The sequence below is a fragment of the Aricia agestis genome, chromosome Z (genome assembly GCF_905147365.1).
Source record: "Aricia agestis chromosome Z, ilAriAges1.1, whole genome shotgun sequence".
NCBI lineage: Eukaryota > Metazoa > Arthropoda > Insecta > Lepidoptera > Lycaenidae > Aricia > Aricia agestis.
Window position 1 is genome coordinate 15868423 of NC_056428.1, and position 246535 is coordinate 16114957.

Here is a 246535-nt window from a genome sequence, read left to right on the forward strand (position 1 = left end):
CACCACGTGGCACGCGCACGTACGCGTATCTTACTCAATTTTTTTGAGTTGCATTTATACTTTCTTAAAGGTTACAGTCAAGCAGGACGTTAATTTTAAAACAATACCTAATAATATAGTGTTGCCACTCCTTTCAAGTGCAGGAAGAGTTTGAAATGAATATTAATTGTACCCTCGATTGTACAATATTTTGATATGATAGTTGCGAATTGGCAACGCCGCGCCGGTGCGTAGGTACGTCGTCACCTAGCATTATTTCGGTACCGAAATAATTTCGGTTGGGGTAACAATAAAATAAAGAGATATATCGGTACCGTAAAAATAAAGTTATATTTCATTATTTTGCGGTACCGCAATGGTGAAGTTCAACCGTTTTGACTCAACCTTTAAATCAAAGCAATACCGTAATTTTATACCGGTATATACCCTTTATAACGGTACCGCTTTCAGTCCCTGCTAGAAAGGAGCATACCTACTTCCTAAAGGCCGGCAACGCACTTGTTACTCCTCTAACTGCCGCATTCAGAGTGGAACATTTAAATGTAATAATTATAATTTAAAATTTTAACACATTAAGCCGTATACATTATCTGTCAAACTCTTCATTAAATTGAAGGTTAATCACAATTATTATAAATATCTGAGTACGGCGCTAATAAGACAGTATAGGCTGGCTGTTTGTTTCCCCGTCATCATTGTTAGTGTTAATACATTGAGGGCCTGTTTCACCACTTCCTGATAAGGGGCGAATAGGCTACCCACTACTTAACAGATGAAGTATGGAGAATCTGTCAAAAAAGCTGTGAATAGCCTATTTGGCACTTTATCCGAAAGTGGTGAAACAGGCCCTAAATTATGTAACACAGTCTATTTATAGAGTACTGAAAACATTCAACGAAAACGGCCTTGCCCTTAAGATGAAGAGGCTCTCTGTCGGCGTGCCCTGGTGATCGATAAGCCATTTCAATGTCAATGTTACGCTATCAAGTATTTCTTATACTTGATATTCATAGGCCATATTCAATACACAATAGACACTAGGGCGGCAATATAATAACACTAGTTGGTGCCCGCTACTCCGTTGGGCCAAAATTAGTTTTTCGCGTAGGAACCTTACATTTTCCGGGATGAAAAGTATCCTATGTCCTTTCCCGGGACTCGAAGTATCTCCATACTAAATTTACTTAAGCAAAATCGGTTCAGCTGCTTGTGTGTGAAGAAATAACAGACAGACAGACAGACACACTTTCGCAACTATAATATTAGTATGCATGTTACCTCTTTACAACCACATCACTGAACAGATTTACTAAAATTTTTAATGGAGATAGTTTGAGTACGGGAAAGGACACAGAATACTTTTATACCAAAAACAACGCAACGGAGTTGCGAGCGTCAGTCGTTGTGCTCAAATTAGTTTTTTTACCGCTTTATTGACTATTTTATCTATCCTATCACGTGTGTTCTTCCCGAGACTCAAATTATAATTATCCATAGATAATATACCTATCAGAATCTGATTTTTTCCTGTACTTATTCCTTTCTATTCTAACTATCTAAATATACTTTAGCACTTCGCAGTGAACCTTTTACATTTACGGTCCCATGCGACTACATTTCCAGCTTCCCACATAAGTAAGTTTCGTAAAAACAGGAAAAGTGCACACTCCATTAGTGCATACACTATAGACCACTACGCAATTAATGGAAAAAGTGTCCTAGGATATTGAAATAGAGTTTCATTTCGTTTGAATGCAACATTTCTGGTGTTTGCACTGAAAGCGGAAGGTGTCAAAGGAATCCAAATGGTGTTCGGATATTTCCTTTGAGCGTTTCATGTTTATTCATTGTTCGGTGTTTACAGCATCAGGTACGGGCCCAGGGTATACCTGTTCCGTTTTAAGTTGTTTTACCCCGAAGTTTCTATGGGATATAGGGAACTCAGAGGCAGAGTACGAACAGAAAGTCAGAGTCAGAGGCAAATGAAGTACAAAAAGCTCGGTGGATTAAGATAGCTGTAAGAGGGACCGCTACACGCCAAGTTAATCGTACTGTTACATCCCTAGTTAGTTAGTACATTCCGTTTACTTAAGCATTTCTATATTTCTCGATATTTTTCCGTTTGCGTCGCAGTTTTCGTTGAGTATTCATTCTAGTTCAATTCCTCAGTCAGGGCCTCTATCATGAGCTCTTAAAGCCAGCCAGAATACTGACTGGCTCGCATTTTGGTACCATGACCTCTATTTTCCAGCCAGTCAGTGGTCACGTGACACCAAACTCACTTCTCCATTGTTAACTGAGTAATAATTTCGAATCATGACAACACTTCTGACATAAGCTCGCTTGCTTTTACGTCAAATACAGCAATTCAATAAACACCAACCAACGAGTAGCTTTTACTGAATAGTTTACATTTTAGTAATTTTATTTATTAATATTAAGTACATACTTTTTAGTCTTAAATTATATTGCTATTTAGTTGGTTAGTTACTTAATAAGTTATATTTTAGTCTGTAGCATATATTTTAGTGAAAATAATTCGTTATTAAAACCAAAAAACTTAACATTCGAAGTGTCCAAATTTTTGGAAAACGATTAAGTATTCTCAAGTTAATCACGAACTGATACATAAGTAAAGACGTAGAGACCTTAGTAATCCATTTAGTGTTAGTGAGGTTTCAGAATAATAACATAAGTGAGGTGTAGTATACCTATATGTCTAGTCAACAATAAGGTTTGCATTTGTGCGATGAGCTAAGACTGCATTGATTTAGTACACAAGAAACACATACAAGGTATAAGGAACACAAGTGTTGTGTATAATTACTGTAAAACAAGTATGAATTTTCACCAAAAACCTACAGGTACAATCTTATAGTTGCATTGTAGGTTTTTGTGTTATTTCACAAACTATTTCCTTGTAAACCTGAAGTATTTTGGTATATGCATGATAAACACTGCACCAAAGAGGTAAATAATTCAATATTACTTACTTTTAACAAGAATTTTCAGAACACAACCTTTTAACCTTTAGATGTATGTATAACATGCTCCGGATAAACATTGACACACCTAAACTACTAGAAAAGTTAAATAATTGATATGATATTATCAATCCCAATTAGAAACCCAATTAGCTAAATTCTCATATGAGCACTTTTTCATTTATAACTTCTTCTCTTGACGACAATATGGTATTATATGATGGGAATAGTGTAAATCACTAAATTTTACTCAAAAACAAAAACCTACATTATAGTACTTTTCCAAAAAAGACTTACTTAATAAGAATTGCATAACAAACATATGGAACTTATTGTTCATAAAACATAATATTATCATAGGAACATATATTATTATGTATTACCAAAAATACTTTTGTACTTACCTCAATAATAATAATAAGTATTAGTTTTATATTAAATTAAAACTTACTATGTACTTCTTAGGAACCTATCTTAGGAGCATTTCGTACAATCTTTTGATTGCAGTAGGTCTTTGTGTTATTTCACAAACTATTTCCTTGTAAACCATGCATGATAAACGCTGCACCAAAGAGGTAAATTCAAAGGTATTACTTTCTCAATAACAAGAATTTTGAGAACACAACCTTTGAAACTTTAGATTCAAGTATATTCACGAATAAATATTGACACACACACATACACCTAAACTACTAGAAAAGTTAAATCATTGATAATATAAAATCCAAATTAGCTAAATTCTCATATGCACTTTTTCATTTATAACTTCTCTTGACTACAATATGATATAATATACAATGGGAATAATCACTAAAACTCAAAAATATAATCCTACATTACTTATAGTACTTTTTCCAAAAAGACATAACAAAAATTGCATAACAAACATACTTATTGTTCATAAAACATAATATTTTCATTGGAACTTATATTATTATTACCAAAAATTCTTTTGTACCTCAATAATAATAATATTAGTTTTATATTACTTATTACATTAAAATTTAAAATACATGAGGACTTTAGTAAGTCCTCATGTATTATACATTTTAAAAAGATGTGGTCGTTTTAGGGACCTATCAGACAGAGTGGTCACGCGTTGAAGCATTTGCGTTGGAGCAGTCAGTGTGTGACTGAGGAGCAATTCTAACACATTCAGAACTCCTCCTGTGTGAGTATATAGAGATACTCACACGGGAGGCATTCTACAACATAATACAACACAAAGAACACAAAACCCTTGACCGCTCTCTGTCTGAGATATCCCAGGCAATTTCCCATAGTTGCAACTTGCAATGCAGTTTCTAATTGTTATTGGTTTGCCAAATAAAAGTCTGAAATTATAATATTGTTTTTATCTTTCATCAAAAGTTGGTATTTGAACTCCTTTAATAATAATAAATTAATATTTACACAAGGGATATTTGATTCATCTTCTTTGATTTTAAGTGACAAGACCTTGTTTAAGATTTCCGCTGTATAAATATTTTTAGAAGTATAATATAAAAGAGATTTAACACTTGCCTATCTGATACTAGGTTGATAATAAGGTGTAAGACAAATGTAGTACCTATTGATGAAAGCTGTGTATGAATATGTATCTAAGGTAGGTATATTTAAGTGAGAAAATAAATGAAAAAACATTTAAAAACGAGTATTTATTAAATTTCTTTTAATTAAAGCTTTTGAGTGAATATATATTATCTTCCTAGGACTTCGTCATCATTACACTTGCTATTCTTTATTATAAAATGTAGTACTTATAGTATCTCAGTGTTAGCAATCATCCTTTATCCTGAAAAATATTTGGTTCAGCGTACACAGTACTAATAATGTAAAATGCCTTACAAGGCACAAAAAGGGGATTATTAAACTTATAAATTGCCTGTTTATGTTACAATAATACCTATTTGAAAGCTCAAAAAAACGTAGGTGTTCAAGAATGAGTTCAAGTTCAACAAACTATGTTCAACTCATGACATCAACTCTGTTGTAATGCATGTAATTGTAATCCACAAGTTTGATGCATTTCTAAGACTTTTTCATGGTAGATTATTTAGCGTAGGTATCAAGTAGGTATAGGATATAATAAACTTATCAATTTCTTGCTTAAAACATAATCTCTATAAACTTAATAACAATATCCAATTATCTTTTTTTTTTGTCTCCTTCTTCTTCTCTTTTTTAATTGCCGACTCAGTTAGTTGCCAATGTCAGAGAATTCTTTCTCCTCTAGATCGCCATGCTTGTGATAATATAAACATGAAGGAGTGTTATTTTCTCAGTGTTTTCATAAAGGGCTTATAAAATACCAAAAAATATAAATAAAACCATTTACACATTTATAATAATTACCTTTAAATACAATAAATCGGTGCAAAAGTAACTATTCCTACATTGACCACGTTTTATATTAGAAAATAGTATATTTTATAATAAAAAATATTAATCTTTTTTTAAACTATATTTTCATCTTGATTTACAATTTTTCCGTTAGTCGTTATGGCTAAGCCATTTCAATTCCTAAAAAAAAAAACAATTCCGTTAGTCAAATTTGACGTTCGTGTTTGACATTTCTTAATCCAGTTCAGAGACAAATATTACAGGTTAAAACCATTGAGAAGTAAAAGTGCACATGATACGGAAACATAACCATTCACTTTACAACTGTTTACATACCTGCACGGATTAGCTCAGGTTTTGACAAAGTTAATGATAGGGGGGCAGTTAGATTCTGGAAGCCGGGCAAGTAACGTGTGGGAAGTCATAGCTTAAAGTGTAACTAATTTAATTTTGGGTTAATAAATTAGTTTGGGGTGAACGTTTGGTTTTTTTTTTAAACTGACAGAGAGGGTGCTGCAAAACAGTACCTATGAAATGAGGCTGTTTGAAATTCTTTTTGCCACCAGGTGCCGCTCGGGTCTATCGTGTCAAACTACTGTCATGTGTCACGATATAGCTGCCTTGTGTCACGATAATGTGCCTATTTGATAGACCCTAAGGGGATATTAGATTATCATATACATATATTGGATCCGAGATCATTGGGTCAATGATATTGGATAATGTAATATAGACATAAGATTCATTTCTTCCTTGGTCATAGATTTTTGACATTTGCTGAGAGATTGGATCCAATACGGACATATAAATAGGTGTTGCCAGTTACTTAATATAAAAAAGAGTTTTTAATTTCTTGTTCGTTAATATGTTTCTAATAATGTAATGTAATTATTTTTCTAATTATATACTTGGATAATCTTGCTGAAACAACAAAAAACAAGCCATATTAAAAATGACGATGTCTTTTGACACATCGAATTCTCTGAGATCTAGTAACCCTGACGTCAATACCTGTCAGCGTTGGCGGTCTCCATCGGCTATTGAAACCACATATGACGTAAAATAGGATCAATGAAATATGATTATGTAATAAGCAGATATGAGCAAATGATCATATATATTGGATCCTATATATGATCATAGAAATGATCCAATATAAATGATAATGTAATACCCCCCTAAGGCTACATAGAGGCATCTGGCGGCAGATATAATTTCAAACACCCCACATATTGTATGAGAGTTCATACAATATGTGGGGTGTTTGAACTCTACCAACTTAACGCAGACGTGCGTTTAGCAATTAGCAGCACGGCATGGGCAATGGGAATTCGAGTAGTAACATTAAAAAAAAAATCCACAGCTGAACATATAACATCCTCCTTTTTGGAAGTCGGTTAAAAATGTGAGGTGTCACGTCACGTCGCTGCAGTGTAGTTATAGTTTGTGCGTTTTATGATGATATGTGTGACACATTATAATTGACAATAGTAGGGAAGTTACCTAACAAAAATTAATCGATAATTTAAAAATATTGAATTACTTCGTAAAGGAATTGCAATCGAAATTATCGATTTCGTACTGACATTTCAGTGGTGCCGGCGATTTAAGATGGCTGCCCTTTTTTATCGATTTGATTTCGATTCAACAGAGTCAATCTCTATTGGCGTAAGTTCCGTTTCATGCATCTGAAATTTTTCAAATGTTTTCGTAACAATAATTTTTCACAGTTAATATTTATAATATTATATTAATAAGTTAGCTTTTAGCAACTTTTCGTTTTTATTCATTTACAATTATAGGAAACATTTGTTTTTATAGATGGAATATAATTTATTACATTTTATAATTTATTTAGTTTTTTTTTGTTTTCTTGTAAAAAAACCCGTAGCAAGGAATATGAAAACTGTCACCCATATCATCTTAAAACGCGCAATTTATTTACCTACACAGATCTTTGCAGAAGAATAAATATTAAATTCTACGGAGTGCAAGGCGATAAGATTACATAAATTAAAATGTAAGAGCTCAAAACCACATCCTGTTTTTTAAATTAAAAAAAACGGCCAAGTTCGTGTCGGGCCACGCGCAATATAGGGTTCCGTAGCACCGCTAGTTTTTTTTTTTAATTTTTGTGTACTCAATGAATTTATAACGTGTTTTTCAATACTAACAACATCATCTCAGTTACTTTTAAAGGAATTTGAACGAAAAGTCCCTATAAACTTCGCCGAATACATTTTTTAGTTGATCGACTATTACTCAATAACTTATGAAGTCTTCTTAGCCGTGATGGTTTTCCTTTTAATATCAGCATATTTCATACTTCCGTAAATTTTTTCACTATTTTATGGTTTTTAATGAAAAAACAGTACCTTAAAAGTGGTTGCACCCGCGATCGAAGCAGTACAATTGCAAAAGCAACAATTTATTTTTTAACTATTCTAGTAATTTTCGACATATTTAATATTATTAAGGTAAACAATAACCTTAAATTATATTTGTTATCAATAGTTTTCATGTAATTGCAAGATTTATAAAAATTTAAATAGAGTCACATCGTGTTTTATATTTTTAGATATATTTCATGTATTACTTAAGAGATGTTTCAAAATGATGATTAATCTTCTTTTATTTTTAAACATTTTATAAGACATGCTACAAATGACATAAAAAATCATATATATTTAATATTTTTCTTTGAAAAAAATATTTTTACTTATAATTCTACCATATTCTTTTAAATTATAGATATAAATTTTGAATTCAATGTTTGCTGCAGTTCGGTTTTATAGCAATACATCGAAAAACGTTTGCCTAAGTTACATTATTAAATTGTTTTTAGCGATTTAGACATTTATTTTCTCAGATCGATAAATGACTGATAATTAAAAAATAACAAAATTTTAAGTAGTATTATTACAACTTACTAATAATATTATGTATTGCATATCAAAAATGTAGAAATTAGTCGCAGACTTATGAGTAAATTCAATTTCTTTAGACTTGTTGCACCCGCGATATTCTGATGTTGCACCCGCGATCGTGGAAATTGTTAATAATTCCTAGTACTAATAACTTAAATTAATTGTATCTAGTTAAATATTTTTTTTGTCTTATACACTTTTGAAATATGGGTTAATAAATAACTTAAAGTTTCACAATTAACAGTATTCTCAAATGAACTCGTCCGAGTTCTTAATGGAGGGTCGATTTGGTTGCACCCGCGATACTACTTAAAACATATTTTGTGGCTTTTCTTAGATTTAATTATAGTTTTCATTTACATATCATGATTAAATTAGTTAAAATGTATCCCTTCAAAAAATAATTTATTAATAGATATGTTTTATTTTGTCAGTAGGACGCTTTAAGTGCGTCAAAAGGTTGCACCCGCGATAATGGAATCGCCCATTTCCAGAAGCAACAATTTCCAATTTTTTTTCACTTGAAAACTAAATATTTCACAAACGGATCCCTAAATCGGAAAATGATCTATCAATACTCATAATATTTAAAAAAAAAACCTATTCAACGACACCCCACACGATGGGGTGGACGCGAAAAAAAAATCATCCCCGCTTGATGTGTAGGGAACCTTACCTTAAAAAAAATTACTTAAAAAAAACATTTTTTAACATTTCATGTACCTACCATTTTGTCGGCATCATTAATTAATATGTGTATTCATGCCAAATTACAGCTTTGTAGTTTGTAGGTCCTATAGTCTCCGAGCAAAACCGCGGACAGACAGACGGACAGACAGACGGACAGACAGACGGACAGACGGACGGACAGACCGAAACTATTACAGTTCCTACGTTTTTTTGTATGTTGACTACGGAATCCCAACAAGTTACAAGACACAAAGGTAAAACATTCTGCAACTGTAGTGCTCTGTGCTAGGGAATCATAAATATTAAAATGTTTTACAAAACTGTGTTAAATTAAAAACATTTACAGTTGAGGTAAAGCAGCGCTTAACTTGGGCTCGTTTAAGATAAGAAACTATCTAACTTTTGACGTTGGTAAGCATAATAAAATGAAGAGTCACAAACGTTAAGTTGAAGATATTCTGTAATTAATATACTTTATGTAGACGTAAATTGTTTCTATATTTGTTACATTATACTATATTTGGACGTTTCTATGTCTAGGTATTTATCCCTTTAGGCCTTTACATAATATTATATACCTACTACCTGTCTTTTTAGGGTTCCTTAGTCAACAAGGAACTTTTATAGTTTCGGTCTGTCTGCCTGTCAGTCTGTCCGTCTGTCCGTCCGTCCGTCTGTCCATCCGCGGTTTTGCTCAGAGACTATAGGGCCTGCAAAGTCGTAATTTGGCATGAATGCACATATTAATATTAATGCCGACAAAATGGTAAGTAAGTATAAAAAAATCTTAAAAAAATATTTTTTATGGTACCTACCCTACACATCAAGCGGGGACGTGTGGGGTGTCGTTGGATAGGTTTTTTTAAAAATATTATGAGTATTCAAACTTTCAACGATCATTTTCCGATTTAGCGAGCCATTTGTGAAATATGAAGTTTTCATGTGGAAAAAATGGTCAGAGTCCAGTCATTTCCCCCCTTCTACCAGCTAAACGGTTGCTTCTGGAAATGTGAAAAAATTTACAGGAGTAGGAAATATTTATGCTGAATTTATAAGAAAAACTATCACAGGTAAGAAGACTTCATAAGTTATTGAGTAATAGTCGATCAACTAAAAAATTGTATTCGGAGGAGTATAAAGTGTAAAAGACGTTATAAATGTACATTCATTGACCTGTACAAAAAATATCAAAAAGCAGCGGTACTACGGAACCCTATATTGCGCGTGGCCCGACACTCACTTGTTATTTTAAGGCTCAGCTAATCAATAATAATCGATAATATTTGACCAATAGCGTACTGCATGCAATTTTTTTTATTAAAAAATCGGCCAAGTGCGAGTCGGACTCGCGCACGAAGGGTTTCGTACTATTTATCCGATTCCTTGCCACCTTTATTTTTCGAGCCTATTCGCCCCGGCCCCATAGTAAATGTAAAAATAAACACGCGAGTCGCGTCATTGATTGATCCTTCCTGATGATGATCAATCCCCCAAACGATGACGCACCTAGTTACTTATGAGTTGTAAACATTTGGATCGAAAATAAAAATAAAAACTTCGTTTTTAAATTAAATCTGCTGATTGGGGACATAAAGATACAAGGTGATTATTTTATACATTTCCGACTTAGATTGGTAGGTTTGATTCCCGATTATTGATTACAAAATCAATGTCTGTCACGGTTTCTGAGAATAGGATCTACGTGTGTATTATAGTTTCAGACTCTTCCATACTGACCGTTCTAAATGGGCCTCCCGGTATATTTTTTCCAGAAATTCGAAAACGAAAATATATTCCATTACATTGGTATCCCAAGTCTAGCTCTCGTTTCGTGATAGGCTAAAGTAGGGAGCTGACCACCCGGCCTGCACGGAGGTCTAAAGATAGTACAAGAGAAGTGTTCTCAATTTAATAGACCTTTTTCGGACAGGAAAAAAATCTAGAACCCCGTTTATGAGATCTTGATGAGCTAAATATTATTTAATGTAGTAAATATTTTAGTAAATTGGTTACATTATTATTGTCACAAATTATTTATGCATTTCGAATTAAAATAAATATGCACTATAAAGGAGCTCGGTAGACGGCATTTTATAAGACATTTTTTATATTTTAGTGTGTGAATAATTATCGATGAATAAACAATTATACCATATGGTTGAAGATACTTACCTGACAATTTAACTTTCTAAAATAATCACGTGACCACTGATGTAATTGTCTCTGATGTTTTATTTTTTATATTATAAAACTAGCTGACCCGGCAAACGTTGTTTTGCCATATAAATAATTTTTGGTATGAAAAATAGATGTTGGCCGATTCTCAGACCTACTCAATATGCTCACAAAATTTCATGAGAATTTCAAGGTCAAGCCGTTCCGGAGTAGTAAGGGAACGAACATTGTGACACGAGAATTTTATATAAAAGATAAAATGATTTTTGGTTTCAATCGAATCAAAAGCATAATTACAACAATTTTCATATGACGTATTTGTCGCGTCGTTGGCCTCCCTAAAGGTTTCTTTATGACGTACTAGGTGCGTCACAGGCAAGGAATCGGTTAAGAACTAAAAAGACAGGGGCTCCCATACAAAAAATACAACCTTAAATATTTTTTTTATTTTAAGTAATTTTAATTTTTGATTATTAAAGTAAGTAACTCTAGTACTACTAGTTAGTATTTTGTGAAAATTTTATGTGCCTATGTGAGTAGAAATTATTGATATACTTAAAGCAAAAAGGCCAAAAAAATTACGTTTCTGGTATGAGAAATAAAAATAAAATAAAAATATATGATATTAATATTTGATTTATTTTGTTTTTAGTACTTATTTGTTGTATAGCGGCACCACAAATACTTACATAATCTGTAACAACTCTCTAGCTATCACCGTTTTTGAGATACAGCCTGGAGACAGACAGACGGACAGACAGACGGACAGACAGAAGGACAGACAGACGGACAGGACGGGACCCTATTACTAAGACTTCGAGTCTTAGTAATAGGGTCCCGTTTTTACCCTTTGGGTACGGAACCCTCAAAAGGAAAAATTAGGTACAATTCACAAGCACGAGAAAATTTCAAAGCTTTTACGAAAATTAAAATTCGAAATTTTATTTTTTAAATGTATGCGTTTCCACGCACGGCCATCGTTACATGCATTATGCATATACATGTCCGTTTATTAATTTACATTTAACAGTATCAGCGCTAGCTAGGTTTACCTAAAGCCTAGGTGTATCAAACTAGACTCTTTATAATAATGAATAGGTACTAGGCCAATAATAAACACCGCTTCTGAAATCTCAATACATTGTTTCCTCATGAAGTCATGATACTCACGAGTCACGGTCTCACCCATGGAGCTAATATATTAGTTCCATATTAGCTCCGTGGTCTCACCCATAAAGTATACCTCTAGGTATAATAATTACTGGTCTCACCATAATTATTATAATGCGGGTTCTACACTCGCGGCGCGAAAACCCGTGAAGGCCGCGAACCGCGAGTGTGGAGGGGATCATTAATTTGGGAGTACTGTAGAAATTTTTTTGGTTTGCATAGAGGCGAAAACGCGGAAGGAGAAAATATAAATAAATAACACTAATTACTGTTTCAAACAGCTAACAGTAATAGTGTTTTATACAATTCTTTCTTCATTTATTCATCAATTTATTTTACACATTCTTATCCAAATAATAAATAATTTAACATGGCGTAATATTTCGCGGTAAGTAATTAATAATTCGCACCAAAACGTTTGCGCCTTTAATATTTTATTGTTACTGTAAATATCTTGTTTCTTGGTAAATAGTCGTAATGAATGTTTTCATTAAAACAATTACGCAGTTTTCGTCCGACTTAATACCTTGTATTTATTAATTAAACGTTCATGGAACAATGAATATTAAGGCACTTAGTTATTTCATTTATTATGAAAAGACAAAAATTTATATTTTCATTACTTATTAATAATTTTTCTTCATAGTTTCAGACTATCTAGTCGACTTTACGCAAACTCTGTATTTACATGGGAACCATACATTTTCACAGAAAAAAGTAACCTCATCATTTAATTTTATTATAATACTTAGTTGCTGTGTATGCTGTGTAGCTTACTGCATTATGCATACTAGCTCTTGTTAAAACAACGATAAAAAATCTCCGGCTACAGCTGTTGGGACTGGAAGAAACCATGATGGATGATGATTAAGTGCTTTTCTTAGGGACATCCGCCCTAGGCTATTGCAGACCTTAAAAATTACCATCGGATTTACGACGATAATACTCAAGATCTATTTCTATTTACTGTTAATTGCCAACAATGTTTTAATGCGGATTTAAAGAAAAAATGACAAGAATCGAAAACACTCTAAAATAAAACCCTTATGTTTGTCTTATTTTCGTGAAATCCCATTCAAATCACGTCACGTGTCCCGTAGGCCTTGGGAGACGAGACGAGGGTGTGACAAGCTAATACCACGCAACTCGCAACAGAGTTCCACATTTTATAAAATTACATATTGAGAATTTTTAAGAACTGTAAACCCTATGTTTGAAGAAAGAACTGTAAACTTATAATGGCTGCACTGCAAAAGTCGGTAGCAGTCTACTTTTGGGGCATGCGGCTTGAGCCGGATGTGGCGTAGCAGTGTTGCGAGATCAGGGGATTTCCCCCTAGATTTAGGGGGTTTTCGACCAAGATAGGGGCAAAATAGGGGGGAAAAAGTATTTGGGGGATTTTTTAGAGGAAATTAAAAAAAAAACGTCAAATACAGTTTTTTCGCCATACTTATATCACGTTCCTAATGTTTTTTTTCAATAATGTTTATTTACCATCTTTAGGTAAATTACTAGAGCGCCACAACAACGAGGTCGAGATTCGAGATGTTGAAAAGATGAGGAATAAATTTAGCTATAAGAAACAAAATGCAGCAATAATAAAGTTTAGTAATATATTTTTATTGAATATTAAAAGAAAAAGTAATCGCGGCGTCCTACTCGTAATCAGGAAAACTGAATAGTTATATTAAGCCCTAATGAGCACGTACCATTTTCCACGTTTGATATCGTAATATCTCGCTGGTAGTGTAATGGTACATGCTCTTATGCGCTAGTACCTTTCGCTAGTCCGCTTGGTGAGGGTATTCTAGTGGATTTCTGGGGGGAAATCAAATTCAGGGGTAAATATTCACCGGCAAATCCGGGAATAAATGTTGCCCAAAGAGTTTGATCTGGGCTTTGTAGATGTCAATTGTCAGGGCCGTTTGCATCATCCGATGACCGATACACTATCGACATCGATCATTGATGCGAAATCGTGTGCGAGAATTTTTGTCATCGCTAGCCGTGAAGAAGACTAATTTATGCCGTACTTATTGAACTACTACAATTACGGTCTTAAGATAGCGTACAGAAAGTTAGCATTAATTATTTTAGTGCTCTTTTCAGCAGTCACGCAAAATAAGCTTTAAAAGCTTTTATTTTACTGGCCACAACCGGTGCACTTAAGCAGGTAAAAGCTCAAGTTTCAAGTTTTAATCGAAAAAATAAAATAAGTTTTCTAGTATACTTTTAATATTTTTTAGGTTATATTTTATTTTTTAAAGCAGACATTTGAAATTTAGTGTTTGTATCCTATTCGACGTAGTATTCGACAGTAACGAAATAAAATGTTGTATAGTTTTCAACTCCCTCCAATTATAATGGGTTGTTATAAGTTTGACCTGTTTAGATGTCGGTCCGATGTTTGAACGTAATTTATAGGAAATTTAATGTAGATAGTTAATGTGGAAGTCACTAAAGAGATATCATAATTTAATTTTCGAGTTACAAGCATCAAAAAACATAACATTTTATTACCGAAGTTGAATTATATCACCGCTTTAAAATAATTAAAATTAATATGAAACGGAAGCTACATTGAAATGAGATTCGTTCGAGCGAAAATGTATACTGAATTTTCCAGTGGAAAGTGGAAATTGTCGGTAATAAGCAGACCCGCCGTTTGTAGGACACCCATCGTTTCGATATTGCAGGCTAAACTAAATGCTTTCATTTTTAGTTGAATATGGCAGAACATTAAGTACTTACGAGGGGAAAGATTAGAAACATTATTTTAAAATACTAGCCTATATACTTCCTATGTTAGGAGACATGCTTTTTGACACGGTGTGCGACTTTAGCCTAATGTCCTATTAGTTACTCTGTGGGTAAATTGGACCATAGTATCGATTATTGTAAATGGCTGATTAATGATAATATAATCATAATGGGTGAATTTCAACAAATGACCTTTTTTATCATATCGGTGAACTTTTTTATTTATACATATTTTATATACTTACTTACTTATCAGGTTTTATGTATTCTTTAGGATACAAAATGTTCCCAAATTTAATATCATTAACGTATCGTTTAAGACTAAGGAGAAAATTCAGTTTGAATTCTGGTTTCCACCGATATGATAAACCGGCACCGATTTTTATTTCTGTGCACCGATATGATAAGCTAAACCACCGAAATGACATACTAAACCAGCGATGTGATAATATTATTTTTATATTATTATATTTATGTATTTAATTTGATCAAGAACAGGGTGCTTAAAATAAAATTAAAATGTTTTACAATATTTGGTGGATTTTAACAACTTGCATTTTTATATAATTTTGGTGGAAATTTTTGTATCCACCAAAATTGGAGATTAGGTGTTTACGGGAAACTGGTACGACTACCAACCACCACCTAGACGAGTTACCTTATGACAGAATGAGGCGAATGGCGTATTTTTTATGCTTTAAGAATCAATGATATTTTGTAAAAATAATGTTTTACACACCCTCTTACCCACCAAAATTTACCCACCAAAATTGGAATTTGCGAGAAAAATAATCATTAAAAAAAATCGTGCACTAAAGTTATAGCACTAATGTGCTAGCATAAAAAATACGCCATTTACCAATGAGTTTCTAAAATACTAGAGTAGCAATGTCTTACAAAAGATTCTCAGAAATGCGTAACCACTTTTTTGTTCAAAAGACAATGTCAAGTCATATATTCGTTATGTCATTATGTATGTGAGATATGCCTGCAGGCATCTTCGAAGTGGCAACGCGTTGCTACTGTAAACTTCCAATCTAGTTACGTTAGTAACATAGAATATCATTGCCATTTACTTCATTCAGCCACACGCTAACTTAAGTTAATACTTAACTATAAACAAACCAAAACTCTACCGATATTCAAAATAACAACATGATATTATTGCCCCAAGTAGTATAATTTAAGTACACCAAAATTGCATAAAATCGGGGGTTTTGTGATAAAACGGTTTTCTTTCATTTCTGGCTGGAAACTGGTGCGACCCAGCCCACAGCCACCTCCTAAACGGGTTAGCGTGTGGCTGAATGAAGTAAATGGCGTATTTTTTATGCTTAAGGGATCAATGGTATTTTTTAGTAACAACGTTTCGTAAATCCCACCAAAATTTTAAAAAATTCCGCGACAGACCTAAACTGCGTCATAAAAACTCAACTACAGAAGTTAGAACAATAAAATTGATATATTATGAAGAGTCAACTATACAGTGTGTAACAAAAATAAGTGATAATACTTTAGGATGTGTACGTGTTCCTTGTAGAGAGTTCACTCTGAAAGTAGAATTTTTTTTTTCACTTTTGTATGGGCAAGGGCCCGAGCGTCACGAGTTTCCCCATACAAAAGTGAAAAAAAACTTTGGTCTTTCAGCGCTGCTACTTTCATAGTGAACTCTCTACAAGGAACACGTACACACCCGTATTATCACTTATTTTTGTTATACCCTGTATAAAACGACTAAGAACATAAAAATAAAAATCTAATCCAGTATCAAGTTTTCTGTTAATCGGTCTAGATATTGAGTAAAATAGTTCGGCGACAAGCCACCAAAATTGGAAATCGCCTATAAATTATGTTTATTTTCTTGGAAAATAATAGTTATTTAAAAAAATAAATAAAGATAGGCCCAAATCATAAGCGTTATGTTTTACTTTTAAAATCAAAAATGAAAACGATATCTTGAAAAAATAAGATAGCTTTCAGCCTTGCCGCGCAAAAAAGCGGTTTGGGAAATCCAGTCATTTGATGTAGGGATATAGAATAATTAAAATAATAAAATTTACCATCGTTGCCTTTATTAAAATGCACTAGATGTGAAAAATAACTGCCCCCCCCCCTGGATCATGTTGACGTCCCTACTAATTATATTATCTAGTACTTTTATCCATAAAAATAGAAAATTAAGAATACGAATTTTTGCCATTTGTTTGCAATACAATATTTTTACAACTAAAAATTATTAATTTATTTTTTTATTTAACACCTAGCTTATGAAAAATCTGATTTGATAAAGAATCTGGGTAATTTGCCCCCCCTGGCACCAGAACCTGGGTAATTTGCCCCCCCTGGGTAATTTTTTTTTAATTTCGTCCCCTAACATTATCAGGGCTATTTATTTTCTATTTGTCTATACATACAATTTGTCTAATCAGCCTTTGATGTTACAATTATGTTCAATACTTATTATATTTTGTAGAAAATTTATGATATCCAATATAAATATACGATGTAATTAACACTAGATTTAAATACCAATTCCAATAAAAATACAATAAATGATTCCACTAAAATAAACAATTACAATAAAATACAATAATTAAAATGTCAAATAATAAAACAACGGCACAAATATAAAACCAAAAGTATAGAGACTATCCTAATATCACAGCTTAAATTTGAACCTAATTATTGTTATCACACAAAATACTACCGTTACGCTTATTTACTACACCCACGATTGTCCTGCAAAAAGCCAGGAAGATATCCCGCTTTTTACCCCCCCAGGATGGATGGCAGATTCTCATCCGTTATCGATGTGCCCAATTATTTCTGCTCAATATCGTATCTATTGCTAGTAAAAATTGGGCACCGAGTAGCAGGTGAGGAACCGTCTCCTCAACTCCTTTTTTTTTTTTTTTTTTTTTTTCCTGGCTGACACAGGCAGGACGGATCCTCCTTTAGCTTGAATCTGTTCAAGTAGAAGGCGAATCCGCCATGACCAGTCAGAATCTGTGTGGTGTGGTGTGTGATGTCTATTTTCTGTACTATTTTGTATGCAGCAGCAGCGTTTGGGAAAAAGAGCTTCGTGACTCCGGCCGTCCCTCCCACTTCGTATCTCCTGTTCCATTCCTCAATCGAATCCTCTCTCAAGATACGCTTGACGAATGAAACAGGACACAGATCGTAGTCAGGTTTCCTTCTCAATTTCAGCGCGGCCTCCTTGGCTAATTCGTCAACCCTCTCATTCCCTTTCAACCCTGCGTGCGCCTTAATCCAAAACAAGGAGACCTCCCGCCTCTGCAATGCAGCTTTTCGGAGGGCCGCCCTTGTTTGCACTGCCAGGGGATGAGGGGAACTAAGGGTGACCCGGTGACAGCCTGGAGAGCCGATCTGGAATCACTAAGGATACCGACCTTTGCCATTCCACTCTTGCAGGCTATACTTACTGCTCTTTGGAGCGCTAAAAGTTCGGCTTGGTAGACGGTGCAATACGGCGACAAGGCAAGCTTGACGGCCTTTGTATCGGCCTCGCCCTTCCATACGGAGAGTACGGCTCCGACTCGAGCCTCAATCTTGCTACCGTCCGTATAGATCCTATGGATGTGGCTAACAACCACATCGGCATACGAGTCCTCATCTACCATCCCGAACCTCAGCTCTACCTGCTCTGCCGGATGTGGGTCCTCAATCGCGGAAGCCGTTCGTTCCACCTCCCTGTCCCCCAATGCCGGGTATGACACTCCCTTCTTGATCTCATAAAGTCTCGATGCTTCGAGTATTCTGAGATCAAGAGGGAGTATTCCAGCCAACAGCAGCGTGGGGTTCAGAGAGACGGTCCGATATGCTTTGCAGATCTTCAAGGCAAAACTTCGTTGGACGGAGTTGAGCCTCTTTTGGACCCCCATCTTTTCCACGGTGGGTGCCCACGCTGCTGATGCAAATAGTCGGTTCTATGACCGCTGTATATAAAATTTTGACTACTTGGGGGTTAAGACCCCAACCTACTCTGGCTGCTCTGGCTAGCATTTTGTATCGAACAATTGCTTTTTGGTATACGTTCTTGACATGGTTGTTAAAAGTTAGGCCGCTGTCTATTGTCAATCCTAGTATTTTTATTGATTCATAATACTGGATATCAACACCCCCCATTGCGAGTCTCGGTCTATCATATTTAAGTCTCCTGGTGGAGATCAGAGCACAAGTTTTTTGTGGAGCGAAGGTTAACTTATTATCTTTTCCCCATTTTCTAATTTTTTCAAGTACTGCGTTCGCTTTACGCTCTATTTCTATCGCAGTATCGCCATCTATCACCATCACAATGTCGTCGGCAAAGGCTTGGTTAAAAATATTCATTTCCTCAAACATCCATAGCAGGGGGTCCAAAAAGAGGTTCCACAGGATGGGTCCACCGATGGACCCCTGCACGCACCCCTTGTCGGTATCCCTGCTCACTTCCACACCAGCATATCTCACATTTACACTCCTTCCACTCAAGTAGCTACTGATCACCCGCCTCAGGTTCCCCGGACACCCAACTTCAGCCAACAGAACATTTATGGCCCGCCACTAAGCACTATCGAAGGCCCCCTCTATGTCCAGTGATACCACAACAGAAATTTTCTTCTCCTCCCTCTTCTTTCTGATGTAGTTCACCAACCTATAGAGGGCGTCTTCGGTGCTCCTTTGGGGCATGAAGCCATACTGGTTAGGGCCAATTTTGGGCAACAGGTAGAACCTAAGTCGGAAGACCAGCATCTTCTCAAAGATTTTGCCGAGAACAGGAAAAAGGCCGATCGGTCGATAGGCTTTTGGTACCCGGTATGATTCCTTGCTTTATGGCTTTCTCAGCACCACCACTGTCGCCTGCTTCCACTTTTCGGGAAAGTAGCCGACAATGAGGCACTTATTCAACAGGGCAAGAAACCATTCCGGGTTACAATCTACAGAGTGCTGGCAGATGTCGGACGTGAGACCGTCCGCCCCGGGGGCCTTTTTGGGGTTGAAGGACCTTATGGCTCTCTTCAACTCCTCAATGATGAAAGGAGGGTCGTCCGGGCCCGTCGGCGGTTCGGAGTACAAAGACTCTGCACGCCGGCGCGTCCGTTGATGTTCCTCACTTTCATCACTTTCCAGGTCGGCGGGGTAGAAGGTCTCCGCCAATTCTGCGGAGCTTCGGGCGTCGAGAGTCTCACCGCCTCTTGTTAGGGGCAGATCTTCCTCCATCCCTCCAACTCTGTTCAGCACCCTGTAGATGCCCCCCCAGACCCCCTCCTTATCCTGTTTTCGGCAAAACTCCTTCCAGCTCGCTACTTGAGCCTCATTCATACTTCTCTTTCGCTTCCAGGTAAAGTGCAACCACGCGGTTTTTGCGATCAGGCGCTGCGTTTCGGATCCTACGTTTCCTCGTAGCGACTTCCTTCTTCATCTGCGCGAGCTCATCATTCCACCACGACAAGGTGAATTTTTGTGTGTGTTTTTTGGTCTGCTTCATCTATTTGTTGTGTGCTGTGTATTGAGTCCATCGCTTGTAGAGTCAATTGTCTGTCTGACATCAGCTGGGTCAGTTTTTCACGAAACTGAGTCCAGTTTGCCTTCTGTGTGTTAAATATGCGTGTGGTACGTATTATGTTCGTGCCTGTGGATTTCTATTGTCTGATGCCGAATGATATGCCGTTGTGGTCCGAGCTCGTCAGACTCTCCTCCACCTTCCAGTCGCCCACTTGGTCCAGCAGATCGTTGGAGCACGCTGTCACATCCACGTAACTGGAGTACCTTTTCCCCGCTCTGACGGTATCGAAAGTTGGGGTGTCTCCGGTGTTGAGTATATGTAGACTCATTGCTTCCAGTACAGCAGACACTTCCCTTCCTCGCGGATCTTCCTTATCGCCATCCCACCACGGGTTTTTAGCGTTCGCGTCGCCTCCCAAAACCATCTTATCGGATCCCAGCTCCCTTCCTATCCACATAAGATGGTCCAGGTATGGCTCTACAGGCTTATCGGGCTCGAAATAAAAGGACACTACAATCATCTCCCAGGCTTTGGTTCGGAGGGTGGCCACAACAATGTTGTTGTTGCTGAGGCGTGTGTGTAGTTCGACATCCAGTGTGTCGTCGAACACCACAACACACGCCTTGACCACGCCGCCCCCCGGCCCATCGCTCTGGTAGACCCTCACTCCATTGTATGTCCTCATACTCCGGGCCCCACCTGGCATACTTATATTGTTGACACGAATATGCAGCGGTTTGACGAAAATCTGTCTTGACTGCGTGGAAGCACACACTAAGGAGTAAATTAAAATTGGAGTGGGGAGACTGTCCGACTCGTCGATGAAAAGTAATGCTCAAATTTCTTTTATCCAGCGATATGAGGAAAATTCTCAGGATAAGTACATTTGTGCCTCTAAGTAACTATAATCGTTAATTATGTAATAGAATATGGTATATAATAATAGATTAACTAATATTCTACGAAATAATATGAGTTATACCCTTAAATTATTCATATTTTCTAGTATGTAAGTGTTTTTCTTTGTAAAAAAAGTGGAGGGACAGCACCGATTTGATAAAAATAGATCTTCATGTTATTTATTTCGACCTTTGTAATAGTCCTAGGCATATTATATTTTTGCCACAGTCCTATAGCAACCCATTGAATAGTAAAACAAATAATTTACAACAATATTCCCTTTTTTTAATAGTAATTTCAACGAAGACCAAAAAAAAAGCCGTTTGGGAAATTCACCCTAATACATTGCATAATACAGAGTTATTCATGTTTATAGGCTACTAAAAGCAAAGTTTGTAGGCCACAAAAAGCAAATAATATTATGAGAAACACCTACAAGATACTAATTCATACCATAGTCCATTAATGCAGAGGGCGCTGAGGCCTTTTCAAACCATTAGCATTAGCATTGTGAATATGAGAAAAATAAATAAAAAAATCTTGACAAAATTGCTTTATTAATAGGCGGACTAGAACTTAAAAATACTTGGTGAAGGAAAACCCAGCTGATGGTTGCCAGGAGCTGCGCGGGATGAACGGGGAGACGGATTTGCTGGCACCGGCGCTGAAGTCCAGGGACGATGTGGGGTTGCGGTACAGGTTGAGCTTGCCCATGGCGGAGTAGTCGGTCTGCTTGAACAGGTCCGTGTGGGACATGCCCAGGGAACCACCCACTTTGTTCCTGGAATAGAAAATATTTTAAGTCTTTAATGGCACACTCAACACAATATAGCTGTACAAATTGGCGATCTTTTGTCTGCTTATTTACTATTTTAATGAGTTTCTTTCAAACAACATAAGTTTTAACTGTATTTAACTTATCTAATATTATGTCAGCCATTGTAGATGACTTATCTGTAACTTTTATATTGTAACTCACAGCTTTAAATGAGGTGGCCCGTTACTTTACACAGGATCGCTCCTTGCCACTTTGCTCGGCAATAACTGCTGTAAGTTGTAACTGTTGAGCTAAGTTGTAACGATACATTTTCGTGAACGGAACAGTTCTATGGGAAAGTTTTATGTAATGTTATCTACACTACTATTATAAAGAGGAAAGATTTGATTGTTTGTTTGTTTGTCTTGAATAGGTTCCGAAACTACTGGACCGATTTGAAAGATTCTTGTACCATTGGAATCCTACATTAATTCTGCTCAACAAAGGCTAAATTTTATTTTGGAAAAAAATTGGGTTCCGTATCGTATTGGATTATCGGACGCAAGGTGTAAACAATCAACCAGAAATGTTACTTTTTTCGAGTACGCTGCCTAAACTATAAAAGATAGAACCATAAAATGTTCTAAGTAATTGTAGATCTTTTAAATATCTACAAAAAAGTCCGCGACAGACTATACCTACCTATGTTGAGTGAGGCACAATAACCATTTTTTTATTAAAAAATCTTGAAATGTTTTTGGACTACATTTAAATGCCTTTATTTTACTCATGGCATTATATTCTTATCAAAATAAATTATTTCATTACTAAGTACAGTTAATGTAAATAATATTTGGTCTTTGAATAATTAAAATTGGACGTTTGGTTTTAATGTTATGGCGAAATTAAAATATTACGATTTCTGCTGCACGTTGCGAATTGGGCGTCGTCAAGGCGCGCCGCGCGGGTGTGCTCGCCCGGAGAGTCCACGTAAATATTAATTATTATTACCTCGATCATGGGAATCGCAGACACAATAGATTTATAATATAATAGTTATGCGACAGCCGGGTGCCGCTTCATTGATGGGATAATTTTATAGTGCTTCATTAATTCATTACGTTTTGAATGACTATTATTTTTTATTGCTATTATAATTAATTTCTATAACTATAAATCAAACATAACACTTAAAATATAAAAAAATACAATAAAAATGTGTATAATAATTATAATACTTATAGTAGTTACAGGGTAAATAGTGTAAACCATTTTTATGTTCTGCATAACATAAAGATTGACTAAGAAATAAAGATTGAAAAAAAATATATTTAAAAATCAATGTCCACCCGTGCGAAGCCGGGGCGGGCAGCTAGTGTAAGTATAAAAATATAAGACTTTTGCAAAAAAATATTATTTCAAGCTACTGCTTCGCTTTGTAGCACTCAAAAATAAGTTTGACCTTATTTTGTTTCAGTCGCTCTCTACTCATTGAGCCGCGATGGACAGCACCATTATTGTGCAGCTGTCTAACGGCCGTTCCCAATATTTGATCTATCTCTGGTTTTGCCCTACTTAAGATAGGAATAACTCACATTAGACATTAGAGACATATATTTTATGTCAATTGTAAGCTATATATCTCTAGTAGGGCAAAACCAGAAATCGATCAAATATTGGCAACGGCCGTTAATCATGCCCAATTGACGCCGCTCTTGGCAATTGTAATCCATCATGGACTTTAAAAAAGTAAAAAAACTCACTTGTACATATAATCCATGCTCCCACCAACGGTGTTGAAGTTGGGTATAGCGGGGTTGCTGGGGAAGGTGCGGGTTGCGAACGCGTTGGCGGTGAGGTCGTGGTTGTCGTTGTGAAACATGTTGACCTTGCCAGCTCCGGTCAGCTGGTTGCCGACGTTGGGAAGGTGGGTGCCAGTGAGCGAGAGACCGTGGCCGTTGCTGGAAAAAAAAGACATTTAAATTAACCGAAAGAAATATAGTGAGTGTGGCAAAGTGCGCCAAGACGAGCTATATATTTTTCCAAGCTGCTGATTGGATATTTGCAATCAGCAGTATGGTAAAATAGCTATATGGCACACTTGCCGGGTAAGCGCACTTCGCCACACTCACTAGTTATAACTAAATTTTAGTACTAGGCTTTAAAAAAGTTATCTCTTTACTCAAGAAGTTATCTAATTTTATTCTTCTATCGCGTTTCAAGTTTTAAATAAGTATAAGAATTATTATGATTATACCCTTTTTATTAGGTATCTTCATGATTATACCCCACGGGGCCATATCAATGGGCAACTACAGTAAAAATAAAACTTACACATTATCCAAAGCCAATCCCGCTGAGCCGGCCTTGAAGCCACCGTCTTTAGCGCCATTGATTCCGCCAATCGCACTCAGGATGTTCTTATCGTTACCAGCCAAGGGGAATTTGGCCATGACGTTGGCTGAGCCATCAGGGTTGGTGTTCATCATGCCAGCCTGTCTTCTGTGCCGTATGTGGACCGGCCTGACGCTCTCATACTCCTGTTCGGAGTAAAGATCTTCTAGATCGTTTTCTTGTATCAGCGCGCTGTCCACGATGTATTTTTGCGGCATCACGTCCACTGTCAGGTATCGGCAGTTCGCTCCAACGACGATCACAGCGAGAATGACTAGTTTGGTGAACATCTTGAGGTTTTTCTTCTATTTCGTCTTCTAGATATCTTCTATTAGTTTGTGTCTACTGTTTCTCCGTTTCGTTGGTTCAGTCTTATATGTTCTATTCTTTGGTGTGTTAAGGTAATACGTTGATCTAGCTCAAAGTATTCCTGAACTGTGCCAGTGCAGAGCTGGGCTTGTCGTTATATACAGACAGAGTGCTGACCGGATAGAATACTTCCCCGTAGGTGATCCCCCGAGAGCCATAGATATCTAGTTGCAAGATGTGCCAATGAATAGATTATTTTAAGGTTGATTCAGGGTTTTTATTTTATTTATAACTTACTAGATGTCCCGCGCGGCTTCGCCCGCGTAAATTAGGAATTTTACAGAAACCGTACATTTTCCCATAAAAAAATATTTTCCCCGTTTTTCCCGCATTTTCCTGAGTTTCTTCGGTCGTATTAGTCTTAGCGTGATAATATATTATATAATATAGCCTATAGTCTTACTCGATAAATGATCAATCTAACACTGAGATAAGTTTTTAAATCGGACCTGTAGTTCCTGAGATTGACGCGTTCAAGCAAACATACTCTTCAATGTTGTTATATTAGTAAGTACCTGATGGACTTGTGTTACAGGTACCAGACAACGGAAATATATTTAATACTTTTATACTATACATATATTTAAGATTTTTATTATATGATACACATATTTAATACACATCCATGACCCAGGAACTTTGAAAACTTTTTGTTCCGTCGGCGGGATTTGAACCCGCAACCTCCGGCTTGAGCTACCAACGCGCTCACCACTGAGCCACAGAGGTCGTCAAACTATTTTTAGACATAAAATAAAGATTTTTTTTAATTATCGCTTGACAAACTCGAGTCTCGATCTAAAAGACTATGAAATGGTATAATATGGTAGTGATGATGATGATGATGATGATGATGATGATGAATGTAATTTGCATAGTAGCATATGGTTCCTGTTCTTAAAACAACGCCGAAACTCCCAAACTTGTATCTATAAAGAATCAAGAGTTCTCTCAGCACCTTCCGAACCACGGTATACCAGGTATATCTCGGTGCAAAATCTTACTTGTTGGTAGCATAATATGCTTAGAATACTTCTCACGTAACCGAAGTCACCACACGTTTCCCTATAAGTTTTGAGGAGTTCCCTCGATTACTTATGGATCCTTCATCAGATCACCACTTTTGTGAATATAAAAATCGGGTAACATACGGCGGAGTAATCGTTGAATATAAGAAAACGAACATAACACCTCCCCCATTTTGAAAGTCGGTTAAAATTGTAGCCTATGTGTTATTCTGATGTATAAGCCATATTATTGTAAAGTTTCATTAAAATCCGTTCAATAGTTTTTGCGTGAAAGAGTAACAAATATCCATACATCCATACATCCACACATCCATACATCCAAACAAACTTTCGCCTTTATAATATTAGTAGGATGTAGCCTATAATATATTATCACGCTAAGACCAATAGAAGCGGAGCACCAATGAAGAATGTTTCAAAATCGGGTGATTTTTCCTATTGTGCTGCGTAAACGATAAAAGTTTCGCAAAAATTGGCAGAATTTTCTTTATTTACCCATGAATTAGTTACTCTCTCGGGTCTGTGGCTGTTTGGTTGTTCGTTTTGTTCGGTGTTGCTATGTGTCTGTGCGGATGATTTTCTTGCTCTCTGTATTCGATGCCTATCCCTATTCTGGCTGAGGCGAGCCTCACGCTCTACAGATGATTCTCTTTCTCTCTGTATCCGAATTCTATCATTTTTCCGACTGAGGCGAGCCTCACGCTCTACAGACGATTCTCTTTCTCTCTGTATCCGAATTCTATCATTTTTCCGACTGAGGCGAGCCTCACGCTCTACAGACGATTCTCTTTCTCTCTGTATCCGATTTCTATCACTATTCTGGCTGAGGCGAGTCTCACGTTCCGTTGACGATTCTTCATCTCTTGCTGAACGTGCTCTTTTGGCATTCACTGTACTACGACCTAAGCAACAAATAACCCAATCGCAAAGCAAAAACAAAAGTCCGTTTTTCTAACGCAAGTCAAATATATTTTTATCGACAATTCAGAAACCAAAGAACCAGAAACAATGAATATCTGAAAGAAAGCGCTGTGGTTGCTCCTCTGCGTTACCGTCTGCACAACCACACAATGACGAAATACACTATCTACTACAATAACATAAGCCCGAAGCTTATGAGAGCCCCCGGCCGGTTCTGCCGTAACCGCTATGTCCCTCGGCCGCCGCCGCGCGACATATTTTTTGATTCCGCGTAAGTTTATACGTTTGAAAACTTCTAAAGTATTGATCGAAATTGTATAGTGTAAAAGACAATTATAATCTACATTTAATGTCTTAGCTTCCAAACATGTTTATTTGGATAAGGGTTAATGTTGTAAATTGTTAAAATCGCTTCGTAAATAAGCCATTATTTTTCGTAAAAAGTAAAGAACAAAAATGGCTATTGTGAGTTATCCCTAAGAAATAGACATATACCATCGCGGACTTTTTTGTTTACCTAATTAAGGTGTACAATACTGTAGTACATTATTTTGATCTATCTCGTAGGGTTTAGCCAGCGTTTGCAATATAAACGCAAAAAAATGAATTTATTTACGACATAACATTAGAAACCTCTAAAATTATCAGTGTTTCTCTACCATATTATGCATATGTTATACATATAAACCTTCCTCTTGAAACACTCAATCTATTAAAAAAAACCGCATCAAAATCCGTTGAGTAGTTTTAAAGATCTAAGCATACATACACACATACAGACAGCGGAAAGCGACTTTGTTTTATACTATTTAGAGATAAGTAATGTGCCTAAAAATTATTCTAATTCTTGCCTAAAAATAAATACAATAGACACTTAAAATTATAGAAAAATAGGTAAATGATGAGAGAAGGATATCAAAGTGATAAAGGATTTCGTTGTTTCTAGTTAAGAATGGAACCTTGGAATACACGCATATATTATGATATAACTAAGTACTGATAGGTATCACAAAATTAATACGACTTCTCTAAAATAAATAGTGCTAAAATCTCATGACAATACAAAACTTAAAAAAATAAAGAATAAACATGAAGAAATTGAGGCATATTTTTTAAAGTTAACTAATTACTACGATTAGATTTAACATTTTGAAGCCGAAAGCTTGGTCGCACTGACCTTGTTGTTTGAGTGACCTTTCTAAATGCGTTTTCTATGTAATTTTTCGAACATTCAGGTTTAAATACCTTATTTAAATCAATATGTCGGCCAAAAATTCACAAGATAGCAATCATCTCATTCCGAGTGATGCGCTATCTAGCGCGTATACAATGTACATCGTTGTGAGTCAGAGGTTATCGCCTGTCGAGCTGGACCTGACCTGCACGCATTTAGAAGTGAATCCCCGTCAAGTTTGTTTGTACACTCATCATTATTTACTTATAGCTAATAATTATCTTAATATATATATTTCTTGTGTGCGTGTGTATGTGACTGAACTCCTCCTAAACGACTGGACCAATTTTGATGAAATTTTTTGTGTGTGTTCGTGGAGATTCGAGAATGGTTTAGATTTACAGTTTGGTCTACTGGAAAATGTTTTTTCAATTAATTTCTTATTTTTAAGGAGTTGTTGATTTTGGAATGTTTTACATTAGATCCGGCGGACGGCGCTATCATCGCATTCAATATTATTCTATTTCAATTTTAGTTTGTCCTGACAGATGGTGCTACGATTAATTTGAAAAAAATTTTGTTATTCAATTCATGTGCTGAATAAATAACAGATAGGCTACAATTTTAACCGACTTTCAAAATGGGGGAGGTGTTATGTTCGTTTTCTTATATTCAACGATTACTCCGCCGTTTGTTAACCGATTTTCAAAATTTTTCTTTTGGTATATAGGGTATCATCCCAATTTGGTATTATATTCAGAAAAGTGGTGATCTGATGAAGGATCCATAAGTAATCGAGGGAACTCCTCAAAACTTATAGGGAAACATATGGTGACTTCGGTTTCGTGAGAAGTATTCTAAGCATATGCTACCAACAAGTAAGATTTTGCACCGAGATATACCTGGTATACCGTGGTTCGGAAGGTGCTGAGAGAATTCCTGATTCTTTATAGATACAAGTTTGGGAGTTTCGGCGTTGTTTTAAGAACAGAAAGCATATGCTACTATGCAAATTACATTCTTCATCATCATCATCATCATCATCACTACCATATTATACCATTTCATAGTCTTTTAGATCGAGACTCGAGTTTGTCAAGCGATAATTAAAAAAAATCTATATCTACCTAATATTATAAACCTGAAGAGTATGTTTGCTTGAACGCGTCAATCTCAGAAACTACAGGTCCGATTTAAAAACTTATCTCAGTGTTAGATAGATCATTTATCGAGTAAGACTCATCATTTATCGAGAAGGTTATATTATATTATTACTCTAAGACTAATACGACAGAAGAAACTCAGGAAAATGTGGGCAAAACGGGGGAAATATTTTTTATGGGAAAATGTACCTACGGATTCTGTAAAATTTCTAATTTACGCGGGCGAAGCCGCGCGGGACATCTAGTAATTATATAATAATTAAGTATTACATACAAAGTTATTAAGTAATTTTTTTTCAACGGCTTGTAACTTGTTTTGTTAAATTGCGAATTTGTTATTAACCATATTATTATTTACTCACATGTTGCCCAGTATCCACAGACCACAACTAACTGATTATTATTATAAGTATACCGTTTAAAAGGCCAGCGCAGCTATGTCCGTATGTTACTCCTTCAAGCCTAAGCCGCCGAATCGATTTTGATAAAATTTGTTTAACAGCCGTTCCCAATATTTGATCTATCTCTGGTTTTGTCCTACTAGAGATAGGAATAGCTCACAATTGACATAAAATATATGTCTCTAATGTCTAATGTGAGCTATTCCTATCTCTAGTAGGGCAAAACCAGAGATAGATCAAATATTGGGAACGGCCATAAGATTACTTTGACTTCACAAGCCTTTCAAAACAATGTACGGACATGTCAGTTTCTCTACAACTCTCTACCAAACAACTTACAAACTTTGCAAGCCCCAATGGTATTGTGATTAGAGGAAACACACATACCTACACTCACGCCATTGCTGTCACAACCAGCGATGCAAATTGTATTGAAGTTTGAGAACACTTGTGTACAGTCGGAGAAAGTTGTTTAGGTACCAAATGTCGTAGAAAATTGATGTTTACTATTTTGGTGATAATGCCAAAAACCTTTAAAATTACGTATTTAACTTAGGACGACATTAGGACTACTACCTATATTTTGTAAAAAATATTGACTATCATTTTTTTTTTCAACTCTTGTTTGAGATCGCCCAATGGTCGAAATTCGATCTTAATTTCAACGACATTAGGACTACTACCTATATTTTTGTAGGGGGGGGGGGCGGCATAATTTCAAAATAATATTAGTTCGATGCACTCCTTCACGATATAAACTATAACTGTGCAAAATTTCATGCACCTACGTTTCCCCATTTTTCGTAAAAAGAGTTACAAAGTTTTTTGTTCGCGTATTAATATTATGATGATGATGAGAGGGAAAAAAAGCAATGCATTTAAAACTTTCCCTGTAATGCACATGATACTTTGTAAAATCAGGTCATCGCTTAAAAATGGTCCCAGAAAAATGTGTCGATATTTTGAAGCAGACATTTTGTTTTTTCATCGTGAAATAATAACGGGCCGTCCGCGTCCGCGCCCCATCGGCCATCACTGACGGTATGAACAGTTTTGATACTTTAAGGTTTAATCTTTCCCTACTATGCTTTAAAACTACATGTGATCTTTAGGTCACTGACAAATTTAGAAATGCATCTACGCGTCGCGTTCCGGTCCGAATTGACCATAAAGCTGAATTAAAAAAGATGAAAATCTGCCTGGGAGCTACGAATTACGATGCAATAAATAACACCTTTTAGCAGACTTGCTCTCAGAGACGTTTAATTATGATTAAACTTCAATTTAACGACCAATTTGACAGATAATAATGTATGGAGCTTATGTCAAAATCTTCATTTATAGCCGCGTACTGACCAAGCGATCAGCCTCGAGTCTCGCGAGTCTCGAGCCGCGTCACGCTCGGGCGAGGCAGCGTGTACGTTGGCTTCGGACGAGACACGTCTTGATCGACCGAGGAATTGCCTCACGAGGCTGCTCACTCAATCAGTACGCGGCTATTTACTTTTAAGTAATTAATATTCGTCTCTGAGTGCAGCGGTTAGCATAGTATAGAAACACTAACAGATTTAAGGGAAAAACAGAGAGATCTTCTTTGTCACTCTGTCACTGCTTTTTCTACCATGGAAAAATAAACGACTACGGAGATCGCTAATTTAATAATGCTGCTTAAAAAAGTACAAGTATCAAAACCGTCCGCAGCGCTGCAATCAAATCCATTAATCCAAATGAAATGTCTGTCATCGTATTGACAGCTAGTCGATCTGATTTTGTCAGTTACTCCCACACTTCGACACAGACCATACAAACCACATGCTCATACACGGTATCTATGGTCTAGCCCAGTGCTTCCCAACCTTTTTCAGCCACGGACCCCTACGAAGTCAAGCACAGTTTTTCCGGACTCGCTTTTTAAAATAAACAGTAAAACAATCGAATTATGTATGGTCCAGAGTAGGTACTAACATTATAAACGCGAAAGTGTGTCTGTTACCTCTTCACGCCTTCACAGCTGAAGCTGCAATTATATTTTTCTGAAAATGTACGTTGTCCTCGTTTATTTATGTGTGATTGAACAAGCACCTTCTTGTACAATACTACATTACCTATAGTTATTCAATTTGTAACGAAACTACGAAATACAAAAACCCTGTGTGTGATATCAAATATCAATAAGCTAGGGTTGTCGAAAACAACTTAGCAAAACAATATTACTCGTATGATTAGATCGTAAAGGAAAAACGCGATAGATTGGAGCAAAGATAAATAGTCTGTTTTTGTATTCTTTATTCCTGTTGTATAAATCTAATAGGTAACAATATTACATTTGAGTGTTATCATAATCATCATTAATTATAATAAATATGCGAACGTCTATTTGTTACCTCTCTGCGCCAAAACCGCTTAACCGATTTTGCTGTTTGCTATGGAGATACTTTGAGTCCCAGAAAAGGGCAAAGGATGCTTTTTATCCCGGAAAAAATTACAATATCCGCTTGATAAACGTATTTTGCCAGCGTCGTCTAGTTTTAATACGCCTTGCAAACGAGACGATAAGGTATTGTATTCACGTCACAGCGAAGTCGAAAATGATAAAAATCAGCGCTTTCATTCCATAGGCATCCCAAGTTATACACAGATTTTGGAATAATAAACTCGTTAAAAATTCCATTTTAGTCTAAAAGTTTACAACCCTACGGTAGGGGTGGCGATTGGCGCGGACAGCTACACGGCTACAATGTCGTATGAATAAAACAGGAGCTGTCCAACTGAATATTTGAATAGACCGGACGTTGGGCATAGGCGAGCTTATGTTGTCTAAGTATTTTTAAAGGGATTTTCAGAAAGAAAGCAAACAAAAGGGAAGCTTACACAAGCACCTAAAACAATGTAAAAAAACACTGTACTATCAGAGAAATTGATTAATAGACAAATGGTGAAACCATTTTGGTAAGGGTATGTCATGTTCAGAGGACGATTTTATTACCTATTAATCCATCCATCCGACGCATGGATCATCTTACTTGTCAGACAATCAGGTGATCAGCCTGCACTGTCCTAACCAACCTTGGAAATAACATGTTTCCAACGCGGGAATCGAACCCACGACCTCCGAGTCAAGAGCCGCGCTCTATACCACTAGACCACAGAGGCGTTATATAACTTATAGCGCATAGGTAATATAGACATGTTAAACAGGGCGTAACAAAACTTTATGGTTATAATTAAGGCTAACTTAGCAGGCAAATTTTGGAGAAATCTTTTTTGGTAAACACTCTATGTATATCTATCAGTGTAGATATGCTCCGTATCAATCTGTTCCGTGCTTTAGGCTATACGTTGATCTTCAAAACGACATAAAAACCTTACGTAAAGCCTTACGAAAAGCCTAGACGAAAAATAGGCCAAAATTTGTGATTTTGTATGGGAGCCCCCCTTAAATTATTATTTTATTTAAATATTATTATTAATTATTATAGTAGACATAGCTAAGGCCTTAATGAAAATTTCAAATGCCTATCTGTTGCCATTATTGATTACGAGCAAAAAGGTCAAAAAATAATGTTTGTTGTATGGGAGGCCCCTTAAATATTAATTTTATTTTATTTTTAGTATTTGTCGTCATAGCGGCAACAGAAATACACAATCTGTGAAAATTTCAGAAGTCTAGCTATAGCTATAATAACCGCTATAGCGGTTATTGAGTGACAGTCTGGAGACAGACAGACAGATAGACAGACGGACAGACAGACGGACAGACAGACGGACAGACAGACGGACAGACAGACGGACAGACAGACGGACAGACAGACGGACAGACAGACGGACAGACAGACGGACAGACAGACGGACAGACAGACTGACGGACAGACAGACGGACAGACAGACGGACAGACAGACGGACAGACAGACGGACAGACAGACGGACAGACAGACGGACAGACAGACGGACAGACAGACGGACAGACAGACGGACGGACAGACGGACGGACAGACGGACGGACAGACGGACGGACAGACGGACGGACGGACGGACGGACAGACGGACGGACAGACAGACGGACAGACAGACGGACAGACAGACGGACAGACAGACGGACAGGCAGACGGACAGACAGACGGACAGACAGACGGACAGACAGACGGACAGACAGACGTACAGATAGACGGCCAGACATACGAACAGACAGACAGACGGACAGACAGACGGACAGACAGACGGACAGACAGACGTACAGATAGACGGCCAGACAGACGAACAGACAGACAGACGGACAGACATCGAAGTCTCAGTAATAGGGTCCCGTTTTTCGGTTTTCCGGCTCCGTACCCTTTGGGTACGGAACCCTAACAATGAAATAATTGAAACAGCTAAAAATATCATATTTTGTCGGTTCCAATTTTTTTACTATTTATGCGAAGCTGAAGGAATAAACTGGTAAAAATTCAAAAAGCATTCACTTGTCCATCCAGTTAACTCGAGTTACGTAATTGGAGTTCAACCCGAGTTACGTGAATTTTAACTCGGGTTAAATCGAGTTTTGTTTTTTCTGAGTTGGCATATCACTATATACGCTCAGAGCAGCTAAGCAGCGAACAAAATCTGGTCTAGTAAGTAAATACTTAAAAAGCAATTAGAAAGAAATTTATTTATTTAAAACACTTTATGCAAATATTTACATAGGCGGGCTTAATGCCGTGTGGCATTCTCTACCAGCCAGCTACCTTACTATAAAAATATTAACATTACCCCTATGTCATTTCCTGGGACTAAAATTTCTTCCTAACTTTCAATAATGAATTATTGAAAGGTAGTTAATTATTAAAGGTAGTAGTAAGGTAAGTAGTTTACACATATAATTAAGGACTTTGTGAAAAATTCAAGTAGGTACGTAGCTGTTGTTTGTTGTGTTGTGTGTTGTTTTTAAATATGCGCGTCAGGATTACATAGAAAAATATTATTTAATGGCATGTCTATGACATATTAGTGATTACTAGCTGTTTGACCGAGCTTTGCTCTATATATATATATATATATATATATATATATATATATATATATATAAGAATTGCTCGTTTAAAGATATAAGATTCAGAAAAGTGGCACGTTGATAAGGCAGGGTTCGCCATCAAGATCAAATATCAAGCTAACACAAAAGTTCTTCAGTGCTAACCAAAAAATTAATTTATATGGACCCCGCCTATAATTGTGGACCCCCATTTTTGTCAGGGCCAACGTAGACCCTCGTCGAGTCTCGCCTGGACCCCTGGGGGTCCACCTGGATATTTTGGGAATCGCTGATATAGAGCAAAAAAGGCCAAAAAATCACGTTTGTTGTCACACGTAAGGTCAAAGCAAACGAGCTTTTTAAGACGCTTTAAGGATCAACGTATAGCCTAAACCACGGAACAGATTGATACGAAGCATATCTACACCGATAGGTATTAATACATATAATATTTACCAAAAAAGTTTTCTTCAAAATTTGCCCCCTAAGAGAAGATACAGTATTTTAAAATTTGTGAAATAGTATCATTATTCGCCACTAGATGTCACTGTGCTAGTTTTTGATCGCGCTATCGCTTGTACGAAGCAATTTGATAAGTATTTCTCAAACTTTTTTGAACGTCAACTCTGGTTTCCCTTCAAAACGTATAAATCTTTCGCCTTTTACTAAAGATTTCCGTGGAGGGGAGCACTCAAATGAGTATGATCCTATTTTTATAAGGTCCAGCATCAGCTGGACTTACAAATTATAAGAATATAGTCTGTCAAAAAAGTGAAGAAATTATAAAGTGGCAAGATCGTAGTAGTGTTGCGTAGTCATGAATTTTATACGAGGATGTAAGAGGTGCCACTTTTCGTACTGAGCCGGTACAGACTACAGTGTCAGTGTCCCACTTCAAAAGAGGCGAGGCGTTTGAATCGTAGCAGTACGTTTGACGTGTCGCGGCCCGCGATATGTGAGCCGTCTTGAGGCGTGAATTTATATAAATTACTTAAGTATAATATATATTTTCCCCCTAAAAAATATATAAATACAAATTCATAATGATTTAGAAATAATATACTGTAATATAATATTTTTCAAAATCTTTTTATTAAAAGTTAATAAATAATAATATTTCGTCTTCATCTAAAGATTCAGATTTTTTTAAATCGTAGGGTAAATGACTAGCAGATTGGACAGTACTAGTCATTGGAAAAAGCACAAAGCACCATATTTATTAATGTTGCTTTAAAAACTGACTGATTTTTTTTTAAAACAGGCGTTCTTTTACTTTAAAAACAGGAAATTTTTAAAGCAACATTAATAAATATTGTGTTTTTGTGCTTTTTCCAATGGTACTGTACAATCTACTAGTCATTTTCCTTAGGTACACATTGACATTGAATAAATTTAATAGTGAGGGAGCTATAGATTATTTTCATACAAGTAGTGTGCGTTTATTTTCTTGAATATTTTTATTCGTCGATCATTTCGAATCACATTAGAATCCAGAAAAGAAAGTCATTTAGTTTATGATATCGATAAACTATAGTTCAAGTAGGTAATGAGAATCCGTAAACACATGTAAAAAGCTATGCAATGTTTGTGGCCAAATTGTTAATTGATGTGATATTTTTAGCACTAATGCCTTATAAAGCACGAATTAGGGATTATTAAACTTATAAATTATCTTTTTAGCTTACAAAAATACCGATTGAAAAGCCCAAAAAACGTTGTTCAAAACTTACGTATTTAATTTTAAATCCACGTGTTTGAGGCATTATTTGGCCATTCTTATGCTTCATTATTTAGCGGAACCACAAAACTCAACAATATGATCTAGCATAAAATATTCACTAAAAACCTTTATTAACACTTTTATATATGTGAAATATGCAGACCGACTCCTTTGTTATGTCCTAGTAAGTAGGACATAACATTATACGCTTTGGACGCTCAAACACCGATATAAGGCTCTCTCTTTTAAATAGTATATCAATGGAGAGAGCCCTAGAACAATTTTTTTTGTGATTACTAACAATTGACTAACAAGCTAATTTTTTGTGAGTAGCTCCATTTTCATAATACGAACAACATTTTTATTTTCGAAAAAATCTCGAAAGTGGTAGCTAACAGAGATAGAAAGGATTTCATACTTTGACTTGATGGTCCTAAAATTTGGATTGCTTTATTTGTAGGACAAGGTTACTCTTAAATTATATAACTATTAACCTACCAGTATACAAAAAATCTGCTGGTTAGGGTTCCGTTTTAGGGTACAGTAGTCAACCAAGTTTTATTGATAATAGTGTCCAGTCAAGTTCAAGTTTAGCAGAACTGGCGATATTTTTATTATCAATAAGGTCGCACAAGTAAGCGACTCCACAATTCGCCCGTCTGCACATCTCGGAAAATGCAAACTATTATCACTGGAGCACTAGAACTTAGAAGCAATCTAAATTGTGTGCACATTCAGTCCCACGATTTCCTAACTCGTATGGTGAGTCAATCTACCCTCCCCCCTCCGTACTAGCTGGTACTAGCATACGGATCGCTTGCAACATTTCCAAATTAATTTTATTGTCAAACTAAGTATGTTAGACCTCTAGATGACGCCCGCAACTCTGTTGCGTCGAAATTAATAAGTTGGCATTTTGTTCATGAAATGTTGTAAAAAAGCGATTTCCTGTAAATTGTAATCAAAAACCCTTGCAAACTAAACTGGAAACATCAATACTAATATAATATTGCGAAAGTGTGTCAGTCTGTCTGTTGCCTCATCAGCCTTCACTACGTAACCGATGCTGAAGTTTGGTATGGATATATTTCAAGTCCCGGGAAAGGACATAGGATACTTTTTATTCCGAAAAATTTTCGGCTCCCGGGCGATAAACAAATTTTGGCACAACGGACGCAGGCGTCATCTAGTCTTCAAGTTTTCATTCTTTTGCATTACATAACATTAGAAAAAAAATACAAAATTTTTGCGTTTCCCAGCGGTCGTTAGCGGCTCTTGACGGTTTCTTCCGGCGCGCGGCGCATTTAACACGCCTGGCTTTATAACATCTTGACTTCAAGTTTTGTAAATTGAGACGTTTGCTGTCGCTTAGGTTTGTTATGGTAGGCATCATGTAGACGTTCAGAGAACATATTTGCAAAAATATATTCTGAATAAAAAAGTTTGAGTTTGAGTTTTTGAGTTTATGTTGGTAGCTATGTTTTCACAAGTCCCGGGACATGAATAGGTAAGTGTTGATGAAATTAGGTAAAGAAATTACCTTTATACTTTATCGAAGGTACCTAAAGTAATCGCGACCGAAACTCCATAGTTTCTGGTTGTTCTTACCTCTATATTAAGGGTCATATGCAGGAAAATTTTCAGCTTTTATAAAGTGACGTAAGTCTGGTTGTCGCTAGCTGCCCTCTCGGGTTAATAGACCGTAGGAGATAATTAAGGGTACTTTTTATTTCAAAAAATGTAAAGTTCCCGGGAATACTGCATTATTATAGATAACTTTTACTGCCGCACTCAGAGTGGAACTGTAATTAATTCAAAATTTTGACATAAGCCAAAACATTCTCTGTCATACTCTTCATTAAATTGAAGGTTCATCAGTCATCACTCATCACAATTAAATGTCTCTGAGTACGGCGGTCTTAAATAATAATAAAACTCAAAGGTGACTGACTGATTGACATAGTGATCTATCAACGCACAGCCCAAACCACCGGACGGATCGGGCTGAAATTTGGCATGCAGGTAGATGTTATGACGTAGGCTACGGCTAAGAAAGGATCTTGATAAATTCCAACCCCAAGGGGTTCAAAATGGGATGAAAGTTTGTATATAATAATACTTCTTAACGCGAGCGAAGCTTACGTTACGTACTTTATACGTGGGAGAGCCATGCTTCGGCACGAATGGGCCGGCTCGACCGGATAAATACCACGTTCTCACAGAAAACCGGCGTGAAACAGCGCTTGCGCTGTGTTTCGCCGAGTGAGTGAGTTTACCGGAGGCCCAATCCCCTAACCCCTACCCTATTCCCTTCCCTACCCTCAACTATTCCCTTCCCTTCCCTTTCCTATCCTCCCCTATTACCCTATTCCCTCTTAAAAGGCCGGCAACGCACTTGGAGCTCTTCTGATGCTGCGAGTGTCCATGAGCGACGGAAGTTGCTTTCCATCAGGTGACCCGTTTGCTCGTTTGCCCCCTTATTTCATAAAAAAAAGAAAAAGCCGCGGGCAAAAGCTTGTACATTATACAACTCTTAACTGTTGTGAACTTAGTTATTTATAAACGAAAATCCCCTTACCCTTTGTTTGAGGTAAGTCTCAACAACGGCAAATAGACATGAGTGGTTTATTTTGTATTCAAAGCTTGTGCCTTTGTGCATAACGACTTAATAAGATTATCTAGTGTGTCCATCTTAATCTTTTGAGTCCGTTTCATCTCTCTGCTTGTGTGCTTGAAGTTTCAAAAGCTGCGAGGTGAATACATTATACACTTAAATAATTATACAAATATGCTTAATCATAATCTGAAAATCTAAAGAATGTAAGATCCCACCAAAACATTTCTTGTAAAATGTTGCCTTGACGATATCTTTTTCATAGGGTAAACCTCCTGAGATCGTCAAGGCAACATTTTACAAGATATGTTTTTAGTGGGATTTCAGTTCCTTTTGTAAGTAATTGGTGCTTGTAAAATACTTTTTTAATGTGTCGTGTAAGCTCTTATTGTGTGCTAATTGATAAAATTGGTGAAAGTCTTATAATATAAACCTCCACACCCCATTTTAGGGGATGGGAAGCGAAAGTTATAAGTTTATGATTTTTTTGTTGGTTGTGTACTAAACTTAGATCACATACCCAGCTTCCTAGCACTTCAGGAAGTAGCCAAACATTTTGATGATCATTAGTGTGTCAGTGTGTCAGTATGTCAGTGACGAAATCGGTGTATTTTAGATACCAATAAAATCTAAAGTATTAGAGCTATTCCATAGATTTTGTAGGTTTAATTAGTCTATTATAGAATCATATCCTGAGAATATGAACTATCTGCTACATCGAGAAGCAACTGTTCTCTATTGCTAAGTACTCACATACGGTTTTGCTCGATAGGTTTACTCCGAATCGAAGGAAATGACATATTTGACATATTTAATTTCATCGAGCCGGCTCGAAGCGAGCCTTCGAGCTGTCAGTTTTACGGTCCACACGGTGGTTATTGCTCGATTTGGAGTAAAACTATCGAGCAAAACCGTATGTGAGCTAGAGAGCTTATGAGGGTTAAAAAACGACGAAACACTTGGAGAAAAGTTAGGTAGTGCCCTTGCGCTTCGCTTGCCTCGTCTCGGCGGGTGCACGGCGTGCACCCAGATGGGGCCAAAGTAGAATCTTTATTTTTACATAGCTGGGTGAATTTCAACAAATGACCATTTTTTTATCATATCGGTGAACTTTTTTATTTATACATATTTTATATACTTTTCAGGTTGTATGTATTCTTTAGGATACAAAATGTTCCCAAATTTAATATCATTAACGTATCGTTTAAGGCTAAGGAGAAAATTAACTTTGAATTCTGGTTTCCACCGCTATGATAAACTGGCACCGATTTTTATTTCTGTGCACGGATATGATAAGCTTAACCACCGAAATGACATACTATTCCAGCGATATGATAATATTATCTTTATAATATTATATTTATGTATTTATTTTGATCAAGAATATAGTACTTAAAATAAAATTAAAATATTTTAAAAATGTTTTACAATATTTGAGTGGATTTCAACAACTTGCATTTTTATACAATTTTGGTGGAATTTATTGTTTCCACCAAAATCGGAGATTAGGTGTTTACGGGAAACTGGTACAACAACCACCACCTAGATGAATTAGTTTATGAAAGAATGAAGTGAATGGCGTATTTTTTATGATTCAAGAATCAATGGTATTTTTTTAAAATAATATTTTACACACCCTCTTGCCCACCAAAATTGGAATTTGCGAGAAAAATAATCATTAAAAGAAACTACGTGCACTAAAGTTACATCACATTAACATAACTATAAACAAACCAAAACTCTACCGATATTCAAAATAACAACATGATATTATTGCCACAAGTAGGATAATTTAAGTACCCCAAAATTGCATAAAATCGGGGGTTTTGTGATATAACGATTTTCTTTCATTTCTGGCTGGAAACTGGTACGACCCAGCCCACAGCCACCTCCTAAACGGGTTAGCGTGTGGCTGAATGAAGCAAATGGCGTATTTTTTATGCTTAAGGGATCAATGGTATTTTTTAAGAAACAACGTTTCGTAAATCCCACCAAAATTTAAAAATTCTCCGCGGCAGACCTAAACTGTGTCATAAAAACTCAACTACAGAAGTTAGCACAATAAAATTGATATAATATTATGAAGAGTCAACTATATAAAATGACTACATAAAAATAAAAATCTAATCCAGTATCAAGTTTTCTGTTAATTGGTCTAGATATTGAGTAAAATAGTTCGGCGACAAGCCACTAAAATTGGAAATCGCCTATTTATGTTTATTTTCTTGGAAAATAATAATTATTTAAAAAAAAGATAGGCGCAAAGACAAAGAATGATATTAACACATTTTGAAATAACATGGAAAGCTCTACTTTCAAAATATGTTTATCTGCCAGAATTAATAGTATGGGAGCCCTAGAACATTTTTTTATTACTTTCAAGCTAATTTTTTTGAGTAGCTTCATTAGCGTTATGTTTTGCTTTATAAATCATAAATGAAAACGATATCTTAAAAAAATAAGATAGTTTTCAGCGTTGCCGCGCAAAAAAGGGGTTTGAGAAATCCAGTTATTTGATGTAGGGATATAGAATAAAAAAATAATAAAATTTATCATCGTTGTCTTTATTAAAATGAACTAGATGTGAAAAGCAAAATAAAGTAAAAACTTTAAATGACCCATACATCCATACACCCATTCGTTTTTACTATCATGCGCATTTGTAATTTCTTTGTATACTTAACGAAACGCCACAAGATCAACCGATATGATAAAACAATTCACCGATATGGTAAAATTATCAACCGATATGATAAAGCAATGCACCGATGTGACAAAACTGTGCCTTGGTCATGATTCCAAACACCGATATTAGATTTAAGACACCAATTCGTTTTTTCTTATAATTTCGGTGTAAATTATCATATCGGAGGTTAAAATGACCACCGATTACACCGATATGAGAGCAGCGATGTGAGAAAAAACGCACTTTTTAGGAAATTATAAAAAAATAGGTCTTGTGTATATAAAAAAAAATGAAGCTTAATCACTTAATACATTAATTAGAACCAAACAACAATTTTAAAACTATTAATTACATTTAAAAAATTCAATCACCGATATTATAAAATAATTGTCCGAGAGCATTTTAATGGCATATTGGCACGAATATGCCGCGGTTTGATGCAAATCTGTCTTGACTGCGTGGAAGCACACACTAAGGAGTAAATTAAAATTGGGGTGGTGAGACTGCCCGCAGCCCGACTCATCGATGAAAAGTAATGCTCAAATTTCTTTTATCCAGCGATATGTGGAAAATTCTCAGGACAAGTACATTTGTGCCTCTAAGTAACTATAATCGTTAATTATATAAGAAAATATGGAATATAATAATAGATTACTAATATTCTACGAAATAATATAAGTTATACCCTTAAATTATTCATATTTTTTAGTATATAAGCGTTTTTGTTTGTAAAAAAAGTAGAGGGACAGCACCGATTTGATAAAAATTGATCTTTGTTTTTTTTTTTATGAAATAAGGGGGCAAGCGAGCAAACGGGTCACCTGATGGAAAGCAACTTCCGTCGCCCATGGACACTCGCAGCATCAGAAGAGCTGCAGGTGCGTTGCCGGCCTTCTAAGGGGTAATAGAGGGAGGGTAGGGAAGGGAATAGGGGAGGGTACGGAAGGGAATAGGGGAGGGTACGGAAGGAAATAGGTGAGGGTAGGGAAAGGAAAAGGGTAGGGGATTGGGCCTCCGGTAAACTCACTTACTCGGCGAAACACAGCGGAAGCGCTGTTTCACGCCGGTTTTCTGTGAGGACGTGGTATTTCTCCGGTCGAGCCGGCCCATTCGTGCCGAAGCATGGCTCTCCCACGTCAAAAAAGTTATTTATTTCTACCTTTGAAATAGTCCTAGGCATATTATATTTTTGCCACAATCCTATAGCTACCCATTGAATAGTAAAACAAATAGTAAAACAAAAAAAAAAAACAAGTAAAACAAAAACAAAAAAAATAAATTCACCCAGCTAACTGACGCACTCAGTGACAAATATTAATTACTGTAATTAAATGTGACATGATAAAATAAAACGAAACAAATGAAGATTTTGACATAAGCCCCACTATCTGTCAAACTCCTCATTAAATTGAAGTTTAAACACCATTAAATGCAACATCATCACATTGCAACGCGACGCGTCAATGCAAAGCCAATTGGGATGCGTTTTAAAACGATCCATTCAAAACTGAACTTAATTTATTACACACAAGAAGTTACAAATTGAACTAACAGATTTAATGCGGTGTGGATTGCCTGTTCTAAATTTGAATGCCTCATTGAAAAATTCATTGCATCAATGCGTCGCGTTGGAACATTGAAAACGGACCAAAAGAGGTGTATTTTTTGTTCTCTTATATAACAGAACTAAGTTTGTATACCTAGAAAAATGCGGACAAGCCGCGAAAAACGGTTTCGAAATAAAAAATAAGTACTTAAAAGAACAAACAGTGAAATTACTTTATGGTCTACGATCGAGCACTTTGATATTTCCGTTTCTAAAATCCCGCCATTGTTGTTGTACAGCACGAACTCAATCAGCCGCCCGCCCCCGCCCTCTCATTTGTCTGCAGCGACGTACCATGCCATAGACTTCAAGTACACATAACAGTCTGTGATCTATAGCTTTGTCCACACTGTGCCTTTTTTGTTCATCAAGGGCATGCGTTATAGCGCAGTCAACATCGCACGTGAGGCATGCCCGCAATGCTAACTTTTCTTTCCACTATGCAATTTCATCGTTTTATTCAACTTTCGTTGAATAAAACGATGAAATTGCATAGTGTGGACATAGCTATTACCTAATATCACAGGTTGCTAATATTAAAACGTGATTCGGTTCGGATACCTGCTAACTGTAGGATAATTTTGCTAAGTAATCTCACAATTATACAGTTTCTTACTATTAAAATTAAATGGTGCTGTCGTAAACTGACACTACCATTTTAAAGGCAGATTGGCGCCTCACGCGCGCGCTGGCGACGCGTAGTGTCCATTAATTGTAGTGTTTTTAGGTTAACTTTCAACATTTTAGTACTGAGTAATTATAAAAGAAAAAAAATACGTGTATTTTTATTTTTAACAAGGATCGATATTCAATAGTTATATCGAAATTTGGCCGGAAGGTTTAATTGCACCCTGTATTATACTTGTCTACATACTTGCCCATGATCGACAAACAAAGGTGCATGATTATTATTAGGCTGATTCGCAATCATGGTGACAATCATAGCCTTCTTAAGGTATATGGAATAAACGTAGAATTTAGGTGAAGATTTCGTAGTTTTAGTCGTTGAAGGAGATAATAGCGCACAAGGTACAAAGTAGATGAACACGGATGGGCAACGGGGAATCCCCCTATTTATAGAAAATTTCTGATAATTTTATCTTATTATTAAACATGATTATAGCACGACGTTTTTCTAGATATAGTACGTCAACGGCACAGCCACTACAGAGCTCGACACCAACAAAATACATCACGGCAGAATTCACGATTTATTACCGCACTTTTCTTCTAGTTCAAATGCTTAAATTCCGTGCTTTTTTATCGCGAAACTATATTTTACGTGCCCCGGTAGCTTTATGAGGTATTATACTTTTATAATTTCATAATTTACAAGTAGGCTTGATGCTTAGCAAGACAAAGAAGGAAGTGGAAATGCAAAATAGTAGAACGGATTTTGTCGACAAATTGATAGGTTTCGTTTGTCAATCTGTCTCTTCGTTTATCTTTCCGTGGAACGAACAGATTATTATAATGGTCGTGACTCATGAGGCGAGCTAGAAATGTCAGAACTAATTTGAATAGACTACTAGCTGTATTTACTAATTAGTAATTACTATATAATAAAATATGTCATTTAAAACGCTAACCGCCGTACTCAGAGACATTTAATTATGATTAAACTTCAATATAATGAAGAGTTTGACAGATAATGTACGGGGCTTACGTCAAAATTTTGAATTAATTACAATTAAGTACTGCCGCACTCAGAGTGGAACATTAATTACTTAAGGTTCCACTTATGTACCACCAATAAATGTAATTAATTCAAAATTTTGACATAAGCCCCATACCTTATTTACCTTACCTTATTATCTGTCAAACTTTTCATTAAATTGAAGGTTATTCATAATTAAATGTCTCTGAGTACGGCGGTTAAGTAATTAAATCTTTATTTAAAGTTTCACTCTGAGTGCGGCAGACAGACACAGTGACAAATTCGTCTAACTTGTTAGTTATAACACCATTTTGTTGTCGGCTAAAAATAGCATACAATAAAGCTCTACTCAAAAATCCTTCCCCCCGGGCGCGCGGCCCCGGTACAATTATTGGAGTTCATTAGTTCATTATGAAGCTAAATTAGTTTTCACTGGCTAGGTCTAGGCGGTCTAGTTGACTACATTACACATTAAAAGGGTCGTAGTGCGGAGTTTGTAGTATAATGTAGTATGTCATGTAAGTACTAATAATTAGTATGTATCACTTGTATGACATGTACCTAATGTGACGCTTGGCTAACTCAATTACATTATTAACTAAACTTTGCATCGCTTAAAACGGGTAATTATATCAATGAGAAAAGTGTCAATTTTTGTAGCTAATTATCTCACTGCGAAATTGGTGTAAGCTGTTGATATTAATTCCTGGAGATTTTCATGAGTAAGTCGAGACCAAAATTTATTTTTAATAACGAAGTTCATCTTCGAAAATACTTGGTCCGAACTCCGAACAAAATAGGTCGGCGGTTCGCCATTTGGTGACCCCTGGTATAGTCGACCATATTCGCCTATGATTGTCCATAATCGACTGTGCTTGCTAGACAGCTATGCAATCATGATTATCTATGTGGATCGCGTTTAAACAGAACACATTCGATACTAGTCATCTCTTTTATGTAGCTATTTCGCCCGCGGTGTGGCTTTGATCATAGACTTGATACAACAACATAAACGCTCATCAAAGGATTCTAATCCTGACCAAGTCTGGAATCTAGGACCATCACCCAATGCGAAAGTGTGTCTATCTGTCTGTTACCTCTTCGCGAAATCACTGAACCGATTTTGCTGAAATTTGGCATGGAGATACTTTAAGTCCCGGAAAAGAACATAGGATACTTTTTATCCCGAATAAATGTACGGTTCCCACGCGATAATGGAGTTTTGGCGCAACGGAGTTGCGGGCTTTACAATGAAATACATAAATTTAATAATTACGAAAATAACGAACTTCGGTGCTTAAATAACGGAGATATAGGCGAGTTTAATAAAAATATACAACTCCCACGCGACGAATGTCTAGTTTTCTGTAACTTTCTTCCAATATGAAAATAATGTATGGAACACAGAATTTTCCGTCCGACTGGCGCTGAGAATCCATCTTATTATACCGACCCAGTGACTTGACACTTCGACTTTGGATAACTTTATAATATGATTTCCGATTTTGTTGTTTTTCTGGGGAGATTTTTTTTCCCCCAAATTTCATATACTTACTAGTTTTTCTTTGTGTTTATTAATAGCTTCTTCGTTGTTAGGGTTCCGTTATAGCCAAATTGCAAAAAACGGAAACCTTTAAAAAAATTGAAAAATTATTAAAAATTTTAATTAATATTATTTTTATTTTAAAATTTACAACTTACAAGTTACTACTGAAACAAAAAAACATCTTACCTATGCGTGTGTGGTTTCTATGGATAATTGGATAGGTCTTCAAAAATCATATTGAGGTTTCCAGTATCATTTTTTTCTAACCTGAATAGTTTGCGAGAGAGACTCTTTCAAAGTAGTAAAATGTGTGTCCCCTCCCCCCCCCCCCCCCTAACTTCTAAGGTAGGGGCATGATAAGTCAAAAAAAATATTATGATGTATCTCCGTTACTATAAAAACAACCAACGAAAATTGGTTTGAACGAGAGAACGTGAACCTTAATAATTTAACTTTCATTAAACTGAAATATAAAAATAAATCAAAAAGCTTTTAATTTCATAAAAATAAATCTTATTGCTGCTACGAAACCGTTCATGGGCGAGTCCAACTCGCACTTGCCCGTTTTTTATTCCGCAAATATTTCAGCATCTTCTACAACATAACGACAGTGGAAAGCGACTTTGATTTACATTATGTACTGAAAAGTGTACTTTTTAACCGAAAATCCAACTAAAATCCAACGGAAGAAGGCTTCAAGTCTCCAAAGTAATAAACTTAGTAATAGACAGAAAACGATTAAGCACTAGACAGATACCACAATAGACATAACTACCAGTAGTTCGACTGCAAAGAAACGGACAGGTTTCAATATCTGTCAAATTCGTCGGGTTTCACTAGGATTATGAACGGAATGTGCCTCGCGCTGGCTGATATAATTTATTTTTAAATACCTATTTAAAATAAAGATTTCAAAATTGGATTCTGACAATTTTATTCGCTTGTGCCAAAACACAAACAACAATACGACCAAAGAATATGTCATAGTTTTAAATTCGTAGGTAACAAGTTAACAACCCTAGCGACGATTTTCGTCATAATACGTCAAATTTAAAAATTTCAACATCAGTTCTAAGTCAGCATACTCTATCATTCTGTCTACTCTGCAGATACTGACGGCTAAACTCCGGTAATTCGTTTAGCCATCTGCACCACCCCGCGCCTCGCATGTATCAATCTGCCTTCCCCCCCGCCCCCTCCAGTCTGCACCAATCACAGCAATCACTTTTTCAATTACTTTAGAGAGTCGAGAGCACCCTTCATATGCAATTTTTGCATGCTGTTTTGATTTGAAAATCATACAATCTTTATAGTTTTTCAATATCAAACCGTTTTTTATTTTGTTATTATATGGTATTGTAGAAACGTTTTATTGTTTCCACAATAATTAAACAGTAGAATTATACTATCGGCGACCAGCTGCTAGTTATAGTAGAGCAAGATACTAATAAATGTTTAAGCCCTTTAAGAGCTTACATAATATTTTAGTATCTTGTACTAGATAACGCGAACGTCTGCACTGAAATTCGTAATTCGCGCAGGAACTGTACATTTTGCAACAGCAAAATGTTCAGTCTCTGAAAGTAAGTACATATTTTCCTACGAATAATAAAAACTAATATATTCATATCAAATTTTATATGAATAATAAAATTATATAAATAAGTAATATAATCAAATATAAATCAGCCGCGAAGAGGTAACAGGCAGGCACAGTTTCACAATTAGTAATAATATCGGGAAAGATAGAATTTGTTTTACTCGTAATACGTCGTGACTGAACATTAATGTTATTACTAACGCGCTTAAAATATGAATCATAAAAAGGCAGGGAGCGGCACTCAGGATGATATTAAATCGCTTGTGACAGATGAATTATTTTCTTGACTAAACAAAATTCGGTTTTAGGGATCCGTAATAAATATTCTGTAATGCAACTCGCATTTAAAGCTGTGATATCCTATGTCCTTTACATAGGTTAGTTCGTATGTAAGGTTTGAGATCAATAAACGTTAAAAAGCTTCGGCAACATATACAGTGTGAAACAAAACTAAGTGACAATACTTTGGAGGTGTGTGGGTCCCCTGTATAGAGTTCGCTCGAAAGTAGCGCTGAAAGAGTATTTTTTTTTATTTTCTATGGAAAAATCCATTACGCTCGGAGTTCGAACGCTTGCCCATACAAATAACAAAAAATGCAACCTATACAATATATAGTAACAAAATCATTTTCTTAGTGTGGGTTGCACCCACGGAGCTAATACAAAGGTTGCACTAGAGGCGTTGTTATAGTTAAGGTTAAAGTTATCGTCAAATATGGCGTCCATTGTGGACTTTTATTGTGGATTTGTCATATTTTGACAGTTCATTTGACATTTTGTTATGGTTAAGTAAGTTGGTGCAACCCACCCCTTAGTGTAGTCAGAAAAATGAACCCAAAACTAAGGCACAGTCACGCTTCACCAAGAAGGCTGTCATTGTTATTAATATTATAGATCCACATTATCGGCAAACGCTCTCGACGTCGTTATATCTGACAGGCGATTTATTGAACCTCGCTGATGTATCGAGTATCGACTGTGACAGCCTATCTGTAACGACGTTATGTTTTTAGATTTACGTCTCTCTCTATCTTATTATATATCTTATTTTGTTTATAAATCTTATTTTGTTTATAAATCTTATTTTGTTTTGTCTACTAGCTGTCCCGGAAAACGTTGTTTTGCCATAAAATGATTTTCCCTGTTTTCCTGCTTTTCTCTTGAAGTTTTTCAGATATTTTTTTATAGACCTCACGGAGCCCGAGATCTTTCCAACGAATGCAAAACCGTGGAAATCGGTTCGTGCGTTCTGGAAACCCGACTTATTTTTATATATTAGATATTTAGGTCGCTATTAAGCATTTGTGTGCTCACCCACAAACATTTTTTTACTAAATTATGAATGCAGTTTTGTTCTAAATGATCTAAAGAACATAATTCTGCATTCAAAACTCAATACGTAATTTTTGTGGGATGGTAGTCGGTACCCAAATGATTAACAGCGTCTAATAAGCATTTTGTGTAATAGTGAAACACTTCGCCCATATATTATTTTCCTGACATACAAATGTTTGCCTATTTAGAGGTAGAATTCCGAAAAATTCTTTCTTAGTAGATGTATAATTGCACTATCAGAGAAATTGATTCATGAGCAGTTGACGGACCTACGTTATTTGGCCAGACTGACAATGATCTGTAGGCTGGGTTTGACATAACTCGACCAATCATCGTAGGTCCGCCATTTGCGAATCAACTTCTATTACTATCATTAATGCGCGATGTAGAGAGAGATCGATTTGACGACCTCTGTGGCTCAGTTTGGTTGTTGGTAGCTGAAGCCGGGGGTCGCGGGTTAGAATCCCGCCGACGGAACAAAAGTTTTCAAAGTTCCTGGGTCATGGATATGTATTAAATATGTGTATCATATAATAAAAAATCTTAAACATTTGTAAAGTATAAAAGTATTACATATATTTCCGTTGTCTGGTACCTGTAACATGAGTCCTTCAAGTACTCGGTACAGCACGGTGCCAGACTGACGTGGTGTGAATCATCCATAGATATTATTATATTATAGATCTGTTAGTCAATCAGTCAATATAGAATATTTAAAAACTAAAATATATTGGCTGCGAAAGTGTGAAAATCATCATCAGCCTATACGTGGGAGAGCCTTGCTTCGGCACGAATGGGCCGGCTCGACCGGAGAAATACCACGTTCTCACAGAAAACCGGCGTGAAACAGTACTTGCGCTGTGTTTCGCCGAGTGAGTGAGTTTACCGGAGGCCCAATCCCCTACCCTAATCCCTTCCCTATCCTCCTCTATTCCCTTCCCTTCCCATCCCTACCCTCCCCTATTACCCTATTCCCACTTAAAAGGCCGGCAACGAACCTGCAGCTCTTCTGATGCTCGCCATCCACATATGAATGTCTGCGGCTGCTGCTTCCACCAGCGAAGGGGAAACTTCTCTAAGGCATTTTATTGATGAAACAAAAGTAATAAAAAAGGTATTATGGTATGCTACAAATGTCTGAAGCTCTCAAAATGCGAAAAAAATACCATAATCCACCATTACCGACTCCCACAAACTTTTACAAACTTTTTATTTACACCGCCCAATAAAATCCATTTTCCTCATCTAACTTCATGTGCCTTTAAGACCCTTCACGTAAATAGGGAGAGGTATTATGGTCTACTTTTTTAAGTCGGTAGTTAGTAATCCGCCAGCTAATATAAAAGTATTGATTATTATTTTCAAAATTATAACACATTTCCCCGATAACAGACATTGATGGAAATTGACGCGGAAAGTTAGTTCACGGAAAGTTAAAATATGTATATTAAATACAAAATGCATTAAATTCCACATGAGATATTGCATAAAAATTTCCGGGCGTTTGTATTTGTGTATCAACTCCAATATCCTAATGCGACGTCAAAACTCTTTAATACCCGCAACCACCTTAATAGGGTTGCCAAAATTAAGAAAAAAATATTTATAAAAATAGAGCGCGGTGTTGTCTAATTTTTAATACATTGATCACTACCTAAAAGCTCTTATGGAAATGACAGGTTGTGCATCAGCTAATAATAACGTGAACGTTATGCTTACATAGCGATACTTATCCCTTCAATTAAAAAGATAAAATTTGTTTTTTGTCAATCAAATGTCCATCAAGCACAATCTATTACATTTGGTTTGTACAAAATGTATCGATGATGCGTAAATGGTATGTATTAAAACTTTTTGGAAGGAAAAAATATGCACAATGAAGCTACAATGACTTAAATTATGATCTTACATTTTAATTTATTTAAACTTGATTTAAAGTTCGGCTTATTCGGTGTTGGCAACCCTACCGTCACTAGACCCGGAAAATCTACGAAAATATTATGATGAGGATGTTTATCCCGCGGGATCTTACAGTTTTATGCTCCTATCGCTGCTGCGCCATTTTAAACCGTATGCCATGGTGATAGGATATAAAATGGAGTGAATATTATGTCGCATGTGGTTCACCAGATTAAGCTGGAATATTCAGGTGTATTGTTAATGAGCATATTTTGATTTGCAGTCAAAATCATCATCAGCTTCGTTTTTGTTAACATAATTCACTTTTAAAAGTAATTTATAAGCAGCTTTTAGACGTCATAGTTACACTTCTAATTTTGCTGCTACATGCGACACCGACAGCAGTAAAGTTCTTACTAATTATAATACTTAAATGTTCTATAATCACCATATTATAAAACTAAAATACACCCTGCACCTAAACACCTTAAGATAATAATACTTTAAAAAAGGAATATATATTATATGTAATTTCTTTGCCTGTCTCAAAGTTTTATGTACCTACTCTTCTCATAATATTGGTAAACATCGTTTATAACGCAATTTAAAATTTCGAAAACGTTCCAGAACTTTTACAACACTGTTATAAAGTTAAAATAATTTGAAAATAGAATTTTCATGCGGAACGCCTCACGTGCACATGTTATGCACTTATGTCAAAGATCGCGCCAAAACTCCGCCATTTTGTACAAAGCTCTTTGGTGCACAAAATGGCGATTTTTCATTTTGAATACTGTTCACTTTATGCCATTGACACGTTTCGCCTTGATATCTTTACCATGTTGAAGCAACAATGAGAAATTTTACCGATTTTATTACGTTTCAATGTGTAACTTGCTTGCAATGATTTAGTTTAGATATGTTGGGTATTTTATTTAGTTTCTGTGTTCATCATTACTTATTAATTTTTTCAAACAAATATCAGTTCTGATATTTAAAATTACCAACTCTTTATTTGGTACTTCCTATCAACATTGTGATAGGAACTAGGAACTTTTTAACAACAGCTATCTTACTACCTACGGCTATTTCAATATTAGGTACTAAGAAAATCTTTTGCAACAAGGAAATATAAAATATTTCCTCAACTGTTTTAAAATACATAAAGATACACAAGTTTATACGAGCCAGCAAATATCAGGAATTTTATTGCAGAATACAGCAAGATTTTTCTAGTGTTCCTGGGTAAAAGGATGAATCTTACAAAAGCTATTTTCTGCTATAACTTGTTTTTCTTTGTTATTCCTGGATAAAACTGCGGAGGTGCAGACTGCAGACGTCTAGGTAATAAGTTATACCTAATTACCTCCAACAAGAAAAATGCTAATGAAAAAGGAATTTAAATTTTTAATTTTATCTTGCTGTACTATCTTTTCTGTTGCATTGGTAATTTATTTCTTGTTTCTTACCATTTCAGACCAGACTTTCCATCCTTACCAGAAGCCTAACTGGACACAGCAAGCTCAATAAGCACCTTAACACCTTGGTTGCTACGAATACTCATCCTCAGAGGAAATTCGTGGAACAAACAGGCACCTTGGTTGCTACGAATACTCATCCTCAGAGGAAATTCGTGGAACAAACAGGCACCTTGGTTGCTACGAATACTCATCCTCAGAGGAAATTCGTGAAACAAACAGGCACCTTGGTTGCTACGAATACTCATCCTCAGAGGAAATTCGTGAAACAAACAGGCACCTTGGTTGCTACGAATACTCATCCTCAGAGGTGCGAAAGAATAGGTTAGGTTAAACTTCATTATTTTCCGTTCATGAATCCTAAGAATGAGAGACTATTTTCTTTAAAAAATTATTCATATTTAATTTATATATTAACTTTTAAATTTGTGCAACATTGCCGAGCAACATTTTCATGCAATATTGACGTACAACATTATCGACGCAACATTTCCGTCAACAAATTCTTGCAACATTATCGTCGCAACATTATTATTAAAATGTAACATCTTCATAGCTATCTCTTAGAGATCGCGTAGCGCGTAGAATTCGTAGCAACGTAGCACGTAGCAACGTAGCACGTAGCAACGTAGCTCGTAGCATGTAGCTCGTATAGCAACGTAGCACGTAGCAACGTAGCTCGTAGCCACGTAGCTCGTAGCCTCGTAGCAATCAGCTCGTATAGCAACGTAGCTCGTAGCCTCGTAGCAATCAGCTCGTATAGCAACGTAGCTCGTAGCCTCGTAGCAATCAGCTCGTATAGCAACGTAGCTCGTAGCCTCGTAGCAATCAGCTCGTATAGCAACGTAGCTCGTAGCCTCGTAGCATGTAGCTCGTATAGCAACGTAGCTCGTAGTCACGTAGCTCGTAGCCACGTAGCTCGTAGCCTCGTAGCATGTAGCTCGTATAGCAACGTAGCTCGTAGCCACGTAGCTCGTAGCCTCGTAGCATGTAGCTCGTATAGCAACGTAGCTCGTAGTCACGTAGCTCGTAGCCACGTAGCTCGTAGCCTCGTAGCATGTAGCTCGTATAGCAACGTAGCTCGTAGCCTCGTAGCAATCAGCTCGTATAGCAACGTAGCTCGTAGCCTCGTAGCAATCAGCTCGTATAGCAACGTAGCTCGTAGCCTCGTAGCAATCAGCTCGTATAGCAACGTAGCTCGTAGCCTCGTAGCAATCAGCTCGTATAGCAACGTAGCTCGTAGCCTCGTAGCATGTAGCTCGTATAGCAACGTAGCTCGTAGTCACGTAGCTCGTAGCCACGTAGCTCGTAGCCTCGTAGCATGTAGCTCGTATAGCAACGTAGCTCGTAGCCACGTAGCTCGTAGCCTCGTAGCATGTAGCTCGTATAGCAACGTAGCTCGTAGTCACGTAGCTCGTAGCCACGTAGCTCGTAGCCTCGTAGCATGTAGCTCGTATAGCAACGTAGCTCGTAGCCTCGTAGCAATCAGCTCGTATAGCAACGTAGCTCGTAGCCTCGTAGCAATCAGCTCGTATAGCAACGTAGCTCGTAGCCTCGTAGCAATCAGCTCGTATAGCAACGTAGCTCGTAGCCTCGTAGCAATAAGCTCGTATAGCAACGTAGCTCGTAGCCTCGTAGCATGTAGCTCGTATAGCAACGTAGCTCGTAGTCACGTAGCTCGTAGCCACGTAGCTCGTAGCCTCGTAGCATGTAGCTCGTATAGCAACGTAGCTCGTAGTCACGTAGCTCGTAGCCACGTAGCTCGTAGCCTCGTAGCATGTAGCTCGTATAGCAACGTAGCTCGTAGCCACGTAGCTCGTAGCCTCGTAGCATGTAGCTCGTATAGCAACGTAGCTCGTAGTCACGTAGCTCGTAGCCACGTAGCTCGTAGCCTCGTAGCATGTAGCTCGTATAGCAACGTAGCTCGTAGCCTCGTAGCAATCAGCTCGTATAGCAACGTAGCTCGTAGCCACGTAGCTCGTAGCCTCGTAGCATGTAGCTCGTATAGCAACGTAGCTCGTAGTCACGTAGCTCGTAGCCACGTAGCTCGTAGCCTCGTAGCATGTAGCTCGTATAGCAACGTAGCTCGTAGCCTCGTAGCAATCAGCTCGTATAGCAACGTAGCTCGTAGCCTCGTAGCAATCAGCTCGTATAGCAACGTAGCTCGTAGCCTCGTAGCAATCAGCTCGTATAGCAACGTAGCTCGTAGCCTCGTAGCAATCAGCTCGTATAGCAACGTAGCTCGTAGCCTCGTAGCAATCAGCTCGTATAGCAACGTAGCTCGTAGCCTCGTAGCATGTAGCTCGTATAGCAACGTAGCTCGTAGTCACGTAGCTCGTAGCCACGTAGCTCGTAGCCTCGTAGCATGTAGCTCGTATAGCAACGTAGCTCGTAGTCACGTAGCTCGTAGCCACGTAGCTCGTAGCCTCGTAGCATGTAGCTCGTATAGCAACGTAGCTCGTAGCCACGTAGCTCGTAGCCTCGTAGCATGTAGCTCGTATAGCAACGTAGCTCGTAGCCACGTAGCTCGTAGCCTCGTAGCATGTAGCTCGTATAGCAACGTAGCTCGTAGCCACGTAGCTTGTTGCCTCGTAGCAGTGCACGTAGCCTCGTAACAACGTAGAAATAATTATTGAGCTCTATAAATTTTACATAATTTGCTTTAGATATTATCTAAAGTATAAGAAAGAAAAGATGTCTAAGAAAATCGATGCTTCGTGGTTTATCAATCAAATTGCTCATAGTATTCGATAAACACGAATAAAATGACATTTTCTAAAAATGATTCCTGGCTGGATCAATTTATCGCCCCCGAAACCCCCTATATACTAAATTTCATGAAAATCGTAGGAGCCCATTCCGAGATTCCAATTATATATATTTACAAAAATTGCTCGTTTAAAGATATAAGATTATACAATGAAGAGCCAATAGAATACAATCGTGCTAATACAAACAAACAGACAGCTGTCGGGGTATTAGGTAATGCTGTGACAACGCGGGGTGTGTTTGCGCGGATATTTGATAGATCGTCCGGCGCTGGCTGTGTGCCGGTGCAGCCGAGCCGGCTCACTACAGTCACCATATTGACGAAATAGTAGGACATTCCTGTTGTTATGTTTACTAGATAAGCAGGTGCCTTACTCCCGAAACTGATATCGATTTCGATTTGCGATTTCAACGGTTTCTTGACACTTTAGCCATCTAAAATATGTCTAAAAAATGTCAAAAAACCGTTGAAATCGAAATCGATATCAGTTTCGGGAGTAAGGCACCTGATTCCGATTCGATCCGATTTCACATCTGGATTTCCAAGAATATTTCAAGACTAGAATAAGCTAAATCTCTTCAGCCGTTCTCGAATTTTAGTAAAACTATCAAAATTTAAAATTCATTTTTATTATTTATATAGACTTAGGATGTGTTCGTGTCCCTTGTATAGAGTTTACTGTGAAAGTAGTAGCCCTGAAAAATATATTTTTTAATTCTGTATTGGCAAATTCATGATGTTGCATGCATGCATCATTAAAAGTGAGTCTACCAGTGCTGCTTCTTTTATAATGAAGATTTATAATACAATGTTAAATTGTCACTTTATTGTATTAAGTAAATTTACAATTGCAAATATATGTAATGGCTCCACCAGTACTAGAATATATTGTGTTAAGGTGCCGGTTGGCAGCGAGCACCATGAAGCAACCGCAGACGAAGTATCGTCGCGACACTACTGGTTTCCCTCCGCAGCTAGCGACGCGAAGCTAACGACACATTCATGGAAATACATAGAAAGCCTAGATAGAAATACATAGATAGCTTACAATTCTACAAGGAGCAGGTTCGGCCTCAAATGGATTGTTCTCATCTCTGGGCAGGGGCGCCAAAATACCAACTGCTCCCTCTGGATCTCTGGATCGTATCCAACGAAGGGCGTTTTTCGCGTAACTGTCTGCCGCGCAATGTAAAACTCTGGAACAAACTGTCACAAACAGTATTTCCGGGCCTATACGATCTGCAAACCTTCAAAAAGAGAGAGTATGCCCTATACGTATAAAGGCCGGCAACGCACATGCAGCTCTTCTGATGTTGCGAGTGTCCATAGGCGACGGTAGTTGCTTTTCATCAGGCGACGCGTTTGCTCGTTTGTCCCCTTATTTTATAGAAAAAAGGAAACCAGTAGTTCCGCGACGACACATCGTCTGCTGCCGTCATGTAGCCGGCTTCCAACTTGTATCATCTATACTAATATTATAAATGCGTATCTCTGTCTGTCTGTCTGTCTGTCTGTCTGTCTCGCTTTCACGCCAAAACTACTGAACTGATTGCAAAGAAATTTTGTACACAGTTATTCTAGAGTCTGAGAAAGGACATAGGCTACATTTTGATGTGGGAAAATATCTTATTTCCATGAAAATATCGATGAAAATTACTTCGCATTGCGCGTGGCCAGCGCTCATCCCGGGGGTCCTGGGTTCGAGTCCCGCAGGCGGAACAAAAAGTTTTCAATGTTCCTGGGTCTTGGATGTGTATTAAAATAATATTTCAAAAATCTTAAATATATTTTATGTATAATATTATAAAAAATCTAGAAATATATCGATGCAATGAACATTTTAGTTCTAATACGATTCAACAGATGGCGCTTTTATTTTTTACTTCATTGTAACATAAGAACTAATCATACTATACATAATCATACTATAAATAATATACTATATGTTTTTGTTTATAGTTTTTAATACGTTAGAATATTATGTTTAATAATATTATCACTTGCTATAATAATAATCAATCTATCTTATCTTATAGAACTCCTACTGCATTTCTAAGGAGTTCGAGTGTACCGTGTTGGCCTATAATTCCATCCAGAAAATATATCAATGCAATCAACATTTTAATTCTAATATATAAAAACAGATGGCGCTTTATTTTTTACTTCATTATTATAACAGAACTAATCATACCTACTTTATTATATATTAATGTTTTTATTCATAACTAGCTGTTGCCCGCGACTTCGTCCGCGTGGACTTTAGTTTATAGCCCGCGGTGTCAACAAAATTTGTGTCAAATTTAAAAACTTTTTAAAACCCTGGTAAGTGGTACCCCTCTTAGGGCCGCGCAGCGCGCTACACCGGAATGGCAGCGCTGAAAGTGCTCGCCTCGCCGCTGCCATTCCGGTGTAGCGCGGCCCTTAATTAATCAAAATACCCTAAACAGCTGTGCAGTGTGCACATAATCTATACTAATATTATAAATGCGAAAGTATCTCTGTCTGTCTGTCTGTCTGTCAGTCTCGCTTTCACGCCAAACGCCAAAACTACCGAACCGATTGTAATGAAATTTTGTATACTGATAGTCTAAAGCCTGAGAAAGGACATAGGCTACTTTTTTACTGGAAAAAAGGGTTGTAAGGGTCGTAAATTTGTTTAAAAAATTCATAATAGATGGCGCCGTGCGTCTTCTACATCGCGCTGACGCTTGCTCAAAAGTCTTTCTATAAGAGGTGGTATCATCTTACATTTAAGTTTCGGTTTTTTTCGATTGTTATATCTATTCTACGGTATTAAATAACTCAGTACTTTATCTGTGCAGGCAGTGACGTAACCTTAAGACCAAATTTCACCAACGACTGTTAAAGTTAATGCTCGAATTAGTATCACGTTAGCTGTTTCGTTTTTCATATGAATGAAAGAGAAGACAGGACATTTTAACAAGCTGTTAACACTAACAGACGTTGGTGAAATTGGGGCTAAGCCTATCAATGATAAATAGTTTATGGGTAAAGTTGTGTAATTGGGGGGCTAAATAAGCTTTAAAATTTGGCATAAAATATAAAGTTTAATATACAAAAATGAAGTACTTATTGTGTGCACACTGCATTGATTTAAGGGGTACCAGGGTTTTTTTATAAAAGCTTTTGACACCAATTTTGTTGACATCGCGCGCTATAAACTGAAGTCCACGCGGACGAAGTCGCGGGCAACAGCTAGTTACCCATAAATATTAATCTTACCTAATGTATTAAACTGTACCGTCCACTCAATAGATTGGCATTCTGTCATAACAATATCGATATTGTATGTTGTGACGTCACTCGCATGTCAGTTTCAGGCTGTGTTACCGAACAATCCGCTAAGTGGCTAGGTATTAGTGATAGGTAACCTAGATCAATAGATAGACAATCTAGATCCCAGATAATCTAACATCAATTGTTCTAATTGCTAAGTCAACTGCAACATAGCCTCAATTATAAATGACTAGATGTTGCCCGCAACTGTAAACCGTTGGTACTGTAAATTTTGCAGTGATAAAAATCTTATGCCACTGTCCGGAAATTGAAGTATCTCAATCCATATTAATATCAAAAATGCAAAAGCGTTTGTCGGTTACCTCTTCACGCCCAAAATGCTGAATCAATTTTGCAGAATTTTGGTATGAAGATACTTTGAGTCCCGGAAAATGACAGGATGTTCCCGCATGATACAAGAATTGCGGGCGTCATTTAGTTTCAAATACTTTATCGGTTCAGCGCTTGAAACGTGAAGAGGACGGACAAATATTTTTCACATTCATAATATTATTTAGTATATTTTAGTATGAAATACTACTTGACTAAATTCGGAAATATGAAATTAAATAAATAAATATTGTATAATTAATTTTATTAATAAAGTATGTAACATTTTAAATGGAATATAAATTGAAAATGATATTGGACGAATTGCTCAAAAGAAAATATTTTCGCAAAGCCAACATACATAGGAAGCGTTTACTAGAATTAAATGCGTCCTATAAATGGTTTAATCTCAATTATATATAATATATATAATTAAGATAGGTTTAATCTCAATAGTAATCATTTTTTTTGTAAAATCATGAAGTCATCTTGCCCTTCTGCTTCTTGTGTAATCCTGAATTGAAATTTAAAAATGTAGTAGAAGAAGTAATATCTCTTTCTAACATACAGCGAAAATGTGTTGCCGCCCTAATGTTTCGTGTTACTTCTGCTGGCACTTCTGTAGCGCAACCTTTTTTATTGTCTCAGAATTCCCGAAATCATGGTGACCCCAGTGCTCATCTTAAGACGTTATTTACCGAGCCGAACCTGAGTACCCCGGCCAATCTCACCCGGACATTAAAATGTATATTTTACGATGTACACACACTCGTGAATATATGTTCTGCTATACCGTAGACAACTTTATGTGGAAATAGTTTTTTCCTCACATAAAGTAATGTGAGGATCCTTACTTTTGCGTATAAAATTAATTCTTTAAAGGTGTTCAATTCCATACATAAAACCACGTAATAATAAAATAATATATTTAAAAATAAAATATATAAAACTTCAAGAGACTGAGAATATTTTTATTTATTTATGACTAGCTGTCTCGGCAAACGTTGTTTTTCCATATAAAGTACCTATTACATAATATTATTTTAATGAAGTGACTAAATAAGTAATAAGTATTGCACAATGGCAACGTCCATCGCTATCCCGTTGCACAAACAATGGTCGCCGCTGCCTCGAGTTGTAATAATTTACTATTATTTATTCAATAAATGCACTTATCAATATAAAAAGTAGCCGATTCTCAAACCTACCAAATATGTATATAAAATTTGGTTAAAAATTAGTAAAGCCGTTTCGGAGGAGTACTGTAACAAACATTGTGACACGAGAATTTTATATAATATAAAAAGATTACAACAATAATATAAATTAATTAATTATATTAAATACTTCCTTAATATTTCAGAGGTATATTATTCAGGGGTTATTAATTTAAATAACATTTTGTAACCACCATGCAGATTAGTGCTGACTACGCGCGTAGCACCTCTACGAGCTTTGTAGTTAAGCTTACTTTGGTCTGAAAACTCTGAAAAGTTGAAACTGCAACTACTGTCTTAAAATACAGGTGATAAATTAATATAACGAAATTAAGACTACTTTTAAGCTCAATAGTAATTTCGATTAAAAAAAAAACTACTTTAATAGAAAATTTATCTTAAGTAGAAGAAATCTGTGTTATTCTGAATTCTTTCTCATAAATCATGAGCAAGGAATATATCATAAGTTTAAACAAAAAAATATCACTTCCTTAAACCACTGCCAGGACATCAATTATCCATAGATTAACTTGAAAGTTGAAACCCATGACACTGTATATTATACTCATAACGTAGATTGACTACAATCAATACTAACTATCCCTTGTCCTTTGTTCACGTGACAATCACGTGGGGTAAGGGTGGGAGGAGAGGAGGGGGATAATCTCAGAGGGCGTGTGTGACGTCACGGTTTCCGCTTCCGTTAAGTAAAATGTACTATCGGATAAATTAATTAAGGTGACGCATTGATAGTTTTGGCTGCAGCGATATCGATTTTCCTCAATAATGACTAAAGCTAAGAAATTAAAGTTCATTGTCAGTATACATCACGTCTTTGAGTTAACTATTGCATAACACGATTGGTCAACTTTTATAACACAGAATAATTAATCAAAAAGACCTCTATAAAAACAGGGATTCTAATTTTTCCATCAGAGGAGAGTGATTTAAGCTTCCAAAATTTGTACATAGATTAGTTCAGGCATACACTATAATCGGCTGGCTTAAGAAACACATTTATAGTTTTTTTTTATAGTTAATTACATGACAAAAACCATATAATTGTCGCTTACACCCTTTCCATTTCGCGCTTGTTTTCTATGAGAGGCCGGCCCGGCTCTCATAGAAAACAAGTGGTATACACTGTAAAACATAACAAGTGATATACAGGGGGTAGCAAAACTAAGTGACAATACTTTAGGGTTTGTATCTGTCCCCATATGGAGTTCGGTGTGAAAGTAGCAGCGCTGAAAGAGTAACATTTTATTTTTAACTTTTGTATGAGCAAACTCATGATGCTGGTGCGCTTACCCTAAAGTAAATAATTATAACTTTATCATAGTGATTGCGTCACCTCAAGTTTCATCCCAGGTAAGCTGACTGTCACAAACGCACTGATGCGATCAAAACCCGCTTACAAAGACACTGAAAACGCAATATTTGTAGTGCACAAAACGTTTGAACTCTTGATTGCATAATAAATAGCGTATTCATAAACAATTTTCACAAAATTTCTAAAAAGGTAAAATAAAAAAGATCCAATAAGCAAATAAGTTTCGGATCGAAATAGTCGCTACGTGGTGTCGTTACGTTTTATGTCTGTTTGTGTCGCGTAACGTGGAAACCCTTTGTCTAAGCCCCCGTATACGGCCTAACTAAACAAATAAAATTGTTCATTTTATTGATAAAGGTACGCGCTGCGTGTTTTGTGTTATCGGTATTTTTCGGCATATTATAACCACTTATGTGGTTAAAATTAATTAAACGTAAAATCGTATTCAAATTTTATAATTAACGCATCACGAAAGTTTACAGTTTTAGAGTTGTTTTTTAATTTCTGAGAAATTTTATTAAATCCGTCACATAATATTATAATATAACACGCGTCTTGTTTAAAACTTGTACAATGTACATTTAGAGAAAATATTGCGTAAAATCCATCTGCAATGATATTATGTGTAATAAGTGGTAACATTTTGGTAGTCCCGTCTACCTTGATTTCCAGATAAGGCCCGACTCTAGGCATCCATTTATAAAACGCGAGTCTGTTTGTCTGTTACCTCATCACGCCCAAACCGCTGAACCGATTTTGATAAAATTTGTTATGGAGATACTTTGAGTCCCTGGAAAGGGATACTTTTTAGGATAAATATAATTATTATAAGTAGGATACTTTTCTTCCCGTAAAAATGTGCGGTTTCCGCGAGATAAACACATTTTGGCGCTATGGAGTTGCAGGCGTTCTAAAACTATTCCATTTCACGTATTCTACGTATACGCCTCGTGAAATGGAATAGTTTTAGAGCACACACCACATCGTTCGCGTCAAACATATTTGTAGAGAGATTTAAGTTATGCATCGGCAGGGTAAATACGAAAACACTTCTGACGTGAAGCTGTGACGCGTAACGTAGTGTGACACAACGGGACACTGTGACGTAACGTAGTGTGACACTGTGACGTAGTGTGACGTAGCGTGACAACGTGACAAAGTAACGAGGATGGTTTGTTTGGATTCAATCACGCTGGGCATACACGGTAATCATAATTAATTGGTGTGTACAGTCAGGTGTAGTTATTTCATAGACACAATATACTTTTGTGTGTGTATTAGTGCTATAATTAAGGGAGTAGGTTTCTCAATAATTCGCTTATGTAGTGTAACGATAGATGTAGTAAATAATTTATCAAATTAATTTCCTTAATTCAATAGAGTTTCTAACGACGGTGTCATTTTTGTTTGTTGTAACCTTATTTAAGTTATGAATGTAATTTGAATAGAATATAAAATAGATTATTATTCATTAACTAGCTGTTGCCCGCGACTTCGTCTGCGTCAGTATATATAATAGCAAACATAATAGACGTTCCGCGCGGCTTCGCCCGCGTAAATTAGAAATTTCACAGATAAATTAGTCCACAAAAAATAGCCTATGATCCTTCACGTGGTCTACTTCTTATGTCTGCCAAATAACAGAAAAATTGTTCGTGATATAAGCCCTTACAAATAATTTCCCGCTTTTTTTCACATTTTCCTCTATTTCTTCGCTCCTATAAGTCTTAAAATAGTAAAATATAGCCTTCTTTGATAAATGGACTATTTAACAATGAAAAATTTTTTCGAATCGGACCAGTAGTTCCTGAGATTAGCGCGTTCAAATAAGCCCTTTCAAATAATTTCCCCCGTTTTTTCCATATTTTCCTCTATTTCTTTGCTCCTATTAGTCGTAGCGTGATAAAATATGTAATATCCTTCCTCGATAAATGAGCTATCTAATACTGAAAGAATTTTTCAAATCGGACCTGTTGTTCCTGAGATTAGCGCGTTCAAACAAACAAACTCTTTCGCTTTATAATATTACGAGCTTTTGCCCGCGGCTTCGCTCGCGTTAAGAAGTATTATTATATACAAGCTTTCATCCCCTTTCTTAGCGGATGAGTACGTTATAACATCTACCTGCATGCCAAATTTCAGCCCGATCCGTCCAGTGGTTTGGGCTGTGCGTTGATAGATCACTATGTCAATCAATCAGTCACCTTTGAGTTTTATATATATAGATAGTATGGATTTCTGAATAAATATTTTATCTTTTATCAGGTACGACAAAATAATTACATAATCGCCGATCTTCCTTTCTCTTGCAACTAACAATTAATCTTATATCTTTAAACGAGCTATTCTTGTATATATATAATTGGAATCTCGGAATCGGCTCTAACGATTTTCATGAAATTTAGTATATAGAAGGTTTCGGGGGCGATAAATCGATCCAGCTATAAAACACGAATAAAATGTCATTTTATTCGTGTTTTATCGAATACCGAGCAAAGCTTGGTCAAATAGCTAGTAATAATTATCAGTAACGATTGCCGAAAGACATTAACATCGTGGCGCAAACGTCACAATCGGTGACACATATTAAATATCTCATACTCAATGATATGAAAAGTGTAAGCCGAGTTGGACCCGTGCCAATGCAACGTCATAATATGTGGAGATTTCCGAAAGTTACTCGGAAACCTTCAATCTAAGATGAATCATTGGATCGATGGATGAAAAGTGTGTCTGTCTGTCTGTTACCTCTTCAAACCCAAACCGCTCAACCGGTTTTGCTGAAATTTGGCGTGGAGATACTTTAAGCCCCGGGAAAGGACAAAGGATACTTTTTATCCTGAAAAAATGTACTATTTAAACTACTTTTGGCGCAACGGAGTTGCGTGCGTCATATAGTCACTATAAATGCTTCGGTTACGGTGACTGGTTTTATTGATAATAGGCATTTTATAGATCTAAAGTGTGTGCGCAATACATAATCCGGTGGAAGAATAATTCTGTCTACTCTGATATCGGTGGCCGTAGCCGGTTTTATAGTAATAATTTGAAAGTGCCCGAGTATGTACTCGTACACAAATAATAATTGATGTGCTAATTGAGCAACTTTTTGTTAATACGCACCGTAAAGAACTTGCTTATAGTTGCTACAATTAATTACGAGTTTGTTACAAGTTACATACGAGGAAGCCTAGAATCTAGATGCTGTTTTTATCTCTCCGCGTCATACAATTTACAGTTAACTTCGTTAGATAAAATTATCTACAAATCGGTGGCCTAACTACACCATCTGGGGCCCATGGCAAATTGATAGGGCCCTATCAGTACAAATCGTCCCGTTAATAACAAAACCGTTAACAATCAATGTATAAAAAGCCCTTTTGGGTCGGGGGCCCATCGAATTTTGCTAGCCCTGCCCCCCTATAGTTACGCCACTGGTACAAATCTATTTTTAAATAGATTTGTACCAGCGAGGATAAACCCCAATTTGTTATTCCGTGACTCCCGGTTTACCTAGTTCCAATATAATAACGAAGTGTTAAAAATATGAGATATAAAGCACAATATTCAAAATACCTTAAACCATAAACATTTTAATAAAACGTAATACGAGTACTTTGGCTGTAATTAATTTACAAACTCACCTCCGATAAAAATCTATTTCATCGAAATATAAGTATTAACTAGGATAATTATACATTTTATTTGAATGTATTGTTAGTAAATCTATATTAAAATGCCCTTAACCGAACAATTTTGTTTCTTAATGTTTATTTTCAAAGATATTTAAAAAAAACATGAAAAATAGAGAAGATCCGCCCGAGAACCTACAGTTTTATGCTAACCTTTTTTTTTTTATGAAATAAGGGGGCAAACGAGCAAACGGGTCACCTGATGGAAAGCAACTTCCGTCGAACATGGACACTCGCAGCATCAGCAGAGCTGCAGGTGCGTTGCCGGCCTTTTAAGAGGGAATAGGGTAATAGGGGAGGGTAGGGATGGGAAGGGAAGGGAATAGGGGAGGGTAGGGAAGGAAATAAGGTAGGGGATTGGGCCTCCGGTAAACTCACTCACTCGGCGAAACACAGCGCAAGCGCTGTTTCACGCCGGTTTTGTGTGAGAACGTGGTATTTATGAATGAATCTTATTGCGATGCATACGCTTGGTCTTTGGTTGTGTGCAAGGTTATCGTTTTGGATTGAGATTAATCCCCACCTTAAAACCAGAGGTTACAAAAGATTTGCTTACTTCTAAAATAAATTTCCTACCGCTCATTCTTCTCACTCATGCCTCAGCACCTATTTCTATAGCAACGACATTCTTGCCAAGCACATTAGATATTCCAAATCAAGGAGTTTTCATTAAGGAATTCCAAGTCACTCCTCCGCAATAAAGCGACCGGATTGTCACGATGGATGTGACGCGAGGTGACGCGACGTGGCGTGATTAAATCACGCTAATTAACGCAGACCTTAGAGGCGAGGCTTCATTACAACATCATCATCATCAGCTCTGATCAAACCACGGATATTTTGTGTTTATAAGTGCTATGACTATTATATTTTAATGCCTAAAATAACATCTTTATACTTCTATATACGATTATTATGAATGCGAAAGTGTGTCAGTCTGTCTGTTACCTCTTCACGCCCAACCACTCAACCGATTTTGCATAAATTTGGTATGGAGATACTTTTAGTTCCTGGAAAGGTCATAGGATACATTTTATCCTGAAAGATGTACGGTTCCTACGAGTACAACGAATTTTAGCGCAACAGAGTTGCAGGCGTCATTTAGTGACTTACATAAATGAGGCTTAATAGACTTTTACATTTTTTACATCCGAAGTATGGATCGTCTTTTCTATCAGATAATAATCGGTCCGCACTGTCCGAAACAAATTGAAAACAACATTTTCTAACGCGGAAATTGAACCCACAATCAATCGATACTTTACAAGATATGTAAATACGTTTTTTTAGATAAAAAGAATAGACATATTCTAAGAAAAAAAAAATCATGTTTTGGCAATTTTTTTCTCACTCACATACACACTATAATTATCATCAATATGATAACCAACTATATACATTGACCATTTTTCCAACCATAAGTTGTATTAACTAACAACTCGACACAAACATACTTATAGGTCGTTAATTGATTTTACCACACCTTATATACCATGTTTATATTTACACATATAATATTATAAAACCGTAGTCACATTCAGTGTGTAACCCTCTAGTATAAGCGTAGCGGTTATTCCCCCGGGAACAAAACGCTCACGTACACGTTTTGTGGTCTCCACATAAGCACTTACGACTTTTACGTTTTTCAATACGACATTCCGAGTGTAAGTAAACAGTTATGGTCTTTTTTCAATTATTTGGTGACGTATCTTTATACACTTGCGTTATTAATTATTTGAAAAATGTATTTACTTTACGCCTTACGGTAAAGAATCGCCTCATTTAGAAGTCAAGGAATAATAATTAATTTAAGGAATCAGATTTCAATAGAAGACCCTTTAATAAGTTTTATAGAGTTTGTGTGGTCTGGTTAGATATAGTTAACTTTTTCGAATTCTAAGTATGTAAAAAACTGAACTATACCCGAAAATATACTTTAAAGACAAAAAATATGTAACAAAAAGTATAAAACTACTTTGGCACCTTAAATTGCGACCAAATTAAAATAAAATAGGACACTTTCCTGGTATCCCTCAAAAAGATCCCTCTTCAAATTTTTTTATTAATTCTAATCGTTAGCGATTACAATTAACAATCCTCATTACCCCAACCGGAAAACTCCTTCATCCCTTTTCTTTGTTTGCGTGTGACAGGGACAGAACGATGGGGTCAAATAACGGTAAGTGGATGGGGTGTGAAATTAATCTCTCCATCCCGGCTATGGCGGGAGATTTCTCTTCAATCGACTAGGGGGAATATGTCTGATTTATTTGCTTAATATATTTATTCTCTCAAATCAAAGCTTTTAGTGTTTACGTAATTTTTGTACCATTTTTCGGGACATATTATCTTAAAATAATTTATCAAGTTACATTTAAATTATATAACTAAATTAGCTTTTTTAAAAGTTATTTGTATTGAAATTGCAAGCCATTCTTAGAGCCTTCGTAGAGTTCATGATTATAATATTGAATTAAGCTTTGTACTTTCACATAGTGAATACAATAATTCTGAAACTAATTTCATTGTTCAGAACGTTCATTGTAATTTAATTCGTATTGTTCAATTGTAAAGTTTCATGTTTTATGTCAGATATAAGTTGTAACGTTTAAATAACGAAACAAAGCGATGCTATTTACCAGAGTTGAAATATTTTATTATTATTATTAAAAGCTTTTATTTAACTTGCTCTGTATGTATGTAAGTATGTATGTTACGGTGGAATTTTGGAACTCAATTTTAAGGTAGATATATTTAACCGATTGAGCTGAAATTTTGCATACGCGTTTAGTTTGGATGACCATACACGATTTGGTATGTGACATCACTCTAAATTCAATATGGCCGACCATCCAAGATGGCGAAATAATTATTTTCTATGCAGTCCTACAATATGGATATTAAATGAAAGGGCTTTTTGAGAGTAACTCGAAAACGAATGTAATTTCATTCTACATCCAACGTGGTGGCTCATCCAAGCTTTACTTTTTGTCCGGGTACGGCGAGCCCACGAGTGATGTGTATGTCGTTACACCGACTACCGAGGCGCCCAAACTAATGAATACTGATGTAAATAATGAATGAGATAGAAATAGATTCGTATTGATACGTGGGAGAGCCATGCTTCGGCACGAATGGGCCGGCTCGACCGGATAAATACCACGTTCTCACAGAAAACCGGCGTGAAACAGCGCTTGCGCTGTGTTTCGCCGAGTGAGTGAGTTTACCGGAGGCCCAATCCCCTAACCCCTACCCTATTCCCTTCCCTACCGTCAACTATTCCCTTCCCTTCCCTTCTCTACCCTCCCTTATTACCCTATTCCCTCTTAAAAGGCTGGCAACGCACTTGCAGCTCTTCCGATGCTAAGAGTGTCCATGGGCGACGGAAGTTGCTTTCCATCAGGTGACCCGTTTGCTCGTTTGCCCCCTTATTTCATAAAAAAAATATTGATATCTCGGGTTACTCGGGTATCACAGGTTATACTATGATTTGCATAGTCGGGACTCGGGTAATAGTCTAACTTACTTTTATTATTGTCACCTCGTTACTTTTATAATCACCGCCTTAAAACTGCTTCAAAGTACAAGTTATAACGATTATACCTTAATATACATTTCAAGGCGAAATTTATTTTCGTCTTTTAAGAGTCTTTTTAAAATAAAAGCTTTTTTTCACAATTTTTTTAAATATATTTTTTTTAACTAAACTGAAGTATTTTTTACAGGCTTTTTCCAAACAAAGAAACTCTTGGGGTTTCCTATACCACGATGCCCGTAACTTCGTTGCGCCAAAATGCGTCATGGAGACTTAACAATTTTTTTTATAATAAAAATTAACCTCCAGAGTCCCCCATACTTTAAAAATTTTGAATTAAAAATATTTTATATGGATTAAAACATAGCAAAAAGTTTTCTCCTTTGAAGGAAATTTGCATTTTGCATGAGAACTGTTAATTTTTGCAGATCAACAAGAAACTTTTATGATTTATCTATTAACTTAGTTCTAAGTCAGCCGAACATAATATTATGACATATAACGTAATATTATGCACACATACACATTCGTAGTCCAACACTCTATCTCTGTCTCCAGAAGGGATGGTTATGTAATGGTAATGACGTGAAGGGTCAAGGGACGTAGATGACTTATAGGTTTCATCTCCGCCTTATTTGTCTTGATTAGGACTTGAGTCTCATCTTTGAGCTACGAATAATAATAAAATCGGCCAAGTGCGAGTCAGACTCACGCACGAAGGGTTCCGTACCGTTATAAAGAAAAAAATAAGCCAAAAATTGTGTCTCGTATCGTCCCTTAAATTTTAATTATATTTTAATTTCATTATAATTTATTAAAGTACACATACAATTAAGGATTCTGTGAAAATTTCAGCTGCCCGCCTGTTATCATTATTGCTATCGAGCAAAAAACGCCAAAAAAATCATGTTTGTTGTATGGGAGCCCCCCTTAAATATTAATTTTATTTTGTTTTCAGTATTTGTTGTTATAGCGGCAACAGATATACACAATCTCTGAAAATTTCAGAAATCTAGCTATAACGGTTCTTGAGACACAGCCTGGAGACAAACAGACGGACAGACAGACGGACAGAAAACGAAGTCTTAGTAATAGGGTCCCGTTTTTACCCTTTGGATACGAAACTCTGAAAACTAAGAAAACGTAACTCCCATACTTCAACCGTTTTGAATTTGGCTCCTTTTTGCCTGTTTTCGCACACTAAATTAATTATGACGATAGCTACAAAATACTAACACTCAAATTGACGAAATAAAGCCGTTGACAATAATTGTCACTTCTATTTAAAAATACACAAAATACACAATTGTGTACCGAATCCATGCATAAAGTACGCATGTATTCGGGTCTCATTTCGTAGACTCGTGAACAAATTTTTTAACAAGGTTACTCTTCCTTAGTTTTTATTATTCGAGTCTTTGCTTAAGATGTCAAGAATGATAGATTAATTAATTATCCATACAAAAATATGTACATATATATGGATAATCTCATTCTTGTAGATTGTAGCGTATAACATAAATTAGTCCGTGAAGTAAATATGGTAGGTTATATTTTCCAGTTTCTGTAACGTTAGGTCATAGGTGTAAAGTTCTGAGAAATGCCTAAGGGCAGTGCGGGGTGACCTGGATGCCTATCAGCAGGAACAGAGCTTGATGGCGATAGGGTTCCCTATGACCTACTCATGACCTACTCAGCTGTATTTATACTTTAACATTGAACAATAAATTCAAATAAAATTAAAATTATATAAGGAGCCCCCCTTATATATTAATTTTACTTGAATTTATTGTTCATTATTATCTCACAGAAAAAACACAATTTTTACTAAGTATTTTTGCTCTGTAATGGTACGGAACCCATCGTGCGTGAGTATAACTCGCACTTGGTCGTTTATTTTAGTTTCAAGCCCTAGACTAGTGCCTATCAGGAGATCCTTTGCTCGTATCCTGGTTCAACCCCTTAAAAACAATGACATCCTTACTTTGCTGTCAGGTATAACACAGACTCTACAATGCCAAAGCACAAAAACGTTTCCTGAAAATAATAAAGTTGGGTTATTTTATTCGTGGAACAAAGCGCGGGACGGCAGTTACTGTCTCCCAGGAGGCAGCACTTACGTGATAACCTCAAAATGGCCGCTCCTCGTAATTCTGGAGCGATCTAACGTTAATTAGGGTTGTGTATTGTCCGGGGACTGCCATGGAGAGCCGTAAAGATTAACATTATTGTACACGGGATTAAGTTATGAAGTGTTACCTGCAGTACTTGTGTTACCCCTTATATAAAGTGATTAACTATTTATATATAGACTTTTTAGTTTTTATCTCTAAGGCCTGGAACACATTGGGCGTTATGAAGCGCGCGCTTTGCTAATGCGCGTTTCGAGAACCCCGGATTCTATTGAAGCGTACACATTAGCAAACGCCAACCAACGCCCGTAAGCAAAGCGCGCGCTTCAAAACGCCCAATCGGTACCAGCTCTAAAGGTGCTCCCTCACCGGGAGCATTCGCTTGTAATGTAACGTTAAAGAGTCGAGCATTACATCAGTGAGGGAGGGAGTAGAGCCGAGCATTACAATGCGCACCTTGTAATGATACAGTATGTAATAATATACTAAGTATATATTTTGACTAGCGGCCCGCCCCGGCTTCGCACGGGTGGACATTGATTTTTAAATATATATTTTTTCAATCTTTATTTCTTAGTCAATCTTTATGTTAAGCAGAACATAAAAATGGTTTACACTATTTAGCCTGTAACTACTATATTATAATTATTATACACATTTTTATTGTATTTTTTTTATATTTTAAGTGTTATGTTTGATTATTTTATCCTTACCATTATTAATTAAGTAAACGTGGTAAATGTAATGGTTGGGATATATATTGTTACACTTGATTAAAATATAATTCAATTATTATTATTAAATCTGGTAAATACTAACTAAGCTATAGCTGGTAAGTAATTTGGTTTGTACCGGCGCAACGTTACTATTGCATATTTTTAACCAACTTCCAAAAAGGAGGAAGTTATATGTTCGGCTGTGGATATTTTTTTAGATTAAAAAGTAGGATAATAATAATTGTAATAGTCAGACATACGATATCGCGGACTTTTACGTTGATATTAATGTCCTCTATAACTTATAAGACTCTAGTACATCACTTTGAGTCTATAATTTATAAAGCTTATATTAGGTAATAATAATTAATATTAACGTGGACTCTCCGGGCGAGCACACCCGCGCGGCGTGCCTTGACGACGCCCAATTCGCAACGTGCAGCAGAAATCGTAATATTTTAATTTCGCCATAACATTAAAACCAACGGTCCAATTATAATCATTTAAAGACCAAATATTATCTACATTAACTGTACTTAGTAATGAAATAATTTATTTTGATAAGAGTTAATGCCATGAATAAAATAAAGGCATTTAAATGTAGTCCAAAAACATTTCAAGATTTTTTAATAAAAAAATGGTTATTGTGCCTCACTCAACATAGATAGGTATAGTGTGTCGCGGACTTTTTTGTAGATATTTAAAAGATCTACAATTACTTAGAACATTTTATGGTTCTATCTTTTATAGTTTAGGCAGCGTACGCGAAAAAATAACATTTCTGGTTGATTTTTTACACCTTGCGTCCGAAAATCCCAAATATCTTACGGAACCCTATTTTTTCCAAAACTAAATTTAGCCTATTTTCAGCAGAATTAATGTAGGATTCCAATGGTAAAAGAATCTTTCAAATCGGTCCAGTAGTTTCGGAGCCTATTCAAGACAAACAAACAATCAAATCTTTCCTCTTTATAATAGTAGTGTAGATTACTAAGTGCCTGTTTCACCACTTCCTGATAAGTGCCGGATAGGCTATCAAACACATAATTTGACAGATAAGAGTATGGAGAATGTTGTGAATAGCCTATCCGGCACATTATCAGGAAGTGGTGAAACAGGCCTTCCTCTGTACATTTATGCAGCGTATAACTATTCAAGGTCCTCTATCTTTGTCATGTAACTTTTCCAAGCATGTACCAGATAAAGACAAGACTTTTGTTGTTTATTTAAAAAAAAGTATGGCGTATAAAGTATGGCAAAGTATATTAGTCAGTTTCGCCATCCAAATTTAATGTACGCAAGTACGTACTTACCTTTTGTTACTTTCCAATAAATGCTTGGCTGGTAGCTCGTGAAGAAGGTAGATAAATAAAATATCTGTAATAGAAACCTACAAATATAGCAACACAATCGAATGTTCATTACCTGAACTGAACCTAATCAGAGCTTCAATTTCAAGACCTAGACGGAGCGAAAGTGGAAACTTAGATTTAGCTCCAGACTGAAATAGTCTGGGATGCTCTGTTTGTAGTGATGGGATTTGGCTTAGCTACTTAAACTTACATTTGTTTTGAAAACAAACATTGTTTTGTAAACATTCAGACGAGTTTTCTGTTTTGAAGTGATTTTGTTTATGTTTCGTTAACAGATGACCGCCGTACTCAGAGACATTTAATTACGATTAACCTTCAATTTAATGGAGAGTTTGACAGATAATGTACGGGGCTTATGTCAAAATTTTGAATTAATTACATTTAAGTAATTAATGTTCCACACTCAGTGCGGCAGTAAGACATTCAAGTCTAGAGCGTTTACGCCGTTCACGCTCAATTTGGCTTAAAGCTGTACTTTTTGAACTTGAAAAAATCATCAACCATGTTATCTTTATAAAAGTGTTGATTACTTATTTCTCGTTAGGGTTCCGTTATAGGGTTCTGTAATCAACAAAACTTGGTTGACGTGAGTCTTGTATGAAAACTTGACACTATGCGTAAACGCTTATAAGCTCCGGGACAGGACAGAGTTTTTAACTCTGAAAAATGTGTGCTTCCGCGAATTAAACAAATTCGAGAGCAAAGTCTAGTTGAAAATGATTTGAAATTTTCTTCCCAAGTTTTTAAAATAAACCTAAGTTTTCTCATAGGCGATAGTATGCCTAAAGTAGCTTCATTAACAGCGGCTCGAGTCAATTCATTATGGCTGTAAGAATTCTTTCTACACTAACGAACTGCAGTTGCGTTTGACTTTACAATGTAAATGTTTGTTTGGGCGGTTCATTAAAACATTGTGAGTGAAGTTTTTCTGATTTCTTGATGATTATAACACAGAAGGTAGACACTAGATACGGAAAATAGAATATGCAAAATTAATATAAAATAAAAAATAGCGCGATTTACATTCTGAGTAACGCCATCTGGTAGTTTTCCAGAAAAAAATGTTTACGGCAAAACTGTAGTGCATTAAAAACTCCGGGAGTGCAAGTAGAACTTAAACAGTTTGATCAGACTTTTTCGTCACTTATCGTATCTTCCTGTTCTAAACCGTGCCGGTGGTCTTCACCGTTTCGACTTACGACTTACAAATTTTCGATCAGAACAGGTGCCATGAAGAGATTTTTACATATTTTTATACCCACCTCAAAAAGTACGCAACACGTTAAAGAAGTTAGAAGTTTTCACTTAAGGCCGTCCCCCGAGCAAACGACCTTGGCCATACATTTGCCGCATTGCCGAGCTCGCACCAAAATTCTATTTTTAAACTTAACTTAGTTCAAAATTGTCCTAAAAAAATTTAAAACGGGGAATATGTAGCATATGATATTGTCGATCTATTGGCGTGTGTTTCAAATAAAAGTAATTAGTAAATCCTAAGGAGATGCTGAATGTATGCTTGAATTTTGATAAATTGGTTTTACTTTGGAAGCTGATATCATGAGTATAATAAACAATATTAGAAAATTTAAAACTGGGAAAGGAATGTTGATATACTGAAGATTATTGCTGTATTTTTATTATAACTTTGTAGCTTTCAAATTGTGAGTTTATAAGGCTTTAAATACGGTAAATTACGGAATCTCCGTAGGGAAGACCCTTACAAATAATTACCAAAACAAGGAATAAAGCAAACAGATAACAAAGACCGTGAGAATGAGACATAAACATACGATCTCAAGACTCCCTCAAAAGCTCGCAGTGAAAGGCTTTGCCCGGCTATTTTCCGCCAAAATGGGGCACTTACTGGCGACCATTCCCGCCTCTTATTTGAATTCGTGGGGCCGCGCCTTCTTCGGTCCGAAATGGTCGTGATGTTTTACACAAAATTCACTTTTGTTATTGGGTTCTACATAACCTACTTATAATACAACATATTTTGTTGAAAAGAAGGAAGTTTTGTTTGTTCTTTCCAAGTCCTTTCTGGCTTTGAAAGTATTTGACTAATCATAATAATAATAACTAGATAATTGACCGAGCTTTGCTCGGTATTCGAGCAAAGCTACGCCCTATGTACTAAGCTTCATGAAAGTCGTTGGAGACAAAAAAAAAACAGCGTTCAGCCTTATAACGTTTGAGAAGGAACATAATATTAAGTAGTAGGTAAGTACTAAGTATATACCTATCTACTAATCTGCGCTTAAGTAAGTTACTACATTTTTCTAAAATATTTTTTTATCAAAATATCCAAATTCTAAATCAAGCTTCGATATTAAATTGTTCCTGCCATTAAACTGGTAATAGAAAAAGCGCACGCATTCAGCAGTTTTGACTTTTCATATGCAAATTTCTGCGCGCCATTACTCCGGGGGCGAATCCGTGATGCGATAAAAATATAATAAAAACGATTTACTGCGCTTTACCACACGAGCGGCAGCGTATTGGAATTTTTAATAATAATTTTGGCTTAAAATAGTATATAATAGTAAAGGGTACGCTGCCTAAAATGACATTGTAGTCCGTAGATTACAATAAATTATTATGCTCAAATTAATTGATCTTGATTGAACTTTTATCGAATTTAAAATTATATGGCGCGGGCATCGCGCTTTTTTCTGTAATAATATTATCCCACCAAAAACATAACTGTGGAAAACTAGAGCCAAGTTCAATACAAATATTGTGCTTGTCTATGGACTTCGCCGTAAAAAGAATGGAGATCTAAATGACTGCCAAGTTCTATGGAAAATCGGAAAATGTATTTATAGGAACCAAATAACATGATGAACAAATAATAGAGTCTATTTCTTTGCTTTATTGAATATATATAACAATTGCTGTTATTTAAATAATGAGAGAATTTCCATAGAACTTGGTACTCATTTAGATCTCCATTCTTTCAACGGCAAAGTCCATAGACGAGCACACTATTTGTATTGAACTTGGCTCTAGTTTTCTACATTTATGTTTTTGGTGGGATATCATTACTTTCTGTAAAGAAAACTTTCCGAGCAAGTGTAGAAAGTAGACACCTAAATCTTCCCAGTTTAAACTTACATATTCGACTTTAGTCAATTACAACCTTAAGGGGTTGTTTCACCACTTCCTTATAAGTTTCGGATATGAAGAAGTTTGTCTGTATGTCTGCCTATCCGTCTGACAGTAACCGTATATTTTTCCGGGATTAAAAGAATTCTATGTCTATTCCTGGGACTCAAACTATATCTCCAATTGCTCCATACCAAATTTTAGGACAATCGTTACAAGCAGTTTGGGCGTGAAGAGGTAACAGAGCAGACGAGATAGACAGACAGACAGACACACTTCATAAAGTCACTTTCTAATAATTTCATAAAGTTTCTTCGTTCACTTCACAAATAAAATATATTTTCTGGGGAAATTTACAACAAGCGTGATTTTTTGGCATTGGCTAAGGGCATTTTTTGGCAATAATTGCAACAATCAAATATTTACAAAGTATTTAATTTTACTTTTTCTTTCGTAATTTATATTTTTATTTTATAAGTTTCCATACAAAAACCCCAATTTTTGCCTAGTTTTACTCTGTCCGACTCGCACTTGACCGTTTTTTTTCCTCTACGCTTACACACAATTACCGAGCAGGATCCCAAATTTCATCCTTCTAGGTCAGTCAGTCAGTGATAAAAATGGCGATTTTTGTACGTGATTATCTAAATAACCGTTTGAGACGTGTTTATGAAATTTATAGCACATAATATTTATCTCGCAAGTCTCATTATCTGAGCTAAATTTGACACATTTATGTTAAGTCGTTAAATTGAATTATGAAGGGGTCAAAATTGGCTCCAATTGGTTCGTGTAATATTATTATTACACACGGTGTTGCTCGCCAGTTCTGTTATATTTGAACTTGGCTGGACACGCTACCGCGTGTGTAGATCACGGGATTCAAAGTCTACATACGAATTTTTATCATGATTGGTTAGTATAAAGGTAGGTACACATAGGTACTTTCGTATAAATTGTGATATGAGATTGTAACTATAAAGTATAATAATTATTGTTTGCTTATAACTTTTACTTATCTAGCTGCTACTTATACGTTCTATGTTAAAAAAAAAAACTATATTACGTCATAATTTATGCCTTAGTAAGATCGTTTTACCCTAATAAATAAGTTAGGCAGTTTATCTTTTAATATTTGATCGCAAAATGTAACAAAGGCTAAACAAACTTGACCGAAATAACGAAGAAACAGTGTTTCTTGAACACAAAAGAAAATAACGAATCCTAAAGCTACAAGAATTATTTCATAAGAGTGGAATTTGGAAAGTTGATCTTACTGATAACCCAAACTCATAAGACTACCACTTTCGCCGTTATGCAATTTTCCTTGAAAAGGAAATCTTGCTTTATATTTTCCAAGCTTTTTTAAGAAACGGCGGACGGAAAGACGGATTCAGCCAGTTGGCTGCTTCTTCACGGTAATTTTAATAAAACCATGAAAGTCCGTGTATGTTTGTAACTCTCTCACGCTAACTATAGAATTCGCCCTAATAGATACAATATTTAATTTTTGGGCATACATACCGTGGGTATCATAATTATTATAACAGTAATATTGGTGTCGTTATTTTATTTATTAATTATACACACCGTATAGTGCACCGTGGGCACTATATTTTATTCCTTAATTAATATATTTACTGTAAACCAATTATTATTGTTTAAGTGGTTAGCATTTTAATTATTGGCTGAAAGCAGAGAGTGGATGATATGCAGTTTGTTTCGACGCGATAGTATAAGCATTGCACGAAATTCCAAGTAAATGTAATTATTGTTAACATAAAAAATAGATGGTGTTACTTGCATAAGTGAAAACCTGACTACAACCTTGAAGATGTTCGTTTATTTTACTTCAAAGTAGGTTCATAAAAATGTGCCCATAAAAAGATAAAATTAAAAAAATCGACACAGGGTCAAATAGCGACTTACTTAATAATATGGATTATAATAGGTACACTCCAGAGACGTTTTAATATGATTTGACATCTCAGCTCTCGCGCTTATCTTGATTTAAATATTTTGCAAGAGTTCCAAAAATATTGTACACAAATTACTGTGCAGTAATGAAGCCGTCACTCCTCATCGCCGACTTTAATAAAGTGACAGTTTAATTATCGCAACAATTTGTATGCAAACGCTGAGCCGAAATAGCGTTCGTTTCGGGAAAATTCTAGTCCACTCGAAAATAATGATGTAAAATAAAATCTGGTCTCGTGCACGCAGCGATGCACCGACGAGGAGGACAAAGACTTAAATACATAGATATGCCCATTACCTAGATACCTTTTTCAGTGAGCATGCCATTTTTAAATGCATTTGATATGTGTATACCTAAATACATATAGAAAATAACACTCGCCGAAAATCATACTCATATCCGTATCCGTATGTAGTTATTATTTTGCTTTATGTCGATCATACTACTAATATAGTTACTCATTAGTAAATATATTGTTTCGATCTATCAAATCAGCGAATATTTGAACAGATCCTTAAAAAGAAAACGTTAGAAAGCATTTCATACAGTTCCATTGCGATAGATCGAAACATTCGATTCGAAATGAAAAATCTAGAAACATGGTCGCACTGTACACTATTTTCGCATGGCTTATCTAACAACCTTAATCTTTGTCAGGAAAACTAGTTCCCCGCGGCTTCAGAAATCCTTAGCACAGGATATTTTCCGTCATTTTTCGTCTCCGATAGAGGTTGCGGTGGGATTTACTGCGGATTTCAAGAACGTACGGTAAAGATTAAAGATCTGAATGTGGCAAGTTGTAGTACCTTTCGAATATAAGATAGAGAGAGAAGAGACTCAGAAACAAGAAGAGTTTAAATCTTAAGTTAGAGTCTTAGAGTTTAAATACTGCGAAAGAAAAAATAAAATAAACTACGTTTCACAATAATTTGTTTTTGCTGCATACACGCATTACATAGTAGGTACACATGCATGCATACTTATGCATTACATAGAAAGCACAAACCTTATGATTTTAAATAATGTTACATAGCTAGTAAAAAGCAAATAACAGGTAGATAAGGTTTCCTTTAAATCATATTTCGCTAAGCATAATACAAAAAGCTTAAAATGAAATCCCTTTTGAAACTTAAAAGCACTGACAATATTCTAGTTTCTCAGTGTAATCCTTGTAAAATGTATAAGCTCTATCATAATGTTAGATAGCCCGGTCTCATAAGAAGCAGGGGCGGAGCTAGATACAGCCAGGCGCCTCCAGGGCCCCCGCCGCGGGGCACTTCCTGCATTGCCTTTGATAGCTTCGTATAAAATCGAATTGCAGAACACAATTTTAAGTTCCAAACTGATATAAAATTTAATATTTATCGTTTACTACTTTAATACTAGTTTTCCCTTGGACTTGCGTGCGTAAAATTATGTTTTAGTTTTACGTTTACTTGTTAAATAGTTTTATTTACAACTAAATCAACTCAAAAATAAAAAAAATTGTAAGTAACAACAAAAAAGTAATGTATTATGAAATCTTAATCAAATACCTATTTTATTAAATAGGTATATTAAACAAAACATACAGTTTCATACTTAATCAAACCGCTTTTAAAACGGGACTTTTTTATTTGGCATTGTTATTGTATACGTAGACATTTTTGCTTTATGAAAGTATCCTGTTATTCCTGTACAAAACCTCTTAAACTCCCAGTAATATTGTCGATGTTTGCGCGATATTTCCATGACAAAGCCGCGTTATAAAGTGTATTGCTGTGACTCTCCGGTGTACGCGGCTTTATAATATCCCGCCTTTATAAGAGGTTCTATTATTTTGATAATGCATTAAGTCACGAAGACTTTTCACAAAAGCAACAGAATTCGTGCCACATAAAAATGTCGGGTTCAGAGTTCAAACTTTTATGATTTAAAAACCATATCAGAAATAAATCAGAGATTAAATAAAACAGCGTTGCAAATAGCTAAGTGTTCCCGATATCGTTTTCCAGCAATATAATATTTTATAAAAATGTATAATTCAATCTTTCTAATTTCTATGTATTATTTCTTTAGTTAATATTTAACTATGCGCCATGTTGTTCTCTTTCACACTCATTTAACGATCAGTGATGACTGATGACTGATGAACACTATAGTGCCACTAAAGAAGCGTCTTAACAATATGTCGTAACTACTGGCATAATGTAAAATTTATAGAAAATTATCTGTCCCGGCAAACGTTTCTTTGCCATATAAAGTATTTCGCCCGTATTATTTTATATGGCAACGTCCATCGTTATCCCGTCGCACAAACAATGGTCGCCGTCAGTCTCGAGTTGTAATAATTTACTATTATTTATTCAACAAATGCACTTATCAATATATTAAGTACCCAGTAGCCGATTCTCAGACCCACTGAATGGGCATATAAAATTTGGTTAAAATCAGTAAAGCCGTTTCGGAGGAGTACGCGGCGTAACATTGTGACACGAGAATTTTATATATATAAGATATTTAGTACTGCCTATTAAATTTACCACGTCATGCTAAAGCGGTTGACGCCCAATTTTTCGTGACACAGTTTTGCGGCGAGAAAGTAAAAACTAAAAAGGCAATAAAAAAATGCGACACAACACAGCAGCCATCTTGTTAGGGATGACACGACATAGCTAATATTACGCACGACGAGCTTATATTTCTAAACAACCTCTGAATTCTGCTCCTTTGTATGCAGCTAAAATTATATTTATTTATATGGGTTTTATCTACGAATAATAAAAACTGAGGAATCGTAACTCCCATACTATTACCGTTTTAAATTTGGTTCCTTTTGATCTGTCATGTAACGTCAGCCTAGTACCGCTCAAGGTCACCTAAATATTGCAAATGTATTGAAATATGTACCTACATATGTACCTACATACATATGTACACTTTTTTGACAAATATTGTGGAGCATGCTTTTTGACGGAGTTACTTTTCCTTAGTTTTTATATTGTTTTTATTATTCGTAGGGTTTTATGGATTATTATTGTTAACATTTTTTTTTCAGAAATAAAACTTTTGCCGTAGCAATTATAGTCGTCTCTCAATCCCTTTTAATTATCTATAAATGCAAGTAGAGAAATGTATGTAAATGGTAAAACATACCTACTACAAACTACTGCTCATTTATAAAATGTACATGATTCGATTTTTAATATCACTTTGGGATTCAAATTCGCTGCCGACCAGCGGCCTAGATGTAATTTGTTAAAAAAGGTTTATTTAATTCGTCTCGCTTAATATTCCGGCTCGGCCAGGGGCGGCGCTAGGGCGAGGGGCGAGGGGCGACCGCCGGAGCGCCCCGGGGGTACCCCGTGACCCCGAAACTGGGTCACGCCGACCTGAGAATCACTTATCTCTAGTTCTGAGATAAGCAAGTGCTCAGAAATAAACCTTAATCGTTCACTTTCAGGCAATTTATACGAATAAAAGATGTTGGTTCCTAGAAATAAGTTTCTTATTTCTGAAAATAACAATTTAGGGAGTAATGTGAGTTTGATACGTTTAGAATAAGTTGCATATACCACGGGCTCACATAAAACCGGCGTGGGACAGCGCTTGCGCTGTGTTTCGCCGAACGGGTGAGTTTACCGGAGGCCCAATTCCCTACCCTTTTCCCTTCCCTATCCTCCCCTAGCCCTACCCTACCATCTTAAAAGGCTGGCAACGCACCTGCAGCTCTTCTGATGTTGCGAGTGTCCATGGGCGACAGAAGTTGCTTTCCATCAGCTTTGCTCGTTTGCCCCCTTATTTTATAAAAAAAAGTTAGATATTGATTTGTAAATTGTAATATAAAGCCTGTTCGGTCGAACATAAGAGAATAAATTAAAAACTGTGCTCTTTATACAAATATATTCCAGTTTTAACAATTTTGATAACTTGATATAATAGAAATTTTAATTATGAGCGTCCACGGCGGTTGTAGGTATCGAAGTGGGGCTCGCGGTGTACTCGTACCTCGTACCGCGCCGCGAATGTTCTCGTGCGTGTGAGTGGGATGGAAGAGCGCCGACGGCCGCGCTCGACGATTGTGTAGGTGTTCGCAGCGAAGGCGCGAACATGCACCCGGCCCTGGATAGGATTTGCTGGCTGCCTAATCCTGATGAAGATGCTGGAAAGCAGTCGTGAGCTTTCCAGGGCCGGATGCATGTTCGCGCCTTCGCTGCGAACACCTACACAATCGTCGAGCGCGGCCGTCGGCGCTCTTCCATCCCACTCACACGCACGAGAACATTCGCGGCGCGGTACGAGGTACGAGTACACCGCGAGCCCCACTTCGATACCTACAACCGCCGTGGACGCTCATAATTAAAATTTCTATTATATCAAGTTATCAAAATTGTTAAAACTGGAATATATTTGTATAAAGAGCACAGTTTTTAATTTATTCTCTTATGTTCGACCGAACATAAAGGTCCTGTCACGGTCGCCACTTTATGTTCGGTCGAACATAAGAGAATAAATTAAAAACTGTGCTCTTTATACAAATATATTCCAGTTTTAACAATTTTGATAACTTGATATAATAGAAATTTTAATTATGAGCGTCCACGGCGGTTGTAGGTATCGAAGTGGGGCTCGCGGTGTACTCGTACCTCGTACCGCGCCGCGAATGTTCTCGTGCGTGTGAGTGGGATGGAAGAGCGCCGACGGCCGCGCTCGACGATTGTGTAGGTGTTCGCAGCGAAGGCGCGAACAAGCCTTTTTTAAGTTTCAGATCTTAGTAAAAAAGCTAATTGGTTATTTTCAAAAACATATTATACAGGTTGTTATGTTTAACACCGTTAGAATTAGTGTTCTCATAGAAAAAGTTGTCATTTTGACGGGCTCATTTGATGGTTTTAAAGACGGTGTTAACTCAAAACATTGTTGTTTATTTTCTCATTTATAACTTCCAACCGAGTTAGAGTAGCTTAAACATAAAAATAAATATATAAAATAAAGATTTTTTATAATAATAACTAATAGTACCTATCTCGTCTATCACGTCAGTCTGACCCCGTGCTAAGTTCTTGAAGGACTTGTGTTACGGGTACCAGACAACGGAAATATATATTTAATATTTGTATACCATTCATAATATATCTAAGATTTTTATTACAATATCATAGGTACACATTTTTAATATACACATCCATGACCCAGGAACATTGAAAACTCTATGTTCCATCGGCGGGATTCGAACCCGCGACCCACGAAGTAAAGTAGGTATTGTGGTTTCTATTGCGCCTTTCTACTAGAATAATTCTTACCATGAAAATAACTACCTAAATGAATTTCGCTGTTGCTAGTCGTCCCGTAATCGGATGAATAAAATAAATCTTAGTCGTCCGATTACCGGATGAATTAAAAAAATAATTCATCCGATTACCGGACGACTAGCAACAGCCTTTTATGATAATCTAATCGTCCGATCAAAAATGACGTTTTTGTATGAAAGCTCGTGGTGGCATATATATTATAACTTAATCTGTGCGCCTATCTGTCTACATCATAAACCTATAATATATATTATGTCTATGGTCTACATATATATTTATAATATAACTTAATCTGTGGCATAGTGTTCTGTCGTGTGATTTTATCTCTTAATTTTAAAATTACCACTTGATAATAATAAAGACTAAATTAGACATGAGGAGTGAGGAACACTGACATGATGAATACCGACAGTGAACTTTAATTTCTTAGCTTTAGTCTTTGTTGAGAAAAATCGATATCGCTACAGCCAAATAACTGATACATTTCTTTTCTAATTAAAGATATTATGTAGCGATACCTACACACCAAACAATGAGCTGAGCATGCGAGAAATCACTATCGTCTATCAGTAACATCACTAACACTTCGTGGTAGGAAGGTATGCGTGATTTGAAGTGGCAGAACCCTTTTCTTCATCTGTTTTAACAGTCAGTCGGCACTTATCGGCACGTTGACAATTTGAGCTCTAAGAAAAATGTATATAGGAACATCATTTACACTCACACGTAAACATACACAGATATAGTTATGAACTTGGCGAAAAAAGGAACTAACGCTGCCATCATACAAAAACGTCGTTTTTGACAGTTCTCCTTTACCAACAGCGCCCCCGCCCACGTTCATTTATGTCCGGTATATAATGTATAATTTTCTCAATACCGGGGTAATTGGAATAAAACATTTTGATCCTTTTTAGGGTTCCGTACCTCAAAAGGAAAAAACGGAACCCTTATAGGATCACTTTGTTGTCCGTCTGTCCGTCCGTCCGTCTGTCAAGACCCTTTTTCTCAGGAACGCGTGGAGGTATGAAGCTGAAATTTATATCAATTACTCAGGTCTACTGTCCCTTGAAGCTGTGAAAAAATCAAACTTCTAAGCCAACGCAATCAAAAGATACAGCCGTTTATGCCGCAAATTTTCGACACTTGCAAGGGAATCAAAACCTACAGGGTGCTTCCCGTGAACTCAGAATCTTGAAATTTGGTACAAAGCAACGTCTTATAGCATAGATAAAGGAAAAATTACGAAAACCATAAATTTTTAGTTACATCACATAATATATTTTTTTTTAATAATTTTAAACTTACTACCCATTTCCTCATAAACGCGTAGAGGTATTAAATTGAAATTCATACCAAATACTCAGGTCTATAATACCTTTAAGCTGTCGGAACCCTCGGTGCGCGAGTCCGACTCGCACTTGGCCGGTTTTTTTTCTTATAACAGCTGATTCTGTGTGTGGAACATGCAAATATAATATTTTTTTCAATGATACGGACAATTCATTCACTTACCGGACGACTAGCAACAGCCTTAAAAGATAATCTATTCGTCCGATAATCGGACGACTAAGATTTTTTTTATTCATCCGGTATTCGGACGACTAGACACTTCGAATGAATTTTGGCGCAACGGAGTTTCTGACGTCATCTAGTAGAATATAATAACTTTGTAATGTTAGTTTCTTGTATAATACAGATTTCCGTAGTCAGTAATCCAATAGCGAAGTTCTTGGTACAACTTTTAATTAAACTGTATTGTATCGGCTTCCTAACATTGTCTCTTCCGCCAGGGTTGCCAGCTGCGATTCCTACAAAGGTCAAAGGAGATAATTAGTACCGCTTTCAATATGTAACTGTTCCTTGCACTTCGTAGGAGTTGTAGAAACATCGCGAAAATGAACGAATTCGTAAATTTTGTTTCTATCACTTGGGACGGATCACGGAACTGAATATTGGCTGCCTTACTCAGGTTAAAACTAACTAAGTGGTACTATTCAATACTAAATCAAAATATGATTAAGAAATACAACGTTATACCTATTCCCTAATCAAAACAGTTAACTATGTACCTAATTTATTGTATTTTCATATTATGATATTATGTAAGTATCTAAGTTAAAACTTTGCCTTCGCTTAAAAGTTAAATCTTCACTAAAACTTTATTTTAAAGAATAAACCCGTGTTTTGTTAATTGCAAATCATTTATATTAAAACATCATGTTGTCGTATCATTTAATTAATTTATTATAGAAGGAATGAGGCAGCCCTACAGAGCGGGAAGCTCATAATAATAATTCGGATCGTCTTTAAATATTTAATTACACTGTTTTAATGTTATTTGTCGGCTTGTCTTTGACAGACTGTTATGTATTTCTCATTATCATTAAATATTATGTAAATGGCATATTGTCGTTAAATATTAGTAAATTAGAGCTCGCGTAATAGTTGATCGATAGAGTTAAAATTATGTACTTAGGTAGATAGTAATTTGTAGATATTATTATGAATATTTGTCACCAATGTTAGATGTGCATTAAAAAATATTATATGTACGCTAAAAGGGGTAGAGCCTCATATTATAAACGCTATTTATTAATAAGTATAAAAAACCCATTTCTACAATAATAATTACTTACTTTCATTAAAATAATACTTTAGATAATATCACGTTCTATTTTAGATATGAAATGCGATTTGCGTTAAATAGAAGCCTGACGAGTGGGGAGGGAGCAGGGACCGAGAACGGAATCATTCATTCGTTCATTCTCGTCTGTGGAGTAAATCCGATGAATTATTCGGCTTACGAAGTAAATTATAATTTATATCCTTATAATCGCGACTGCTTTTGGGAGATGAAAATTGTTGTGTCGATATTCATAGTACATTTTATTTCATTCAGGATACAGAAGCTTATAATTTTATGTATTCAATCTGCAAATTGCAGTTTATTGATTAGGTTATGAAAGTATAATAATGATTTTGGTTTTCATTAATTATTACAGACAGAGTAGATGATAGATCACTCATAGCTCCTACATGACGTACTAGTGTTATCGCAGCAAAATGTAAGGTCCCCGAGATTTCTTTCTGCGTTCATGATCACAGCGTAAATCCTTTAATAGAATCACTGCTTAATATAAAAAGAAAAGAAGTAATACTACACTACAGCTATTCAGGGTAAGTTCGGACACAGGGTGGAGCCTGCCCACACGGCGCGTTGAGTCAGCGTCGCGTCGACACGCAGCGCTGCCGTTTGACGCATAGCCGGCCACTCGGGTACGATACAGACACAATAGACATAACTACTAGTAGTTCGACTGCAAAGAAACGGACAGGTTTCAATATCTGTCAAATTCGTCGGGTTTCACTAGGATTATGAACGGAATGTGCCTCGCGCTGGCTGATATAATTTATTTTTAAATATTTAAAATAAAGATTTCAAAATTGGATTCTGACAATTTTAATCGCATGTGCCAAAACACAAACAACAATATTACGACCAAAGAGGAATACGTCCAGCGAATATGTCATAGTTTTAAATTCGTAGGTAACAAGTTAACAACCCTAGCGACGATTTTCGTCATAATACGTCAAATTTAAAAATTTTAACATCAGTTCTTAGTCGGCATACTCTATAATTCTATAATTCTGTCTACTCTGATAATTCTGTGTACTCTGATACACACATCTGAACGTCAACATGCTGTCCGTCGTGTGTGGGTTGCGCGCGGCTGCTGTCACGACGCAGCGCGCCATGTGAACACCTTGGTTATTTGTATGTAAAACAACACAACGGCAGCGCTGCGTCGCAGCAACGCGCCGTGTGGACAGGCTCTTAGTCCGGATAATTCAACTTATCACTAAATTAGTCAGTGTTTTGTTTTGCCTGGCGCTACGGGCATATACGGTATACCGCACTGCAACCGCAAACTGTAGTACCGTACCGTAACTGTAGTTTAATTTAGTGTTAACTTGAATTATCCGGACTTACCCTGTATCCGAACTTACCCTGATTAACAATACTTTAGGAATATTACTGGCTATTTAATACAGTTGCCTTATATACCTAGCAGTTTCTTCGAAATGATGCGATAGATAATACCAATATTCAATATTTAATTTAGAAACTGACGGTCTTACTACAAAATATTTTAACACCCGTTGAACAGTTGATTAGAGAAAAATTCAGTACAAAATGGTCTCAAAACAACTGTTCAACAGATGTTTCATCTTTTGTGGTAAGACCGTAAGAACCTACCTAAATAACATGATAGCATTATTTATAGACATAATGTTGGTTTCGTGTGATCTGCCTATTACAGTGTTCGTAAGCAATATTATTGGATAATTACATAATAAAATATCTTAATAAATTAACTTTTCCTTTGTTTAGCCATCGTTAACTAAAACTAATGTTTATAAGACGTTCATTATCCGTTATATCACACTATTAAAAACTTGTTTATTATGGTGATGAACCGTACATTTTTCATCGATGAAAACTATTCCATATCCCTAAGTTTCTCCATGCCCATTTAAATCGGCTCAGTGACTTAAGCATACATAAGCAACAGACAGATACACAATCACATTTATTTCATTAGCATATAGATATAAGATTAGTTATAGCTTCTATCCTTCTATATCAGATGTAAAATCCAATCCCATTTGCCAAAGCTATGTTGACCGAAGACGATTAGTTTCAGATCGATCTGAGCTACTACTTCAGTTCGTTCTGAGCTACAATTTCAGTCCGCGGTCGTGCCGAGAGTTTTGTTAGTATTTGCAGTTTAGTACCAAGTTAGTTTTGTTAATGAACACTAACTTTTACAAATACGCGAAGCTACTGACTTGATGGGTAACTCGTACATAATATTAGGTAGACGTATGTATGGTTAGCTTGCATACTTAGTTATTAATGTTAGAACTTATTTTAGTCTGTGGTCGGCATTAGCTTGAAACCAAATGTCCTAGCGCGCACCACGACTTTATGCAGCGCGATTATTTTATCGCAGAAATACAACGTACGAGAATATGACAGTGCGCGCACATGCGAGTAAATAATCGCAGCGGTTTTAAAATTGTGATTTGTCACATTTTGCTGTGACTGCTCGCGACGTTATTGTCGCGAAAATAAAATGTAGAATATGAAATTGTGTGGTACCGCGCTCACTGCGATAATAAAATCGCACACTCGGGCCGGCCGGCACTTCATTTGTGTTTCAGCTGTCTACAGATTAATACATAATTATTATCTGTCCAACAATAAACATCGTAGTGGTTTATATTATACTATTTGTTAAACATGTCGGCGCCTGTATCTCCAATGGAGTGTCCGTCTCCAAACGACACGAAGATAGACGTGGAACATATGATAATCACAGTACAAGAAAGACCACCATTGCGGAATAACTGACAGCCTTTCTTCAGCTGGGATCGCATTTCGCCATCTAGTATTTTTGTATTCAATATGAGATCCAACAATTCTCAGTAATCTGTCAAACGTTTGAATTTTCATTCTATAATGGCCAAAGAATTTTTGGGATACATCCGAAGTTCATGGTATTTCTGATAAAAGAAACCTCTGATAATTCTATCCGCTGTAAAAGTATGAGTCCAGTATTGACGAATTTTCTTTTGTTTTCTTATGACTCTCCGAAGTAGTAAATAAAGACAAGCAACTTGTACGAAATCCATGGTGAAAGTGAGCAAAGATCACTATTTATTTATCGCAGTGCGCGGACCGTACTCTCTGCGATTTTTTACAGCGCGATTTGAAATCGTGTCGCAAAAATTTAAATCGTGGTGCGCGCTAGGCCTTTTCTTTTTTTTTTTTTTTTCGTTGGGGAAATGAATAGTGTTAATATGTGCACGGAAGTGCGCAGTTATAGTATTTATGTTAATTTGTAAACCTAAGTTTGTGTATTACTTTTCACTACAGGTAAAATAAAAAGACATAAATTCGTTAAGAAATAAAAATTTTATTATTATCAGTTCAAATATCGTATTTACATTCATTTATTTAATTAGAAGCACATCACTAACGCAGCCGCGCCTGAGAACTGAGTTAGGCGGAGCGACAAGCGGAGCGAACAGCGTGCTACACACACATATTCCCTCACAAACACCCTCCAAAAATATCGACAATATATATTTATATTTACGTAAATTACAGAAAATATATCAATATAATATATCAGAGCACAAAAACTTTACAGAATTTTAGAATTTGAGAAAAGATAATTGAATTTCTTGTCATGTATTATACATGACAAGAAATTCAATTATCTATAAAATATAACGGTGCCGTTGGCTCTGAATTTTAAATTATTTTATATTTGTACAATATGCATAATATTTTAAGAATTTATAAAAATAATGAATCCATTGATAATACATAATAGCAGTATCTCATCCCGCCCGCTTTCCGCTCCCTCCCCACTCCGCTACTCCGTACGAGCGGCCGCTTTACATAAAAATTAATAAAGTAAATAAAATTGTGAGTAACCTATTTTACAGATAAAAAAATCTCATAAGAATTGCCTTAATGACGATTGGTGATCTCATTTTACATGAAATAATACAGGGATAGTTTTACATGACGACTATTCTGGCTTTTGGTATTTGGGATAGTTTCACATAACAACCATTTGGCCAGATGTGAAAGCACATAATATTAGGTACTCTTACGTACGTCTTAATTTCATAGACATGTATTTTTTGATACCTAAAAGCTGTAAAAAGTAGGCATTTCCAAAGTCTTCATTCGCAAAGTATTGAAAAGCTATGCCTGTATTATTTCTCCAATCCACGGGTAAATATTGCTCATTTATAAGAACATAATATTCTACATAATTGAATATATTATGTGTAAGTAACAGTAACTACAACAAAATATCTGCAGTTGCGAATACATTTGTTCTAAAACATACTGACTATTGGCAAAATGAAAATCGATTAAAGTAAAAACGTCGTTGTCATTATATAAAAAATTGAATTTAAAAATAAAAATCGATACCTACAAAATTTATTCGTAAAGCTCTAACGCGATGGAACCATTCCCGCTCGAGTGAACGACTCAATCGAATAAAGTACCATTCACAAATCGATACATCGATCTAGAAATAAAACTTACCTAACAAGTACCGACTACCCATCGACAGAGTCAACTCAAACTCACTAAACGAAATCAGGAGAAAAAAAAACATTGACTATATAAATGTATCTCTAAAACACCATTAACCTACTACCATTTTACCAAATAACTTTAAAACGAATGAGATAATGGAAGGAACTGTTAGATGGTAAAATAAATATCGCAAATGATTGTCCGGTGGAGATAAATGCTAACATAACACATTTTATACAAACGCGGACGCACTTTGCGTACGTACACGCAGACGTGCACGCACTTTGCGTATTTATACGCAAACGCGCGTGGACTTTGCGTGCACACGCCGCAACTTTGCACGCTCGATTATTTAAATTAAGTGCTTAGTAGGTGCTCATGCGTCGGTTTGTGAATGAGCATATCGGAACTATTTACAACCGCTTACAATTATTCGTCAGTTCAAAGTACAAATGCAAAATAGTGCGACTGCCACACTCGATCCACGTCTCTTTACTATTTTATTATCACAAATCGATATCGATTCTAATTGAAAATGATTCTAATAATACTAAATTATATTTATAATTTTCTTTGTCCATCGACGTGTAAAATTAAAAAAAAAAGAGAATTGAAACAAATGTCCACACCGAGTTTACTCCATAAATGCTCAACCCCACGCAATGTACAGTATGTTACAGTTCTGGCTAAGACGAGTATCGAAGCGATAACTAACTTAGGGTCAATTTATACTAGCGCAGAGTCGAAGCGCAACGAAGCGAATTTTTTAAACTGAACATAATAAATTCAACCTTAAGGCGACGCCTTGATAATTTGGCTGTAGCGATATCGATTTTTTCTCAGCAATGACTAAAGCTAAGAAATTAAAGTTCATTGTCAGTATTCATCATGTCTTTGTCTTTTAGTTACCCATAGCATAACACGATTGGTCAACTTTTATAACACAGAATAATCAATCAAAAATACCTCTGTAAAAAAAGGGATTCTAATTTTGCCAACAGAGGAGAGTTATTTAAGCTTCCAAAATTTGATCAATAGATTGGTTCAAGCATACACTTTAATTTGTTTTTAAATTACGCGACAAAAACCATTTTGTCGCTTACGCCATATTTTCCATTTCTTGTTTTCTATGAGAGGCCGGGCCGGCCTCTCATAGAAAACAAGCATACTAAAACATATCCAACACGGATTTTTACTTTAACGCGGCGTCACCTTAACTCCAAAGCGTTAACGCACTTTATTACTTCCGAGAATTTCAAAATGCGCGACATCCGCGCGAATTCGCGTGAATGCAACCGACTAACGCTAATTGGCCTCGCAGAAGTAATGTATGCGTTACACTCTGGAGTTGAGGTTGAATTTTCCGTGTTCAGTTTTTGGGAATTCGCTTCGCTTCGACTCTGCGCTATTATAAATTGACCTTTAGAAAATAACATTCGTGATTCGACATAGCCGCGATGAAATTTGTCGATTTCGTGAATTGTAGAGTCGTTACGTCGCTAAATGTTATCGCTTCGTTATTTCGTCCAAGTCCTGTGCCTCACTCAACGGGTGACCACTAGATATACACTTAGATACAACTCAACAAATCATATACAACGAAAGTATTGCGTTCTATACAATTTACATGCTAGTTTGGTGTTCGGAGCCCAATTACGATTTAACTAAGCGTCAGGGGAGAGAATTGGGGCGGCATAAATTTAGCCCATTTTTCGCTAAAAATTTGCATAAACATATAAATTGGTAAAGTTTGCTAGAAATTTTATTTCAAAGAAACAGGACATTAAATAAAGTCAATACTAATATCTTCCAGGCATTTTCTAAGGTAAATACTTTCTAAGCGCCAAAATAGTACCCACAATTCTCTCGCCCCGTATATCCTAAAGCTTTTCTCTACTCTACTACCGCGCGACCACCCGCTTTCTCTCCTAGCAAAGTTGACGCGACGCAACATAGATATTGACTAAAACTATTGCTGCAAGATATAACATTTTTGCCTTAATATTTTTTTCATATCATTATGTTTTAGGTGAGCCGCACTAAGCGACACTATACGGCAGCGACGCGACGCGAAACTTCACTTTTTATAGAACTGACGTTTTATGTCGCGTAGCATCGCTGCCGCTGTGCAGCTTATCTCATACGATTTCATACTAAATATTATTCGCAGTGACGTGCCGAGTCGATCCACTGCAGCGTAATGTCGCTTTAGTGCGGTCTCGACTTTTTACTTAACATTCCAATATTATTCCACGTAGCTTTCTTATTATTTCCATATCGTTCACATCTATAGGCGAGATATTATAATTTTTAGACAAAGAAGCAAGAGCTATATCGCGTCTCGTCTATGATAGGACTGTTCACTACAATGGCAGTGCAAAGTTAAGACATATGCGCTGTTAGTTTACTATGTACATTACACTACACGCTAACCCTTAAGGCTTCTTAATCCTTCGTCTATTTCTTCTGCAACTTTAAAAAAACCTTTAATTTTTCTTATGTAATAAAATGAAAAAGTGAAAAGTTAATATTTTAAGTTGATAATTTACTCCACAACAGCAACAAAGATAATTTCTCGGAAGAGATATTGTTTGAAGAAAAATAAAATTCTCGGAAAAGTGTCCCACTTAAAACGAGAAACAGAGCCACTTAAAGCTAAAAGTAACTCGAATTGTGTTGTTATTGTATTGTACACTATTTGGAACTAGAGTCTACGAGAGGATCGAGTTTTTACACTTGGCACTAATTGGTGTTAACGTTACTCCGAAATTTACTCTAATGACGGGGCCACAGTAACAACAAACACTTATTATAGCGATGGTCTCTTTTACCCCAGTTAGCGTCTATAAGATTTTCTTTGTTTTCTTCAATATTTTTTGCGCTAATCTAGTTTTTATGTTTCATAATATGCAGGTAGTCGAACTAAAAATATTATAAAATAAGATTTTATAAATCCTTGCCTTAAATTGCAGCTATTAGTTTATTTTTATATTTTATCTGAATAGATATTCTCAAAGTTCCACATCGCTCAATTAGCCAAAAATACTAGTACACGTGAGAGACAACATAATATCTAAAACAGTAGACACATAATTCATTCATCATCATCATCAACGTTTAAATTTTAACATCACGATAATAAACGACGTCTCTCGTTACTGTTGCCCCGTGTAGCGGGTGATCTGCGCCCTAACTATACACGAGGGTCCTAAAAATTTAGCTAATTCTCTACAGCTAGGAGCCACCCTACCATCTAACGTTAAGGACGGCCCCGCACTCAAACTGAGGGCTTCTCAACATTAATAATGTTCAATTGGCAGTCAGCCTGCCTAGCATACGCCAACGAGATATCTCACTCTCGAGATAATTAAAAACTACTCGTCTCATAATGTCAAAATCTCGACAATATCTCGACAAAACTCTATAAAAATGTGTTATTACGATGATAGATCTACGCGAGAAAAAATGTTTGTCATGCTAGGGTCAATAGTGATGAAGAGACAAACCATCAAACATCGAGAAAACATATAGAGTGAGATATCTCGTTGGCGTATGCTAGGCAGGCTGATCTCAGTAACTTTTATCTCTCTGACTCTCATGATGCAAATGCGACTGAAAGTAGACTGCGATTTGAACATTTTCAGTGACGAGAGTTCCTCTGAGATCTGTGTTAAATTTCGATCAATACAGTCCATCGCTTGCCTAAGGGTTTACGTCTTTAACGCCTCAAAAAACATGCTTATATTATAACTTTACAATTTTAATTAGTGATTTTAAATACTGCCCTAGCTTTAATATTACCTTATTTTGAAAATATGATGTGGCTTTGAAATTAATTATCTTACGGCATATTTGTCTCGCTTTGATAATTTGTATTACCAACCAATATTGTTCACAAATAAAAAAGCTAAGGTTTTTTAATTAATTTGCATTTTAGGGAAAATATACAGTATTTTAGCGCATAAATTGAGACGTTAAAGACTGAGTGACGGAAAATAGAATTTAAGTGCATTTTTCTAGCACCGTGGAAGGAATGTGCATAAGAATCGAAACAAATCGCTAAGCTCAATGCGTCACTGAAAAGGGGCGTGCGACACTCGTGTGGGGTAAGAGGAACATGCCATAGATCATCTTACCCCAGCAGTATAAATAAATACTCAAAACTTCCCAAAACGAGCGTATCAGAATAAAAACTCTTTCCATTTTTCTTTAAAATAACTTCGTATTTTAACCATTATAGATACATGGCACGCAGCTCTGTTTATATATATATTTATACAAATTAACATTGCACCCGAGAGGGATCACATGTATTCATATTTTCAATGAAATGCAAACATTCCTTATTACTATACTCCACTCGGGCTAACTTGTCGCTAGCGGTCATTGACTCCCTGTCAAAAACTTGTCATTTTCCATATAAAACCACGATTGACAATATCTGACACTTCATTGTCAATCGCGGTTTATATGGAAAATGACAAGTTTTTGACAGGCAGTCAATGACCGCTAGCGGCAAGTTAGCCCAAGTGGAGTATACCAAAATTTACTATTCTTCTGGTATATCTATGCCTTCCATTTTTGCTTCAATTTTTCTAGTATACTTTGTATATTACATTTTATTTAAAATCATGCATACATGTTGCCGCCCCCGGATGCACTTTCGACACACCGTTACCTTGTCGCCATACAATAATTGAATTACATGGATGGATACAATTAGAAGCTTAACAAGCGCTAAACATTTGTCGTAAGCGTTGACGGATGGACGTGGGATAGGCGGGGTGATGGCTCAGGTCGATCGACCTTTCGATCTTTGACCTCGTAGGTCAATCGACCTTATCGACCTTCGAATATTGGTAGGTCCTATCGACCGTAGACCTCAAAGATCTTGATTCTTGGAGATCATTTGAGCTTCGACCAGAGGTCCTAAGACTTAATTAGAGGTTGAAGGTCGAATCTACAAAACTTTATAGAGTAAAATTTACTCTTTAAAGTTACTTTACTCTACTCTATAAAGTCTTGTAGATTTGACCTTCAACCTCCTTATTCTTGGAGCTCATTCGACCTTCAACCTATGATATCTTGTAGATTATTCGATCGACCTTCCGTTCGTAGATGTATCATCATAGTTGAAGGTACAGTTGCCGATTTAAGTGACGTCGTAATTTACTATTTTTGTCTACTTATGTAATATGATGGCTCGATTGACAGAAACGTGACGTCACACTTCTATACATCTGTCTCTTTTTATACTAACTTGATATTATTCTAACGAATACAGAAGCGCAACGTCACAATCCCGCATCTGTTACACATGTGACGTCATTTCTGTATTTCTAACCTATTCTCTATACCTGTCTACGGTATCATGATCAGCCATCACCCCCGTGCGGCCCGCGAGTAGACTATAGGGAACTAACTACCGCGGCGGTCACTCTTCAGGTTGCATGGAGACGCCTTCCACCGTGAATATCGACACCTCTGTAACAAAAAAAAGAATTAATATTAAAAAAAAAAACGCGTTTAACAGTGTAATAGTGAAGACGTGTAAACTGTACAGCCCTACAAGGATCTTCTTGGCGAAGAAACACCGCCATCTAGTCGCCGCTAATTTAATCCAAGTCGTAGACAATATAATGCTAAGCACTCACATACAGTTTTGCTCGATCGAGGAATGACGTAGAGTTAAAATCACGGCTCGGGCTTTCGTCTACACATTCAGCATTGCGATAGTTTTACTCCAAATCGATATAATATTTAATTCCATCGAGCCTTCGAGCTGTGAGTTTTGCGGTCCACACAGTAATTATTACTCAATTTGGAGTAAAACTATCGAGCAAAACCGTATGTGAGTACTTAGTATAACGTCGTTGCGCCTGCCAAATATTTTATGTGTTTTTATTTAGGGGTAGACAATAAACGGTTTCATTTAATGATTGATAGATTTATCAATAAATAAAGGTCCTTAGTTCATAAATAATAAGATTTACCACCATACTGCATTTTTAATTTATTGATAATAGTATTGGATCCGACCGTAAAATCCTGCAGGAATCGTTTTTTTCGATCAAATTTATTTTAAAATAATCTTTAGAACGTATAGAATGGATTAATGTTGGGTTGCCTTGTCAAAAGTAGCCGCAAGTACCTCTAATTAAGTTTAATGTTCATGAGATAAATGCATAATTTGTTTGATTTTTTTTTCAGTAAATTTTACATCATTTGAAAGAAAATGACGAGAACAAAATAAGGTATAAATGGTTGCCAGCTCTAAGTCGGCCGCAACCTAGGGTTGCCAGCCCGTAAACGGACATAGTTCATCATCAAAATTGAAGCATCGATTTTTTAAATAATTTTGATACAAAATTAAAGTTTTATGCATTTTGTGCATGAATATCCATGGTTGCCAGTTGCACGATAGCCGCAAACTGGGGTTGCCATCACTTTTGTTTAAGACAAATGTTCAGGCCTACAATTATTATGCCTGGGAGAATTTGAGGACGTCGAGAACCCGCAAGATTGCAATTTTTATTTAACAGGCGTTTTTATTTTTTTGCGTAGTGTCCTGTCATTCCTCAATGTCATTCCTTCTTAGTTCTTATTTTTCCATTGAATACACGCAAATTTGTATCACGGGCTTTCATTTTACACAATTAGAGGTACTTGCGGCTACTTTTAACAAGGCAACCCAACATTAATCCATTCTATACGTTCTAAAGATTATTTTAAAATATATTTGATCGAAAAAAAACGATTCCTGCAGGATTTTACGGTCGGATCTTAGGATATAAGTCCAACCATCATTAAATAAAATAGTTTATTGTTACAATATACAGGATTTGGCAGGCGCAACGTCGATAAGAATAAATTAATGCCGGTGTCTTTTAGACCAATAGGCGCGTTGGTCAGAGAGTCATAACTTAGACCTTACGGCGCGTTCGGACGTGCGCGTTTTCTGCTGTAAAGTTTGGTAATTACGAGCTGAATCCGCGGCGCATAAAACGCGCACATCTAAATGAATGAATATTCGTTCATTAGGTATCCAATTAATGGAATAATCCAATAAGAAAATAACAAATAAAGTTGTGAAAATGTAAGACTTATCTTTAAATTATATTATTAGGCTGATTTTAGCTAATTACATTAAATTTTAGTAGCTTAAATACCTAATCATACTTTTGGCCTACCTATCTATGTCAAGGTTTTTCTATTTCCAGTGTCCACAATCGATACGTTTATGACCCTGTATAAGCCGTAAAAAGTAGTTTTATGGGCGCAATAAGTGTTAAGGGAAAGGGTCTAATGCGAATTTTATTGCGATCGCATTTCCAAAACGATATACCCTCCACGACACAGTTTCAGAAGCTTGAATTATACTTACGAGTTGACCTACTGTTTCGGTCTTCTCCTCTTTTACTCTATTCTTTTCTCTTTCTTCTTACATGACTACGAAGCCTGATGTAAAAGTTTATGTATGTTTGTTAATCAGTGTATGTTTGTTTATTATGTTTTAGTGTCTAAACACACTAGGCCGAAGTTAGTAGTTACGCGGCGTAAATTCCGCATGATTACGTCCGCAGTGTCAAACGCATACAAAATACGGACGGAACGCGACGGAATAGTGTGTCATCGGTAATTTAAAATACATTGCGGGCGTAATCATGCGGAATTATGCGCCACGTAACTTCGGCCTAGTGTGTTTTTTAATTCGAATTTACATGAATTAAGTGTGAATGGACACAATTGTTTGGGCCATCTGATTTTATGAATTAATCTTTATATTTTCCTGGGGTAATTTGTGTCAAATATCAATAAGAGATAATCATCGTAAGTTAACTTATCTGAGAAGACGTTAAAATCCTTTTTAAGCAAGCAAAAGCTTATTTCAAATCAGTGATGTAACTCCTTTTACTATAACATAATATCCAATTTGTTACTATATGCCCATTTTTTTATCTTTAACATAATATAAAAATCAGTGATCCACGAATTAACATGCGTTATAACTTCTATTAATTCGACTATATCTCACGTCTTAACGACTTTCTTTCGATTTACACCCGCATATATCTAGCGAATAATTTATTTGAGTTGTTTTTGTACGATCTGGAGTCTCCTTCCCTCGTTTAGTATTTTTATATTATCTTGTTTTTTCTGGATATTTTCTGCCAATTGTACTAATGGATAAATGTAAAACAGCAATAACATAAAAACTTGTAGGGTGAAGTGTTATCAAGTGTATGATTACATGTCTACGTGCTTATAAACGAATGTAGCCCGTATTACGCATTCGTATGTTTGGGTACGTTCTTTTGTACGTTTATAAGTGCGTGCAATCGTACCAGTCGGGGCGACGAGACGACGCTACGGATCCAGATGGCTATAGCAGCGCCACCGCTAGACACTGCGCGTCGCATACATAGGGTACGCTTGTGTGCGTAAGAGCGTACGCAGTTTGCGTGTGATTACGCGTTTTCCGCGTATACGCTTGCGTGTGTATACGCATTTTACGTCCTTACGCTTACTTTATATCATACGTACCGTGCGGCAAATGCGACAGTCTCCCCGGCAGATCGGCGAAGTAGTCATGTGACAGCGCGCGGGGGGCGGCGAGACGACGCGTCGGGTCCGGCTGCAGCAGCGCCGCCGCGAGACGCTGCGCTTCCCGCCCCGCCTCGCGTAGCCGAGGGAAGGGCGCGGAGAGGGGACGGGGCGCGAACGACGCCCAGCGCGCCGCGTTCTGTCGGTAACCCGGTAGCCGGGATACACCCGACCAGCTGTCTTCGGAGGGCGCTCCTAGTACCTGGGGAAAGAGAGATATTAGTATACTTCAAACGATACGAGTATGTTTTTATAGATAAGCCTAGGCATAATACAAAAATAATTGAGCACTCTTGCCAAACGCTGTGCTTAAAAGGTTATGTAACAAGGTTTCTCACTGAATTTAAATTCTATCATGATTAGATGTTTTGTGGCTCGCTTTGCGGTTCGAAACGTTAATATAATATTTGTTCTCTACTTCTATGGCTATGTTGCCTGCCTAACTACGGTACGTAATCCAAATAGTTTTTTTATACAAAAACATAATTTATACTGCACACATAGACACAGTCACGGTAACAAGTAGACCAAAAATACTGAAGCCTTTCACCATTTTTACAATTCCTCTATAACTTTTAAATTCCAGGTAAAAAATACAATCTACTCTCTCTACAAATAGAAGCTCTAAACAACAAACATGTCCGAAATTCAAACAGTTGGCGGAGGGTCGCCACATCAAACCCGTCGGTAAACATTTCGGCCACAACTGACGGCTACAAGCGATACAATCGCCCGGTAAACCGCTGAAAAATACCGGCCTATACGAAATAAGGGACGTGATAAAACTAAATTGAACTGCAAAACCGCCCGTGGCAGTTTCGTCCAAAATTAAAACTTTAAATTTGAATTTTGTATTCTTTTCTCTCATAAACAAAAAATAATAATAAGTCAAAACACATCCTCACACATTAACAAAATTAATGTCAACGTGTAAATGCACGATAGTGTGAATGGGGAATATCTGGGAAACGTCATGAGTGTGGCTGTTAATTTAAGTTTGATGTTGCAGGATCTTCCACCAATAAAGTCTCTCTATGCCAAAAACTTTTTGTACCCAAAATTTTTGCTTCTTCCTACTTACCCTGATTGTCTGACATGCCAGGACAGAAGATATTCGACAATACTACTGTGGATGAACCTACAATTAGTGTCACATTCCTGCATCGCGCTATCGAAGTTTTCTAAGTATTGGTGACCCTCGACAGAACACGCCTCCTTCATCATCATCACTCCCTCTGTCTCCTATACCTCCACACTGGAAGGAATACACTATACTGCAATGGCAATAGTGGTGTATTCACCTTGAAGATCTTATCGAGCTGGTCGTTGGTGTCCCTGACGCCGGGGAAGGTGGGCACGCCGCTCAGCATCTCCACGAATATACAGCCCACGCCCCACATGTCCAGCGACGTGCTGTACTCCGTGCTGCCGAGGAGGACGTCTGGAAGAGGAGACAACGTTTAGAAAAGATCAATGACGAAAGTGTGTCTATCCGTTACCTCTTCACGCCTAGACGGTTGAACTGATTTTGCTGAAATTTGGTATAGAGATACTTTGAGTACCGGGAAAGGAAAAAAAACTTATTATCCCGAGGAAATTTTTTGGTTCCCGCACGATATACGAGTTATTGCGTAACGCAGTTAAGTAATTTCAGTTTAGTAAATGTTTGCAAAACTAATCTTCTGGATGGACCAATAATAATTCGCAAAGCATCAAATCAAATTCGCGCCTTGTATATAAAATATTAAAGGTACTTTTGCAAAGCAAAGGGAAGGCAATCAGTAGTCTTGGTAAAAATGTTGCTTCTTCATATTATGTACACATTTATTTAACATTTATTGCACACAAGACACTATTCACATAAACATTGACATAGAAAGACGACACAAAGGACACGACACATGTTCGGCAGAAGTAATGCATCTTTTGTCCTGACAGTAAACGTGGCTGTTAAATGTACGGCAATGCTACCGCTGCTAAGCTGGAATCACCCTTGTGTAATGAAACCCTTCCAAGCCTCAGCTGCTGCTGCTACCGACCTGGCGGGCGGTACCACAGCGTGACCACCTCGTGGGAGTACGTGTGACTGGGCACGGACTTGGCACGCGCCAGCCCGAAGTCCGCCAACTTCAGCTCGCCGTGTGCGCTGATTAACAGGTTCTGGGGTTTCACGTCCCTGGTCAAACACAAAACATTTAATATAATATAACAGTAAGAGTCACCAGCAGCTAAGGGCCTGTTTCAAGGAAGTTGTTCCTGATAAGTGCCGGATAGTCGATCCACAACTTAACTTGACAGATAAAGTATGGAGAATCTGTCAAATAAGTTGTGGATAGCCTATCCGGCTCCTTATCAGGTGGTGAAACAGACCCTTCCTGTGGCATAGTGTCTGATTTAGCGGTATAATCCAGTGAAATTGATGTTCACTATTGTATCAATGTAAAAAATTGATTCATAAGTTGATCATGGCGACCCAATTCAAACGTAGGACCGTCATCTACCTATAATTCAATTTCTCTGATAAGAGATTACTGCAAAAAGTGCGCAATCCATAAATGTTTCTTATTTACTGTCAGATTGTAAGCTTTATAGATATAATTGAAATACCGTGTGACGTCGTATCACTAAGTCCGCGCCAGCGATTTGGGCGTTGGAAGCCAAATAGAAAAATGATTTTAGACATAGTTGACTATGTCCAAAATCAGTTTCCCAAAATGAAATGAGCTGCTGCTGCAATCAAGCATTCCAAAGCAGTTTTTACGATACAAAGACACAAATCCGTACATCACAGTCAAAGGCAGATCTTCACAATATAACGAGATTTAAACCAGACGAGATCCCCCCGTCGAGCAAAAAACCCGCCCACATTTTATTACGAAGACGCGGCACCGGATATGAGATCGCTAAGCAGTTGATTGTGACCGGGTAAACTTCCGCCGTCTGGGCCGGATGTATAGTTTGTGCAACATATCGTCTACCCCACAAGGTGTACAAATAGGGAATCTTTGAATCCTCTGATTTGTCACATCAATATTTTCAGCACCGTTCTCGTATGTATAGTTTTCATTTTATTTGGAATGTAAACAACAATAGTATAAGTACAAGCCATGGACAAGACCATACGGCATAGCCAACCGTCTATGCCGTATGGTCTTGTCCTGTGTCTGTGTGTCTGTGGTCTTGTTGTTTGTTGATTGCATTAATGACTTATGAAACTAGGTCTTTGGTTGACTGTTGTGAATTGTGATGTTGTGTCGTATCGTTGTGTCCTGGCAACCACACGATACAAACCGATAGCAAAACGACTCATAGTGATGAGAAGAGAGAGAGACTTAAGAGAATAGACAATATATATTACGCAACAAACAGTGTTATTAAATTAGCGTGTTTATAAAACTTTTATTTTCTTTAACGTTTCATATATTACAATGAAAAAAGTCATTGTTATAATAGTTTTTATTATTCGTAGGTTATAATAAAGTAAAAAGTAAGTGTGATACTTCAAGATTCTATTTAAGAGATTGTATAAGAATTTTAGTGCAATAATATGTTTGCATTTACAGAAAATGGATTGACATGAACAATGGCCTGTTATTATAATATGCATCAGGTACATAATACAGTATGCTCACGCTGATTTCCCATAGGGGTGAGGCGTAGACCTCAATTGAGGGCAATTCTAGCAGACATATTTAGTATGGCTCGAAATATAACATAATATTTTGTCCACGCGGAGACATAAGACGATGCCAATCTTCTGTAGATATAATCAGTGCCGGCTTTAGCACTACCAGCGACCATTGTTTAAATTTTTGTTTGCCTTCAGCGAGACACCCCTTTTTATCCGGCGCCCTGGGCGGTTGCAAACTTTTAAAGCCGCTACTGGATATAACAGCGATAACCTGAATAGTATCTGTCTGAAATCTCGATATGTCTGAAATGATCGACAGAGAATCTGTTTCATGTTTGGAAGCGCGTTTGATTCGATTTCACGCTCGATAGTTTCGACGTGATATTGCTCCCGTAACATCCATACTAATATTACAAATGCAAAAGTGTGTCTGTCTGTTAACTTTTCACGCCCGAGCCGCAGAACCGATTTTGTTGAAATGTGGTATGGAGATACTTTCAAACCAGGTAAAGGACATCTAGGATACTTTTTATGCCGGAAAAATGTACAGTTCCCGCGTGATAGTAGAATTTTGGCGCAAAGGAGTTGCGGGCGTCGTTTAGTCATAAATACATTTTTAGAAACAGAAAATAACATGACTTTTAATAACGATATGAAAAGATTTCCTAGGTGTTTTTACAAGCATAATAAGATTAGGCTCTACCATATCCTGCAAAGAGGCAACTTGCAGATAACACGTTCTCTTTTACTAATAAAAGTAATAGACATTTTCCTTGGTCTTTTATTTCTTTTAAGCTCATAAATTGAGATATTCTAGCCCAAAAAAATAACGAAATGTGTTAGATACCCAGACCCGATAGCCCCGGATGTATAAATAGCCCGTATAGGCCATGGCCTAGGGGCGGCAACGTCCATAGAGCGTCGGCAGATTTCGTACAATATGGGACGGTGGCCTACACTCATAAAAAATGAATTCGGCACTGTGATAATCCCTTTCAAACTGTCATAAATTTTCGATGTGTTTTGCACATACGGTAGCGGCGTTGGCGAGTGGGGGACGGGACACAAACTGGGAGACCGCTTTGGGCGCCGGATAAAAAAGGGAGCTGAAAGCAAACAAAAGGGGCGCCAATTTTTTGGGCCCCGAAGAAACCTCGCCCAGGGCACTAGTAGTGCTAGAAACCGGCACTGCTCGCATACCTGTGCAGCACCCTCCGGCGATGGCAGTACGCCAGCCCCCGCAGCAGCTGGTACATGAACAGCCGGACGTTGTGCTTGTTGAGTCCGCCAGGATGCCGCTCCATGTATTGTGAGAGATCAGTGTCCTGGAACAAAGATGTATTTGAAGTCTTCCATACTACTATTAAAGCTTATAGTCAAGAATTGAGTATTGCGACCGAGCATAGTGTACTCACTCGATCACAAGATCTTCCTTTCGGGATGGTCAGCCTTCTATAATATTATAATTAATGTAAGGGCTGTAAGTTGTGTCTTTATATATTCTGTCTTTCTATCTGTTACCTCTCCACATTTAGGTCGCTGAAGCGATCCGTTGCTTTGGGATAAAGATACATTGAATTCACAGTAAGTACAGAATGTCTTCTTGCCTGGGCAAGAAAGGACTGTATTTACATTCTGTACAATTTCTGCGCCAACGTTGTCTGGGAAAATAAAACCAGAAAAGAAAAGCAAATGAGTGTCTAAAAATCAGAACTCCCTCCTTCATCCAACATTGCTGCATTGGTAAAAACTCATGCATAATATGTTAAAATAGATTATGCTTCAATGTGTGCCAATTTGCAAAGCAAATGATGGTAATGGCTGCTGAGATCGATAATATGTAAAAGCGAGGATTCCTCCTGTATTTATGCTAATTGCTCGTGTAATTTTATTCCCTAGATGAAGGTGAATTTTGACACTTCTGTTGTATCAAATTTTTGGCTGTCAATGTCAAATAACTTTTAAATTTAGGAGTTACTAAGATATATATTTTCGGCCATCTCAGAACGTGTTGCGCAGCTGTCTACAGTTACACCAAACTACCGATAACCATTAATGAGCAAACAATACTTATATCCTAGAATTCGACATTCTCCTTGGGAATATCGCGACATCGCCTGACAGCTGTGATTTGTCAGCTTTCACCTGTCACTGTCAAGCGTGACAATGTTGGCGTGTTTCAGCTCCTTGAGCAGCGACGCCTCGACTGACAACTGTCATCTGTCAGTGTAGCTGTCAACTGTCAATGTCGAACTCCTGGTACTCACCACGAACTCGAAGACGAAGGTGAGCGTCTCCCACGTGTGCACGATGTCGTGTAGCGTCACGATGTTGGCGTGCTTCAGCTCCTTGAGCAGTGACGCCTCGCCTGACAACTGTCATCTGTCAGTGTAGCTGTCACCCGTCACTGTCAAACTCCTGCCACTCACCACGAACTCGAAGACGAAGGTGAGCGTCTCCCGCGTGTGCACGATGTCGTGTAACGTGACGATATTCGCGTGCTTCAGCTCCTTGAGCAGCGACGCCTCGCGTATCGCCGTGAAGGGCGCGCCTTCCTCCTCCTGCAGTCTGATCTCCTTCAGCGCCACCACTTGTTGCGTTAAACTGTCGATTGGAAAAAATAAGTTGAAAATGTATTCAAATTTTATTAATACTAGAGATCGCCAAATGGTCGAACGTTTCAACGACATTAGGACTACTACCTATATTTTGTAAAAAAAATATTGACTTTATCATATTTTGTAAAAAAAATATTGACTTTATCATATTTTTTTCAAGTCTTGTCTATGGGACTCAGCCGATATCAGACTGGCCGTGTAAGCATTGTCTTATAGTATCTAAGATTCAATAAAAAAAAAACTATAATCCATTTTCAATTTGTCACCTTGTTGTCAACAGACTTCAATCATAAATAAAAGAGTATAATTCGTATGTATAGGCTTGTCACTCAAAAATCTGTAATTTTTCCTAGTGTGTGTGTTGTAGTGTGTGTAATGTTTTATTTGTTGAAAATATGAATGATAAAACATAATTTCGAAATAATATTAGTTCGATGCACTCCTTCATCATATTTAAAACTATAACTGTGCAAAATTTCATTCACCTACGTTTCCCCATATTTCGTCAAAAGGGATACAAAGTTTTTAGCTCACGTACTAATATATAGATAGATAAATTACTGTAAACAGTTCCCTGCTTGAGGCAAGCGATATTTAATTTTATAGTTTTCATTTCGTGTATTCAGCTTTTTCAAGAATAGATGAAGCGCATTTCCTGAACGCTACCTGTCTTGGGCCTGCATCACAAAATTTTGGCAAAATGATGAATAGAGAAGGTAGAGTTTTTTTTCAATAGTATGAGCTACGACCGGCAAAAACCATGTTTTTCGAATCCATACAAAATTTCAGAAGAAAATATAAATAATTTCATATTATTTACATTAATTTGGAAAAATCTCATTACAGCAACAATGATATTGCCGAAAACGGCAATAAATCGCTCCCTTTGTTGCCTCGTGGGAGACTCGTGACGGTCTCGAACAATAACAATCTATGGCACATTTTCGTATGGATGAGAAATTTCGACTTCATCAGCAATTCAATGATCTTAGGAATTTTTGAGACGATGGCGAAAAAGTTGTCCGCAACTTATAACGTGAATACCAAACATTAAAAATATCTCCATATCCATCTAAAGTGCCAGTTTAGCGGTTTAGACAGTAAGGGCCTGTTTCACACCATTGCTGATAAGTGCCGGATAGTCCGTCCACAACTTAACTTGACACATAAAGTATGGAGAATCTATCTTTTAAGTTGTGGTTAGCCTTTACGGCACTTTTTCAGGAAGTGGTGAAACAGGCCCTTAGCATTGTAATATTACAATTTTTAATTTTTAATGAGAAATAATCCTTTAAGTACATACTTGGAAATTATAAAATACTTTTTCCCAGAGAAATTTTAACGCTTGCGCACGATAAACGAAATTCGGTGCAACAAACTTCCCGGCAACATATTTTACTTTACAATCTTTATAATCACAGAGGCAAAAATTCGCATACACAAACTACGCCTAAATAGAAGTCACGGTATTTACGTTGCGTCCGGGACGCGGCTCGACGCGGCGCCTCAATGGGAGTCTCGTTAGCGACCCACATTCACACCATGAATAACCACTTGCCTTTTATGTTAATCCTAACTTATGTGTCATATTCGTATTAATATTGTGCTTTTCATGTATTTACTATATTGTGTTCGTGGAGAATGAGATGAGTGTTTTTGATATTCTATTTGCCACCAGGTGCCGCTATGTAGCCTTAGGGTCATTCGTGTCAAACTGATGTCGTATTATGTCACGATAATATGCCTATTTGACACGATAAACACTAAGGCCCTCTATATAATATTAAACCCACATTGGAGGGTTATTATTTATCAGAAAGAGCAAGTTCACCTAACAGCTACATTAAGTTTATATCTGATTTTCCTCCATCGAACACATTGAAAAAATTAAATTATTTTAAGCGAACCCTTCGTGCGCGAGTCCGACTCGCACTTGGCCGATTATATATGAAAACCGTGTACTGTCTCATCATTTTGATTTAAATTATAAAACAGTACCTGGATGACCGAGCTTTGCTCGGTATAGCAAACACTCATTGACTTCGTGTTACTTAATAACGCCATCTGCTGGTCGTTAAAACAATTAGTTGCTTACAAAATAGTATTATTATTCGCCAATAGATGTCAGGAAGAGTCATATTTTTCAGTTTATTTATTTTGACATTTTCTGAATATATATATATATACAAGATTTGCTCGTTTAAAGATAACAATACTTACTTGCTATATCCTTTAAATACAGTCGCGTACGAGCCCTCGCCGAGCTGCTCAAGCTTGATGTACGCCTCCGACTTCCCGAACGGAGAGTCACCCTGTTGACAATAAAACGAAAATGTTAATGACAAGATGAACAAAATTTACTAAAATTACTTGCAATAGCAAATGCATAAGCAAAATTGTATATTATCTGCTGCCAATTGCCTGTGCTGTGGGCTGTGGCATCGCAAGATACATAGTAATTATTACGATTGTATTTACTCGTAATTCGAATTCTATAAATGAGGCCCATTGGTTTGGCCGTCGTCGTCAGGTGGGTGAAACTTTCGAAGAAAAAAAAATTGGGTTCCAAATTTAAACGTAGTACCTAAACTAAGTTGGATAATCTGTACAATTTTTAAGCAAGATCGACTGTGATTGGTTGATAAAAAAGACGAAGAAGAAGTTTAAAACTCAAAGTTCGATTTTCAGTTAGTGAAAATTATTTTGTAGCAACTCTTTCAAAAATTGTAAATTAGTGGATTAATTATTGAAAAACGAAAGGTAAGCCATTGTAAAATGTAAATATAACCGTAAATTGATAAATTGAAGCAAAACATAACTATGTGATATGTCATACCGTGTTCTAATACAAAATATGTCATAGTGATTATTTGCATATTTGTATAATAATTTACAACTTAAACTATAATAATATGAAAAAGATAGATTATTATTTCATGGAAAATATTATAATGTATCAGTATGTATGCAGTTAATTTCGAAAGTGTTGAAATGTGTCTATTGATTTATAGTAGTATTTAGTAATTGATTAGACGTTAAGGTTAATAACAGTATAACAATTTATGTATGGAAATGTAGTAAATGAAAAACTTTTCATTAATTTCAGATTTTTAGGTCCCTGTACTAGTGTGCAACATTTTAATCTGCAGGCTATGGTTGTTAAGGAGATTTTAGGAGGAGGAGAAGGAAGGTATGGAATTATGAGAGGTGCGGCCACTAAGGGAAAATCCTCTGATCAAGTGAGGTGGTATACAGCTGGCCTGAGCCCACGCGATAGATTTCAGCTGTCGTATGTACAGGATGTAACAAAACAAATCGGAATCGGAGCGTACGCAGCGGACGGATTTGTTGCCTAAACCTTGTGGATTAAATCTGTTTTATTGTTTTGTGTTTATTTAGCTATGTACAATAATTTTTATTGAAATAAAACATTTATTTGAGCTCATTTCTTTTTTATTTATTTTTTAATTTTTGGTATGTTTAGAGTGGAAGGTTTTGCACTTAAAAATTTTAACTTTAGTTTCAATTTAAAAAAATAATAAATGTAATTTTTTTTTCTTCTAAGTCCGACCTCTTGTTACGTAGTATAATATGACATTCTCTTTGGTCGTCATTTCTATCTCACTCGCGACTGACACAGCCTGCGATCTAAGCGACATTCGATGTAACAGGGGCCGTACCACGAAACCGTTTTGAAACTCAAACAATTGTACGAAAATGTCGCGTCCTACTCTAACAAACGTGAAATGAGTTGTTAGAGCAGTATTCTCGTCCGATTGTTTGAGTCTCAAAATTGTTTCGTAGTAGGCCTACAGAATCGGACCCCTAGTCGATAAAACGGAATTATCTGAAGGTGCGGCCCGTGCGGCTGTACATTTAATGGACATACAACCCCAGTAACAAAAAGTAGGTCATTTCATACGTATACGTATTGGAATCACCATTAATCATAGTAATCCTGCGATATTTACGAGGCGCGGTGACAAATGTTCCGCGCGGGGAGCAGCTTATCACTCATATATTTTCGTTACGGGACACGCAGCTGAGCGTTAGTGATTATCTAAATATCCAAAACAAGATAATGGCCAGTTAAAAATTGCTAATCATTACAAATTTTGCCCCAAAAATTGCTCCTGATTTGATATAAAGTCCAGTAGGCTTAACATTTTGCCCAATAACATCGGGTTGAAATTGAATGTTCAGTAGATAGCTACAAAACTGGTTAAACGACAATATAGGATACTTATTGGTTTTTTAACAATAACATGCTCACATACGTTTAAATAACGTTATCAAGTACGTGAGCGCTACGAAAGAATGGATATAGATATTTTCCTTTACTAAAAATACGTGAGTCGAAGAAAAATAATAATACAAAATATAGTTTTATCAATTTCAAATAAGTTTCTTCGTTGAAATAAGTACGTTTACACCTTTAATTTTTGGTAACTTATAATTTGAGGAAAATTTCATCTAATCGCAAGTCTTCGGTCGTTATTTTTTAACCGACTTCCAAAAAGGTGGAGGTTATATTTTCGGCTGTGGATTTTTTTTTCTTTCCTACATTGCATAAAGAAATTTATAATATTATCTAAAAATGACGACAGCTTTTCAGTATTTTCTAGTCTAGTGCGTTCAGATTATTCTAAATGTAAAAGTCTACTTCCAGCCAGTACTGAAAACTCTTCATTACTCTTATGTCGGTTCACAATCGTTGTGACCTAGATCATGCTAAATTACCTGGGTCAATAAGACCTCCCTCGTTAGCCACCGGGTAGTGAAAATTTCATATTTTTTACCACTCAACTAACGAACCTTATTATAAGTACTGGTGTTAAAATATATTTCGTACATTTTTATATTTCGTATAATAATTGCTTCATTAAAAGTATAGTTCTTGCAATCTACGAGCGCGCGTAGCCTTTATTTGTATTTGGAAATACGGATAGACATTTTCGTTAGTGTGCGTAGCTAACGGAGCAGTCAGTAGCGAGCGAGCCATGTACGCGTGTATACATAATATGGTCACCGACACAACTAAGGGCGCCGCGCGCTCATAGATTGCAAGAACTATATCAATTAGTAAGTGTTCAAGTCGGTTCTAGAACAGATTCGATATACAATTCACGCATCACATAAACAATTAAAAAACGAATTTTCAAAACAAAAGTTTATATTTAAGACGTATAACAACGTCTGCCAGGTCCACTAATTCTTTCATATCTTCAGAATATAATAATATAATAGGACATAATACATGAATATGATAAAATCTACTGTGCTTATTTAAATACGGACCCTCAAAGAATGACGGCACATTTTATCTCAAACTCAATTCCCATCGCACAACGTAGCCAGCTTTGAAAAGATTTTTATAATAGCAACACTTATGCAGTACAAAAATACCTCTTTTGTAGAAAATTGTATGAATCACGACTAAAGGAGAATAAGAGAACAAAAGAATACGAATACAGTTTAAGAATACAGTGAGTGAATAAACAAACATGTTTACCAGTTGTAAGTGATTAGATAAAACCAAATTCATCATATATCCTGAAAAGGATACCTTGATTAGCAAGGATAATTATTTTATATTCTGATCTCCAGCTATATAGTTAGAGTAAATGGGATTGATGTTTGCGTTTCTTCACATTCAAAACATAATATTGATGAAGTCGAAGATGCTACGAAAGTTATCTATACCTTAGGTAACTTTCGTAATTTAAGTGGTTTTCTTTTAATGCGGCATCTTTACGTTGAGTCATGATGGTCCAATACAAGCGGTTTCGAGCTGTATATAATTATAACCCCTTTATCTGTATGTTATCGCCTGTCAATCTAGGCAAGCAAGACTGGCCGGAAATCGCTCTGACATTGGCAACTCACTGAGGCCGCCATAATAAAAAGAAGAAGAAGACTGGTCGGCCGGCAAGACAATTAACGTTGGTTCCAAGCCCAATGTAGAGAAGCCAATTGGAAGCCAACGTAAAGTCGGTTCCGCGCCTGATCTTTCCCCAGTCGTGTACGCGTTCTATCGGGTTTTAAATGTTAAGTTAAATATAGAAGTCGTATAGTAGCTCGTCTGTCAAGCGCCCAAAATGGGCGTCTTACCCTAAGTAGAGCATTTCGATACATTTTCGAAAATGGTTTGACAGTTCGTGACAGATGAAGGGATATTATACATTAATATAGATTATAGATAATATTAATATTCATCTACCCACACTAGGTTCTAAGCGAGTGAAATCTTAACACCCAGTTCTCTACCACTATAACTCAAAAGCGTTTCGCTTTCATAGCCACACCTAATATTGATCTTAACTAATGTGGTATTCTCATGAATCGTATCAGTTATCTCCTTTGTGGGTATGTATTTTCATTTCTTAGAGTGCTACATTGGTTTCCATCATGAAAGAATGGAAGTAGAAGCGTCTCGCGCGCAGAGTTTTAATAAGTTTTGTATAAAATTTAGCAATAGTGCTTCTTTTACTATATACTATAATATTTTACTTTTTCTAGAATAGGATTATTATTGCTTTTTGTAATTCATCGATCTTTAATACACAAACCTGACTAAGCTGCAAATAATATTGTAATCAAGGTAAGAAACCAATATATGTATTAAGCAGAACAAAAAGACTCTACAATAAATAACTAGCACATAGTACTAAAACTGAAACTGAAACATTGTTGTCAGACGTGCTTAGTATATCAACTGCTGTTAATTCGTTCTCGCCTTTACAAGTTACGGCGTTACATAACCAAAACTAGGTTTTATATTTATGTATTTAAGACATAGTTCTCAATGTTTTTAATTTCAATGTTATTAGTAAGGCCTCGCGATTTGCCGAATGGGAATAACCATCAAGTGTGTTAGATAAGTCTGAAACGTACCTACGTCTAAAACGATTTTCAAACTATTATCGTACCACACTCTTATAAACAGCGATTGTAATCTGTAACACTAGATTTACTTTCAAAAGGCAGAATTCTAATCCATTTAATGTTTCGTGTATTGTTTTATCTCGTATACGTATAAGCCTTCGTTGTTCTCAAGATTTATGTGCCCTAAAATCAGTAGATTGTCAACTCCTACGTCCAAAAGCGAGACAATATTTTATTGCAGCTGTTCGATTCGGATTCGGAAACACATTTATCAACAACATTAACATGCAGTCAATACTTAAGTATGTTTTCAAGAGGACTTCATTGTTTTGGGAGCACTATATTAATTATTGTTAAAGGCTTAGATGTCACTGACCTACTGTTAGTTACAAAACTTTCAAACACAACAACCTTCAACTCTGGCTTAAGTCAAAAGCAGTTGAGAGCCTCCAACCTGAACGGTAGCAACCTTGCCAACTAGCCAAGTTTTGATTGGCTACCGGAATATGACATTTACACCAACCCATAACTTCGACTTTCAGAACTTTCAGAACATACTACCAGCTCACCTGGCTCACGTGCTGAGTGACTACAGCCTCCATGGTACAAAATAAAGGAATATGCTATTGTTTTAGCTTGAGCGACTGCGATTTGTCAAGTCTTGATTGGCTATTGTTAACTGTTTAAAGTTTCAAAACACACTTCCACCAATTCACCTGACACACGGGCTGAGCGACGATAGCCACTAGCCAGTCTAGTCAGTCTAGATAGTCCACCAGCAGATTCCCAAACTCAAACAGCAGAAAGTAGTATTTGCCACGACTTGATTGGCTACCGGCAGGTGACTCCGATCCACTATCTAAAGTTTCAGAACACACCACCAACTCACCTGGCTCACGGGCTGAGTGACGACAGCCTCCATGGTCCACCGGCAGCGGCCGCCGCTACACGACTGACTTCGCACGACACACAATAACACATTTGCATGCGATGACGCGCTATCGACGTTATATAACGAAATAACAATGTACAATCGAATACTATTTCTGTGTTCATTTACATTGATACGGTGCACGTAATACTGGATGCTGGACTGGAAACATGTGTATAGGTAGACTCCATCCAGAATATACTGGACATCTGCCCAGTATATTCTATTTAGTAGTCAACGCGAAGCGGCCCTTATTCTGAAAGCTAGGTTGAAAATATGTTTACACCCTGGATGTTCAAGTATCCCAGCTTGTGTGTTTGATCATTCAGTATGTAAGTATGTATCCAACCTAGCATTCAAAGTTATACCTGCTTCCACCTAGCGTTTAGTCAGCAGTGAGCGCTATACTAATATCTCTAAATAGTTGTCAATAAGCGTTGGAATACTGGCGCCCGCTACTGTATCAATGTAAATTCAGCACCACGTTTATTAGAAATAACAAGCATAGCGATTGGCTAAAGTTAGACTAACACTGCTGGCGCTAGCCGTACGGCTAGTTTGTTTGCGTTAAGTTTTCAAAGAAAACATTAAAATAAACCAAATATGCTCAAGGTGTCGCAGTACCAATAAATAAAGGTAACAGTTACGCTCATTTTCACTAACTTTTTAAAGCAAAAGTAACAGGCGCTAGGCAGCGCTTGCCAAAGAATCTCTCTCTTCTACTACCCAAGAGACCACAAAAAAACACCAGTTGTGTAAAAAATCAGACCACAAAAGAACCGACTAGCCGCACTTAAATCACTTTACCAACTGCAGATCTCTTTACGAGTTAAGATTGCTAAAGCAAAGCCATTAAGCCATTAGTAAATTAGTCTTTAAGATGTGGAATTCCAGTGTTGACACAACGATAAACCAACGATCTCTCGTAATTGAGCAAAAGTTGCGTTATCTTAATGTAAGTATTACGGGGTATCCCATAACAACCATTAATGGATTAAACTGAATTGTTTTTAATTACCTAGATAAAGTAATATTATATATAGAGTATCATGATTTGTGTTAGCGAAATTTCTTTTAGTAGGTACTGATCTTATTTTTTTTTAATTAATTCTATGCAAAATATTATAATATATGCACTTCTGTTTACAGCATAGTGTAAATATTAATAATAACCTTCCATCTTTTCGTGTTTCCTGACTCTCGATAATATCACTTTCAGTACTAGCACTAAGTGTGGGTTGCAACTTGCACCAGGTTGTTTTGGTTAAGGTTAAGGTTATCGTCTAATATGGCGTCCATTATTGAATTTAAGTAGAGATTTGAGTTTTGACAGTTCATTTGACATTTTGTTATAGTTAAAGTAAAAGTTATAGTAAGTTGGTGCAACCCCCCTAAGGCTGCGTTTCCACCAGCCACCAGCTCTGGTGGAAACGCAGCCATTTAGTCGAGCCTGAGCATCTGTCATCGACACAACATTAGCACATCTCTAATGGGGGCTACCGTTTTTTTGCTCACTAGTTGGCGCAACAGTGTCGAGGAAGGTCCGAAGTATAGCTATCAAAGTCGACTTTAAAATAATCTAGGATCCCATTTATTCATTTAATTAAATGTAAATATTATCTTAGCTTTATTTTTTGCGTAAGTAATTTTTTTAATAACTGAATATTTTTTATACGATTATTAGGTATTTCTTTTCTTAATTTTACTCTCAAATCTTTTACATTAATCGCCAAATAATACTTTTTTGAAATAATTTTACCAAAGATATCCCTTTTCAACAGGTAAATTGCATAAATAATAATTTGTGTCACGAAGACCGCTAAAACTAGTACAAAATAGACTTGGACCTTGCGCTATTTTATTACCGCCGGACAGACAGACTGACAGACGGACTGACGGACTGACAGACAGACGAACAGACGAACGGACGAAAGAACGGACAGACGGACAGAAGTACAGACGGGCACCTGGACAGGCAGACAGACGGAATTAAAAGAATTATTTGTCTATTACCGGGACTCTAACTATATCTCCATACCAAATTTCAGAACAATCAGTAGGTACCTACAAGCAGTTTGGGCATGAAGAGGTAACAGACAGACAGACATACTTCATAAATTCACATTCTATTCATTTCATAAAGTTTCTACACTTTACAGATAAATATTTACGTTGGCTCCTATACAAGAAACGTAATTTTTTGGCCATTTCTGCTCATAATCAATAATGGCAGCCGATAGGCACTTGAAATATTCACAAAATCCTTAATTATATTTTTACTTTCATAATTTATAATAAACTAGCGACCCGCCCCGGCTTCGCATCGGGTATAAAATATATAGCCACTGAAAAAATTATTAAAATCGATTCAGCAGTTTTGACTTGTATTCATTATTACTACCGGTGGCCCGCATTGGTCGGTACCGCCGCAAAAGCTACTAATTTTTAAATCTGTAATATCTTCGAAAATATTAATTTAAATCATAATATGCTGTAAAGGGCCATATAGATCTACATTAAATCAACAATGTATTTAAGTTATTTTATTGGATAAGTATTAATGCTGTATTTATTAAAATTGCTTCGAAAAGTAGCCATTATTATACGCATTATTTGTCGTAAAAAGATAATGACAAAAAATGTTATTGTGGGATATCCATATAAGAGATAGACATATACCATCGCGAAGTTTTCTGTCGACCTTTTCAATGTGTACAATGCTTGGTACATTATTTTGATAAATCTCGTAGGGTTCAGCCTGCGTTTGCAATGTAAGCGGAAAAAATGTAATTATTTACGACATCACATTACAAATCCCAACAATAACAGTATTTCTCCACTATTTAATGAATTTTATTATACTTATAAACCTTCCTCTTGAATCACTCTATCTATTAAAGAAAACCGCATCAAATTCCGTTGCGTAGTTTTAAAGATTAAAGGGAACAAAGGGACTTTGTTTTATAAATAATATGTAGTGAAGTAGATAAAAACCACGATATGAACTACACAAAGTTGTCCAAAAACTTAGATTATATGGAAATTACTATTAATATAGATATAATATTAAATACAACGACTGCCGGAAGAATTGTGTTTTAGTCCTGTAGAATATTATGAATGTAGCAAATTTTTTGTACACCGAATAAACGAGACGGTATCTTCATTCTTCATAGCTCTTCAGTAAATCTTAAGAAAATCTTAAAGAGTACCTAAGTACCTAAACATGCGAACAGAGAAACAACCACAAACGCTAGTTTTATGCCTAACGGCCTGTCCACATGTCCCCGTTACGACGTCGTCAACGTGGAACGGTGCGGTAACTTAGCACGGTACGTTGTCGTGACGTTAAAATTTACGTCAACGTAACATAAAAATGCACGTTACGAATCACGATGTACCAACATTGTAGTCACGATACCCTGTAAAACTACTACAGGCTGGAGAGAGATTTAAGAAAAAAAAGACATAAAATGTAGCTATAACACCGTGACGTCGTTTTCACGTTACGTTGACGTAAATTTTCACGTCACGTCAACGTACCGTGCCACGTTACCGCACCGTTCCACGTTGATGACGTCGTGACGTGGAGATGTAGACACGCCGTAACTGCAATGAGACCATTGATCGCAATAAAAGCGGATTAAACCGGATTTCGCAGCAATTTGACAGGAAGCAATAGAGTTACACCTGTTAATGTGAACCTGCCGTATGATCGACGATAATTGAGTTGAATCCAGCCGGTGAATGAAGGACCTAGTCCAAAATTAAATTCACACGCGCTGTCAGAGTCAGGTTATTTTAAAAAATATATTTTGCTGTTCATGCTATTCTGTCGCAATTTTTTGTAAAATATTTTGCTGTATGTCTGCACTTAACCTTTTTGATAAAGTTGGTAAAAAAACTAGTAATTTTTACTGTAGATTGTAATACTTTCCTCCGTGTCAATTAATTTTAATGTAAATAGGACTAGGAAATTGAATTTCCATCAAAAGTATATGCTATTTTTAATTACGCCATGAAAAAATTCTCAATTGTAGCGTAATAGTTGCCCGGTTTGGACATTGTTACCATTTCATTAATAAATAATAATAATGATTATTATTATGAATTGTTGACCACCTTCATTACATATTCTACTATTCACTTCACTGGCACTTTACCATGAAAACTAATAAAATATACTCAGACCTCTTACACGATCCTCAAGATTTCATATAGGAGCGTTAGAAGGCTTATTTCTATTGAACGTCCCCTCTGTTCCCCAACTTATTCTACAAAAAGTCTCGGCGAATACTTCGACTGAGCCGTTCAAAGCGCTTCATACTTCTCTCACAATTAAATTCTTTTCAGCGATTTTCTTCACTACTTTTTTAAGATCTGCATTAATTTAAACTCGGCACAAGTTTGAAATATTCAAGTGGAAGATATTTATAGCAAAATACGAGATGAGTGTTTCTATTTTTAACCGATTTCATTAAACAGAAAACGTTCGATAAAATCAATTGAAGAAACTATATGAAGCGTGCTGAAATAACAAAGAGGTTGCTTCTTACATTACTCACTAATATTCGTTTAAGACCAAAGTGCCATTTAATGAACCTGCCAAGTTCAAATTAGAATATGGATCGGGCCTTTGATGAAAATGATTATGATCGATCTAAACTTTGCATAGGATTATATTTCAACTATTTTTTCAGGCGAACAATTAGCTGATAGGAACTTGGCCCCTTTTTAAAAGGTATGTGTTGTAGGTATGTAAGGTATGTTATGGTGGAATTTGTTCATACATCGAACATGGATCTACGTAGATCTCAGTGCAAGTGACACCCTTACCCTGGATATACGCCCTCGTTAAAAGTTCTGTCCGGAACTGGGCGAAACGTGACATCCTTGTATTATATTGTATATCTACTGTAACATGTCATTGTATATTATTTGCCCCAGTTGGAGTGCCGTGAATCCTGATCCAAGATATCACACAAATATTATAATAACGCCAAAGTTTGTGTTTGTCACTTCTATCCTAAATTACTTAACGAATAAGCTACTGAGACATTGCAATAGCACATAATCGTTACCTGTTTAATATGTAATAAAAACAATTACGTACCTTATTAACTACGTTACAAAATATTATATAATTTAAAAATCCAATATTTTAAAACGTTTATGTGACTAAAATCATCTCCAATCAATACAACGTTGTTATAAACAAGATAATTTGCAAGTTGTAATTTAATTTCACTCTAAACTTGGGTCATCCATCACCGTCCACGGAGTTGAGATTATCCCGGAAAATAAAGATCGTCCTTATCCTTAAAAATTTCCGGTTTTACAGTTCACTGCCAGTAGGGACAGAAGCGGTGGGAATACGCAACGCAATCATCAGCGAAATTCTGCGATATATATAAATTCTACGCTTAAACGATAATTATCCGAAGATCAACAATAGTCAGTCAATAACACTAGATAATATAACTTTTTTTACATAAAACCTTATAATAGTTGGGGATGGGAAGAGGGGATTTCGGGAGTAGCTCGAGCGTGTCAGATTAAGCTTGCATAGGCTTCCGACATGTGTCTAGTTATCATGGTCAGTCATGGTATAGAAATCAGATTTCTCACGTGGTAGGTAAAAATTTTTTTTTTTTAAATATTGAAATGTCGTCGGATCTGTCAGATTAAGATAGGGGAAGTTTAGTATACTCCAAAGAAGCTTCCATATAAAGCACTGACGATTCAAAGGGCCTGTAGAGACATTTTAAAATATAAAAAATAAAGCTTCATATTTTCTTAACTAAGCTTCGCAGATATTTTATTTTGCTCTAAACTAAATGATTTACTCCTTGTTGTCTAAAATATATTTATAATTTACCTAAATAAGCAATTTTCTGAATAAGTATATTTTCTTTTTCAAAACTTTAAAATGGCTGCAGTTTCTGAACCCACTTATTATTTTTTTATCAGCTTTACCTAATGCACAGACCCTACTAGGTCTCCATGACGCTCGTCTCCGTGACTACAAAAATAGCACCCTCCCCTCCTCTACTAAAAGGGATAAAAAAAATCGAAAAAATAACTGTAAAACTGGATACCTGTATCTACTTCTTCGTTTCAAATCGCCTTGAATATGGTCCGCTAAAATGCTACCAATTTAAATCACCTATTTCGGTACAATTTTTACTAGTGGAGTTTAAATTTTTCAAGCGAAAAGTCTGGCTGCTTGAAAACCGTTAAAATAATAATTTTGTATATTTTTTAACCAGGGTATAAAAGCTTAAGCCTTTTGTGTCAAAAACGCACCGTAGTTTCCTGCGTTCAGTGTGTATGAGCCTTATGATCGGGGTAATGATGCGTTAATGCAGAGTGGACATTTGGGAGCACTTGTGTTTTGTCATTATCTTGAAAGCGCTACAGTACGACAACAATATTAATTATTCGTTGGACTTTGGAGTGGAATGCCCGTTCAGAAGTATCGTATGGTTATCGTTTTATTTCAGTTATGTTATTAGTAACTATCAAATTTTTCAACGAATAAATAACAAGAAAGGGGTTTAATATTCGAGCTGTGGTTTAATATGACTTTAGCATAGCTTGATTCGGATCCCTTCTTTAGGTCCTTATTTGTTTATGAAAATACGCTAAACGCGGAAACGAATGACCTGACGGAAACCTACCACCATCACCCATGGACCCATAACACCTCGTAACAACTAGCCTTTTAAAATCCATCATTATCTACTCACCCCAAAGGCACTAAATCGCTTGGTGCGACGGTTAGAGTGTTCTGACGGGCCGAGGAAGGCCTCGGACTTGGGTCTGGGGGGCCGCTTGGGCCGCATGACCACGGCGGCGTCCTCCCGCGCCCCCTCGTCCAGCAGCTTGGAGTCCGACGACACGGAGAGCTGCCGCCGCACTCGGTACTCGCCGTTGCCGGTGCCGTCGCTCCATTCTGGAAATAACGTTAATATGTAGTTTAAAAACGAAAAAACACGGTGGTGCACTTCAAATAGCCATTCCGCAATCTTGGATGTCCGCAATGTTGGATTTAAGTCACGTGACAATTTTTTTCATAATCCTTACCGCAAACCCTTTCATTTGATACCCATATTATCATGGACGTGCATTTCAAATAGCTTGTCCGCCATCTTGAGGAGGCCGCCATATTGGATTTGTAATGACGTTTCTTAGCTAGTCATGTATTGTCATCAGAACTTAGAGCATGTGCAAAATTCATAATAATCAAGACCGGGAAGTGGGTCAAATTAAGGTTCCAAGATTTTCTTACATAGTTACAAGTGAAGCTACTAAAAGCGTGCTAAAAAGAACTTTGTTATGATAATTCCCGGTTAATAATAACGCCGCGGCGGCGTTACAATGAGACGGATAAAAGACATTTATTTGGCTTTGGCCAGCAGTGGGATAGTATAGATACTCTTAAAAACAGGACCCCGGTAACAGGTTTTGATAATAATAATATCTATGGACGCTTCACACCACGTCAGTCTGGCCCCGTGCTAAGTACCTGAAGGACTTATGTTACGGGTATCAGACAACGGAAATATATTTAATGCTTTTATACTATACATATATTTAAGATTTTTATTGTATGATACACATATTTAATACACATCCATGACCCAGGTAGTTACTGTTTTAAAACTTTTTGTTCCGTCGTCGGGATTCGTACCCGCGACCCCCGGCTTGAGCTACCAACAGCCCACCAACTGAGCCACAGAGGTCGTCTAAAGTTAAGTGTTGTAAAGTGTACTTAATAACTATTGTTGTGCAGTTTAATGATTGTACGTTAGGTTTTGTATCTCGTTAAAATTTTTATAATAGCTACAATGGCAACAGTTTCTACGGTGTCTGTCTACGCTCTTCACCGTACGGTCTACCTCTACTGTCTCTGTCAGTGTTTCTATTCTTTGTCATATTTTTGTACTGAGCACGAGTTACAAAAATGCATTATTTCCGAGAAAGTATGTGTGAATAGTGTCGTCAATTTACCTAATCAATAATTTATTACAGTCTTAAGTTATAGGTACATAAATGCCACCTCTCACAGCTTTGTGAGTGAGAGGTGGTCTGACGGATTTCACAATATTATTCGTTGGTAAAGGTATTTTTTCCATCGAAAATCGGCAATCTTTCATAGTTAAAATATTTTGGTGAATCCCAAAAACTCTAGACACTTTCTGAAACTTTACACACAAAATGTGTCTAGACTTTTAAAACTTTGTTGGCACTTTGGCATCTCCCAAACGTCACATTAAAGTTGTAAACTAGAGGCTGATGCATGATAAACTTCTGCCAAGTGATGGAAGCCGTAAAGATTTCATACCGAAACTTCTCATACGTAATTATTGGCAGGGTCTTGTCTTTTACTAGCGGTTTTATGATAGTCACAAACTTGAAATGGCTACGATATAAAACTAAAACATTTAAAACCCAACAAAAAACAGTAAGATTCAGCATTAGGTATAACAGTCAACGTTCACTCAAAAGGCCCTTTACGTTAAGGCGCTGTGGTTGTTGCAACTACGTAAACTGAGTTTTTTAAATAATGTTTTTTGTAAAGAAAATGTCATTATTTAAGTATAGAAAAATACCGTTTTAAAATTGAGAAAATTTCCTATACGCAAAGGTCAGTACACAATTTGAAAAGTTCTGCTCGATAGAAAAAAATCTCAAAGATGACTGTTATAACGCTGTTTTTCATAATTAAATCATTTTATGTCTAAATTACACACTTTCTAGCAAAAACAAAAAATGTTGTACATTTGTCGTAACCTAACCTAAACGATTTGATATATTTGATTTGTGTAATACTAAAAACAAAAGGTTTTTTCTCCTATTTCCTACTATCAAGGCACGCGGAGAGCGCGTAACCGCCACTGTTCAAGGCGCGCTGATATGAATGTTATTTTAATGTCCTTTACGTCGATATTCGTACTGACATAGGTACATCGACCTGCTTATTTTAGGGACTACTGGGCCTTAAGGGAGGCTGGATATTAGATAGTCATCGTTGTCACCTCCATTTCGCCAGCTGTCTACAGCAATGCACAATACACGTCGATCATGGGCACGTGTAGAGAAACATGCCACTCTACATGATCGTATCATTATTAATGCTAAAGTCTCCGCTTACGTGGTCGCCTCCGTGGTCTAGTGGTTAGAGCGCGGCTCTCGACTCCGGAGATCGTGGGTTCGATTCCCGCGTTGGAAACATGTTATTTCCAAGTTTGGTTAGGACAATGCAGGCTGATCACCTGATTGTCTGACAAGTAAGATGATGCATGCGTCGGATGGGCATGTAAAAAGTCGTTCCTACGCCTGATCTCTCGCCCGTCGTGTCGGTCCTCCGTCCCACTGGGCTATGAGAGTGAAAGGAAGAGAGAGTGCTCTTGTGTACTGCGCACACACTTGGGCACTATAAAACTACTCCTGCGTAACAGGCCTGGTTTCAATGAAACTGGCCACCGTCACCGAAACCGGTGTGGGGAGTATTATTAATGCTAAAGTATGTCTCCCTGTCTGTTACTTTGAGAGACGAAAAAGGACATAGGATAGTTTTTGTTGCGGGAAAAATGTACGGTTCCCTCACGATTAACTGGAGCTGCGGGCGTCATGGGCAAACCTAGAGAGACCTCACATGAGTCACTCGGATTTTGCCTCCAGTATTATTTTACTCTCCAGCCACATACTACCAAATTAATACAATTACATATCCTATACACCTACATAATGGCTCCGAACTTCGAACCCACAACGCTCGCGTATAATTAGGTAAAAGCTATACTCGGGCGGCAACGTTGGAAATAGGTCACGCGCGAGCACAGGGCACTAGACAACTCGCATTCGATTATGCGAAAGTGAAGTTAGAAAATATAATAATGGAATTTGATGTGCAGCATCGCAACTCAAGCGTCATGTAACTATGACGAATCTTATAAATTTTTTATCGTCCATATTTTCGAATGACATTTGTCTAAACACTCAGGTGCCTTACTCCCGAAACTGATATCGATTTCGATTTTCGATTTCAACGGTTTTTTGACACTTTAGATAAGTATCTAAAATATGTCTAAAAAATGTCAAAAAACCGTTGAAATCGAAAATCGAAATCGATATCAGTTTTGGGAGTAAGGCACCAGGTCACACTACCATCCAGTGGTTAACTTAGAGGATCTACGTGTGATCCTGTCGTTGGCATAGAGGTCATGTAAGAGGTTAAATTACTCTGAACAGACTAGCGGTGCGGAAGATACACTTTGACGACACTAAGTGATTGTGGCGTTTTTACGGCATGGAAATTGGAACATAATATTACGGCTATACTACCAGTGGCTGGTAGAGCGAAATTAAATAAAAATGTACCACTGCAAACAACCCTATAAAACAAAAACCTGACGCGGTTTGACGGTAAACACTTGGTTAGGAAAAGCTAATTTAAAGCTCCTAAGTCCTACGCATTAGAGGACCTACCATACTTAACCCAATGCTGATTATAAATAATTGAACGATGTGATTGCGGTTGTTGCTGTTCCAATTAGGTTTCCCACCTTCTAGGATCACCAGTAACTATGTTAATACCTGTCAAAATCCTTAAAAACCGGGCATATAAACAAGTTACATCATTGATACTGTGTGGCCCGAATGTAAGAGACCATAAAATTATTCACTTTCATATTCATTTTTATGTTGCGCATGTGGGATTAAAGTAACTTTTTATTGCATAATTTTATGATACGGTCTTCAATCATTTTGGCGTTATTTATATTTACAATAAAAGTTATGCAAACGCTGTTTATTGAGTGACTCATTTATAAAGGGAAATTCAGAAAATGCGTAGCCAAAGTTAACACAATTCACAAATCACAATACACATACCTACTTATTATCAGGACACAGTAGCGAAATTCATAGCCATGTTCTAAAAACATGAAGACTTTAACATACATAATACTAACTGCATAGTTTTGCTTTTGCTCCAATAATCCCGATTCGAACGGTGTAGTAAAAAGTATGTACTCGTAGAGCATCACTACCAGAATAAGTCGCGTTAAGTCCCGATTAAAAAGTTTTAAAGATAAAACCGACTTCAAAATTGAAAATTAAAATTACCTATCACAAAAACTACTGAACCGATTTTGATGAAACTTGCAGCCTTCCCTAAGTTGAACAATACCTACTACAAAAAAAGAATCACTTCAATCGGACTTGTAGTTTCGAAGATATGCGAACACAAACATGAAACATACATACATACATACACTTTTTAAAGAAGAAGGGGGGGGGAATTTTGTATGGGACCCGTACCCAAGCTGTAGCACGTTGAGACATATACCAAATTAAAGGGCTTGAAAAGTTGAACATTTTATTGTATGACGAAAAATCTCTAAACCATGGGAGAAAAAAGTTAATGAGGGTAGAAAGTAAGAAAAAATCACAATAAAAAACACCCTGTATTATTACATCAATTTATAGTGTTGCAGGTAAGGAATCATTCAAATGTTCAACTTTTAAAGCCCTTTAATTCGGTATATTTTCAACGTGCTACATTGGTGGGTACGAAGTGCCCCTCCTTCTTTAGCACATATTTTGTTCAGAGTTCAGCCGCTGATGTAGATTAACATAATATATACGAAATATTATAAATATTACATAATATTATAAACGCGTCGAATTAATAACCTCCTTTTTTAAGTTGGTTAAAACAACCGTATCACGCTCCAGCTGATTTAGTTTACAAACCAACCGTTATCATATTATTTAACTTAACTCTTTACACTACCGACCACAGTGTGTAGACTAAACAGTAAACAGACTTGTTATTTCCGTGTTTACATTCTAGGTGTAAACTGTTATTACTTTGTAGGTGTTAGTGACCTATAGTTGGTGAATAGTGGTTACGCATTAAAACATACCAAAGGACTTTTTAAAAATGTCAGTTATTTACTCTATATCGGAGAAAATGCTTAAAAGATAAGAGAGATTAATCAAGAACATGTAGATAGGCATATTCGCGCCTATGATAAAATATCCATACTTCTATACTATAATATAAATACGAAAGTGTGTCTGTCTGTCTGTTTCCTCTTCACAACCAAGCCTGTTGAGCCGATTTTACTAAATTTGGTATAGGGATAGTTTGAGTCCCGGGTAAGGATACTTTTTATCCCGGAAAAATGTAATTACGTTAAACTTATTTTGCCGCAACGGAGTTTCGGGCGTCATCTAGTGTCTTAATAGCTTTGTCCGCAACGCATGCCATCTGACCGTATCCAAAAAATAAAAATGACAATGTCGGCATTGCGTTCGTTGACGTATTCAATAATTATTATTGAATGCGCCAAAACGAAAGTTGAATGAAAGAAGATGACGAAAGTTGAAAATGAAAGCGCATAGTGTGGACATAGCTAAATAATTTGCTTTCATTGCAGTACCGAGCTTGCAATCATCGTTCATCATAGCCAAACGTAAAGGCCTAAAATCTAAATGATATTTAACATTTTAGAACGCTGTTACTAAGAACATCTACTGAGACATACAACAAATTACATCATAACTCATCTCCACCTAGAACCGAAGATGTCCCCAGGCATATCGTAAATAGAATACTACCCATTACAGTATGACGCTATAAAGCGCAATATTTACGGCTTCGGCCCCCGGCTCGGCTCGGCCTGGGAGTGTCCATAACTCCAATTCGTGAAATAAAAATGTTTACGGCACCCCGAGGCCCGCCGTCCTTCATTATTCATATCTGCCGAATTAAAATGGACGCGAGCATTATGACGTTTCATACGGAAAATGTATTACGGAGTAGGGCCCGATTATTATCGAGCGTCGAATGTCGTTGGGAGGCTATCTCACTCAAGTGCGCACTAGTTATCTCATGCGCGAGTTTATCTGATGCGCGAGTAAGACAGCTTGCGATAGAAATGAAATTCGACGCTTGAGAATCGGGACACAGGTCAGTAGACGTGTATGGATAGTATTATAGCTTGGGCATGGGACATACCGCATATGCGACCACCGCAGCACAATAGACATAACTACCAGTAGTTCGACTGCAAAGAAACGGACAGGTTTCAATATCTGTCAAATTCGTCGGGTTTCACTAGGATTATGAACGGATTGTGCCTCGCGCTGGCTGATATAATTTATTTTTAAATATTTAAAATAAAGATTTCAAAATTGAATTCTGACAATTTTAATCGCATGTGCCAAAACACAAACAACAATACGACCAAAGAGGAACACGTCCAGCGAATATGTCATAGTTTTAAATTCGTAGGTAACAGTTAACAACCCTAGCGACGATTTTGGTCATAATACGTCAAATTTAAAAATGTCAACATCAGTTCTAAGTCGGCATACTCTATCATTCTGTCTACTCTGACCGCAGGGTGGTTTTCTAGCCTATGTAATTTTTTGACACAATTTACAATTTGACGGTGTCATATACACCAATAATAATAATTATTACCAGGACGCCAGTCAAAATGGCAAGATATAAATCAGAATTTGCAAATATATTGTAAGCGAGGTTTTAAACACGCATTCGGACGGTTAATGAATTTTACACTTTTGTAATTATATTTTGTAGGTGTGACTCAGCTTAGATTGTTTTACTATCCTGAATGTCTAACTAGACATTACAAGTTAAATCTAAACGCACTAAAAACAACATGACGAAATATACATACTTTACCTAAATTGTAGGAAAGTACATGATAATATAATATAGAGCAGTATGTATTTCATCCTATTTCATTCACATGTAAATGATACTCGTGAAGGCTCAGTTATAAAATGATTTAATGGAACTCTACATGAAACCGAACATTAATACACCGACATGGTAATTAACATACTTAATGTAATTTCAAGCTGTAATAACTTCGCTTTTATATATGATAAATCTATGAAGTATTCCTCTTTTACAAAACAGAGAAATCGAAAGAAGAAACTTCCATCGATTCCTCTATTCAGAATAGGGATGATGACAAAAACAAAGATTAGCGAATTTTGTTAATAAAATAAAGAAATCACGGTGAAAAATAAGTGTTCCCAAAATTACAGCTCGATAGCATTTTAATTTTTTTTGTTATGCGCCTTCAAAGTTAGATAATCAAGTCGATTTTTTTATATTTGTATACCAATCGATAACTTATGCAATTAAAAGCAACTTTTGTTATGAAAACACTTTCATAAACGCAATATTTGATATACCTATCGAACAAAGTTGTCACCCGATGCGTACAAACTACGAAAGAGTGACGTCAGTCTTTCGTAGCACTTTGTAGGTATGGAGCGTTTCGGGTAGGTCTATTTTATGAGATGTTTGAATTGTCATATCTTGGTGAATTTTTAAGCTATCAGAGTCATTCCTTCAGCGATGTTTCTATTTTTAAGGGTCTTTCAATTACCAATAAGAAAAAAAAATAGTCATCTAGCCTATTCCGGAATTTTTGCCAGATCTTCGAATTGCAGGACATAATATGATGCTAAAATATGATATAACAAAATATACCTATTACTTGTTTCCTACGAATTTCTTTACAATAATCTCTTGATTTAATCTTTGACTAAACTTATCAGGTTATGAATCTCGAATTGCATTGAAATCGGAATCTTAAACACCTGGTGACATAAGTTTTTAAGCCAAGCGATGAAGGTTGCCTGTCTGAACAATAGATAGAAATATGGATTTCGGCTTTCATAATATCAGAGGGATGTAAAACCGATAGGAATCCCAATTCCTACGCCACTTGAATCTAGGGTACATCACTTATATGTAAGTGTAGATCACTTTGCTTTTCCACTTCGAAGCTCAAAAAGTATAGTATTAAAAACTCTATGTTCATTGCTGTTCTCTTATTATTTTATATAAATTCTCTCAACCACTCGTTGCGCCCCAGTCTGAGCTATTGTTTCAACTCTATGTTTTATTAGTTTCATCATTTTGTTTTGGTTTATATGTTAAAGCACCCTCCAATTTTTTAAACTTCTCAGTTGAGTACAGCAGATGTGACGAACTGCAAGAGTTTGTTTGTTTAAGCTCTGAGAATTCATTTATTACATCTTTTAGGGTCCAAACCAAAGGGTAAAAACCCCAACAATTAAGCCTGTCCGTGCACAGAAAAAGAATAACTATTGAAGTGCCGTTTTTTGTCGAGGGTCGCACTTGACCCTCTTGGTCAAACCATCCCCAGTTAAAACTTTAGACATCAATATGAATCAATTTTTGCTTGTTGCTCTAAAATGCTCTCATTACAACAATATTCTATATTAGGCGTAGCTACCGTTGTTCTCCATGACGATATAGCAATAATTACAAGAACTATAACTCTAGCTAGGGGCCCCAAAGCCCTCAAGTTAGCCACGCCACTGGAGTATTCAACAAACATGTCGATCGGGCATTCAGACTTCGTTACATCGCAGTAATAACATCACCGAGTGGCCGGTGCCGTATGAAAACGGAATTGTAAATTATGTCCAGCCAGAAAATCAACTTTGTTGAATTTTTTGCTAAATCTGTAAATGTTAAATTTATTGGAATACATTAAAATATCCAGGGTGTTCTTTATACATTACAAACAAGAATAAAAAATAAGTTGATTCTTTTTGTTTTGCGTACAAAACGCAGATAGATAATAATAATAATAATACAGATTTTATGACAAGAAAAAAAACTATGTTCGTCACCCCGGCCCCGTTTCGCACTTCTATATCTAAAAATTCCATCATAATATGGCTGGTAGTTTAAAAACAAGCAATTATAACATCTTTCATATTCGGACAAAAGAAGAGATAAAATTACTTTTCTCTCTATTATCGTTTTCATTGTTTCGAGTACTTTCGTATCCTCTCAATAGTTTTGTTTGTGACTTGAGAACTTTTCATGTCGATTTGGTCGCATTCGTAAGTGATAACATAAGAAGAGCTGATGATGATTAATTCATGAATTATGACTTACGTGACTTCATATGAAATTAAATGAATGGGTGATTTAATTTACATATCGGAGTTGGAAAACTCATTTCATATTAATGTATTAATAATGAATATTTACTGCAGTAACAAATATGTATTACGGATTTCATTTATGCGCTGTTATAATACGATACGTGGACCGAATACAGACAGAAGTAAAGGTTTACAATAACTTTATATAACTACTTTCTACATTTCCGTTAAAGTCTTTTAAAAGCTATTTAATTTAAAACTTAAGTGCAAAAATAACTTGTAATTTATCCCACCGCTGCCACCAAATTCAGTCACGAAACTTAACACCAAATTTAAACTTTATATCAATTACTATTAAACACACTTTCGCTTGAGCTAACAGGTTTGGGTTAGAAACGACCCTTACCCGTACGAACTGACGGACGAAATCCAATCAGACATGTTGACTGCATCAAATTAGATCATGTACTACAGCCATCTGATGCACGGGAATGAAAGCCTTCTAATTAGCGAGTGAAGAGGCTCGTTGTGATTCCGCTGATGAGCCATGCTCATTTGACGGTGAAAAACTAGTGAAAGAAACGTTAATTGGTACCCCTATTTACATCATTGGTTTTAGTTGTATTTTCCGTTGCGACTCGTGAAATGAGTATATTTTATTATATATTTTAATCATGCTTCTTTAGCAGGTTTTCTAGGTTTCTGCAGGATTATTCACTGGTTATTGTTTTGGCTAAACTTAAATCTACGTTGTTTTAAGGTACAGGGTGAATGCAGAGGAACTGTCTGCTAGAAACCACTACTGACAATTAAAAAAAAACCTTAAATATCAAAGAAATTCTGGCTTTCAGAGATAGAGGTGACGTAACCTAACGCAAGTAAAAGAGTAGAGTTTAACGTCGCTAGAACCAGAGTAGACAGTTATATCTATTGTGCTAGAACGTTGCCTAAGAAAACCGCAATAAGATAATATAACCAGGGCGTTGCTGACCAACCCCAAAGTGTTGCAGTGGATTTATTTGCACACCCGCGCGCGCGCGACGCGTCTCTTGATAAAATATCGCTTTTTAACCCTCGACGAAAAAAGAAGGGTGTTTTGGATAAGTTTGTCGTTTTTGCCCGTCCGTCTGCCTATATCTGTTCATTATGTGCGTCTGTGGCTTTGTAGCATTCAAACGAGTGGACTGATTCTGGCTTATTTTTTTTTAAACTCACATGATCGAGGGAGTTCTTAGAAATAGTTTATCATCATCATTCATAAGTGTTCAAAAATTGATTTATCTATTTAAATAAGAGTGGATTGCACCAGAGGCGTAGTTAAAGTTAAGGTTATTGTCAAATATAGCGTCCATTATAGACTTTTACTAGGGATTTGACACTTCATTTGACATTTTGTTATGGTTAAAGTTATAGTTAAGGTAAGTTGGTGCAACCTACCCTTAATTAAATCAATAAACGTTTATTTCATGCTAGGTTGTAGATGAATTTTAATGATTTGATCGGTTACATATTTTGCATTCTCATTCCTGAATCCTGACCGTTAGGGCGTTTGTGCATTACACGGAATTTTACCGTCCGGCGTTCATAACTTTCACGTTTGCCATATAAATAAGGTTGAAAATCGAGATGCCGCGCCGCGCTCGATGGTAAAAATCCGTGTAGAGCACAAACGCCCTAAATGGAGTTTTGTATCGTTTTTTTATTTTTTTGGTATCATTATATGGTGAGTTCTAAAATGTTTGGTAAAGAACACTTACCATAATGTGAATCTTTATCATTAGGTATGTTGCCGTTGGGCTCTAGCCTGTCGAGGCACTCCTCGGAGTAGCCGTTGTACGTGAGTTTCCCCCGCCCGCTGCCGTTCTGCCGCCGCAGGTCACCCTCGCCTTCCGACTCGTCTTTTGTAGCTGCAACAAGACACGAAAGTTACAATTATATTTTTAAAGAGCCATTAATTATATTCCACAGCTGGGTAATAATTTTATACGGGCTTTGGTCCACCACACATTCCCACCGCTGTATCTCCTGTGTCGCCAGGATCGACAGCGGTATCTAACCACTAAAACCCTTTGATAATCTCAGGAAGCCCGAGGGACAGGACCAAAGCTGTCTTGGGACCGGAAACGAAATTAATCGGAAGAAGGTAGGAGGAGTAGGTAGTAGGAGTAGGACAACTGGGTAAAAGATTCTTCAAAGGTTTTCCTTTTTTAACAGTACATTATTATGGCGACAGCTGGTTCTTTCTTCATTGGAGGAAAGGCCTAGCCCATATACAAAACTGAGATTTGGATGTCGATCTTCAAAGTTTAGGGGGTAAGTTCAGCCAATAGAGTTCGTGGGACTTTACGCCAGTACAACTTAGTAGGTATTTAAGGATTGAAATTATTATCTTTAACATAGGATAACCTAAACCCTTTATCAAATGCGTCCTAATAATAATTTAAATAGGCAAACATATTATTACAAAATACATAAAAGTAATTAAAGTATTCAAATTATTGTTAATTTAATCAATAAAACCATCTCAAAATATTTATGGCAATAAATAAACACATGAAAAATATAATTTATCGTGTAACCTTGGGACTGTTATGTGAATTGTTCTTTGTTTTGTTGACTATAAATAATACGAACACTGAAAATTACAAGTAATTAGATAAAGCAATATAAATACATGTGACTTAGTTCGAAAGGGTGGGTTGCACCAGAGGCGTCGTTATAGTTAAGGTTAAGGTGATCGTCAAATATGGTGTCCATTTTGAACTTTTACTAGGGATTTGACAGTTCATTTGACATTTTGTTATGGTTAAAGTTAAGCTTATAGTTAAAGTAAGTTGGTGCAACTCCCCCTAATTAGGTTAAAAGGTCCACTAAAGTTAAAAAAAAAAACTATAATGGACCTTTTAATGGATTTTTTTTGTTTCGCAGAAAAATGTGAGGTTCTGGCTTCAAAGTGACGAAGTTATGGGCACGACTGATGGGGTATTATAAGATGAAGGGTTTTGGCCTTACGGTATGGTACCTTTACCAGTCTCTACTCAGAGTAGGCAGTCGAAAAAACACGATGCACTTTGAGTTCAGTTCAGTGAATCGAATGTGATGAGAATGGTACCTATTCGAATCGAACCAATTATCGAGTTTCGACTGCGCAGTCTTTTGCCTTCTACATTTCCAGCCATAATATATATTCTTAGTTACACCACTAGAATGAAAACTGCTACCATCAAGAGCACAAAATAAAATAGCTGATCATTAGCTTGGCAATTAGCACGAGAGGCTAATTAGCCCAGCCGAAGTAAAGTGCTGACTTTCAATTCACTTATAGCTGAATAATACTGAATACTTTGATGAGCCTCCCTGGTATATATCTACTTACACCTAATAATAAATTTGCTTATTTCCGTGACTTAAATAGCGAAATCATACATTTAGTTATTGGGTCTTCTTGAGGTGGAACTTTTAAAAATTGCAATAAGATAAGAAGATATATGCTCCACAAACACATGAAGATATCATCATAATATTATGTATAAGAAACACGTGTGCGAAATAAGGTTTCTAGCTCCTAAGAGACAGAAACTTAATTTGTAATAGTGTTCAGTCTTCCAATCTATCTCTCGATCTACCAGTCGGTCAACTTTCAGCAGTTGGAATGGACAGCAATAAACGAGAATGCATAAAACATAAAATATGATAACAACTAGCTTATTGTTTATCAATAATTATCTATTTTATTTATATGTCTAATTCGGTTTAGTTTATTAGCTCTAGTACATCTAATTTTAGATCTATCAGCGGCAATTTCAGGGGAATTCCAAATATTATATCGCATGAAAGTCCAATTACCAAATTAATTATAAACTTCCCGAAGCTAATTCACGATTCAGCGACATGGCTCTATGTAGAGTTCCATCATGAAACAATACTCTATATCACTATTAATTTATTATGATTATCATAATGGATATGAATACATTAGTATTATAGTAAAGTAGTTATAGCGATGTTGGTAACAGAGGGCTCAGCAATCAGCATGAGTTCCTTTAGATGCTTGTATAGTTACGACAATTGTAACGTTATCGAAAATATGGTGACAGCTCCCTAGTATTTTAACATTGAAATTGCAACAGATGCACCATTTTGAAAAAAATGGTCTGGTAGTTAAATGAACATTAATTGTTACGATTTCGAATCTGTTTACAAAACTCATGCCCACCCTTAAGAGATTTTAAACTTACGGTTTTAATATTAATCAAGAGCCATTTAATCCCATTTTTCTGCTTTCTCTTCCCATAACTTTATTTTATCGTGTAGATGAAATGATAAGGCGTAAAATTACTAAAAGGTCAACGTTAGACGATATTGACGGTATCGGCTTTTAAAAAGTCTAGAGTAAAAATCAGCCAAGTGCGAGTCAGACTCGCGCACGAAGGGTTCCGTACAGTTATAGAGCGAAAGTAGGAAAAAAATCAGCCAAGTGCGAGTCGGACTCGCGTTCCGTGCCGTTATAGAGCAAAAATAGGCCAAAAATTTTTGTTTTTTGTATTTTAATATTTAATAATAATAATAAAATAAAAAATTAAGGGAGGCCCCCATACAAAAAAAAAACAATTTTTGGCCTAATTTTGCTCTATAATGGTACGGAACCTTGTAAACCTTGTGTAAGTACGGAAAATTGTTATAAATACAGTTAACGGTCTATACATAATTAGGTAACTGTTTATATCCAGCTAATGTTTACCTCGGACTTACGTGGCATAACAGACCTTATCAGTGGTATAAGCACGGCGAGGTTTATACGATATTTGTTCAGGAGTCGCACGGACCATCGCGCACGAGACAAAAACACATCCAGCTGATCATTTCACATGTTTTAGGATATTTTCATCTAAGATGGGCAACTGGATGACGCCCGCAACTCCGTTGCGCCAAAACTCGTTTATCGCGCGTAAATTTTTCCGAGGTTAAAAATTATCCTATGTCCTTTCCCGGGACTCCATACTAAATTTCAGCAAAATCGGTTCAGCGGTTTGGGCGTGAAGAGGTAACAGACAGACACATAGACAAACTTTCGCATTAAAAAGTTCAGAGTCCTCCTGCAAGAACAGCTTAGTAGTACTTCTAAGATATTAGCTTATACATAAGCTTCGAATAATTATTTTATTCTAGATCGCAACTTCGTTCGCACAAAGATACATAAATTATCGCGGCAAATCGCATTTTTAGGATAAAATATGTCCACGGTCCATCAAATCATCAAAATTACGGTTTACGTCGAACCGATAAAAGAAGTTGTTACGGACAAACAGGCACACTTCCCCATTTATAATATGTAAGTACTGGTAAAGTGAATAAATAAAAGTTAAATGAAATATCACACTTTTAATAAAATGTTTAGTCGATTCGTTTCAATTACTCCCGATGGTATCCATGACAATTACGGAGCTGAAAAAATGAAAAGTAAGATGTTTCCTTGCGACTGGAAATTACTGAAACGTTCAAATTGGCTTTTAGCTTTTCCTTCGAAATGTTTCGTCAATTATGTTTCTCGAATGATATTCTGTGCGGTGCGAACTGGCGGTATTTATACTTTCAGTAGGTAAGGTGTTAGCATTTCAAAGGTAATAAATTAAATTTAGATTTATCGTGGCGTGTAAATAATGACACTGGCACAATAGACCAGTAGTTCGACTGCAAAGAAACGGACAGGTTTCAATATCTGTCAAATTCGTCGGGTTTCACTCAATGATATTCTATGTTACTAACGTAACTAGATTGGAAGTTTACGGTAGCAACGCGTTGCCACTTCGAAGATGCCTGCAGGCATATCTCACATACATAATGACATAACGAATATATGACTTGACATTGTCTTTTGAACAAAAAAGTGGTTACGCATTTCTGAGAATCTTTTGTAAGACATTGCTACTCTAGTATTTTAGAAACTCATTGGTTTCACTAGGATTATGAACGGAATGTGCCTCGTGCTGGCTGATATAATTTATTTTTAAATATTTAAAATAAAGATTTAAAAATTGAATTCTGACAATTTTAATCGCATGTGTGTGCAAAACACAAACAACATTACGACCAAAGAGGAACACGTCCAGCGAATATGTCATAGTTTTAAATTCGTAGGTAACAATTTAACAACCCTAGCGACGATTTTCGTCATAATACGTCAAATTTAAAAAATTCAACATCAGTTCTAAGTCGACATACTCTATAATTCTGTCTACTCTGACACTGGTATTTGCTTTTTTGATTTGAACAATAAAACCTAAGGAAACTTCTTAGTGGCCAGATTCTAACACTTCAAATATTATAATAGGCCTATTAGGGGTTGCGGCAAATTAGTCAGCAACAAGCACTTTTGCCATCCTACACGCCTATCACTGGTCCACTTTGTCTTTTCTCCTCAAGACTCACTCACTCTCTTTCTCTCCAACTCACCGTCCCCCACGGGGTCACCTTCAACGGGGTCATGGTGCACCATCACGCGACCAGCAGCTGTGCGATGCGGCGCGGAAATGAACCAGGTAGGTACGTTCGCACGATCACAATGATTTGTTACTGCGGTTACTGTGGGAGAATCGCGTTACACCACGTGCAAGGAATATACATGGTGTTATGTTTATCTTAATTTAATAGAGATAAACGAGAAACAATACTATTACCGCCTAAGGGCGCATACAAAGCTCGAAGGGTTGAAGCCATTTGGTATCCGCATGCTCACTCAGCAAAGCAGAGCAGCAAGCTGTATTTCACGAAGGCTTCGTTTAAAACTACTTCCGTAGATGACCATTTACGCAGCATACTTTTATGATGTGCTACTAATATATTATAATGAAAATGAAGTTTAAACTTGAGACTTGAGAGTATTTTCCGCAAAAACACGGTGGAACACCAGTAAAACCCGGCTTCCAAGGTATTTGATAGAAATTTTTCTTATCACTAGCGCTTTTGATTAGCTAATTTAAGATATTAACCAATCAAAAACGCTGTTGAATAGATAAACTCGTGTTAAAAACCTCAAAAACCGGGCGTAGATAACGTAAACTTCTTTCAGCAGGACAGCTGAAAACTATGAACAAAGAAGCGTGGGAAACATGTGATGTGACTAAGATCCCATCAACTTGTTAATCAACTATGACAAACAATACAACTTAGTTCTCACTTAATCTGACGATAACTATGTAAACCTTATTCATTATCCATACTGATATTATAAATGTGAAAGTGTACGTCTGTTTGTCTGTCTGACCGTCTGACTTTTTTTCAATTTATATTAATTTAGTATGGAGAATGGAGATACTATATGCGTCCCGGAAAAACGTACGGTTTCCCTACGATATACAAATTTTGACGCAACAGAGTTCGCCGAGCAGGCCGTCATCTCGTCTTAGATAATGTCTAGATACTAGACATAGTCTGTCAAGAAAGTGAAGAAATTAAAAAGTGGCAACATCGTAGTGTCATCCCTTTTTCTTAGATTGATTTGAAAGGGATGACACTACGATGTTACCACATTTTAATTTCTTCACTTTCTTGACAGACTATAGCTCACATAGCCGGCAACTTCGTTGCGCTGATATTCGTTTATCGCGCAATGTACATATTTGGGGTTAACTAAACTACCTACGTTCCGGAACTCAAAGTATCTCCATACCGAGGTTAATCGATTATTATCGAAGTCATGTAACGCAAACTATATTTTAAATTCTTTACTCAATCTATTAATTGAAACTCATAAAAATATAGAAAAAGACAACAGATGCGAGGATGTAAAGATTGCAACCCTCACTGGTTGATACTCATAATCCAATATACCTAATACGAGTAATAAGAGGAACAAGAACAATAGCACGAATTTGTGTCATAACTCATAAGTCATAACACATAAATTAATTGTACATAATATTATGATATTGAATAACGTACATTTAACAGGAATTGTATGTTAATCTGTGATTCACTTGATCGCTAGAATCGCACGTGGACATGATTCAGACAAGTCGACCGTATGGACCGTATGTCGATGGCGCTTCACACTGCATGCGGCTTTGCGATTTGTATACAAAATTCTTTTTGTCTACATTATATCTAGGTATATTATGTAGATTGTCGAATGTCGGTATTAATCATACTGTCTACTGTATCATACTGTGTACTGTCTTACTTTTACATAAAAAATTAATTTACCTCCTTCCTACAGTCTTTATTCAACGACTAAACGGACACTATTGCTAGAGGTAAAATGTCTATAAATATCTTATTTTCGATTAATAGGTTACTTGACCTATATTCAATTTCATTGAACAAATGCATATTTCTAGTAGAACTTGGCCTAGGAAACCGTATCTCACCCTTATCATCAAATAAAAGCTTATGATTGATAAATAAAGTCGATTTGAAAATATGATTTTATGAAAATATGATTTGTACTGACGAAAACGCTTTTGCGGTACTTCCGATTTGGATGTGACGTCATCAGACTCGTAATTTAATATCTTTTATTTCTCGCACTCGTTATATCATGTAAGTTTATTTGTACATAAATAATAAGAATAAGCCTAGAAAGATTTGTAAAATATATTTTCTTGAATATTTCAAATAAAACATCAGTTTTATATATTACCTTCATTTATTGTAGACGGGAAATTAAATGGCCGAAACTTTTCTCCAAATGTTTTCAACATGACAAATGATTTCGAATTTCTTATTTAATTCTTTTATAATTTTTGGGCACTTTTAGACTCGTACATTTAGCACATAAAAAAAATTCAATAATGAAAGTATAAAATACAAAAAATATGACGTCACACTACTGTTTAACTACTACTACAGTTACTGTTTAAAATATTAAAATATTCGTTTTTTTGGTGAATATGGATGTTTTGTTTTAGTCTTTGTTGTAATAGCGGCAACAGAAATACAAAATCTGTGAAAATTTCAGAAGTCTAGCTATAGCGGTTTTTGAGATACAGCCTGGAGAGAGACAGAAAGATAGACAGACAGACAAACAGACAGACAGACATTAAAGTCTCAGTAATAGGGTCCCGTTTTTACCCTTTGGGTACGGAACTGTAATTAAACAGACTTAGAAACCTTTAGGAAATCGCAGCCGCTTTCCGTCTGTAAAGCCATTAAATGAAAACAATTGAAGTTTATTATAATTCATAGCTTGTTTATAATTATTTAGAAAGTTGTTTTCAAATAGCTGATAAAATGCACACTATAAAATATGCACACAATAAAATTCGCTAAGGTCCGATTCGACCAAACTTGTACACGAGTATAACTATCATGAGAATAATTTTACTCCTTTAATTTACTCTAGGGTATTATCGTTTACATTTTACCAAGTTACTCAAATAGTATGAAATAAAATGTCAATTATAGTTCACAATGACACCGACCGTGACAGTTGAACCCTGTTGTGCAACTATTCTCAGTTTAATATTTACTCCACCAAAATAGCCCGTGTAAATATACTCCCGTGTAATTACCTCATTCTTAGATTAGAAGTTGAAGACAATTATACTCGAGTAAAATTTTACTCCAGTTTGGTCGAATCCGCCCTTAATATATTACGATATCTAGCGAGGAGTTATACGATTTATTAAAAAACGTTACATGAAATAAAGTTAGTTTTCGCACAATAGACATAACGACCAGTAGTTCGACTGCAAAGAGACGGACAGGTTTCAATATCTGTCAAATTCGTCGGGTTTCACTAGGATTATGAACGCAATGTGCCTCGCGCTGGCTGATATAATTTATTTTTAAATATTTAAAATAAAGATTTCAAAATTAGATTCTGTCAATTTAAATCGCATGTGCCAAAACATAAACAACAATACGACCAAAGAGGAACACGTCCAGCGAATATGTCATAGTTTTAAATTCGTAGGTAACAAGTTAACAACCCTAGCGACGATTTTCGTCATAATACGTCAAATTTAAAAATTTCAACATCAGTTCTAAGTCGGCATACTCTATCATTCTGTCTACTCTGGTTTTCGCCTAGAAGTTACCATATTATGTATGACTTTGATGACATTAACATGACAGATCCCGTCAGGCGTATTATAATAAAATAACATTTTCATTTTCTGCGACGTTTCAAACTAAAGCTCATCCCTATATTATGTCGTCGCGATATCCGATATTGTATCGTGTACGGTAAACGCGTTCACGCTAACATTATGATAGGTGCATTAGAAACCGCAACGTCGCGTCGCAAGGTCGCCGCGTATCCGCAAACTGACAGACACTGACATACCCTACGTAGAGACGCCGCTAGTATACAACTATACAAATTTCAGAATATACCTAGTTATTTTATAATGTTAATGTATACTGTATACAATCGATATTTCTAATGTTTTTTAGAATTTGCGAGTAGTTTCAACTTTAATTTTATGGCATCGAAAAAACGCGGATGCAAAATTTCGACCGTGGGAGAGAAATGCTTCAGCACAGTTAATGAGCTGGCTCGACCGGAGAAATACCACGGGCTAACAGAAAAACGGCATGAAACAGCGCTTGCGCTGTGTTTCGCCGAGTGAGTGAGTTTACCGGAGGCCCAATCCCCTACCCTATTCCCTTCCCCACCCTCCCCTACCCTATTACTGGCAACGCACCTGCAGCTCTTCTGATGTTGCGAGTGTCCATGGGCGACGGAAGTTGATTTCCATCAGGTGACCCGTTTGCTCGTTTGCCCCCTTATTTTATATATATATATATATAAAAAAAGAACGCCTTTAGTGACAACTGACAAATGGAGGGTGCTAATTCGATGCCATACAGATAGCAGTAACCTTCCTCCCTGTAAAAAGGAAAAAAACTCACACTCTGCCTCAACCAGATGAAGCTTTGCAAACCAATACACGAAAAATTACTGTTTATTCATCCAACATTGTTCTTTGTGCCTCCGTACTCTTCTCTTTTCATTATAAATGTACATCAAACAAATCCATATCAACAAAGAGTTAACCAGTTAAAAACAAAATCCCAGTGAAATCAATTCACAAACACGGTTTACCTTTCAGAGCGACACGCAAGTTGTTCGCCGCGGGCGTTGTGAAAGGTCCCTGGACCCTGACTCCCTGCCAATAGCGAACTGAAACGCTTTTGTGTGTGTTATTGGTCAAAGAACTCAGAACGAGTTGACTGCGAAATATAGTATAACCTGTAGGCTAAGAACACGATTTTATCATGTTAATTCGATATCAATACAGCTTCGATATGGTAGGTACGGATGGTATATATAACATCAAAACAAGATTCTCTACACCAAACAAACGTTAAACGTTTTGACTTTGCTGTAACATTTTAATTAAACATAATCATTTTGCGAATTAAACCGAGACCACATCGAAACTATATCCACACTTAACATCTGTCAAGTTAAGTGTGGATAGCCTATCCGGCACTTAACTTGACAGATAGAGTATGGAGAATCTGTCAAATAAGTTGTGGATAGCCTATCGGGCACATTATATCAGAAAGTGGTGAAACAGTCCCAGAGTATGGAGAATTTGTCAGATAAGTTGTGGATAGCCTATCGGCACTTATCAGGCCCTTAGTATTGTAAAATAAACAATTTACAGCGATATAAATAAAACATAATCACATTGTCGCTATAATTACGTTACAAAATTTTAAATTACAATACTACGTGGAGTTGTAAACTATTTCTGTAATTGGCAACATTCTCCAGTTAAATATAGATCTGCTTAACGTCTATTTATACTTCACACTTGTCTAAATGAATCAAGTGTTGAAAGCGATTTATATAATAGCGGCGATAGCTGGAACAAACGCCACGATTTCACTCCTTTGTCCTTTAAAATTTCATAATAATAGCTCTACTTTTTACACTTAATAGCCAATTGAGCTTATTTATAAGGATTAACGGATGATTAAGGATATACTATAAGTAGACTTTGAACGGAGTTTTGTCTCAACCTACAGCAACCGCCATTGCAGCCCGACAGTTTTGTAAGTCTAAGGTTATACTATCATTCTTCCGTTATTCCTGACCATACTGATGCCAGAGTGTAACTCTTGTCTAAAACTAGGGTTACACAGTCAGCCTGGCATCAGTTCAGTCCATCAGTCTGGTCAGGAATGGCAGGAGTTCTCGTCACCGGTTGATTGACGGACTGATAATTTTTTTATTATGTACTTTTCAGCCATCATTCTGGCGTCAGACTGATGGACTGAACTGATGCCAGACCGAGCGTGTAACTCTTGTTTAACAGTCGTAGGATACATCAGTCAAGTTTTACAGTAAGCTATTTGCGATATTTTCGCATTTTAATGTGTTGGTGGAAATTTTTAAGAGTTCTTGAATTATATTTAAATCTATAGTTCAATTGAGGACAGTGACGTCAATACTAAAGTAGTAGACATAATATTCAGTTTAGTGCAACCTTCAGATTCTACCGACGGTGGTCATCATACAGACCAAGTCCCGAAAGCTGACAATCCATGACAGCGTTCCTCATGCAGTTGTAGCTATATCCCGGCACACTAACACCTGTGTCTATTACACTGACACTGATGGAGACGCTGTGGCAAGCTTCATAAAAAGAGCCACGGAGGTGTCAACCGAACACATAAAAGATTACAACATAAAAATGGCTATAAAAGACAGGAACGATAAAGTCCTAAGCCACATAGCGGGTAGATTCGACACAGAACGATATCTCTTTAACACCCTAGAAACTCCACCCAGCTTGAGTGACCCCTCTCCACCAAGCCAATGTCAGAACATCTAAAGGCAAAGGGTGGAGCAGCATAAAATCTAAGGAAATCGAAAAATGTCGGACCTACTGGCCGCCACACCGACTGGGACCTCACCGTTCAAAACATTAATATTATTATTATGTAATTTATGAAACAATAAATATATATTTATTTATTATATGTATATATTATAGTATATAAAAAAAATTAAAAAAAAATCTTCAGATTCATAATATCGTAATCAATGCTGTAGCTGACCGGAAGGTGTTTTAGGGCCATAACGATAATTTTGACAATTTATGTACAGTTTCTGAGGTTTTTTGGCAGGAGTTCGTCTATTCAATAATGTTGTTAATTATGATGAAGCCAAAGAGCATAATGAACAAAATATAAACTTCAGTCAAAAAGCCTATCGCACACTAAATATTTATCACCTAGTGAATCACACCAAAGAAAATTATGACCAGGCAGGTGAGAACAACTTGGGCTATTCCCGGAAATAGTATATGGGTCAGTGCGGTGTACGGTCAAGTGTACACTTGTCGCCCTTATTAACACAGTAGTAAGGTCCATAAGTCGTACGACCGTGTAGCGATCGTACAGGGTTTTTAGTTCGCGTGGCAACACATAATTAGCAAGTTTAATTTGTTAATGGATTTCCCAGTCATATAAATCACAAGCTGTATATTGCGGTAAAGACGCGGGCGCCCCTGGTAAACTTTTCAGACACGATTTCCAGTAGGTACCTGGCAAAAAGTGGCCCTCAAAAGAAGAGTACTCCGGGCAACACGTACGAAATGATAATATTATTAGAACTTGGAACTAATCCTTTATCTACAGTAATATTATAAATGCGAGAGTGAACCTCTTCAGGCGCAAACAGATTTCACTGACTTGGATGAATGAAGGTTAAATTATGAAAATCACGGGATAGGACGTAGAAGTTTATTACGGAAAATTATATGTAAAAAGCTAACTGGTGCACAAAGAACTAGTTAAACAATACTCTTGTGGTCCTATGTTTTGATCTTTGTCTAGATATTGAACCACTTCTAACAACATCAGTCCCTGAATCAGATATTTAATACATTATTACAAACCCAACACTAACCTAATCCGTATTATCGACCGACCCTATTTATATGTATTTACAAACAAATATAGTTTCTATATGCGTCCACTATGACGCATGAGGTTTCACCGTCCTCTGATGTGGGTCGCCCGTAGCCCCATCTCGGGACGTCTGTGTTTAAACACTGAAATGTCAACCAAATAGAAGGACTTTCAGCCTGTGTGAGCTTTAGGAGTGAAATCATTACGTATGAAAACGAATTTCCGAATGGAAAAATCTGATAAAGAAGATCAATTTAAAAGACATTTGGGTTGCTTGGAGTATAATTCGGTGCCGTAAGTTTATATTGAACCTATAATAACTTTCCGTCCTTTTGACGATGTTAAGTAGGTTCAGGCTTAAACATGGAATGAACCGGCGTTGCAATTATTTTTCCTACAATCGGCAAACTTATAAGCAGCATTGCCAAGCAGCCACTATAAAGGAATTTCGATGTACTCTATAGAAAAGTTGATTCATAGGTAGATGGGGGACCTACGTACTATGGTCGCGTTACGTCAAACCATAAACTTATAATGCATAGACCAACAAAGAGTGCGAGAGAGAAGAAAATCTTTTATGGAATTATAACAAGATGAAAAGAGAGAGGCAGTCTAATGAAAATTGTAACAACTTTTATTTGACAGGTCGTCAATCGTTTTTATGCCCTTTCGGTAATAAATACCATTAAATATAACAATAATAACTTGTGCTGTGAGTGATTGCAGTGTAAATCATAGGAATAATCCTGAAAAATATACATTTCACCCGTAATTAATCTTCATGTCCTAATTGCTACGATGTGTTTATTTTTGCTCTATTCTGTCTTTAGTTCTCTATTTCAAATAAATTATTGTGAATCCTCCTTTTTACTTTCATATTTTGCGTAACTAAAGTTACTATTGTTCTTAAATTACACAAATTTTGAAGAAAATTTTTTCATTAAAATTTTTTATATATACGCTAGTGCTTGAATCAAATTTATCGATATGCTTATCGATATTTTACAATAACATTAAACTAAAATAAAAATCATTTACCTTTATATTTATCACCTTAAAAAGGACATATTATCTTATTTTAACGATTATTTTTAAGTAATAATTATCTTTTTACATACCTAGTATAAAATCAAGGTTTCACAGATCAGTCACTTGAATCTAATACTCATTGAATGCAGCTTACAATAATATAATAGACAGTTATTCTCTGACAGAATAGGTATAAGTGCAACTTATATATACTTCAAAATTATGAAGATTGAGAACAGAAATACTGAATACAGAAAAAGGATTATTTAATACTTTTTAGTTCATTTAAGTATAATATTACTATTTATTGTCTTTACCTTCAAATCGGTTCACAAACGGCGGAGTAATCGTTGAACATACATAAAAAATATTATATCCACAGCCGAACGTCTAACCTCCTCCTTAAAGTCGGTTAAAAATGATTGTAATAAAAAGTATTAGGGAGTGCCTCCGCTGCCAGCGCCGGTTGCCAAAATGGCTGCCGGCGCCGTTTTCCGAACTCCTAGGTTTGCCGAAGTCACGCGATGTTTGCCGAATAGGCTGCCGGCGCCTATTCGGCAAACATCGCTTGTCAAACAGAATAATGATCAAAAAAATCAGACTTGAGCTAAATGCCTATGAAAAGTACAAATAATAAGGTCATAATAATTGTAAGGATGCATAATTATTTGAATCCTTCGATCGGGGATTCTCGGAAATGCTATTGTATTCTATTGTTGTCGCGATCCCCGGTGCTCGTATGGGGCTTGAATCTTGGATAGGTTAATGGTGGTGATGATGAAGATGCTGATAAATGTGATCTGTATAGTAGCATTTAAAGACAATATCTTTGCTTCTTTAAACAACGCTGAAACTCTCTAACATGTATAAGGAATCTGAAGTTCTGTTCAGTACCTTCGGAAGTATACCACGGAGTTTATAACTGTAGCTGTGGTGCAAAATCTTACTTTTTGGTAGCTGAAAAAAGATAGCTAAGGTAAAGCTAAGCTAAGAAAATGCATCACAAAAAACTAAAATATCCACAGCCGAACAAATAGGTACCAAACCTTCACCTTTAAAAGTCGAATATATAAATTGAGATTATAATTATAATTTCTTTTTCAAATTTGTGTATCGGCACTGGAACCTAGCACTTTACGCATTATCACCGGCTCCCATTTTGAGTGCCAGCGCCGGCAGTCGTTGTTTTATATCTCGGCTGCCGGCAGTATACTTACCGTAGTTCCCATTACTGATATTTTTGGGAGCCGGCGCCGGCAGCGGAGGCACTCCGAAAAGTATTATGATATTTTATGATATGTATTTAATTTAAGAATAAAATATAATATACTATGTGTGTTGTTTACTTTTAACGTTTACTTTCAATGCAGCAATGTAAGGGCTGATTTACCAGATAGATTTTACCTGAGTAATAAATAAGTAACTTTATAATGTGTTATGTGTATATTATTTACCCCTATAAGAACCTCATGTCATAAGTCATAACATATCCGACGAATGACGATTGAAAAATCATTCCAAACGAAAATGTGTATCTACTTTTCAATCGTCACCTTTTTTGCCAATTAAAATTTATGATACCTAATTTGAAATACAAAATCTGTCAAAGTTGCATATTATTTATTTCTTGTAGAAACTCAGGTAAAATAACTCGAACGGACTAAACTATCGATAGTAAAATATACATCACTAGCACACGCACACATTGACAGATCAAAAATGGTCACGCATTTTCGGGTTGTCAGGTGGTCTATACGACAGTATATTATAAGTTTATGCGTCAAACCTAGCCGAAAGGTGGTACATACATGAGGTTTTGTGATTAGCCTCGTGTTTTGGACCATAGATAAAAAGATCGCGACGTATATCTCAACTTGACATTCTCATTACATCAAACCCAACAAAAGCGAAACTTTTTAGTAGGTAGTCGAGCAGGTAGGCAATTAATATGCTCAGCGGGCATCAATGTCAAGCCCAGAGTATCGATTGGCACAAAAGGTCAGGGCGCCGGCAGTCTGAGTGGCTGGAGAACTTCGCGAAACAATCTCGAGCGCGTAAAAGTCTCGCTGCTTACAAAACGTGAATACGTCAAAGGTTTCTTGCTGTATAGTCTACTGTATAGTCATTTTTTAAGAGAAAAATTCTTTAGCGGCACTATGCAACTTTTATTTTTATTTTTTTTACGACTGGCGACGGTAATTATGGCGAAATATTGTACGCTACATTGCGGTATAACGAAACAGCAGTGGGGGATACATTTCTGATTTACATCTCTGATTGCCATATAACGCAAGTTGGTACATAGCATGGGATTAGACGACGTGACGTACACATATTATATAAGTTACTCTATGATGTACACTGCCTAGTTTATAGTATTGTAATATTATTGTGTATATTATAAAGCATTTTAAATTTCGACGCACAATAGTGGCGTCGACATTTCAAGGGGGAACGGGACACCTGCACAACGCCGCCGCTATAAATTAAAAAAAAAACAGCGTTCCTCATTTACTCGGACGGAACCACGTGCAAAGGTAAGTCTGATGTCCTATAAATGACTCACTTTCTAAGCTCAAACTAAGTTCGCAATATACGTAACTACGTCATTAAAGTTAGCTACCGCAGTTTCGAAGTTAGTCACTGGCCATTACAGCCATCAGACGCCAGATTAGAAATTGGCCGCCATTGTCCTGTGCGTATCTCTATCTTTGTTATGTAAGGTTAGAAGTTTGTTGGAATTCAGAGTTGCGCTATTAGTAGATTAGCGAACAGACGGCACCTGTTTTAACCACTTGTTATACATATTGTATCTTTGAGTCACTGTGAGTATTCCTAATGTTCACGCCACCAAGCTGGTAGGTCACGTAGGATGTTCATAGAGTATTTGATTAAAATGTATTTCAGAAAACAATTTTTAAGGTTCTATTTATGCTAAAAGAGCCAAAAAAGCTTCAAATTCATAAACTTATATAAAATCCGGCTCATACTATACGCTATTTAAATATGAACGCCATGTATAAAACGTATTTAATCTCATCGAGTAGTCTGGTTAACCGAGCCCCGGGGTTCTCATTAGCATAAGTAATTTCAGCACCAGTTAGATGACCTATCAAGACCTAAGTTATTCGAATCTAATACGAAAAGTGTCCCAAGTTTCATAAGTAGGCACTATCTAAAACTCCTTTTAGTCATGAGGGACCATCTTACTAAATGTTTGTCTTGCCGGGGACCACTCAGTTGGTTTACCTAAATTAAGGGTTGTTTGATAAAGACAATAAGCACAACTTTATGGTCCGGGGGTTCTAGGGAACCCGGACTATTTAAATAATTAGCACTCATTTTTTCGTTTGGCAAAAATCTAAAATTTACAGATCTTTTATTTAATGTAATTTTTGTGAGTGCATACTCTTTAGTAACTTCTGACTTCTCACATATAATTAGGATGGCTTCGCGGACCACTTGGAATGGCTTCAGGGACCACCAGTAGTCCGCGGACCACCGGTTAAGAACCACTGATCTACATAGCCATCACCAGACCAGACCCTTTAGGGTTAATATACTCAAGAAAATAACGTATTCAAATACGTCTGATTTCGTTGCAGTTGGAAATTTGTTAGATATTGTACGTAATAGTTCTAGTTTGTTCTAGGCCGCCAATAAAATTTAACGAGTCGCCGCAAAATGTCTGGCCGATGTGGAACTTCTGTACTTAATCTTTACGAAAATAAAGAGACATTAGCCCGGGGTACCTTACTACATACTAAGCTACACTAGGCTAAATTCTAGACTGATCACCATCAATCGCATCTGCATTTAAATCACAGAATACAAAAACCTCATGGCGACGTATCATATTATATGACATAATGACACGTTTATCTGTACTAATATCTTATATATAAAATTCTCGGGTCACAATGTTCGTTCCCGTACTCCTCCGAAACGGCTTGACCGATTCTCATGAAATTTTGTGAGCATATTGAGTAGGTCTGAGAATCGGCCAACATCTATTTTGTTGTTCACATTATTAAAAATTATTTATATGGCAAAACAACATTTGCCGGGTCAGCTAGTAATTATATATTTTTATAGTATTATTATAAAGCAGAAGAATGAAATTTCAATTGAAACGCGCAAATCCTCATACTGCGTTTCCATGCTTGTCAAGGCTTGACTAGCGTCCACATAAGCGTGTAAACAGAGTATCTGGCTTGGCCTGCGTGAGCTTGTGGACGCTTGTATCCGATCCGGTGTCGTGTCGGTTTTTGAACACAGATCAAAGGGCGCTTGCTTGGATGTACGTAATACACTGACGCATTCACAAGGGTGCAAACGACTTCCAAATGCCAAACGAGATTTTTGGACGCTTGTGCCTTGAGCATTATGAACTACTAGACCGATTTTAACCGACTTCCAAAAAAGAGATTTCTCAATTCGACTGTAACTATAACTATGTTCTTTTTGTATAGTTGGCCGATGTAGAGTAGACCGCGAAAGGACATAGCTAATTTGGCTATGTCCTTTCGTAGACCAGCTTTTGCTTTTGCGGGAAAATCTACAGTTTATCGAAATTACTTACAAACGTGGGCACAGCCGCATGGAATGTCTAGTGTAAAATACGTTTTAAACACTACACAGTCTCAACTCTCAAGTAGCAATGCACTAATGAACAATGATTAATGAAACTGTTCACCAACTACCAGGGGCGCACAACCATGTGTGGGACACATTAAAGGGCCGATAACCCGCCGCGCCGCCACGCCCGCGCCAGGGCCACACGCTGACCCGTCGACCCGGGTCAGGTCTGTCCGCTCGTGACTCACTATGTCAGATGACGTCACAACATGTGACAGTTAATTGAGAAAGATACAAGTTTTAGCTATGGAGCAACAGAACCATGAGATTGAGGAGAAAAGTATAGAGACCATGAAAGTCATTTCTGGACTAACTAACGGATAAAGTTACTTATAGCTTACAAAACTTTGCATACTTGAGTAAATGACATTATCATTATGATCTGTGATTCCATACTTACTAATAATCAAAATATGAAAGTATGTCTGTATGTCTGTCTCTTCAGGCTTAGAACGCTGAACCGATATTAACGTTTCACACTTCGAGTCTTGATATAGGATTGTTCTTGTCACGAAAAATGTACGGTTCTCGCACGTAAAACGTTACGGGTAACATCTAGTATTCCATTAAATTAAGCTAAATACTTACTACACGTAAAATATTGCTATTATTTGCTACCAGTTAAATAATAATTAAAATTAAAATAATAATAAATTAAAAGATTTAAGAATCATTCTGCCCACTTAAGTGCATATTAATTGCAATATCTTTAAGTACGACCACCTTGTTTATTTCCTGTTTGACGAGTATGACTGTATCAAGTGCTTTAACCGCACAAACTCGTAATATCAATTATTTATTATTGACTGTGATATACAGGGTGAATATTTAGCTGAACTCTTTAACTTACCCACAATATACAGGGTGAATATTTAGCTGAACTCTTTAATTTGAAACACAAACAATTATTTTTAAGTAGTATAAGCTGCTGCCATAGAAACACGCTTTAATATGTGTATTCATTCTGTGTAAATGATGATGAAACGTAATAAATATTAATCTTATATAAACCAGGGATTTCCAAAGTAAAGTATGTTCGAAGTCTTAAGAGCTTCTCAAAAATATAAGTCCACTAAAATATGTAGGTAAACTGGACTAGAGCGCAGCCAAATGGAATTTGATAAATAAAGGGCATTGTACTATGTGCTTTGGTGTTGCACTTTTCTAAGATCTAAGAAATAATCTAACAGTCTATAAAAACCCTGTAGGCTTAGCATGGTCACAGTAGAAATGCGAAAGAGTAGAAACGCTGACAGTTTTTGCGGACAAACTGACAGATTTCCTATGTTTATCCACCACTTTGTCTCGCGTAAGAATAAACCTTTATATTCAATTGGTCATGCTATTTAACTAAAGACAATAATTTGTCCCGATAGAGCATCACTACTACTATAACATCTAGGAAACAAACATAGAGCTTCTACTGTAAATATGACTGTCTGCTATGACTTATTATTACGCCTACATCTCGTACATAAGACACAACTTGATTCATACCATTGATACCGGTGGGTGTTCTGTTTGTTTTGAACAAATAAACACAAACAACAGCGTAATGGTGTAATCAAATAACGTAATAATATGCTAACAGACTTGCGAAATACTAACCAGTAACTAACCGCTTAAAATAAACCGTAGTTATTAGTCGAATTGAAATTTAATTAGTATCGGCCACACTTAGAAAGATTTAATGATATTACCTAACATAATATTAATTTAATAAAAATGTTGGTTCATTTATTTTTGATAAACTCTTCATTACGTTATAGTTATTAAATGTCTCTGTGCGGTCGTATGTGAAACATCATAGCTTTGTGGGAGAGTTATACTCATACAAATAAGGTGACTCAACCAGAGCTTATACAACGACGGTCAACCGATGAAAACAAAGCTAATGTTTTGCCGAGTGGGTGTTCACTGACTTATAATAATAATAAATGTACTTTCGCAAATTAGAGCTAAGTTTTGGTTAAGCGGGACCTTTGTTTATATTAATATCAATCAAACCAACGACTACTTCAGACTTTCGTTACTATACAGAAGTAATTGTCTCGCCTTAAAGCTATTAAATAAACATAAAGCCACTTCTGAATCAACGAAAGCATTCAAACGAAACTACCCTACAGAAGTTATGGGGATCAAATAAAAACCTTATTAACGGTCCACTTAAATGTTGCTGTGTATTTACGAGCCGCAAGAAGACTATAAGGAAATAACAATCAGTGACAAAGGAGAATTAAGGCTGGCGCCACACAAAGCGACCGCGACTAACAGGCTGAGAGCAAACGACGCGGACGCAAACTACCGCACAGCGACATCGTGATTACTTAGCATTGACTTGTGGAAGTACTCGTAGACGCAGGTCGGCATAACGTGTGATAAAAGTTAATCAAATCTTTGCGCGTACAAAGTTTCGCCACAAGCGGTTTGGCGAAATGGCTGTAGAAATTACGCGTGCGCAACGTAGAGTTTGTTGTCTTAAGACCCTCTCTATAGGTACATTCATAGGCCATGATGAAAAACCCATCGACGTGGACTGTGTATGCTATATATACAGCTTCGCAAATATAGCAGATATTTGCGAAGCTGTATATATAGCATACACAGTCCACGTCGATGGGCATCACAGGCAGGACACGCCACAACATATCTAGGTATATATTAATACGTGACAAAAAAACTTTGTAACCCTTTTTACGAAAAATGGGGAAACGTAGGTGCATGAAATTTCGCACAGTTATAGTTTATATGGTGAAGGAGTGCATCGAGCTAATATTATTTTAAAATGATGCTTTTATCATATATATATATTTAACAAATAAAACGTTACACACAACGACACTACTACTAGGAAAAATGACAGATTTTTGAGTGACAAGCCTATACATACGAATTATACTCTTTTTATTTATGGTTGAAGTCTGTTGACAACAAGTTGACAAATTGAGAATGGATTATTGTTTTTTATTTATTTAATTTTAGATACTATTAGACAATGCATAAACGGTCAGTCTGAGATCAGCTAAGTCCCAGAGACAAGAATTGAAAAAAACTATAATGAAGTCAATATTTTTTACAAAATATAGGTAGTAGTCCTAATGTCGTTGCAAGTAAGGTCGAATTTCGACCATTGGGCGATCTCTAGTCCAGGTAATTACTTGAATTAGTTTGTCATGGGTCAACATACACCATGCAATTAAACCTACCGGCCAATTTTTTAATGCTTAGGTATCATAATAGCTATCTCTACAGGTGTTACCGGGATAAGGTGCTAAAAATCACTTAACGCGCGCGCATAACGTGTTACGCGCGTTTACGCGTCCAAAAAACCGCGCAATGTGGGTCCTGCCTTATCAGAAAACAATGGCAGGGCGTCGAACCCTTAACATAATACTACAATCGCGGCCAGTACGAAATCAATTTCAACAGACTCTTTTATAATAACATTAGGGGTCCACAGTTCAGGCTTTCATATAAACAATGCCCACTCTTTTCTCTCGTAACAGTGTAACAGTATTACTTGATGATGATGAAAACAAATTACTTTCTCTAAAAATTAACTACTTATGAGTTATGACCAAGGACTCCAAATCTTGTTATAAAAAAATTTATACTTTAAAAGCTTTCTTCCGTTTAGAAATTTTGTTATTAGTTACAACATTTCATATTGATTGAGTTTGTATAATTTTTTTCATATTTTTTCGCATTTCTATTCTTTCGCATTTCAGCTGTGGCCATGTACCTAATGCTAAAGGGGCAGGTATTCCTACACGGCGTGGACAACTTATTACTATATAACATGTAAAATATATAAATTATGCCTGATAACCACATTTGATCTCTATACAGCTACACAGCTCTACACATAGGCGCTATCAGCACAATACCCCCCCCCCTAATTTCAAAGATTTAAGGATAATGTTAACAAGGTTTACAAGATGTAACACCCCTAGCATGCCTCCAAACAAATGTGAATTAATTACCTTAGTTAAACGTTACATCGCAAACTTTGGACTTTAATTCAAATGTCCTCAGCGAACATGTGAACTTAAATAAAAGCTTTTAAAAGGGTTGGGAACTTTGTAAACCTGTACGGGCTTAACCGTATCGAGTACCAGGGCTGCCAACCTTCGAGTACCTTTTGTTGGTCTGGGGTGGTTGGCCCATGAGGAACTCGGCTTCAGACTGTTTGAGATGAATTCGACGGAGAATTCTCAAAATTTCCGCCGATAACTTGAAATTCAAGGAACTGGGCAACCTCACAGGGAAAACTGTGTGTGTCAGGACAAAAACTGAAAACTTAAAAAAAAAACTGTAGAGACTGGGCGCTCTACAGTCTACACTCTACAGAGCGGAGTGGCCGGCTATCTTTTCATTCGGGCTATTATATGTACTAGAGATCGCCCATTGGTCGAAATTTGACCTTACTTGGAAACGACATTAGGACTGCTACCTATATTTTGTAAAAAATATTGACTTCATCATAGTTTTTTTCAATTCTTGTCTCTGGGACTCAGCTTATCTCAGACTGGCCGTTTAAGCATTGTCTAATAGTATCTAAAATTAAATACAATAATCCATTTTCAATTTGTCAACTTGTTGTCAACAGACTTCAACCATAAATAAAAGAGTATAATTCGTATGTATAGGCTTGTTACTCAAAAATCTGTCATTTTTCCTAGTAGTAGTGTCGTAGTGTGTGTACCGTTTTATTTGTTAAAAATATATATGATAAAAGCATAAATTTAAAATAATATTAGCTCGATGCACTCCTTCACTATATAAACTATAACTGTGCGAAATTTCATTCACCTACGTTTACCCATTTATCGTAAAAAGGGTTACAAAGTTTTTCTCTCACGTATTAATATATATATTAGGTATAAGTAAAACGTTACTTCAGAAATAGTGGTGTGAACTCTAAATAAATCAATAAACTCCTCATTTACCAATTTCCGTTAGAACAATATTTTTAGGGTTCCGTACCCGAAGGGTTAGAACGGGACCCTATTACTAAGACTTCGATATCTGTCCATCTGTCCGACCGTCCGTCCGTACGTCTGTCTGTCTCCAGGCTGTAACTCAAGAACCGCTATAGCTAGACTTCTGAAATTTTCACAGATAGTTTATTTTGCTTGCCGCTATAACAACAAATACTAAAAATAAAATGAATATTTAAGGGTGGCTTCCATACAACAAACGTGAATTTTTTCGGCCTTTTTTGCTCCATATCAGTAATGGCAACATGATATTTTCACGAAGGCCTTTATTGTATGTCAACTTTAATAATTATTATAATACATTATTTTGGTAGCAAAAACAGCAATTTGTCAACTTTGGCAGCCCTGAAGTGCAAGTGGGGCAAACGGGGGCCACTATCAATCCACGGAAGTGTGCTATCAATCGGCGTCATAATGGAGATGTTGAGCCCCGCCGGCCGGAAGGGGCCCATTCTGCGTGTCAAGGAGATAGTTTTTTTTGGGCACAAAGTTTCCGTTGTGTTGTAATCGCAGTTTTTAGCACCGTCATCAAAAGCTGTCGCCACCTTTTCACTTTGCTCTGAAGTGTTTACTGCTCGGTAGCGGCAACCGATGAGAGGGAAATTTTGAAAAACGCCTAACGCATCATGTCTCTTTCATTTGTGGATGAAGTTACCGCGCAAAGGCAATAACTAGTGTGTGATTTGTAAAATAAAAAGACAGAAAGCGTTAGGCCTCCTTAAAAATTTGCTTTCGAGGCTGACTTTGAGTTAGAACGGAATGAATAATTATAATAATCATCAAAGTTGACAATATTGAAACGCTGATATTAATAATCCTAAAGCAGGCACTAGGTCATCCGTAAAGGCTGACATTTGATAACTGTAATACGATCGTATTTGGGGCAATATTATAATATCATTATTAGTTATAACTGTATGTAGTCATATTTCTTTTCAACTTTGGTTCACTCTTAGATCTTAGTGTCTGTAGACATTTAGCCTTGTTAATGTAAAGTTGGTAGCTGTGACAGACGATACAAGTCGGCGAACCGTGAGAGATAAGACGCGCTCAATCAAGTGTAGCTTTATGATTAGAATATGTCAAAGGGGAGTGCCTTGTAAGCTCCTCTGATAATAAAGTTCCAACTCACAAGATGTCACCATAACGCAAGTCATAGACGTTAGAGAGTATCTGCTTACCTCATAAGTCAGGTCAAAAAACACTACAGTAGCTCTACCATGAGTTTAAAGCTATAGTATTTATCGATACTCAATACCGACTACGTAAATATTTGTATGGCGATATTAGCTCCGCAAGTAACCGCTAGAGGCGCTTTAAAATTTGCCATACTAAAAATTTACGGTAGTCGGTATCGAGTATCGAAAAATACTATAGCTTTAAACTCATGGTAGAGCTACTGTAGAGACTGCAGAAACCACAGGTCTATCAAGTATCAGCCAAAATCAGATAGCGTTTCCGAAAAACTATTTACTTTCAATAGTGAATATAACGACAATATTTCTATTAATTAGGCACTATCGCATATTTCCACCCGTCTCTACCGTTGGGGTTCCATTGTTTTAAAAATTTTGGGAGCCCCTCAGGAATTATACATAGAAGTATGAGCATGAGTTTTAGACAGGTTTTTTACATCTCCCCCAAGATTTGACATTCGATATTCGTACGTTTATAGGCATTCCGGTACACAGGCATTTGCCATTCCGGTAGACAGCGTGAACTTATTAACTTTACGCATCGCGCCATGTCATTTAGCGAGCGTTAGGCATGTCTAAACTAAACACTCGAGTCTGCTTCATTCATCGAATCCACACTACTAGCACCCTGCTCCTCTGCAATATTCAACAATGTAGACGCATACTGCAGGGCAGCTCTGCCGCATACTGAGCGTACATTATTGATAGCCTATCGATTTAACCTACTTCTGTGTGTGAATGACTGATAGCTCCGATGACTCACTTCCTTCGGCAGGATAAACATGCGATTAGATAGGTGTTAAGGATAATTTTGCTGTGGATTTTGATAATATAATGATCCTTAATGTCTTCGGCTTAAATGTTATGTTAGAAACTAAATAACTCAAGAAGTGTAAAGGAGGAGGTACTGAATAGGTAAAACATCCATACTTCCATACCAATATTACAAATGCAAAAGTGAGTCTGTCTGTCTCTCTGTTACTACTGAAAGGTATGCAGATACTTTGAGTCCCGGAAAAGGACAAGGAATACTTTTTTTATCCCGGAAAAAATTACGGTTCTCGCGCGATAAACAATTTTTCATAGTTTCAACTAGGAGCAAAGCTCATTCTTTCACTTAGTACCAATACCTAAATACAGGTACACAGGCACGGACGTACTTTTAACTAAGTTGACTGTATTTCCTACTTTGTTAATTAATTAGTAAAGCTTACTCGTTTCAGTAATTTAAATTAAACTTTCGTTATTTAAGTAAACATTACGAAATTTATTTAAATTTTAAATATTATATGAATCATACTTGGCCCACTATCATATTAACATTCAAACGTATACGGTCCCTGATAAGAATTCAACAAGTGTTTACAAAACAATGTTTAAGTACATTAAATAATGCAATGAACTTACATAAATAACATAAAATATTAATTTATAAACCTCATTCATCAATTCATAATGCATTATATGCAGAAAACATTCGTTGTAATCTACAATTAAAGGAAAGTTCGTTAGTTTGATGATCAAATTTAACAATGGCGCATCTTCTCTACGTCTCAATTTACATCGCCGCGGAATGAAATGGATGCGATTTTTTGCAACGAAACTGTACAATAGCACAATGAACTTTATATCAACAACTATATACAACAACAACAGTATAACACACAAATTAAATACAAGCCAGTAAATTGGACGAGCGTGTTCCGCGGAATTCTCGAGAATTCTCCGGTGCCAATTCCCGTGTCATGGTGTTCCATTCTGCGGCAGTATAAATTGAACTCTGGATTTGGATGACGCACTTAGAAATATCTCTGGTATGTACAGCTGTTAGGCCATTCCTGAGTAAGAGTAACACTGTTAGTAAGCAAATATACAGAGGATCAAGACTTACCTAAATTAATACTCTCAAACCACGTTAATCACTTATCACACACTATAACTACATAAAAAACTCAATGTCTACGAAAACCCGCAAAAAACGTGCCTCATCTATAAATTTCAACGTCTCTCATATGACGTGGATTTATTAGAGCACATTATCTGTACAGCACCCAGTTTTTATCTCTAGTATTATTAGAAGTCTAGAACATGAAATTTATCGTGCTCGTACGGCGTAAATCAGACGACGAATAAACAAGATAAGAAGCTGTGACACTTTACATACATCAATGTCTTAAATATAATCAAGATTCTGGGAACTAAATTAATAATTGTAGAGCTTCCTTATACCAGAATATAATGTAAGGCTGGTTTTATATTATGTAGCAGTATGGCCGCTACACCGCGAGATCACAAGCAGTAGGTATATAAATGACAGCGCGACCGCTCCGCTAATAAAATAAATCGTTACCAGGGCCCCCGTAAGGGCTACTGGTGCCTGTGTGCAAAAAAGGATTTTGGACCTTGGTTTTGGCGCCCCTAAAGATGGCAATTTGGCGCCCCTAGATGATGGCGCGTAGAAATGGTGCATATAATGCCATTTTTTTAATGCCGTACCTATCTCTGGCACATCCATTGTAGAGACCGTCTTTGTCCAGAAGTAAAGAAAGAAAGCTGTCAGTTTATCTCTAAAACATGTCTGTTTCTATTCTTTCGCATGTCTACTATCGCCATACTAAGCCTGGTGTCATCTTCTTCCAATTGAAGAAAGTTCAGCTTAGTAATGGTTGATACTGCTGCTGTATAAAAAGTTAATTGTTATTAACCCAAACTGTAAACAAAGAAGCTCAAAATAATTTTAAGAATCATAAAATAATTACATTATCAACAAGTTATAAAACAAACACCGATAAAAACTTTAAACTTTGTGAATTATTTCGGCAGTAATAATTGTTGCTCCAACGATCATTTTCAACCCCAGCACGTAATAACTTTTATTACAATGGACCCTTATAAAAATAAACTAAATTGGACTGAAATAACCAATTTACTTCCTAGAATTAGATAGCATTAACATTTAAAACCAGATATCTAGGAGATATAAAACGAAATATGAATAGTGGTACCTGTAAATGTAAAACGTAAATACCTACAACTTTTTATACCCAATCATCTAAATACATTTTCTTGCAATTGTAATATATTAAAGTTTTATTTATCATCAACTACTTTCTATAATTTATTAAAATACTGAGCTTTGGTAAACTAATATACTATGTAGTATTGCTGGTTGGACTTTATAACCCGACCACATAACGTCTTTAAATTTAAGAGCTCATCTGACTCTAAAAATCAAACATCGTCCTTCTCTCTTCACACTCACGCCCGTCTTTTATATGCCAGGTGAAAAAGGACGGCGCGGAATCATCGCCGAGTTAGTTTTACTTGAATAAAAGACGAACTATAATGATTATGAAAAAAGTGTTTTGAGCAAATTTAGGTTTTATCAATACCTTTTTAGATATTAAAAAATATTAAAGAAAAGACAGCAAACTTCGAAGATCCAAGCAAAATTGTGCCTTAAAGAAGGTTTTTTGTAAAAAAGAAACTATCGAGCATTTTTTAAGTAATCGTGTTTTCGTCTTGAGCATTTAATCTTTATGAACTGAAGTTACTTGTGTCAAAAAATCAGTTTTCTAGACCTTACAGATTTTGAGATCTAGGTTAATGTATGTAGTCAAGTTAGGGTCATATGGGCTCTTAATTCATATGGTAGTTATATCCTGCCATAAAAGTCACATTACTTTTTTGCTTACGAATTAATTTCTCTGATATTACTTAGTGGTTCCTATTCTTATTCAATATAATTAGAAAATCTCAAATAATAAACACTTTTCTTGATCAATAAGGTTTCTAGAGGAGATCGGTCATCTTGGCGTTCATTTAGAGAGGCGTATGTCCAGCAGTGGACGACTATAGGCTGATATGATGAAGGTTTCTAAATAGAACTTCCTTTGTATGAAGTCTCGTTTGGAACGTTCCACCATTAGGGAAAATGGTCTAATATTGATGCTAAACAATGTACATTAGAGGAACAATGATTTATTTCTCAATTAAGGATCACTTTGCTGACGAAGTAAAAATATTTGGAGTCGATTAAACTTTATAATTAGCTTTTTGGACTGCCGCTCCCATTATGTTAGGAAAATGTATGTAAAACATCGGATCAACATGCCTTTGCATACTAAATTCCAATTTTGCATTGAAAATATTGCTTGACTTACAAGATACGAATTTTTGTATTTAATCAAATTTATTATTATTTCTCCCAAAATATACATATATTTTGTAAGAAATAAACAAATTATATTTTTTGGGAGACAAGAAGCCTAAGCTTGTATTTTCATATACCCCTGTCGATTTATAAAAAGAAGGCATGATTTTTTAGGAATGCATTTAAAACTGCGAATGTTAAACATTAGTTTTTATCTCTTTTATAAATGAGTCACAGTGAATTAACATTTAAGCCAGTACTAAAACTATTATCTTTTTTAACTAAATTGTACCTACTATATATGCATTACCATCAAAAAATTCCAATCAGTCAATAGAAGCGAAGGCTTTAGGGCAAAGCGCGGGCACACATCCAAAACCTCTTACTGTAATTGATACGAAAACATAGGCACGCCGGATAAACATACAGTTTTATGTTCGATAATCTCAATATGAAAAATCATATCAATATTTGTATTTCTCATGTACTTTGTAGATCTAATCATTTAGAGAGGGCACTTTAGACGTAATCCATACTAATATTATAAATGCGAAAGTGTGTCTGTCTGTCCGTTACCTCTTTACGCTCAATCCGCTGAACCGATTTTGCTGAAATTTGGTATGGAGGCACTATTCCCTAACGTTTTTTATTGGCTAACGTCAACCAATCGACAACGCTCCCGCTATTAAAAAGATAAACTAGGGTCAAGAAACCTCAAAAACCGGGTATTAGTGGATTAATTACTTGCAAACATGCAACTTACAAGCCTAGAGAGAAGAACGTTACCTTGTAGACGGGTTGTATTCAGTACAAATGTCTAGAGTCTAGACTCTTGAGTCTACAGACTACAGTCATGGTCAGTACTCTGAGTCAAGTATGAGGCCACATACATAAGTACTTTTAATAGAGGTCTTTGTCAACATTCCTTCCAAGTATTTGTGAGCTTATTTTGGAGAAAAACTACTTCGTTTATATAACCCAAGTTATTTTGATCCTGGCCTATCTTATCTTACAATTTTCAGGAAAAGATAAACCGATCCAAAATGAATAAATCCAATAAGCCTTATGATTATTATTAAACAATAAATGAGGTTACCAGAACAACAAAATGAATACAATTAATAGTATGTTATTGATAGCTACAGTTTTGCGTCAGCACTCTGTATGCATAATGCACTACACGTATAATACAGACGAATTAGGACGTCGCGTCTGATGGTCACTCGGGGCTCGTGTTTATCAATAATGTTTTGTATGATACATTTGAATAGTTGGTGTTATTACTGGTTAATTACAACTAACGAGTTATATTGAATATATTAATCAGACTAGAGATCGCCCAATGGTCGAAATTCGACCTTACTTGCAACATTAGGACTGCTACCTATATTTTGTAAAAAATATTGACTGAGATCAGCTGAGTCCCAGAGACAAGAAGTGAAAAAAACTATCATCATAGTTTTTTTCAATTCTTGTCTCTGGGACTCAGCTGATCTCAGACTGGCCGTTTAAGCATTGTCTAATAGTATCTAAAATTAAATAAAAAAAACAATAATCCATTTTAAATTTGTCAACTTGTTGTCAACAGACTTTAACCATAAATAAAAGAGAATAATTCGTATGTATAGCCTTGTCACTCAAAAATCTGTCATTTTTCCTAGTAGTAGTGTCGTAGTGTGTGTAACGTTTTATTTGTTAAAAATATATATGATAGAAAATAATATTAGCTCGATGCACTCCTTCACCATATAAACTATAACTGTGCGAAATTTCATGCACTTACGATTCAAAAAGCCTTTTAATTTATTAATATAAGTACTTATATTAAAAAATTATAAATAAGATTGTTAATAAAGGCTTTTATTATTATTATTATTATAGTTAAAGACGGTTGCGTTCTTTATATATATATATAAAGAACGCAACCGTCTTTAACCATAATAATAATAAAAGCCTTTATTAACAATCTTATTTATAATTTTTTAATATAAGTACTTATATTAATAAATTATAAGCAAAAGGCTTTTTGAAAAAAGCTTTTATTTAAATACTTACCTTACCTTACCTTACCTTAATATATTATACAATTTGCATGATAATAAACGCTTGTCGCGAGACTTAACAACCAGTCAGTATTTATTTACTTTTATAAAATACATTACATCGTATTAGTCTTGCGATACAGCGAGGTGATGCTGCCAGCCTCTTGGGTACATTGCCCGCAGCCTCTGACGCCGGTTTTGCTCTTCTTGTCACTGTCCTGCTCTTTGGCATAGGCCTCCCCAAGTGGCCTATGCCATTTAACCATACGTACATGCAAAATAATATGTACGCAATATACTTTTCAAACTCTATGTACCTATCTTTAATATCCATTTATATAATGTACCCAAAACGACTTTAAACTTTGACCAGTAAAAGGTCAGCAATCAACCTTCGTCTAATATTTAGTAAGTCAACGTTTGACTTCTTAACATTCCGAAGTTCCGATATTAACTTTTCAGCTATGAATAACCAAAAAGCATTTTCTTCTTTCTCGACCTAGGCTGATCGATTTTTATTCCTTAACACTAATAAACTATAAGTATAATAAAAGTGTACTTACATAATCTACCAAAGCTAAGGGACAGGCGTTTCCTGAGCTTTTGCATTTTGCTTAGAGCACCCCCCCTCTTCTCCCTCATTGTCACGCCTGGAAACAAACAGAGAACTATAAGTACAAGCCACTACTAACATTCAGTATACATATAAGTCTAAACATCGACAGCTAATATACAGCCATACAGCCAATCAACAGCAATCCGGTAGACATGCAAACTAAATAGTAAATATGCATATTTCCTAGAATCTAGATATTTCCATAAGAATATTAAAATCATTATATAATATTATTATATTATCATTATATACTATATCATTTTCATATCAAAACCAATTCGGCTTTCATAAAATTTGAATTTGAATTTCGCGCTGTAAATTATTAATTTAGATATTATATCTTACTATGAAGATGCGGGTAATATCTGGTAACTCACAAATGTAAAACTTTATTTTGTATTTAGAAAAAACAACAAGTTATCTATAACTTATATTATATATGACATCGATTCAATTCAATGCTTCAACCAATGACAAATTAATAATTTAGACGAAAAGAGTTATCTTTTCTCTCTACGCGGGAACGAGTGAGGTATAATATTAATTGAAGTAACAGAACCTTCAGGAGGGTGAGCCAAAATCTTTTTGTTTTCGCTTCGTTATAGAATCGCCGATGAAAATGTATGGAATTGACATAAGCGTTCGTTAATATGACGTTGACGTTCGACTCGTCTTATGTCAATTCCATTCATTTTGATCGGCGATTCTATAACGAAGCGAAAACGAAAATTTTTCAGCTAAATGGTCGAGTTTTATCGGGCGTGCGGGGTGTATCCTATTTACCACTTTTAATTCAGCAAAACGAGAATGAAGTGCTACACAGAAACTTACTTAAAATCCAAATTGACATATTAATCTTGATATAAGTACGAAAGTTTATAAGACGGATAAGGATTAAGGATGGTTACATTTTGGTGGATAAGATTGATCTGGGACGCGTAAATAGGTTCAACACGTATTTTCATACAAGAGTTCTATGAGTTTAGCAGAACTAATTTATAGCTACGCATTAATTTGCGCTTTTTTGGCACTTCTTTGCACATTTTTACCAAATGACCGATAGCATTAAAAACGTCTCCTAGCAGTAGTCATGAGGAATACCTGTCCCTTAAGATTCTACTAACGATTCAATTCTACTTACTGCTCAAAATCAATACAAAAACGAATAAACTTCTATAATATAATCTGTCAAGATTTTAAAAGTAGTTGGAGTAGACGCTGAAATAATTTTTCCAAACATTATCACGATTAAATGGTAGTTTTTGCGCGTACACTTAAAATATTAATGCTCTGACACATTTTAGGAATAAAGTTCCTTATCACACGTTCGGCATAGGTAAAGGGGGCTAGACAGAACGATATTTGACCTCGACACTTTTTTATTAGTACCTACCTGCATGGTACGGGCAGAGGGCGTTGACAGTATTCCTGCGCGTCAACTAGATGGCGTTTTTTGAGAATAAACAGCGACGTGTTGTTAGTATTCCTGAGCGTCAATAGATAGCGTTTTTTTAAATATTTTTTGAGTGTATATGTATACAGGTTTTTTGAACATAACAAATAACTTCGTTCCATTCGGGTGTCCCTAGACACCTCTCAAGTTTTTTATTTGCAACTAGCTGTTGCCCGCGACTTCGTCCGCGTCAACATAATATAATAACAAAGATGGATAGTCCGCTAACAAATACGAAAAAAAGTAAAAATATAACCTCCTCCTTTTTGGAAGTCGGTTAAAAAGTAGCCTAAGTTACACCTTACTACATCAGCTATCTACCAAAAAAAGTCCGGCAAAATAGCTCCAGCCGTTTCAGAGATTGGCCGGAACAAACGGACAGACATACAGACAAAAATTGTAAAAAATGCTGTTTGGGTGTATGTATCGTATATAGATTCATATGCATGTAGTAAAAAACGGTCCTTTCAACATTACAAACAGACACTCCAATTTTATTTATATGTATGTATAGATGTATAGATAAGGTTTTTGTACTTTTTATGTGATTAAAAATTATGTTCGGCGTCTACTCTTTCTTGACAAGCTATCGCTTACTACTACTTACACGATTTATATACCTCTACTTATCCCACAAAATAGCTAATATACATAGTTATTACAATTTCTAAAACTATTTTAGTAATTACATTAATCTGACGTCTAGGGCCACAGATTCCCCAAGCCCTGAGGGCTCGAGTTTCACAAATCCCGGCGATATCTGAACCCGGGTAATTAATACCGGACCCTCGTCACACTTGATTAGCCATTGTTCGCGAACCGGATATTGACAATTATTTGTTACGCTACTACTAACTACGGACCTACAAGGTTTTTACTCGATGATATCTGTGGCTCAGTGGTGAGCGCGTTGGTAGCTCAAGCCGGGGTTGGTAGCTCATTGTATCATCATTATCCTCTTTAAGAGCGGGCCAAATTTAGCTGTGTTTTCTAATAAGTATTACGATCCCGAAAGACGATTGACTTAAATGAAATTGAGATTTATTTAATTATTGTATATTTATCTGATATTTAGCTAACCGAAAACACGATTCACTTATTTTGACGCAATCGTTTATTTTTTTCGAAATAATGCATCTTTCTGGGCTTTCTAACAAATATCTGTTACACTTATTGAGTTACTATCATTAAATAACTTGCACTACTACAATCACACACTTTATGAAATAATAGCTGATGGAAATATTAGTATTGTACATATTTAATTTTTAAGTAATCATCAAAAACATTTTTAGGACTTACGACCTTTACTTTCGTGCTATAATGCGGGAACCGTTGTTACGCGATATTGTTCACTATTAGCTGCAGCGTAGAGCACTTTGCACGATTGATGGAATCATTGTATCACGATTGGAGGATAGCGGTATGTGTAGGCGGGCCTAGCGTTTTGACAGCGACTGTAGGCTCTTAAAGCGGCTAATTTTAACGATTTACTCATGAACATAATTAGTAACATATTTTCCGGTACCAACGATATAATGCTAAATATAAATGACCTCATGTGATACGGTTATAACAACAGAGCTATCAATTAACGAGATAACTGATAGTAGCACCATTTTGGCGGGTGACCCACTTTATATTATGTTTAGATAGGTACTTTGTTTACCAGCTACCTGATTATACTATCAAATAATTTATTCATAGGCAGTTAGATCCAAATAGTTTGGCCAGTTTATATCTACTTAATATTACAAGAGAACTTCCAATGGTCGAAATTCGACCTTAAATTTAATTATTTCCTTCGTTTGACTCCTGTTTAAAGTATTGACTATTTCAGATTTATTAAAAAAAACAATAATCCATTTTCAATTTGACAACAGACTTCAACAATAAATAATTCGTGTGTATAGGCTTGTCAATCAAAATCTCCTAGTGTGTGTGTGTTGTTGTGTTTGTAATGTTTTATAAATTGTTAAAAAAATGTATGATAAAAGCATAATTTCTGAACAATATTAGCTCGATGCACTCCTTCACCATATAAACTATAACTGAGCAAAAATTTCATTCGCCTACGTTTCCGCATTTTTCGCCAAAAGGGATCCAAAGTTTTTCGCTCGCGTATTATCATCTTATCTATACTAATATTATAAAGAGGTAAACTTTGTTTATTTGTTTGTTTGTTTGTATGTTTGTTTGTTTGTTTGTTTGTTTGTTTGTTTAATTGTAATGAATAGGCTCAAAAACTACTGGACCGATTTTAAAAATTCTTTCACCATTTGAAAGCTACATACATTATTTACGAGTAACATAGGCTACTTTTTATTTTGGAAAATATAGGGTTCCGAAAGATATTTTGGTTTTTCTGACACAAGGTGAAAAAAATCAACCAGAAAATTTAGTTATTTTGCGTACGCTGCCTAAACTATAAAAGATAGAACCATACAATGTTCAAAGTAAATGTAGATCTTATAAATATCTACAAAAATGTCCGCGACACACTATACCTATATATGTCGATTGAGGCACAACAACCATTTTTTTTTTTTAAATATTGATTTTTTTGTGGACTACATTTAAACGCATTTATTTTACTCATGCTGAGAATCCTTATCTAAATAAATTATTTTATCACAAAGTACAGTTTGTGTAGATAATATTTTGTCTTTGAATGATTAAAATTGGACGTTTGGTTTAGAAGTTATTGTGAAATTAAAAATTGCGATTTACGCCCGTTTCGAAGTGGGCGCTAAGTACCAACTACCAAGGCGCGCAGTACTAGCGAAGATTATGACCGGCCCTGCAGCTGGTGAATTAGCTCATATACTTACCAAGAATACCAATGATCCCTACTGATATTACCTATGAGTACCCTTCAAAAGGCTCCAATTTCCTGTAAAAAAATCTTTTGCACTAACGATAAATTAATCCCAGGGCCAAACATTCAAATTAGTAGGAATAGATTTACGATTATTATTTTTTAACAAAAAATTGAACCCGACTTCCAAGGAAAAAACAATATTCTTAAAATGACCTAAAAAGTATGAAATAATTCTAATTATTCATTAGTGCCTTTTTCAAAATTCGACTAAATCTCAACGAATTCTGTACTATAATTTCATTCGTTTGAAGTAATAGTACCAATAATTGGGTCATAATGTGATGACCCATGGTGTAATTATGGTTGTAATTATAATGATTAATCAAATTGATGTGTTGACTTATGCTTTCAGTTGTTTAAATAACGCCGAATCCCCGAACCTGTATCTATAAGGATTTAATAGTTCTGTTCGGTACCTTCAGATTCAGGGTATAACCTGGTACGAAGTCTTACTTTTTGGTAGCATTCACCTCAAATGCTTCAGAAAAAATCGAAATCACTATATGTTTCCATACAAATTTCAACGAGTCCTCTCGATTCCTCATGGATGCCATCATCAGATCACCACTTTTGTGAACATGGTACCAAATTTGAATTCAACCCTGTACAACGACAAAAGAATAATGAAAATCGGTCAACAAACGGTGAAGTTATAACCTCCTCCTTTTTGGAAGTCGGTTAAAAATAATGTTTTACGTATGGGCACAGAATATAATATATTATTAGTAGGTATGGGTAACTTTACATTGCCCTATTACGAGTCGGGGCTCCCGACCATCAGTATATTTTGTTACGAAAATAACAAAACGTCAAATGTTGTTTATAGAGAAGCTCTACAATAATCGAGTTGTCTATCCTAAAACTGCACTCCGGGACTATCGTCAGAAGTGAAAACTTATTAATTATTATTAATTACATTTAAATATTCTCATCATTAACAACTTTAACATCCACAGAAAGATAATCTTACAGCCTGCGGATAATGACTGCGTCGTCGATGTTAATGTCGGTGTTTGTGAATTGACCTGGGAATCATTTTGCTGACCGTGTCTTTCCTGGGTATGCTTTTTGCAAATTGCAGTGGTAACTGACATCTACGCGAGCGGAGCCGCGGGCGACCTTTAGTAATATATAAAATTCTCGTGTCACAATGTTAGGCCGTGTACTCCTCCGAAACGGCTTTACTGATTTTAACCAAATTTTATATGCATATTCAGTGGGTCTGAGAATCGGCTACTGGGTACTTATTATATTGATATGTGCATTTGTTGAATAAATAATAGTAAATTATTACAACTCGCGACTGACCACGACCATTGTGTGACGGGATAGCGACGGACATTGCCATGGTGACATACTTATTTAGTCACTTCAATAAAATAACGGGCGAAATACTTTATATGGCAAAGAAACGTTTGCCGGGACAGCTAGTATTAATATAATATAGATGTTGACTTTTGAAGTTTTGTGCCTCGATTCGCCTTACTGTAGATTTGTAAGCCAGAGCCTCCTAAATTAAGTTTTCACAGTTCTCAGATACAATCAATTTCTAACAACAATAATGTCCAAAAACACCGTGAACTTAGTAAACAGCGCAGTTTAAAAACGGCGCCAGCTGAAATCGAGCGTTGATCCCAGATGTGTGTCACTCGGGAGGAATGCGATTAATCTCCTGGATAACGGGATGATTGAAACTTTTTATATTTTATTTTGCTTCGAATAAGCCGCTTATTGTCGCAACATTTTATTTTATTATAATTTTAAAAAGTTTATAAATATCGCGAAAGTTTATAAATATATTGTAAAAATCTACATTACATAAAATTAAAATCTACAATATTATAAATGCAATAGTGTACTGCCTCTCTATCTGTTAGATAGCTCTTCGCTCTGAGGCCGCTAAATTCATTTTGATAAAATTACGTCTAAATCTCTAATAAATAGACTAAAGTAATAACTAATAAGACAACAAAAACTAAGAAAGTTAATCTAAGATGAAGAAAGACAGTAAAACCATAATTATTATTATCTAATATATAAAAATAAGTCGGGTTTTCCTTCCTGACGCTATAACTCCAGAACGCACGAACCGATTTCCACGGTTTTGCATTCGTTGGAAAGGTCTCGGGCTCCGTGGGGTCTATAGTAAAAGAAATAAAAAAAAAACTTCAAGAGAAAAGCAGAAGGGAAAATCATTTTTTGGCAAAACAACTTTTGCCGGGACAGCTAGTTATTTCTAAATAAACATAACTTAACCTTACGTACTAAAGTCTAAGCTACAATAGTGTCTTTAATTAGGAGCACTTCTGAGTGTCTCCTTTCTTATTGCCGGAATACAATCCTCTTAGCATTTACACAGAATAACGGAAACACGATACATTAAATACCAGGAAAGCGAATGTTAATTTTAGTTCGCTAAGTTTTAAGTGCAATTTAGAATACTTAAAATGTGAGCAAATACAAAGGAAAATCATTATTCTGTATCAAAAGAATTGACGAAGATGAAAAATAATTGGCCAAGTGCGGGTCAGACTCGCGCATGTACCGTTACAAAGCAAAAGTTGGCAAAAAATTTTGTATGGGAATAAATGTTGAATATTGATTTTATTTTATTTCAGTTGTTAATTATAATTAACTTTAATAATTATTAAAGTACCTACAAATATAATTATTATGGACTCTGTAAAAATTTAAGTGCTATAGCTGTTGTCATTATTGATTACGAGCAAAGAAGGCAAAACAAATCCCGTTTCTTGTATGGGAGCCCCCCTTAAATATTAACTTTATTTTGTCTTTAGTATTTGTTGTTATAGCGGCAACTGATATACTTACACAATCTGTAAAAATTTCGGAAGTCTAGCTATAGCGGTTCATGAGTTACAGCCTGGAGACACACAGATAGACAGACAACGAAGTCTTATGATCGATTTACACGGGTGACTAACGGGTCGATTTTAGTCACTCGGCAAGTCACCAGTCGAATCGCCTGTCCAAGTCGAATCGCCACCCTATTTACACGGGTGACTAACGGATCGATCTTAGTCACCCGGCAAGTCACCAGCCAACAGTAGTATTCGCAGCAAGCGATCGCTTGCGACTGAGCGTTTGCACGGTCGATTTTAGTCACTAGCCGCATGCGGCCATTGGCCGCACGACTTTGGGGCTTACGACTTTAGCCGCATGCGGCGTAGTCGAATTGCCATTTACACGGTCGATTTTCGCCGTGCGGCGTAAATCGTGCGGCTTTAGTCACCCTACACGGGTGTGGCCATTAGTAATAGGGTCCCGTTTTAACCATTTGTGTACGGAGCCCTACAAAATAAATGCACTATACAATATAATCAAAAGTTAAACCACCAATCACAAAATAGATACTAAATTTAAACTTTCCCCAAACTTTAAAACGAATCTATTGATACCTCATTCATAAAAACTTAATCTGTAGGTGCAGACAAAAACATATTACACACAAAGACCAAAATTATAACCCTCAATCGGGTAAATTATCCAACATAGTACATAACAAAAACCAAACGAACCAAACGCGTAACAAAGAATAGGTCGTCCAAGTAGAAACCTGTATCATTTCCGGTGCAACGCATACCTGGGGTGGGGCATTCAAAGACGGAGCCATCAATTGTACGATAAAAACGCGAACAAGCTGGTTTACTAAGTATTTTGGCATCCCACCGCGTTGGTACCGCAGTCAGCATTGACATACTGGGAGTAGGGAGATCGCATAGTCTAATAAAATCGGCCAAGTGCGAGTCTGACTCGTGCACGAAGGGTTCTGTACCGTTATAGAGCAGAAATAGGCCAAAAAATGTATTTTTTGTATAGCTTCCATACAAAAAATACAATTTTTGGCCTATTTAATTTAATTTCATTTTAATATTATTATTTTTAAAGTACACATAATATAATTGAAGATTTTGTGATAATTTCAAGTGCCTACCTGTTACCATTAACGATATCGAGCAAAAAGGCCAAAAACGCGTTTATTGTATGGGAGCCCCCATTAAATATTAATTTTATTTCGTTTTTAGTATTTGTTGTTATAGCGGCAACAGAAATACACAATCTGTAAAAATTTCAGAAGTCTAGCTATAGCGGTTCTTGAGATACAGCCTGGAGACAGACAGACGGACAGACATCGAAGTCTTAGTAATAGGCTCTTAGGCTAGGCTTTTTACCTTTTGGGTACGGAATCCTAAAAAAGGAGCATGGTCAGACTACAATTTTATTTTTATTTTATTTTTATAGACTCACCAACAGAACAGCATTTGTCACATTTTTTGTACATAAAATTTGTTTACAGATAAAATGAGTTCTAATGACAGGTGAAGTACAGCGTGCGTATGCGACAAAAATTAGACGAGATGAGATGTAGTGAATATGGTGATAAATGATAACGATAAAAATATGTGTGTAACAAAAAAGATATCTTGTTTTTTTAAACAAATAAAACCTTGAAATGAAACTAATACTAATATCACAAAAATTAAAATTTCAACTGTGACAGTACACCAAGTAGTTAATTATATAATCATTATAGTAGTTTCAACTTTACTTGACCGAGGGATATTTATTAAAATAGTGTTTAAGATTTCTCTTAAAATAATTAAGCTTATCAGAGAATATACAGATGTCGGGATAGTTGGATATAGCATTGTAAGCTCTACACAATCTTCTGAGTGGTGCATAATGACCCAGGTTTATTCTGGCAAGCTTTACGTGTAAAGGTACGTGTACAATATTAATTACTTACTAGATAAAGCCCAGAACTCCGTTGCGCCAAAATTCGTTTGTCGCGCGGGAACCGTACAGTCTTCTAAAAATATCCACAGCAGAACATATAATCTCCTCCTTTTTGGAAGTCGGTTAAAAAGTAGATAAAAAGTATTCTATGTCCTTTCCCGGGATTTAAAGTGTTATCAATTATTATGAACTAGAGATCGCCCAATGGTCGGAATTCGACCTTAGTGTCAACGACATTAGGACCTATATTTTGTAAAAAAATTTGCCTTTATCATATTTTTTTAACCCTTGTCTCTGGGACTCAGCTGATCTCAGACTGGCCGTGTAAGCATTGTCTAATAGTATCGATTCAATAAAAAAAACTATAATCCATTTTCAATTTGTCACCTTGCTGTCAACAGACTTCAATCATAAATAAAAGAGTATAATTCGTATGTATAGGCTTGTCACTCAAAAATCTGTCATTTTTTCAAGTGTGTGTGTTGTAGTGTGTGTAATGTTTTATTTGTTAAAAAAATGTATGATAAAAACATAATTTCAAAATAATATTAGCTCCATGCACTCCTTCACCATATAAACTATAACTGTGCAAAATTTCATTCACCTACGTTTACCCATTTTTCGTCAAAAGGGATACAAAGTTTTTGGCTCAAGTATATATATCATATAGATGCCACTTTCTAAAAGTTTAGATTTTTATACGCTAAGGATAAACAACGTTCAGGAGAAAATAGAGCACGGACTTTAAAGATACATGAATACTTTCGGTCCCAAACACAATTAGAAAACGCGCAATACAGAGAGTTGTTCCGCCTTAGATCTCCGTAGCTATTGTACGTCGATGGACAGTCAGCAATGGATGCTGTATAATTATAGGAGCCGCATTCAATTGCACTGACCTGAAAAACAATTTTATACGCGAGCCGACTCACAATTTTCAAGTTCATAAAAACTACGAAATACGATTTACAAACTACACTCAGGGAAATTTAATATTGAGCAATTTGATCATCCTTCTATTAGTCATACTAATACATATTATAAATGCTAAATTATATCTGTCTGTCACCTCTTCACGCCCAAACCAAATTTGGTATAGAGTACCGAAAACTGAAATTTGGTATGGAGATACTTTGGGTGCCGGCAAAGGACATATGATTTTTTTCGATAAAATTTCCGTTTCCGGCGCGAATTTGCGGACCACGGAGTTGCGGGCGACATCTACTTTATAATACTCATAGATTTCGCCCAATGGTGGAAATACGACCTTAAATTTAATTATCTTCTCCTTTTGGCACCTCGTTTAAAGTATTGACTACTTCAGATTAAACTATAACTGTGCAAAATTTTATTCACCTATTGTTTTAGCATTTTTCGTCAATAGGGTTCCTAATTTTTCGCTCGCGTATTAATATTATAATACTAGATGTCCCGCGCGGCTTCGCCCGCGTAAATTAGGAATGTTACAGAAACCGTACATTTTCTCATAAAAAATATTTCCCCCGTTTTTCCCACATTTTCCTGAGTTTCTTCGGTCGTATTAGTCTTAGCGTGATAACATAATATAGCCTATAGTCTTACTCGATAAATGATCTATCTAACACTGAGATAAGTTTTTAAATCGGACCTGTAGTTCCTGAGATTGACGCGTTCAAGCAAATATACTCTTCAGGTTTATAATATTAGGTAGGTATAGATTTTTTTTAACTATCGCTTGACAAACTCGAGTCTCGATCTAAAAGAATATGAAATGGTATAATATGGTAGTGATGATGATGATGATGAATGTAATTAGCATAGTAGCATATGCTTTCTGTTCTTAAAACAACGTCGAAACCCCCAAACTTGTATCTATAAAGAATCAGGAGTTCTCTCAGCACCTCCCGAACCACGGTATACCAGGTATATCTCGGTGCAAAATCTTACTTGTTGGTAGCATATGTTTAGAATACTTCTCACGAAACCGAAGTCACCACATGTTTCCCTATAAGTTTTGAGGAGTTCCCTCGATTACTTACGGATATTTCATCAGATCACCACTTCATTTATGTACTATGTATTTTGAGACTATGCAATTTTGTCGCGTTCGCGATTCACTTTCACTTTTGTTGAGTTTCAGAACGCGATATTAGGTCCTCCAACGCGCACGCGAATTTGAACTTTATGCAGCGGTAATAAATTACAAATTGACTCTCCATTTTATTTAGAAAACGTTTGTATGGGAAATAGAAAAATGCTGTTTTGAGGATTTTCCCGGCAATTATTCGAATTTTTCTCACCTTTTAAACCTTCCCTAGACCTCCACGAATAATTCAAGACCAAGATAAGATAAATCCGTTCAGCCGTTCTCGAGTTTTAGCGAGACTAACGAACAGCAATTGATTTTTATATATATAGATAATATTATGATGATAAAGTAGCGACCGTCCTAAATGTTTCGCCATAATATGGAGAAGGGTGGTTTCTCGGGACGACTTGCAAAATTTATAATTTTTATAGCGAAAACTCAAATAATATGTAAATGTATGGAATTTGACATTACGCATCGCAAGCGCCATGCCGCGACCCGTTACGTCAGATCCTATAAAATTTTTGGTTTCATACTTTGCTATCGAAATTACTGAACGCAAGTTGTTACAAGCGTACTTTTACTTTTACAAACACATTTCTTGTTTAACGCAAAATCCATCTCACAATATAATACAACTTTACATCTCACTTTGAAATGAATACGTATTAAATATCGTCTGTGATATCCGTGTTTTCAATAAAGAAATTCTTCGTTCACTTTCTGTATCTCAACGGGCAATATTTATAATAATATTCTGCAATCATCATCAGCTACTTTAATAAGCAGCCAAGTTGTATCTTGGTCTTTAAGTCAGGTCAAACGCTAACCTAGCCTGACCGTCTCTTTGATTTCTCGTTAAGTTAGGTTAGCCACTGAACTTACCCGAGTAACTCGTAATAATTATCAAAATCGTATTTTCGACAGACATAAGAATCTTAGTAGTGAAGAGATTCCGAAACTAAAAACAGCGATACGTAAACTAGAATAATAATATAAATATAGGATACAGTTAGTTTCGATAGCGGTCCTCGTAATCAAAATTGTATGGCATTTGACATAAGCCCTCAAGAACCTCATGTCACTTGTAGTATATCACACTTTTTTCATCTTATTCGAAATAATCGTATGGACTAGCCACCCTGAGTTGTGACGATGTCGTGACGATATCGGTCGTGTTCCGCATACTGTCCACTGAACCCACGCGCCATGTTATTTATTTTAGGAATCATTTCGAATCGTGTATTTATAAACGCTTTAAAATGAATCAGATTAAAGTAGACTGCTACTTTTAACGTGAAATATAAGGTGTGATAATATCAGTTCTACTAATACTGCGCAAGACATTTAAGCAGAAAAGATATATTATTTTTATATGGGCGAGTTTGCGTTCAGCGGAGAGTCGTTCTATCCCTTTCAGAGTCCAAACCTTTTTTTGGGTACGGTAATATTTCTTTTGCCTAAGACTATACATCTCACTATATTATTATCAAAGTATATTTTACTATACATGTAACTTTCTATGCCTCACGTGTCAATTTTTTGAGTTACGCGGTATTGTTACTTGTTAGCGACGGTATTTCAGTTATGTTAGCAGTAGATTATGTCCAAAATGTCCGCAATTGATTTTACAAAGTCACAACTTATATTACTCCATAGCCAATAAAACGAGGATAATTTCAATTCTGAATTATTCATCGAAACTGGTGCGAAACAGTGAAATCGGTAAGTACAATAGAACCGTATATCATATACGATACACATACATACAACATAGATATAATATACAATGTGCACGCACAACTCACAAGTGGTTATATTGGGTAATATCACGAACGAGCCGGTACAATCACAATCGAAAGTCGCTGAGGCGGATATTTTCACATCATTTACTTTATGGACATCGAAATTAAATACTGACGAAAAGTCACGCACCGAAAATAATTGCGTTTACAACCCGGGTCGAGGTCTTAATACAGACATCTGAGACATCCAATTTCCTAGAAAATGTCGTATCAGAGAAATCGATTCAGATGCAGACCATAGAATAATTATTTACGTAGAGTAGGACTCGAAACAGTGATAATTGTATTAGAAAAATGTGTTAAGTAGCAAGTAGGTATTGTCAAAAAGTTGACGCGATAGCATCTTGAAATCTTCAAATATACCAACAGGAGACATAGTAATTATTTCCGTTATTGCTCTATTTCGCCTTCGCAACACGTGTTGTTGCTCTCACGACACTCAACGAGGTCACAAGTATATAGAGCTAATCCTACCCTCGTCGAAGCGAGAAAAGGGCAACATCTAAGGGATTATATTGACAGTATATTGGTAAATAGATTGAATTTCATTTCGACTCTATCCAGATTCCAGATAGTTGAGTAACTAACTAGTCGGCAGCTTTGTCATTCAAACTAGTGCACCGAATGTAGGTGGCGAGCGTTATAATACTTTATCAGAAGTATAAGTATTAAGCTGAATTCTGGTACATAGATTGTTGCTATAATATAAAGATTCCCTAAGTAAATAAATGTAAAACTCAGCAAAAAAAGGTATACGGAGAGACGCGATAAACAGACCAAACTTAAAAACACCATCAGATGCAGTGAATCGAACCTTTTTATAACCGTTCACCACTGTTCAGTGGTTTAACTGTTTAGTTAACACCACTTGCTTTGGTGTTTCCTGTTTAACCAAATCTCATGATGCAATGAAGTTCATTTAAAAACAAACCAGAGCACCAGCTAGTCTGGGCTAGTCTGGTAACACAACCGCCAACCGGGCAAACGAGCTCAGCCGGCGGAGCGAGCGTGCGAAAGTCGTTCGTCGACCTTGCTCCCCCCACCCCCCATTCCCCCTAGCCGCAGCTCGCGTGCCATTCCACCCACTGCGCCCGCGCATGAAACTGGAGTAACTACCAAGTTGGGAAAGTTCCGTTTGAGATCACTTGCCCAGATGCTCATAAAATAGGCCAATTGACTTAGGTCAGTATTCCCTAAAGAATCAAATCTAATTAGGTCAAAGGGTGCGCAAAAGATAAACTAGCCAGGAACACCCGAAATAAAGTATTTTTAAAGGTTCAAGTTTGGAGAGCTACGAGAGCTAAAAGCAGTTCGCTTTGAGTTTTGGAGTGACTTAAAAAAAGCGAGAGAGCTAACCCGATCAACATTTAAGTGTAGTTTAGAATATCTATAAGAGGAGGTTCTCTACATCCAAACGGACATTATCATGTCTGACGATCCATGAATAACACAACAGACCCATGTACGTTAGATAACACACAACAGTGTTACATTATCTTCTTAGCTCGTGTTCCTGTCCTAATGAATGTATCGCCAGGCGGTACAATTAACGTTACATCTGCCGGTTCCCACGCCGGCATTAACGCCGATCGTTAAAACGTAACGACACGTCAACTAACAGTAACAGTTCATACCGAGTTCACTGAGATACGCCATGAAGTTTTAATTGCTTGGAGTGCGCTTATACGACCGATTTCGGGCATCAATTGCCGGAAACGATCCTAGTTTCAGTTAAATTCTCCAGATTGATCCGGATGGATCTTGGAAATGGTCATTGTCCAAAAAAAATCACATGTACTTTTTATATCTTTTTTCGTTAAAATAGGGTATTTTAAGAATATAAATTAAATAATTTTGAAATTCATTGGCTAGTTTTTTCTCAATAAATTTTTAAAGTTTCGCTCTGACGTCATCATCGGCGGCCAATAATTGACCTCTGCAGTATGTTTTAAATTTCCTTTCAATCTTATTTATAATGGCTGGTTCGTCAAATGCAAGTTCTCATTATGTGAAAGCTGATACGAGAAGCGAAAAGTTCGAAACGTAATGTTGGTCGAATATATTGCTAATTTAACGCCATTGAAGGTCAAACTAAGGTTAAACATATTTATCAAAAATATAAGTAACTAATGGGTATTTTTTTCGTTTATATACAGAAAAACGATCACTGACCTTATCCCTCGAAATGTTTTGGTAATGAGCAAAATTAAAAAAAAATTGACAATCCCCATTAGTGAAGCGATATGGAGCAATAAGGTTGCAAATCAGTTACCCCAAATTGATGCAAGTTGCTGTTGGCGCAAATCGCTTAGTATGTCACGTTGGTCACCATTAAGCATAGTTAGTTTTTCTAAATTTAAAATGTTTTTGTTACCTCATAAAATTTTAGTTGTTAATGTTCTGACTCCACATCAAATAAAAAAAACTGGAGCATTGTATATTTTGTTTCAACTTGCGAAGATTCGTTTTAACTTTTAGATAACCAAGCGCAATCAAGTCCTGATATTAAGGAATGTATTTTGTCCTAATGCAACGGCAAGACTTAAGTGGGCAAACAATTTAGTACACAGACCAATCTAAGTCTATTTGAATATTTGTGTCATACTGATAAAACTGAAGATATCGAATCTATAATCATGAAGATATTACATTACATAGGTGCGAGCCACTTGTACTTGTAAAAGTCATAATTGCATTGTCGAGTGTAAGATAATTTAACCTCATAAGTAATAATCATTCCTGGTATTTTGCTTGCTTAGGACCTTATTTTTCTGAAACATCAGGCTATAAATATAGCTCTAAACGTCTCGAATGATTCATTTAGAAAGGCATAATAATAACATGTGAGATACATAATAGCTGTAGTATACAGTAGACGATGACTCAAGTAATGAGTGGTTTAGTCGAGTTTAAAGGACGCTAACGAAGGCGTGGGACTGCGTCTTGATTGGAACGTGTTGTGTACGGACCGTAGGCTGGGAAATAAATAAATACATAAAGTAGAACATTCGCCTGAATAATTAGAGGTTGTACATATATTTAGTGTACATGGTAGTATTTTATGACTTTTAACATAATATTTCATGCCAAATTAGTGTCAATGCATTTTTCGATAATGTTGAATCGGTACAGCTTCTGCAACGAACAGTGTTTTTCAGACATAGTTGTTCGTGACGATAGCTTTCAAAGTTGCAAAGAATCGGGCGAAGTTGCCAATAACAAGCTTAAACCGTCCGCTTTCTTTCTAGATTCCAAAGACGCGAGCATTGCCACATGAGTAATGCCGGTACCAAACAGTATCAAAGAAAATGCTAACCCAATTTAGCCCATCACTGTGACCTCATGCTAATAAGCAAACCAGAAGCACCAATAAGGAAGCACTCGATATCATTAGCGAGCATTACCAGTTTTATTAGTCACAGTATGAGTCACGAGTCAAATGGCGCTATGCCCAGTGCCCCAATACTCTAATGGCATACCTAAGGTTACGCTTGCGTGGTATTGCCACGTTATGTAAGCTATTTGGTTCATTGGACATTTCTTATTATCAACATTCTTATATCGAATGACGAAGCTTTGAATTACAAGAACCATGAGGAGTGCTTTAATGGATTTTCAATCGATTTTTTTTTAAAGAAGGCAGGTCGCTGTAGCCCTGACGTCACTGCGACCCATGAGGATCTATTGTGACTCCTTCGCACTAGAGTATCCTCTCCAACCCAATACTGCTCATAAATTGAACGATATGGTTGGGGTTGGTGCCACGAATTTCCTCTGTGGACGAGTATTCGTGGCGACCAAGGTGCCTGTTCCTGCTCTGTAGTAGAGCAGGGCAGTCGAGGAGAAGGTGAATAGGTGTTTCATCCTCCTCCTCACAGAATCTGCAAGTCGTTATGCTAAAAATACCCATTCTGTTTAGGTGTTTGTTGAGCTTGCAGTGCCCAGTTAGGCTTCTGGTAAGGATTCTTAATTGGTTCCTACCCAAGGTGAGCACTAATTCTGATTGTTTCTTGTTGAAGTCAGGAATTAGTGCCTTGGAGTGTTCAAGGCCTGGGGTCTCAGCCAATTGCTTCCTGCATAGTCTGTGACCCCATTCCTTGAGCACTTGCTTTGTGGTACTGGGAGTTATACCACAGACTGGTTCTGGACCATATATGAGACTCTCGGCCCCAAGCCTAGCCAGTTCGTCAGCGGTTTCATTGCCGGGGACGTTGCTGTGGCCCGGGACCCATACTAGGCGGATATTGTTGTTCCTTCCTAGCATGTTTAACGTCTCAACGCATTCCAGAACTAATTTGGACGAGACTTCTGCGGCAGTCAGTGCTTTAAGTGCAGCTTGACTATCGGAGAAGATAAAAACGTTTTTATTAACTAGGGCCATCTCCAGGCTTTCTAGTGAACAACCGAGGACAGCGAAGACTTCAGCCTGAAACACGGTCGCAAACTCCCCCAAACAGGCGTATTTGCCTTTTGGTGGCCTGCCCCCGTAGAATCCGGCTCCCACACGGTTGTCTTTCCTTGATCCATCCGTGAACCAAACTATGTCGCTAGGGCGGACATCGATTGGGATTTTTCTTTCCCAGTCCTCCCTGGAAGGTATAAAAACCTGGTACTGCTTTGAAAAGCTGTACACCTTGATCATGGCATCTGATGGCATGGCCATGATAGAGTACATCGGTGGCAGCCTTCGCGTGTCGTAAGTTGACTTGTATTACTTTAATCATTTTTTTTGTGTAGTGTTACTGTGGAGTGTAGCTGTAGAGTGTTAAAGTGAATCTATGTGGATGGCTGTGTGTGTGTGTGTTTAGTCTGTGTGGTGCAGGTTAGGTAGTCGGAGCAGGGGGTTTCGCGCCACCCTGCGACTTTAATGCTCCTGCGCTAATGAGGGCAGCTGTGTTGGCCTCCTCACAGCGCAGGCGCCCCCAGAGCCACCGCGTCCGCGTCCGCATCCACCACGGGACTGTCCAGGCCTACCCCTACTCACAGTTGCCACTTCCAAGGAAACTTGAGGTCTGGGATTGGTCTGAGCAGCCGGGCGTCCGCCTCTCCTGCTGGTGTGCACGTGCAAGTTTTGTGCTTGCACGTGTAGAGTTTTGGGCTGAGCAGTAACAGTGGCAGATGATGTGCCGCTGCTGCCAGTGAGGTGTGGGGCTGGGAAGTTGAGCCCAGCGGAGGTGTTGCCGTCACTCCGTCAGACCCTACAGGGTTTGACAGGAGTGCCGGTTTTGGTCCCTTTAAGCGAAGCTGAACCCGGTTAAACCCGAAGGAGAGCTGAAAATCCCGCTCGGAAATTAGCTTGACCGCAGATTCGTCGAAGGAAAAGGTAAAAGTTTGACCCTTTCCATCGGCTTTCCTGCTGACCACTTTCCAAAGCCGGATTCCCATACCCCCAATTCTGCGAGATCAGTCGCTTGATGATTCCTACCTCGTCCACCTCTAGGTCAGGAACCCACGCCGTAGCGTAACGGGGCTTAGGCAGCTCCGCCTCGTCAACGACGCGGAGGGCTGCTCCATCCCAGGGATGGATCATGTCTATCAGCCGCGCCAGCCACTGCTTGGAGGCAGCGTCGACGCAGGTGAAGACAAGTCCACCCGATCTGTGGACGCATCCTATTAGCTTAGGTCCCTCTCCCTCCGGTTGATCGTCGATGACTCGAAGAATGCATTTCTTCAACCCCTCGGCGTTCTCCTGTTAAAGAGGTCCCCCAGCATCGAGGATGCCCACACGAATGGCACTCGCCGCCTCACTGAAACTCGGCTTGGGCGCCTGAGCACTAGTGTGCTTGGCTGCCTTCGTCGGTCGAGCTCGAACGCTTCTCCAACTCCTCGGCATACTCAGGAAACTCACTGAGTGGTTTCTGACAAAGGGTCTTCACCTCTTCGAGGCTCTTACCCCTCGCCATCCACCACTCAATGCGTCTCTTGGCTGCCCCACTGAGTTGTCTTCTTCTTCTCTTAGGGGCGTTACCTGTAGCGCCAGCCCCAACTTCAGAAGAAGAAGGTGCAGAAGCGCTAGATGGTAGAGGGTCGGAAGGGGTACCAGACACAGAAGTGTTCTCTGCCCCGACAGACCCAGACAATAGGTGGTCCTCGGCTACGCCGATTACCATCGCCTCCGTGGAGCATAAAGCTTCCAGTTCGGCCACAAGACTTTCCTGGTCCTTTTCAATCTCCATTCAAATCCCACGAGTAGCTAGGGAACTAAAAGGTCCACCCCCACAGAGCCCCGCATGCAAGGGTAAGGCTATTTACTCCTCGAGGTCGCCTGGTATCGAGGGTCCTCCGTTCGCGGCTGACTTCCCCCAGCCATGCATCCTTCGGCACGGGTCGGATAACACCGATTGGATTGGGTTTTTGTTGTCGAGTTGAGTTCTGGTCTGGGTTGGGGTTCCAATGCTGTGAGCACTAGAACCTCAAACCAGACCAGACCTCAACCCAACCCAAACCGACTGATCCCAAATCTGACAGCAACTTGTCGCAGCCGTTTGGGGGTAGAGACGCACTCGTCCGCCCGTCGAGACCTGGCTGTTTGCACAGCCAAACCCCGACAGGCCGAGCCGAGCCCGCCCCCTCCCCCAAACGGCGGCAACGCCGCAGTCAGGTCCGGGGTCAGCCGCTCTGCCGGTCGATCGGCCGCCCGCTTGCCACATCCGCAGATGTTTCAAGCGAACGTTGCCCAGGGACACCGTCACGATTACTTCACCAGAACCCATTCAATCGATTACAGAATATTCTAGATATCCACCGATGCTGACTGTTCTCGAATATAAACCTATCTTACGATTCAGTAAAATATATATGCATTGCAGTAGTAGAAACACATTTAGGAAAGCTCTAGGTAAAACAATTTAGTTTATATGTGAAAGATAGATTTATCTTTAGTTATGATACGTCACGTAAAAGAGCAGTAGCAAAATTTTTAACGCCATTTCATAAAATATAAAGAATCTCCCGTGAATCAAGCTCTATCACTAAAATGAATTCCTCAAGTTTAAACTAATCTCTCTCGAGATGTCCAGGTGCTTAATAAACGGGAAATTCATTAACTGAAATTGTTAATAAATGAGTAAAGTTATATTGCTCCAGAACTTCCCTGGCATCTCCGAATGCGACTAAGTTATTAAAAGTGAAAAAGTTATTCAATTGAAACTTAAGTAGAGACTTTACTAAGTATTAATCTATCCAGTTAAGAAAATATGTAATTGGGCGCCAAGATATTGATACTATAGACTATAGAGTATAGAGTTATAGACGGCACTCGACCAGGCACAAAAATTGTTTAAAAGTGCTGTAGTATCGTGTGGCGCGTGCATACTTGCTACTCTAAGCAGAATCAATGGCATAATAATTCTTTGAGGTATTTACATATTATACGAGTGCAAACACAAAATACCAATTTCGATAACGCTGACATAAATACCCATAGACTAATAAAATCAACAATACACCGGAAATCTAGTGAACTGAATGTGAATGAGCGCTGATGTAGAAAATTATAAAAGAGGAAGCCGCTCCCATATTTCGCGAATCAGACTGTGTTTTTCCCGCTTGTATGCCAGCGCGGAAATAATTTAAAGCAATGAATAATTTTACGTTTAACCCATCTAGCCCCATAAGCTCACCAGTGAGCGAGACACAATAGAATAACAATATATTTCCAAGAATCCACGATCGAAGGATTAATCAAGAAAAAAAATGCATGGAATTTAGGCACAGAATATTTACGTACTGAATTATAAATTTCTTGACAAATCAACTTCAAGGTAGAATCGTTATCAGTCAAACGTCTGGTGACGATACCACCTCAATCGGTCACACCTGTGGTCACACCAAAGTGGCGAGAAGTACATAATATTTCAGGATCAGACCTTTATTCGGTCAATCATAAAAGTTTATTGTGCGGGAACTCAAAGTATCTCCATACATCAAAATCTATTGAATAGTTTAGGCGAAAATTATAAAAGTTTATTGTGCGGGAACCGTACACTTTCCGGGACAAAAAGTAACCCTTGTCCTTTCCCGAGACTCAAAGTACCTATCCCAATACCAAAATTCATCAAAATCAATTGAATAGTTTACGCGCAAGTCATAAAACTATATTGTGCAGTAACCGTACATTTTTCCGGGACAAAATGTATCCTATGTTCGTCTTCGGGACTCAAAGTATCTCTATGCCAAATTTCAGCAAAATCGGTCCAGCCGTTTACGCGTGATGTCGAGACCACGCGAAAATGGATTTACTTCTTGTCACTTGCTATGATCGTCACAGAAATTTTAGTTAAATTGATCTTACTCCTAGAGGCATAACATGAACGCAATAGTGTTTCTTATTTTGGAAGACAAAATTATGGACTGAAAAAGGTAATATATGTAATTGATTGTACTGTCGGTTCTTGGTGGAAATTCATGTTGTACACTAATAAAACACACTTTTCTTGCACTTTTTCCACTATATTAAGATATTATTATAACTTTTAACAAATAACACGACCGGTTTCGAAATTAGACACCTGATGATGAATAATTTCGAAACCGGTCGTGTTATTTGTTAAAAGTTATAATAATATCTTAATATAGTGGAAAAAGTGCAAGAAAAGTGTGTTTTATTAGTGTGAAAAAGGTAACCTGTGAGAAAGAAAGATCTAATTAAACCAACCAATGTAAATAGGAAATCGAATGAATAAAAAGCTATTAAAAAGCATAAAACGCGTCATAGATTAGATATCATAGGCGTCACTATTTTTTCGCTGAACATGAAAGGTACTTATGACGTGACGATTCACGATAATACTCAAAGTCAGACCTTCTACGTATCTATTAATCATTTCAAAAGTGATAGGAAACAACATGCATCTTACACTTTCGGCAGCCTGGGTACTGGAGCTTTTACTCCATACTTCGTATTCATGAAAGACAATTACTAAGACACATCGCAGCATTTAAAAAAGCCAGACTGGCGCAAATAGGCCTGGTTTTTAAGATATTAGAAGCTTAGATTAACGTATTCAATTCAAATCGACCAGCCAATGACGCACGGCTTCCCGTCTACTCAAGGACTCGGGCACATTGCGATTCGTGTCACACTCCATTGGCAACAAAAAAAAGAACAATGGCTAGATTATCCACGACAATAAAGCAGAAATAACTTAGTAGAAGAAAAAGAAAAAACCTTCCAGCCGAGGGAGCCCACAGGGAATAATAAGGATTGTAGATGACGCGGCGTTCGTCTTTGAATCCCTAACGATCGCATTAAAAAAGCAATAATTGTCACTTGCACTTGTCTACGGATTGCTCTCCCTGGCCATTTGTTGGCTGCGGACAAAGGGATCGATATCGTATTGTGGAGGAGAAAAAATTTCAATTCTCATATTTTACAGTTGTCTATTTAGACTTTAACATAATATAAACATACCTACGATCCTTATCCTCCTGGATAATATGAATTGGTGTAGGCACTAGACAATTATTGATAGCTAGAATAATGTTTGCTGTAATTTCAGCTTAAAGCAAAGTATCAAGTTGCAATTACTAAAGTTCTTAACTAAGGTTAAAGTTCTTGAAGGTCACACCAACTTATTAGCATTTTAAGAAGTTTGCCAAAGTGCTCAAATGTTCCTTCGATCGCGGATTCTTGGAAATGCTATTGTATTATTTTGTTGTCGCGATCACCGGTGCTCAGGGGCTTGAAGGAATTATTGCTTAAATACAGTTAAATAACATTGACTAACATTACCAAAACACATTCGCGTGCCAAGCCCAAAGTGATTAATGCAACAATTATTACAAAAACAGTTATGATTGCATCGCATGAAATACAAAGAGTGCAGCCGACCTCGAACCCGTGACCCTGCGCATAATACGCCCATTGTGATGTAAATACTAAAAGACATGGCCCATAGTTCTATGCGGTTTTAGAATATAATAAACATGCAGATTAAAAACAAGCATAATCATGAGACAGGCAACGATAATGAGATAAGAGCTAAAGAAGAAACAGAAGGAAATATTAGGATTCCTTTAGGCTTCGCTGTGGTCGGGTAAAAATGAGCATAGGAGCCGTAGGCATACTTGATTAGATAAATCAAAAAGTAATCACAGGAAAAAGGAATTAAAATGAGATCATTGGAAAACATAGTGAACAAAGGATAGGAAAGGATAGTAAGACCAATAAAGCAAGTAATTAGATCATAAGACACAATTTTGTTAAATATTATTTTTGAAAAGATAAATTTTCTATCTTTTGGTAAAAGATGGCACCAAGCGAGTTTCTTACGCCTGTTCTTCTCGCCGTGCTAGTTCCTGAACCGGTGGTGGGTAGCATAGTCTCGACGTTCAGAAATGGTTTTGTAAAAAATTTACTCTAAATAAAATTATTTTGATTTGATTTTAAAACACTTTTATGCTGTATCCGTGGGTAGCGGTATTCGCTTAACTTTAGCAGTCAACTTATTTGGTAGAAACTTACATAAAATTACATGAATAAACTCGTAAGTGGACCGTACTCACATATTTTAATTAAACGTCTACTTTTAATTGCTTTGCATATTTATGTTTATGAGTAAAGCAAATTACGGATTGTTTGCAAAACATACGTCTGCGTACGCTATGTTTACTATAACTAAGAACATAATTATTAACATCAGTAGTACTAACTGATATATCTTTAAACAGAGCACAAACCGTTGAAGTTATTATTTTAATCAACTCCAAATTCGGAGATACGATATACTAAATTTGGATTTAACTAACATTGTGCCAATTTAAGCAATTACGGAGATGTAGGTGGGGATTGCTCAGATGGTGCATGATCGACGACGATTGTGCATGCCATAGACAGCTACGCAATCATGGTCCAACCAGCCTTAAGAGGGAACGCGAGTGTAGTAGAATTTAAACGTAGAAACTATTGCCATCACGCTTCACCCTGCGCCGGCACGTATATTGTGATAGAGACAGATACAGGAAATCGAGGTAACGTAGTCCTCTGGTTCCTCCTTCAAAATAGAGCCTACCTTACAATTATTTTTTTATATCTTTAGGAAGAATGAGTCTACGCCTCTACGTTTTTATAATTTGTTTTATGGTCGGTGGATTGGCGGGGTACGGGGCATTCATTTTTTGCGATTTTTGAAAGGTCATATTTTTTATTTATTAGTAAATGTAGAAAAAATCGAACATAAGAGGCATAGCTGTAGCAGATCCCAATATTGTGTAAAAAAAAAACATTTCTCTAATCGCATTATCCAGGAAGTAAATTGAGGAATACGTTTGTATGGAAAAACAGTGTTAGCGTTTCCTCTTAAACATACATCAACGCTAGTTTATTGACAGCTTTGTAAACAATGAGAGATCATAATTCCATCCACACAGAATATCGCAAAATCCAGGAGCATCATGTATTACGGCTTTGCGCACTCGAGTCCAGTTCGCAACAAATTAATAATTCTCATTTCTGGAATCCGACGGGATTAAATGATTTAATGTGTACGTTTTATTGTTGTATAATGCCGTACTTTATGGCGCAGTAAACAGTGAAGGGTCGTTACTTATTCCAAATAAACAACCGCTTCGCTGGTACAGCAGGATAAAAACGTAAATGCCGCGTTTGAGTCTTGTGGATCTGTGTTGAGAAATTCGTTGCAGAAAAATGTGTTATGATGAGAAGCAATTCCAGCCAATATGTACTTCCAGTTCCAGTCCTGTTAGACATTTCAGGTTGCAAAAATTCGCATCAAGCTAAAAATTAGGAATATTGTTTAGAATATGATTACAATTTATGATATTTGAAAGTCTCCATAGTTCCCCTGTACTTATGGATTTTTTTACCCAAGGTCAAACGTCCAAAAATTTTTTTTTTTACGATTTTTAGGAAGGTAAGGCTTTTCATAAAAATGCCTGAAACAAAATTGTAGGTCATAAAATTATCTACACAAAAATTATACATATTTTTTTCCTACGAGCCACCGTTTTCGAAATATTATAATGATTCAAAAAGTTGTTAAAGTTGCAATCGTCGCAATTTTTTTTTCCACATAAGGCAATCATGGGAAACTTTCAAATTTAATGTTTAATCATGTTCTAAACAATTTTACCGATTTTCAGCTTTGTGCGAATTTATGTAACCTCAAAATATTATGTCTAACTTGACTGGGGTATGAAGGCGCGCAATGTTCAATATCAACCCTAGATGGCCAATAATATTACGCAATATTATTGTAGGTCTATGCGCCCACGATATAGTTAGAAAATTTTAAAAGCTCAAGCAGAGAATTAATTCTGGGTTTGCCTCCTTAATCATCCCATATATCTTGACATTTTAAAATAAATATAATCCATTTTACAACGCCTACTTATGCATTGAAACTAGCACGGTTGTATTTTCAACACGGCTCGCTTGAATAGAACTTTAGCAACTAACTTTATGTAGAATACAGTCGGGGTTTCCGGCCAGCTTATATTGTAGTGAGCCACACACAGAGAATATCCGACCGAGCGAATATGCTCGCCCGGTCCGAAGCCGAAACTTCGCTAGCACAATCCAGCGTTTGTATTCAGAATATAATATGTTGTACTACAGAATTGAAATTAATATGTTTTATTTGCAATCATTAGTCTGCATTTCCACCAGAGATGTGATGCGAGAAATGTGTTTTTAAGATCCAATAGCATCGCCGCGCTGAGCGATGTCATGGCAAGCTCACGTCAATGAAGCGATTCTATTGGTTCTTAAAAACACATTCCTCGCAAGTCGCAACACATCTCTGGTGGAAACGCAGCCTTAGACATAGAATTGTGCTTGAGAATCGCGTAGTCAAATTTTCGTAGGAATTTTTGCCTTCAAACAGCGCGATGGTAGTATGGGAGCATCCCTAAATATTTACTATATTTTTAGCATTTATTGTTATAACGTCAACAGAAATACATAAGCTGCGAAAACTCCAACTGTCTAGCTATTATCGGTTCTTGAGACAGACAGCGAATTCTCTGAAATAGGGTTTGCTTTTACTTTTACGGAACTCCTAAAACGAAGTATTGTCAAGATTATCTTGTACATAATCAAAGACCAGTTTCACACAGGAAACAAGAGATCAATACCGCGGTCGGCGGCACGAACGACGTGTAATTGCGATAACGACTTCCCTCTCACAGTCATTTGTGAGAGAATTAATTCTTAGACTTACTATTATGCTGTTAAAAATTTGTGTTATAATAGCTCACACAATAATTTCGGAGTCGGTAGCCTTCCTTCCTTGGAAGCCAGCAAGCGGAATCTCTAGTAGGAAACTTAGTAGAACGGAAAACCGATACGAATAGCGGCAGATCAGTGATCAGGATTTATAACCGACCACCGAATCGACCATCCAAACTAGCCTAACCCTAGCCTAACCTAACCCTTTACACCACGGATCTGCAGAGTTACGGCAACACAAAAGGTGCTATTCCCCAGGAACTACTTTTTTATACGTATACGAAGTCGCGGTATCATCTAGTTTATTCATAAAGGAAGAACAAGACCAAATATTTGGACCCCGATTTAGCTCAAATTCGAAAATTTCTTTGATGATATTCGACGGAATATGTATTTAATTTTATGAGAGAAAAAAGCAAGTTCAAAGGTTATTCGTAATATTGCAAGGGATTTGCTTCATACAAAAAGAAATTGAATCCTTATTAAAATTTACTGAACATAATTATTATGGATAACAACATAAGGTTAAAACAAACATGACGAGTTAGATGAACAACCTTTTACTTTTTGGAAGTCGTTTAATTAAACGACTTCCAAAAAGGAAAACCTTTTTAATAAGGTTTCATTAAAATCTTTAAAATTCCTATTGGATTGTAAGACACTTGACAAATTATTATATTCATACACTTCGAACATATTCATCTGGATAATAATTTATGATGGCCTTACACAAGCATGGCATCAGAGGTTCCCATACTTTACAGGTTATAGAGCCCCAAATTACATTTTAATCCAAGGAACCCATTTTGGGAAACCCTGATGTAGATTACCCGGTAAAATGCCTATGACATTACTCGTTTATCAGACTTTGTTCAAAAGGTTTTTACCAAAGCCCTTCCTATGACATCAAATTGAAAGGAATATCAACTTATAGTTGCCTCTACACACCTTGTAAGTCAACCTTGCAGCTGTCATGTATTGCATTGAATCTGAGGGATTTATTGTGTATTGCCCACCTGCATTGTCCGTTTCTGAGCAATGGGCGACAATGGATGTCTTGACCCTTATGCCAGTGACAACTAAGATGAAAACTTCGGACAATATGACGGCAGTTTCCGCATTCAGTGACTGAAACTGTTCCTTTGAGTTTATGACGCATGCATCAGGTAAACGGCTATAAGCCTTGTCTATGGAATTGTCTCGAATTAGGAAGATATGTAATCATTTTCATCCTAATGAAGTAGAAAAGAATATTGTTTTTCGGGCATATCTAAGCCGAGATTTATTATTGGTTCGATATAGTCCGTCTCCTATCAAACATTTTTTAATGAAGTGTCAAACCAAGGTATAAGTTTTAGGTGTAAATGAAAACGCTGTATTTGTAGCTTAATACGACATGGACTGGAAGGAAATGAAGCTGCATGAAAGGTGCATTAAAATGAGAAGAATATGTTGCATTAAAAGGTTAGAATCGGGGTACCTACACATCTATATATTAATACGTGAGCCAAAAACTTTGTATCCCTTTTGACGAAAAATGGGGAAACGTAGGTGAATGACATTTTTGCACAGTTATAGTTTATATGGTGAAGGAGTGCAACGAGCTAATATTATTTTGAAATTATACTTTTATCATACATTTTTAAGAAATAAAACATTACACACACTACAACACACACTAGTGTGTGTTGTAGTGTGTGTAGTTTCCTAGTGGAAAAATGACAGATTTTTGAGTGACAAGCCTATACTTACAAATTATACTCTTTTATTTATGGTTGAAGTCTGTTGTTATCAAGGTGACAAATTGAAAATGGATTATAGTTTTTTTTATTGAATCTTAGATACTATAAGACAATGCTTACACGGCCAGTCTGAGATCAGCTGAGTCCCAGAGACGAGAGTAGAAAAAAAAAAATTCAGATAAAGGCAATATTTTTTTTACAAAATATTGGTAGTAGTCGTTGAAACTAAGGTCGAATTTCGACCATTAGGCGATCTCTAGTCTTTGAAATTCCGCAACGGAAATTGCGGTCCCAAGTGATTGAAAGGAAGGCTAACCGAATTAAACACTGTCGGAGCCGCAGGGTTAAGCTTTTCTATACAAAACAGCAATATTATGTGTTCGTTACCGGAGCACTCATACAATATGTACAACGCGCAACGTACACGGTCTGCGCCTCTGAATATTTGGGACACTTTACTGCCTTAGTAGTTAGAATTTATTAAATTTTCCGTGCACCCTACAGATTTTCCTTCTTTCGCTTACATATTATTGAACCTACATATTATTGAAACAATGTTTCTTCACTACATAATACAGTCTCTACTTTCTATTTCAATTAATAACTACGTGCTATGTACAATTTTCGTAAACAGCATTTATAACTTTTGAAGACAACCCAGCTTAAAGGCTATTAACGACGTACAAAACTCAAGGTTTCGGGTTGGTTTCAATAGCTTTTGAGGCTAACCCCAGAAGCTAAAACAACAAATTGGAAAAAACATAATTAATAGTGCTGATTAATATCGATACAGTAGCTTAAGCCATACCACTGGAGTCATCAGCACAGCAACGTGAACAAGTCCTCCATCCAGCATATATATCTAGAATCTGTCGCGTTACTGTGTAAATCACCACTAACAACGCGTAACGCCGCCACGGTCGTTGGCCCCGAACCTGTCTGAGCCACCAAGGCCGCATAAGACGCGATTCCCAAACGACGGGTAAAAACGGTAGAAGTGTATAGTTCTAAAACGCATGTAGAGTAGAAAAATATTGTACAGTAGTTAAATGGATAAATATGGCGAAGAAAGATGCGACAGTACGCCCAGAAGTAATTTCGCGGAGCAACAGAGATTAGACAGTGGCAGTATCCAGGATAAAAGATTATTAGTATAGAACTATATTTAAATCTTTAACTGTTTAAAGCACTAGCTACATTACAATTTACATACCAAATTATTTTTTAAATTAATAACAATAAAGAAAGAACGCACGGTGTATTAAAGTAATACACTAAATAAGTAGGAAGCTTGCATGTAACTCACAAAAACAGCGACCATACATACTGGTTTATCTCTCATTAAAGTACAATTAGCATTGACACCGCCAAACGTAAGGTCAATATTAATTCACGTCTCTCTGTATATAAATATACTGAAATATTTAACGTAACTACGAGGAAGCAGATTACACTCCCCTAAATACATACACCAAATTCATATGCAGAAACCACAATTAACGTTTATTTAAGTATAGTTTAAGCACACGGAAGGCTGCGAAATACCGCAGCCTTCCGTGTGCAGGCTGCAGATGTAGCTCTGGTCATATATGCAAATACTCATCAATTTATTACCCATCAAAACAAAATATTCAAATGTTATGAAATTAAGCGATGTGAGATTTATAATGTAAGTGTCTATGTTTAAATTTAAATAGTAGTTTGAGATTAGTAAATATAATGTAAATTGAAACATTCCAATAACACTCAAGAGGAAAGTAACTCAATAAATTTCTTACACGGTAGAAACATATTTGAAATCATGACTAACACTTATAAGCTTGTATGAAGCAATAATTTCTTACATTCCACTTTTGCTTCCGATACAGGTGAGTTCATTTATCAAACGTTTCCGCGAAAAGTTCCTGATCCCACAACCTTGGTCGATTCCACATAAGGCGCACAACAAATTCAAGGCACACTCAATTATACATTATTCATCGGTACCTGACAATGCGAAGACTTTGCTGGCGTCAATATCAATACCAAATCTTTAAACAATGCTATGAGTTAATCGCAATTTCAAATTAGTTTTTTAAGGTATGTCTTCAATTGGTAAACGGTTCTGTAGAAAATATCATTTTAAAAGACGGAGACAAAAATTATATGACGTTTCATCTAACGCGACAGGATGCAGCTACCGTAGATTACCATGTAATTGAGGGTTAAACCAGAGGTCAACCACCGTAAGCGTGCAAGAGATGAAGAAATATCGTAGAGTAAAACTGTGTCTTGTTTAATGTTACACATCACTTTAAACCTTCACAAAAGAAGATTAGACAGGTAGCAGCTATGGTAGTTGACTCTGTAATTTACGATTTAATCCTTGGACCGTGGATTCTTGGAAATCTATTGTTATTCTATTTGTTGTCGCGATCACCGGATCTTATGGGGCTTGATAGGTTAACTAACAGGTCAACAACCATCGTTAGGGTGGAGCAGCAAGTGACGATTAAACATATTACGTAGAGTTCACAGAACAATAATTATAAGGTGGCAAAACATATCAATCGAGATCTTCAAAAAAGACGAAGAAGAAGAAACGTCATTAGCTACAGGTTGCAGCTACCGTGGATTACGATGTAATTTATAGTTTAACGAGAGGTCTATAAACCACCGTTAGCGTGGAGCACCGACTGCCGAGAGCGGCAGGTGATAATGAACCGTGTTTCGTGGAAGCCTAGATTAAGAGCCATCGTCATAACTGTGATTTGAAAAATATACACGTATTCGATGATAACTAGCAAAGACGTTTGGAAATTGGAATGAATCTTCAGTTAACAGTGTTTTTTATAATCTGATAAATTTGGTTTTACGGTAATTCATAAAAAATGTTTTGTTGGATTACGCCTACATTTCATATATAAGCAATAATTATCTCCAAAATATTTTGAGAAACCATTACAGTAGAATACTTTTGTTGCAGGCGTTTCTAAAAACCCTACAATGATACCCAGTGTCATTCTCACGACCAAGACGAATCTAATAATCCACACTCAAGCTCAAATCCGACACCCTGAAGTCAGGCTTACACTCCAAAAACGTAGCTCTCCTTACACAATCTGGTAAAAAGTAAGATAATAATATCAACAAATTGTAGGTAATAGCCGAGTCTTACAAACCCTGTTCATTATAAAACTTATCTTCAGAAACAATTTTACATTCTTATAATAATTATCTGATAATGAAATACCTTATTATCCCAGGCATGTTTAATCAGTTCGGAGAAAATTGGATCGGAATATTAAATTACATATTTTACAGTTTTCAATTATTTCTAGTCTTTTTATCTTTTATCTCTACCTGTTGGCTCTAGTCTGCTGCTGACATTTAATTACTTTGCAACCGCTGCAAGAGATACTCAAAAATGTATATTTTGTAATTCAATTAGTGTTAATATTCCTTCGATTTTGTAGTTTATTACTTTTTCATCATAACTCTCTCGTCATTATTTATGCTGAGTCAAATACCATCTAGTTTATTTGAAAGTTAGTCGATTAGCCCTACATCATTTATTTTTTTCCAGCAAAAGGTAATTATTTTGCTAATTTTGATGTTTTCCCAGATTTTATGAAATTTTGCTTATCAATAATTACGTTAATTATAATTGCAGGTTTATCGTTTATTATCAAACGTACTTAGTCAACCTAGATAGCGTCAATGGGCGTCAAATGCACGTATTCAGTGTTTATGTAACTAACAAGATATACACTTACAGAAACACCTCAAGTGTTGTGAATATTACAAATAGATTCAACCTTCCGTTAACGAGGTAGGATTTTTTTGTCCAGGCACTTTTCATACGGATCTACTTTTTTAATTCCAACGAAATGTGAGAAAGATAGATTATTTTATCGAATTAATGTGTCATTGGATATCCATGCCGTGCCATATCCATCCACTTTAAATAATTAAAGCATTTTTACTAGTAGCATTGTGAGCTTTTGTCCTTTTTCATCATAATAAGATGGACCTTAAATCTTGACAATGAAATATTTAAACTTAATATAAGCATTACTGTGATATTTTAGTAGACATCTTCAACATCTACATTGCATACCTACCTATGCAAAACTTATTCCTATCACTGCCACAGCCAGAATAAGCCAGAATAAGTTTAAAAGATAAACGCGCAAACTTGAGCTAAAACTACAAACTCTATGGCTTGTAGAGAATTCCAAGGAACGAAAACTTAAAGTTCCTCAAGTGATACAAACTTAAACGGTTAATTTAAATAGCAGGCCAGAAATAAACAGGAAATTGTTGTTACAACACTCAATCTAAGGATATGGGTCAAACAAAGAAGTACCTTCTGTGATCGTAGGCAACACGTTCGCAAAGTTAACAATCCCAACGCTTATGTGACTCATTCACAAATCACGAATTCACTTGTATATTACTGACACATATTTGCACATGCACACACCATTTCACATGCTAGGTACACCAACACATGGGCTGCGCGCGCGCGTGCGTTCGGTGCGGTGCGCTGGGCTCTACTGTCTTGCGTTAGTCGTTACCGACTTACCGCTTTCTGTTATCGGTGTCGCACCGACTGGTTTTGTTTCGCAGCCTACATGCATTTTTGTGTGCAGGTTATTGGAATTGTTCTCAATTGATGCGCGAATACGTTGTCATGGAAACGTACAAAATAATGGTACTGCTTTTCAGTTACCTAACGAAGCCTCGAAAGAAGGACCTAAAGTTAAGGTCAACTCTACAGTCTACATATTTGAATTTTGGCTTAAATTTAAACAGCAATTGCATATTTTATTGTAACTTCATCTATATCGATACTTCTTAAAATCTTCACAACCGAGTGGGTAGATCCAATACCCATGCATCTACCTGGAAGGTGTAAGTTAGGCAATAAATTCACCTTCGGAGCCGGCGTCGGAATATTTTACGCTACGCCTACTACGTTACGAACTAAGCAACTTCGTGTTACGCCGTCAATATATAATATCTATTAACAACTTATATAATATGCTCTATCTTTGATTACATTGAGTGTTCGTGCTTGCATTTTTAAAATTGCCACTACATCGCGCTACCGCATGGTCAGTATACTCATTAAGTGTCTCTACCTTCTCTTAGATTCTCCTTACCTTAGATTCTCTATCTTCGTCAATGTTCATACTAATGATGATAGTTTTGAACACAAATAAACCCTAGACTCCTCTAGGAGTCTACGGTATATTTTATTGATAGTCTAGTGTCAATATATACATGTACAGAATATTTGATTTTCAGTATTCCGAATTTAGTAATTCGCTACAATGTCAGACTTTTAAGACCTACCTATACTGCACCTGCAATAGGGCTGATGATGATCATCTCGTGATGATCAAGTCACTATCATACGTGCTCACAATACTTACAGATTAGACAAGTCGTTTAATTACATAATTATTACATACACTGATAAATATGATACGCAGCCATGAAGTCTGACCATAAAACACGTTTTCATTAATTTACAAAATGTATACAAAAACTATTTATAAATTACAGTGACTATATAATGAAGAATATACTATATAGAAAAAAAACGTCTACATTCGTAAATCATCGCATATCTAATGTAATAATTATATTAGGTACATCCTACTAATATTATAAAGACGAAAGTTTGTTTGGATGTATGGATGTGTGGATGTATGGATGTTTGTTACTCTTTCACGCAAAAACTACTGAACGGATTTTAATGAAACTTTACAATAATATAGCTTATACATCAGAATAACACATAGGCTACAATTTTAACCGACTTTCAAAATGGGGGAGGTGTTATGTTCGTTTTCTTATGTTTAACGATTACTCCGCCGTTTGTAAACCGATTTTCAAAATGTTTCTTTTGGTATATAGAGTATCATGCCAATTTAGTATTATATTCACAAAAGTGGTGATTTGATGAAGGATCCATAAGTAATCGAGGGAACTCCTCAAATTTTATAGGGAAACGTGTGGTGACTTCGGTTTCGTGAGAAGTATTCTGAGCATATGCTACCAACAAGTAAGATTTTGCACCGAGGTATACCTGGTATACCGTGGTTCAGAAGGTGATGAGAGAACTCCTGATTCTTTATAGATAAAAGTTTGGGAGTTTCGGCGTTGTTTTAAGAACGGAAAGCATATTTATGCTACTATGCAAATTACATTCATCGTCATCATCATCACTATTATATTACACTATGCGTCGTCGATTATGAGCCTATTATGTGTTATTGGTACTTTTCATAGTCTTTTAGATCGAGACTCGAGTTTGTCAAGCGATAATTTAAAAAAATCTAATTATAAACCTGAAGAGTATGTTTGCTTGAACGCGTTAACCACAGGAACCGATATAATAGGTCCGATTTAAAAACTTATTTCAGTGTTAGATAGCTTATTTATCCAGTAAGGCTATAGGCTATATTATATGTATCTTAGCGTGATAATTCACGCTAAGACTAATACGACCAAAGAAACTCAGGAAAATGTGGGGAAAACGGGGGAAATATTAGGGTTTATCTCACGAACTACTGGAACAATTTTATGGCAATATTTGGCACAGATATACAGTAGACCACGTAAAGAGAGTAGGGACATAAGTTATTTTTTATGGGAAAATGTACGGTTTCCGTAAAATTCCTAATTTACGCGGGCGAAGCCGCGCGGGACATCTAGTACCTAATATAATTATCTATATATTAATACGTGAGCCAAAAACTTTGTAACTTTTTGACGAAAAATGGGGTAACGTAACGTAGTTTACATGGTGAAGGAGTGCATCGAGCTAATATTAATTTCAAATTATGCTTTTATTATACATTTTTTTAACAAATAAAACATAACACACACTACAACACGCACACTAGGAAAAATGACAGATTTTTTAGTGACAAGCCTATACATATAAATTTTATTCTTTTTTTATGGTTGAAGTCTGTTGACAACAAGGTGACAAATTGAAAATTGATTATATTTTTTTTAATTTGAATCTTAGATACTATTAGACAATGCTTACAAGGCCAATCTTAGATCAGCTGAGTCCCAAAGACAAGAGTTGAAAAAAATATGACCAAGTCAATATTTTTTTACAAAATATAGGTAGTAGTCCTAATGACGTTGAAACTAAGGTCGAATTTCGACCATTGAGCGATCTCTAGTTACATTAGATAAGCGATGATTTACGAATGTAGACGTTTTTTTTGTTATGTGACATCACGCACATTATGATATTCGTCCATATAATTTTTGATTTAAAATCTTTTACATTTAGTTTACGATGATACAGTAAAACACTTACGTAGATCGCTCCACATTTTCGCGAAAGCGTGCATATTCTGAGCACGAAAACGGGAGCATGCACGGTTTATGGACTTACTAAGTTTTTCCTGTTTACTAGGAATAGCGAGACATTGCTCTTATATAATATATTACATAAGTATTACGATAATTTTGTAAAAACTTTTTACCTTCAGCATTTTTGCAACCAATTCAAAAAATATTTGTCTGTCTGATAATTCTTCAGATCTTTTTAGTGATTTAGATACAAAATAGACGCTGAAAACCTATAGACTCTATCTCGCCTATAAAAAGAAAATAAACAAAAGTTCATGTTTTAGACGTAACTTAAAAATAACAGAACAAAAACATTAAAAACAAACTCTGAGACCTTCAAATAAAAAAAAAACTTAATTCTTAATTCAAACCTAACACCCACGCCAGGCTGTCAGAAATCAGAAGTGGGATGCGCCTTGACCCACCGAACTTACGGCGACCCAGTTACGCTTTTAAATTCATACTAAATTCATAGAGGCGGAGTTTTCCCTAGCGTAATCCCGTTACCAAAGCTCTATTAAAATTGGCGTAAAGTTGGCGGCCTGACACGAAAATTATTTCGTTCAGGTCGACTTGCGCCGGTCTGAGATGAAGTTAATGCTTTGTTAATCGTGTTATTCGCTCTTTGTTTATGAAAGAGATGGTTTAACACAGGATTAGCTGTACCCCGGCCAGTGTAGGCCTTATATTTTTTAAGCTTAAATTGAGCGAATTCATAGATAGGCTAGGACATACAAGGGTCGAACGATCAAATCGCCACAAAACAATGCCAATGAAGGCACAAAAGCTTTGGTTTTTGGTCTCTTTACTCCCCATATTTCGAATATTATAACTCTTATGGAATGTTAGACATTAGAGCGCGAAATTAATCTCGAAGATAAAATGGCCGTGAACATTTTTGGTCGCAAGCCAAAATCAATAAATGACATAAATAAACTTAATAAAAACTTCACATACGCTCTTCATAATGTACTGCTTTCGATGATCGGCATCTGGTTAAAAATACTACATTTGTATTCAAGCTTGTAGATTCAGTTGATTTGGCTTTACATGATACACTGCTCGTGGACAGCATACTCAAAAGCATAACATTAAAATGACAAGCAGAAGAAGATTGGGTGCAGAAAAAAAACAAGAGTCGAGAAAACCGGTTTTGAAGATAATCGTCAAAACTCCTTATAACATGAAGTAAAGCAGAAGTACCTTCACAAACATTTCAACTGAATTTTCTTATCTATACTAATATTATAAAGCGGAAGAAATTGTTAGTTTGCTTGTTTGTTTGTTTAAACGCGCTAATCTCAAGAACTACTGGTCCGATGTCAAAAATTCTTTCAGTATTAGATAGCCCATTTATCGAGGAAGGCTATAGGCTATATTTTATCACGCTCAGACTAAAAGCAGCGAAGAAATAGATAAAAATGTGGAAAAAACGGGACAAATTATTTGAAAGGGCTTATCTCACGAACTACTGGAGATTTTTTTCTGTTATTTGACACAGGTTAGAAGTAGACCACGTGAAGGATCATAGGGTATTTTTTGTGGACTAATTTGTCTGAGAAATATCTAATTTACGCGGGTGAAGCTGCGCGGAACGTTATATTTCGCGTGGTCCCGACATCACGTGTAAACGGCTGGACCCATTTTGCTGAAATTTGGTATACTTTGAGTATACCAAAGTTGAGTGAGTCCCGGAAAAGTAACTGTTTACTGCACAATATACTTACATGATTTGCGCGTAAACTATTCTATTTTGATGGAATTTGGAGATACTTTGAGTCTCGAGAAAGGACAAGGAATACTAATTTTGTTCTGGAAAATGCACGGTTCCCGCACAATAAACTTTTATGATTATCGCCTAAAGTCTTAACTATTCAATCTATTTTGATGAAATTTAGTATGGCAATACTTTCAGTCTCGGGAAAGGACAAGGGATACTTTTTATCCTGGAAAATATACGGTTCCCGCACAATAAACTTTTATAATTCTCGCCTAAACTTTTTAATCTATTTTGATTAAATTTGGCATGGAGATTGGAGATACCTCCGAACAGGAAAATAAGGATACTAATTTGAATCTGGGACAAGGAATGTTTTTTGTCCCGGAAAAATGTGCGGTTCTAACACAATATACTTTCTAATTTGCGCGTAAGCGACTCAATCGATGTACGGGAACAGCTATAAAGTCCACGCGGACGAAGTCGCGGGCAACAGCTAGTATCATATAACTTAACAAAAGGAGACCATAAGCAATTCTATGGATTGTAACTTTCGCGATGACTCGCCAAACGTAACTTGCAGCTTCAACTTCTGAAGTTTATCGGTTATAAATTGGAAAGTACGAGAACAAGACGTGAAGAAGTATGGAATGAGACGAATGAATCGACGGTCTTAGTTTATTTTACTTACATCGTCGTCTGGATTAACGGAGTAAACACGAGCGTTTACTATATAAATACAGACGTATTATGAGCATCTTTCTGGGAATTATCTTTCGAAAAGTGTGACAGCCATGAGTAATTATGTAATTTTACTAATTCACCTTTTTTATTTTTGCATTATACAATATAACTGTAACGTAAGGTACTTTTAATTAGAATTTATTACCTAGGTGACACATCAACATGTTACCATCGCATGAGACTACTTTGAAAATGGCATTTTGTAACTTCCTTAAATCACAACCTCCTATCATCTTCTATGGCATTTGTCCTACAGTACTCCTCCTCTTAACTCTATAGCCTTGTACTAGGACACTATTTTACACTCAAATCATTAGAGGCAGCCTTCGTCTCACATTCGGTTGATTTTTCATTCATTCAGTTTGATTTTCTCTTGGCGTCACCACTACAGAGCAGTGGTAAAAAAAAATCAAATTCTAATAGAATGACTCACAACAATCGAAATGGAACTAACTATAATGTTCGGTCAAGGTTAGGTACTTATAAAACGCTGAATTCTGAAAGTTCTGCACGAACATCTAATTAAAAGTAATGCCGACGAAAATGTGGTAACTATTAATCGCATGAAAAGTTTTTTTTTTTAAGACTCAGTGGTGTAGCTCAGTGGTGGGCGCGTTGGTAGCTCACGCCGGGGTCGCGGGTTCGAATCCCGCCGACGGAACAAAAAGTTTTCAAAGTTCCTGTCATGGATGTGTATTAATTATGTGTATTATATAATAAAAATCTTAAATATATGTATAGTATAAAAGTATAAAATATATTTCCGTTGTCTGGTACCTGTAACACAAGTCCTTCAGGTACTTACCACAGGGCCAGACTGACGTGGTGTGAAGCGTCTTATTATTATTTAGTACTAGATAACGCCCGCAACTCCGTTGCACCAAAAAAATATATCGCGCGGGAATTGTACATTTTTCCAGGATAAAGTTTCCTTTGCCCTTTGAAAGCACAAAGGATAATTTTTGATATTATTATGTATACTTCTTTCCCAGCTCTAAAAGTATCTCCATAACCCAAAATCGGTTCAGACAGACAGACACAATAATAAGTATGGATTAAGATGCCATGTTTTTCTTTACCACAAAAATCTTACATGTAAGTGCCTATTATTAAATAAATACCTGACCCTAAAAAATATACGATTTCCACGGGATACAGTAATTACTGTAGACGTCGCAGTGGAAAAATCATTGAAATTTTCCAGGATTTTATTATGGCGGTTTATTTTCATAAACATTTTCCGGGCGGAAACGCGTCGGGAAACGTAAGTGGTTTACAACCGTCAACCGCGGTTACGGCAAAGCGGTCTGCGAATTAAAATATACCCTCATATAATTTGTTTGAAGTTGCTTTAATCACGAGTACCTAGTAGTACCTACTTAATTTTTGCATTACAACTCATTTTCATCAATAATTATTATTATTTATTCCCGTAACGTTGTTATTAATCAAATATATTTCTTTAGTCCTGTCTATAAACCTTATTTTTGACATGACTTACTGTTCGTCCTAGTTTATTAATTTTAATTATAGTCTAAGAGCTAGTGTTCGGCAGAGTAACAGTAAAGTAGCAAACTCTATATTAATGCCAGGTATAATGTTTCATCTGCCGTTGATGCAATAGGCATTTTCATGGATTCGCTATCCACTACGAGAGTTCCTACACGGTTTCGCAAGCCTAAATAGAGAACTTCCCAGGAACTGCACGTTTTCTCGCAGTAAAATAGTCTATGTCTTTCCCCATGGCCTGTGCCAAGTTACACAAAACTCGGCCCAGTATTTCGTGAGATTACTGCGTTCAAACTGAAAAATTGTTCCGCTTTATAAGTGTAGACTGTAGATAGTAAGTACAAACACTATAGTGTATAGTTGTATACCTGGCATTAATATGAAGTTTGTTACTTTACTGTAAGTGTCTATACACACTAAGCCGAAGTTACGCGGCGTAAATTCCGCATGATCACGCCCGCAATGTATTTTATATTACCGATGCCACATTATTCCGTAGCGTTCCGTCCATATTTTGTATGCGTTGACGTAATCACGCGTAATTTACGCCGCGTAACTTCGGCCTAGTGTGTTTAGACACTAAGTCTGCCGAACACTCGCTCTTCGTCTATTAGTAATACCGTAAAACACACTTATTGGTCAATTTTGACATTCGTATTGAAGATTCACTACATACCTGAACATATAAACACGTGTGATTAATCACGTGATTGTAAATATTGATGAACTAACGACCGCGTAACGTGATAATAGCGTAATTCTCTATTTACGGATTATTGGCATGTTATTTGTAATGCATTTAGCTCCTCACGTGTGTTTGTACGTTAATTGTGGAAATGCACCTGAACGATAATATCGCTCTCACGAGTCAGATTACAGCGAGAGGTATTTACTAATTGCCTTATTTAATGATGTTCTGAATACGATAATGGACTAAGTAAGTATAGTAATCGCGTAACTAGCCTAACAATCGAACTCAGAGAGATTTTATGGTAAACTTTAATTTTGACATAAACTGCATACATTTTCTGTTTAACTCTTCTAGACCTGGATCCCAAAAGAATAAGTCGGAGTTAGTCGGTCAAAAAGTATCATGATATAATTATGTCCTTTCCTGGGAAAGGACATTATATTATAATATGATACTTTTTGACCGACTTTCAAAAAGGAGTAGGTAATGCGTTCGGTTGTATGTATCTTTTTTTTTTGTATGTTCAACGATAACTCAACCGTTTGTGGTCCGATTTTCAAAATTCTTTTTCTGTTGTATAGGGTTTAACTCGAATTTGGTACCATGTTCACAAAAGTGGTGATATGATTATGGGATCCTTGAGGAATCGAGGGGACTCTTTGAAATTTGTATGGAAACATATTATAGTGATTTCGATGTTTTCTGAAGCACTCGAGGTAAATGCTACCAAAAAGTGAGACTTCGCACCAGGTTATATACCCTGGATCCGAAGCTACCCAACAGAACTTTACCTCCTCCTCATTTACGAAATACCTCCAAATAGCTTTACTTTTATATAAATTTACTTCAATATTTATTAATTATGATATAACACCCGGAACTTCAGTTCGCAAAATTCCGGGATAAAAGTATAATATTTCCTAAAAAGTAAAGTATTTCCGGTTACAGACAGACAGACAGACATTTTTACACATTATGAGTGAGAGAGTGAGAGTGAGTATAGCTCCATGTAGAGCTTCACAAATTCGAAGGTATTCTAAGTACATAAGGAACTACTGAGAACCTAAGGTTTCATCCATATTGTGATAGTAAGTTGTCTTATCGCTCTGGGATCTGGGTCTAACAGGTAGGTACTTGACTAGGTATATGACCAAAACATACTCAATTGTATCCATACTTTAATAATATTCACTACATGTTAGAAAGGGGAGGTACAGTCTGGATATGGACAGACAAACAGACGGACAGGCCGAAATATATTTGCTATCGGGTCCCGGGTTTTTACCATTTGGGTAAGGAAACAGGGGAAAATTATCCATCTTTGTTATTATACTATGCACCGTCGTACGTATTTGTCCGTGTCAGCATACTGCATAGTATGCTGACACGGACAAAGTCGCGGGCAACAGCTGATAGAAAATAAATTCTTGCAATATCGCATTGTTTTCTAAGGTGTTATATTAATTTATAAAATAAAAATAACGCCTTTGAAAAAAAAGCAACAAAGTTATTTTTAAAACGTGTGATAATAGTTTTGGTCATTGAAAAGTGTCTTACACTACATGATACTAGTTCAGAACAATAATCTACAAATTATATATATAAATATTAGCCATTTGAAAATAAGTAAAGAAAGACTCATTTTTACCGACTTCCAAAAAGGAGGAGGTAATACGTTCGTCTTTTTTTTTTTTTTTTTTGTATGTTCAACGATAACTCAGCCGTTTGTGATCCGATTTTCAAAATTCTTTTTGTGTTGTATAGGGTTTAACTCGAATTTGGTACCATGTTCACAAAAGTGCTGATCTGATGGTGGGATCCTGGAGGAATCGAGAGGACGACTCCTTGAAATCTCTTTGGAAACATATAGTGATTTCAATTTTTTCTGAAGCATTTAAGGTAAATGCTACCAAAAAGTAATATTTCGCACCAGGTTATACCCTGGATCCGAAAGTACCCAACAGAACTTTTGAATTCTTATAGATCCAGATTCGGGGATTTCGGCGTTGTTTAAACAACTGAAAGCATAAGCCAACACATCAATTTAATTGATCATCATCATCACAATCATAATTATGCCATGGGTCATCACATTATGACCCAATTATTGATGCTTTTCGTGATATTTTGCATCGAAGCAGATGTTTTTAAAAGCTTTTATTTAACTTGCTCAGTGTGTATGTAAGTATGTATGTTCGGGTGAAATTTTGGAACTCAATTTTGAAGTAGATAATTATATTGATGATTATTTCACTGTTTGTAGACCGATTTTCAAAATTATTGTGTTGTTGTATAGGGTATAATCTTGATTTTGTGTAATAATTACGAAAGTGGTGAGCTAATGATGGGATCTATGAGCAATCGAGGGAAATCCTTGAAATTTATCAAAAGAATCATAGTGGTTAAAATGTTGTTTCTAGTAACTTAAAAATATGTTAAGAATAAGAGAAAGTTCATGCAAAGGTGTCTCTTGGTCCAAAGGCACTGAACAGAAATCCTGAACCTTTAAAGATAAAAGTTTTTAAATTGCAGCATCGCTTAGATAACTGCAAGCATTTACCACAATTTCGCTTACAGTAACATAATGTGAATAGTTAACATTCGTAGTGGTTATTTACTTGTATCCTTGTGCCTTATCTTGTTGATAACTAAAAAGAGTTAAATTATTATTTTTAACAAAAAATTTAAACCGACTTCCAAGGTAATCTAAAACAATAATAATATGAACTAAAAAGTATTAAATAACTCTTACTCTATAATAGTGCCTTTTTCAGAATTCGTCTAAATCTCAACTATTTCTGTATATACTACTTCATTACTTTGAAGTCGGTACCAGTCCCAAAAGCTTCAGATATTCTGACATTGACTGAACTCACGATAAAATTAGCTGGTACCGGCGTCAAAATAATGAAGACTGTAGTATGTACAGAAATAGTTGAGATTTAGACGAATTCTGAAAAAGGCACTATTATAGAGTAAGAGTTATTTAATACTTTTTAGTTCATATTATTATTGTTTTAAATTACCTTGGAAGTCGGTTTTAATTTTTTGTTAAAAATAATAATTAGTCAACTTTGATACCTGGTAGCTGACCAGGTGTCACACCTAGAGCTACACAAATTCGCAGGTATTTTAAGTACACGAGGCACTACCAAGAATTTATGGTATCAGCCATTTGAAAGTAAGTTATGTCTTATCCTTTTGGGATCCAGGTCTATTCATTTCACAAGACTTATAGCATTCATTATTGTTTCTGAGTGCAGCCACAAATTCTATTGGTGGAAATCAACATTTGTCTTCTTTTTATATGCTTTTGTCTCTAATAGACTATTTTTAGACTGTTGGTTTCCTGAACAACATAAAATAAATAAACCTATAAGTGAAGAGGTTTGTCATCTACACTCCCATTGAACCGATTTTAATTGAATCTGGTGAGAAGATAGGAAAGGACATAATATAGTTTTTGTTCCAAAAAATTACGGTTCCCGCACAATAACCGAAGTTTACGAAGTTTGACGCAACTTGGCTGGCAAATTGAAATAAAAATATTTTTTAGGGTTCCGTACCCAAAGGATAAAAACGGGACCCTATTACTGAGAGATGTCTGTCCGTCTGTCTTTCCGTCTGTCCGTCCGTCCGTCTGTGTGTCTCCAGGTTGTATCTCAAGAACCGCTATAGCTAGACTTCTGAAATTTTCACAGATTGTGTATATCTGTTGCCGCTATAATAATTAATACTAAAATCAATAAAAAATAATATTTAAGGGGGGCTCCCATACATCAAACGTGATTTTTGGCCTTTTTGGCTAGATTATGGCAACAGGTAGGCACTTGATATTTTTACAAATTCCTTAGTTTAAATGTCTACTTTAAAAGTTAACAATCATAATAATAATACGCGAACGAAAAACTTTGTAACCCTTTTTACGAAAAATGGGGAAACGTAGGTGCATGAAATTTTGCACTATAACTGTGCAAAATTTCATGTGTGTGTGTTTATGTTTATATGGTGCAGGAGTGCATCGAACTAATATTATTTTGAAATTATGCTTTTATCATACATTTTTTTAACAAATAATACATTACACACACTACAACACACACACATGAGAAATGACAGATTTTTGAGTGACAAGCCTATACGTACGAAAACTCTTTTATTTATGGTTGAAGTCTGTTGACAACAAGTTGACAAATTGAAAATGGATAATAGTTTTTTTTATTGAATCTAAGATACTATTAGACAATGCTTACACGGCCAGTCTGAGATCAGCTAAGTCCCAGAGACAAGAGTTGAAAAAAATATGATAAAGTCAATATTTTTTACAAAATATAGGTAGTAGTCCTAATGTCGTTGAAACTAAGGTAGAATTTCGACCATTGGGCGCTCTCTAGTAATATTAAAATAAAATATAAATTAATGGGGGACTCCCATACAAAAAACACATTTTTTGGTCTATTTTGCTCTATATCTATTGGTAGGGAAGCGCGCGAGTCCGAATCGCACTTAACCAATTATTTATTATTATTTTAAACTTACATTAAAAAGTGCCACTCACATTTCACTGGTGGGAATGTTCAGAACGTATTCAGTGAGAAATAATCTTCGCTCGTTTTATCGAATTTAAACTGCTGCCTAGCTGCGTCAGAACTCAGACGTAGCTAGGGGAGACGTTTTGACGTTTCGGTTAAAATAAAGAGATTCATCATGGTCCTTTTGATAAATAAATCATTAGCAGAAAAACATTGGTAGTTAATATAAATATCTGCAATATTTTCTGGATATGTTTGAATATGCCTTTTTAAAAAAATATATTTTAGACGTTGAAAAGTGACCTTATTAATAAAATATACAAGATAATTGATATTCAATTGACCGACAGACGATAAAAGGAGATAAGAAGAAAATAGAGCAAACGAAATTACCCGGATTCAAATCGAAGCTAAATTTATCGACAGCAGACTCGTAAGTAACAAAGGAATTGTATAATATCATGAAATATGTTATATTATCTACCCACTATCTATTCAATCAAGGTATAGTTAGTCCCATCACGACCAGTACCGATTCAATTCAAGTTATCATTAAATTTTCATGAGACAAGTATCACGATTTGTTTATCGCGCCACACCGCACCAATCTTGTTCGATTATGCGGGTATATCTTATTTTCCTGTTCTGAGGGGTATATTATTATATGAGTTACTTTAAATTCAAAATGAGCAGCTCCATAATATTTGAGCGACCTAATATCTGTTTGAGATTGAACATTATGTCCTGCATTTTTTTTCAATATTTGGCAAATGTATTTTTTATACTGAGCGGCATTTAATCTTAAATGAAGTGTTTCGAATACAAAAACCACTTTGAAAAATACTTTAATGAGCAGAGTATAATGACCTCACATTAAAACAAAAAAAAAAGGATTTGAAATAACTATTTGATGAAACACTTTTAATCAAGGATCCCATGAACAATTTTTTTTTATTACTATCAAGCAAATTTTTTGTGAGTAGCTTCAGTTCGATAAGAGGAACAACAATTTTATATATGAAATATATAATGTGAAAAAAGTGGTAGCTAACAGAGATAAAAAGGATTTCACACTTTCATTTGATGATCCCAAAATATGTATTGTTATATAGGTATTTGTAGGAACTTAAAAGTTTAGAATCATGCCTAACGATTTAGGGGGGAGGGGGTAAACCCCGTTTATATAATATATAATCATTCATAAATTACACAAATTATAATCCTCATGGAGCGTCAAAGAAATGGGTAAAAATTTTAATGGCGACCTATACCAAAAAAAAAAACAACGGGCTTCAATTATGAGCCGACGGAGCTCCGCTACGCGGGGCTCCCACTTCTGGGTGGTTTACAAATAAATAACCACGATGGCTAAGGCGGTAGCTTCGCTGCGCTACTATCTATCTATACTATCCTCACCTGACGGCAACGATTCGTCGCCCCGCCCCATTCGAATTCGCACGCATTTAACAATAATATGTAGTTTTCATTAAAACACGTATCAAAATATAAAATATAAAGCCTCAACTAGAATATCAGTAACCAATTATCATTAATAAAGCAGCTCACAAAAGTTTGCTCAAAGTGAACTTTTTAGTAGCTCGTAATAAATAAGCTCCACTTAGAAAAATTGAATCTATATTTAATATTGAAGTTGCCCGCTATGTATTTCCATTTTCCAGTCGCTCACTTAGTAATACAGTCGCTCGGATAGAATTTTAATATCTGAAATAGATTAATCGCAATCCACATTTTCTAAGCTCTTTCTGGATTTTATTATAAATCAATATTAGTCGTTAGTTTAGTATATTTTTCGCTTAGTCAAATTCATGCCACTCAAGTTATTAAAACAGTATGTTCATCATCAGTCGCAAAGTAATTTTTTATTCGCTCGTTTTATTATTTCCCATTATTAATTATATTCTTATCAGTCAATATTTTTTTTATTATACAGTATAATATTTATCAGTATAAATAATTGACTACATCAATCATGCATATCGTGGGGTCAAACGACCGTCGTCGGTCTTACGACTTACTTTTCTTGTGGCTGCCAAACGTATCTTCGTGTCCATTATACATCGCGTCCTCATCGTACTCGTACACCTTGAAGTTCTCGAAGGAATACAGTTTGACGGTTTGTAAATACACCACCCACTACACAACTTGAGTTTTGTCGTAACAACAGCTGTTATCGTCGTATCGATAACAATCTTGACGCGATGTAAACCCTGGTTTTGAAGAGTTTTTTGACTGAAATTTCTCTGTTCACTAGCTCTTTTGATTGGTTAACGTCAAAGTAGCCAATTAATTGAGCTGAACAATCATGTCAAAGAACCTTAGAGACTGGGTTTAACGGCCAACTTTCGTCATCAACGTAAAAACAACAGCCGTATTCGTCGAATCAACTCAATCGTATCTCGACGTAAGACGCAATTCGTCGGAACGTCGTCGCGTGATCGTCGGAACGTCGCGCCGCGCTGACGTAACGCCGGGAACTGGCTGGATGCCGTCTGGGCAGACTTCGCGCCGGCGCCCGGTGCCCGGAACTGTGTCACACGCGGGGGTTACCACGCGAGTCCCGGGGCCCCGGGATTTTGACCCCGGTTCACGGGACTTACGTAAAGTCCTGGAAACTGTATCAGGACTTGTTACAGTTTTAGGGACTTACGTAAACTCCTAGTAACGGTTTAGGGGCAGGTCGAGAGCTGTGCAGTCCGAATTGGCATGGTGAGGTCTTAGAATGAATGGAATAAGTATTATCCAAATAAAAACAGGAATTGAAGTGTGTGATTTATAAAAGTTACCTTTAATAATTATCACATTTATGAAAATTTTCATTCATCTATACTAATATTATAAATGCAAAAGTATCTCTGTCTGTCTGTCTCGCTTTCACGCCAAAACTACTGAACCGATTGTAATGAAATTTTGTACACAGATAGTCTTAAGCCTGAGAAAGGACATAGGACTTTTTCCAGTTATAAAGTATTTTAACTGGAAAAAGGGGTTGTAAGAGGGTGAAAATGCGTAAATTTGTTTAAATTAAGTTAGTTCCAAAAACTCATAACAGATGGCGCCAAGAGTCGCCTAGATCGCGCTATCGCTTGCTTATATGTATTTCTACAGTGTGTAACAAAAACTAGTGATAATACTTTAGGGTGTGTACATGTTCCTTGTAGAGAGTTCACTGTGAAAGTAGCAGCTCTGAAAGACGAACATTTTTTTTCAGTTTTGTATGGGCAAGGGCCCGACCGTCACGAGTTTCCCCATACAAATGTGAAAAAATTTTTGGTCTTTCAGCGCTGCTACTTTCACAGTGAACTCTCTACAAGGAACACGTACACACCCTAAAGTATTATCACTTGTTTTTGTTACACCCTGTATAAGAGGTGGTACCATGTTGGGCTAAGTTTTTCAATTCTTTCAATTGTTATACAAGTGATCAAATTACTCACCTACATAGATATCAGAAACAACAGCATTGAGCATACCAATAATAAATACTAATTACTAAATAGTTTATGGGTAAGGCTAAAGTTGTGTAATGCTTAATATGTAAAGCTTAATAAACTTTAAAATTTGGTATAAAAAAGTTTAATTAAAAAAAAAATTGTTTTGGGTATTTTGATTTAAGGGGTACCAGGGTTATAAAAAGCTTTTGACAGCAATTTTGTTGACACCGCGCGCTATGAACTGAATTCCACGCGGACGAAGTCGCGGGCAACAGCTAGTTATTTATAAATTACTGTATTTAAAATCAAGGATTGGTTTTAGGAAACTTGTCAATTATTTTACTCCATCAATTCAAAGTCATCGTCAGTTTGGTGTTGCTATATTTCACACTAAAACCCTATTTAAACCATGAGGTCCCTAAGGCTTTCAGCGCCTTTTGTCTGGCCACCCTACCTCCCGACCTTTCATGCATGCCTTGCACGCATCAATACACCGCCATGCAAGACTTGCCACGGTTTCTAATTGCATATAATCACCGCTCGTATTACTATAAAACACGCATGAATATGAATAACTAGTTGGTGCCCGCAACTCCGTTGCGCAGAAATCACTTTATCGCGCTGGAACCGTGCATTTTTTCGGTATCCTATGTCCTTTCCGGGGTTCAAAGTATCTCATATGTACCTATTTTCAGCAAAATTGATTCAGCGGTTTGGGCGTGAAGAGTTAACAGACAGACAGACAGAGACACTTTAGGATGTATAATATTAGTATGGATTTGCTCAGTAACTCACTGGTTAGCTATTCAGTACGATATTGGTTCTGTTTAGTCTACACTCTACAGCAACTTTGTAAATTAGCCTAAATACATAATAAAGAATCATGTTTGCAATTTTTCATGACATTACGCCGGTAAAAATGGCTATACATAGGTAATATAAAAGAACTTCAACAGTTTTAGTAACAGTACTTACCTAAAAGTTAAGAAATTTAAAAAGCTTGATCTCCTTCCTTACTTTAACGGCCGCACTCAGAAGCATAGTTTGTGCGTTTTATGATGATATGCGTGACACATTATAATTGACAATAGTAGGTAAGTTACATAACAAAAATTAATCGATAATTTAAAAATATCGAATCACTTCGTAGAGGAATTGCAATCGAAATTATCGATTTCGTACTGACATTTCAGTGGTGCCGGCGATTTAAGATGGCCGCCCTTTTTAATCGATTTGATTTCGATTCAACAGAGTCAATCTCTATTGACATAAGTTCCGTTTCATGCATCTCACATTTTTCAAATGTTTTCGTAACAATAATTTTATACTCCTATTTCAGTTAATATTTATAATTTTATATTAATAAGTTAACATTTAGCAACTTTTCATTTTTATTCATTTATAATTATAGGAAACATTTGTTTTTGTAGATGGAATATAATTTATTAATTTTGATTTTTTTTGTTTTCTTGTAAAAAAAACCCGTAGCAAGGAATATGAAAACTGTCACCCATATCATCTTAAGACCCAGTTTCATCAAGCAATGTTAAATAAATAATGGCTTGTTAAATCAGTTAATGGCCTGTTAGAGCTATCGAGCGTTCCACCATACGCTAATGTCATGTCAAATCGCCTAACACGGTGTTAAATTTTAATTCCTGCTGGGGAGGTCCGTTAAATATATAATAGGCCGTTATAATAGTCAAAACAACAACTTTCAAAGACAATATCCAATATCAATAAAAGAATCTGTTTTGACTTTTGAGTGTTTCCGCCATGTTTCGCCACATCCTTACATATTAATTATTATTTTTCATGTTATGCATAATTATTTATTTTCATTGTGTCAAAAATTCAGCCCTCGGATTTTTATTGACATTGCAAATACACTGACTGTATCAAAATTACCAAACCGAAATACGAGTAAGTAAATAAAAGTTTGTATCATGATTCATGTTTTCAGCTTTGACAGATCATAATTATTAACCTGGTAAATCATAAACAACTATTGTAGTGTAACAAATGTATGCGATCAGTGATATTTTAATTTGGTCGCATTATCTACCAGATGAAGTATTAAACGAATAAGGTGAAAATGACACATTGCAGCCAACATGTCGTATTAAACTTGTACATTGCAATTTCGTCGCCTTATAACAAGAACGAACGAATTGAATGTTATTCAGAATATTCACTCGTTGTTCACTTAACATTGTATTTACTAATCCGCTGTTAAATTTTTACTGTGGGACATAAGTATTTTAACAGTTTGTTTAATTTTCCAAGGTCCGTTAAGTAATGCCTTGTTAGGATTTAACAAACAGAGGTTGGTGAAATTGGGTCTAAAACGCACAAACTATAATTATAACAAGTTACTTTAATGACGATTATGACATTCTCATACGTTTTCTGTCAATCTTTTAATTAAACTGAAGTTAACTTATCATCAGATACCTCCGAGTGTGGCCGTTATCGCAAAAGCTTACAGTCCAATCACAACGGACAATTTAGCTCTTACGCAATCCTAATTCAACGATTGGATTATTTGGCCCCAAGCCCCAGACGCTAGAAGTTTCTCCTTGGCATTTAACCGTGAAAAGATATTAAACCTTCGGACTAGAGTCTACACTCAAAAGTAAATTAAGATATACAACATGAAAAATATTAATTTAACGTTGGGAATAAAATATAAATTCTCTTTCTCATAGTGCTCTGGGACGCAACCATAGTGGCGGGTGTTTTTTTTTCAGGATGGACATTGGTTTGCAAGTTTTGAAGATTCGTTTCTATTAATTTCCAAAGCTACGGGATAGGAGGCGCTACCAGAAAAATTGTAGAGTCCAGGAAAGAGCCAATATTATACAAAAGCATCCAAGCCGAATCCGAATTTTAGATCTTTTATTTTTGTCTTCTGACGGCTGTTGCGGTCGCAACCAATTTAAAATGAGCCAGGAACCCCCAGTGCAAAAGGGCCCTAATTTTATAAGCCCATTACGCTTTAATGAAGAAGTAAAAGGAATATTTGTAACTAAAAATAGTCCAGTAAATAAGGAAAACGAGCGAAAAGGAAGATTACGTTGCGAAAACCGCCCGCTATTTATTAAGTTGGGCGAGACATAAAAATATAGTTGCTTCATTAAAAGTTGGAGATGTGTAGCTGGAAGCGGAATTTTATTTTTATTCGTAAAGTAAATGACGGTTAAGTTTAGACACGACCTTCGTAAAAGTTAGCGCTCTTAGACACTTTTTCTTTTCTTTAGTTCATTCAAATTGCTTAAATACCTCGATCGTGTAAAAACCAGACACAATAGCTTATCTATTGTTATCGCGGCCGCATGTGGCCGTTTGAGAGTTGAAGCATATTATCAACATTTAAAAGCAGTAAAGTTTTTAAAGTTTATGTGGTACCATCCATCCATTTATCTCATGGTCGAAACTGTGTCATGTAGAACGAAATTTTACGGAAATGTTGTAAGCAGTATGAAATTATGAAGTTTTTTTCGTCCTCTCACGGCTTAAACCTAAAATAAAATTGCGTATGGATTTGAAGTATTCTGTAATAGCCTAAGACCCAGTTTCATCAAGCAATGTTAAATAAATAACGGCTTGTTAAATCAGTTAACGGCCTGTTAGAGCTATCGAGCGTTCCACCATACGCTAATGTCATGTCAAATCGCCTAACATGGTGTTAAATTTTAATTCCTGCTGGGGAGGTCCGTTAAATATATAACAGGCCGTTATAATAGTCAAAACAACAACTTTTTAAAGACAATATCCAATATCAATAAAAGAATCTGTTTTGACTTTTGAGTGTTGCCGCCATGTTTCGCCACATCCTTACATATTATTTATTATATTTCATGTTATGCATAATTATTTATTTTTATTTTGTCAAAAATTCAGCCCTCGGATTTTCCTTGACATTGCAAATACACTGACTTGTATCAAAATTACCAAGCCGAAATAAGTAAATAAAAGTTTGTATCATGATTCATGTTATCAGCTTTGACAGATCATAATTATTAACCTGGTAAATTAAGAAGAACTATTATAGCGTAACAAATGTATGCGATCAGTGATATTTTAATTTAGTCGCATTATCTACTATTATACTACTATGGAAGAAAGTGACACATTGCAGCAAACATGTCATATTAATCTTGTACATTGCAATTGCATCGCCTTATAACAAGAATGACCGAATTGATAGTTGTTCACTCGTTGTTCACTTAACATTGCATTTACTAATCCGCTGTTAAATTTTTACTGTGGGACATAAGTATTTTAACAGTCTGTTTAATTTTCCAAAGTCCGTTAAGTAATGCCTTGTTAGGATTTAACAAACAGAGGTTGGTGAAATGGGGTCTAAGCCTGGTTGTGGCCTTGTTTAAAAGTCTAATTTACATGCTGACAGAGTTGCGTTGACAGAGAGCTTTATCATTCCCGCGACTTTGCCTCAAACATGGAATGGAGCACCATGGGGTTTTAGTGGATAGATCATAGACCTAACTTCTACTTGGGAATTTCACATACTTAACCTGGTCCCTGGTAATCGTCATAAAATAAACCTAATATTATTTTAATAAAATTCTCGTCTCATGTTTGTGCGCGAAACGGCTCAACCGATTTTAATGAATTTTTGTATGTAAGTTCAGGTTTTTATGTACTTTTTACATTGATACTAAAAATAATTTATATGGCAAAACAACGTTGCCGGGTCAGCCAGTATAAGTCTAATTTTACATCGTAATAATACAGACGAGCACTTATCATGCTACGTGTACCCACCCTAACCCTTGGCATTTCACCGCATTGGCTACTGCCCTAACTAGGCCGCTATTTAGACCTATATTTATAGGTCCAATCGTAAGACTAGTCTTATCATAACATTGCATTACTAAATATATAGTAGAGCTATGATTATCGATTTTGGTATAGCTGGATTACCATGAAATGCATTTAAATTTTTTCCGAGGGTTTTATGACTTTTAGGAATCGGTATTTTCATGCATCAACTGTCATATTATATTGTTCTTGGTAAAAAATAACTGCCACGGGTGACGGGACACCAAATGTCCCATTTAGATTAGACTCCTCTTTGGCTGACTTAAGAAACCTACTATGATGAACACAGCTTGGTAAATGCCAAACAAAAGGGAAAGAACAACAGATTAAAGTCGTAAATCAAACGTCGGCCTTGACCCGGCTGCACTAGATAATTTCGTGCAGTTGGAAATAACCGGCATTTCACAGCGCTATATTTACGTGCATTTCCGATATTTAAGCGCCACACTCTTCTGTCGCGTTGCGATGCGTCGACTCAGCGTACGCGCTGCGACGTTTGATGTTACGCTCAAAGATCGAAAACGCTCAGTGAGCGGAAAAATAGCTCACAACTCGTTATGGTCACAGTAAAACATTCACATGGCGAAATTCGTGTTATGGGCCTAATGAAAACGCGCACGACGCGTTGTGGCAATCACAGAAATACAAAAAAGCGGAATTCGTGTCGTGACTCGTGGCTGACATGATCGAGTAGCGATCTCCTAGTCTCCGTCTGTCTAGTAACTTTTTACGCTTAAATGGTAGAACCGATAAATGGTACATCCCGTACATCTTATTTCCGAATACTGAGTAGCTACCGAGTGGTAGAGGGAAACAGAAGTAGATTAAAAAAAGCAGTGCAACGAATTGAATGCTTTTGATGAGAACATGCGTAAAAAGTTGTAAGTAAAAAATATGGAGATGAAGGATCCTTTGCCCAGCAGTGGGACACGATTGGCTGGTATAAGAGATGATGCCATTGTCCGATGCTGTCGAGTGTCGAGTTCCACAGACATTAATGAGATAATATTTCTGCGCGATTTGTTATTGACTCGACGCAATGCAGATGTTGCGTCCGTTGCGATAAAGCTACGTAACGCAAAAGCAATATGGCCACACTCTGACGTGTATTGGGTTATTAAATTTTGGAACATGGAATTAAATAATTGCACAAAAACTACAATAATTTCATTTTCACACTAAAAAAATATTCTATTTGAATGAAGAGCACATATAAAAAAAAGTTATTCTATTTGAATGTAGAGCACATTCATAAAAATATATTTTATTCTTAATATTATTTTCTTTTTTATTTCGAAATTTTCTAAATGTAACATATTTTATACCTTAAGTTGAGCACTTACCTCAATTCCAAAAGATAACCTTGCACACAACCGAAGTCGTGTAGGCATCTCAATAAGATTCATTTTAGCTTAGCATAAAATTGTAGTTTCGAGGATCTTCTTATTTTTCATGTGTTTTTTAAATACAGCTAAACTTGGGTAAGTGACAACCGGATAAGTGAGAAAACTGTATAAGTGAGAGTAATAGCTAGGACCCGTCATTTTGAGCTCCCAAAACCTCTATGAGTGAGAAACAGAAACCTCTGTTAGAGAGAGTCATTTTTCTCTCATGGACCTCTGTGAGCGAGACTGCTTCTTTTCTATACCTCTATAAGCGACAGTCGAGGTTTATTTTTTATTTACATTCACAGTAACAAATGAGAAAACAAATTACAAATTGAACATCTGCTAAAATTTAACATCTGCTATTTTATGACTCATTCTTAACTTTCGTTAAACTTCCTACCTTGGACATTGGATATTATTGTATTTGTTTTATGTGAATTATTATTAGATATCTGACATATTATGTAATCTTGACATGATTTAATTTATAATTTAGTGGTATGTAGTATTATGATTTATGACATACTAGCTGTTGCCCGCGACTTCGTCCGCGTGGACTTCAGTTTATAGCGCGCAGTGTGAATAAAATTGGTGTCAAAAGCTTTTTAAAACCCTGGTACCCCTTAAATCAAAATACCCAAAACAGCCGTGTAGTGTGCACATAATATGTTTTTTTTTTAATTAAACTTTTTTATACCTTTTAAAGCTTATTTAGCGTTACACAACTTAGCTGCATAATGCATTACACAACTTTAGCTTTGCCCAATAGCCAATACCCATAGGCCATAAACTATTTAGTATTTATTATAGGTACGTGAGTTATTTAATAACATGTATAACAATCGAAAGAATCGAAATATTAACTCGATATGGTACCACCTCTTATAGAAATACATATGAGCAAGCGATAGCGCGGTCTAGGCGACTCTTGGCGCCATCTGTTCCAGTTTTTGGAACTAACTTAATTTGAACAAATTTACGCATAAACACCCCCTTACAACCCCTTTTTCCAGTAAGAAATAGCCTATGTCCTTTCTCAGGCTTTAGACTATCTGTGTACAAAATTTCATTACAATCGGTTCAGTAGTTTTGGCGCTGTTGTTTTTGAATTTGATATCTAATCTAAGTTGGTAGGTGAGTTCTAAGTTAATACTTAATAACGTGTATAACAATCGAAAGAATCGAAAACAACCAGCTTAACATGGTACCACCTCTTATAGAAATACGCATGAGCAAGCAATAGCTCGACCTAGGGGACTCTTGGTGCCATCTATTTTGAGTTTTTGGAACTAACTTAATTTGACCAAATTTACGCATTTTCACCCCCTTACAACCCCCTTTTCCAGTTAAAAAGTAGCCTATGTCCTTTCTCAGGCTTTAGACTATCTGTGTACAAAATTTCATTACAATCGGTTCAGTAGTTTTGGCGTGAAAGCGAGACAGACAGACAGACAGAGATACTTTCGCATTTATAATATTAAGTATAGAACGTGTATAACAATCGAAAAAATCGAAAATCAAGCTTGACATGGTACCACCTCTTATAGAAATTCGCCTGAGCAAGCAATAGCGCGATCTAGGGGACTCTTGGCGCCATCTATTTTGAGTTTTTGGAACTAACTTAATTTGACCAAATTTACGCATTTTCACCCCCTTACAACCCCCTTTTCCAGTTAAAAAGTAGCCTATGTCCTTTCTCAGGCTTTAGACTATCTGTGTACAAAATTTCATTACAATCGGTTCAGTAGTTTTGGCGTGAAAGCGAGACAGACAGACAGACAGACAGACAGAGATACTTTCGCATTTATAATATTAGTATAGATTTAGTATGAGATAGGTAAGAGAATAGGTATGACATGATTACTATTTGGACATTAGATATCATTGTATTTGTTTTATGTGAATTATTATTAGACATCTGACATAATTATATGTACTTTTGACATCATTCAATTTATAATTTACTAGCTGTTGCCCGCGACTTCGTCCGCGTGGACTTCAGTTTATAGCGCGCGATGTCAACAAAATTGGTGTCAAATTGAGCTTTTATAAAAAAAAACCCTGGTACCCCTTAAATCAAAACAGCTGTGCAGTGTGCACATAATATTTAAATTTTTAAAATTAAACTTTATATTTTATGCCAAATTTTTAAGCTTATTAAGCCCCCCAATTACACAACTTTACCCATAAAATCAATGATAGGTTTAACGTTACGTCACTGCATAGATAAAGTACTGATTTATTAAATAACGTTATATAGAAATAACAATCGAAAAAAATCGAAAATCGAATGTAAGATAATACCACCTCTTATAGAAAGACTTTTGGGCAAGCGTTAGCGCGATGTAGAAGACGCACGGCGCCATCTATTATAGATTTTTGGAACTAACTTAATTTGAACAAATTTACGCATTTTCACCCCCTTACAACAAAATTTCATTACAATCGGTTCGGTAGTTTTGGCGTAAAAGCGAGACAGGCAGACAGACAGACAGAGATACATACATCGCATTTATAATATTATTAGTATAGAAGTATAGATTGGTATTTAGTATTATGCTTTTTGACATAAGATATATGTGATTGTGTAGTGTTGTGATTGAATTCGCAAACAATGATGAACTGACTGAGGGTGCTTCCAATGTTAGACCATTTGTGACATCTGGTGTGCTGAAAATAAAAATAAAAAATAAAAACTAAAGTTTAACATTCAAATCAAGTACCTAGTACTTCAAACAATTAAAGATTACAGATAATTCTAAGGGTTACCTGTATTGTCTGCACCACATGCAAAGTCACTCAAAAGGTTTTTTGATGAGCATGACATGGCTCTCCTATGGTTTGGGTGCTAAAATTTTTTTTTTTTTTTTATTATTATAAAATTGGGGCCGTCTATGGACTGTTCGTCCATATCCTTTTTTTGTTATTTTATTATTTAGATTTTTCGCACCAAGGATAATTGAAATAATATTATGAATTTTAATTAATTGTGGTCCATCACGCCATGGACACTTTTTTTTTATTATGTTTTTTTTTTAATATATATGTGTATATATATATTTAATAGAATAGAGTATAATATGTTATACATATAATAAATAAATATATATATTTATTGTTTTATAAATTGCATAATTATAATATTAATATTTTGAACGGTGAGGTCCCAGGTCGTTGTGGCGGCCAGTAGATCCGACATTTTCCGATTTCCTTAGATTTTATGCTGCTCCACCCTTTGCCTTTAGATGTTGTGACATTGGCTTGGTGGTGAAAATATTATAGACTATAGTAAATGATGAGAAACACCAAGGACCATAAAAATAAATTTATTAAAAATATGTAGTACCTTACCTATCACGTGCACCTCTAAGTCAAGCTATAAACGAATCATTGTATGAGATGGAATAGCTCAATGATTTTATATTAATTATCGTTTTCATGTCCAAAAATATGTTCAAATGTTGTTTTTTATGATTTTATGAACACTATTTACGCATCCACATCCACTGACATATTTTTCTTTTTTCTTCTTCTTTTCCTTTGTCATGTCGTTTGTTCTTTATTTTTATAATTTTGACATATTATTAAGTAAGATGGAAATTATTAGGCATGCATTTATTAATAATTATTATGACAAATTATATTTAAGAATGTATCCTAAATTAACATTTGCACGTCGAGAAAATTGACAAAATATGTGAAGCACTGTTAGAATAGTAACAGTTATTGTACCTTAATGCAAATAAAGAATATTATTATTAAATGTTTTCATACCATTGTTTTTGTATTGTCTTCAATATTGTACCCATTCTATTTTGTTGACCTAAAAAACATTGTTTTTTATTGCATCCTTTTCGAACTGACTTACTCAGTTTATTGTTAACCAATTGCGAAGGAAAATTCTGTTCTGTATCATGTCAAAACGGAAAATTAAAGTACTGTCACTGAGTGATAAACTTAAAATAGTGAATGCGTTTGAATGCGGTTGTTGATCAAGCAATATTCAACAAAATATATGAGTTAGAGAAAAACATTCAAAATACAAAAACAGAAAACCAAACGAAATTGACGAATTTTTAAAAATGTTAATAAGTTCTAAATAAAATTAAAATTACATAGTCCATGAATTTTTGACTTGTCATTTCTGCATACCTCTATAAGAGAGAAACGCTAACCTTGTACCTGAATAAGCGAGAAACTCGGGTTAGTGAGAAACCTCTATGAGTGAGAATGAAATCGTGTTACCTTGAACTCTAGCTTATCCAGGTTTGGCTGCATCTTTGGAAATAAATATTAAGAAACAAAATTGTTCGGTTCAAACCTTTTTAATACAGATTCGCTAACAATTTATTCAATAAAAATGTAACATACATTTTTATTGAATAAATAATCTTAGTTATTACTTATATTTCAATGATAAAGATTTTTGTCTGAGGTGAGTTTGTAAATTAATTACAGCCAAAGTATTATGTTTTATTAAAATGTTTATGATTTAAACCCTTTTAAATATTGTGCTTTATATCTCATATTTTTTACATTTCGTTATTATATTGGAACTAGGTAAACCGGGAGTCAATACATAACAAAATGGAATATGTCCTCGCCTTAACAAGATAATTTATACTGACAAGCAAGAAGTTGTAAAATTGTGATCTGATTTTAATTTTTCCATGTCTGGTGATAAACAGACAGAAGAACCTGAAAATGATCTTATTAATGAAATTATTACATTTTTCTTTTTAAATATTCAGGACATAAAGATTAAACATATAAGAAAAAGTTAAACATATAAGAAAATGTTGCCTCAAAATGATATTTTCAACTGAATTTTACCTTTTAAATGGCAACAACATTTCTGGGCACATTATAATTAGCATCTTTTAAAATCATACAAACTATTTTAGTCTTAATCGCTTAGTGAATAACTTAAAAGTGAGTTTGATGTCAACTAGAATTATAGTTAGGTACTCGTTTTCAAATACTCAGGGAAGTTATAATAAAGTGTGTGATGCATTGATGAGGTTATAACATAAACAACAATGTTATTGACATTATAATGAGTCAATAAAATTATAAATAGATGCAAATAATACTTCATAGTGTGAGCACACTTCGTAGAGGGAAGTTATTTAACACTGATGCAACCTTTTTTTAAATAGTAGTTGGCCTGAGATTGCCCTTATGGTATTAATGCTCCCATTTGTAGTATTTTTTTTTAGATAGTTTTTTTAATGAATAGTCCATCAAGAAAGTGAAGAAATTAAAAAGTGGCAACATCATAGTGTCATCCCTTTTTTTTCTTAGATTTGAAATGGTCAACACTACGATGTTGCCACTTTTTAATTTCTTCACTTTCTTGACACACTATACATTTGTACATAATAATATGCTAGAACCTTACAGGAGAGTACAAAATACTTAGATATTAAGTCTGTTCCGGTCATATTAAATCCCAGGAAATCTTTTTTATATAAATTATAATACAAACTTTGAGGATAAGATTATAATAAAGGGATTCCTATTTTAGAAGTTTCATTGGAATGCCCTGCCTAATAAAGCAAGTATGGCGCTTAGTATTTGGGAATAAAATAATTAACAATTTAGCTACAAAACATTTATCATTGTAAGTGAAATTTCGGTCAATAGAAACTAGAAAGTAAGTTGCAAAATGTTGTCTAAATACCTAACTTGAATTATTTAACCAGTGAGAGAGAGATTACAGTACATACAAAGATTATAATATTATGATTGAAACAAAATATATAATATGGTTATGTTGTGAACCAAGACAAATAAATTCATACTACAGTTTTAACAACAAGCCGACTTCTGAGTATTCATAACACTTGTTCCAAAGTTTACAACACTTAAAAAAGTTGTTTCTTTTGGCCTGTGACGACAACATAAGTTATGGCATAAAATGAGAGTGTAAAGATTTAAAATATTTGCGTTTTATGCTTATATTTATGTAATAAATAATGCAATACTAAAATAAATACATTGACAACCATAAACTTACCATCTTTGACATTCTTGGAAGATTGCGAAGATGACACACGGGGTATAGGTTTATCACTCGCACAATACATTTTAGCTGTCTGTTTAAAGTTAAATTACTTAAACACTTACATATATATATACGCTTTTCACATTATTAACTCAGTAAAATTTTTTTGTCACGATTTAATTACACATGCGAAAGACGGCGGCCATTCCACATTCCAAATACAATTGTAAATATGGCGTATAGACAAAAGAAAAATGTAAGGGCCACAGATTACTAGTATATAAGTGAAATGTCATAGAGTCTGGCTAGCGAAAGATGACTGGAAAAAGGCGGCAAATTCAAAAAATCTACGTATCGCAACCTTGTCTATAGTCGGAATTATAGTTTTGATACTTGATTATTTATGACAATAATATTATATTTAAGTTTGGATAACTCATTTCAAGAATAAGTTTATTGTTGTTATTTACTTAAATTTTATTTTGCAATACATTTCATTGTGTTTTGTTTTTGACGAAAACTCTTGCATGTTTTTGTCGGAGTATTAAAACTTCTATAATACTTACCGTACATCATTAAATATATTACAAAATATAATTTAACCAAACAATTATCTTCATTTTCTTAAACTAAATTGTCACTACTGTTTCTAAGTTTAAATATAATTTAATTTAAATGTTAAATAATTTCGTATAATATTATATTATTGTTACTCGCAAGCATCATAGATTGTATTAATTATACTCAAATATTTTTAATACATACTTGTACATGCCTGAAAGTAATAACCCCCCCTTGCAAGTTGATTAAAAACCAAGGATTAAGGGGAGATGAAAAAACAACACAGAAAATCAAAGGTTGCGGAATTTTATTTCGCATTTTATATAAACATTCGAAAGCGACTAAAATATATAGGTTGTTTGACAACTTTTTGCCATCTTGTTGATAGGGACACGATCCAATTGCTCTAAAAATTTTGGGGCTTCTGATGAAAAAACTGCATCAAATGGTTTTGGCAGTCCTCTTGTGATGTCAACCTGACACTGCCTAAGGAATCCTGCAGCGATTGAAACAGGTGGAAATCTGAAGGTGCAAGGTCAGGACTATACGGTGGATGCATTAACACCTCCCAGCCAGACTCCCGTTACCACACGCCTTTATTTATGTGGCCTTCTTTTTTAATTCTCTTTAGGATACAAACATTGACATCTGAAAATATGTTCTTATATAAAGTTAGCATTCAATAACAAGGTTGCTTTCAGGCATTTTTTTTGTAACGTTAGGGTCTTACCGGTCTAAGAAGAAATCTCTGGGAACTGATTTTGTCTTTAAACACTCTTCTCATGATTTATTTATGCTTGATATTTTAACTGAATCCTTTGCATCATTCATGTTACCTGTAAAACAATAAATTCAATTACATGATAAATAATAATGATTTTAAATAATTGTAAGTACCTAATTGAAAGTATCAAAATCTTTTACCTGTACTTACCAATCATAAAGTTAATATACCTAGCGGAATAGAGCAACAATCTTGAGCTGTCAGACGTAACCAAAATTGGTTTTCATCTGTGTGAAAAACATGTGTACGTATACACTTACACAAGCATGATTGAATATAAATTCTATGAGATTAGATTGTCAACGTGCGGCACGCGCCGACTGGACGTCAAAAAATATTGCTGCTGTCATGTATCATACGTCTCTTTTTACCACGCAGAGTTACTGATAGTGACATCTCTCTTGCTCAGGCCTTTGTTTCTCTATTCTGCTAGGTATATTAACTTTATGTTACCAATGCACTGGGATATTTCATGTAAACAATCTTGTTTTTATTTAAAAATTGCATCCTTTTCACTTCTTTTTTGTTCGTATTTACTAATCATAGCTAAAAGCAGTTTTCGATGACGTTAATGACAGTGTTACCATAATCAGTTTTGGAATAAAAAGCCAATCTCATCTTTCGCTAGCCAGACTCTAATCCATACTAATATTATAAATGCGAAAGTATCTCTGTCTGTCTGTCTGTCTGTCTCGCTTTCACGCTAAAACTACTGAACCGATTGCAATGAAATTTTGTACACAGTTATTCTAGAGTCTGAGAAAGGACATAGGCTACATTTTGATGTGGGAAAATATCTTATTTCCATGAAAATATCGATGAAAATGAATTCGCATTGCGCGTGGCCAGCGCTCATCCCGGAGGTCCTGGGTTCGAGTCCCGCAGGCGGAACAAAAAGTTTTCAATGTTCCTGGGTCTTGGATGTGTATTAAAATAAAATTTCAAAAATCTTAAACATATTTTATGTATAATATTATAAAAAATCCAGAAATATATCGATGCAATGAACATTTTAGTTCTAATACGATTCAACAGATGGCGTTTTATTTTTTACTTCATTGTAACATAGAATTAATCATACTTATTAGTTAGTATGTTTTTGTTTATAGTTTTTATACGTTAGAATATTATGTTTAATAATATAATCACTTGGTATAATAATAATCAATCTATCTTATCTTATAGAACTCCTACTGCATTTATAATACCTATATGTGACAAGTTGACAACAGAAGGCGCTCTAAAATAAAGGAGTTCGAGTGTACCGGTGTTGGCCTATATTCCATCCAGAAAATATATCAATGCAATCAACATTTTAATTCTAATATATGAAAACAGATGGCGTTTTATTTTTTACTTAAATATATTTTATGTATAATATTATAAAAAATCCAGAAATATATCGATGCAATGAACATTTTAGTGTATGGTTTAAGGTTACGTAACTGTGCAGTGACGTAACCTAAAACCTATCAATGATAAATAGTTTATGGGTAAAGTTGTGTAATTGGGGGGCTAAATAAGCTTTAAAATTTGGTATAAAATATAAAGTTAAATATAATAAAATGAAATACTTATTGTGTGCACACTGCACAGCTGTATTGATTTAAGGGGTACCAAGGTTTTTTTATAAAAGCTTTTGACACAAATTTTGTTGACACCGCGCGCTATAAACTAAAGTCCACGCGGACGAAGTCGCGGGCAACAGCTAGTATATAATATGTCAACAATTAAATAATTATACACTTTCCTTGCACTTATTCAATACCTATGTCAACAGTCGAAACTCGAAAACCCATTGAGGTACATCTATGGTCAAACCTGTTACCTGTGCCGCTGTCAAATGCAATAATATACTAGTAATCTGTGGTCAAATGTCAATTGTCAAACTGAAATGGAAAGATGGCAAAATAATTTAATTCGCTAATTACACAAATAAACTTAGAACTTGTAGAGTTTTATCTGGTTTTCTTATTAATTGCGTATAAAGATGATGCAACATCAATACTGGGTAACCAAGAAGACTGTGCTAAAAAAGTTAGGAACCAAAGAAGACGACTGTATCGTAGCCTCCGACGCTGAGCTCGATGCTAAGTTGGAATTATTTCGATCAATATCCGATAGCTGCTTACATTTACAGCGAATATTAGATCAGTACCAGGAGCGGGTGTGTATATTGGCGCAGGAGGAGAATTCTTTGGGTAAATTCTTGAAAGATTCCGGCCAGGGCAGCGATGCAGCGGGGAAACACATGGTGTCGGCTGGCAAAGCGATATCCTTCTCTGGGCAGCAGCGCTTATCTGTTAGACCGCCCCTGCTGCGGTTGTACCACGAGGTAGACACGTTCAGAGTTCGCGCCGTCAAGGATATGCGGGTAACTGTTTCTGCGATGGAGAGAGCGCGAATCGAGTATCGCGCGGCTCTCAGTTGGATGAAGTCGACCAGTGCCCAGCTAGACCCAGACACCGGGCGCGGCCTGGACAACTTTCGTAAGGCTCAACGCCAAGTGCGAGAAAGCAAGAAAATATTTGATAAACTTACACTTGATGTGTTACAAAAGGTAAAGTGGATTATGGAGCTTGGTTAAAATAATTTTATCTGTTTAAAAAAGAATAAGAATTGTTTATGAAACTAGCTAAAAGCCGACCTTTGTGAGGGCTCGCATCGTCACACCTGACTGCATACAAAACACCTTGACTGACTGATGATAACACATCTACATATAAATAAAAATTACTATGTTAAAGCATAAATCTATAGGTGTGATAGTTTTTCCATAAAGTGTACCACAATGTACAGGTTGTGGGATATACCTGATATGGAATATATCTGAAACATCAAACATCTGTGCCCGTATTGTACTGTTTTTGTCATACAGTCTATATTATTGTTTTGGGTAAATATTCCGTATCGCGCCACCAGCGATTTTGAGGCCGTTTTTTTTTACAGTTGCGTTATAATCTGTAAACATCAGAACTAGTATTGTTATGATGGTGCATGACTATATTTCGAAAATTTAAGATATCTTATAATACGTACCTATATAAATATATTTCATGTTATTTGTTTTAAATGGTAATAATGTAAATATTCTAAACCACAAAGCGGGGGGGGGGGGGGGGGGGGGCGCAGCCCCCCGCCAAAACAAAGACAAACACAATCCAGAAAGTCCAAAAGTAGGTTAGGTTTGGTTGGAACGTAGACCACAACACCCAGAAATAGGAGCCCTGCGTAGCGGGGCTCCGTCGACTTTCTTTTGGCAGAAATAGTCATGCGATATCATAATAATACTAGTTCTGATGTTTACAGATTATAACGCGACTTAAAAAAAAAAAAACGGCCTCAAAATCGCTGGTGGCGCGATACGGAATATTTACCTTGTTTTGTTTAGTTTGTATTTTTTTTTTCTGTTTTAATTTGCAATCAGTCTCTTGACTATAAGCAAATGCGTTGTGTGATGGTTTGTCATTTTAGGTCTCTCCACAGTAGGAGACACCTTTCAGTTTTACCAGCGGTCTTTTAGGCTTCGTATAACAGAGCGCTTCAGGCGTTTGTTATAGGTAATATTCAGTAGTTGGTTGGCTAAGTCATTTGGGTGATGTTCAAGTCGGTAGTTATAGGCGGTAGAGGCGTGTTTTATTTCCTCTTTTATTGTTCTCATATTTAGTTGTTCGTGTATCTCAGCATTGGTGATAAACCATGGGGCATTAGCTATACTTTTCAAGATAGTGTTCTGTAGTCTTTGTAGGATGGCAATGCTGGAATTGCATGCACTCCCCCATAGCTCTATGCCGTAGGTTCATAAAGGTTTAAGAATGGCCTTATATATCACTAGTTTGTTTTCGATTTTTAGTTTAGAGCTTCGTCCCAGCAGCCAGTGTATTGACTTATATCGGTAGTTCAATTCATCTCGTTTTGCTTTGATGTGGTTTTTCCAGGTAAGCCTTCTGTCTAGATGTAGTCCAAGGTATCGGACAGAGTCACTTTGTGGTAGGGTGTTATTTGCCATTTTCACAGGGCCGCAGTTGCCTTTCCTCAGTGTGTAAGTTATGTGAACGGATTTTGATGCACTAGCTTTGATGCGCCATTTTTCTAGGCATTCGCTCACCTTGTCGAGGCTTGTCTGAAGGATTTTAGATGCTACTTCTGGGTTTTTGTTACTGGCTAGTATAGCAGTGTCGTCAGCGAAAGTTGCAATAATTACTTTGAGCATTGCAGGTAAGTCAGCTGTATATAGTATGTACAGATAAGGGCCCAGCATGGATCCCTGTTGTTTTTTTTTTTTTTAAGAAGGCAAGTCGCTGTAGCCCTGACGTCACTGCTACCCATGAGGATCTATTGTGACTATCCCTGTGGTATTCCTGCCATGATTTCCATGAAGTCTGATGTTTCACCTTCCTCTTGTACTTCCGGGTACTTCTTGGGTCCGGAAAGGTATGATTTCAAAAGTAGGTATACACTGTGAGGTTTTACTTTTTGATTTTATATAAGAGACCTTTGTGCCATACTTTATCAAACGCCTGTTGGATATCCAGAAACACAGCTGAACAATACTCCTTGGCTTCAAGTCATTTTCTTATCTTTTCGCAGACCCGATGCACTTGTTCAATGGTTGAATGTTGGGATCTAAAACCAAACTGGTGGTCGGGTATTATACCTTCGGATTTTAATATAGGTTCCAGTCTACGAAGAAGAATCTTCTCGAACACCTTGGATAATATTGGCGTAAGGCTTATTGGCCTGTAAGATGTGATATCCTCGGGTGGTTTTCCTGGTTTCTGGATCATGGTTATAATAGACACCTTCCACAGATCAGGGAAATGTTGGACCCGCATTATACAATTTTTAAGGACGGTGATAAACACGAGGGCTTTTTTGGGTAGCTGAGATAGAATTTCTTTGGTTTGGTTGAGGTCAAATCCTGGAGATTTCCGATTCTTTAAAGTCTTAATGACGTTCTTGATTTCTTGTACTGTTGCTGGTTTTAATGGTGGAGATAATTGTCTATAGATCCTGGTTCAGCTCTTTGTCGACTTCAGTTTTGAAATCTTTAGATACACATTCATGGGGTCTAAATATGTTAGACAAGTATGCAGCATAAGCATTTGCTTTATCTTTCCCTGTTTTGGCCCAGCCGTTGTTAGTTCTTATTGCTGATTTATATTTCTTTGGTCTATTGTAGGACTTCGTGAATTTCCAGAGTGAATAATCTGAAGTTGATGTAGCTGAAAGGCTTCCTAATTTGCTTTGGAGAGTAGCGTCATGAGCTTCATCCAGTATTGCCTTTACCTCCTTGATTGCTTTGTTAAGAGCTCTCTTGTCGTTTTCACTTCTAGACTGGTGCCAAGCCCTTCTTAACCTCCTTTTTTCTAGTATTTTTTCTTTGATATTTAATGGAAGATCTTTAGCAACTCGCTGTTTATTGATGGTCGGTGTATTTATCCAGCACGCTTTCTGTATTAGACGTGTAAATCGCGTTGTCGTATTTTCTATTCCTTCAGGTGTTTTAAGAGAAACGTTGAGCTCTATATTTTCATCAATATAGTTTCTAAACCCAGTCTAATCGGTTCGTCTATTTGTTAATGATGGAGGTCTTTCATGGGTTAATATAGTTGTACTAATACATAGAAGGACAGGAGTATGGTCGGAACTACTGTCATGACAGGATTCAGCCTTTATGTAGTTTTTTGATTGTCCCTTTATCACGAAGAAATCCAGTAGGTCCGGTCTCTTATTTGGATCCGTCGGCCAGTATGTTGGCTCACTCGTTGTGACTGGTAGTAGGCTATATTGATCTAGGCATTGTTTAAGTTGTCGGCCTCTTGTCGTGGTCAGTCTTGATCCCCAAGATATGTGTTTGGCGTTCCAGTCTCCACCTGCGATAAATTTCCCACCCAGCATAGAGAAGAATTTGTTTTATACTCTGGCATCTGGTAGCATTTAATTGATTCTTTTATAATGTCCTGTTCCATCTGGATGGTTAGTGTAGTATGTGTTGTAGCCTTTGATTTTAACATTGCTATTGTTTGTGCAATGTGTTTCAGGTACAAGGACAGCGTCTAATTTGTGATTAATTATATCAGTGCCTCTAGTTCATGTTTGTTTGGTGCTAAGCCATTAATATTCCATGTCGCCAGTCTGAACGCAGTCATTTTTTCATTTTGGTGACAAGAGTTGTTATGAGTCCTATAAGGGTGCTCATCTGTTGTAAGATTATTTCGAACTTCTCCGATTGCTGTAGTATTAGTTTTTCTAGTTTTAAAATTGTGGTGTCCTTAGCTGTGGGATCTTCTTGTTTGTATTTTACTTTATCTGAGTAAGTTACATTTGTTTGTTTTGGCTGGATTGGCGGCTCTTGGACAGTATCTGTTTGTACGGGTATCTTCTGTTGGGTGGAAATCTTCTTTGTCACTTTTCTTGCCAATATTTCACGGTACACTTCGCAACCCTTGTAATTAGCAGGGTGGGCTCCTTGACATAGAGCACATAGTGCTGGGGTGTTTCGATCTTTTTTTAGACATTCAGATGTTTTATGGCCTTGTGCACACTTTACACAACGGTAAGGACGCATACAATAATTCTTTGAGTGGCCGTATTGTTGGCATCTCTGACATTGTGGAACTGTTGTTCTCTTTTTGGGATCTTTAATAGTGACAGACTTGGGATAAATGTAACTTATATTTTTGATTCCTTGTTATTGGGACCCGGAACAATATTAACAAAGAAGGTTGATGTAGGTTTTTTGTCTGACCCATATTTTGCGTTAATTATCTCGCCATAGACTTTGTTACCAGTATTTTCAATTTCCTGTATTATTTCCGTGTGTGGGGTTGTATAGTGTAAGTTTTTGATTACCAATCGATATAGACGTTGATCTTTGATGTTAAAGGTATGACCAATTAGTCCATTGCTTCTAACAGTTGTTATTATGTGTTTATATGTTTCGACGTCTTTACAGCTGATTCGGAGTTGGTTTCTATTTACTATTTTAAAGCTAAAACAGTTTTTGTCAGCGACAGATTCAAGTAGCTGAGTCAGTTTGTTAACGTCATCAATTCCATACAAGATTATTGGTGGTGGTTTGCTGACGCGCTTTTCTTGTGCTATATTATGCGATTCAGTTTCATCAATTGGTAAGTTACTAAAACTATTTCTAGTGGCTATACCCTCTGGAGATGGAGTTTGTGACAGCTTTTTCCGTTTGTTGCTTCTTGCAACAGGTATTCTTTGCCAATCAGGGGGGTTAGAAGGTGTTCTAGTCTCTGTATCCTTATCAGGGGACATGTCAGGTGTTAGGCAATGCAGAGTATTATCCTGCCTGTTAGGTGACTCAATGGGGATTGTCAATTTTTTTTTAATTTTGCTCATTACAAAAACATTTCGAGGAATAAGGTCAGTGATCGTTTTTCTGTATATAAAAGAAAAAAATACCCATTAGTTACCTATACTTTTGAACAAATATGTTTAACCTTAGTTTGACCTTCAATGGCGTTAAATAAGCAATAAATTCGACCAACATTACATTTCGAACTTTTGGTAAGCTTCTCGTATCAGCTTTCACATAATGAAAACTTGCATTTGACGAACCAGCCATTATAAATAAGATTGAAAGGAAATTTAAAACACTACAGAGGTCAAAATGACGTCAGAACGAAACTTTAAAAATTTATTAAGAAAAAACTAGCCAATGAATTTCAAAATTATTTAATTTATATTCTTAAAATACCCTATTTTAACGAAAAAAAATATAAAAAGTACATTTTACAAGTACATGTGATTTTTTTTGGACAATGCCCATTCTTGGGTTTGGCCTTGTTTTTAAGAACATACTTTTGTGGAAAGTTTGTTGGACGTAAGTGGTTCTCGCGTATTTTTTGATTTTAATACTATTTTCTTCTTCATTTGGTCTTCTATCTTCTGGTTTTCTTTTGTCTTCTTCATTGGCTCTTCTTTCTTCAGTAACTCTTCTTGTTTCTTCGAACTCCAGTGGTTGCATAACATTGCTCCCCCCCAGAATACGATGGGAGCAGCCTGAGTTTAACTCAGGGAGGGATTCTCCAGAATTACTGGTACCCTCATGGGGTAATGTTTCTTTACGTTCTGCAGCCATGGCTATAATTAATTTTTTATTTGGGGTTATTTTCCCCTAGGGTCTTATATGTGGCTAAGGTTTCCCGGGCTCTAGCATCACTCTTTCGGAGGGTATTTAATTCCTCCTGGCGTGTGAACACCAATGGGACAGGTAACTTAACCGCCGCCTGTAGCTCGGCGTTGTTGTTGTTACTCGTTTGGCACCACCCAGGGGGCACGTGTAGGGTGGGTCTAGGAATAGATGGTAAATCCTACGGACGCGAGTAATATCACCCCCCAAATAGTTTGTATTTAGCTAAGAAAACATATTTTCTATTTCCAGATTGACCTATTGGCTGCTGCTAGATGCAACATGTTCTCTCATGTACTGTCAACCTACCAAAGTTCTTTTTTAAATTTTTCTACAAAAATTGTTGAGACATTTCAAGCCACTATTGAAACTATGAATGATGCTCCACAATATGAATTCTGTATATTAAAGAGCTTGGGCGAAGCTGGGGAAGGAACCCAAGAAGAAAAATCTACTGAAGACAAAGACCAAATGCTGTTTTTCCAGGTAAACTTCAATGCACTATAGTTCATTCTATTTATTAGCCTTTACTTTTATTCTATGGTCTTCTAACCATAGAATAAAAGTAAAGGCCAACAACACACCTACAACTCTTCTAATGTTGCAAGTATCCATGGGTGACGGTAGTTGCTTTCCATCATGTGATCCGTTTGCTTGTTTACCTCCTTATTTTGTAAAAAAGGAAGCATTGATAAATTTTACTATGCTTTATTTATTTTACTTTGCAGTTATAAACAATTTTTAAAAATGAAGTTTGTCCTAAGACTTAACAATATATACTTTCTTAGACTATAAAATATAAATTAATATTTACAGGATGAATACAAAGATGAAAGTCCAAAGAAAACACAAGCAGAGAAAGTTGATGTAACCAAAAAGGAACCGTCCACCGAAATTGCTGAGGCATCTACTTCTAATGACCTTATAAACACAGAAAGTGGTCCATTTCCGAATAACCCTACCAATGTGAATGCGGACTTAGCTGGACTGAATCTTGGTGGTGATGATGCACCAGCTCATTTTGGATCATTTTTACCATCACATTTGTTGCAGGTAACAAATAACAAATAGTTATATCATACCACATAATTAATAAAACTGGAGATCGCCCAATGGTCGAAATTCGACCTTAGTCTCAACAACATTAGGACTACTGCCTATATTTTGTAAAAAAATATAGACTATAATTTTTTTAAACTCTTGTTTCTGGGACTCAGCTGATCTCAGACTGGCCGTGTAAGCATTGTCTAATAGTATCTAAGATTCAATAAAAAAAAAACCCATTTTCAATTTGTCAACTTGTTGTCAACAGACTTCAACCATAAATAAAAGAGTATAATTCGTATGTATAGGGCTTGTCACTCAAAAATTTGTCATTTCTCATGTGTGTGTGTTGTAGTGTGTGTAATGTTTCATTTGTTAAAATTTTTTATGATAAAAACATAATTTCAAAATAATATTAGCTTAATGCACTCCTTCACCATATAAACTATAACTGTGCAAAATTTCATTCACCTATGTTTCCCCATTTTTCGTAAAAAGGGTTACAAAGTTTTTCGTTCGCGTATTAATATTATGATATTTTAGGTACTTAATAGATTTTAATTAATGTGATATTTTCATGTTGTTGTTACTATGGAAATATGATAATAAGTAGTTAAAATTTGTAGCATTAAGGGCCCCCGAGACGATCAAACGGTTTGATTCAAACCTTACATTTTTGATGAAACCGTTTGATGTCGGTTTGAATGGTTTGTCAAAGTCTAGACTCTAGAGTCTAGATTCTAGAACGAGGATCGCGATTTTTTTATCTTATGTTTATAACGTTAATGTCCTGCGTCAGAAGAGATAACATTAAATTAAGAAATTTAAAAAAACCCCCGCCAAACAACTTTAAAAAGTAATGAAATAATATATCGACGACCTCTGAGGCTCAGTTGGTGTGCTGTTGGTAGCGCAAGCAGATGGTTGCGGGTTCGAATCCCGCCGACGGAACAAAAAAGTTTTTCAAAAATTCCTGGGTCTTGGATGTGTATTAAATATGTGTATCATATAATAAAAATCTTAAATATATGTATAGCATAAAAGTATTAAATATATTTCCGTTGTCTGGTACCTGTAACACAAGTCCTTCAGGTACTTAGCACGGGGCCAGACTGACGTGGTGTGAATCGTCCATAGATATTATTATTATTATATTTTACTGATTTTAAGTTTAAATAATTCCTAAGTGTAAAGTGATATTTTAGTCCATAATTGTTATCACGGTGTGTCAGGGAAACAAAAAAAAAACTAGACTAAAATCGGTCCACCCGTTTGGATGCTACGATGCCACAGACAGACAGACAGACAGACAGACAGACAGACAGACCGACAGACAGACACCTCAAACTTATAACACCCCTCTTTTTTGTCAGGGGTTAAAAAAAAAGAAAATGACTTTTGTCCAAATTAATGGTATGGCCTAGATCGACTAAGATAATATCGTTTTACCCACGAACATCTACAGAAAGTGCTAGAAACTACAGCTTCTTTTTTAACCCCCGACAAAAAAGAGGGGTGTTATAAGTTTGACGTGTCTGTGTAGCTGTCTGTCTGTCGGTCTGTCTGTCTGTCTGTCTGTCTGTCTGTCTGTCTGTCTGTGGCATCGTAGCATCCAAATGGGTGGACCGATTTTGATTTAGTTTTTTTTGTTTGAAAGCTGACTTAATCGAGAGTGTTCTTAGCTATAGTTCATCATCATCAGCCCGCTCCGTGCTGGAAAATCGCTGTTCATCTGGTTCGTGAAGGGCCGATTAGCAACTTGCAGTCGTTTGGTGGGCTTTATATTTTGCATTCTAGTTCGTGTCACTTATGAATATTTACACATTAATGGAAAGTTGACCTGGTGCTGCAGCATCACCTGGTAATCAATAGGATACCCAACTCCTCACCAACTTAGAGCAATGGTTTCGTGTTTGGGCTCATTTTAATGGTGACAGCTAGTAAGACGTAGATAAACAGTAAATTTTTGCATGCTGCTGCTGCAGCCTCACCTGGTTTCTATAGGAGCCGAGCTCCATATGAACCCAAAGTGGAGGTTTCATGTTTGAACTCATATTGACGGCCTCATCCAAAAGGACATTCCTAGATGGTATTCATTGGGATATAATAGGGAACTTATCGAGGGAACACCGACAACATAAATCCCCTACTCAATACTAGATGGCATGAGGTGCGCAAGTACATACTCGAACCTTCTAGAAAAGTCCAACATTTATTACGTGTTTACCGGTTTATCTTGTTTACTTGTTTACGTGTTTAGTTGTTTATGTTTATTGTGGTACATGCTCGAGCCTCCTAGAAAATTCCACTTGTTTACTTGTTTACGTGAATCAGGAACTTTCTGGAATTCGTCTCGCCATATAAAAAGCCGCATGTAGACGGCCCGGCAATTCAGTTCGATCAGAGCGATCTTCGAGGCGACAACAAGTGATCAATAGTGAGTGAACCAGTGAAACCTGCGACTTGGCTACGACCTATGACAGTGATAGTGCTTAGTGATTGGACCTAGTGATTAATGTTTGGACTTAGTGCTAAGTGTTGTGACCTAGTGTTTAGTGCAGTGTTAATAAAGTCTTCAAGAGAGTCACCAGGTCTTTCTCTCCAAATCCTCGAACCCTTGCACGTAACAATAGGTATTATTCTGCACTATAACCAACACAAGTTTAAAAAGCATGAAATAAAATTAAATTAAGAAATAAAAAGAACCCGCCAAACAACTTTAAAAAGTAATGAAATAATATATTTTACTGACTTTAAGTTTAAATAGTTAATTCCTAAGTGTAAAGTGATATTTTAGTCCATAATTGTTGTCAAGGTGTGTCGGGGGACCGCTAATGTAGATGTTTGATTTCACATAACATTATAGTGTAAGGGTCAGTTCACAGCGAACCGAATCGAGACAATCCACTGATTGTCTCGATTCGGTCACTATCGCCATGTCACTACATGGCGATACAAAATGAGTGAAAGACACTATTGGCGGTCCCCTCACACACCGTGACAACAATTATGGACTAAAATATCACTTTACACTCAGGAATTAACTATTTAAACTTAAAGTCAGTAAAATATATTATTTCATTACTTTTTAAAGTTGTTTGGCGGGGGTCTTTTTAATTTTTTTAATTTAATTTTCTTCTTCATAATCCAGCACTAAACTAAGCGGGTTTGATCAAACGCGTCGGAACACGATCAAAGGTCGCGTCAAACACAACGAAAATATGAAATTTCATCAAATAAGCTTCAAACACGTAAATGTTTGACAAACCGTTCAAACTAGCTATGTAAACGATCAAATCGGTTTGAGTCAAACCAAAATTTACGTGTTTGAGTCAAGCCGTTAAGAGCCCCCGAGACGATCAAACGGTTTGATTCAAACCATACGTGTTTGATGCCACCGTTTGATGTCGGTTTGAATGGTTTGTCAAACGACACTGCGCAGTTTCATTCAATACCCGCTGTCGAGTACACGTCTTGTGATTCAGAAGATGCTCTAGAGTCTAGATTCTAGAACGAGGATTTTTCTTATGTTTATAACGTTAATGTCCTGCGTCAGAAGAGAAAAAAAAAAAGAAAACGACTTTGGTCCAAATTAATGGTATGGCGGTATGGCCTATCGACTAAGATAATATCGTTTTACCCACGAACATCTACAGAAAGTGCTAGAAACTACAGATTCTTTTTTTTCTTCTTCATAATCCAGCACTAAACTAAGCGGGTTTGATCAAACGCGTCGGAACACGATCAAACGGCGCGTCAAACACAACGAAAATATGAAATTTCATCAAACAAGCTTCAAACACGTAAATGTTTGACAAACCGTTCAAACTAGCTATGTAAACGATCAAATCGGTTTGAGACAAACCAAAATTTACGTGTTTGAGTCAAACCGTTTGATCGTCTTCGGGGCCCTTTTGATCGTCTTCGGGAGCCCTTAGACATTATCTATCTTGACAATTCACTTTAGTCTTTAATTCCTATAGTATATTTGTCACACAAGCCTTTATTTTATGACATTTGTTACATTCAACTAAGTGTTTAATCTACATTTTCAGCAAACTAGTCTCAATATATTTGGGAGACCAATGCCACCAACAAATCCAAGTGGAAATCAATCTACCAAAACTCAGAAACCAGTACCAAAGAAAGAAGATAAAGCTGCCTGGTTCAAACTGTTTTCTGAACTGGACCCACTAGCAAACCCAGACAATATACCTGGGTCTAATGCAAACCAAAGTCATGCAGCTTAAAAAGTAGCAAAAGCTTTTTTTACTTCAGTCAGTAAAAAATAACAACTGTTATTTAGCTTGTTTTTGAGTTCAATTCCTGGACATTCCAGTCTAAACTATGCAGTATAGTTAGTCATTGTAATATTATGAATAATATGAATTTAACACAGCAGTAAACACCATAATGGAAGTATTATATTTTACTGACTGACATAAGAGTAAATATTAAAAACAAGGCAAGTAAATATCTGTACCTCAGAGGTATACAACATTAACTGACAAAACAAAAATTTTACAGGACAGGCAAAAGTACGCGGAGCGAAACTTTAAAGATATTGCAACAAACTGAACATTATTTTTCGTTATTATTTGTTGAAATTATGTTGTATCACACAATATTATATTAAAGTTACTTCTTGTCTGATTTTGTGGACTTGAGGTTATTTACCTTGCATCATAAATTAACTAAGATGTTTAAAAAAAGCATTAAGATGCTTCATACTTCTGTTTACCTCTGAATAAACCGTGTGGATGTTATTGGAATTCAGCATTTAGAAACATTATGCCTCTAGTCAGTTTGTGGCGTAATGGAATTTTTATAGATTTTCTGAGGGGTTTACTAGCAATATGAAACAAAAGTTACTTCACAAAGCTAAAATCAAAATACAACTTATTTTAAACTAGATGACGCCCGCAACTTTATTGCGCCAAAACTCGTTTATTGCGCGGAAACCGTACATATTTCCGGGACAAAAAGAATCCTATGTCCTTTCCCGGGACTCAATGTATCTCTATGCAAAATTTCAGTAAAATTGGTTCAGAAGTTTGGGCGTGAAAAGGTAACAGACAGATAGACAGACGGATAGACAGACAGACAAATAGACAGACAGACAGACACACTTTTGGATTTATCAAGGCGAATGAAGTAAGACCTAGTATATCCCACAACCTCTACATTTTGTGGTACACTTTACGGAAAAACTATCAGGTCTATTGATTTGACTTTTACATAGTAATTTTTATTTATAAGGAGATGAGTGTTATCATCAGTCAGTCAAGGTTTTTTTATATGGTCGCTGTTAAGCATTAGTGTTAGGACGCTAATGCTTAACAGCGACCATATCCACAATTTTTTTTGTTGTTAAATTTTGAATGCAGTCTTGTTCTAAATCATCTAAAGAACATAACTGCATTCATAACTCAATACGTAATTTTTGTGTGGGTTAGTACACGAATGCTTAACAGCGTCCATATAATATGTACAGGTGTGTGTCATCATCAGTCAGTTAAGGTGTGATGACGTGAGCCCTCACAAAGCTCGGATTTTAGCTAGTAATATTAGTATGGATATGGTCTATGGATATGAAAGTATGGATAATTAACACAGCTACTGCATGCATGCAGTTCAGCAAGCATGCTTCAGGTAAGTCCAGGGACATCTGCAATTTGAAGATTCCTATAGTAGTTAATGGAACATGCCTGGTAGCTACTGCAACAATTTTTTAAGTCGTTATATTTGAATCTTGTAATAGGCTTTTGTGTTTCTCGAATAGGTTTTGGCGTGGGTACAGAAAATCCTATCCGTTTAGTATCGTATGAAACTAACTTCTTCGAATGTTTCCCGGTCAATAGCAGTTTTGTACAACATCGAGCCAATTTAATTTTTTTCTCAATTGCATCCATACAACAACAGAATATGGTAATAGATTTTCTTCTATGCACAAAAAGAGCTGATGACCCGTTGCAGAAACATGCCCTAAACATGGTAAATATTCCGTTTTAAATCCTTATGTTAGCTTAAAACCTACTTTGATCACACTTTATTTATGACACTTACAAATGGACCTTAATACATAGTATTAAAGATGAATAATGAAATTATTATTTAAGTATTTAATATAGAAATTTAATATGATATGTAAACAAGAATTCTTGAAGTAATATTTTGTTAGGTATTTACTATGAGTTAATATACCACAAGAATCATGTGAAATAAATTACTAACAATTTTTGTCATTGTAAACAGTATCTTAACACCAAGAAATAAAGATCAATGGCATAAGACGTTTAAGAGCTATTGTTTACTTCTCGTTGTGTCGAATGAAAGTCCAATGAACAACATTAAGTTCGCGAAAAGCGTAGAGGTAAATAATTTTATGGTTATTTGAGGTCCTTTACCAGTTAGACTTTAGTGGATTTAACGTCATATACGATTGGATATTTCTTTTCCTAGATGTAACAGGATTTAATGTCGTATACCATTAAGTAGAACTGGTTCTCACGATTTTATTGGTGCAAAAAACATATTTAAAAAAAAAGTGGAGTTACTATTGTATACCTCTGAGGTACAGATATACCCTATATGCTTTTATATTATCAATATATTTATGCATTTAATTTAAACATTCCACTATGTTATACTTAAAACCTAGTATTATTTTTGCATTCGTTTTGATGTTTAGAAGATTTATTTTGCTCTCTGCATACTTATTTAGTGATGCTTAAGTTTGTAGTAAATGATTACCTACTGACAAGTCAGTTTCGCCTATTTTTTATTTATGTTTGACTATGTGAAAGGATAAGCTTTACCAGTACAAATATACAAGTACTTATTATATTATTGTATATTACTCTTGTATGAAACCATTAATATTGTGTAATGTACCACTGCATTAATATTAATATTATTTAATTATTATAGTGTGGTCATCAAACACGCTGAAATGTGATCATTGACTCTTTCATTTGCCCGCTAAAAATATCACGATCGTATTTTGTACCTGTAGAAATGATACAAATGTTTCTGCGAAACTGAATTAGAGACAAGTAGTTGTAGGTCAATGGTGGTATCTCTATGTATTAAGTGACCAGGCTTATTCAGTATATTGTACTTAATTCTTGTCTTATGTACTTCACATGTTAACACTTATTTAGTATAATTATGACCATTCCTGCGGTTTTTGAAAAACTAGTAGTAGTACCTACTACAACATAAACATGTTACAACACAAAAGTTGATTGGCCTTTCGAAGCGAGCGTCTCCAGCGTCAGGGACGCCGCGACAATGTAAATTGTATGGTTCGGAGTGGTTTGGACTTTACTCACTTGGGAGCAGTGCCGTAAATAGGGCGGTGCCACCGGTGCCCAGGCACAGGGCGTAGGCTCTGGGGGGGCGCAAGAATGGCCAGACCAGGCAGACTCTTATTCTTTCGAATTGCTCCCGATAAGTACTTCCCGCTGCGCCCCAGAGATGTTTTCCAATGTAGTAAAAAAAAAATCTACAGCCGAACATATTATAACCTTCTCCTTTTTGGAAGCCATAAGTAAAAAACAAGGGTGCAGTTGCTCGCACAGGGCGCAAAAAAGGCTATTTACGGCACTGCTTTGGAGTCGAGCACAGCGACATAAACGCGTCTGTGACGTCACTAAAGTCGCCCATTCACTATCCTGCATTGCAGTCTGTCGTGCCGTCTGCAAGGCGGCCAGCGCGGCCCGTCGTGAATGGGCCCTTTTACCTACGCCAAATCATACATTTTTTACAGTCGCGGCGTCACTGACGCTATAGACCAGTCTTTCCCCTAGTGGGCGCTGAAGGTCTCATGGGAGGCGGTGTGGGACCCAGAAAAAAAAATAGGGGGCGTTGTGTAGAGGCTTATTTCATCAAGATGCATTTTAAATTGAAACAATGCAATGGGGGCACTAAAATATTATTTTTTCTCTTAAAATGGGCGGTAAATAGATAAAATAAATTTGGGAACCTCTGCTATAGACGCTCGCTTCGAAAGGCTACCTTTACGTTAAATTATTATCAACAAACAACATTATTGAATACCTATCTTAACTTCAGAAACCATGGTAACCCACATCCTGTTTAAGTCAAGGATCTCTCACATTTACCACAAAGAGAGCAGAAATTACATGAAGAAAGAAATTAAGAATTAGGGAATAATTTGAGTTTCTTAATTTCTCTTTTTATGGTTCCGGCCCAAAAGGGTAAAAATGGTAATAGTAATCTATACTTTAATATAATATTATAAAGCGGAAGAGTTTGTTAGTTTGTTTGTTTGAACGCGCTAATCTCAGGAACTACTGGTCCGATTTGAAAAATTCTTTCAGTGTTAGATAGTCCGTTTATTGACGAAGGCTATATGCTATATTTTATCTCGCTAAGACTAATAGGAGCGAGGAAATAGAGGAAAATGTGGAAAAAACGGGGGGAAATTATTTGAAAGGGCATATTTGAACGCGCTACTCTCAGGAACTACTGGTCCGATTTGAAAAATTCTTAATTAACGTTACTTTATGGAGCTATCCTTAACAAACAGGTGTAGAAAGGGTATATTAATATGTTAGATATATATTTCTCACTAGCTATTGCCCACGACTTCGTCCGCGTCAAATATCAATAATTTTTCATAGATATTTTCACATTGGGTTTAATTCTTGTCCGACTAAAATATAGCCAGAATTGAGACTTCTTTCTCGTGCCTTTCATTAGAAAGTGGTTTTCAAAGGGCTAGATGCAATATTAGGCAATTGTAATTATTGTTCTTTTGTATTAATGTGTTTTGGGTAAAATGACTCTAGGGTGTTGTTCCCATAATATAATGTCGATTATTTCCACTATTTAGCGATGTTTGGCCATAGTTTGGTAGTATAATATAATATAATCTGTGCCATAGTGCACTATGAGTAAAGGTGGCGTCTAGCGTCATACTGTATGACGCTGGACGCCATCTACTTCCCGGCTCATTATAGAAGTACAGCTGCTGCAGGAATGTTTTATAGAATATTAACTATTTACTTATACAAAATATTAAAAAAAAACGGCCGTCTTTAAAATGGATTTGCATTTTTTTGCAAAAGAAAAATAAATAGGTAGTTAAAAAACTCGTTAAATGACGGCGCGTAGTTGTACAGTTCGACAAGGCTTTCAAATATGAATATGTCAATGATGTCAATGGGCGCTGCTGGTAAATTATTATTTTTATTATATTAATATAATTTTGGTTGGTCATTCTTCTAAAATGTACGAATAACTAAAATTAAAAATAAATGATGTAATGAATAATTATTATGCTTGTATCTATATAAGTAAGTGATAATTCTTTTTTTTATATAAAATAAGGGGGCAAACGAGCAAACGGGTTACCTGATGGAAAGCAACTACCGTCGCCCATGGACACTCGCAACATCAGAAGAGCTGCAGGTGCGTTGCCGGCCTTTTAAGAGGGAATATGCTCTCTTCTTGAAGGTTTGCAGGTCGTATAGGTCCGGAAATACTGCTGGTGACAGTTCGTTCCAGAGTTTTACAGTGCGCAACTGAAAGTTACGCGAGAAACGCACGGTGGAAGACTGCCACTCATCAAGGTGATGAAGATGGAATATTTTTCGCGTGGGACGATGGAGAAAACTTGCAGGTGGTATGATTTCGAACAATTCCTCAGAGAACTCCCCGTGATACAACCGATAGAGGATGCAGAGTGAAGCTACATCTCGGCGTAATTCCAAGGGGTCCAAGCTGTTTGAAACACTATGGCAGTCAACGATTCGAGCGGTCCTTCGTTGGATACGATCTAGTGGGAGCCGTTGGTATTTTGGCGCTACTGCCCAGAGATGAGAACAATATTCCATATGTGGCCGAACCTGCTTCTTTTTTTAAACGTTCTTGGGCCCACCACACATTCCCACCACTGTATCTCCTGTGTCACCGGGATCGACAGCGGTATCCAACCACGAAAACCCTTTGATATGATCTCAGGGAGCCCGAGGGACATGCTAAAACTGTCTTGAGACCCGCACCCGACCCTTGAGACTTCGCTCGATATGCTAACGCCAAGTCTTTCAATGCTAGGGGAGATGGTTAAAGTGCCCTCAAAACGAGGATGTAGGTACGACCATAGGTGACTTTTTAGCGGTGAACCCGCAGACTTGTATCTTGGCGGGGTTGAATTGGACTAAGTTACGTCTACCCTATTCAGAGACTTTCTCTAATGAATTCTCAATTTTAGACACATGTTCGTTTCGACGCTGAATGACATTTAGCCGAGAAATATTAGGGGAGCCGGTATATACAGCATCACCTGTACTATCATCCGCATAGCAATGAATGCCGTTGGTCTGTAACATGTCATTGATATGCAGCTTGAATAAGGTAGGCGATAGCACACAGCCATGAGGGACACCAGCATCAACAGACTGAGTTTCCGAGCATTCGCCGTCAACTACGACCTTTATGCTTCTGTCTGCTAAGAAACATTTTTGTGATTTGCATGGGCAAGTGCCCTGGCGTAGAGTTTCCTCATACAAAAACGAAAACAAAATGTTCTCTTTCAGCGCTACTACTTTTACAGTAAACTTAATACACGGGACTCATACACAGTACATACACTAAAGTATTATCACTTAGTTTTGTTATACCTTGTATAGGTACTAATATTATGAAGCTGAAGTGTTTGTGTGTTTGAAAGTGCTAATCTCAGGAAATGCTTGTTCGATTTGAAAAAATTTTTTTTTTTGGTTAGCCCATTTATCGAGGAAGGCTTTAAGCTAATAAATAATGCAGTTTTTTTTGTATTTTACTGAGTATTCATGTTATGATTGAATTTACTGTAAACAAGGGTCTCAGCCAATCACAGCAAGCCAGATAAGCCAGCCAATGCCATGCCTTGCCGAGGCCCCCACCACTCGCCAACGCCAGCCAACCATGCCTCGCTGGTGGGGAGCAAGCCTTAAATACCCTGTACTCGCTCATTTTGCTGATTTTTGTATCGAGTCAAATTGTTAAGCAGAAACTCTGCCCAATTATTTTTGTGAAGTGTGATTAAAGTGATAGTGTTCAAATAGTTACTCCACGTTTTATTTCACCTTGGTTTACAATCAGAAGAAGGGATGAAAAGAAATCGACCTCAAGAGGAAGATCGGCATTTGGTTCGGCCGCCAGGGTGGAGTGATTCATCGCCACTACGAGATGACATCCCTGACCCACATGAAGACTCGCCGCCTCCCGTCAGAAAAATGCTCAAAAATCTTCTCGAGCATGAGGTGCAGAGAGCCTTTCGTGACCTCAATGCAGAATTACCCACGTCTGCTAGAACGAGAGAACATCGAGCTGCTTCGTTAATTCCGGAGTTTGACCCCGACAACGAGGACTGCACAGTAGTGGCTTGGATTAGGAAAATTGAACAGCTAGGCGAGATACACGGATGGGATGATAAAACAAAAGCGTTTTACCTTCAAGACAAATTAAGAGGTCAAGCCAGGAAGTGGTATAATAGACTAGAAGATTACAATTACAGTTGGGAAGACTGGAAGCTGATGCTGGTAAGAGCTTTTCCTCGTTATCGTGATTACGGAAATTTGTTAGAAGAGATGATGCAACGACGAAAACTTGCATTGTGTTTTCGGTGTAAGTTATCGGATAGTGCAACCGTCTCATGCATTATTCGTGGGCTACCCGCATCTCTTCAAGCTAATGCACGGGCATATCAGTGTGAGAGACCGGATGAATTGTATGAGGACTTTCTATGTGCCTTAGACGACTATAAATTTCCACAATTTTCCGATTTACGAATTTTCAATCGAGACAACAAGAATTCGTCGGACAAGAAAAGTGTTACTATTAATCCAGATGTAGACCCCTGTCCGCGCTGCAAAAAGACCGGTCATATTCTTCGTAACTGCCCTCAGCCTGATCAGCGTACATGTTTTAAATGTGGTGCTCAAGGTCACATAGCCACTCGATGTACCAGTGCCTCTGCTGCGAAGCTAATAACACCTGGCGTATCTCAGTCAATCAGGGAAATCAAGATAATACAGAATTATAGCGATATTTACAAAAAGGTGGTCAAGGTCAATAATATTTTCATTAAGGCCTATCTAGACACCGGAAGCCAGGTAAATGTATTGACTACAAATATGGCACGACTACTAAATTTGGAAATTAGTCCAACGAGCACAGTTTTAACGGGATTTTCAGGTGGTTTTGTGACTAGTCGAGGAGAACTGAGCTGGAAGTTGATGCCATATCATTGAAATGCACGGCACACCTAGCAAATGTCGACATGCAAGGAATTAATTTGTTGATTGGCCAGCCTGTTATAAATGGGAATGGTATGTCGTTAGTCATCAGCAGCGGCACTGCAACGCTTAAACAAGAGGAGGACATAGATTTTACCAAACACATAAATGCAATTCAGGAGCGTGAACGGTTTCCAGTGATCTGTGCTGAAGATGAATGTTTACAGCCTGGTAGGTAATGGATACACGAACGACGTTGTCACCACGCCCCGTCACTTCGAGTTGCAAGGTGTTTCCTATTCACTGCCGGCTACATTGCTGCGTGGAGCCGACGGATACATGAAGGTGGTCAACACTGGTACCAGCAACATCACCTGGCGCCAGGGTGAGGTGCTGACGAGAGCCGACAGCCACGAGCCACAAAGCGAGCCACAGCCAAACATTCAGGTTAGTCAATCTGCCATATCTGCCTTACCTTTGCCATTAGCCAGTTATATATTAAGTACCAGTCTTGCAACCGATGCTACTATTGGTGGAGTAAATGTTTCCGATATTAAGTCAGGGCCAATAAATGAAAAAGATCGTGATAAGTTATTAACTTTATTACATCGTTACAATAATTGTTTCGCATCTGGCACTAGTGATTTAGGTTGTACAGATTTGCTAAAAATGAAAATAAGATTAACATCAGATCAGCCTTTTTATCGCCATCCGTATAGATTATCACAAAGCGAACAGGCAGTAGTTTCCGATTTACTTGACGCTGAAATTGAACGCTTGAATTATCAAAGAATCCGATTCCAATTATGCATCGCCAGTCATTTTAGTTAAAAAGAAAAATGGTGATTTTAGACTCTGCGTAGATTATCGTGCCCTTAATGCCACCATAAAGGATAGGTGTCCATTACCAAATATCGACGATCAAATTTCTAAACTTGCTGGAAAGAATTTTTTTACAAGTCTCGACTTAGCACAAGGTTATCATCAGCTTCAAATAAAGCCGAAGATACACATAAAACTGCTTTTATCACAAACGAAGGTCAGTACGAGTACGTGCGTGTCCCTTTTGGTTTGGCTGGCAGTAATGCCCCATCTGTTTTTATGCGACTTATAACAAAATTGTCAGTTCAATTAACGTTCATAATTCGAAAAACGGCGAATCCGTGTACGATATACTAGACGCATTCTTAGACGATTTACTTCTACCGTCTATTGACGTTGAGTCGGGTTTAAAAATTTTGGAGGTAGTTCTAAAAAAATTTCTTGATGACAATTTAAAGTTGAATATGGCGAAATGTTCATTTTTATAAAATAAAATTACGTATTTAGGGTACGAAATCTCCCCGGACGGTATTCAGCCGAGTGAATTGAAGTTGCCAGCGGTTTCACAGTTTAAAGTCCCTACTAGTGTACACGAAATACGCCAATTTATTGGATTGTGCAGTTATTTTAGGAAGTTTATAAAAAATTTTGCTCTTATTGCTCGACCATTGACCGAAATGACAAAGAAAAACGCAACCTGGGTTTGGGGCCCCGAACAAATAAATAGCTTTGAGGAATTAAAATATGTTTATGTACCAGGCCTACCCTCGCTTTATATGACCCCGCGCTGCCAACCGAAGTTCACACGGACGCATGCAAATTAGGCATAGCAGGTATATTATTGCAGAGACAGAGCGATGGTA

The 246535-nt window shown here is 36.4% G+C and overlaps 5 protein-coding genes, 2 long non-coding RNA genes and 1 other non-coding gene across 11 annotated transcripts; 2 read left to right on the forward strand and 6 right to left on the reverse strand.

The window, feature by feature from the left end:
• Positions 1–21993: 21993 nt before the first annotated feature.
• LOC121739260 (attacin-like) lies at positions 21994–25060 on the reverse strand. Its single transcript, XM_042131623.1, has 3 exons — positions 24547–25060; positions 23976–24173; positions 21994–22236 (listed from the first exon to the last, which is right to left on the reverse strand). Exons 1-3 carry the CDS (start codon positions 24894–24896, stop codon positions 22032–22034), a joined length of 753 nt encoding a protein of 250 aa, XP_041987557.1. The 5' UTR covers positions 24897–25060; the 3' UTR covers positions 21994–22031.
• Positions 25061–35289: 10229 nt separating this feature from the next.
• Positions 35290–35407, forward strand: LOC121739542. The gene has a single exon (XR_006037465.1). It is a non-coding gene; the product is annotated as a U5 spliceosomal RNA (small nuclear RNA).
• Positions 35408–53372: 17965 nt separating this feature from the next.
• On the reverse strand, positions 53373–55894 carry LOC121738354. Its single transcript, XM_042130341.1, has 2 exons — positions 55771–55894; positions 53373–55417 (listed from the first exon to the last, which is right to left on the reverse strand). The coding sequence occupies exons 1-2, from the start codon at positions 55892–55894 to the stop codon at positions 53373–53375; spliced, it is 2169 nt and encodes a 722-aa protein (XP_041986275.1).
• A 31601-nt stretch (positions 55895–87495) lies between these two features.
• LOC121738828 lies at positions 87496–95072 on the reverse strand. Its single transcript, XR_006037341.1, has 3 exons — positions 95061–95072; positions 92681–92685; positions 87496–87603 (listed from the first exon to the last, which is right to left on the reverse strand). It is a non-coding gene; the product is annotated as an uncharacterized LOC121738828 (long non-coding RNA).
• LOC121738827 lies at positions 91089–91962 on the reverse strand. The gene is made up of 2 exons (XR_006037340.1): positions 91923–91962; positions 91089–91501 (listed from the first exon to the last, which is right to left on the reverse strand). It is a non-coding gene; the product is annotated as an uncharacterized LOC121738827 (long non-coding RNA).
• Positions 95073–95178: 106 nt separating the features above from the next.
• LOC121739336 (cyclin-dependent kinase 14) lies at positions 95179–222255 on the reverse strand. 4 transcript variants are annotated; one of them, XM_042131730.1, is made up of 11 exons: positions 222065–222255; positions 161854–161940; positions 131121–131270; positions 120129–120334; positions 107784–107875; positions 105375–105549; positions 104146–104270; positions 101354–101490; positions 100616–100755; positions 99255–99516; positions 95179–96194 (listed from the first exon to the last, which is right to left on the reverse strand). In XM_042131730.1, exons 1-11 carry the CDS (start codon positions 222132–222134, stop codon positions 96145–96147), a joined length of 1494 nt encoding a protein of 497 aa, XP_041987664.1. In that variant the 5' UTR covers positions 222135–222255; the 3' UTR covers positions 95179–96144. The 4 variants fall into 4 exon arrangements, with proteins under 4 accessions (XP_041987664.1, XP_041987666.1, XP_041987665.1 ...); XM_042131732.1 differs by lacking the exon at positions 222065–222255 and adding an exon at positions 208397–208535; XM_042131731.1 differs by lacking the exon at positions 222065–222255 and adding an exon at positions 194151–194329.
• Positions 222256–225299: 3044 nt separating this feature from the next.
• Positions 225300–237055, forward strand: LOC121739337 (islet cell autoantigen 1). The gene is made up of 4 exons (XM_042131734.1): positions 225300–225957; positions 231811–232044; positions 232375–232611; positions 236658–237055. The coding sequence occupies exons 1-4, from the start codon at positions 225388–225390 to the stop codon at positions 236850–236852; spliced, it is 1236 nt and encodes a 411-aa protein (XP_041987668.1). The 5' UTR covers positions 225300–225387; the 3' UTR covers positions 236853–237055.
• LOC121739338 lies at positions 229451–231757 on the reverse strand. Its single transcript, XM_042131735.1, has 2 exons — positions 231196–231757; positions 229451–230732 (listed from the first exon to the last, which is right to left on the reverse strand). The coding sequence occupies exons 1-2, from the start codon at positions 231505–231507 to the stop codon at positions 230073–230075; spliced, it is 972 nt and encodes a 323-aa protein (XP_041987669.1). The 5' UTR covers positions 231508–231757; the 3' UTR covers positions 229451–230072.
• Positions 237056–246535: the final 9480 nt, after the last annotated feature.

What these genes read in the sequence shown, in the direction of transcription:
- LOC121739260 (XM_042131623.1), bottom strand. Translation starts at nt 24,896, where the DNA reads ATGTTCACCAAACTAGTCATTCTCGCTGTGATCGTCGTTGGAGCGAAC. An exon ending in GGATTGGCTTTGGATAATGT is followed by an intron (nt 24,174 to 24,546) that starts GTAAGTTTTATT and finishes TTTTTTTTCCAG; the next exon opens with CAACGGCCACGGTCTCTCGC. An exon ending in AGCATGGATTATATGTACAA is followed by an intron (nt 22,237 to 23,975) that starts GTGAGTTTTTTT and finishes TTTCTATTCCAG; the next exon opens with GAACAAAGTGGGTGGTTCCC.
- LOC121738354 (XM_042130341.1), bottom strand. Translation starts at nt 55,894, where the DNA reads ATGGTGACTGTAGTGAGCCGGCTCGGCTGCACCGGCACACAGCCAGCG. An exon ending in TAATACCCCGACAGCTGTCT is followed by an intron (nt 55,418 to 55,770) that starts GTTTGTTTGTAT and finishes CGTTGTTACGAG; the next exon opens with GCTACGTGCACTGCTACGAG.
- LOC121739336 (XM_042131730.1), bottom strand. Translation starts at nt 222,134, where the DNA reads ATGTATTGTGCGAGTGATAAACCTATACCCCGTGTGTCATCTTCGCAA. An exon ending in GTATTTAAAGGATATAGCAA is followed by an intron (nt 105,550 to 107,783) that starts GTAAGTATTGTT and finishes TCCAATCGACAG; the next exon opens with TTTAACGCAACAAGTGGTGG. An exon ending in CCTTCGTCTTCGAGTTCGTG is followed by an intron (nt 104,271 to 105,374) that starts GTGAGTGGCAGG and finishes TCTTTGTTCCAG; the next exon opens with GACACTGATCTCTCACAATA.
- LOC121739337 (XM_042131734.1), top strand. Translation starts at nt 225,388, where the DNA reads ATGATGCAACATCAATACTGGGTAACCAAGAAGACTGTGCTAAAAAAG. An exon ending in CACTTGATGTGTTACAAAAG is followed by an intron (nt 225,958 to 231,810) that starts GTAAAGTGGATT and finishes TTCTATTTCCAG; the next exon opens with ATTGACCTATTGGCTGCTGC. An exon ending in TACCATCACATTTGTTGCAG is followed by an intron (nt 232,612 to 236,657) that starts GTAACAAATAAC and finishes CTACATTTTCAG; the next exon opens with CAAACTAGTCTCAATATATT.
- LOC121739338 (XM_042131735.1), bottom strand. Translation starts at nt 231,507, where the DNA reads ATGGCTGCAGAACGTAAAGAAACATTACCCCATGAGGGTACCAGTAAT. An exon ending in AAACAAGGCCAAACCCAAGA is followed by an intron (nt 230,733 to 231,195) that starts ATGGGCATTGTC and finishes TTGACAATCCCC; the next exon opens with ATTGAGTCACCTAACAGGCA.